Raw genomic sequence first — 288,358 nt, 5'->3', positions numbered from 1 at the left:
TAATCAGCTATTTCCCAAAAATCTCTGAGCATGATTAAACAGAGCACACTAAGGAATTTTTCATGCAAAATGGGAGACTGTTCAAAGCACTGTCAAAGTAAAGATACTACTTCAAAGAGAACAGATGGGAAACGTATATTTGATTTCCACATGGAATGGAATGAGGAACTAAATGGTCTCTAGATCAGCCCTAAGCTGGAGGCAGGATCAATAGCACTGCACTTCCAGATATGTCTGTCTGACCCACTTATGGTTCCTCTATCTTTTCTCCATCTGTAGTGAGAGTGCTAAGGAGTCTGGTATTATTTGCAATATGTTTGCTACACCTGTCATAGATTCAATGGAGATCTAATTCTAATACAAGCCAGCACAGGTAGAATGTAAACAGGAGAGAAACATTACAACTGGTTCTTGTTGACAGACAGCCTCTAAGTAAATTTGCATAGCTGTTCTAACTAAAGCCTGATCTGCTCAGAGCAGAAGCTCAGTAGCAACACATTAGCAACATGTTGTCTAAGAAAGAATGAAAAACAACTAAGTGAATTTTGGCATTATTTTTGCCACTGTGCTCATTACACTAATGAAAATTACTGGGTGTGGAATCATAGAATGGTTTGGGTTGGAAAGGACCTTAGAGATTTTCTAGTTCCACCCCCCCTTTCATTAGCTCAAGTTGCTCAAAGCCCCATCCAACCAGGCCCTGAACACTTCTACAACTTCTCTGGGTAACCTGTTCCAGTGTCTCGTCACTCACACAGTAGAGAATTTTTTCCCCAGTATCTATTCTAAACCTGCCCTCTTTTGGTTTAAAGCTATTCCCACTTGAATCAAAAGCTCCCAGTGCAGGAGAGATGGATATAAAGATGATTTAGACTTTTGGTCATTTATACAGTGACAACTCCCTTTCTCCTCTTATTCATCATTCCCTAATTGTGCTTCCCTGGAGGTTCCAAAAGTATATCCATCCCAGTGCTAATTTTGCATCTTTTGGCAGGATCTTGCATGATGCAGTCTACATTCCAGAAAAAGAAAAACACTGGTATTCATAATTGCAATTTTGATGAACTGTGTGGCAGCTAAAATCATTATGGGTGAAATCTGATCTTAGCTTCCAGACCACAAAAATAACATGTCTACATTTAAGTAGGGAGGGGAACACTGATTCAGATAAAATACAGCTTGAATCATGCAAGAATGAATGCTTCTTGAAGGCTTATAAAGTTAGGTTAATTATTCGCTTTTAGTGTGCATTTTGATTTCCCATGAGGCTAGGAAAATGTAGAAATACTGTTCTAACCACAATAATACTTGTCTTCACCATGTTTCTAGCCCACAGAAATACAAGAGGTCTCCTTGAGAATCCTTGTCCCACCAGACTTCCAGCCTTGTTTCCAGAGAGTAGAGGGCAGGTAGGTCTGCTTAACTTTCAAAGTTTGTACATATGTCAAAACCAGCTGCAAAATCTGTAGATGATGTAAATCAGCATAATTCCACTGATTTAAACAGAGATGTATCAACATTCACTAGCTGAGCATGTGGCTCCTCATCCCAGCTATTGTCCCAGACATGTGTGCACTAAATATTTCACCATATTTTTCTGACATTAATAAAGTTTTTCCTCTTACCCTGTCCCTTACTATAGTTTCTAAAACAACTCTCTTACATGTGTTTGTACTTTACAGCTATCATTTCCATATTATAGCCATTATTTTAATTTTAACTATCAAGCTGTTTCTAAGAGTATATGAGTAATTTACCTGGGTGGAGAGAAGTGTCGTATCAGATTGTGTTATTGATTTCAACACTGATGTACAACTTTTTCTTGCACAATACACAAGTGTTTTCTTAAAATGTATATAATTACAGACTAATACAATTATTTTTACCAGCTGGCCAGACTTTCGGATAACAATAAGCAACTTTCCTTTAAAATGTCTTCACGGTTTTGAAACACACTTTTTCTCAGCTGGTCTTACCCCTGTGGAAGACTAACTCATCTCATTTCATACCCTGGTTACAATACTATTTGGATGGAGTTCAGGAACAGATTCTCATTCTTAAGATCTGTATCCCAGAGCAGCACTCTCACATTAATGTGAAGCATGTGGCAAAATCCCTTGAATGACTCTGAAAGCATCAACCATCTCTTTTTTCCCCCTCTTTTCCCTTTTTTATTTTTTTGTTTCCTGGCTCAGCTCGTACTGTTAATCAGATCTTTTCCTAGTATTCTTTTAGAAAATAAAGAATAATGGGAAATACAGATTTGAATGAGATTTGTCTGCTAATTTTCAGATTCTATTCTCCAAATTTCTTTAGAAACCCTTAAGAATTTAGTCTGTGCCCAACTCCATACTACAGTTACAATGCTAAGAGTACATGTAAACTGGCTTGGTTAAAGCCACTTCAGTTGGGCTGTCAACCTTTAAAATCCCACTTTGACTGCAATGTAGGCACACCCACAATGTGGGAGAGGAAACAGAAGTAAAGCAATATGCCCAAGATTATAGAGGAAGCCTGCAGCTGAGCCAGCAAGGAACTCTAGACTTGTGGCTTCAGGACCAGTGCATTTTCTTCCCTTCCAGGAACTTGTAGGAAGTATTCTACCTTCCAAATCTCAGGCATAATGGGATTTGTAATTTTGGAAATCACGCTATGTTTTGTTTTGATTTGTCTCATATTCTGCCCTTTACTCTTTTTTTTTTTTAATCATAGGAAATATTTGTGGATATTATCTGCGTACTTCTCTTATTGTAAACTAGGGATGTAGAATGTCTGCAGATTTTTTTCCTGTACTTTAAAAATTGTATACATAGTTGTGACTGGAACCCTCGCTGTTTTTAATGTTTTCTAGTCCTGAGGCAACCTGTAATACTGCAGTTTAGGTAGTAAATAATAATTTTCTTCATTTTACATCATGATTAATAAATTAGGACCAGTTTTTATGTCAATTTAAAAAAAGTGATAAAAATAAAGCAATCTATAGTGGTTCTTAGGGCTAATAGGAAAAAGTAGTAAGGAATCATCTTCAGAGATTGTTTGAGAGTGATGTAATTTTGCTGGTACTCAGACACCATGGGAAAGAAAACCTTGGAAATACTTAAATATAAAGCTCTAGTTGATTTTAGGAGAGATTGCACATTGGGGTGGAATTTGGCCTTTCTAATTCGCAGTGGTCTTATGATCAGACTCAGGCTTATTTCAGCTCCAGTTATACACACTCCCTCTCCAAAGGCTCACTGCCATGATCCTTTCCAGGACTGCACAGGAGGGGCATTTATAATGCAAAGTGAGGCACTGTGGCATAGTTTATTCCCAGTTCTGCCATTGTCTACCTGAATGAACTCAAACAACTCATTTTACCTCCTGAGTTTTTCCATCTGTACAGCACCTTTAGATTGGCAGAGGAAATATGCTGTGTAAAAGTAAGGAATTATTAAGGACATGTTTTAATGAAGTTATTTGTTTGCAATCAATTGCTTGTATCATATAGTATGTTTATATTTAAACACTCTTTACACTTCACAGCAATGTTTTCAGTCTCATCAGTAGTAAGACCAGGGAGGACGTGACTATGAAGATGAGTCATTTGATCCTCTAGGATACAGAAATTATATCAATTATGCCTGATAATCCTTATTATACCTGTCTCAGCCTTCTGGGAAAGAAAACTCTTGTTTTAGTTGGTCTTTTCTTAAGCAGTGGGAATTTCCCAAGTAATGTTATTTAAATACCATCTCTAAATATCCAGTTCCCAAGACTGCCATTTGTTCTGAGGGTACAAACAGCACAGCACATGCATTTCTCTGGATCAAAGCACAGAAATGCCTAAAGGTTTAGTTTACTGGCAATACCCAGGTGGTTCTGATTCTCCACTTTCCTTGGAGGCTTGTATTCGCAGTAGGCAGACTACCTGGAAGACCACAGGATGTGGAAATACATAGTGCAGAGTGATGTTATTGCCATGCAACAGCTGTCCTTGTTACTTTTGTTTAGGGATGCTGGGCAGGCAGAGATTTCAGGGGAAAAGTGTTCATTCATTCACCTTCTTCCTAATAAACTACAGAGCAGCCAGCAATAGCAGAGCATTGGGACTCCACTAGCCAACAGATCTTACTCAGAAAAAGAAAAGGTGTGTGGCTCAGCAAAAAATAAGGCCTTCATAAAATTATTTTATTTGGATCCTGGCCTACAAAATCTCAAAAATAGTTGATATTCCCAGATGCCCCTTGGGTCACTAAGATAATATCCATTCTTGTTTAAGGTTATTCTCACTAGGAGAATATTTTTTCTCTCTCACAGAAGACCATTTCACAGCCTGATACACCTCATTCTCACATTCATCCTCTTTCATGTTCTTAGTATTTTCATCATTCTAAAATAATTCCTTTCCTATCACACGCCTTTTTAATATTTATCCACGTGGTCCTTTATTCCCAGTTATGACAGATTTGATACTTAATCTTATATATTAAAATAAATTCTATTCTTCCCAACTCTTTTCTTCTTGTTCCCTCAATCCTCTCCCACACACTGATTTTTATTCAGGACATAAGCTCCAAAAATGTAGTGGACTATTGTGAAAAGGACTTTTGTCATCCTGCCCACTGAGGATGTAACTCTTGCCTATGCAATTCACAGCTGAAATACCCTTTTGGATGTTATGTCATGTTCCTAATTTCTCACTTAAAGTCCACTCTCACCTTTGAACTTCTTTAAAATTACTGTTTTCCAAATTCCTCCATTCCTGTGAATGTGCTTTATCTTAAATTTATTTGCCACATTAAAGACTAACCCTTGATTTCTTTGCTCCTGTTTTTTTCCAAATCTCCTTGGAACTGTTACTGCTGTTTCATATCTTCAGTATTTGCGACACTTACTTTAATAATATTTGGGCTCATAAAATAGTTACATTCGACAGAAGAGATCATAAAGACCAAAACAAATTCAAGTGATAAAATGTAATGCAATGAAAAAAATCTTGATTATGTTATCTTTGATGAAGTTTGAAAGTTTGCAAAGCTCATGCAACAAAAATCAGGAGGATGTTTCTTCTCACTACAGACAGGAAGAGTGATGTTCAAAACAAATCCCCTGTGAAAATGGTTTGAAGCAGAAGTGTTTTCCTGATGAATGCTTTCTGATTAGGGAGTGGTTTTGTGAACATGCAGCTCTTGTTAATCTCCTTGGGACACTTCTTAAGCTAAAAGCAGTATGGTCAGACAGTTGATATGTCAATTACATTCATATTGAGAGATTTTAGCTTCTGGATATTTCCAACATATCCAAAACTAAGGAACAGTTCAGAAGTCTTTGTTAAAAAGGTTTGGAGAAAAGATCACATTGCATGCAGCAGCTGTTTGTGTGGATTACCTAGTCTAGCCATTCTGTCAAGGCTAAAAAAAATACTGTCTGAACTGCAGGGAGAAAACAAGTCACTGAAATATCAGTGAAGTAAGGGCATGTTACAAGCAGAATGGCTGCACTTCCTCTGTCAAGCTCCAGCTTGGGCAAGTAAGTAGGACAATTCTAAACAAAGACCTTGTTCAGCTGTCCCTTTAGAGGTATTTTTTGAATGAACAGGCTGAAATGGTTATTTTCTAGCTCTGTTGAAGTGCCTTCAGACATGTGCTGCTTTTCACTGTGTATTTATAAGAAATCATAAAAATCTATATACAAAGCCTGGTGTTTCGTTTTTTTTACAATGGTGGACTTGGCTTTGCTGGTCTCTCTGTGGCCTTCCTTCCTTCCTTCCTTCCTTCCTTCCTTCCTTCCTTCCTTCCTTCCTTCCTTCCTTCCTTCCTTCCTTCCTTCCTTCCTTCCTCCCTCCCTCGCTCCCTCCCTCGCTCCCTCCCTCCCTCCCTCCCTCGAGATAACAGATATCTTACTTTACCCTTCTAAAATCTGCTAAAATGCATATTTGTCCTGGAAATCCTCTGCACTCTGGTTACTCTATTCCAAAACAGAAAGTTTTTGGGTTTTCTTTATCTCTCCCGAGCATCCTGGTTTCCATTTCTAAGCACTGACTTTTCTTATTTTCATGAAAAAACACATTACAACTGATCACAGGATTACTGCAACAGATCTAGACCATCTGCTGTAATGACCTGAAGATATGACAATATGAAAACAGTAATTAAAATATGCCTAGTGACAGTCTCTTAAATCTAGAGGGTGCATGGTGAAGCATGTGCGAACATATTCTATTTTATAGATGTTAATTTGCCAAAATACAGTAAACAAAAGTAATATCCACTAAAGAGGCATAAATTCAGAATACTTATGAGATTTTGGTTTAGGCTGGGATTTTTTTAGTTGGTTTTGTTTGTTGATTTGTTTGTTTGGGTTTCTTTTGTTTTGGTTTTGGGTTTTTTTTCCCTTTCCATTTGGAAGTACAGATATCACTGGTTTCAAACCCTCTTTACTGAGATAATGAAAAGGGCGTGGCTCCCCGGAGTCAGTCAATGTTACTTTTAAACCAGCTGAAGGAAATTAAACAACCCAAGACGTTCTCCTTCCATCAGGACATGACTACCTGATACATTGACAGGACACATAAGGCTGATGTGCCTTTATGGTTGTCATGCTCTGAAACCTAATTTGTCTTCAACCCCCCAGATGGGAACAGTTATATTAGCTCTATCAACATTTTAGCCAGAAGGAGGAGAAGGCATGGAATCACTTGGTTTTTGCAAGGTTTTGTAAAGAAAAACCCATTAGTATTTACTACTGGTCACTTTTTGAACCTGAATCATCTGCAGAGCTCTAAAAATCTAAAAGAGGCTGCAGCCCCAAAAGAAGCAGCAAGGACATTGCCTTTTGCCTTGTGCAGGAGCAGGAGCCAAGGGCTTCAGTCTTCCAACTTTATATATAAAGAAGAGAGATTTATCCTACCTGTCTCATGTGGGTGCAGTTAATGTATGCAAAGGTTTGTCAGGTATAGACCAGCCCTTAAGCTTTCTGGATTTGAAGTCTGCTGGAGAGCTCCCAGTGGACGTTCAAACCCTACAGGAAAATATCCTTTAGCAGGCTTTCAAGTCACCTTAACAGAAGGTTTATTTTTCATATCTGCCTTTTGTTGACCCCTCCCTTCATCCCAAAACTCTAGAGGCAACAGTATGAGCATGACATGCAGAAAAATAAATTAATTCCCACACTGATTGTATCTGATTTTATGTACTGGCACAATGTTGCCAGGTAGAACTGATGCATTTTTCCCCTCTTATCTAAGCCTCAGTATCATATTCATAAAATGTCATACACCTAGGAAAAAAAATGTAAACTTCAGGAACTGATGAGTTGGTTGTTAAAAATCAGTTACTTTCTTAGAGATGCATTTTTATCAACTCCTTTCCTGGGGTTTTTGGGGCACAGATCATTGATGTCTCACTAGAACTGTTAGGACATGTATAGATTTCCCTCTTATTGTTCATTACAAGATAACAAAACTCTAAATTGGGCTGGTGATTCACCTCCCCCTGAGGGGCTGCAGTTAGAAGAGAGTTAATTATTCACCTTCCAGTCATGGAAAGATTCCATGCAGCTGTTGGTATTGGTCTGTCTTTTCTTCACCCAACCACACCTACTGAACATCAAGGAACTTAGACGGAGAAGGGGTTGGGGTTCTTTTATTTTTTTTTTCCTAATTGACCAGGCAAGATTCTCATCTGTGTGTGACTCAATAGCTTGACTATGAACTCAGGTTTCACGAATGTGGAGAAATCTCACTGAACTTTCACTTACCTCCCTGAACTTATGCTCCCTCTCTCTGTTTTAAAAGAACCCAAACCAAATCAAACATATTTTACACTGGATGTGGCTAACATTCCCCGATCTAATCGGTCTGCAGTTCACATTTTGAGTAAAAGATGCATGCAGTATTTAGGTCCACTCAGCAGGACTTACCTCTAGCTCTGTAAAGTTATGCATTACCACTCCTTCATTTTCCCCACCAGCTGGCCACTTAACAACTCATCAAGCCATTGGTAGGACCCCCCTACACTTGTGTTTTAATTTCATTTGCATTACACAGCCAACTCTCTCTCCTGAGCCCCAGTTCAAAGATACGATGCCCCTCCTTTCTGCTTTGGGTTTCCAATAGCACCATAGCCGTCCCAACACAGGTAACTATCTCCCTACATGTACACGTGCACACGCACACGCACACGTGAGCTCCACATTGTTCTGTTCTTCCTATTTCTGTCCTTGTCAGCTGTGTCTGCTTTCACTCAGCACTTAACTCTTTCCCCATCGGCAGCAAACCTAATGACCATTTAATGGCAAGTGCAGAAGCAGTCCTGGGAGCAGAGGTCAGAATTTGTAACATTGTCCTAGGCATAGGCTGCAGAAACATGCTTTCTCTTGTGCCCTACATCCCTGGCTAACTTGGTCTTAGACCTTTTCTGAGTCTGCTTAATGGCAATAGCTTTTCAAAGACAACCATTTCCTTCAAAGTGATTTGTGGCTTAAATCAAACAGCTAAAGTATTGTCAAATACAGTTGCCATCACCAGCCTCTCGAGAGACTGAAAGTACTTTGTCTAGGAAAAAGAGTTCTGGCGAAGATGGCTGCAGGGTGAATAGAAGTGTCCCAGTCCTATTGTCTCCTGCTGGCAGACCTCACTCACCTCAGTATACAATCCACTGTAAACCCCATTTCTGATAGTTTGGCTTTCCCCTGATCTTTATGGGCTGTTTGATGTGTCTCCTTGACGCGGTGCAGTGAGACAGGCACGTACACACTTGGTGTCTCCTGCCTGGGCTGTGTCTGGCCCCCATGTCTCAGCTGTGCCTGTTCCCTGGAACAAAACCTGTCTGGGCTGTATTCCCACATGAGACATAAACCCAGCAAAAAAAAGGAAGCTTAGAGTGTTTGTTGTAGTAGGACAATAGCATACTGAAATTTATACAGAGAGGGAATTGAGGTGCACACTGACGGTAGCAGAGTATTAGATACTTCCCTGGGAGTCATACTCAAGATATAACTCCCAAATCAAGAAGAGAGGATTTAAAAATCAGTCTTCTGTATTCATATCGCAGACCACTGTTAAATTAGCTCTATTAGTAGTTGAGTGAGCCAGAAAGTCTTGCTTCTGGCTGCCTTTTGTGCCAGTACTAGTCTCATCTGTGTCCTTTGAATGTATTTGTCTGCTGGGCCCTGCATAAGGGAAGGAAGGGGGAAGCTTTTTAATTCTGGGTTGAAGCAGGTAGCTCAAGCATATTACAAGTTTCACAGCAGAGCATAACCCTGCTAGTGTGTGATTAAACACCTGCCCTGGGATTTTGAAAATTAGTGTGATGCCTGTGCATTATACTTGAGAGTCTAACTTGGTGGGAAAATACCTAGCTATTTATTTTTAATTGATTATTTAAAGTTAGATTTTCAAAGGTATTTTTGTCTCTGAGAAACAAAAAGATCTTTCTTGAGTGTCAGTTTGGTTTAAAATGTTTGAAGACTCTAACATTGTATGAATCATTTAAAATAGCTTATTGTCACAGAATATTTTTGTATTGGTAGATTTTTTTTATTAAATAGTGTTTCTGGATGCTGCCAGTTCCTCAAGAGTGCATGGAATATTCCCTTTACATGGGGCCTGCACTTGGCTTTTCATCATTCTGGTTTTATTAGTTTTATCTAGTTCTACTACCTTCTATTTATAGTTCCAGTGTAACCCATGAGGAGAATCTGAATGACCGTCTTAGTTGACTGTTAAATACTCATGGGCACTTCACTGTAGAACTCTTGTAAAATCATGTTCTCTCAGGACATTGTAAAATACTGCCTGGCAGCTCCCTACTCTGGTAACAGAGTATAAGAATCAGAGGTGGAGGGCATCATAAATTAATTCCCATGAAAATGTATCCAGAGAACATAATATCAAAGTTACCATAAAATATGTTCACACTTAGCCTCAGTGTCATTTCATTTTCCATTTCACATCTATAGATAGTATTTTTTTTCTAGACAAATAGAAATTTTTTTATGGAACATATGGTCTGCTAGGAAGTATAAATATAAATGACCATCTATGTCTTCATCATTATTACACTTTCATTAGAAGATTCTAACTCCAGAAAAAAGCACATATTCATGAATAGAAAAATTGAAACTTTCTGCTCCAAATGACCTTTCAGCTCTAAATAATTCTATCCCATATATTTTCATCATCTGTATCAGGCTGAGTATCTGATTTATCAAAATACTTCTGTTCTTGACTGTCTTTAACTTTGTGACTAATACTATTGACTCCTAAGGAGCTACTCACAGCTATATCTTTGTATATACATGTATATATGTATAAATGTTCATATATATACACATACTTACTAAATGTATACACAACACACACATATTTAAACATATGCATTTAATCATATATGTTAATAAACATCTAGATGCATTCATATATTAGCAGAATTAGAGCCTTAAAAAACAAGGGAAATTAATCTTGTGTTCCAAAAGGAAGAGTGCTACTTCTTAGAAGTTAGAGGACAGAGATCCCTAAATATTTTAGATGAATGGTGAAGGTTCTCAATAAGCATTTCTTGTACTGAATAACTTTTTTTTTTTTTTTCCCCTGCAAGTACTGAATGGGCACCTCATTAAATTTGCCCAGTGTTTCTGACTTTTCTGAGCTGCAGTGAGACACAAGTGTTGATATTATAGATTTTACTGTTAAATATGGTTGTGGCCATGGTACAAAATAGCTTAGAAACCATGTGTTTTTAAACCTAGACAGAAAGCTCGTATGAAAAAAGTGTAAATGGAATTTGTGTTACCAGGTGTGTATAGAGCTGCTATTATTTGTTCTTCTACATTTTTCCCACTGTAACAACTTCTTCCATAGTGCCAGTAAAAAGTGAGTCAGTAAATGATGACTTAAGAAGGTCATGGGGCAGTTAGCAATTTGTTTAATCTTGTTTTTGTAGTAATGATTGAAAAGTGCATATTTTATAAGAATGCTGTATATCACTGCATTTTTCCAGTTCAAACATTTAGGAGTAGGCTGTGCCCAACCTGCATTATAAACCTTATTCACACATAGAGCAGGTATCTTTCTCGACCTTTCCCAGTCAGTTCCATGTCAAGAGGGTCCATATATGATTTAGGTGCTCATACAGAACTTCTGACTCATCCACTAGCTGACCTGTGCAAAGATCTTAATCTCAAGATCTGAAATATTGGCCCTTGATTTGAGCTCTCTGTCAAACAAATGGGAGTGGTTTTCCTAAGACCTGCCCAGAATGCACTGTTTATCAAAAATTAAAACCAAACTGCTTGCTTCAAGTCAGTAAGGGGAAGTCCTGCACAGTATCAATGTCTTGCCAGTGCAAGACATCTTCTTTAAGGGTAAATGCAACTGCAACTGCCGATCAAAAAATTCTTTTTCTGACATAGACTTCTGTCATGTGTCCTTTAATTGCCTCTCCACACAGGATAAATAAGTGTGGTGCCTTTCATTTTTCTGCTTTCTTCTTATGATCAATGGCAGTTTTCCTGTTAATTGATTGTCATAGGCCTCCCTACCAGTCAAGAAATAGGATCTTCACCACAGGCATCCCTCTACAGTGACTCAGTCTTAGCCTTTACCTATTACTAATGAAAAATACTATCATAACTAATAATGAAAAAACAGTGATAATAACAGTGCTGTTATTATCACTGTATTTTTATTATTACTTATGGTAATAATGGTAATAGCTGTAGAAAAAGTAGTAACAGCAACTAAAAACTCCAGCAAGTAATAAAGCACTGGCTCTAAAATAGCATTATTGCCAAAGCCCCTATATCTTTTTAAAGAAGATATTTAATTGGAGCTATCCAAGGATTAGAAAAGAACTTGCCATTTGCTGAAAATGAGAATTTATTGAATTCAACCCATCTGGAAGAAGAAATGGTCAACTAAAGAGTGACTCAAGCCCCACTCAGATGAAGAATAAAAATATAAAATATTTATGAAGCACTTAAATCTTATGTTTAATCAGCAAATTTCACAGTATCTCAGTGTTACTGTGCAGTAGTGTGGCTTGTGCCAGAGGTGAGACCATCATTGCATGGTCATTACCACCTGAACACAGATGGGCAAAGGTAGATCCTTGTTGTCAACCTGAGCAGGTGCAAGGCAAGCCTGAGTTATGACAGGTCTGATACAAAACTTAGGGAGGTTGCTTCAAAGCACAAGTGGGAAGTTTCATGTAGCTGTGTTCTGAATATTAACAAATATAAACACTGAGCTTACATCTTAATTATGATGGCACATTTCCCCTTCACACACGTGCTATGCTATTCCTTTTAATGATTGTTTGAGATGGATAGGGAAAAGCTGGTTTCAATTATATGGACTAGTTAAATTAGAGATACCACAAGGTCCTTGCAGGTTACATGAGCTGGCAAGATGACAAAATTAATTCTTCTTGACTTACAAATAGGATTTTATTGCAGTCATGATATGGAGGTTGTAAACATACATATAGAATCAAACATAAATTAATCTGGTAAGCCATGGAGGTGTGCTGACACAGACTTTAGTTTAGGCCATGCAAATTTGCCTGGGACATCCAGTGTTACTTGACTGGGTAACACATCCTGAAGTTAATGATGCAAAGATTGCACTACTATTGGTTCAAGTAACACAAAGACTGTCAATCATGCCAGGACACAACAGGTTGTGGCTGGGGCATACTGCACCCCAGTGACACAAAAAACCTGGTTAGAAAATAGCAGCACTCAGAGAGGTCCAAAATCACACCACATAATAAACCTGTCACAAGAGTACCAGAGACCAAGGGAGAAAAAAGGTGACTTAGACTTATAACTGTTGCTGTCTCACTGTTATAAGTATTGCTGTCTCACTCTTCTCAGATATTTCACTTGCAGTCCAAAGTTAAAGTAAGTTTAACAGAGCCCAGATCCACTCTGAAGATGCAAAATCAACAAAGAATTAGAGGCTCTGGTACATTAAGTGAAATATCTTCACTGAAACCTGATGCAATTTTCTCAAAACACGTGTGTGTATGTATAATTTTTATTCTGCCTTTTTTCCTTTTCAACATTGCAACTAAGCAAGGAGTATAGTGTGAAAAAGCTAAAGGTTATTGAACATAGCAAAACAGCATTAGTTCAGAAGGTTTGGATACTGTGTACACAAAGTACTTTTCAGCTCCAGGACTCATCCTGTCCTCCCTGCACCAACCTCTTCTCTTACTTTGCTACACTTCACGAGTTGTTTTTCTGCCTATATCAGTCTTCTTGTTTTTAACCTTAATATATATTTGCAGGACAGTCTGGACAATCCCAGTACACTTGCATATAGTAAACATGGCATTTCACAATTCTCTTTGTACTTGGATACAGAAAACAGGCTATTTCCTGAAAAGTCAGTTTCACGAAACTAAACTCTGTGGGCGACTAAGAAAACCTGAGATGGAAGGGCCCTCAGAAGTGCAGGTCATACTAAAAGTTTTCTCTTCTGCTTGTTACTGGTGAAAACTGCCTTCCTTGCAAAAATATTAGTTTTGCCTTTCTGCTGTGTAAAAAAGGTATAAACCAGATATATGCTAGCCAACACATTAGTCTTCTGTGACAAATTTGGCTTCTGTACACATCTACAAGGCAACTGTGAATCAGCCATACAATGATGCCTATGCTTTGGTTTCCTGGGGCTTGACATATTCTTTCTAGTATCCCGAGTTTCATTTTTTTGCAATTAGCTCAAAGACACAACAGCCAAAACCTGTGGATTTGTCTGATGAGAAGCTGAGCCAGTGAGAAACCTCTGACAACTGCAGAAATTCAAGCTGTGAGAAAAGCTGGGCTAAGGGGTGTTTGCAGTCCAGGGCAGGCTGGTGCTCCTTGGTATGCTGGCTGGGTGCCAATGCAGTTAAGACATTTTGCACCTTCATTGGTATGGGTCCTGCTTCATTCAGGCACCAAGAACTTTTTTCCTCAAGCTGCACACAGAGCACAATGCAATTTAAAACATTTTGTTACACATAATTTGCATACTTTTGTTTCTTTTTGTTTCTTTTCCTACTGTTCTGCAAATACCTAATAATGCTGTTCTTCAAGGACAAGGCTGTTACAAAGAGTTGACTTTCTTCCCCAAAAAATGAACCTTGATGTGTGAAAAATTACCCTGTCCTTCCTTTTGTAAAGCAGGCATGGCCACACCACTGTTGCTGAACCTTTGCTTCGTCAGTAGGGAATAATTATAAATGCTGAAAAAATACATTGTTATTGCATCTAGTCAGTAGTCACTAGCCTTAGTATCAGTATAAACAGCCCATATATTACAGATTTAAGCACTGGGAATGCAGCAGCTGGCAAAAAAGGAAAACTTGAACATGATCCAGATTATTTCTCTGCCTTTATTCTTTTTTAGAAAAGTAAAAACTTGCTGTGTTTCAATTATTTGTTCCCAGAGAATGTTCCTAAATAAATGCTAAATTTTCAAATCAGCAGTTTAAATGCATAACAATGGGAAAATATTAAATGCATAACAATGGGAAAATAAACAAGAACGAGATCATATGAGGTGTTTGACATAAGACACACAGCATTTGAAGAAGGGGCACACATGGATAGACTGTGCTTAACTGAAGCTGTTGGCTTCCTGGACCATGAATTTCTCCTCCTTCCTCATTTGTCCTTGTCCTTCTCCAGGCTGCTGTGCCTTGTCCCTAAACCCTTTGGGGCTTTTTTTCCATATCTGAGGTGGGTGGACTGAACATAGTAGAAAAAGACATCTGGGAGAAGCCCTCAGACATATAGATGCTCCTTACTCTTCTTGCAATCTAACAGCAAGAAGTTATTTCTAACACACTGTGTATCATAGAGTTTTTATACCTGTTTAAAAGATATATGCTTTTGTGACTGCTAGACAGGAATATGGCCATGGCCTTAAGATGTGAAAAACCCTTTCTTCCTGCTCAATCCACTTTACCCTGAGACTGGAGGTAACCAATTCTGATAATCCCTGGTGCATGTTGTTTTAATTGAAGGAAGATCAAGCCTTAGGCATGGGATACATCTTCTAAGACTGTCAATATAATTTCAGAATCCTTTTCCAAATTCCTTACAAGGATTTTCATGCATCTGTATTTTGACTAGAAGGCAGTAATTATTTAGGAGTACAACAGCAACACAGCACTCAACAGATTAAACACCAAATCAAATGAAATAATGCATATCCAAGCAAAATTTCTGGGTGTATTCAGCTGTCAGGACATCTGCTCATCGACTTTTCTGCAGGACCCAAATGAAGATCCATAGTTAAACTGATGAAAATTCCGGTGGCAGTGTTCAGGACTCTTTTGTAAAACTGACTAAAATGCATTGTTTCAAGATGAAATATGACTTTTTTTTTTTTTTTTTTTTTTTTTTTTTTTTTTTTTTTTTTTTTTGTCCCTAGACTATAGCTTGTCTTGGAGCAGAAATTTTCTGTATATCTCAAATAGTACAGCAGTAAGAGCAGAAAGAGCAGAGCTGTTCTAGGCCTGCAGATGCTAGACGTGAGGGCTGAGGCCCTGAGGAGAAGTCAGGTATACTAGTTCAAAAGCAAACCAGTGGGAGACCCCAAGTCAGAAATACAATTTAATAGGAAAATTAAAATAAATGCAATAATACAGAAGCACTGACAGAGTCAGAATACAACCTGGCACCTTTTTGGTCAGGGTGGTGGTAGCAGTCCAGTTAAATGGTGGCTTCAGGCTTGTTGAAGTGATAAATGTGATTCTGTTGAAGCAGTGATCCTGTAGGTTTGGTCTTCCTCTGAAGGTCCAGTGGTGGTTATGGAGCTCATGTCCTCTGGGAATGCAGTGGATAAGGCTGCTTATGATGTTCCAAATCTCAGATTATAATGAGGTAGGAATGCTTGGTTCCTCCCCCTGGGTGGAGCACCTCACAGTGGGATGATGTAATTTTATCAGCCATGCGGTGAGACTCTATGGCTCTTTAACAGAAGATATCCCCCTCGAGTTATCAGGAACAAGTAATGAAGGAGATAAGAACACAGCCTCACCTGGTTTTAACAGCTTATGAAGATGGTGATAGAATACATACTTTAAGGTGCATCTTACACTGTAACCTAAGACTACAGGCTAGGGGCCACTTGAGCTTCTCAGCCTATTCCCTCCTGAAGTTCCAGCCAGATACAGAACAGCCTGATCACTCCCAGCCTGTGACTCCCAGGCTACAAAGCTGATCACAAACAATAGAACTTATATAAGATATGGATTCTGGTACCACCTGGTGTGTGCTTGGGCCTTTCTAAGCATATAGCCACACACAGACCTGTCCAAAAGGCATTCATCATGAAGACACTGGTAAGACATAAGGCATAGTAAAGGAAAATTAAGCATCATTAAAGGAATGGGTAGTGGCAGCATCTTTAACCTGCTACTTTAGTGGGAAGATGGTATATTTGCAGGTTAAGACCCTTACTTTCTTCTCTGTTTACTAAAAAGGAAGGTAGGCTGTTTCTATTTTGGCGATTCATAGTTTTTAAAAAATAGTGAGTAACTGCACCAAAAAAAAAAAAAAAAAGGCATGTTGGGCCTTAGATATAAAAACTGAAGAGAACTTGGTAAAGAGAAACGAAAGAAATATTTCTGTCTCCTTGTTGCCAATGTGGTCCTGGTGGGAACACTTAATGAAAGAAAACAAGAATTTCTAACACTCTACATTGCACAGCTTTTGAGCCCAGTGTGTTGAAACTGTCTTGGCAGAGAGAATCAAATGTAGCATGGGAACATTCATCTGGAAGAAGGTGCAGATAAGAACAGTACCAATGTATGCTTTGAAGGCAGAATGGTTCTTACTCTTTAGTGGCATGTCTCTTTCTGGAGGTTTGCCTAGAAATGGAGTCTCTTCTGGATTATCAATAAAGGTATGTAGTGTACTAATTGTAGTTATTCCAGAGGACCAATTTCTGATTCCAACAATATCGAGCCCAGTTCTGTTTCCTTGGAAATATAAGAAATTCTTAATAATATTCTGTAGTTACCTTTCTCCTCTTCATCAAAGTTTCTTTGCCAAACAAAATACAGACTCACAGAGCAATAGAGTTAGTAATGGATGATAAATCTTTATTGAGAATTGTATAATACATTGCTTCTTTGAAGCTTTGGCCCTAGCCAAAAAAATTACACCTGAGCAAGATTTTGGAAGACATGATGAGAAAATCTCTGGTGGTAAAGATGAGATAATTTTTAGAGGTTCCATAAAAGCAAAAATGTACCTGAGAGATAGCAGGTAAGGAAGAGGTCCTAAGAAGCAGTTTTGTGGCTTTTTGTTTGTTTGGTTTTGCTTGTTTATTGGGGCTTGGTGGTGTTTTTGGGGCTCTGAGGGTATTTTGTTGTTGTTCTTTTTTTGTTGTTGTTGGGTTTTTTGTTTGTTTGTTTTTAAATTGTCACGAAAGGATAATGGAGCCTTTGAATTTGGAAAAAATTAGGTCCTCTAAGTTTAATGTGGGAAAGCTTTAGTGATTTGTTTTAACTACTGGTTTTTATGACAATGACTTAAAGAATGGTAAGTATTGCTCACTCTGAAAACAAATTATTCGCAGAAATAATTAATTAGCTTTTCTTCCCAGAGCAAGCTGGTAGAACATAATAAAACTGGAGTGACATGTTTTAAAGGCTTACAGGCAAACTCCCTCATATATATATTTCCCTGTAACTTTTTGAAAGACTAGTTAATTTAGCTGTGTGTCTAAGAGATGTCTGGCAAGTAGAGTATTTCAATACACATGCCAGATGAAGAAAGGAAACCCATACTACAGACGAGAAACTAGAAAAATAACAGATTTCAAGCCTTGAGCACGAAGTCAGAAAATTAGGCTTTAAGCATTGCCTAACTTAGTGGGCCTGGACCACGGATGGGAGCTCTGGTCACTTTTCTATAGCAATTAAAGAGTGACATAGGAAAACAGAAGATGACAGCCAGCTCACCACACAAAGAGATTAGAGCAACCTGTTTCCATTACTTGAGTTCAGTGCACCAACAGTGTGCAGATTGTGATGTTAGGGTGGGCAACAGGTCAACCTGCCTACACACAGGGAGGTAGAGAGACACTTATAAAAACGTTCTTCTGGTGGTCAAAATATTCTAATGAGACAATCAGAACTTCCTGTAAGAATGAAAATATGTCAAAGCCAACTTTGTGGGATACTGCATCTTGGCAAGGAACTTACAATGATTTTGCATGGGGGAATTAGCAATATGCCTAGCTGCAGCTAATGATTATTTCATATGACCAAAGTGGTACATATGACAATGATTTTGGCAGATAAGACAATAGAAAGTGTACATATTCAATATGATTTTGCAAAAGGAAAAAATACAGGATTGTGATAATCATTTGGGGATCAATGTTTTTTTTGCTAGGAAATATAAAATTTTCCCCAAAGGCCTCTGTCAGTTTAGCTTATTGCTTAGCACTACACATTAAGAAAACTCACATAAAGGCATTAGCAGAGAAATACAGGTAGAACCCTTAAAATACTGCAAAATTTCTTTCACTGAAAGGTCAATGTCATGTATCACCAGAAAGAAAATATCATCAGAGTAATTTTTAAATTATAGTAGTGCTGTAATTTTTATATTATAGTTGTGCTATAATTTTATATGGTAGGATCACATGCATCTAAAAAAAACCACCAGACCAATAACCAACAGAAGGAAAGTCAATGAATAAGAAATTCACAAAATAATCTTCTCAGGGATAAGCAAAACATTTTTTTTTTTACTTTTTTTCCTAAATAAGCAATCTTTTGTCTTATTTGCATCTTAGTCAAAGCCAATTTATGGTCCAATGCAAGTCTTAAAGAGTCTGCTGATCTGAAATACTGACATCAAGAGAATCTCTCAGGAGTTAATATTTTGGTCAGCAAAAGGAGTGTTTAAAAACACTTCAATATTCAGGTCAGCAAAAGATATGTAGCCATGGACTATTTGCAAAATTTGTAATAAATCACTCTTGCAGTCTCAGACCCTCAGCATCCATCACAATCCAATTAGACAATCGCATCCTTCCCCAGCATAAAGCACCAATTTGGAACAGTGGTCTCTGAGGGTGAACCATTCTTCTTTCAGGAACTTGTTACCGAACTTTGTGCTGGAAGTGATCAATCTGAATCCGAACTGACAGTGTTTAGATCAAACCATAACGTGTTCCAGGAACATGTTCCATCCTAGGAAGGATGTCTGTGAATAAATTCTATCAAATTAAAGAATGCAGAATGTAATTGTTCATGCATGACTGTACAGATTACTTTAAAATGAAGGTTATTGGTAGCTAATAAATGCCTAAAAGCAGTTTGAAGCATTCAGACTGAGATAAATTATTTTCAAGTATTCTTTAATTGCCCGCATAATTATTTTTGTAATTAAATTGAATTAGTTTTGCAAATTTAAAATTAAATATTTCTCATACTCTACCTTTGAAAGATATTTCATATTCTTGCCATTATTTTTCTTCTTAAAAACAACCAAAACTCATTTGTCATTGGACCAGTCCAGGATTGCACCCCAAGCCTTGAGTGAAGGTGTTCTGGTGGGTCGATGTGGTAAGAAAACACATGCAGTCCTCAACAGCCACCAGGCAGGTTTGAAGACAAACAGTCCTTTCAAAAGAGAAGTAACTTACTTAGTCTTCTATTTTCCTTTCCTCCTGCTGGATTTAGGCTCCACATCCCCATTAATCACCTCTGGCTAGCTGTCTCTTTGGTGCAGAATCTCCTTCCTTGTGGCTTGGACTTCCTGAACTCACACTTTGTTTCTACTGCTTTAGATTACACAGTGACTGCTTGTAAGTCAGTGTGGAATGAAGCTGTTATTAGAAAGAGATGCTCTAATAGTATTGCTCCAGCAAGTGAATAAAAGCAGACATTTAAATGTGCAACAGATGCATGAATGTGTCTTGGGATAAATACCTTATTAACTGAAAATCATCATCCTGTCCTTTCCAAACAAAATTTCTATGTGCTTATGTGGTGAACTCCTGTGGTTTGTGGGCAGCTGATTTGGTAGGAGTTACAAAAAGCTCACGAAGTTAGCATTTAATCTTCATTGCCTCACAGCCTTTATACAGATGTTCATTCTTACATGTTGCATGGATATGTGACCAATGTACATGCAGCATTTGAGACCAAATGTCTTTGTAAATATTAGGTAATGAAAATTATGTTTTGAAAACAGTAGACACCTCACAAATGTTAAATGGAAATCTAATACTGAGTTGCAAAGATCACCAGGAGTGTAAAATCAATAGCAAGCAGATTTTTAAAAATATTCCTGTATTCTGGAATCTTGGAGATACTTCACTTTTTAAAACATTACTATTTTGGGGATTTTGTTTCAAAGTAGCTAGCTGAAGTTGCAGGTCTCCATATCCTTTTGAGATGCTGCCTCTGCTGTATATACATGTCCAGTTTCTATTGCAAATCTGCTGATGTATATGGAAAATTTTCTTATCATAGAATTTTCAAGGCTTTTAGATACTTACACCACAAAGCAGCATCTAATTAGATTTTTAAAAGCTCCAAAGTCAGTTTAGGATCTAACTCCTGAGCCCCAAAAGGCTGCACATTCATTTTATGGTATATGCCATTCCCTCTGATTCAGCCTGCCTGTGCTCCTATGGTCACCAGGGTTAGCTAGCCTTTGGAGACATTATCAGTGTGGGCTGTGACACACATAAATACTCTGTTCAGTTCTCTGCCCTGCAGCCAACTTCATCATGTACTTCCGTACATTGTGAGATTCAGTTCATCATTACGAGTGAAACTTTTTCACAGGCCCAAAAGGAAAGAGGAGAAAGTAGCAAAGAAAATACAGTGTGTAATTATTGTATTTACTTAAGACTAAGCACAGATTCCTTTTAATCTACATTGCATTAGTAAGAGACTTTAGTATAGCTATCAAGTTGTAGAACGATCCTATGATTCCAGTTTCCAAAATAAATGAGAGAGCTTATTAACCAGCTTTACCTTTGTCCTATAAAATATACTTTGAGCTGTTTCACATGTTCTTCAATTAATGAAATTTTGGATCTTATCTCTTTGTTAGAGTGATTCATACTCAAGACTTTGAATAAATTCTAAGAAATTAATTCTTCTCTGGTATTTGTTGTGAGGTGAGGTATCAACCACAGTTGCATCATATTAGTGGTTCATTAGTCGGCCTTCTGATGCTGAAGCCAATCTTGTGACATTTGTATGGAAAACTTCTGATCTTTGTTGGTACAGTAGCTCAAACAGTTCGGTACTCTCCAGTTTTCATTTAACATAACATTAGTGACTCATTCATTTTTTTCAATTTCAAGTCTGTTTGTCAGGGATTCGTGAATTGTATTCTTCTTACCTAGTGATTTGGTGTCAATAAAATGCCTTCTGTCTTTCTAAGCAGTGGTTGTGATATTTTAACATGACAATCCAGTGTTATGTTGGAAGGAAATCCACCATTTACCAACATGTTTGAAGTAAGGTCAGACAAGAGGGCTCAGCAATGTTTTATTTCAATACCTGGAAAGGAGTTTTTTGGGTTATCATTTTGACTACAGGTCCACAAATTTACTAAAATACAGAAATTGTAATGGGCACACAAGGCAGGTCAAGGAGTCATAAAGATGATAAAAAGAAGTTGCAAGTTTCTAACATTCAGAGGTTTTTGGTTCTCTCTTCGCTCTGACTGTATGAAGATGCTTCTTTGTGCAGAACAGAAGAAGAGAGAGACACATCAACACATCAATGCAATGAAAGAGGGGGGTATAAAAGGCATAAAAGGAATCAGAGAACATGATGTAAGGTTGACAGGGAAGAGTAGTTTTGGATTAAGCACATCAAAAGTACTAAATGCAGTCAATTGCAGTTTATGGTAATCCATACAGAAGCCTGTGATTTAAAAATTAGGTTTTAATAATCCAGGCTTCCTACAGGTGTATAATCTAGACGCCCTGATAAACAATTCTGGCAAGGTGGCAGCAACTGATAAGGAGAAGCTTGAGGTACTCAAAAACATTTTTGCTTCAGTCTTCAATGGCAACCTCTCTTCCCACACCTCTCGAGTGCCTGAGCTGCAAGACATGGAGTGGGGGAGTGAAGTGTTTCCCACTGCCGGTGATAATTAGGTTCATGACCCCTGAGGAACCTGTACATATGTAAGTCTCTGGGAACTGATGAGATACATCCCAGAGTCCTGAAGGAATTGGATAATGTAGACGCCAAGTCACTCTCCATGATATTTGGAAAGTCTTGGCAGTCAGGAGATGTGACTGCAAAAAGGGAAGCATTCTATACATCTATTAAAAGGGTAGAAAGGAGTACCCGGGGAACTACAGACCCGTCTGCCTCACCCCTCTGCAGGGAAGATCATGGAACAGATTCCCCCAGAAGCTGTGCTAAGGCACATCAGGGACAGGGAGGTGATTTGGAACAGCCAGCACAGCTTCACCAAGGGCAAGTCCAGCCTGACACTGACAAGGCCAGTGGCCCTCTGTGATGGAGAGACCACATCAGTGGACAAGGGAAGGATTACAGACATCATTTATCTGGACTCTGTAAAGCCTTTGACAGCTCCCCCCACACATCCCTCTCTCTAAATTGGAGAGGGATGGGTTTGAGGAGTGGACTATTATGTGCATAAGAAAGTGGTTGTACAGTCCCAGAGTCCCAATGGACATCAGTGTCAAGTTGTGTCTTTCAGGGATCCATATTGGGACAAATGTTATTTAATATCTTCACCAATGACATAGACAAATAGCATCCTCAAGCAAGTTTGCCAATGACCCCAGGTTGTGTGCTGCTGTGGACACACCTGAAGGGGGGGATGCCATCCAGAGGGACCTGGACAAGTTGGAGAAGTTGGCCCTTGGGAGTCTCATGAGATTTAACAAGACCAAGTTGTGCTGCAACTGTGTTAAGGCAACCCCTGGTATCAGCACAGGCTGGGCATGAACAGACACAGAGCAGCCCTGCCCAGAAGGACTTGGGGGTGCTGGTGGGTGAGAGGCTGGACATGCCCCAGCCATGGCACTGACGGCCCAGAGAGCAAAACGTGTCCTGGGCTGCATTCAGAGCCCTGTGGGCAGCAGGGGAGGGAGGGGATTCTGCCCCTCTGCTCCGGTGAGACCCAGCTGGAACTCTGCATCCAGAGCTGTGGCACCCAACATAAGAAGGACACAGACTAGTTGAAGTGAGTGCAGAGGACATCATAAAGATGATCAGAGGAATGGAACACCTCTCATGGGAGAAAATCCTGAGAGAATTTGGATTGTTCAGCCTGGAAAAGAGAAGGCTTTGAGGTAACTTCATTGCAGCCTTGCAGTACCTGAAAGGAGTCTACCAGACATATGCAGAGAGAGGACTTTCAAGAGAATGTAGTGCTAAGGACAAGGCTGAATGGCCTTAAACTGATGGAGGGTAGGTTTAGATTAAATATTAGGAAGAAATTCTTTACTGTGAGGATGGGGAGGCACTGGAACAGGTTGTTCAGGAGCTGTGGATGCCCCATTCCTGGAAGTGTTCAAGACAGATCAAATGGAGCTTGAGTAACTTGATTTACTAAGAAGTTCTCTGACCAGGGCAGAAGGGTGAAACTGGATGAACTTTAATATCCCTTCCAATGCAAAATATTTTGTGATTCTATAAGAGTCAGAAGTTCCCGGTGTTAACAATTGCAATGTGATAGCTAGCTGCAAAGTATTTAATTTGCACTGTGATAGCTAATGCAAAGTATTTAATTTTGATTCCTTCAAAGACCAGAAAGGAGAAAGGTCCAATAAAAGAAGGGTGCCAGGCCCCCAAGTAGGGTATTTTCCTTTGGTTAGATATTGCTCTGATTTGAGTTTTTCAACAGGAGTCTTGGAAGGCAACATACCAGTATTTGCACTATCATTCGGGGTAGAGTATTAATTTTGTTCTGACTGACACAAAGATTCAGTAATTCAAAGGTTATTGTGAAAAATTGAGATGGAAAAACTCATAAGAAACCGAGAAAAGTGGAAAATAAGCAGATTTGTCCTTCAAAGTTTTCTGGACAGGGAACCCATAAACCTAGAAACTTAGATTCAGTTGTTGTGCTTACTCGGGCGGTATATAAAACATAGCACCAAATTTATTTTATATTATACAGTTCATCCAAAATATACCCTAAAGCAAGTAATAAAGTGGAATGCACTTAGACACACCCAATTACACTATAAAACCAGAATGCTATACAGAAATTAATCCAAGGTAATTCATAAATCTAAGAAAAACCACTGAGAATAAAGGAAATTAAACATGATAATTTTGATTTGGCATTTAAAATACAGTAAAAATAAATTATAAAACTCTAGGGGTACATTTATAAACTCATCCTTCTGACTTGTACCTGTAAATTACAAAGCCAAGTTGCTTTAGTAAATGCAAAATTCTACTAAAAAAAGTTATGTCACAAACATGTTTCCTTTGAGTATTTGCCTACTACACTGTGCTGACATGTCAAATATGTAGATCAGTAAATAGCATACATGGCAGGGGCTTTCTCTTTTACTGATTCCTGCCAGGAGCAAATGTCCCTTTTTGACGTTTGCCAACCTGCATGCTCCTGCAGATCAGAGACATCTGAAATCCAGAGATCTGTGTGTTTGGGCCAAAGTCCATTGGAGTCAATGATCCTCTAACCACTGACTTTTACAGGCACCAGATCAAACTGGAGGTGACCTAAATAGCAAGAGAAAGTCATTTCAGGAGCAGGGTTGCAGCCAGCAATGGTGAAAGCTTCAAAACTTTCTCAAACACCACATGGACAGAGCAGTCCTGGGCATGAACCTGACCTGTCCAGCCTGTGCTCTTGAGCGCAATTCTGAGGTACGCTTTGGGAGTTCAGTGATCCAAAGACTGCGTTCAATAGACAGTTTTCATGCAGCCAACCTGTTTTGGAGGCAAAGGCATAGTCTTGAGCAACGTGGTGCCAGTTGAATTTAGTACCTGCAAGCTTCCAGTCACAAATGTGGATGGAGTTGCTGGGGGTGAAAGAGTGAGTCTCACAGAGGGTATGATTAGGTGGCCATGGCCCAAACCTTGCTGAAGACTGCATATGACCAGCGTCTCAGCAATCCTGGCTAGGAAATAGAGAACTTAAAATGGAAATACTGTCCCTCTCAGTGCAAAATGTGAAGTAAAAGCAGCATATTAAGATACTGAGACAAGTAACACTGAAGTGTATAGCCTACTTGAACAAGGGCTGTTGTATATCTTCATATAAATGATGGGAAAAATTAACATATAATTGTTTCTTGGTTCATAATCCAGCATGCAAAGATAAGAAAGCATGAAAAATGTGTGGTGAATGGGAACAGCTGATCAACACATGCCAATTAAACAACAGAGGAGGTCTCTAGCACTGAATTGGCTGCATTCACACAGTAAAAATCTTTTGATAGAAGTAGGTTGAATTGTAGTGATCAAGCTTACTTGTTGCAAAAAGCTTGCAGTGGTAGGTCCACAAGAATGCACGAAATCTCCATTTGGTGTATGTCTGAACCACATAAAGCAATACATAAGCATAACCCTTAATAACTCTTAATATTATCTCTGGTGCCTTTGTGTGTGTGGAGAAACTAACCTCTTGATCATTGTAAGCAAGCAGCAACACAAGCATATGAACACATTGATTTAAGCACTAGCTAAAGAGACCTTTGTGAGAGACCACTCTCCTCACCGACCTGGAGGTTGTTTGCTGTAACCCTTGGTGGGGAGACAGCTCTTCTGCAGTGTCTTGGGTGCCATGGGCTGACACCATCAGACACTGCTGAGTTTTGGAAGGGTAAAGACAGTGCTACCATGCACCGTGGGCTCTACAAGTGCTTTTGGAGAATAGTGGGATCAATCTGGCAAATGCTGGAACGTGATCACTTAAATGGGGTTTAGAGAGTTCAGTGCTTCAAGATGAGATGCTAAAGTATGACCAGGCCTGGCTGTTATACAAGGAGCTCAGATACAGACTCAGATTTACCTGATTAGACACTGAAGGCAAATGTTTCATGATTCCTCCTATTTAGCTCCTATTTAGGACACCAAATTTTTGTGAAATTCATTGCACTAGTAGAATGTGGGCCTAAAATAAAAACATACTCCTTGGTGAGTGGTTGGACATGGGTAGAAAAACACCTGACTGACATCTACTATATTTATTTTGGAGAGTGGTTCAAGAGCACCCTGCCAGATACTGGTGCTGGCTGGCACTCCAGAGTAGCAGTGCCAAAATGAGTGGAGCCATTTTTTTCTTTCCTTTTCTTCTTCTTTTTAGTATTTTTTTTTATGTGAAGGAATCTTGGCTGTAATTGGAGAAAGACACCACAATAAATTGCCTTTTGAATTCAAATGGTCAAACCCACTGATTGCTTTGTTGAATGACATGCTTATTTTGACCAGGTAATATGATGAGAGGAACTAACAGTGCTGTTGGGAATAAAAAATTATGGCTGTCTGCACTGAAACAGGTGGTATAAATATGTTTCCAGTAATTCCATGGCTGTATAAATTGTAATGTAATTACAGAGTTCTTTAGATGTCACAGCTCTATGAACTATCACCTGTGGATTCATTTAAAAGAATTGCCTTCCTCTAGTAAGGGCAGAGTCTCCTGAAATAACCAGCAAGCACATATGTCTGCCAGAGTCTCCAGCAAATTAAGATGTTAGTGGGTTATGATTTCATAGGTGACTATTTCAACATAGGCATCAAGCTAAAGTTTTGACATTTTGTACCTGATAGTGGATCCTTTTGTCTCCTCATTGCCATGAAAAGTTGTTGAGTGGTGACAACTCAAAGTCACCCCTGTGTCTTCTAAAGTAGAAAAGGAGATAAGGAATCACTGGCAACTACTGTATGGATACCAAAGCTTCCCCTGCTTTCACAGGGCTTTTGTCTCCGTAAGCAGTATCTACATAATAATTACTTAAAAACTTTTATCTTATGCAGTTATTTTTGAGAGCTATATGAGCTGGCAATGTGCTAATGAAGTGCACAAAGGAGAGGAACAGCAATTTAACCCAAACTGGGACCAAGACTTCAGGATGATGCTACATGGCCATAGCACAGACTCTCACTTTATGCAGGAAATCCTGATTTTGCTAGCCTGTGCTGTGCTATTCTGGTATCATCGGTCCCCTGCCTTACACATAGTTACAGCATCAGTGATATAGAATCCCTCTTTATAGTTGCTTCTCTTACAGCTGCTCTTCAGGATAGCTTTTTATTTAAAAGAAGAAGTTGACATAATACTAACTCCTTGTACCACTGTGAACATGAAATTTCTCCATCTCTAAAGTAACTCCATCTCTGAAGTAAAGTGCTGAAGGCTTTGTCAAGATGAGAAAATTAAAAGTTATTGAAAGTCAAAAGAAAGAGGAAATTGTACATCATCTCAGGAAAGAGCCTTTTGTGGCCTGTGGGATCATGTCTCCAATCTAGAAATGTTATCTGCTTTTGTCAGAAAAGGTAAAATAAGGTCTTGTCTCCCTGCTACTCTTGCTTTCCTCTCTTCCCTCCCTTACTCCCTAAAGGAGGAGTTTTCCCAGTCTTAACAGACACTTATTTAGTAAAATGGAAAGTATCAGCTGGGAAACAGACAAGTGATTTTGACCTCTTCTCTTAAATGCTAAAATTAACCTTGAGTATCTCATTTAGTTTTCTAAATTATGTTTGTTTGTATTGATTTTGCAGTGTGGCTTCAGGGTTCTTTACACATGTAGATGTCATTAACTGGTTGACCGATGTGGAAAGAGAGGGAAACACTCACTGTTTTTGTGGTAGCTCTCCGACAGGTACACATGAACTGCTGTACCCATCAATAAGGACACCAGAGCCAGGCAAGTCATCAATGTTTGCCTTGTTTGTGTGGGATATCATTTAATGATTCCAAGAGAGGAGGCTTTTATTATGCTGTCCCTTCTAAGATAATAAAGCAATGGGTATATTTTGCTAGGAGGAACTCATGCAACAGGAAGTGGAAAGCCGAACAAGCATGATGCAACACAAGGGTCACCCACCCTCTCCCTCTGGCTTGCATTGGACAGCAAGTCCATTGGTTCAGTAAACCAAATACTGTCACCAGAGTCCTAACAAATGCCGCAATATGGATTTCGCTGGATTACCAACTCAATTGCAAACTACTAATTACCAAGAGTTAGTTTTCACAGACATGAAGTGCATGGGTGTATACTGCCTATGCTGCCCTACGTGTCTCAAAGCAATAAAGACAAATATTCAATAAATAGGCCAAAAAAGAGGTCAGAGAACAGGAAGTAACTGTAATATTACCTTGAGCCACCTGTGATGCAAAGATTATGGCAAATGCATATATTTGCTATAGAGTAGAGTTTAAAGACCTGGACAAATGACTAGAATGTGTAAAAGAGACAAAGTAGAAATAAAACTGATGGAGGGGGCAGCTACTACCAGTTCTTGGTTTGGACTAAGAGCCAGTGTTTCTCCTCTACAAAATACTAACTCTGGAGGGAAACTTTTCGGCAGCAAGACAACTTCTGTAGGAAGTGTGGGGTCATGGGAGACTGAGGAAGGAGTTTGTCACACCGGCCAGATGGAAATGCCTGGCTGGAGCCATATATAACTTGTGATTTACTTACACACAAGTTATTTGGTTTAAAACAGGGTAAGTATGGAAAGTTAATGGCCTATGACATACAGGAGATGAATCTAGATGATCTAATGGTCCCCTTTGACCTCTGAGCACTATGAAAGAAAAAAGTGGAAAATTTTACATTTGTGTATATACTTTTTATCTTGGAAGGATATCAGATCTTTTTATTATTCACAGTAACCATCATATTTAACACTTATGGTGTTCTGTGTGTTTTTAAAGAAGCAGTGAAATGTGAGCTCTAAAAGCATCTGTGTGTGTGTGTGCATGCCTCTGGAAGTATCAGAAGTATGAGTTAACTGGCACATTAAGTTTAATGCCCAACACTTGGCTCTCTTTCAAAGATGGACCCTTAATGACCTCATAGAAGACCAGACCTCTGTGTTGCACCTTATCCAGATGGGATATTGTGCCTCCAGTACACAATTGAACGAGTGTTATGCGACATCAGTTGAGCTCTGAATCACGGACACAGCTTCTCAAATGAAACATGAACAGGCCCGTATGATACAGACTTCTTGTATTTCATCACAGTTTCCCATAGGTTAGAGGTGGGAATTTGTACTTTTCCCCCCTTCCACAAGAATGCAAATTGCAACCTGAGGTGGTGATTAGAAACTTGAAGTTGCATGCAAAACTGAAAATTAGGGCTGGAAGAAAAATTTGAATCTCTTTATTTGTTTTTATAAAGAAGTGTAAGAAAGAAATTTATGAGAGAAAACTGAAAGATGAAATTATGTTGCCCAGGATTTCTCCTTTGTGTGAAGACAACACAAACCTCAAAGTTATGCTCAGTACTGAATCCTCAGTGTTAACAAAACACGTGTTGAAGAGCATTTGTAATTGGACCAATCTTCTATGTACAGTTTCAGTAAAAGAGTGCAAAACACCTGCCTTTTCCTCATGACGTCAACAATACCCTCTGGGCAGTGAGCTGAAATACATATGTCAACCTGCACCTCTGTAATTGTGACATAAGATACCCAGTCACTTGAAATATAAGAAAAATCTCTGCATTTCTTAGTGTAAAGGTTAAAAGGTCAGCATCTAGGAACAAAGTCCTGGGATATTTTATCTATTATGCAGAAGCATGATGGAAAAAAATTAAAGTTACCACAAGAAACTCTTGTTAAAAAATATTTTTTAGAAAAACTCTTACATGTCTTCTTTATTGCGCCAAATCTAATGCTGCAATTATTGGCTTGCTCTGAGTAGGGTGGAAATTCTGCTACTTTTAGCTAGTTGCATACAGTAAAGTATTCCTATATATAGCTCTTAAACAATTCTACAAGTATGAGGAGAAAAGAAGATAATCCAATCTAACAAAATATTGTGCTGTATGTTTCTAGAAACTGTATGCAGAAACTTGGCCAAAGGACTGCACTATCATGCTAATTAATGGATATGAAAATGGGTATTTTAGTAAAATAATCACTTAACAGTTAATTTTTCTTGACTGTTATATGCTGGAAAAGCAAAATATATGTCAGAAAAACCAGATGTATGTCCCTGACGGACAACAATCAGAAGTGACTGTTGAATATATGTCTATTGGATTCTAAGTCTGCTTGTACTGTTTGTTATACTGAAGCATAATAACTAGGTCTATATTGGACTTTTCCACACCTAAGTTGTTATTTTCAATTAAAAACTTTATGAAGCATCTCTCTCTCTCTTTTTAATCTGTCTGGCTAAAATGGCTCAGTGCACTTGTAAGGGTAAATATGTTAACCATTAAGCAAAGTGATTCCAAGGTGATTCCTTACAGCATTTACAATTTTATTTAGAGCACTCATTCTGAGATCAGAGGCAATGCATACAGCTGCCTGGGGGCCACATGCACAGGGAGAATGCCTGGGGCTGGTGCATTTCCAGCTCACTCCTGCCTGCCCAGAAAAAAAGGCTGGGTTTGGATGGGTACAGTTCATTCATGTCAAGGTTTTGCAATGTTCTGAGTGCAAGTGATTAGTGATGTTCTTAATTAAGACTAAAGTAAATTAAAGTAATTAAATTAAGTAGTAAAACCCATTAAATATCAGACAAGCCTTAGTGATCTTGTATTGGTGCATTAAATTGAGCAGGATGCAGACTCGTTTGGGAGGAGACCTCTTCCAAGGGCAGGCAATTGCTCAACATAAATTCAGTTCTGAACTCTCTAGCATTTCCAGCTCATCAAGGAGCTACTCCAGCTGTTCAGGGCCGACAGGTTTAAGCCACCTGGATTGCAATCCTGTGTTTATACAGGTAGCTGGACACAAATTACATAAGTAGTTAATTAGGATGTTGGAAGGAAGAAAGTCATGACTATCCCATCACAATATAATGGAAAAATTGTCTTATGGTGGAGGAGTAAAATATAAAGCATTGCCAAGAACAAGTCAACTCAGGTACAAAAAATACAGTTCAAAGTTTAACTCAAAATAGCAGTAAATTGCTCTGTTATTGAGTACTGAAGGGACACAGTCAGGAGAGCTAAGAACTAAAGGGAACACTGACGTACAAATTCAAAATGTCAAAACTTATTTAAAGAGACCCATGGCATAATTAGAACTATAAGAGATAAAAAACACAACAATGTTAGTCATTCTGAGCTTTCAGCTTTCCAGAGTGGGCCATATTGACAGCAAAATTTTTGTATAATTTTGTGGAACAAAATCCAATGTTACCAAATCATGAGGGTCACCAGTCCTTGCTAAGATGGTGAGAGAGTGATTTACAGTATTTTAGATAGTTTTTAAGAGTATCTGAGAGAAAAACATATGGATGCATTTCACTTTTCCAAATAGCATAATTCTTAGCCTACTTCTAATGTTTCAAAGATACTCGAACTAAAGTTCAGCATCTGCTTTGATGTGAGTGGTCTCCCACACTATATCTTCAGATATATTATGTTGCCCAATGTTTGCATCAATAGCATCTTTCCAATTTATCTTGACAAACATTACATTATTTATTATTATTAAGAAGAGTTACTTTGTTGTTTCTGGTCAGGTTTTTTGGTCATGCTTTGTATCTTAAATACACCACCAAATTCCATCTTTATCGTGCTTCTAAAGCACCTAGCAGTGGATTTAGTTCAGCACTTCACTGAAATAATATAATGGCTTTTACAGACTTCAGTGGACTATAGATCATACTTACAGGATGCAACCAATGATGATTTTTCTTCCGCAGCAAACAGAAAATTAAAGTAATATTTGCTTTCAGCAAATACCCATACTTTCTTAATATTCCGAGGGAAGACCAAAGCTATCACAAGTAGCATGATGCACAATTTGCAGATGACATTTTAGGATTTTCACCTTCTATAAATATAAGCATAACATAGGTATTTTTCTTGGCACTAAATAATTATTATTCACTCGGTTTCATGTCTCACACAAAATTCTATTGAGGAAAACCACTTTGGTGATTTTTGTTTTGTTTACAAGCAGTAGGAATGAAAACATGTATTATTGGTAAGATAAAAATAACACTATTTGTTTTCAGCAAATTGCTTTTAGACAAGAGTTGTTACTGTCTGGGTGATAGTGTGTATTATACCTCTGTTTTGGGGTTGTAGCAGAAATTGAGAGGTCCCAGAAAAACTTGGTTATAAAATGCTGTACGCATTCATGCAGGGGATTACGATTGTCCACATCCTGCCTGAATGTAGGACAAAAGCTGTTTTAGGGCTGCTGTCCTCCATCTGAACTGATACTCCAAAAACTGATACTCCTCCATCTGATACTCCAAAAGAGCTTGTATCTGGGCTTCTTCCTCATAATCACTATGGACTCAGATCTTAAATCCTTCTTTTCTTCCTTTAAAATGTAATTTGATATTGTGGAAATAACTTCAGAAATAGTACCCAAAATACATGCTGGAGAAGGCAAAGAGAGGCAAAAAATTATTAAATGGTCAGCTTTGGCCAAAAAACCAGATGTGGCATCAAATAATTATCTATAAACTACAGAAGAATGTTTTAAAAAATTTGTAATTCCTGTAATTTCTGTGTACTAGTAGGGTACTCCTCTCTAGCCTGTAATTAAAGTCTATCCATTCTAACCTGTGATAAATTTTTTTCTGACCCTGATCCTAGTAAAAAAGGCTATTTATAGTTGAAACACAAAATAACTGTGCAGCATTTGGGTACATACTTGATAGTGGTGCTTACAGACCAAATTCAGTGCTAGTAAGATCAAGTGCTATTCATTTCAAACAGTTTTGTCTCCTTGGCTGCAATGAAAGCATTTCAAAAATTAGTTTCTCTTGCATAATTTTCATTCCACATCTGAAATAAAATGATGGAATACTTATTTTAACTCTTCTAAGGACATTTAGTGTGTATAAAGTTATACCATAAGTTGCATGGACTTCATATTATGAATTCGGTTACAGGTCTTGCCTTTTAAAGTGAATAGTATATTAATTATTATTGGTAGCTCCAGCAGCATAATTATATTTGTCGGGCTTGCTGTTTACTGTACACAGCTTTTCAATGTTTTTTAAAGCATTTATATAGTTGATATGATTTCTGTGGAGGTCATGTTTTTAAATAATTTTATTTCGTTTTTAACAACAAGTACTGGCATTTGTCTTTTCCTTGGTTCAGCATGCTGATAATGCAGTAATAGATCTATTGTGAAGTTCTAACATCCCTATTTTTTAAAATAAGGGGGTTTTTTTGTCTCAAACCAACAAATTCAAAAGAAAAGAACTCAATTCAAGTAGGATAACATATAACTTTATTTAAATTATTCAAAATAATTCTTTGGAAAGCTTCACTCTAGACACTCATCATTTAAGCAGACAACTAGAAGAAAAAGAAAAGGAAAAGGAAAAAAAAAAAAAAAAAGAGAAGTGTCTACATAAGGCTCTCCTGTTCCTAATTTTGGTTGAAACCATGCATACCCCTTTGAAGTATTGGCTGTAGTAATACACACCTTATTCCTCTCTGTGCCAGCCATATGAACCTATTTACATTGCAAGATTCAGCCAGAGGCCAGGAAAGAGATATGTACAGTAATTCCAAACACAGTCTATAAGGAAGTGCCTCAAAGATTTTCATAAAAGTCAGTGACACCTATCAAATGGCATTAAAAACATGTAAGCAGGCATGGCCATGATTACCTCAAACTGACATGATAGTACCTGTCTCAAAGAAATTGCACTTTATTGAATTGTCTTTAAACATTTATATAAAGTAACAAAGCCAGCAAAGTAGTTTAAACTTCCACCAAAACACATGTCTAAGAGTGACTGTGCTTTGAAATATAAATGAAGTCAAGGGTCTTCTGTTGCTTTGAGTAAGACAAGCTGACTGGAAAGCTAAACAATTTAAATGAAAAACATTGTTTTTCTGTTGTGGTACTTTTAGCTATAACTATCTGTCTGTCTGTCTGCCTATCTAATAAAAGTAATCTGTGCTCTTAAAGGTAAAGAAACAAGATGGAAAATGCACTCCAAAGACAGCCTTTAGTACTTCAGAATTAACAAGAATTACTATTTTCCATCTCTGGATCCCTCTGCAGTACCAGGAACCACATACCCTTATCAGGAATTACATAAATTTCAGCAAAACTCAGTGAGTACCATCAACACACATTCTAGGTATGATGCTAAATATTTTGGAGATTACTTCAGCTACCTAACTAAGAAGAATGACAGTCTGGTGTATGTCATCAATCTACAGTAAATCATAAATCTGACACAAATTATCATAGTAGAAGGGGAACTGAGATAAAGCCATACACTTTCAGTGGTAACAGCTTTGGATCACCACAGAACATATGCGTGTGCTTGACTTTAAGTAATGAAACCATCTACATTCTTCAAGGGAAATATGCGCTTGAGGGACTTTTTGCTTATATCATTAAACCATTGGAAAACCTGTGCCTTTTGGAATTTTCCAGGACAGAATTTTCTGGTAGGGATTGGATTTTTTTTCACATTATAATATATTGACAGCATTCGTCACTCTGTCATTGTCAACAACTGATTGGGCATAGATCCCTGGATACTCACACTGCAGCACTTTTCTATCGTGATCTCAGTCTGTGTACGAGCATGTGTTGAACACATTAAAATGAATCATCAAAAGGCACCAGGTGCATGGAGTGAACAGAGACATATAAAAAAGCATGAAAGTTGTAAGTAAGTGCTATCATGCCTTGTTTTCCATGAAACAAACAAGGGTATGCTGCGCCATTCCATATTTATTATGGTTAAGGGTTTATTTATCTCCCATAGTAATCCAGACCATCAGTAGGTCAAAAGAGTTTCACGTACTTAGGTGGGGGAGATGGTGGAACTAACTTCAAAAGTGCTAAATATCTGTCAAAGAGTTTTGCTGTGGGCTGTGTCCATATGCACTTTGCAGCTCTTTCCCAAATGCCAGAATTATTTAATAGTGTTACTATTTTCACTACAATGTGTCCAATTGAGAGAACAATTTTTGCTCTGAAGCTTGATCTCCGGTGTTTGGTGGTATTTGGTTTTCCAAGGTTAAGGCCACTACCCAAGTTCTGACATTCCTGAACATTTATATGGAAATAAATTTGTCAGACTTCAAATTCCAACCAGAAGCATTGCTTGCTTTTGCTTGCTCTCTGTATATTGCTGTACCACAGAGAAGTATACAGGGTTTTTGGGTCCTTGTCTGGGTCTCCATCCTTGTCTGTTCAGCCTTGCTTTTGAATTTAACCTGGAAGTGATTGTGGTGACAGGATGCTTTGTGGATTCTCTGCAGTCCTGGCCAAACCTCTGTCCTTTCACAGAGGGAGATGACCTCCTTCTGATACCTCACCTTGTCTAATGCTGTGTTCCATGTAGAAGCCAACAAAATTCATCAGCTAAGATCATGGGAAAAAACTGTAACACCATGCTCTGTGCTAACTTTGTGACAGGTGACTGGGAGTAAGTAAGTTTCACTCTTTATGCCAGAAGCTCTGGAACTTATTTTCAAGTGCTTTCTTGATAATTTTTCTGTTTACAATGATGCCTTGAGAGGCTACCTAGAACAGAGGCTAGACAGTGTTAAAGGAATAAAGTAGGTATTTATTAAAAAGTCCTTCAAACGGTACACCGTGGGCAGTACAAGAGCCTGGCTGAGGCTACACCCAAGATGGACGACGGGTCCTAAGTTTTTATGCTTTTATAAGTTTTGGTCCATTATTGGGGTTAATTGTCCAATTACAGCTTCAGGTTATTAAGTCCCATCCTCACAGTTTGCTCTCCTCAGTTCACCGTTGTTTATACTTTTTGGGCCTGAAGCTGCAACAGTGTCCTTGGTTCTTGGGCTGGAAAAGTTTTTTCCAACTAAACTGTGAAGAGAAATTGCTAGCACTTTATATGAAGTTCAGAGTTATACACTAATGCAGTACAGAATCTGGAAAGTATGAAAGCTAAAACTTAAGGCATCAACTGCGTCTAGCATTACTAAGAAGTCTCAAATGCCTAATCAAAGTAAAAATTAGAAGTGGAAGATTAGTTGCTTTCTGAACGTATTTTCCAAGTCTAAATAGTAAAGCATCTGGCAGTGAACAGCAGATTGGCAATTCATTTGCATTACACTGATATGCAAGTCTGCTAAAAGCAACCAAAGAAAATGTTCTAGCATTACTGCTGGAAGAGTAGGTAATTTCCTGTTCACTTCATTGAAGGCATAGTGAAATTCTCCATATCTTCACACTGAACAGTGATTCTGAGGATTCTGTTGGAAAAAATGCTGTTCCTTAGTATTATTACCATTTAATTAAATTATTCCGATTGCCATCATTACTGTTTGTGCAAGATTGACAGCTGATACCATGGGCCTACCATCCAAACTCAGAGTATCAATTCCAGAATACAGAAGTAGCCAACACGCTTCTGGAAATTCCCTCAAAGTGCCCCTTTTACACATGCACACCACAGAGGAGCTGTATTGGTGGTCCCCAGCCTGAAATGAGCTGGATGATGTGCAACCCTTGGTGGAGAGATGAGCAGCAAATACCAGCAGGACCATTCACATGTCAGCCACTCCTAGCAAGAGCTTTTCTGGAGACTCTTGTTTACATCATTCCTTCCTTTCTCCCCAGCTTTATGCTGCCAGGTCTTGCTGAAATGTTGTCAGTGCAGTGGATCTACTGGGGAATGCTTTAAAAAAGTGAACCAAGTCATGTTCTCTCAAAGTGGTACCTCGAATCCCAGAACTTACAAATATTACCTTTCTGTTGGCAGGCAAGCTAAGATCCCAGCCCTGGGGAAGGAAGGGCAGTCACTATCATCTTAGTGTCGTGGTAGCACAACCAGCTTCTTGCCAGCCTCCTTGCCAGCCTGTCAAGCTTTGTGTGCTTCATGAAACGGAGTGATCTGGCAGCCCTATCTCATCTATCCACTCATCCACTGCAATATTGAGAGGGTAACAAATAGCCTTAGGAATGAGGCACTAGCTGAAAATATAAGGTTTCAGTTTAACACTACAAAGGACTGACAACAATCCTGTGTGCATCACTAACCATATTTTTGACACTTCAATTTTTTTTATGTCGCTGCTGGCAGAAATCTATTGTTCTGACCCTTTTCCTTTGCTATGGGTTGCACAAGATCATCCTACCCATTGTGGGGAGCAGGTCCCAAGTGTGACAAATCTATGCCTTGGTCCCATTGCTTCTCAGAAGGAGTCAGCCAAATTCAGAGTTCTGCTTGTTCCATGCACATTAGCAGACAGAGTCTGAATTGAGACATCCGGATAGAGATGTGACTGTGTCACAAACAGCCCTACAAACTACCAGTATATTCTGGGTCCAAGACCTGAAAGTGGGAGGATGCCAAGGGAAAAAGCCTTCTTTTGCTGTCCTCTGTAGGGCTGTATTGTATTCTGTGTGATGCATCTTCATATCTGGGATTTGAGGGAACAACATTTGTAATCTGATGAAAGAAGAATAATAATAGACTGCAATTGTAATGGACCACTGTCACACAGCAGTCTTTCCCAGATCTGAACCAATTTTCTTAAAGCCTAAGCAATTCAGCAATCATAAAAATTAGCTCATTAAAAAATGGCTCCAAAATCAGACAGGGAACTGCATGAACCTGTGGCCGCTAGACACTATCTCTGCATGATCCCCTCAGCTGGCAGGCATGGCTGAAGCAAGCTTGCTATAGCCCAATATTGAACAAAAAAAGAAACAGTCTTATTGCACTAGGGTGCACTTTGGAAAGAGAGATTGTGAAAAAGGAGTATTCTTTGACATATTTCTTTTAAACAGGCTTCAGTGGAAATTTAAAGAATTCCTTGCATGTTGGTAGCAGAAATATATGAGTGGTGTATTCAGTCTCACACCTCTCATTACATTTCTATTTCTATTTATTTCTATTTCTATTTCTATTTCTATTTCTATTTCTATTTCTATTTCTATTTCTATTTCTATTTCTATTTCTATTTCTATTTCTATTTCTATTTCTATTTCTATTTCTATTTCTATTCCTATTCCTATTTCTATTTCTATTTATTTCTATTTATCACTTCATTGTTTCTCAGACAAAGCATTAGCATTTCTTTCGTTTGGATAATAAGAAAATATGATATTTCTTACTAAGAGGTAGAGACTAGAGACAGAAGATGGGGAGCTTTCATCCAGGGAGATAAGACAAGTGCTCTGTATGAGTATTACTTAATGTGGAGCCATGACTCACTCACAATGTCATTTTAACAACTTTCTGTGTTTAATTTCCTTTTTTTTAGCCAGTAGCCTTACAGAACAGCATTCCAACTGTGGTCTATGGACCACCAGTGGTTCGTAGGGCTCTCCCAGGTGGTCTTGGAAGTTAAATGTTTTGGGAACTACACTATACCAAACAGATCTCAGGGAAGAGAATCAAGTGGTCCAGAATGTGCTTTCTTTCTTGCTGTGTGAATGGTTTCCAGAGGAGAAAAAAAAATCTGGAAGGCCACTGGGTAGAGAGCCCTCTTTAATTTTTGGGGAAAATTGCTAACAGTTGAATTTTGGACACTGTTTTTACATTCTTCATATCTATAGCAGTCAAAAAGTTTTAGACCTCTGCAGGGGAGACAAAACAGATCTGCAGATGATGCAGAACAACATGACCAAATTGCTGCAGAGAGTCCTGAAAGCCAGGGAAGTTTTACCCACCTGGCATTTCAGGGAGATTTTGAAGAATTGAATCCCATTACTCAGGCACAATTTAATCTTGGAGTTGTGTTTCCCATGTCCTGCTAGGTCCCAACATCCTCAAGGGAGAACTGCCCTGAGTTTCTTCTCCTCTGATGCTTAAGAGCTTATGTTTGGCAGGTGGCAGGTAGGAGGTGATGGAGCAGATGGTATTGTCATTTACAAGGCCACATGATGTATTTCTCCCAGAGGGATTGCATGGTGGCATGTGCCAGTGGTGGTCACACTGCCCTGGTACCTATGTGGGGCTTGGCAGCCCTTAGTGCTGACCCTGTGAAGTGGAAGGGACACTTGGCTCTGCTCATGCCCTTCATGGACGTGGGGGCACGACTTGAACTTGGGTTGCACTTGTGGTTCCATCCAGCACAAGGCAGTGTCATTTTGGGGTGAACTCCATAGGAGAGGATGCCACCTACTGAAATGCCACTCATGATTCCTGCAGCACCCAACCTCTGCTTGGAGATCCTCTCCAGTACTCACTGACCTAGACTAACCCTGCCACAGCTTTTCAGATCCAGTGAGCTCATTGCCTGAGGGGGGAGGCTGCAGGCCAGATGGGAGAAATGTAATACTGCATAGTGCGTGTGCTTCAGTGTTCAAGAATGCAGCAGTTTCCAGAGGGTAGAGAGAATGGAGGAAAACTGGAAAGCTCTTTGCATGTCCAAAATTAGACCTTGCACTGGAAGAAAGGAGGACAACATAACTAGTGTACAAGAAAGAGCACTTCCAGTAAGTATCATTTAGCCTATTTCTAGCAGTGAAGTCTGTCCTGGGAAATTTCCATAGCATTATAATGGGCCTAATTAGAATTGTTATAATCAAATAAGTGCATTTGGCAGAGGAGTGGGGAAAGGAGAATGCTACCATTGCAAGGTTAGCTGTGTTGCCTCTTTTGCCCTTCTTATCAAATGGTACCGGCTCAGACGCTAGGCTTTAATTTTCCTCAGCTACAATTGCAGGGGTTTCCCAGGCTCAGAATCAATTTGGGGATGCTCAGTTCTGACCATTAGTCCCAAATCACCAACAAGTCCAAGTAGACCTGGGGCATTGCAGGTCTTACATAGACTTATTTGAAAAGAAATATTAAATAGAGAAATACATTCTGGTTAAATTATTAGGTCATGGAAGCCTGTTACGTACAGTCTAAATATTTTTGCTGTCCCTAAATGCTAGATTGACTTCCATTAGTTCAGACCTTAATAATTTCAGTGGGATTAAATTTAAACCTCATATAGCAATGTCAGGTCTTGCAGTACTCCTGGGAGTCTCATAACTGCTCAAAATTGCCAAATTAGATTCTGGTGTGATCCTATCTGGCATCCTCACTCTTGGTTTCTCTCCTGCTTCAGAGATATTTGGGAATGCTGGAGGTCAGAGGGAAGATGAAATGGCAGCTTCAGGAGGCTGCCATAAAAGGCTTAAGTCTTTTTGAGAAGAAACCTTCATGCAACTATATATAATGCTATTATGTGAGGTTTGACAGGAGGACTACGGCATCTCTTGACTCTTAGTCAAGTCTTCACTCTGAAAATGTTTTTAGAGCCACAGTTCCTATCTATATTACTGGCATGTCTTACTTGGAAAAATGTACTGAAATATTAACTCTACCTTCACAAAACAGATTTTTTGGTAGCATCAAGAAATTCTTGAATAATGTTCTTTTTCAAAGTGATGGGAGAATTGCACTCTGTGGTAAATGAAAAGACCTCAAGGGCAAGAACTAAGGGCCAACATTACAAAAATAAAAATGACAATATATCAGACCAATCAGCTCTAAAAAATGCCTCCCCAAAAATTAAATGGTAATTTTGATATTTCTTGTAACTTGGCACAGAGAAGTTCCAAAACGTGCAATAATTTTGGCTAAAATTGGGCTAAACCCCAGACAATTAAGCATGCAATATACCCCAGGGACTCAGGAAGTTCTAGTTTCCTTTCCACACAATAGTTACCATATTTGCATTCATACCAATGCCATGGATGACTTCAGAATTTCAATTGTTAACAGTAAACCATATAAATACAGAGATTGCTTTAAAAAAGATGCAACATGATATGAAAGGTTCACTACAGTCAGGAGATTAGAAGATAAAAAAACTAGCCAAGGAAACATAGATATACATCACATTTGGCTTCTAGGCTGAGAACCAATATTTTTTTTGCCAGATTTTAAACAATTTTACTGTAGTTAGTAAAACAATACACCACTAAGCCACCAAAATGATATTTTTGGAATGAAATGAGCATTCAGTAGAATTTGATACTTCCAAAGTACTGTTTGTAATCACTTGAGAGAGAAAATCTTGCCCTTTTTTTTTTTTTTTTTTTTTTTTTTTTCTTTTTTTTTTTTCCCTTCTTCTTCTTCTTCTTCTTGTGAAGTGAAAGGAATGTACAAACCAGTATGGGCTAGTAAAGCATATGACACAAAGCTTGGCTGTACTGAAGTCATAATTGGATGAGACTATGATCCACCCACAGAAATAATACAAATCCTTTAACAAGAGACTTAAGAACTGTTAACTACAGCCAACATAGCAACAAACTTCCCCTGAAAACACACCTTATCTCAGGAAGTGAAAACTATTCACTGACTAAATTTCAATTAACTTTGTCACGCTTTTCAGAGCCACAGCAGTTCAAGCTTGATTCATGTTATGATGACAGATAATTGCTTTTACAGGTCTGATTTGGTGGAACTGTGGAAAATGTCATGCCAGACTGTATTACATGGGTGAAAAACATTAAATAGACAGCTAACATGTCTCATCTCTTCCTCTACCCTTCTCTCTTTTTTTTCCCCCTATCTTTTGTAACCTCCCATAGAGGTTTATGTGTGTGCATCTGTGTGTGTCTTTGTGTCCGTGTCAGTAAAAGCCCAAACATTAGATCACAAGTTCTTGTTTATATAAGCTTCAATTTACCCTTCAGGCAGAAATTTAGAGATTTCCAAACACACAGATGCTTGCCACTATCCAAATTCAATTTGAAATGCTCTGCACAACATCTCCTTTAACTTAACTAACCTTGTATTGTTCAAATACTTCATAATGGGTTTTGATTGCCAAATATCATTATTAACTTTGCCATTGTTAACAAAGTTAATTGAAACACAAATAAATAGAATTCCATAAAATGTCAAATCATCTGAAAAAGTTGTATTCATTTTATTAAACACACAAATCTGATTTTTCAAATAATTAGTGTGCTAAGTTATTATGGAAAAAAGCTACCAAAAAACACCAGAAAAAAATGTTTCTACCTGGTGTGATCTAGACCCTAGAAAAGGCCCTAGAGGACTTGTAAGAATGGGCCATTATCTGTCAAGAGTCTCAGGATTGTAACTCATTCATATAAAGCAAAACCTAAGAAAGGGAGGCTGAAACAAAGCAAGGTTTACTTAGAGAGTAACCAAAGAATGCTCCCCTCAGGGGAAGATTTGGAAGTCTCTGGAAGACAGAGGGAGAAGGGCCAAATCTAGTATGCTCTGCTTAAGTTTTCAGACCATGACATACTGCAGTTTCTTTTGATGGGCATACTGTGGAGGAAGCAGTACTGCACTCCAGAAATTATGGAAATAGGAGAGATTCAGGAAGAGAGAATCAGTGTCACTTACCTCCAAAAAAGTTCATGCTGTAAATAACGAAAAGAAGTCTTCAAGTTCTCACTCCTTATGGATTAATTTCAAGAGAATACACAAAATAATACACAAAGAAAAGGTAACTTAGTTACAGACACCATTAATCTCCACTCTGCCCATATTGCTAGAAAGTAATGTTGTTTTTAACTGCACAGGCTTTCCTCCAGACACAACATGATTTAAAAAGTGGATGCATACAGCACTCCCAACAATCATGACAATCCAAGTCCGTAGCAATGTCATTGTCTGCTAGATTTGTCCTGTGTTGAATCAGGAATTGGTATTTTGCATCAAGGTCCTGCAGGAGGTTCTCCTCCTGGTTCTCCCTAGTCCTCCTGTGTCTCCCAGAAAAGTAATTTGGGATTAAAGTCTGCAATTTCCATCCTATGAAACAGATATGGATGAACTCTTAATGACAATTAGCTGACCCTAGTTTTACTGTTTGGAATTTTCCTCTACTTACTGGGTTGCTGCAGATTAAATCTGTGGCAGAAGTTAGAGTGGCCTGTGATTCTGCAGTGTCCCCTCCCAGAGATGATGTTGTTTACATCTCAATGAAAGGCAGACAGGATGCACTGGGTACAGCACAAGGTACAGTAGGCAATAATGTGTGCATGGGATGATGTCTCAAACAGCTGAAATGCTGAAAGTTTACATCCTAATCAAACAGCTGAAATGCTGAAAGTTTACATCCTAATTTAGCCAATAGTAACTTGCTCATCTACCTATATGCATTTGATGTGCACTGAATGTATATTGCTCGCCCCCACAGGATATCCAAATACTGTCCCGTTCTGGCATAGCATAAATCTATTGCAGAAATTGTTGGATAGCTTGAAAAATGTAAGCACATCATGTTCTCCAAGATTCATAGCAACATATGTCGGTGTATCTTGTTAGAGTTGTGCCTGAAACATGTTAATGTTCATGTACAAGTAATGGCACGTAAAGGGGTTTTGTTTTAGGCATGTTTTACCCCTGGATTTATATGGGCATGAGGTAACACCTACTTTTTTTTCTTCAAAGAGCTAATCCTCATGCATAATTGAAACAAGTCCTTATTTTGCTCACTATAAATATGTACCATATGTATCTTTTATAAATGTTACATTTTGTAGCATGGTGGGATTTGCTAGTACCTGTGAGTTATGTCAACCTTCATCCAAAGGGAAATAAAAATTAAGAACATTGCATTGTGCGATATGGTGTGTCCTAGACATAGTCACAGGCACGTCTATAAGTACAGTAAACAGCTACATTATCACCCCATTGATTTACTTTGTGTAATATGATGGTTTGATTGCTGTAAACAGGAATCATGCCACTAAAACAACAAACAAAATTGATTGTACTGAAGCACACACATTGTAATTTCCACTGGCTTTTAGGCTTGCTCTGGTATGCACTCACAGATCAGGGAGTTATGATTAACTGTTCTTCATAATCTAAGAAAAGAGTAAAGATGTGAAAACGCTGTGAATTCATTGCATTGCATCCTTAAGAATTAACTTTAAATATTGGGGTGTTGACAGTTTGAAGTAATTTTTAATGAACTAATCACATGACAGTGCCTTGGCTTTAGCTAAATAAACACTCTAGAACTTCCTTCAGAACCTTTCTGATACAGTAGAAGTTAACCCTTTTAAAAACAGAAGTGTATCATAGAAGAAGGTGCTGCTGCTTTGGGTGCAATCTTATGTCTCTGAAAAATGCAATTACAGGATGCCAGATAGGGACCCCCTACTCACTGGGTTCAAGTGACCCAATAAAAAGCCTTTCACCCATGTTCACCAGCAGAACACCCTGTGTGTAGCCCTAGAGATATAAAACAAACTGAAGAAAAAACAAAACACAGCTTCAAAGCTTTCTGAGATGTTTATCCTCTCATTTGTACATCTGCTAAAAAGTCTCTGCTTTCACTTAATATATTAAAAATACAACAAAAAATAGAAAAGCAACTTGTGAACCAATTACTAATGAGTAAAAGTATAACAGATGCAAACAAAGAGCTGCAGTATTTTTCACCATATGTTTCAAATCAATCTTATTCCTTCATCAGTTGGAAACAAAGTAAAATGTTGTGGTTCTAACAGTAACTAACCTTGATCTATCAAACCATAGAAAAACTATCAGTACTTTGACAAGCCACTTGTTCTATTTATCATAAATAGTTAATAGGATTAACTAAGATTCATTATTCATTTAGAATAATATTATCTAATTATTCCCATTTCAACTGCTTTTCTAATCGCCCTCTGGTGTTGAAATTCCCTTATTTCTTATTTACTAGTTTCTGCTCTATTCAGTTGGCATTTTGTTTAACAGCCTCAAGTCTGGAGGCGAACGGGGTGGTGACGGAGAGGAGGACCTGGGGACAGGACTGTGCAGGACTGCAGCTGCTTCCCCTTCACACGCCACAGATGGTGCAGAGCACTGGGGAGTGCCAATGCTGTGGCTACAGTCCCTGACAGTCTCCTGAGAAATCCACACACACACAGAGGCACCTGCACAACATGGTGTTTTTACTGTCTTTGAAACAAGCCATTCGTCTTGAGGTTAATGGCAAAAGAACTCCACACATTCCAGTTGCAACAAGACTACCCACGGACTTTGACATGTGTTTTAAAACTAGAGGCTCTTTCTTGGCTTCTCTTTTCTTCTCTCTCTTTTTTTTTTTCTTTTTTTCATTTAAGCTTTTATTTGACTTCTGTACTATAGAGCTCAAAATGCACTCCACATCTTTGAATCTGTCAGCACGCAAGGGGCCTGAGAAGACAGTGAGACACTGAAAAGAAACCCACAGTTTCAAGCTTCAGGTGGGAGGCATGACTGAATGATCTCTAGAGATCCCTTCCCACTGCTGTTTCTGTCATTCTCCCTTGCAACTTCCTCTTAAATGCACAGAGATATGTTAGTAATGACTGCAGATGCATTTTTGTCACCTGTCTCCAATGTGTGCTGCAGCAGCTAATATTGTGCAAAGGTGCTTCCAGTGTGGATGTCAGGGTCTTTTTTACCACCTGTAAGCAATCAGCTGCAGTGCCAGGATATTACATGCTGTGCTCACAAACAACTTGCAGGCTTGTTGAAGTGTAGCTCCCTGTGCACACACTGCTTTTTAAACAGTGCTAGCAGGGGGATCTCCAATGTCACAGAATTTACAGGCACAATGGTACTACATCAGACTCTGCTCTCTCCCAGCCTGCTGCACTGAGCTCTAGTCAGACTGGTGCTTGGGAGGGCAAATTTAATCTCTCTTGCTTTGAGGATGTATGAACTGTAGAATCCGAGTGCTGTAGGTCTGCCAGATTCCCAGCTCTCAAGAAAAGAACAGTCTTTTCTTGTGTTTGCCAAACTTTCAGGATCACTGGCTTATATTCATGAACACAGTTACTTTTTGCACCCAAAAGTAAGGTGAGAAAGCAGTGACTTTTAATATAAATGCTACATTCGGGTTGAAACATAGCTTTGGGCCAGGTTCAAAAGGGGACTTCAGAGGACTTTATTTGGGATCCAGAAGCTAGAAGCCCAAAACATGACACTGAAAATGCCTGCCTATCCCTGAAGACACCGGTGTTTAAATAGGCAGTTGACCCTTTTCAGCTTAAATTTTCCTCCTTAAATTTCCCTCCTTGCTCAGTTTGTGTATCTAAATTTACCCACCTTGGCATAGTCAAACAAGTTTAGTTCCCTTTTGTTTATGAGATGATTCAGAGTCCTCCCTTTGAGAGAAATGTCCTGTCACTAGACTAAACCAATTTGGGTAAATGTACAATGCACTGACAAGGCTTCAAAGTTTATGGAGTGAAACACAGTTCAGTAGTTTAAGTGGATAAGTGGCTTAGCTCAGTAGGAGTTCTAAGTTCTGGTTTTTGCTCCCAGGACAGTATCTGCATTTTAGGTGATATAGTTAAAATATAGGAATGACCATGGAAACTGGCACCCAAACTGTGTCTCTCAGCTCTAAGTCTAACCACTAGACCAGGGACTCATGCTCTGCCTCTGTCACTCAATCTTTCACATTTTGTGCATAGCAGTCCAATTTTCCCAAAGGAGTGAGAAGAGTCCTCTTCTACTTCCCACAAAAGCCTATGAGGGATAGGTCACCTTCTGATGATCTCCATCTTCTGAAAAGCAGGAAAAGAGGGATTAAAATATTTTGAGATGAGGGAAGTATTGAGTCTGTTTCCTCTTGAATGCTCTCACTACTTTTGAAGGAGCCAGCACAAGTTCTAACTACATTTTAAAAGAAACAAGTGATCTCTACCTAGCTCTTAGAGATATATACCTTCCAGAGACAGTTCTGGCTATACACATCATGTGTAAAAGCAATTTTTTCCAGCCCAAGTAAAGGGTAAGATCTAAGACACATGATATCCTAAGAGTTTCTTCTTTTGTCTAGCTCCTGGAGGCTGTGTGCTCACTGACATAAGGTAGCTACTGGCTTTGCTTGCTCTTAGACTTTAGATTTGGGCATTCTTATGTACATAACTAGGCATGGACTTTTTATAGACAAGTAATTTTGGGTTCTAGTTTTCATGTGAAGGTACCAGACATCTGAACGAGTTTGAAAACTGGACTAGGTATTTAAAATGAAGTCTATAGGATGGGAGTGGTAAAATTTCATGTGTTTCTAGCCTTTCCTGTCCCTCCCCTGCCATGTGGCAATGAGACGGATACATAGGCAAGGCCGTGGCTCCAGAACAAGTCCCTTGATCTCTGCCCCATTACTTTATCCTTCTTTTATATATTCATCTCCTCCCTTCCTCCCTTCCTCCCAGGTAGGGCAGCTGAGATCACATCATCAGAGGGTAACCCCCTTTTTCTTCTCCTCATTTACCCTTCCCACTGAATAAAATACAGTGGTGCCACAATGATGTCCCCAGATGAAGTCTATCCCAGCCTCACTGGGTGCTTGCAGTGACCAGTGCAGAGTCAGAGCCTTTATTACATTAAAGATACTCAGACAGATGAATTTCCTGTGCCTGCCTTTGCAGAGAGCAGCAGAACTCATGGTTTGGTTCTTGTGGCCAAGACTCACTAGAAAAACCCTTTGCTCCTGTTCAGCTGAGTAGTGAAGGGGCAGAGAGACACAGATAGACAGAGGCACTCAATGTCCTGAACTGAAACTGGTTAATACATGCATATGGAAAAACTGGATTAAAACCTTCTTTTCTGTTTGGTGTCAAGCCAGTATTAGCTAAGCAAAGGTCCGGCAAGAGTGCCATAATTATCTAATTATGATCATAAAATGGAGTAACTCGGAGCAATTTCTGACTCTACCTATTGATATACTCCCTGAACTGAGGGCCAACCTAATATTTTCCAGAAAATAAATCCAGTAGCAGTAGTGAAGGCTCTATGTCTGGGTTTCTTTTACCATGTAAACAAAAAGGAGGGGACATTACAGTAATCCCACTGGTGACTGCTTAAATTGAAAATGGGGCACATGTTCATCATTTTTGCTCCCACTAAATCCATGGACATTCTCTTCAATGCATACTGCTCTTATCCAGTGGACTTATTATTCAAATTCTGTTCTGATTCAGCAATATGTAACCAGGTCTCCAATACTTAGTTTCCTTCACGGCTTTGGTTTTCCTGAAATAAAAATCCCAAATGTAATAACATGACTGGAGTTATTGTCTCTTACACCAGTTTTGATAGTGTTATGGACAGCTATCATGGTTTAACCTCAGCTGACAGCTAAGCCCCATGCAGCCACTCACTTACTCCCCCCATGGTGGACTAAAAGTGGGTTTTGATACAGACAGTTTAATAGGTAAAGCAAAAGCCACACATGCAAGCAAAGGAAAACAAGGAATTCATTCACCACTTCCCATGGGCAGCCAGGTGTTCAGTCATCCCCAGGAAAGCAGAGCTCCATCATGTGTAACAGTGGCTTGGGAAGACAAATGCCATCAACCACAAACATCCTTCCCCTTCCTCTTTCTTCCCCCAGCTTTATATGCTGAGCTTGATGCCATATGGGATGGAATATCCCTGTGGTCAGCTGGGGGCAGCTGTCCTGGCTTTGTCCCTTCACAATTCCTTGTGCCCCCACAACCTCCCCACTGTTAGGGTCCAGTGAGGAGCACAAAAGGTGCCTTGACACTGTGTGAGCATTGCTCAGTGATAGCTAAAACATCCCTGTGTTATCAATATTGTTTCCAGCATAAATGTAAAACACATTCCCATGTCATTTTTCTGTGAAGAAAACTAACTCTATCCCAGCTAAAACCAGCACAACAGTTCACAGGGTAGTGTCACTACCTTTGAATGTCTAGTCTGCCTTGACTCTCTCATGGATTATTAATTACAGTCTGTGACACTGTTTTTATGAAACAGAGACCTCCACAGTAAAAAAAAGGACAATGCCAGGTTGAAAAGGTTCATTTTTTTTTCACATGAAATGATCTTACACATATATAAGTTGTCTATCCTCAGAGCACTTCACTTGAGTTTCTCTCTGATTTGATATTCCTATGTTTAGCACAATTTCTGTGGTACAAAAAAGAGCATATGTCCCACAGTGTATTCAGAGGAAAAATATCCAAGCCAAGTGACCTGCACCCCACCTCTGACTGACTGAATCCTACACAGAACTCTAGGGGGTTGACCCTGGCTAGATGCCAGACAACCACCAAAGCACATCTATCAGTGCCCTCCACAGTTAGACAGGGGAGAAAGAAGGATTCATGGGTTGAGATAAGATCTAGGAAAAATCACTCCCCAAGTACCAATTCGAATTGGAGATATTAATTGAATTTATTACCAACAAAATCAGAGCAGGATAATGACAAGTAACATAAGACCTTAAAAACACCTTCCCCCCACCTTCCACCTTCCCAGCTCTACCTCCTCCCCCACAGCAATGCAGGGAGACAGGGAATGGGGATTATAGTCAGTTCATCACATATTGCTCCTGCTGCTGCTCAGGGAGAGGAGTTGTTCTCCCTGTTCCAGCACAGGGTCCCTCACACAGGAGAAAATTCTCCATGAACTTCTCCAGTGTGAGTCTATCCCACAGGCAAGAGTTCTGCACAAACTGCGGCAAGGTGGGATAGTTTTCCATGGGATGCAGTCCTTCAGGCACAGTATGCTCCAGTGTGGGTCCCTCCAGGAAACCTGCTCCAGGCATGGGCTCCTCTTTGCACAGGTCTGCAGGTCCCTGCCTGGAGCTCACTCCAGGTCAGGCCTCCCGTGTGTTTACAGTTTTCTTTCAAGAATCCCCCTGCTCCAATGTGGGCTCCTCCATGGGCTGCAGGTGGATCTTTTCATCCCTGTGCTCCTCCATGGGCTGGAGGGGCACAGCTGTTTCCCCATGGTCCCACTGTAGGCTCCAGGGAAATCTCAGCTCCAAAGCCTGAAGCACCCCCTGCCCTTCCTTCTCCATTGACCTTGGTGTCTGCAGAGTTGTTCCTGTCTCATATTGTCACCCCACTCTTCAGTGGCCACAACTGTGCAATAACTTTTCTTCTTAAATATGTTATCACTGAGGTTTTACCACCATTTCTGATTGGCCTGGCCATGACCATCTTGGAGCTGTCTGGCATAGGCTCTGTTGGACATGGGGGAGCCTCTCAAAGAAGCCACCCCTGTAGCCCCACTGCTACCAAAACTTGGTCATGCAAACACAATACATATACAAATATCAGGGTGATTGCTGCAGGCAAAATTTTATATAGATGAAACAGAAATTTTCAAAAATGTGTTTGGAGTCAAATTATTTTTATTTATTGAGTACAGATAAAGCCCAGAAACAGTGATCAGAACATGTCTTTCATGAAGCAACATAGCCACACATAAAAGCGACAGGATATGGATGGTTTAAAGCAGAAATGGCAGTAGCCAATGCATGGTTTCACTTCTAGGACAGAGGTGGAAATTGATATTTAGAGTTTAATTTTTGCTCACAGACAGCATGGCTTCATAACATCTGAAGTCCTTCCTGTTGAACATCATTTCCTTCTACAAAAATGTAACCCACCCAGTGGATCAAGGGAGGCCAGTTGATGTGATCGTTTTGGACTTCAGCAAAGCTTTCAGTACTCTCTCACAGGATTCTTCTGGACAAAATGTCCAGCTGAATACTGGACAAACCATCATGGCATGGGTGAGAACTAGCTCATGGGCTGGGCACAAAGGGTTAGAGTGAATGGGGTGACATCAGACTGGGGACCTGACACTAGGGAGGTTCCACAGGGCTCAATGCTTGGTCCAGTGCCCTTTAACATCTTCATAATCACTTCAATGCAGAACTCTAAGGAATGCTAACTGTGTTTGCCAGCAACACTAAACTGGGAAGAGCTGTTGACTCCCTTGAAGACAGGGAGGCCCTGCAGAGAGATCTTAACAAATTAGAGGGCCACGATCAACAACAGTATGAAGCTGAACAAAGGACAGTGCTGCATCCTGCACCTGGGATAGGGTAATCCTGGGTGTATGGACAGAATGAGGAATGAAAAGCTGGAGAGCAGTGCCATGGAAAGGGCCCTGGGGTCCTGGTCCATGGCAAGTTGAACATAAGAGTCTTGGTTTAGACAGACAGGTATCTGCTAGGGAAGACTGGAGTCTCCCTTGGACTGTAATCCCCTCCCCCCCTTTTCCAAATTTTATAAATTTGCAATAAAAAGGCTGTCAGGCAAAGATTTTGGGAAGAGGTATAGCAGTTCTTTACTAGGGATATAAAAATACAGATGTTGTAGTATAGAAGAATAAGCAAACAAATAAACAAACAAGAAATCCTAGAAAACCCTGACAGAGTCAGAAATACAACCTGACACCCTGTTGGTCAGGGTGGTGGAAGCAGTCCAGAGCAAGTCTTCCTGGAGTGGCAGATGTGGTTTTGTTGGAGTAGAGATGGTCCCACCAAAAAAAGGGTCCAGTAATGGTGAGATCGGTCCAGTCTTCCTCCAGGGATCCAGTGGAAAACTGGATACCTGGTGGCACTTGTGGCTCCTTTTTATCTAGGTGAAGGTGGTTTGGCTCCTCCTCTCTGGGTGGAGCATCTCACAATAGGATGATGTAATGTGTCATGTCATTGGTGAGCTTTAATGGTCCATTAGCAGAAGATATCCCCATGGGGGTAGTGGAACACGGTGTGCACTATCTGTTAAGGATCACTGCACCATCTGATAAGCAACACTGACCCATTTGGGCAAAGATAAGCAGCACTGCTTCACCTGGTTTCAACAGGTGGAATAGAATAACATGTTTTTTGGTTACAAAACCCAAAACAATGAGCCAGCAGTGCCCTGGCAGCCAAGCATGTCCTGGGGGCATCGGGGACAGCATGGCCAGCTGGGCAAGGGAGGAGATTGTCCTCTCTGCTCTGGGCTGGGGCAGCCTCACCTCCAGGGCTGGGGGCAGTTTTGGGAGTCCCAATATAAAAAAGGTATTTAACTGTAAGGGTCCATCCAAAGGAAGACCATGAAGAGAAATGTCTGGAGGAGAGGAGCAGCTGAAGTCACTTGGTCTGTTCAGCCTGGAGGAGACTGAGGGGAGACCTTGTTGTGGTCTTGAATAGCCTCATGAGGGGAAATACAGGGGCAGGTACTGATGTCTCCACTCTCGACCAGTGACAGGACCCAAGGGAATGACCTAAAGATGTATCAGGGAGGGTGTAAATTAGATATCAGTGCTTTTACCCAGAGGTTGGTTAGGCGAAGTGGTCCCAGCAGCAAGCCTGACAGCGTTTGGACTGAGCCTGGACAACACTTTCAAGTACATGGTGTGATTATTGAGAATGTCCTACAAAGGGCCAGAGTTGGGCTTGGTGATCCTGACGAGTCCCTCCCATCTCAGCATATTTTGTAATTCTATGACAATTTTAGAACTACATGGAAAAGTAAAGCACAAGCAATCTCAGTCCAGATTGTCCCACTGCAGGTGAAAAGACATCAGTTTCCTGAAAACATAAATATCTTTTGCTTACTGGGTTTCTTTCAAGGTAAAGGTTTGTAGCTGTTGTGTCCTTTGGACAAGAATCATGTTATTTAGAGATACTTGTGACTCAACTCAGCAAACAGTAGATAAATACTGGAATTACTATTCTCATTAACAAACTCACTAATTTGAAAAACTGTGGGACTCTAGGCTTTTAAAAAAACCACTCTAAGTTCATTTTCTCCATTTTAGCAGTATGAAAAGAACAAAAATCTCTAGGAAAATCTACCACTGTAAAGGTAGGAAACAGTTATACAGTGCTTCTCTATCATGCAAATTGATTTGTTCTTAACTATTAACACTACCACAGTACAAAAATCTTAATGAAGAGAAGGTAGATTATAGTTTTCACACATTTTTGGAGGCCCTGCAGATAGCAGGAAAATGTAAGGCTATATTTTGTTCCTTACACTAGGAACAGAAGTAAAACTGTCTTCAGTAGGATTTTACCCTATGTTTATTCCAGTTCTTGGCAGAGGAGCAAGTCACTGCAGGCATGGTATAGGCACAGGACTGCTTGTGGTAACTATTATGGTGTCTTTTTTTCATGGAATTGACTCCTTCATGGCAGCAGGAGTAGGATAGTTTTGGTGCACAAGGAACAAATACAGAGCAACCAAGTTAATGCATGGCCATGTTTATATGACAAGTTTATATGACAAACTCCTAGTGAGCTCAGTGAACTTGGGTCCTTTCTAATGAAGACAAAACAACTACTTAAGTGTGCAGCAGGTCTATCCATCTTCCAGGGTGACTTTCCTGTCACAAATCACTCCTGTGACTGAAGGACATGCCCATAAAGAAATCAGACACCACTTCTTACAAACAGTATCTCATTATATCAATGCCTGCTATATTGCTTATCTTCCTTTTAACTGTTGAAACTGTAAATTTAAACTTTCTTCAGCCTGTGAAATCTTTTTATTTTAGGAGATACAGTAGAACTCCTTTAGAGCTGCTGAGGGTGAGGACAAAGTGGCAGCTCCACCTCTTCTGCTATTGAGGTCTTCCCTGAAATCTCTCAAGCCTCACCTGATTTAGAGAAACTTGGGTATTCCTAGTGGTAGGAATAAGTACTTGCAGGTTATGCTCAAACACACTGTGCCTTCTCCTAATAACAGTTTTTTCCAAATCTCTTCAGAAAGTATCAGTCAATTTTCAAGTATACTTCCTACTCCTTAGTTCAAATTGTGTTGTTACTGGAAAAAGGTATGCTTTAAATTAATGTCTAAATTCTAAACTGAATCCAATAGTTTTCTCAGTGTAACTTATTAATTGGATGCCAAAGCAAGAAGGATATTAATGATATGATGCAGAAACTACTAAGTGTCCTACCCCAAGAGTTTCTGTATTTCTGATCACTGTATGGCTCTAAAATATTTTAAATAGTTTGGTTCTTTCATTTTCAGAACATAAAAGTCATGTGTAGTGACACTTGCCTCCTTCAGATAAGTGTTGTGAGATTTTAGAAATGTCCCATACTGAAAAAAATACAAGCACTATAAAATGTAGGAGGCCAGACCATCAAACCAGAGAAGATCAAATCAAACTGCCTGTTTTCTATTCAAGAATTAGGGATGCCAATGGCTACTAAAGTGCACCCGTAGTTTTTGTTGAAAATTGAGGGACTTCCAAAGTTAAGACTGTTAATTCAGATTACAGTTTTCATAGAGACTTGAAAATGCAGAAGTAGTATTCTCATTTTTTAATATAGATACACATTATTATGCATAAGTTTTTATATATATATATATATATATATATATATATATATATATATATAGGATCCATAATTTGTGCACTCTGCACCTCCATGTCCATATTTCAGAAATTCTCTTGCCTCCAGGAATGCTTTGCAGGTGGCTGGCTGCAGCCTGCTTGAGAGCACACAGTAATATTAATACAAGCTGACTGCATGTTGTTTAGCTTGAAGCTGGACTGTTGTCCAACACTGAAGCTCAGTGTCCTTCTGCCCTTCCATCCTGTCATTACTCTTACAGGTCCCTTCCTTGGGCCCTTTCTAGGATCCTTTTCTGGTTTCAGCTTGTGCTAATGAGCTTTCTTATACATAAGTTTACTCTACTGCAGATGGTATTTGTCCACAGCCAGAAACACTTCCCAAGAAGTATCACAGCTCAATAAATAAGTTCAAAACACATCTTAGTGAAAATAAACAGTTCAATGAAACATTACTTGTATCAAAACAGAGATTAGCAAGTATCAACCCCTATGAGCACTATAGCTGATCCCTCTTCACATCCCTCTGCTTAGTTTAACTGTCTGATCTAGCACATCAGTATTGGAAATAGAAACTTGGTTTCACAATTATATATATATATATATATATATATATATGTATGTATGTATGTATATATGATTTAATGAGACTTAGTATTTCGGTCTGCCAACACCTGCGCTGCATTAAAAACAGGATATTGTATGCTTCTCTAAACTGTAACAGATAGAACTGTTCATTCAGAATGTAGTGTACTTTGCATGGCAGGAGTGTGGTTGCATGTGCCTTTTACCAGGGAAAGTCCTGGACTTGTTTTTTATCACATAGCTGGAATTTATTCTTTGTGTGCAAGTCATCAATTTTATTTATTTTGTCTTCATTTTAATTTTCATGCAAAGAAGAAAGCAATCCCGGCATACTGTTAAAATTTCATTATAAGTATAATTTCTGCAAATAAATGTCACACTACCTTAGAAGAAACAATGGTAGGAAGCAAAAAACCCATTTTGTGGCAGGTAAAAGACTTACTGTGAGATGTTAATGAACACTATTTTCTTCATATCAATACCTGTTTCTCTTAGTGAGCTTTAAGAATGGGCATTTACCCCTTACCATTACAGACTTTATATAAAGATTTAGCTCCTGCACTTGATACATTTGAGAGGAACAAATCTGAGATACAACCGTAATGAATAACACATTGTCATCCAAAAAGTGAGGCTAACATGTACTGCCACCAAATGGTCAATTAAATGAAAAGCACATTTCTCCTATACACCAGGCAAAATGACTGATATTCCCAGATATTACTTATGTTGTTTCTTAAAAAAACATGGTTTTATTTATAAAATAATAAATTTGATACAGTACTTAGTATTTCAGGAACAGAAAATAGAAAGATAGGTGTTTCAGGTCCAAAGGGAAATTATTGTATGAAATAAAAATACCTAACATTTTGAAATCCCTTTTGTCTCTTTCATTCCTTCAGTTCCAGCCTTTATTACACAATTTCCTCACTGAGATCTGACCATCCCCCATCTGCACTGAGATTTGTCCCTTCACTGCTGCATGAGGGAGCGTTTTTCCCCCTTAGTACTTTTCTACAGCTTTTGTTCCACAAGCCTTACTTTGTATGGGATTTGCTGTCCCCTCATTAGGATAATAAAGAAAAAACCTAACCAAGCCATATGGTCCTCCTTCAGTCTGCATGGTTTTGTCTACTAAATTCATATTAATAGCTTCAAATTCTGTTTCAGGGCTTGCTCCTGACACCAACTGATGGCTGATGATAGAGCCACAGTGGGTCAGTGACCAGGGCTCTCCAACACCACAGAAGTCCCAGTGCATGATGTAGCACTGTTCTGTGGTGACCAGTACAATCCCACAGCAACTAGTCACCCTGATGCCTATCTCACCTTGTTTACAATACTACATTTGTTTTCTAAATTAAATTTTAAGTTCTCCAGAGAAAAGTGTGTTTTTTCTTATATGTTTCCATGGTGTTGAACACAGCAGGACCCTGATTGGGACATCTGGGTACTATTATAAAACAAAAAATGAATCATGCCATTAGTAACTAGGATTTGAAAAAAATGCAGCAAAACTTACGGTCAGATTTTGATGTTTGCAGCATAGGGATGCAAAACACGCATCTCCTCTCTCATGGTCTCAGGCACAGATTGTCTTAATATTGGTACTTGGGCTACAATAAAAATAAAATCGACAAAAAACCAAAGACTGACTTGGGTTGAGGACTACTCTAGTGCAGTACTTACTACATGGAAACTCAGGAGGACTTTCAGACATTGTTCTAGTATGCAAGTGCCACCCCAGCTTTAACTCTGCAATGAGATGGAAAGGTCAACCCTTATCCAAGATATCCTTTCGCAACAGATGTCGAAGTAGGTGCTGAGCCATGAGGAAGACCAGCATGACCCAGCTAGCAAAACAGTTAAAACCTTTAGACTATGCAGTCCTTGGGGCAGCACTGTGCCTTCCATCTGCCTGAAGAGGTTTTATTTATTTACCAGCACCCACACTTGTCTAGAGATAGAGCTGAGGGAGAAAGCTGCCTTTGACATGAACCTCTACCTCTTTGAGTTTGAATAGGATGCAACAAAAAAGGGGAAGTAGAAGCTGTGAATTAATTAAAGATGAAGGACAAGATAAAATACTGAAACTGCTGGTAGTTAGAGAAGGCATGTAACCAGCTTGGGATAATGCATTTTTTTATTTCCCAGGTCCAGTCTTTACAGAAATAAAGCTGTTGTTCTAGTCCAAGTTTCTTGGCCTGAGGGACCCAACCGTGAGGACAAACCAAGGCACAGTGGAGAAAAATGTGCAGATGAAATCTGAGACAATATGTAGATGTGCATTTGTGAGATGAATGGGACATCAAAACTGTCACCACAAGAACGATAGAGAGAGATAGAAATAATGCCAAAAGAGCAAATCTAAGTGCTCAACAGATGATTAAAATGGCAAGAATAGAAGAAAACATCTATAAATCCCATTAGTCATTATGCACAAAACAATTTGTAAATATTAAGTTAACTTTTTTATGGGAGAGGTGCTGGAATATAAGCACCCGCAGCCAGAAGACAGGCTCCAGTATGACAAAACCAAGCTCTGGTATGCTCTTCTAGACAGCACAGTCACAAAACTAGACTGGGTTAACACAATGTTAATGCTTGTATTTAGGCAACTGAGCACACCTTATACTTTGTAGACTTATAAAGGAAAGCTAATTCCATTCAATTAAAGATAGTTAGGAAAAATTATATCCTGGAGGGCAAGACATAACAAATACTGAGATCTTATCCTATGTTTGTCTGTAGCAACAGCATGGAGTCAAAAAAGAAATCAAGTAAAGGGGAGACATTAAGAAACCATGGAAAAATCAGTCTCAGTTTGCATATCCTCTGGAAAATATGTCACTGTGATGGTTCAGGATTAATTTGAGTTCTGACTCTGCTTTAAGGATAGAAAGCCAAGTATCAGCCACAATAAAACAATAAGCATTGTATATAATGTGATTACCTCAAATACTCACAACTACTGTAGTGTCCTAAGAGGACTCTTCCAGACTTTCTGTGCCTATCCTACTACACATATAACCCTTCTGCAACTGTAGCTAGTAACAGAGGCATGAGCACCAGGACCTCCTCCATATTGATTTATGGGCCAAAGAAGTGTTGCCTAAAATGCTCGGGAAATAAAGCCTCCCAAAGAGGACAATAGGTTTTCTTTACAAAACATATGTGCTGAATTTCCATGTTTTTACTCTTCTCTGTGGGTTTTACTTAAGACCTATGGCAAGTTAATCACTTTATCATTTTTAACATATGAATATCAACTATCCTGGAAAATAATCTCTTCTAGATTTCTTGAAACAATGTGCTTTTGCCCTAATTGAAAGGGAGGAGATGGGGGGTTGGGGAAAAGGAGAATAAAAAAAAGAAGACTGAAAATGAAAGACTTGTGCCAGACATGCTGGATCTGTATTTTCAATACCCTTGCTTCAGGGTATTTGGATGTATCCAGAATTTCGATTCAGACCATTAGAGAGACAGAACCCAACTGTAAAAGTCTGAGATCTGAGCAATACTTAGAGTGTATTTGGATGTAGAGTTTTGGCTGACCTATTTAGAGGATGATGTTGTGCAAGTGATTACTCCATAATCTAGGCAAGTGCCAAGACATTTTTAATAGTAAAAAAGTAGCCAAGATCTAAAAGTTTTATCTTTTTTTTTTTTAATAAAAACTGAAAGAAGTATATATTTCATTGTAGAGTTTTACAGATATTTTCCTGTAGAAGAAGTTAACATTTCTCCTAGAACAAAAACAGCATTCAAATTAAAAGGGGGCAATTTAGCCTTATTTCTGTAAAATAAGAAAGATTTGTTGGAATTATGAAACAACTGTGAGGTTCCTGTTCCAGTAAGCTGAAAGAGGTTAGTTAGCTACTACCTAGGGATCTCTTTGGGTAGCATCACCTTACAAAGTTTCAAAACCAAGTCCCATTCCCAGAGCTGTGCTTTATCTCTGTTTCAGTTCTTCTCTTGCACTCTGCACAAAACCAAAGAGAGTTCAGCCATTTTTACTGTAGTCACTATGCTCTTCTGAAACACTGGACCAAAACGCGAGTGCTCTAAGAAGCACTGTGTTGTATTAGTGTGCTCAACAACAGGGGAAATTGGGAAGAAGGAAAAGGCATCATCTACATAATGGACAAGGAATCAGGATTTTAATCTGTTTTCTGCTAATGATTTCTTTGTGGCCTGGAGGAATATTGCATATTCTGTCTGCCTTTGCTTCCACATACGAGCAGCTCAGTAAAGGCATAATGATCTCAAAACTTTCTCTAAGAATTACTTCATAAGGGTGTTGATAATGTCAACTAATAGTTTTGTGTAACAAGAATGTGATCTTGAGCATGAATTAGTCTTTTCCTGAGGAAAAGCTGATGTACAGAAAGAGATCTAATCAAGAAAAAAATGTCTTTTGCTCAAACCAGAGTGTTGAAAACATAGAAAGTCTACTACTGAAAAAAGCAATTCCAGGTTAGAAATGCAGACAGAGTATTCACTGTTAAAATGCAAGGCCGTGTTTTTAAATATTTGTAAATATTTACACCATATCCCAAATTCATTCAAATACAGATGCTGTCTAGTCACAGAAAATAGGTTAAGTTTATAAATGTAGTAGCTAACATACAGAGAAGTGCTAGCTACCACACACAGAGTATTAGTGATAAAATACATTAGGTGGGCTGGCTGATGCTGAGATTCTTGTTGAGTGATGACATGTTCACTACATTCCATCCATATTTCCAACAGCTTGATGGTAATGGGCTCACTTCAGTTTCTCTTCTGAGAAAAACATCCCATTATTTCTATTGGGGTATTCAACTCTCTAGTCAGCCCCAGAGCATACCTCAAAACAAAACAAAAAACAAAACAAAACAACCAACCAACCAACCAAACAAAAAAGTGTGGGGGTAAAACAATCAGCTGAATCTATCAAAAACCACTAACTGTGGAAGTCAGTTGCACAGATGGTGGAGAGCTGGGAGGCTGGTCCTGGGGGAGACTGTGCGCTGTTCACCCTGCTGCAGTGCCACAATGCCTGCCTTCTATTAAACTCTCCTCTTGATGGGGTGGGAATTCTTATGTTCCTAAACCACTTATAGACAATTCATAGGAATAATGGAAATTTAATTAATTGAATAAAATACGTACTCTAAGTTAGGCAATTGTGTCTCGCATGTTCTCTGAAAGCTTTTTGCACTCAATTTCAAATGATTCCAAAGTCAGATAGAAGGATATAACTTTTGATTTCCTCTGACCCTCAGGATCTTAATGTCTGAGTACTTTACCATCTGTGGCATATTTATTCTCACAAGACTCCTATGATATATAGAGAGACTATTAAATCCATTTTAAGAATGAGGAATGAGAGCCAGAACAATGCTGGGATGAAATGGGTGACTCAGGCCTCAGTAGGGTATGAATCGAACCCTACCTTATCATCGACTAAAGCCTTAATTACTGCATGCTTCACCCTCCCAGTATTATCTTTGCTGTGAGGTTTTTCAAGCTGAGGAATTCTGTAGAGTTGGCAAACCTTTTAAGAAAATGATTTATTTCCCATTTTTAAATTCTGGAAGGCTTTTTCCTAGAATATAGGATTGGAATGAGAGTGAAATATGAGATAAGGGATATAGACTTACAATCACAACTTGAAGGTAAGTTTTGTGGTATCAGTGAGATAGATATTCAAGTGAGGCCTGGAGGAGGGAATGGGAGAATTTCCTTGTAGAAGTGAGCAAAAGAATTCACAAAAGCAATACTTTACACTTTCTAGAAGTGTATGAAACTTACGAGCCCTACATGGTTCTCACCTAGCAGTGCTGATTTGCTTGTCAGAGCCACAGGCAGGTTTAGTTTTCCAAGCTGACTTGAAACTTAGCCCCTGCTGCCTCTCACTGCCTTCCCCGATGAGTGTCTAGCCCTGAAACATATTTTTTAGGCACAAGATGACATTACAGACATCTAACCCACTGTCCATCATTATTACCTTTCATTTTTGCTGATAAATACATTTTAGATTCTACATTCTTTAGTTACATTAGTTGCATTTTTTCATACTGAATCACTAAACTTCAATACTGTAGTTTTGATATCCTTTTCCTCTGAATCAATAATGACATGCAATGAGACTAATCCCTATGACAGTGTATGGATTATTTCTCACCAGTTTAACCTACTGCCATGAACTGTTACTTTCATTTTTAGCCCTTCAGCTCACTCTTTTCCAGCGAATTTACAATATTTTTTTAAGTTTTCAAGAAGCATCAAACTAATTCCTCTCTCACATTTGCCTACATTTCCTATATATACAATGAGATAAGTGCAATTGATTCTGATTTACATGCTACAATGACTATCAATAAAAAGAGGATGCTATGATCCTTCTCTCTCTCCCTATCCTACCTTATCTTGAAAAGATCATTTCCATTTTTCAATAATTGCTTGCTGCAAAAACAATTCTCAGGCTGCAAAGTGTGCATGCAACATATTAACTGAGCCCACTGATGGGGAGTGCTGTTAACCCACAGCAAACAGACTTAATCTTCAAAGGAAAACGTTTATCCTTTTCAATGACTTTGTAACTAGTAAAGGCTAAAAACCCCAATTACCATGCATTGAATGACACTTTGATTGCATTTTCAAATCAAAAGTCATAAATCCGCATTGCAAATGCTTATAGCTTATAGTTACATTGGCTCTGATATTCCCAGTATCAATATATTCATGTTGTATCATGAACCATTGAGAGCAAATACAGCACCAGTCTTGCCACTGCCAGTATTGCATTGCACTGAATGGCACTGGGACTCTGATTCTGATGTGACAGGATTCTAGCTGAACAAACCTGTGAGAGACTGAACTGTTAAAGGGTAAATGACATTTCCCCCATTTGTGGAGATGCCAGGGTGGTTTGCTGAGGTGGAGGAGGTGAACTTTTGGGTGTGCAATGACTAAACTTCTGATCTGAAAAGACAGGCTGAAGGATGGGCTACGAGTGAGATAGGAGAGGGTCCTACTGTGGAGTCAGGCAGGTGCCTCTTGCCATGCTAGGTTGTCCTGCCTTGCACAAAACTCTGGGTTGTGGGGCTCCCTCTCCTCCCCACCCCAAGGAAGTACTGGAACTTTGATGATGGTCTGAGAGTGTTCATCTCTGTTAACAGCCGTAATGGGCCGTAATCGACTCAGCTGTGCTGGTGTGATGGGCAGCTGTGCTGTCTTAGAAGGTGTCAGGGACTCCCAAAAAGTCCCCAACCCAGGGGAGGTACCTGGGCATTCCCACCCAAACCTGAGTGGAAATAAATCCTGTAGATTTTGTTGTTTCATAGATTTTCCTGTGGATTTCTCCCCATCACTTCAGAACTTCATCCATGACCCAAAGGATCCAGTTTGTGACCACAACTTTGACCAAATCTGTGAAGCAACCAAGTCTTGCTTTGGGGCCTGTGGGTGGTAAGATCTTCACTCTCTTGTCCATTCTCTCTCTCTTTTCCCTTGTGCATGTTTTTGGGTGATGTTGCACTTTCATATTGCAATCCTTTCATGTTATATTACTAGTAGGAAAGATGGGTGCTAATGTCTTTGCAAACAACTCAGAAGGTGAGGAGAAATGGGTATTAACGTCTTTGAAATGGGTCTTAATGTCTCTATCAACCTCAAGCCACACAAGTGTTTACAGAAACCAGGCAGTTCGACTACAGTTTGAACTCCTGAACTTTAGGGCAATAGCCAAAACGGTCTGCACTAAGTCTATTGCAGGACCCAGATAGACTGGATTTCTGAACTTTGGAGGAAAATGACATGGTAATATAAGGGAAAAATATGTGGTAGGCAGTTTGGGAAGGCTGTACCATCCCAGTACCTCAGCCAATGGGGAAACAAAGAGGGCAGAATGTGGCTGGGAGTTTAGGATCGAAGGAGGCTGCATCCTCCAAAACCCTGAGAAACCCCATGAGTGCATGCCCCAATGGACACTCCTTTTATTCAAATAAAGTTGCAGGATCCTCTGTCTCCTTCATGGACACTGGCTTTTCATAGCATGATTTTCTGCACATAACTATAGGCAATAATTACCAAAATGCCTAAATACCTGCTTTTTTTTTTTTTTTTGCAACCAGATTGTTCCATAATAAACCATAATATTTACATAATATTTACAAACACCATTCATTCAGTGTTGCTCAGTCTAATCTGCCATAAGGGATCTACTAAAAGAACCTGGGTTACCCTTATGTTCTGCAGCAGCTCACAATAATACCCAAAATGGTTTTTTGTTGAATTATACCACATGGAAGAGTTAGATCTGTCTAGTATTTGGTACAAAAATGTGAACATTTTAGAGACAGGTCTTCATGACTAACTGGCATTTCCTTCCTTGAGTAATTTTTGAAACAATTCTTAAATATATGTGTTTTTTTTCTTCTTTTTTTGCTGCTTAAGCTGCTGAGAAAAGGCAAAATAAAGTCACAAGAACCTGTGGCAAATTAAATACTTATGGATACCCCTATTCCTATACTGATTCATGTATTTACAAGAAATCCTTTAAACACGTTGACCAAATGCAAATGCTAGTAATTAGATCCAGCATCCCTAAGTATTCCCATTATTGTTTCATATGAAGATATTTTTCTTAATTTCCCTTACTCAAAAAAGCTGTTATTCCTGGCACGGTATGGTTATCCTATTCTTCTGTAACAGTAACTGTATTTCAGTGGTGGGTGAGGAATGATTTTTATATGTACAGTCTAAGTAAAACTCTTTGGGATCTGCCATGATGAAAGGTGCTCCGTGTATAGCACTATTATTAACTTATTGTATTTCATCAGGTTATTCTATTTCACATCATACCACTCTACTGAAAAAGCCTTGACAAAAATAAAGGCTGTGCAATGTCATCAATTGAGAAAACAGACTCCTTCAGGAAGCAATGTAGCACGGAGGTAGCAGGCATCCCCAGCAGCTGAGGCTGCCATTGCTGGAGTGTGCAGAGATGCCTGTCGTTTCAGTGTGTTTTAGGTGTAAGACATGGTATTCTTAATGTGAATTGAGATGTAGAATATGAACAGAATTAGATTTTGAAGAATGATTAGTACATGAGCTTTTGAAGTAATACCTCTTCAGAACTACTGAAAACAAATATTTTATTAGTTAATGCAGATGGATGTATTTGATTTGGTTGTATTGTAATTTGACAAATTATGCAATGGTTTGTAAAGCATTTTAGCAGCCCTAATAAAAACATCTGAGTTCTAAAACAGAATGGTTCCATTAAATTATGAACTACTTAAAGAGATAAAGAAACTTTTGATGCTTCCATTTATGATATTTCCATTTATTTTACTGCAAAGTCATCGCCTATTTCCTTTATTAATCCTTTTTTTATTTTTTCCCAACTAGATCTTTGTAAAAATAAAAATTGTACTATTGTATGTACTGTTACTATTGTAGCTAGAGGAAATACAACAAAGATCAAACTTAGGATCTGATGATTTTCGACCTGAAATCCTAATCACATTCAACCAACTCATGACTCTTAGATGTATTCTAGAACAGCTCATTTTAATAAAAACTAGACTCAGAACAGCATCCCTAAATATTCCCAATTGTAAACTTTCAAGTAAAAAAAAAAAATCACATCAACACTTTATTACTTCTTTTGCAAACCTTTATGAAAACAAAAAAGTATTACTGTGATTAATTTATTATATTCCCAAAGACTCATAAATCTACAGGCATTCAGTGACAACATATTAACAAGTTTTGTTTTGAAGGTTGTAGCTAATACTCTAGCTAACAAACTTGCCCTTCCTTAAGGCTGCATAGTAGTTGTTCCAAGCCTGGAGGAAGAGACAGAGCATAGTGCACTGCCACCAGCAAAGACCAGGGCTGTGCTCCAATTTTGGGAGCCACTGTTTGCTTTGGCCACCTCAGTGAGGTGAGGAAGCAGTGGCTACACCAGGTCTCTGCCCTTTAAAGTTTGTGTTTCAAGGGAGACCAGCCAGCACAGCATGCTTTGCACTTCTACACTTCCAAGCTATCAGATAGCCCTAAATTAATTTCCTTATTTTAACTGAAAAAACCCCCAAAACTGTCAAAGATGGATCAGATTCTCTGGTAAACAACACTGTTCTTAGAACAGGAGAGTTAAAAATGAACTAAGGTGATTCTTATCTTCACCTTCCGAATTCCTCCCTATGTCTTAAAGCGGTCTTTCCTTAGTACGCCTTAAAACAGTCCGAACATTGCTCAAAATTAGACTAGATCGAAATAGATCTTCGTAGGCTGCATTCTGGTAAAAGAACTAACTAGTAAACGCACCATGGCCAGAACTTCTGCAGCCATGGACTCAGTGGGCCCTCATCACCTGCATAGGAATAAGTGGTATCCAGGTTACAATTAACTTTGCAGTATGCTAAGGAATAGTTTTCACTTCATTCACAGCACTTCTTTAAATGCATAATGACACAGTGTCAACACAGAAGTAAAAACCTATGTCAAAGTAGATGTATAAGTCAAAGTTAAAACTAAGATTTCTCATTTCAGAGAGAGAGGCAGCTATACCAGAATATTTTTACCACACTTCTAGTAAAATCTCATAGGGTACTATTCTCAGCCCCCTGTGGCTGTAAGCACAATGGGTGGACTGAGCATTTGCCCTGCATATGCTGCTTGGCTTTAAGTCAGACTTCTTAAAAGTATCTCAGTGCCATTTTCCCCAGGCCAATTTCCTTTGTTGGTTTTTTTTTTTTTGTTGTTGTTGTTGTTGCTGTTTGTTTTTTTTAAACGGGAAAAAATATATGTCACAGAAGAACCACATGAGAAACAGTCTTAAAATTCTGACATATCCTTCATCTCAATAGAAATGCCCCCAGCGTTTCATCCTAATGAAATTTTTGTAGAGTTGCATAAAAATGTAACTTCTTAATAGTAAATGCAAGCAAAACCAGAAAATATATACTTGCCACCCTAGAGTGAGAATATTAAACTCCATTGCATCACTTTGCGAGAAATGACTGATGAAAGAGAAGAATATCAGCCATGTAAAATATCAAGGATGAAGATGAGGATGTTTTCAGTGGTAGGGGGAAGGAAGTGTTGGCAGAGGTTGCTGAACAGCCACCTGCCCAAAGGCCTCGTACAGATAAAATAAAGGTGGATTTAAGGTATCTGTCCATTCAAGCCCACTGAAAGATAAATCATGTATGATACAATTCAGCAGCCTCTATCTCTAAGTGAAAAAGTTGGGTTCAGCTAACACACCACAAGCTTCTGCAAATTGCACTGCTGGGATCATTTTGGCAAAAAATTTGGGTTCTACTGCATTGCAGAACTGCTATAAAAATTAACAGACATTTTGCCTTCAAATCAAATGAATCTGGAGGTAACTGACCCTTAGAAAATATAACTGGTTGGCAAAGAGAGTGCATAATTGCAATAAAAAACAAATAAATTCCATGTATTTAATATATATTCCATATAAAGAGCCTCTCTCAGACCTTGAACATACTCTTGGCTTAAGGCTTTCATACTCCACCTACTTCCTACAACACTCTAATCTTCCATTAATGGTCAAAAGTTTATTTTTTGTTCATGACAGTTACATGGTTTTTATAGGCCAAGCATGAGGCCTTAGGAAAAATGCTGGGATAGAAAGGAGGGGGAAGCACTTTGAATGTTTATGAAGAATTAATTTAGAACTCAGTTCTTCCAGGCTTTTAATGATGTTTCCTTTCTGGAAAGACATTAGAGGTATTTAATTCATCTAACCTCTATGCCATTTAGGACAATGTTTTGATTTTTTTTTCTTTACTATGCTTTCTGTTTTATCTTTTTTATTTGTTTAATTTAGACATCTTTGTTAGTTATCAGATGTGATGCTTAAACTCTGCTGTAATTACTGGCTTTTCTTCTTTCTCACATTTAGTTTATTAATGTTGTTACTTAGAGCAGATTGTTTAAATATTTTGAGAACTCTTCAGGGATTGATAAAGGGCAATTAATATCAACTGTTGATATTGTCTTTTCTTTTTCTTGTGCTCCCTAGATCTTATCTACAATTTAGATTAAAGGGATGGGAGAAGGAAAGGAATTCTAATAATTTGGGCCAGGATTTAGAATCTAAGTGCTCAGCTGTTTTGGCTTAGCCTTCTGCAATGACAGGGACCATCTGAGGACTTTGGACTTGGATTCAGGTTTGGATTCCTTGGAAATGAACCTCAAACACAGAGGCAAAGATAAACACACACACACACAAATGGTCAGGCTGAACAGGGCCCACCTCTAATTGCATTTTTATAAAATTATTCTGGTATCATAACAAGGTTTATAAGAGAATAACCACACAAAAAAGATAGATGGCCAGAGAAAATTTGAGGAACCCCTAAGACAAAAACTGAAACACTACTGCTAGACACCCTTCCCTCTTCTATTTGCCTATCCGGCATATAAATCCAGGATATTAATTGCTTGCATACTATGAATGAAGTAAAATATTTTTAGAAAATACTGAAATTTAAAATGCTAAATTTTTCTGTGTGTCTAATGAGATACAAAATAGCTCCAAATGTTGGCTTAGCAGTGAAAAGGAGAGCACCACATCCACTGCATGGATCATGCATACAAGCTTCAGTGAGATAGGAGTCCCAAACCACTGGAGGACATGCTTTGCAGCAGATCGAAGTATTTTCCCACAAAAAACTGTGGGTAACAACTGAGAAAGCTGACGGGAGGCAGAGAAAGCTCTCTGATCCCGTAAGTGTGGGGGGCTAGCACCTGGTATTGACTAGTGGACAATTATTGAATATTTACAAATGATAGTTAGATATAGAAACTGGAAATACTTAACCAATAGAGGAAAAAGAAATTCCTACAGAATCCAAGCATATCAGCCATAATTCAACTTTCTGGTTTTAGCCAGTTTTGCATTTCTCCTACTTTGTCACTCCATATTTGCAGGGTAGAATAAAATGCAAATCAGACTCTGAATCTCATGGATGATTTTTGAGCTACTGCTGAATTACATGATGTAGCAGGGTGGAAGGGCTGGAGTACAGGGTGATATGCAGATCAGTTATTTGCACCAAGGCAGACTTCACACAGCTCTGGACTTTGCCAGGAATTAGGGGTTCTACATTTCTCCCAAAACCTCACATGTATATTCTCATAACCAAAGACTTTCTATCAGCCCTCATCTTCCTTTCTTCTTCCTATCTTTCACCTCCTCAGTTCAGCATCTCTTTTTTTCTCTCCTCTGCCTGTCTGTTGTTCTGCCACCAAAAACTGTTCCATGCACCTGTTCTTCTGTGGTCTGTGGCTCCTGCCTGTGGGCAGGTTTGGACCTTGAGACATGCTAGGTAGCTTGCTACTGTTAGCTCCTCCACGAAAGAAAAATTAATTAGCATGTAGTAGGAACCCACACATTGCTAGTAAGAAGAATGTCATTGGCATATGAAAATTGAAGGACAGAAGCAAAGAAGAAAAGGTTAAACAGGCTGGGTCTGCGTGACTCCTAGGAAAATTAAATTGTGGATTCAGACTGTTTGGATTAGGGCTAGCCTTGTTAGCATTTGTACTCTATCTGGTTTCATCTCGCCTAACTCTGGGTAGCTAGCCAGGTACCTTAATCAGGAATGTATTCATTGTTAGCTCCCTCTTGAAAGAGAAAGGGATGCCTCCCATTCAGCTCAACCCTAACACTCTCCGAAAAAGCCTGTTTCTTAACAGACTACTAAAACAGCCTAGTGCAAATATGATCCTAATTTCAGTCCCTCAAACTGAGAGAATTAGATCTTTGCATTCAGTGGTGGCCCACAAATTTTAACTCTGAACGCATAAAACTGAGGAAGAATGAGAATGCAGACCTGCAGGCAAGAAAGTGGTGCAGCTGAATCCTGTGTGACACTTCTATTCAGCCAGTAGCATGGCGCATGTCATTGCATCATCTGGCACCCTGCATTTGCTTTTCGGGACATACGGCAACAAGAGAAGCCACAGTGCTTCTCAGTGCTGAAGGCAAAAAAACGTGCCGGTCTTTGTTTCCTACATCCCCAGAGGTCCAGCCAGCAAGAAACAAATGTTGAGAGGTCTGAAAGAAACCCACAAAAATTAGTCAAATAATGGAATCAGGTCTCTTACTCTCCAAGGAATATACATAAACAATGACATTTTCTGCAATTTAGCAGTTTACAACCTCATGGGTTGAGAAAAAATCAGGATGGGAAGAGTCCCACAGGTTGGGTTAGTTCTATCTGTGGATCAGCATTTTGTGGTCAAAACCCACCACCTGGACAGAAAGAAAAATCCAGACCATGCCTCAGCTAAAGAAAAAACATGAACTTGTTTGGCTATTTTTACATATCAGGGCTGATTTCAAATTTCTGATACCTCTGACCATGTGAAACTGCAGTCAGAACAGTGAGTATACAAAAGTATTTTGACATTCAAGCCATTAAGAGACAATGACCAGCTTCTGTTCTCAAGAATATGTAGATCACCCTTTCAAGAAACTTGTGTTAGGCGGCTATAAAAGTAGTTTTGGCAAAAATAAATTAATTTTCTATTATTGATAACCCAGATTATTCAGTGCTTACCTAAGGTCAAAAGTAAAGTGTCACACTTTTAAAATCACACTTATTTTGTAAAAATCCTCATTTTCTCCTTCTCAGTCAGTTATTTTATTTTACTAATTAATAAAGATCCACGTCTGAGTAGACAATAAACATCCCTGAGCACAGGCATCTGCTGTCAATTGAAGTTTAAGAGTTGAAGAAATTAGCACTTTCTGTGCAAGTCATCAAAATAGCAGGCTAAGAGAAGAACTGACTTTAGAAGGGATCATGGGACATTACCCAATCCAAGAATGTGCTCAGAACAGGACTATTGCTCACATGAGCTGAATGGTGGCCCCACATGCCTTCTGGTCAACCTGTTCTAGTGCCTGTCTGATCCCACTTAGAAAATATTTTCCTTAGCATCTTGAAGGGGTTACCCAGAGTAACAGCAGCTACCAAATTTTCTTGAACTGATTAAAAGCATGAATGTTTGCATTACAAAAACATTTCCTGGAAGAGATAAAAAAAGTATTTTCTCTCTGGAGACTTTAAAAATTAATGTTACCGATATACAGTTCTTCCATTTACCCCTTAAGAGAACTGTTCCTGGAAGAACAGCCCCTTCAGAAATTGTTATAGCTTGAAACCCTGGAGATGTCAGAGAAAAATGAAAATAAATGGGGCAGATAATGGAGTTACTAGGATTTTTGTTTTCTTTTCAAAAATCTGTCAGAGATTGTCAGAGAAAAACCCCAAATCCCAGTCCCCCAGGCCCTTGCCCAGCTGGTAGAAAGACCAGATCTTCAGCAGGCAGTGACTGGGGCAGTGGGTAGCTCAGTCCTGCCACTGTCAGATACTGAGGAGAAGGGGGATTTTGTTAACATGGATGAAGAGTGGAAAGATGACGCCGATCAAGAACTTTCCCAGTGAAGAAATATTAGTGGCCGAGAGCTTTGCCCGTGTGAAGAAGTGAGAGACTGAGAGTTTTACCAATGGCAAGAAGAAGTGACAGCCCAGTGGGAGGTAGATGTGAGAGTCCAGTGTGAAGACAGAACACAGCAAGAGCTGTACCACTGCAAAGAAAATGTGACAGACCAGGAGCTGTACCCATGGAATGAAGATGATGACAGACACCAAGAATTGTCCCAGTGGAAAGGGGAGGAATACCATGATCTGTCTCTTTTGGAAGATGTGCGAGGCCATCCACACATGTACCAACTGGAAGGGGACAAGAGAGATCCAGGATTGTGACAAGCAGGAGACAACAGTGACAAGGCATTATCCCAAGGAAAAGGCCACAATGTCAAAGAGCTGCCCCAATGGGTAAAAAGACAAGAGTAACCAAAAGCTGTCCCAACAGGAAGAAAGCACGAACAGCCAGGGGCTTTCCCAATGGGGAGAAGGAATCAGTTACAAGACCTGGGACAAACCCTTGCGCACAGAAAACGATGAGGATGCCAGGCTCATGCCCAGTGGAGACCCAGCTCTTCCAGCAGCATAGGCACTAAGGCGTCAGGAGAGGAAGCCAATGAGCTCTCCAGTGCTTCTCCTGCCCTGGAAAGTCCCACGGAGTCTGAGTCAGCAGCTGTTGCTGCCCTGACTGGAGGCACTGAGTAGAAGCCCCCTGAGCCTCTGGCTCCTGAGGCAGAAAATGCACCAGATTCTCCTGTCTTCAGTGATGAGGTGTCATTGTCAGGGACAGAGAGCTCAGTCTCTGCCCCACACAGCCCCCCAGACTGCAGCCAGTCTCTGCTGGACTTAGCATGGCACATCAGGTCTGAGATGGTGCGCAAAGCTGACCCTGAGGTTCAGGAACCTGGCCAGCAGCCAGAGGAACAGGGGGACCTGGAGCAAAGCATGGTGGCAGAACTGGAAGCAGCAGCTCTAGTACAAAGGGAAGAGAGCCTGATCTCTGCCCAACACAGCCCCTGCTGCCTGCCCAGCCCCCCACCCTACCAGCTGGGAGCCCAGGAGCTCAGTGAACAGCAGGAGGAGGCAGACAGGGCATCAGTCCTGTCAGAACAGGAAAGTGATGAGGACACCTTGACTGAGGAACTCAAGCTTTCCCACTGTGAGGAAGACCAAGAGCTCTCCCAACAAGAAATGAACAAATACCAAGAAATGTCTCAAGAGGAAGTTTGCACAGAGCAAGAGCTGTCCCCAGGAGAAGCTGGTAGCTACCAGGAACTTCCCCAAGGAGGAAAGTGCATGGACCAAGACTCGTACCCAAAAGATTCCAGGAGATACCTAGAATTTTCTGACTGGGAAGAATATATGGAGAAAGGGTTTTCTCAAGAAGTCGGTAGTTCCAAAAAACTGCTCACCTGGGAAGAATACAGCGAGCAAGAGCTGTCCCATGAAATCAGTCACTACCAAGAACTCTCTGATTGGGAAAAATCCACTGGCCAAGAGCTTTCTGAAGTGGAAGATTCCATTGGCCAGAAGACGTCCAAAGGGAATGTTAACATACCTTCCATGAAGCCCAGCTGGAAAAATGACAGTGATAAAGGGCTCATGCAGGAAAGCTGGGAACAAATGAGTGTCCACAGCACCAGGGTCAAGCCCTTGCTGCAGAAGGAGGATGAGTGGGGTGACCTGAGTGTCCTTGAGCTGTCTGATGAAGAAGACAGAGAGAAAAGACTGGGACACTTTGCAGAGGATGGGCGCTCAGTGCCATTTGAGCCATGCCCCCAGGTGCCACTCTACACCTTGCCTCGCCATGTGAAAGCCCAAGCCCCCAGAGGATGAGCAGTTTCTCTTGCCATTAAGGAGCAGGTGCCAGGGGCAGGCCCTGCCCTGTGCAAGCCACCCGGGCTGCTCAGCTCCCCAGCTGGGAGCCTAGGCCTTCAGGCGGCAGCCAGCTCCCCACAAGCACCATCCCACCTGTCTGCGGCTGGCACTGCATGGCCTGTTCCACTGCCCCTGCCTGGCGCCACTGCCCGAGGATTAGCGTGAGCTGCCAGCGCCAGCTCTGCCTGCAGACGGCGGCTGGCCCGTAGCCTGCCCAGTGCCCCAAGGGAGCCACACGGCTGCCTCTGCCTGGACACGGCCCTGCAGTCTCAGCAATGCCCAGCTGCTTTGGAGCATCCCAAGTGGGTGTCCCAAAGACCAAATATTACCAATGTGGCCAGCCCCAAACAAGCACTCCTGGGGGTCATTTGGTGGCAGGTGGCTCAGCGGTGAATCACAGAGAATCATCAAGGTGGGAAGAATCTTTTAAAGTCATCCAGTCCCACTGCCAACTGTGGCACCACCATCATCACCCTGAAACCATGTCCCCAAGTGCCACATCCAGACAACTTTTGAACACTTCCAGAGATGGTGACTCCGCCACCTCCCTGAGTGACTTCTTGCAATGCCTGACAACTCTGTCAGGGAAAAATAGTTTCTGATATTTAATCTGAACCTTCCCTGGTAGAACCTTCCCCAGAAGAAAGGCCATTTCCTCTCATCCTGAAAGGATTACCTGCTAATCCTTTGGGATTTTATCCATGAGGAATGGGCACAGACAGGAGATATTGCTCCCAGGACCTCATTGCACACTGCAGGATTGCAACACATACAGTTCATTCACAACAAATGAAATCTGGGTTTAAGAAACAGTAGTAGTAAAAAAAGAAAATCCACACCAAAAAAAAACCACTAAAAGGACCCACACAAAAAAAATACAAAAAGAGAAAGAATAAGAATAGGAATAAAATAGGATGAAGAAGATGAAGAATTACTACTACTAAATAATAATAATAATAGAAGAAGAAGAAAAAAAATAGTAATAATAGTAAAAAAATAATAAGTAAAAGAAGAAAAATAATATGAATAATAAGATGAAATAGTAGTGGTAGTAAACAATAATAGTAACAATAATTATTATTGATGATAATATATTGATGATACTAATTATATTATATTGATAATAATAGTAATAATAATAATAATAATAACTTAAAATACACATACAAACATACTCTAGAATCACAGAAAGCTCTGGATTGTGAAGGACCCTAAAGATCCTCTAGTTCCATCTGATTTTCTTCTATTCTCTTTCTCTCTCTCTCAGACCTCTTTCCTGTACTCCTTTCTATCCCTCTACTTCATATTTCTTGTTAAGTAAAATCTATGCTGAATAAAATCTGCATGCTGTCCTTCATATGGTCTCCTCTGTGCCTTGGTTTGGGCAGAGGCATCCCTAATTGCATTGGAACATATTCTCTGTCCCATCTGTCATAATAGCAGAGGTGCTCCAGCTCTCTGAGGATCTCTGTCACTCTCCTCTGAACTCATTCTAGCACGTCCACATCCTTCTTATGCTGGGGCCCCCAGACAGAGATGTAGTGGCAGGGTCTCACAAAAATGGACTGGAGGGCCACAATCACCTCCCTTGACCTGCTACTCTTCGCTCCTTTCCCCGCAGCCCAGCACAGGGCTGCCTTTCTAGGCTGTGAGCACAGACTGCTGGCTCGTGCTGAGCTTCTCCACCAGCCGCACCCCAAGTGCTTCTCCTCAGGCCCTGCCTCAGTCAGCTCATGTCCCCTGCAAACCCTGTGCTGAGGGGAAGGTCCATCCACTCTCTGTGTCACTGGAAAAACCATTAAAGAGCCCTTGTGCTAAAGTAGAGCCCTGATGGACACCTCTCATCCCCAGCCTCCACCTGGACATGGAGGCACTGATCACAAGTCCCTGGCTGCATCCATCTGGCTGACTCCTAATGCCCTGCACAGCTCACCCTCCAAAGCCAAACCTCTGCACTGTGGGGCTTAGGGTGTCATGTGGCACTGTGTCCAAAGCCTCACAGGAGCTCTGGGCACATTAGGACTGTCAGAGACTGAAATGTTATGGGTAACAGCTTAAACATTGCTATGAAGCCATTTTACAGCAAAACTGTATAAAGAAGCTGTGACCACTGAGGCCCACCCATCCTTGACCTGACTGAAACTTTGGACTGTGATTTAAGCTGCCCAGTGGAACTTGAGATACAATAGCAGTGACACTATTGTTTAATTACCTCAGGTCCAGGGACAAGTAAACAAGACTGGGGGAGAAGAATGCATCCACAAGAAAGCCAAGCCCTGCAGCTGTCCTGAAAATTAGCTCTGTCTAGGTTTGGCCTTGGGGAGGCCAGATCCCGCAGGTTCTGAAGGCTGAGGCCAGGTTTGCACACACTCCCAAACAACCAAGAAAGAAGGCGGAGACTTTTGGGGGTGTGCCATAACCTCTGGTCAGAGGCAGTGACCAAGATGAACCAATTCAAGGAGACATCTGTGACAAGCATACATCAGTGATTATCCACTTATATTTCTCATCTAGAGACAGAGTGATGTTAAGTTTCTCCTATAAATATATATATATACACACACATATACATATCTATGTATTAGTATCACACCCTCCATGAACGTTAACAGGTTCTGTTAAGATTTTTGTGCTGTTGTGCCCTCTTTCCATCTTGACATGTATTTAAGCTTTAAGATTATAGTGATCTAGGCTGCTTTGGTCTGCATGACAGTGAAATTAAACAAACTGGTCTTAAAAAGGATACTTAGTTGCATCATTTTACTGGATGATATTGAAATTTTTCTCTTGGGGTAGCACCACTGTGAAAACTCACAATCTGGGAAATATCATAGTTTTAAAGCTTGTTACTGTACTTTAACTCCTAGAGAATGACATGCAATATGTACTTGATAATTTACACTATTTTTGCCCTATATATGCTTATAACTAAAGCTGTGACACTTTTTTCTGCATTTACTAAACTGCAGTAAAATCTCTGAAGCACCAGTAGTCTGATTTTAACAATAGAATGTCTTTCTATTAGTGGTCAAGCCAGTAGTGGTCAAGCAAAACTGAAGAAGTTCCAAGACGAAAATGCAGAAACAGTGGTAATGTAAAGTCTTCGAAAAAAAGATATTCTACTTTTCCTTTCCAACATTTCTTGACAGTGTTGTTCTGTCTCATTCATGTGATGGTAATATATGGTTCATCTATATACAGTCCTTTCAAATATTGGCCTTTGAATGTGGGGACATTAATTTTCTTTCATAGCTGCCAAAACCAGTGTGCTATAATTTTCCCAATTCACACACAAGGACCAAAAGGGGGGAAAAAAATCCATTGTTGGAAGAGTCAGAAGACAAATCTCATTCAGCCACATACAAAGGCAATACCAAGGTGAAAATTTTTCCCAGTTTTCATGTGTCGCTGAAGTGGTGCTGTGCTTTGCATAAAGTATTATATTTTCTGTATCTGTGCTGTATTAAAGGAAATTGTGACAGGCTGAAACAGATACAGAAGGTATAAATAATATTGACACTAATCAGAAATAACTAGAATTTAATCCTTGCCCTGTTTCTTTCAGTTTCACAATCTCTGACATGGCAAGAGAGTCTACAATTTAAGGATTGACACATATCAACAGAGTGAAAAAATACACAACACAGTAGAAGTGCTTTACAAACCACTGCTGCTCATGTACACCATATGACTTGTCACATGTATACTGGACTACAAACTCAAGTTTTTTAACTAACAACTCCTACTCATCTTGCTGTAAAGAAAAAACATCAGTAAACTGAGTAACAACTTTTTGAAAAAGAAATAATAAATATCTCCATCCTATCTCTATTTGAATCCAAAAGAAAGGTCTAAAGTAAAAAAACATAGGCATGTAAGATACAGGCTTCCACTAACCATTTTAATTTATGTGTGGATTACTGCATTATTCAGTCTTCATAATAAAGAGGCTACAACTGCACATGACCAGTTTTAAATTGGTCTAATGCCAGTGCTGTGTGCAAATTAGATGGGAGCTTAGGAGGGGCTTTCTTAAAAAGAGACATTTTCCCCTTAGTCCTGAGAAGGATTCTCAAGATGTAGCAACAGAAGCACTGAAGAAAAGAATGATTACCTTGGGGTCACTAGAGGAGGCTGTGTAGTATTTGAGCTCCTATTAGGTTTGTTACAGATCACATTTATTTCCCAGGTCTGAGACCTGAGTACTAAGCCCAAAAGAAATTCCATATAATTTTCTACTTTGGAGAGTTTACTTTTACAGAGAAAGCTTTATTCCAGATTAGATGACGAATCCATAAACTCTGGTCCAACACTGGGAGCTTATTTAATATTCTCGTGATTTCTGATTGTAACTTCAAATATAATTTTTTTTTTTTTAGTTTAGCTCACCACTTGTGAGTCTTTATTTGACAAATCTATCAGTCTAGATTTATTCTCAAAATATAGGGCCATTTTGTTTTTCAGGAACCAATCCTAGGTCTGCATAAAATCATGGCCTGTGTCTGGGAGCCACCAGCAACCTCATTCCAGCTGCATAGGGCAGCTGATGATGTGCATGGACAGCAAAACGAAAGGCATTCAACTTCATTAATTTAAACCTTCATTTCCTTGACAACAACATGCTTATCTTCATGCATAAGTTTCTGACCTGTTTCTTCTTTGAATTTTATTTTGAGAGAATGAGTAACCTTCTGGTATCAGACATCTGGAGTTCTCTTTAAATCTGGGTTCAGTTTTCTGTTCTTAAATTTATGGATGACTGACAAAAGACTTTATCAGTAGTGAATTTCTACTTACATATCATTGTTATATTGGCAACCCTTAGTTAGCAGACCCATGAGCAGTTTATTTTGGCATATGCTGATGAAATAAATGCTTGCACTTTCCAACTGCTAGTTCCTACCCATACCTTCTCTCCTGAGTTGGCATCAATGTCCATGCAGCTGCATGGTGAACTGATACAATTTATCTGCAGTGTTTTCTGGCTGAGGCTAGACATCTTTCAGCAGTTACCACATCTGATCCTGAGGCTGGCCACACCAACCAGAAGCATTCACAGAATTAAAAACACTACGTGTGTATCTACTCTGTGTTAGAGAGTGTCTACTCAGGCAACAAATGCTTTTGTTGGTCTTTTAATCCAAGGCCAGTGATCACTAGCATCAGGTTGAATGAAGTGTATTTGTGCATTATCAAAAAAGCGGTGTTGGGAGTTAGGTTTGTTCCTTCTTTCTCTAAAGAATTTTTTTCCCCATAAGTTACCAAGGAGACCAAGTGTTGGATCCTTGAGAGTACTTAACCAAAACAAAGAGGTGGACAGAGTTGGAAGGGGGAGATAATGCAGGTAAAAGACAGAGCTTGAGGCAGCTGGGGGCTCTTCTTTTTTCAGCGTTTGGGGAGACAGAGAACGGGCTGTTGCTGGCTGGAAAAGTTTCACTGTGGCCAAAGGGATCCAGTCCTGGGAAATCTACAATCACCAGTTCGGCCGGAATCCTGAGTTTTCTCTGCCACCCGCGAGAGCTGGGCTGGTTCTGCCTCGCCTTCGGCTTCTTCGGTGCTGCTCCTCTTGCTACAGTGTGACCCTGCACCCCCTGCGCTGCCAGGACACCCTGCCCCTGCCTGCCCGGACACTCTGCCGTCCCAGCTACCAGCCCGGGACTTTCCACTGTTTCAGCTTGGTGCTCTGAGGATCCTGCAGGGACACCAAAACCAAACTGCCCTGGGTTTTGTGAAACAAAGCCCTCAAGGTTCTTGGTACTGTTGTCGTTTGTTAATAATGCTGTAGTTGCTTGGTGAGGGGTTTTTTTTTGTGTGTGTGTGTGTTTGTTTGCTTTGTAATACATACTAGTAAAGCACTGCTATTCCTATTTCCCAAATCTTGCCTAAGAGCCTCTGATTGTAATTTATAATTGAAAAAAAGAGAACAGAAAAGGGGGGGGTGGGGGTTTACACTCTCCATCCCAAAGGAAACTGCAGTTGTTTTTTTTTTTTTTAATTACCTGGCAGATACCTGTCTTCCCAAACCAAGGCAGATTTTGGTGCCCAACGTGGGCATGAGGGCACTGAGAAAAGGGAAGAAAAATAGCAGTTCTTAACTAACCCAGTACTTTCTTTTGTGTGCGTTGGATATAAAAACCTCATTAGGCAGCATCATGTGGTCTAACTTAGTCTGGTTTGGATGGCATGCGGTTGTGGCTGTATTCCTTCCATTTGCAGGCCCTTATCTAAACATGGGCCCTATAACTAAGGCTACTGTGACTGTCATCGAGTTTATTTTATGGCTTAATAAGGTGAAGAATTCATAGATTTTTAATTTCCTCTGGAAAGCAGGCACATGGATTCAGGGCTATCGTACACTAACTGTGTGTTTTTGGAGTTACTTTAACAATGGTACCTGCTGTGAAGAAATGACACCGGGGGAGTTTTTTTTTTTTTTCCCCAACCCTTTACCCATCTCTTTGGGTCTGCCCCACCAGTTTTTGAAGGGTTTAAATCCTCTCTGAATGCTAATGATATCATAAAATGGCTGGTGCTGCTAATAGGCGTATTCTATTTAGCATTCAGAGATAAGGGAAGATTGACCTGGATAACCACCCTGATACCTACCCCACAGAATAGGGATGATACCCCAGAGCCTGACTCTGCCCCACAGCCTGCCTCAGAAAGGACCCACCCGGATTGGGTTGAAGTTCTGGTAAAAGAGATGGGCCAGATGCTGAGAGAGTACATTTCCCCAGCTCATGAAAAACCCTCCCCCTGCCCCGAGAAGGCAGAGACTGATGGTGCAGCAGTGGAACCCACAGACGTTACAACTGTCCAGGTTCCAGCTGAACCACAAGGGCAGCCACAGCCAGCAGCAGTCACCCCTGTGGAAACAAAGAAGTGTAAAGTGAAATCGTCAGATCCTGGTATTAAGGATAAGAAAGGAGGGTCCTCACAATCCACAGAAGAGCCACAGGCTGAGATCATCACTGAGTCCCTGACGTATGAAAGTCTACATAATCTGCAAAAAGATATTGTACAATGAGGACATGAGACTTATACAGCCTGGCTACTTCGAGTCTGGGACCTTATGGGTACAGGCGTACAACTGGATAGTGCTGAAGCCAGGAATTTGGGACCCTTGACCCAGGACTCAGGTATAAATCAGGTATTTGTAAAAGAGCAAAGGCCCCTTTCCCTTTGGGAATGACTTCTAATGAGTGTGAGAGAGAGATTTGTCCACAGAGACAAAATGCAAGAGCACAACAATAGAATGCGATGGAAGACCCTTGAGGAAGGAATCCAACAGTTGAGAGAAGTGGCAGTATTAGAAATACTTTTTGAGAGGACCGGACAGCATGATAATGACCCCGACAAAGTTAGATGCACAGGGCACATGTTGTGGAATCTGGCAACTCATGGACCATCCCAATACGCCACATTCATCGCAACAATTAATGCCGAGGATAACTGAGAGACAGTGGGTTCTGTTGCCAACAAGCTCAGAAATTATGAAAGTATGATCAGTGGCCCAGTGCAGGCTCATGTCTCTGCGGTGGTGAAAGAACTCAAAGAGGAGATGAAGGAAATGAGAGAGGAGATGAAAAGGAACAGTTCCCATGTAGCACGGGTGTGAGTCACAGGCCCCAGAATCAGAGGCCAACATTCCCCAGCGAGAGAGAGAGGGTACACCCCTCGAGCTGACCTGTGGTTTTATCTGCAAGACCATGGGGAGGACATGGGAGCTTGGCATGAGAAACCCACTTCTGTCCTGGCAGCACGGGTACGTGAGCTCAAGGAGAGAAACACTAACAGAAGAAGTTCCACTAGAATGAAAGTATCCTCAGCCTCCCATGAGCAAACTGCCAAGTATTACGGAGGTGAGAATGCTGTGCCGGATTCCCTCGAAGGAACCTCTACCATGTATATCCCAGAAAGGAATAATAACCAGTCCTAGAGGGGCCCTGCCTCTAGCCAGGAAGAAGCATAAGAAAATCGAGTTTTTTGGACTGTGTGGATTCGATGGCCTGGCACATCAGAGCCACAAAAATATGAAGCTTTAGTAGATACTGGGTCGCAGTGTACTCTAATGCCATCAAGACATGTGGGGGCAGAACCGATTTCCATTGCTGGGGTGACGGGGGGATCACAAGAACTGACTCTGGTTGAAGCCGAGGTGAGCCTGACCGGGAAGGAGTGGCAGAAACTTCCGATTGTGACCGGCTCAGAGGCTCCATGTATTCTGGGCATAGACTTCCCCAGGAATGGATATTATGAAAACCCTAAAGGACTCAGATGGGCTTTTGGAATAACTGCTGTGGAAACAGAGAACATTAAGCAATTGAACACCTTGCCGGGACTATCAGAGAACCCATCTGCAGTGGGACTCCTGAAGGTAGAAGACCAACAAGTACCTGTTGCCACCTCGACAGTGCACTGTCGGCAGTATCGAACAAATCCGGACGCCGTGATCCCCATCCACAAGATGATCCGTGAGCTAGAGAGCCAAGGGGTAGTCAGAAAAACCCCCTCACCCTTCAACAGCCCCATCTGGCCTGTGCACAAGTCTGATGGAGAATGGAGACTGACTGTGGACTATCGTGCATTGAATGAAGTGACTCCACCGCTGAGCACTGCTGTACCGGACATGCTGGAACTTCAGTACGAGCTAGAGTCCAAGGCAGTGAGGTGGTATGCCACTATTGACATTGCCAATGCATTTTTCTCCATTCCTCTGGCTGCAAAATGCAGGCCTCAGTTTGCTTTCACCTGGAGGGGCGTGCAGTACACCTGGAACCGACTGCCCCAGGGGTGGAAACACAGCCCCACCATCTGCCATGGGCTGATCCAGGCTGCACTGAAGAAGAGTGAGGCTCCGGAACACCTACAGTACATCGATGACATCATTGTGTGGGGGAAGACTGCAGCTGAAGTGTTCGAGAAAAAAGAGAGGATCATCCAGATTCTACTGAAAACCGAGTTTGCCATCAAGAAAAACAAAGTCAAGAGACCTGCCAGAGAGATCCAGTTCCTAGGAGTAAACTGGCAAAATGGACGGCCGCAAATTTCCACTGAGGTCATTGATAAGATCACAGCAATGTCTCCACCGACCAGCAAAAAGGAAACACAAGCTTTCCTAAGAGCCATAGGTTTTTAGAAAATGCACATTCCTGAGTACAGTCAGATCGTGAGCCCTCTCTACCTAGTTACCCGCAAGAAGAACAATTTCCACTGGGGCCCAGAACAGCAACACGCCTTTGCCCAGATCAAGCAGGAGATTGCTCATGCAGTAGCCCTTGGCCCAGTCAAGACAGGACCAGATGTGAAGAATGTGCTTTACTCTGCAGCCAGAAACAACAGTTTGTCCTAGAGCCTTTGGCAGAAAGTGCCTGAAGAGACCCAATGCATACCTCAAGGGAACCTTGTTTTGGAGTGAACTACCCATGACAATGTGGCTGTATCCATATTTGCATGTGTATATATATATATATATATATATATATATATATATATATATATATATATAAACAGTTAAAACTCAATGAAATATGTTGGTATAGGAAAAAAAAAATCGAGGTGGATAATGTTGGGGGTTAGGTTTGTTCCTTCTTTCTCTAAAGAATTTTTTCCCCATAGGTTACCAAGGGGCTAAGTGTTGGATCCTTGAGAGTACTTAACCAAAACAAAGAGGTGGACAAAAGTGGAAGGGGGAGATAATGCAGGTAAAAGACAGAGCTTGAGGCAGCTGGGGGCTCTTCTTTTTTCAGCATTTGGGGAGAGAGAGAACGGGCTGTTGCTGGCTGGAAGAGTTTCACTGTGGCCAAAGGGATTTAGTCCTGGGAAATCTACTATCACCGGTTCGGCCTGAATCCTGAGTTTTCTCTGCCACCCGCGAGAGCTGGGCTGGTTCTGCCTCGCCTTCGGCTTCTTCGGCGCTGCTCCTCTTGCTACAGCGTGACCCTGCACCCCCTGCGCTGCCAGGACACCCTGCCATCCCAGCTACCAGTCTGGAACTTTTCCACTGTTTCAGCTTGGTGCTCTGAGGATCCTGCAGGGACACCAAAACCAAACTGCCCTGGGTTTTGTGAAACAAAGCCCTCAAGGTTTTTGGTACTGTTTTTGTTTGTTATTAATGCTGTAGTTGTTTGGTGGGTTTTGGGTTTTTTTTGTGTTTGTTTGCTTTGTAATACATACTAGTAAAGCACTGCTATTCCTATTTCCCAAATCTTGCCTAAGAGCCTCTGATTGTAATTTATAATTGAAAAAATAGAAAAAAAAGGGGGGAGGAGGGGGGGTTTTACACTCTCCATCCCAAAGGAAACTGGGTTTTTTTTTAAAAAAAAAACAGGTTTTTTTTTTTATTACCTGGCAGATACCTGTCTTCCCAAACCAAGACAAGCGGGTTATCACTAGCTGGTTATTTGCAATACTTTCAGGGTATTCTGAATTTTCAAAAGACTTGTAAGTGCAAATTCTTCAAAAGTGACAATAAGTGTCCTCATTGCAGAAAGCACACAAAGGACGTGAAACTTAAGACCACAGATAGCATGCTGCATACAATAAGCAGATATGGCATGCTTCAGATTTTCAGCTGCTTTTACTTCTTGCTGTTTAGATGCATAGGCTTAAGAGGAAGTGACAAAATTATTTTTAAGATTAGCTGTAAATTCTGGCCAGCCAGGAAAAAACTGAAATTTGGTAGTAGTTGTACCCTTGGAAAGGCAGAGAGACATTCTTTTAATTTAATCACTATTTACTTGCCACTGGTACCAGTCCTGTAGGATTTGACTGAGGGGCACCAGGTCTCTATAAAAGAGCAGGGTTTGCAGTTCCCAGAGCCCTATAAAGTTCCAGTACCTGAGTACAGAGAAAGCTACTCTAAAGCTGCTACAGGAAGCATGTTTGGAACACTCTTGAAACATTCTGTAGCAGATCTAGACTGATTGCAAAGGCAGGGGAAAAAAAGGGCTACTGCCATCTGTCCTTCAGAGCAAACATCAGCCAGAAGCAAATATGTTCAGGTCCTCCTGCTGCCTGGAAAAAGAGGTTGCAGGTCCCTGTCAGTGTATATATTAATTAAATTCAACCACTTAAATATTAATAAAAAGTAAAAATTTTAGGAGTCCACAAGAAATCCAGACTGGGGTAGTGGAGACCAAAACTCTGCCTAGAGGCTGTGCTGGGGAAAAAATGGGACAGTACTCTAATTGAAAAAAAATAAAGAAAAACGTAGAAGAGCATCATAATTCTACTTGGATACTTAAATATAATTTATACTAGGAAATGTTTGCTTTAGCTGGCAGTTTGATAAAAGTTGCCATAACCATTGTTCACTGAAATGTCTTTACCAATCATACCGCTATGTGATCTCCATGGTAGAGATATCTGGAAAATCATCTGAGTTAATCCATGGAAAACATGTTAGTGCTTTTGCTTATGGAAAGATTACTCTTTTAATAAACATATTGTTGTGTGTGGGTTTTCCCCATTAATTTTAATATTGATCATTATTTCAAATATGTCACTGGAAAACCAGGAGTCTTTTAGGAAACTTTGCGTCCTGTATCAGAGAACCTTCAAGTTGTTAACACAGTTGGATTCAGTTTGGGAAATAATCCATTTGAATCAACTTACTCTTATTTGGGTATCAATGTGCCAGGGAAGAGGAAATCTAAAGTTTACAGAAAGACCTGTGCTCTCATTGAATACTTACTAGCAATAGAGAGGAGTCGAGGAAAACACCACACAAGATTCCTGTCATTACCTCTAAATTTTTTCCAGAGTTGCCACTTCCCAGAACAAGGATGCCTGTGTCTTCAAAGCCCGCATGCATCTGAACTCTGCTCTACATCACCACTTTCTCCAGTGCCACACTGGTGTCATTATTTGTGTGTTACCTTTAGCACCTGGGTCTCCACATACCAAATATGAGAGAGGTAAACTATTATCAGTTTCTTATATACAATTACAAGCCATGCAGCAGGCAGGTCCTGCTTGATTAACCTCTACAGCCTTTCCCACATTCACAAGTGTGTCTCCTTGTTAGAGAAGGAGATCGGGTTAACCATCTAATGTCTAGATATGGCACTTGGGGACATGGTTCAGTGGTAAAAATATCACTATTAGGTTAGTGGTTAGACTTAATGGTCTGAGAGGTACCTTCCAGCCTTAATGATTCTATGATTCTATGCAACAGACACCATTACTCAGACACAAGTTATAAATGCACACCATCACTTAGAAACTGATGTGACTATTTCACTTAACTTTGGCTGTCTAAAAGTTTTGTGTCTAATCTAGTCCCAGATGATCCTTCTACAGTCAATGAAACTGTACAATTGCCTCTGGACAGCAGATACCTTACCCAGGGTAAGTATAGAAGTTAGATTGGTATAAAAGACCTGAACCACTATTTGAAGATGTCTCTATCTCCTAATCAACTATAGGAAAAAACGTAGGCAACAAATTAAGGTTCATTATACTGGACAGCTAAGAGTAGATCACACTGCTCCCATCCTTTCTGACAGACCCCCACTCAGAAGTTTCCTACAGAAATCACTGCTACTCTAACCAGAGTTGCTACTGCTCTGGGCTACAGCTTCAGCTTAGTCCTTTGTTTTTCATCTTTTACTTAGTTCTTGTTATTCCTGCAATGACTTTGAAAGTTTCTCCAAGTTGTTTGTACTACTTAGATACAAGAGGCTGTGACTCACGTGTGCCAGAAATCCTGGCACACAGATTATTATCAGCTTTACAATTTCCCTCAGGTATGAACACTCCCATAGTGCTTAGGCTACTGACCCTCTCAGTGTTTTACTCAGCAACAAAGATACATTTTCTGCCTTATTCCTTTTGCCTCAATGTTCATGCCAAAATCTCAGGTCCTCTCTTATGTATTATTATATTTGTCACCTTAACTAAGGACAGAACTTTTTGTCCTTTATTATCAGTTATATTGAGCTAAACTGAGGTCTGACTTGCGCTAAAAGTTATCCAGAATCTTAGAAATCTTCTAGTGTTTCCAAGGCACCAGGTTTTTCAGATGATGAATATATATTCAGCTAATCCAGACTTCTAGATAGCTGATCAAATATTTTATGGATCAAGCAGAGCCTCTCCTATTGTAACACTTGAAACTCTTACTGGCTTTTTTTTTTTTTTTTTTTTTTTTTTTTTTTTTTTAAAGTAGGCTATTAAGTCAACCTCTTGCATCAGGATTTTCAGCAGATTCACATTTTTTCATACCTGTTCCACTGTTTGGGTTACTTCTCATGCTACAAAACATGCTTGTGTTTGTATCTGTGCTTCAATAAAGACTGAGGATAATTTAACACCTTTTCTGATATTTTCCAGCCCTGTGGGCTTTCTGCTGAGAAGAAATTTTTCTAAGTTTTCTCCAGTCCACTCAGAGAACTCTGTTCTACCATGATAACCTAAATATCTAAAAAATGGAATTTTGTTTCTCTGTCACCAAGGGAGTATATTCTCCAAGACCAAGATCAGTCCCAAGCCCCTGATTTATCCAGTTCACGCCAACAGTCAATGGAGAAAGAGGCTTGGCCAGGGGAAACCAAAAGAAGAAGATAATTTCTTCAAAATCATTCTTTGGAAAAGCCTGTGGGTTTTCACAGAGTATAGAAAGATTAGCCTCACTAAGATAAAACTTTTTGTGAATGTACTCTGAAGCATTTTTGAAGTCCCTGACTTCAAAAGAAAAACTTTCTTTTCTTTCCTTCAAAAAGTTGTCAAATGGGTTTCAGAGACACATAACCTTTACATCTCTTCATGTTGTGTGTGCTCGTCTCTGTCAAATAACCCTGCAGACTGCTTGGGTACCCTTCCCTAAGTAGGTAACAGACTGATACCTCCTCCTGACAAGCATGTACTCTGCTGGTCCCTGAGGAAAGCCCCAAGCCTGACACTTTAGGAGATGGGAGAGGAAATGAGATTGCTTCTGTACTGTACATTGGTCAATGTTCCTAACATCCATCAGGGAAAGGAAGTGGATAAGCTTGGTATTGGATCCTCAGCCTAACCCAGAGTACAGTATCAATTACTCTTTGCATGCTTTTTCAAGATTGTATAACTTTTATTACACATAAAAATTAAATACTAAAAATAACCTGATTGTATGCTTGCCTACAAAAGGAATGGGTGTTGACTGCATATTGTTGTGGGTTTAGTAAGAATGAAGGTAAAACCTCAGGATATTTGCTCTGTTTCCAAAGCAAAGAAATAATAAAGTTTACCAAGTTTAATGAATGCTCCTCAGATTCTATCATATAGCCAAATTAAAAATAATTTTATTTCTTTTAAAAACTTAACATCCCCACATCTCTATGTGATTGAAGTATATTTCAAGATTCCTGTTGCATGTAGAGTTTAGGGAAAGTGAAAATATTGCTGCCCTAAGATTGAAAAAATCCCCAAAATTGGAGAACTGTAACATTTAACATCTTAATCTTTAACCCAGCTCTGTAAAGATGGAATGACTATTGATAAACATGGTCATTTCAGAAACAGATTTCACACCGGTCTAAGAATAAGATGTCAGCTGGTGCCCTCATGTGGATAAGTGTGCCATTATATATAATAGAAAATGAAACTTTTAGTCAAAACAAAGCCATAGAAACTTTAACATCTCAGATTTGCACATATAATTTGGACAGATAGTTTAAAGGTCTTTCATTATCCACTTGCAGTATAGGCAATGTCATTTACATAGTTGTAAGCAGAATTTGCTACCTGGATGCCAGTATGCAGCATTAGCCCTCAATGTAAATTTTAAGTACGAAACTGAACTCATTCTTATCTACAGAACCACAGTCTCTCTCCCTCAAAAAGCCCCTATGGATTCACACCAAAATGTAAAAGTATTGAGTGGCTGGCTTTCAGAAGTAATTACAGAACCTTTTCCATGGTTTGGAAAAACTTCAACAGAAAATAATCTTTTTGAAGAAACGCCTTTCCTATTTACAAAGGAAGCATTCCAGTTGTCAGCCATCACAGAGTAGTTGAATAGGACCAGGGCATATGGGCTGGTGGAAATAATTCCTTTCTGATCAGCCTCATTGGAAGATACTATCAGTCAAGATCTAGGTGTGGTTTCCTGGAAGTGTGCGAAACAGGTGAGTGAAAATCACAGAACCCTTCCATTAAGAATATTAGTTCAGTTTTATACATGTACTGCAAACTGCATAAGGGTTTCTTTGGAGTGCTTGTAAAAGTGTATGCATTTTTTAACTCTATTACTTGAAAATATTAAACTCTAAGTGTAGAATTAATCAAGTTGTGCGACATTCTACAGAACCAGCTATATAATATTTACATGTTAAATATAAGGAAAAAGATTGAATGCAAACCTTCTACAATACTTCACAGATATCAAAAGAATCATTATGTCATATAGCCAGAATCTAAGCCTAAAATAGATTGCCATTTGCAGAATATTCTGTCACAATTGTGCCATGTGTGCCCCCAGTGGTAGCTAAAGACACTGACTTGCAATAAAGATAATAAACTGAAACACTAATCTGAAATAATACTAAGCAAAAACTTCAGCAAAACTTCCCCTTTCAAGCTGAGTAAAGCAGCTACAATGATTGTAAAGAATGGAAAGGCAAAGTAACTGCAATCCGTAATCTGACATTACAAGTTATTAACTGGTAGAAGTTGTCCTCATTTTCATCTGTCATCCACAGATCTGTGTAGTTCCTGGGGAATTCCATTTGCATCAGGAATACTGATATCGTGAAATGTGTCTTACTTTGTACAGTGTTTCAAATTCTTACACATTATGATAATTAGAGTTCCAACAATGTAATCTGGGAATGTAAACCAACAATGTATTATTCATCTTCCAGCCTTTCATGTCTCCCTGTTCTTGGTGCTTTACAAAAGAAGAGCACACAAACCTACAACTGAAATACTACAAATAAGAGCTATTTTATCTTTCTAAACATTATTTCAGATATCTAACTTGCCAGTATTCCAAATTCCTTGTCCTATAACCACTTTGTTACAGAAATTCAAGACCTTTGCAGGAAGTAGTACATTTTTGACAATATAATTCTTTTTTCCAAGGCAAGTAACACATTCAATATATTAAATATTTAGATAATCCAGACCAAGTATTATCCAGGTAGCTCCGTACAAGGTGCTTTCAAATACAAGGGTTAACTTAATGGTTAATATATTTTCAAATACATGCTATGGGTTAACTTGCACTTTCCTTTGGCATTGAAGTTTGCAGAAACAGTTTCTAGCCTAGCATCAACCCTGAATTCCCTAATGCCGTTTCCCATCATTCTTCAGAGCATGCGTTGTATAACCTAATAATCATAAAAAACTCCTTAACTGGCTTTATTTGAATGCTGATGGTGTGCATTCTAGTTTAATACAACATTGAGCTACCTTTTTGGGCGAAGGACAGTATAAAAATAAAAGAAGTAATCCCTCAAAGAACACTGTGGCTGCTAATAGAAAACTATTTTATACAAACCCTGAGAATTTGTGGATTTTTAAAATCTCACTGAAGAAGTTACACATTACTTACTGCTGTTGCTCAATAAAAATAAATTCTTGTAGAAAAGACTTTCCCATAAATGAGACAGTTGAACAGAAAGACTTGTGTGCCTATGAATTATAGTTCCGGACTGCTTATACTCTGCCTTAAAGCTGTGTATTCTTTCTCTGTACTTGTGCAATGCAATTATATTCGAAGGCCCTCTTAAAACTGGGTGATCTATTGGTTTAGGGAGCCAAAGATTAATTCCAGATGTAGTTATGCTCTTCTAGCCCTTCAAATAAGTAACTACTGCACCATCTGTTTTGTAATAGACAATTTCAAAGAGTGCCAAGGGGAATGTTAAATACATTGGTCAAACGGCTACATATACCTCACACACAGGAATTCTAGAGGTCACAGTGCCTCCGACAGATTCATATTTTTAAGTTTTTCTCTCCATTGTTCCACTACGGAAACTCAAGGAAAATCTCTCCTTCCTTCCAAAATAGGAAGATGTTTTCCAGATTATGACCAGTGCTGACATGCATGAGGACAAATTCAGACCTGAATTCAGTGGCAGTAGTGGATTCACAGTGACATGTGTCCTATACCTGCCTGACTTCTGGATCCTTGTAGATTATTCCAAATGGCTTTGGTGGGTTTTTTGTTTGTTTGTTTGTTTGTGGGTTGTTTTTTTTTTCTTTGTTTGTTTTTGTTTTGTTTTGTTTTTTGTTTTTTTTTAGGATTTGGGGTGTTTGTTGGGTGTTTGTTTTTCTCTCTTTTCCCTTTGGGGTTTGTTTATTTTTTTTTTTCCAAATGAACTCAGTAGCAAAAATTTAATGCTAAAATGACTTCAGAATTGGCTGGTTGCCCAAGGAATATGAAGAGCACGTGAGGTAATGAAGGGTTATTCCATGTCATGAGTGATAATTTCTATTTTCCTATAATAACTATTTTCTATTTTTCTATTTTCTAGTTATTTCAGGAAGCTTGAAGTAAAGGAATTTTCTCTGCTCTTCCACACAAAGTCTTATGCATCAATATCACAAAAAAAGAGCAGTCAGGTCTGCCATCAACATGGCCTAAATTCTTCACAACAAAACTTGAGTAAAAAACATTCTCTGAAGATATCCAAAGTATAAATCTGAACTTCTGAGCAGCAATTCATGATTTATACCAAACAGTCCTGAGAAAATGTCTAAAATGGAAACAAAAGGAAACAGAAAATCTGCTAGAAATTAGACAATCACAATCTTGTACAGTCTTAGAGAGATTTTTATTCTGCAGTGACATTAGGTAAATCATCGGTAAAAAGAATTAAAGATTAACAACATGTCTCCAGTTCATTCCTCTTTGGTTTTCCCAGTCATATTTTATACCAATTCTTGTAGTAAGTTGTTACAAAATTAGCTTAGGACTAGCAGACAGACTAGTGTACCCATATAAGTATTGCTGACTTTGTTGTGGTTCTCTTTAATCAACATCACATGCAGACATTCAACATCACAGGCAGAATCAGTGCTGTAGACTGTAAACATAGTGTCTGGGTATACTCCAGCTACATCTAAATATTCTAAGTTTGCTGATGGTAAGTAAGAAATAAATTAGTAGGAAAAACATCCCCATCTATGATTCCTTAGAACTGAACTTCTTATGGCTGCTCTTTGGGTACTGTAAGGAAATCCCACACATTCAGGAAAATTTGCACTTTTTCAGTATTAAACATTATTAAAACAAAGAAAAGTTGAAAAGTGGAATAGGAAATACCTGTTTTGGAGGACTTTACAACATAACTTTTCTGAAGTTGAAGGTATCTGAAAGAAATACATTCTGAAAATGTATATACACTATATTTGACTAATGTACATATTGGTTTGGGAGAATACATACACACCTTTCTGCCACAGCAAAGTTCCCATTGCTTATGACAAGATTTAATTGAAAATATTAGACTCAATAAGAAACAGAACTAGATGTTATACATTGCAGATACCCATATTCCAAACCAAAAGCTTCAAGAAGAAAATGGTGCAGGAAAGAAGGATACAGAATGGAAAATATTTTAAGAGAACATCATATAGAGCCAGTCTATATAATTACAGATAGTTTTGAATCCTGGTTTCTACAGAGCTAACATATCTCCTTCAGAGCTATAAAATTATCCCTTATTTAATCTTATGTAGGTATCCAGACTCTTCCCCAAAAAACACCAAACAAGCCAAAGAACCAGACAATCAAACAAAATCAGTCTGGATAAAACTCATTCTTGCAAACCAAGCAGTGTAGTTGTCCCACCTCTTGCTGAGGCTGATGTTCCTGGAAGATAAGAATTCCAGAATAAAGAGGTATTTAGGGGAGAATTTAGTTTTAGCCACTAATGCTACACTTCATCTTAATTCTTGGTTTTGATTAAGAACTTTTAGCTACTTCTTAGCTGTTCTAGAACATAGTTAATAGATCATCAGAGTCACAAATTGTACTCTATTCCTCTGCTTTCTAGGCATAATCTGCCATTAACTAAATCATACAATGCAGAGCTGAAGACTGATCCATCCTTTGAAAAATATTCAAGAACTGGTTTAGGTGAGTTATTTCTTGGAGCTCAAAGAAAGAAAATCCACTGCCAGTAACCCCTCTCTCCTTATTCCATAGTTGTCTTAACCCTAAATGTACAGACAAATCCTTCAAAGCTCACTGTTTTCTGGGTAGAAGGGCTAATTTTCTCCAGCTGAGGCCAGTACTCCCCCACTTCACTCTAAGAAAACGTACGGTACACCCTTTGCACAGGAAAAATTTGCCAGCCACTTGCTACATACCGGCTGGGTCATACACACCATATCAAAGTGATCTATTCCATTTAAGATGTATAGATCCAAAATTACTCAGCCCAGAGAAAAAAGAGAGTAATTATTCACTTGACACATGCTGTGTTTAGGAGAGTTCAATTTGTAACACTACTTAATCATTCACAAAAGAACACAGTTTTAAAAAGTAACTTATTTGTTCCTTACAGCAGAGGATTAAGACACAATGTACTGGGTAACTGGTGCAATACAACAATACAATTGCTCTGCAGAAATGACTGTATTTCTATCACACACTTTTTGGAAAACGTAATCACTTTAACTTTCATTGTGTTTGTAACTCAGAGGCAAGAATTATTACGCAGAAAGGTCTGCTTCCTTTCTCAGCCATTCTAGTTCATTATTTGAGGGCTTTTTTTTTTTTTTTTTTTATTAACTGACACTATTGCATCCAGCAAGGATTGATGTTCTTGTGGTCAGGTGGGGGTCAGTCTCTTCTTCCAAGCAAGAAGGACAAGAGCAAATGGCCTCAAGTTGTAACAGAGGAGGTTTAGTTTGGATATGAGGAACAATTATGTTATTGAAAGGTTGATCAGGCATTGGAACAAGCTGCTTAGGAATGTGGCGGAAACTGGCCCTAGAAGGGTTCAAAAAACCTGTGGATGTGGCACCCAGGGATATGGTCTAGCAGTGAACAGTAGTGCTAGGGTAACAATTGGTCTCGATGATCTATCTCAGAGGTCTTTTCCAACCTTAACAATTCAATGACCAGCAGCCTAAATCACAATTGCTGACCATAAACTTTATGACACTGATGATAAGAGATATGGGTGTGCACATCTTTACAAATGACTAGATAACCTGACAGAACCAGTCAGGTTCTGGAAGGATGGGTGTGGGGATACATGTTGCAGGGGAGACATGTAGTATGTGGATCTGAAAGGTTTTATCTTCGTAGTACCTCACCCAATGGGAAAAGTAGGATGGTGTTTAGAATAAATGAAGGCTGTGTCTGCTAAAAACTATAAAGACCCTAGGTGGGTATGCCCCTATGGGATCTCCCTAGTTTTGAGTGAAGTTGATTCTTGCAAACCGTCTCATTTGTGGACACTGGCCTTTGGGAACATGCTTTTCTACACACTGGTAATGACTGTGGGCTTGCCCCTGGTTTGTTTGCCTGGAGGAGCCCCTCCACGACTGCTGTGAGGTTACGAGTGTCACTAGACAAACACCACAGAGGTAACCCTAGCCACCCACAAGGAATAGTCTTGGCGCACAGTTATGCCGCGTGGAACAACTGCTGTGAGTCTCTCGGCAGCATTTTCTACACACCCCGTGCCACTCTCCCCTCCCCGGTGAGAGCCAGCCGTCTCCCATCCTGCTGTCCTTCCATGCTCAGTTACTGCGGGCAGAAGGGAAAGAGGCCCTAACCCTGAAATCCTCTGGCAGCATTGAAACGGATCCGTGGCTTTTACACGCCAGCTACAGCGGATGTTTAACACGGGCAAGGCTGTGCACGAGTAACGTTTGCGAACATCTGCAATCCCGATGGGCGCGGAGCTCCAAGTCCCCCCGGCGACCGGTCTCCAAGATCGGGCGCGGGCCCGCGTCCCGGCCAGGCCGCAAGGGGCGGTCCGGCCCCGGCACGGCTCGCCCGGGCGCAGGCGCCGCCGTGGGCCCGCGGCGGAGGGCAGCTCGCCCCGGGACGGCAGCTCCATGCGCTGCCAGGTAGGTGAGACCTGCCGGCGACCCCGGGGAGCGGTCCGGCCGGAGGCTCGGCCGGTGGCGGGCATGGCGGCAGGGCTCCCGCTGGCCCTGGCCCCGGCGGGCAGCGGGAGCGGCCTGCGCGGCGGCGGGGGGCGCGGATCCGCGGTCACTCACCGCCCCCCGCCTTCTCCGCCTTTTCCCCGCTGTCCTGACAGCCGGGGCAGGGGGGACGCGGCAGAGCGGATCGCATCGTGAAAAGCCTGGGAAAGCTTTTCTTGCCGATGTGGTTCTGGTAGTGTGCTGGTGTTTTGGGGGCGGTTTTCTGGGCAGGCCCCGCGCCCCTGAGCGCTCTTTGTCTCCTGGGCAGGTCTCGGTGCTGTATTTCGCCAGGAGCGCGGAGCTGGCGGGGCTGCGCTACGAGACCCTCTCGGTGCCACGGGAGATCACCTCTCTGCAGCTCTGGGAGGAGATCGTCAAGGTCCACCCCAGGTATGCAGCAAGTTACCCTTGAGGTGCACAAAAAAAAAACGTGGTTGGATTTTTTTTTTTTTTTTGTAGTGCCAATTCGGTGTTTAGCATTGAGCCGGAACACATAGCAGTACTTCGACAGCACAAAACCAGTGGTGTTATCTTCTTTGGGTAACCTGCACCTAGTGTCTCGTGTTTTGCGCAGCTGGAAGTGTTGTAGCTTTGTGTGGACACAGGGAAGGCTCAGGTGCAGGAGATGTACCTCCTGAGAGGTGCATGTGGCCCATTGTCCAGAAGGCTTGTGGTGTGGTAACCTGAAAACTACCATGCTGTTAGTTTGTGGAGAAGGTGAGATGTCACAAGGAGGGATCAAGCACAGCTAGGACAATAAATAAATAAATAAATTATGATATGCAGGTGTTTCCAATTGCTTAGGTCAGACGTTAGGGTGAAGTTCTTCATTGAAAGGATGCTTAGACATTGGAATGGGCTGCCTAGGGAGGTGGTGGAGTCCCTGTCCTTGAAGATTTTAAAGGAAAGACTGGACTTCGTGCCATGGTCTAGTTGGCATGGTGATGTTCAGTCATAGGTTGAACTTGATGATCTCAGAGTGCTTTTCAAACTCAATTGTTTCTGTGATTAACTGTACTGTAAGCCAGTGTGCCTATGGCACACTGCAAGGCAGGTCAGGAAAGGAACTGAAGCCCCCACAGGTTTTTAGCCACTCAGCCCTGGCACAGCAGATATGTTCAGCCACTTCAATGCTCTGAAAGACCCACACCACTGCTGGTTGCATTTCATAAGGAGTCTGGTCCTGAGAAAGCACTGTGTGTGCTGTGAGGGCCTCTGCAGCATTGGTGCTCTTGGGCAGGCCTTGGGCAGGGGACAGAAACATCCCCTCTGTTTAAAGCTGAGGGAAGGTACTCAGTCCTGTCAAGAATGAGTCTGCTGGACGAAGGTGCAACACCAATTTGGAGGGATGGAAGGGGGTTAAATAAACCTAAGGTGTAAGAGAGGTTGTGGTTCTCAGCATTTAGTGCTCAGTGGTCTGAAATTTCCATAACTTTGGACTTAGGTGTTGTCTTGGTTTGGGAAGACAGGTATCTGCCAGGTAATAAAAAAAAACAACTGCAGTTTCCTTTGGGATGGAGAGTGTAAACCCCCCCCTTCTCCCCCCTTTTTTTTCTTTTTCAACTATAAATTACAATCAGAGGCTCTTAGGCAAAGATTTGGGAAATAGGAATAGCAGTTTTTTACTAGTATGTATTACAAAGCAAACAAACACACACACAAAAAAAACCAAAACAACCCCACCAAACAACTACAGCATTAATAACAAATAAAAACAGTACCAAGAACCTTGAGGGCTTTGTTTCACAAAACCCAGGGCAGTTTGGTTTCGGTGTCCCTGCAGGATCCTCAGAGCACCAAGCTGAAACAGTGGAAAAGTCCCGGGCTGGTAGCTGGGATGGCAGGGTGTCCCGGCAGGCAGGGGGTGCAGGGTCACACTGTAGCAAGAGGAGCAGCACCGAAGAAGCCGAAGGCGAGGCAGGGCTGGCCCAGCTCCCGCGGGTGGCAGAGAAAACTCAGGATTCCGGCCGAACCGGTGATAGTAGATTTCCCAGGACTGGATCCCTTTGGCCACAGTGAGACTCTTTCAGCCAGCAGCAGCCGTTCTCTTTCTCTCTGAACGCTGGAAAAAGAAGAGCCCCCAGCTGCCTCAAGTTCTGTCTTTTACCTGCATTATCTCCCCCTTCCACCTTTGTCCACCTCTTTGTTTCAGTTAAGTACTCTCAAGGATCGAACACTTAGTCTCCTTGGTAACTTATGGGGAAAAAAATTCTTTAGAGAAAGAAGGAACAAACCTAACCCCCAACAGGTGTCCAAGTCTTCCTTGAGGCACAACCTTTCTTAAGTGAAATACTCTCAAACGCTATGAAAAAAATGAACTATTTAACAGTGGTATCAGTTTCCAAGTGAGACACTCTTCACAAAACACTGAATCAGGGACCTTTTCCTCACAGAGAATTGAAATAAAGTGTGTTTGAGTGCAAGAGGCAGTAGGGAATGTGTATATTTTACTTTGCAGCCTTTTCGTCTTTGTCCGAAGCAGCAGCAGCACCATTGGTCGTTTTGCCGTAATTTGTCAACTTTGTCCTTTTATGAATGATGACTTGGGGCAGTACAATTTGCATTTGCGGTTACTTCACAGCAGCCTTCTCTAAAAATGCTTCTGTTCCTAGCTTTTCTGGAAAAACTCAATATAATTGTAGGGCATTGACCACAGACTTCTATTCACATTGCTAATGGATATTCAAATTGCAGCTTGAGCGCACTTGACAGTGCTTTTCTGTTCCACCCATTTCCCCTAACTAATTAGTTTGCAAGGGACTTAAATTAGAGCCCATCCTTCTAATGGGCACTTCAGTTTCATGGTTGTGCACATTTCTTTAGTGGCTTGCTTTGCTTTCATACAATCCCTCGCTTCAGTTCGTTCTCTGAATCAGTGCTACTGTGTTTTGCTTAGTCTGTGCCTTGACTACTTTTGTCTGTCTGGCTGGTAGAAAACAAGATGATTTTTACTTGTACTCTATTGGTCTGCTTACTTGTTTCTAGGCAATACAGCTGAGATAGCTGTGCCAGATTTTGTAGTCTCAAACAAGAGCTCTTATCGTGCCTGCACCATGAAGTAAAATGCTGTTTTGTTTTCTGCTGTCTTACTGTTATGGCCCTCATGCATGCTATGTAATTGCACTTAGTGGTTTCCTGCCTCATGATATCCAGAGTTATGGACACTCACAGCATATATCTCACATAACAAAAATATGTAGAAGATCTGCCAGAAGACACATCACATTTGCTCTCTTGGTTCTGTGGCCGCTCCTTATCAGTTGCAGATTTCAGACCTGTAAGTACAAAAGAACCAAAGCCTTATAAAGTCTGAGCACACACAAGAGGAACTCTCTGATCACTGAATCTTCATGAGATATAATGAACAGCATACCACAATGCTTCTCAATGTGTAAGAAAATTGCTCCGGTCCAACCAGACTGCATCAAGACAGTATTTCCTTCTAATCCCAAATTGGATGGTTGCTGCCTCTTGAGTTACCAACTTTTTTATTGTAAGCTTCTGAAGTGGGTCTGGTATGCATTTGTTTGTTCTGACATAGGCCTATGAAAAATCCAGTTCCTGATTCCTGAAAATTATACTCATCTTGCTGCTTCTTAGCCACTACAAGAAAATCCGAGATTAGGAGGTGGGTGTTCATGGTATTCTTGACAATGTCTTGGAAGCAAAATTGTGTAAGTCTCAGTGGATTTTACCTCAGCTGCCCTGGACTGTGCACCAGTTTGTTGTTCAATGAAATCTTGTGGTTAAATGCAAACATTGTTTGGAAACCTATTTGTGCTCTTGCCAATCTCCCTCAGGCTTGCTGTCATCCGGGATCAAGTGATTTTTGCTGTTCGGCAGGAGTACGTGCTTCTTGGAGATCAGCTGCTGGTCCTGCAGCCTGGAGACGAGGTTGCCATCATCCCACCAATTAGTGGAGGCTGAACCTGAACCAGGTTCTGTTAGGTAGGTATCACTTATTGCCTGGTTTCCTGTGGAGTGTAATCCTGTGCTAAAATACTTCATGAATTCTGTGTGACGTTACAAGAACCTTTTCTTGTTTCGGTCTGAAGATGTGATTCCAATTCTCTCCCTCCACCCCAGTACTCTTTTGAGAGAACCCGACTTGTGTCTGGAGAGTGCAGTTGTGCTGAGCAGAAGCTATAAGACACTGCACCAGTAAATGATTGACACATATGCAGTAAATGGAAGACACTTCCCAGAGAGGTCAGGCATTGCTTTGAATCTGGGTTTTAGGTCTTGTTCCTCTTTCCTGGTTGGTTCTTCCTACCAGTGGAAACTTGGCTTGCCTAAATAAGATAATAATGAAAAATTTCCTGACAGTTTTTAACAGAAAAGATAATAGAGTAATTGACTGCTGCTTAGAAATTTTGTTTGTTTGTTGCTGGTAAAAAGGTGTCCTTAGAATAGCTTGATTTCTTTGCCTGCTTTCAAGTGCCAGTCCATCTATTCAGTGCAGCTTGTTCCATTGCTGCTGATCAAAACACTTCTCATTCTTAAGTGATCTGATGGCTGGTTTCTACTCAGGAAAGTTAGAAGTGTCTCCTGTGTGCCTGTAATAGACTGATAGTATAAGGTCCTGAGTGTCCTAGAGAGCATACTGAACTTTGGGATTAGACCTCTAATCCATGTTTATCAGAAACTGTGCTTTAAACTGTTTGATTTGATAAGGTAAGTACAAGGGACTGATAATATCCCCACAGATTTACCAGCACTGCTCAGTGGTCTGTGCTGGTTGAGTGTTCTGTTAAACCAGGGCCTTGGGCTAATTATAGTTTCATCCCAACTGTACCAGACTTTCCTATCAGAAAGAAATATGTAAATAAAACCAAGTCATTGCTTGTTATTTGCAGTTAATATTCTCTCAGTGAGGCTGCTGAGAAGAGAATTTCACATGTAGACTAGCCTCTTGGGCAAATAGATAGTGCCAGTGTTTTGCGTAAATTGGGGCATCAGCACTGGATAAAGAGCAGTTGGCTGATGCTAGTATCTTGAGGAACAACAACAGAGTCTGTTTGGTTTCAATTTTTCTAGTGCGATATGGAAGAAAGCAAAGATGTGCCAAAAGATTTTGTCAAGCTCAAGTGTGAAAAGCTTTCTGTAGATGAAGTGTCAGAGCTGGTTGTTTCACCGTACTGTGGGGCAGTGTCTCTGTTCATTGGTGAGTTTCATATTTGTGAGCTAAAGGTCTGGATATGTTAATAGTCTAATAAATTGAACCTATGTTGTCTACATCCCAGACTTGGAGTACTCCAATCGGTTCCTGGTCAGAGCCCAGGATGTTTAGAAAACAGATTCTGAATTACTGTTATGATTATGATAATGATTATGGTTATGATTATGATTAGAGCAAGACCATGGCAGCTCTTAAATAGCTGCTGTGGGCTAAAGTGGTGGGAAACTTTCTGGCTGGTATGGTTATGGTAGGATTGAACAGAACAGCAGCTCAGAGTACAGAGCTGCCTGGGAGTTTTTCTCCTGTCCCGTGCAATACAAATTGTTCACAGTGGGAAATGGAACATTACGAGTATGCCAACCATGTGTCCACACCTGTATGTGAGGTCCTGAACTCAGGTCTTACTTGAAAGTGAGGTACTGCTCTACCAATGGGCTGGTGATGATCAGGCTGGTGGCTCTTTCCTGTGCTTAATGTACATGGCACACATATGAAACTGCTTTGTGCTTAAACCTTAGTGCTGCTAGGCTCATAAATACTGGACATTTAAAAATTATATGGGCAAATGCCATTATAGCACCTTAGCAGTTACCACAGAAGATGTCCCAGCCTTGGGCATTATGGGCTGCAGGCCTGTGTAATGTGTAAACTAAATTCTTCCTTTTATACTAAAGATTTATCTTGTTCAAATAATCTCATTATGCAGCCATGATTAGGGGAGGTTGTTTATATTTGCACAGTGCTGTCTTTGACCATAGAAAGAGATCCTGGGTTTTTACTCTGTATTAATAAAATATATAATGTGTATTATAAAGATACAATATGTATTCATTTACTCAGTGCTTTTAGTTGATAAATCATTTTTCTTTAGGTACTACAAGAAATAATTTCGAAGGAAAAAAAGTGATTCACTTAGAATATGAAGCATATACTTCAATGGCAGAGACTGAAATAAAGAAAATCTGCAGAAATGTTAGACAGAAATGGCCTTCAGTCAAACATATTGCAGTGCACCATAGACTTGGGTATGTATGTCCAGACCCTGTTCTTCTGCAACTAGAGTACCAGTGCTTGTCTGGTGCATCTGCTTACGTAGGTGCAGAACCTGCATGAGTGTTTAGAGACCACAGTGCAGCAAAGCTGGCTGCAGGATCAAGCTCTTGCTCTGGAGCTAAGTTCCAAAAATTTTGTTTTCAAAAAACTCCAGTTTGCTGGAGTCTACACTTAGCCTGGCAGGATCTTTGATGCTGATGTGATGTTTTGAAAGTGGGGAGATACTTCACTCCAGGGAAAGGGAGGCTGTTGGTTTATTTTGTTCTGTATTTTTAAAAGGTGTGAAGTTGGCAGCATTTTATTTTTTTTCTTCTCTCTCCTGTTGAGGGGCTGCAGAATGTTCTTATTGTCAGATTTAAGTCTATTTATGCTACAAAAAGTCTGAAAGCTTGGGCTGTGGGGCATAGTAATTGCCAGCCCTGCTTGTGGGAGAACGTCCAGTTGTTCCTTGAGTCTTGGATAAGCATGTTCCTTTTAATTCAAAACACAGAATACTAGTGTCCAACATACTCTTGGGCTTTCCCAGTTCAGGGAAGATTTCTTGCTGAAACTAGCAGGATTTGCAGAAATCCTGAAGGAACTTGGGATGTGATTGTAAAGGGTAAGTAAGATAGTAGAGGGTAGTTTTCCCTAGATTTCCTGTATAGTCAAAGGAGAGGGTGGCTGTCATGGGGGCAGCTCAGAGCATTTAGACTGAGATTTCTTCCTATGGAATGTGCTGAAGCAGTCTTACTATAGAGGGAGGACTGGGAGGCAGATTCTGGGAATGCTACAATTTCAAGGAGAAACACAGAACCTTGTGTTTCTGTTAAATTTAACACAACTAATCAAGTACGAAGCTTCAGAATCTAAAATCAGAATTCATAAAAAATTGGGTTTCATTGCAAAATCTGCATGGTGTGAGGCACTTAATTTCTTCTTTCACAAATACTTGAGCAAACTGAGATGATTTCTTATGTTTTTAGGTAGGAACTGGCTGTTCTAACTTGTTATTGTTCTTTATTAAGCCAGCTTCCAGTGAGTTTCCTATGCATTGTTACAAGTTAACAATTCCCCCCTCTTAATTCCATAGGCTTAATTTTAAAAGAAGAAAGAATGGAAGAAAAAAGCCTGTGTCTGGTGGGTTTATTTATTCTAAAGTGTGGAATTCTAACATCTGGTACTGATCTTGGTCGTGGTTTTCTTTCTTTTGAAAGTGTATAATCTTTTGGATGTGGTTTGACACTTGCTTATTATGAATGAGTCAGGAGAGCATGTTGCCAGAATACTGATGTGACATGGCCACAGCTTTTGGGTGCTCTTGATGTTAAGTGTTAGCTAAAGCTGCTGTTGTTCCTCTTCTCTCCCTAGGGTGGTTCCAATAACTGAAGCAAGTGTAATTATTGCCGTCTCCTCTCCACACAGAACAGAATCCCTTGAAGCTGTAACGTACTGCATCAATACCTTAAAAGCATCTGTCCCAATATGGAAAAAGGTATGTTTGGGGACAAAATCAAATTTAGGCCTCTGCTAGTCATAGATGTCTGGGTTGCCTTAGCAGCATTACAGCAGCTGCTCCTGATGGGTTGTCAGTGTCCAGCACCAGTGAGTTTCCTCTTATGCAGCCAGGCCCAAATGTGGCAGGTAGAGCATCTGGAAGGTTCTCCTGTACCTGCCCCTCTTTATATTGAAGCCATCCTAGGGTGAAAGTGAAGGAGGCCTGAGCTTTCCTCTTTTGAGTAGCAGAACTCTGTTCTGCACAGGCTTGTGGAAGAATTTGAGTCAACTTTGCTTTGAACAGCATTGCAGTTTTCAAGTAAAAGAAGCATTTCTTGCCCTTTCTCTTCTCATCACTGTGGCCATGAGAAAGCACAAAGCAGTAAGCAACAGCACACAATGAAGGGATAAGCAGAAGTCCCGAAGCTAGTGTAGGTACATAACAGTGTGTGGAGAAACCAGCCCAAGTCTAGAAAGAGCCTCACTGTATAACCTCAGTGTTGCATGCAGGTAATGAGCATTATCTCTGCCTTCGCTCCTTGGCCGAACTTGGCATGTGGTTAACAGTGGTATTCTCTGCATTACTCCATGTCTCAGATACCTTCTTGAGGAGATGGAAGTTCTCTCAGAATGAATAATCAGGGACTCAGAATTTGCTGTTTAGGACTGGACTGCAGCTGGGTAATCCAGTCTGTCCTTAGGATACAATAGTAGTGTAATAATGTAATTTTTATTTTAATATTGACATTTTGTTACGTGTAAATTCTCATCTCAAAGTGATGGTACAGTAGGTTAATCTAGCAGCATGAGTGCTGTGTACCTTACAGCTATTATGTAATTTCTTCCAGATCTCTTTGTTGTATTGACTTCAGCTTAGGTGGGCCCTTTTAAATTCAGTGAGTATCAACCTGAGGTTCAGCCAAGTCTGTATGTTCTAAGGGTGCTGCCCTCTCTTCTGCTTGCTAGCCAAGTGCTGTGCAGTCCTGTTGTGATCAGTAAATAGTAGTGGGATGGCAGTTGAGTTATTTGGCCTGGTTTGTAACTGTGCATAGCAGACTCACAACATTTTCCATTCTTTTTTTATATTACAGGAGATTTATGAGGATGAATATTCTTGGAAAGAAAACAAGGAATGCTTTTGGGCAAATTCAGAAAAATAATTGTACTCTTTTGAAAATAAAATGTTACTCTTCCTAATGAACATATTTACCTTTGAGTTTTTACAGAGAATCTCTGTTTCTAAACAGTTCTAACAGATGTTTCAATCTCAATAATTTAATTTGGACTGAGTGAAATAAATGAGGATTAATTAGGGATTTTAGGTGTTCTTGACTCTCATTTGGAATTGCCTTTTTGTGCATTTTACCATGCAGTCAATTTTTAAAGGAATCTTCCCTAAAATTCTTTGTTGCAAGGTGTTTAGACTACTCTGTGATAAATACTGCTTTAATGCTTTTACCTTTGTAGTCTGTGTTTTCTGTCTGCATAGGAGGTCACCACAGGACAATTGCATTTTTTTGAATCTTAAAGTTTAGAGAGGTTTAATTTTGTATGACTGCAGACTTAGTTTGCAAGCTTTATGCTATTTTGACATTCTTGTAAAATGAAAGCTACTTGAACTAGATGAACTATTTTAGTACAGAAAGAAGAAAATACAAACTATACCCCAGAGTTATTAACTTTTTACTAGTGTTTATGTTCCAGTAGCTCTGTCTCAGAAAGATTTTTATTGTGCAGCTGATATTACAAGTCCATTGCATTAAAAAAATACGGATAGAGATTGATTCAAAGTTAAAGCTAATACTCTACCAGCAAAAAAAAAAAAAATTGCCTTAGTAATAACATGCCAGGTGTAACTACTTGATAATGTCCAGACAAAATTTTGAAGGTGACTTTTTGGTTGTGTAGCTGTGTGATGCTGCAGGAAAAAAACCCCAAACCAGCTACTATTACAAATACTCAACTGTAGTGTTAATTAGTTTCAGTAATTGGACTTTGTACGTGTAGGGATTAAAAGTCATCAAATGGAATAGCTTTTAAAGAAAAGGGGTTTATTGAACTTACTGCAATTCATACATGCATTTATATTCACGTTTAAGATTCAATCTTAATGCAGTTTTTCTCTTGTTACGGTTTTGAAAACTAGTTGAATGAACTGACATAATATGCCTGGGTTTCACTGGAAATGATGGGTTACCTGTCCAAGCAAGGTCATTTTATTTGTTATTCTACTGTGCCATGGTAGTATTTAGATGTTAAGAGTTTTGGGTCCCACTGTGTATGGCATTTCTGCTAATGTTGAGAGGCAGTTCTATCTAGTCACCATTATCAGGGTAGTCAAGGTAGATACAAGGAAAGGGAAATCAGGTAAAGCAAAATTATTTGCTCAGTTGCTTAAATATATGTTCCTATATCATATATAGTTATTTATAATCCAGGTGCAAGGTCATACCCTGAGTCAGGGCAATCCCAAGCACAAATACAGGCTGGAGGGAGAACGGCTCAAGAGTAGCCCCGAGGAGAAGCACTTGAGGGTGCATGTGAACAAAAAGCTCAATATGAGCTGGCAATGTGCACTTATGGCCCAGAAAGCTGGCTCTGTCCTGGGCTGCTTCAAAAGCAGGTGAAAGGATTTGCTTCTGCTCCTCTGCTGTGCCCTCAGGAGATTCCTGTGGAGCACTGCATCCAGTTGTGGAGTCCCCAATGCCAGAAGGATGTAATTTTGTTGGAATTAATCCAGAGGAGGGCCACTAAGTTCATCAGAGGACTAGAACACCTCTCCTATGAAGACAGGCTGAGGGCTGGCGTAGTTCAGCTTGCAGAATGCTCCAGGGAAACCTCACATCACCTTTCAGTACTTAAAGGGGGCTTACAAGAAGTTTGGAGGGGAAATTTTCACAACAACATGTAGTGGTAGGACAAGGGGGAATGTCTTTAAGCTGAAGTGAGGGTAGGTTTAGACCAGATATTAGGAAGAAATTCTTTATTATTTTTTTTTGTGAGGGTGGTGAGGCAACTGGCACAGGTTGCCCAGAGAAGCTGTGGATGCCTCAGCCTGGGAAATGTTCAAGGCCAGGCTGGATGGAGCTCTGAGTGTCCTGGTCTAGTGGAAGCCAGCCTATAGTAGGATGGTTGCGACTAGATGATCTGTAATGTCCCTTCCAACCCAAACCGGTCTTTGGTTCTGTAATCATTATATCATACACTAGTGAAGCCTGGGCTGTACATTCCATTTTATTGTGTCGGCAGCAAAAATCGACTAACAACTTCTAGCTGCACAAAGTAAAATGAGGAAAGTGGGCGATGATCTTTTTTTCCCCACAGGGATTTTAATCACTTTTAATACTTAGTTACTGTATCTGAATTAAGTAAATTGTAAGGAAACATTCAGCTTTCAGCAGAAACAGTTAAACTGTACTTATTAACATATTGATGCATTTTCCTCAGTGGAAGTCAGTTCTTCCTCTGCACAAGAGCAGCTGCTCCTTGTGTGCTTACAGATACACACTGTACAAACCATGTGGACCCTATTATCTAGACAGAGCTGGTCAAGTAGAAGACTGAGTTTTCCTTTGTTTTGGAGGTTGGAGAGAAGCCCTCTGCTGTTTGAATGTAATTTTTACCAGGAATTGTACAGAGTACTGAGCACAATCACTTGTTCTGTAAAATAATTATTTTTCACTTTAGAAGAGAAAGAAACATACGAACTTTTTCATACTTGGTGTTCATTTTTCCAAGTTCATGTTTGCTGTTACCATGCAACTAATTAGTGTATTAATTTCACAAGAATAAATGTTTACCTTGTTTTTCAGTAGATAGTTTATGAATGAAGTAAAACTTACGCAGTGCTTCCATACTAGTGCTGTACTCTGATACAGAAAAACAGTGGTATTTAAATCAGTTAAATTCTACTTGGGACCCCATGCTCAGGGGCAATTCCTGAGTTGCAGTAGTGTCTCCTTAGTGCCTTTCTAGTGCTGCAATCTCCTGGAAGATTTCTCCAGGGTGACCTTAAGTGCACCTTCCCCATCAGCAGTGCAGCTGGGAAGGAGGGTGCAGAAAAGAAGAGAGAATAATTGTGTACTTCCCCACAGTGACCAGGAACAATGAATGGAAGAGATGTTGTACTGAGTCACAGCTGAGTGTTACAATGTGTGTATGCTGCCATGGTAAAGACAATGAAATGTCATTTTTTGTCCCTAGCTGTGCATGAGGCAAGTACTGCTTTGTTCTGGAACAATGATATATCAGTCTTGTGTAACTTTGGGTTCTTCAGCTGGCATGTAAAAGCGAAATGGAAATGTCTCTGGGAGGGATGGTGTGCTAATTAGAGGTAAAATGTATCTCACTGAAATTTAAGGCCATGCTCTGAACTCAGTGTTCTGTCTCCCTCTATAGGGCTACCCTCTCTGCTAGGGCAGTATTATAAGAGGACAGATCACTGTGTTCTAAGATGAATGCTTAAGATGTGTCTGAAGTGACCCAGAAGTGTTTCCAAATTCCCAGCCTAGGGGATGAATCCCTGCTGGTGCTAGGAAAAGATGTGGCTGTGCTTGTCCTGCTGTCCACACGTGCAGAACTACAGTGCTGGATGAGGGGTACTCTGTTATTGTGAGGTCCATTGGGTGGGATGATAGACAGCTGCAGGTCTGTCTGTCTACCAGGAAGACCCAGCTTTCTGGAATGAGTCCAGCTGTTTCTTTTCCTTGTCCATAGGGAAGGGTAATCCCACCTCTCCATGGGACCAGCTGTGTTGAGTTGGTGGGTCTGGTAGAGAGGGATGTTCCCAGAAACTAATGCTGCAGATCCAGAGAATCACCATGTGATTCCTGTAGAGACCCGCCAGATGAGGGCTGTCTGTGGAAGGAAGTGCATGTCTTCAGAGCGATAATTTGTCCGTCTGAAAAGATGCCTTAGTCTTGGCTGGAAAAATTTGAATACACTGATCCACCCCTTTGTCTGGCTGAATATGCATTTACCAGCACTGATTGATTTTAAGAGTTTTTTTTCCTGATTTTGAGCACTGTGCTCTGTTCTCAAGAGAAGCTCAGCCTGATGCACATGATGAAAACAGCGACTGCTGGATTGTCATGGGATGACGGGGATGGGGAGGAAGGGGGTTGTTTTGAGAGGCGCCTACCCAGGAGATGGCAGCCGAGAGATGTCTGAGCAGGAGCAGCGGCTCAGGTGCTGGCCGTGCTGGGAAATGCAGGCCCTCGCTTCGGCTGCTGCTCCTGAAAGTGCCACTGCTGCACCCAGGAATGTAGCCTTTAGATTGCTCAACTTTGAACTAGATTTTTGGCCTTTCTCTCTGCTCACTTTATGCACAGCTCTTCCAAATAAGTTGTAGTTTTATAGAGTAGTGCATTCATCTGTTGCTTCAGAAGCATTAAAAAGGAAGAACTGCTAAATCTAATTATTAACAAATTGTATGTTAAAGCAGACAGTGCTGCCCTTTCCCTCTTAGAATGCTGTGAAAAATAGTCTTGAGCATTAAGTGCCATTAAGTACGATGAAGTGTCCTGTGGAGGTGACTGAAAAGAGTTCAGAATAGGCTGATGATTATAAATTACCAGTTTCTTTGAGGACCTTAGGCCTGTTTTTTGGAAAAAAAATCCACACCATAAAATTAAAATTTGATCTTATCAAGTATTACAAAAATTAGCATGCTGATGTATTTCTATCGTTCTTTTTATAAAAGTTCCATTTTGATTATTTTAAGAGGCAGGTACATTTAAAAAACTGTTAGCATACTAAAACCTGTGATTGCATACAAATAATTGACCAATTATCTGAGAACAGAAAGGTTCACTTAAAATATAGGACTCAACTTTTCTAAAGCTGTAAAAATGTACACTTAATTTACTTTCACAGGCAATGAAAAATTAGGGCAGTTAACTATAGATTTTGAGATACATTTTCATACCTTCATTTTTTTAGTCTTTAATTTGAAAACTTTTGTTGTAGTTCCGGTTTGGATGTGCTTTAACCCCAGTCAGCAACTGAGCCCCACCCAGCCATTCACTCACTCTGCCACTCATGGAATCTGGGAGGGAGTAGGAAGAGTAAAAGTGAGAAATCTCGTGGGTTAAGACAGTTTAGGGAAAGTAAAAACTGCTCATGCAAGCAAAGCAAAACAAGGAATGCATTCACCACTTCCATCGGCAGGCAGAGTCAAACTCAGGAAAGCAGAGCTCTACTGCATGTAACAGTGGCTCGGGAAGAGAAACACCAAACACTCCCAATGCCTGTGGGCAGTTGTTACAGCTCTGCCCCCTCCCACCTTCCTATGCCCCCCCAGGCTCCTCGCTGGTGAGGTGGGGTGAAGAGCAGGAAAGGCCTTAAACCTGTGAGCATTGCCTAGTGACAGATAAAACATCCCTGTGTTATCAAGAGTTTCCAGCACAAATCCAAACCACAGCCCTGTACTATCTACCGTCAAGAAATGTACCTCTGCCCCAGTCAAAACCAGCACATACATCAGTCAGTATATAAGGAATCTGGCTTGCAACTCTGCGAAACACTGAGACTTGGTGAAAGAGAGTTTTGTGCCTTAAGATTAGGTTCATCTGATACTGTGTGATGGAAGTGTTAAAATTGGTAGCCTACCTGAATGTTTATGTGCCACTGTTAAAATTATGGATGAGTCTAAAATGGAAATAAAAAGCTCAGTGAAAGTGTACAGTTTTCAGGTGGTAGTTTCTGACAGTATTTTTTTCCTGTCACCTCTCTATTTATAGTGCAAAGTTCCCCCCTCTCTTCTTTTGCTACTTTGTTCCTGCTGATAAGTTGAATTCAGCTTTTCCAGCTTATGGCGGTGTGCAGCCAGAGCCAGAGTCATGACGTGCTACTGCTGACCAGTTCTGTAAATAGATACAGTGCAGAGACTGGCAGAATGGGGTATAATTTTAGATACCAGTGATGATAAACCCATGTATATAGAAAGGCCTGGCCATGATAATGTTTTAACACCATCTACTCAGCTACAGCTTTCCAAATATTTTGCACTAATGTGAACTGGGTTACAGTACAGTACAGCTTACTGGTAATGTTGCACTCCTGACTGTGATCTACGAGACATCAAGTGCAGTGTCTTTGTCTACCTAGCAGAGTAATTCCTTAGGGTTCTCCCTGTGTGCTTCTGGGACAAAGCCATATTTGGCTCCATTTTATGCTTTTTCAGTAGCATTGCTTCTCTTTAGGGTGCTGTTTAAAAATAAATGAGTCTGTGTTCAGCAGTAGTCTTGGGTTTTATTGCAGTAATGCTGTTAGGCCCTCAGACAGGCCACCACAGTGATACAGTCCCTGCTCCCATACAGCTTACATGCTAGCTTTTAGAAGTCAACTTTATTATAAACTCTCTTGTACATCCCAAATTTATACATAGGCTCATAAGAAACCAACTCAGATTTTGGACTTGATTCTAGTACTTCAGGAAATCGGCAGCTAGATTTCAAGACCAGAATGAGATAAACTTGAGTTTGTTGAAGGTGTTGCTGACTTTTCTTGCTGCAAGCACAAACAGAAGTACATGCTGAAGCTCAAAATTTCAGAGTATTTAAAACATGCTGCTTTAAGAAAGTAAATTAAAAAAAAAAAAAAACAACAAACCAAACCCTAGCACACAATACAAAATATACATAATATTTCCAGTATTATTTGCAGCTGTGCCAACTTAAAAGTGCAATAGACTCATTACAAAAACTGAATTATCCATTTCAATATTAATTGTAAAAGAAAAATAAACTAGTAACTTGGAGTGGTTAGGATACAAAAACCTTACCCATTGCTATGTCTCCCCTTTATTTTGTAAAAGCAGTATTGTGTCCAGGCTGGGAAGGAGAATCATATTGTCTATGTCACAACATAACCCAGTGAAGACTAGTGAATTGAACCATTGCTACCTGATAAATAAACTGTCAAATCCCCAAAGTTGCATATTTGATACTGACCTCTACCTCTCATCGAAGGTGGAAGAAGGAAATCTGGGTCAATGCCTGAATTGCCCTTGTAGGCAGCACCAGAAATTGAAGATTCTACCATCTGGTGTATTGTGAAATTCCCCCTGTGCTCTGGAGTGCATGATCCTGATTATGTAGGAGCTTCCCACATACATGGCTGTAGGGGTTATTTTTTTCTGCACAAGTTTATATAAGAATTGAGTCAAATAAAATCTTTATTTTTAGTCTCAGAGCATTTGCCCTCAAAGTTTATAATTACAAATCAGGAGCTTATTCTTTAGATTTATGCAATTGCTATTTTCCCCCCACTTTTAAAATATTTGTTTAGGTCACAGACTCAGCTGATGGCAACAATCTTGTGTGATAATTGATATAAGAATCTAAATTGTTCTTCAGAATGTTAAAAAAAACCCCAACAAAATATCCCAAAATGTAACATTTCATAGATACAAAATAAATTCAAAACACATATAAAACTACACTGAGCACAATCCAGCTGTTGCTGCAAATAAACTTACTTGCCAAAGAGATAGTTGGCTTTTGACTGATTAGCTATTAAAAAAGACTGAGTAAAACTTTCAATCGTGCTTAAGCCTAGTTCCTCAGAAAATAATGGAAAAGTGCCTAAGCATAATTACAATCCAGCTTTGGGGGGAAGAAACCATGATTTCGTGTTCCCAGTCAGGCACATTTGCATGTTCTACTCTTCAAGTAAATCACCTCAGTTGGAAACAACCTCATTTGCATGGCAGCTTACATACAAAAAACACACACATCTTCCGTCACAATCAATTTTAAGTGTAACTGCCAGGCATGAGGGAGAAAGGCAGCCAAAAGGCCAATTCTCCTGACTGTTACCAGTCTTACAGCATGGGCCTTTATAAGACTGAAGCTTTCATTATAACCAGGCAGCGTAACAGCATGTGATAAGCTTGAGGTGTGTAACCAACACAAAGTCACTCAAGTGTTGTGCTTAGAGCTCATTCCAGAACACTGCAGTACTTCACTGTATAAAGCATAAGTTAACTTCATCAAGACATGAACAGGTGGGACCAAAAAAATGTGACAGGTAAGGAGGTTGTACTGAACTTTGGTCTCCTGGAGGGCACTGAGATGCTAAAGAAGAAGTGCAGTAAACATTTTGTAGAGCTTAGATCTTCACTATCCCCTTTTGTAACGTGCATAATTCCTCAGTTAGTTATCCCCTTAATTCACTCTATGCTTTTAGTCTTGCAAAATCTTTCAGTACAGAATTAAAGGCACGATCTTGACTGTCTTTTCTATTTAGGTCAAAAACCAAACTGATATCAGAGGGACCAAGAGTGTAAAGGCCAGCGTAACAGTAGTGATAGTGCTTCTCAAGATGAAAATGAGTAATAACATTGCAGAGAACATGCTGTAAGTGATTATGAAATTCATATTTTTTCCTCAGGGAGAAAGTATGCAGAAGACAGTTACACATATCATTTGGCAGTACTTCCCCAAAACAGTATCCTTCAGTAAATTAGTTGTGACCTTAGTGCAAGAAATACAGCAAACTTTTGGAAGACTTTGCACAACCAGTTGTCCTGTAGCACCCAGGCAGACATCTTCATACACAGTTCTCAGTTCATAGAATAGTTAATGCAAAGGTTTGTTGGTGGAAATTATTTTTCTAAAACAATAAGGATGGAGCTAGTCAATGAAAAAAATTAATTTTCTTTTTCCAGTCTGGAAGCAATATTCACCACACATTCATCGTCAGCTTAATAGAAAATGTCCTTTAACACATGTGGTACTTGTCAACTGAATTACCAACTGATGCTGTTCCACAATAATCTGAAATAAATTCTTCTGTTTCACTCTGCAGTGGATCAAGAGCAGGGCTGCTGGAACGTATGTTACTGGATACTCCGGACCTGCCAGTTCTAAGGGTTAAGTTTGTTTGAAAGGCCAAAAATTACAAGAAAAGGCACTATAAATCATTTTTGAAAAAGCCAAACTGTCCTGCAGTTACTCTTACAATAGAGTAGAATCTGTAAAATATTTTAATCTATAAAGACACTTTCATTAAAAATGTTTAAATGTTACTAAGCTTTAAGGCACTCCAGCTGAGAACTGACTGATCACAACTACTATTAGTGGCTCAGATCTCCTCTTTATCCATGTAACTCATCTTCAGTCTTTGTCCTTTGTGAGTTCTGCAATTTCATCGACATCTTCTATATCCTGTGTCATTTTCTCGTACTGTCTCTTGAAAAAGCCAAGCTGTGAGAAGTGTCAAAATAACACCACATTGCAGTCAGTCATTGATAATTAATTTCTCAGCAAAACTAAAAATTGTGATGGTAGAAATGCATGTGTGCATGCATACACTATACAGTTTGATTTACAGACAATTCCTGCCTCTAAAATGAGGTGGGCCCTAAACTCCTGCCTGGTACAACTAAATGCTAGAGCAGCAGTGCTGATTGGCCAGTTTTCTCCCTGCCGAGATACAGACATTTCCATGATGCCTTGGTGTGCCAAGGAGCACTTCAAACATCAGTGCCCTGGCACACAGAAAAACTTTCCCCTTTTTCTATGTAACCTTTGTAATTTACTTTTTGCCCTTGCCCTTTCTTTTGTCTGTTCTTTTGTCTGTTCAATATATATCCTCTGCCACCTTGTTTGTAATCCCCACCCTTGTTCACTGGGAATATCATGGGTGTTCAGAGCCACTCTGGGATATTATGGAAGGAGGCAGACAGTGTTAAAATAAAGAAAGGAAATGCCACAGGTCCTATTTTGAATGATTGGCAGCTCATTTATCATCTTCACGTTGCTAGTTTCTATGAGGACCCATTTCATAAATCCTTCTAAAATATGTCAGGGTATAATGCTAATGCAGTATTATTCATACCACCAAACTGTAGATGTGATTTTGTCTCACACTAGAGAAGAGAGATTCCAAAGAAAGTAGCCCAGATATATTTATCCCTTTCTGGTTTTAAGAGTATTAGTACCTACTTACTTTCCTCAAAACAGCAACCAGTGCCAACAGCAAGAGGAGTCCAGCCAATATGCTGCCAATCACAACACCTACTGGCACCTCAGCTTTCTCATCTGGCTTCATTATTGTAACTGGGATCTGAAAGCAGAGAGATTGTGTCTTAGGGGTTAATGTTAACTGCAAATAAGTTAGGATTTGTAAACCAAAGATCAAGAATGCCTGGACTGCACACATTCCAGAACCAATGACTGGAACACACCAAGCAATTACAGCCCTTTCACTGGTGTCCATGGGTGCCTGGTTGCACTGTGGCACAGCAATGCCAGCTAAGGACTAGGGGCCCTCATATCACCCTTGGCCATGCATAACAGGCAGAGAACTCCGCCAATCTCTCCTGCCAGCTGCCTCTCTATTAATAGGAGGCCTTTCAGAGGCTCCACACACCATTACTGTGCAAACCAGCCATGTTTGCATGAAAGCAGGGAATAGTCTGGTGTATAGACCCAAGATCTGACTTCTGGAGAAGCACTACTTTCCACCAAGCGTTGTCAGAGACCACTATCTGTGCTGGGCAGCTGTACGAGGCAGTACTAATCACTGAAGCCAGGGACCATCACATCTGCTGAAGTTCCAATCCTCCTGCTGGGCAGTACCTCAGTATTCTCTGCCTGCTGTTCCTGCCTTCTATGAAACCACTAATGACCTGACAGATCTCATGGTGATCTGTGTTCTCCTGGGTCAACTGCATCAATTATCTGCAAGATGTATGGGTCAAACAGGAGAACCTCTAGCATACCTACATTTCCTGAACCACAAGCAATACCAGAGGGGTCCCAGAAGAGCATAAGTGCCTGGAAGTTAGTTTTCAGGTGATACCCTATCTAGTTGGCTTAGGTATAACCAAATATATAATTACATATAACAGCGTTTCTTGGGGAGACATTGCTGTAATATTTATGAACTGTCAAATTTTTGGATTTAATCTTGGAACGACATACAGTTAGCTGAAAGTTTTTTTCCTTCCTGAAACATGATAAAACAAGTCACACTGGTTTATTTTCTCAGGGTGGTTGTTCAGTGCATTTGTCTGGAGTAATTTAATCTTAAGCTTTCTGGGAAACTTGCACTGGACTGACATTTCAGTGATTTAAGTAATTTCTGTTGGAAGGCTCCACTGTTGTGCTAGGTGTGGTTATGTGTATTCATTTCACCAAGGCAGGATGGCTTTGTGTATTTTCTAACTGAATGGCTATAATGATGATTCTAGCAGGTTGACATTCTGGCCTCCAGCTGGCAGTCCTTTCCAACTTGGAAAAAATGTGAAAGCTTTTACATAAAAATACCTAAGCAGCCTCCCTACATAGCATCACAAGGCAATATTCATTTATTTGGCAAAACAACAACCCAGTTAATCCAATGTGAAATGCCAATTTCATATATGCAGTTTGCCTAGTAATGCTTTCTGCATTAGATTAACAGTGAAGTGCCACTATTGGAAAGGAAAACTGATGCCTAAGAACAAATTGTCTTTCCTGAAGTTAAACTGTGGTCAATAAAAAACCCTGAAACTGGGATTCAACTCATCTGCTGTTTTATGTACCACATGGTTCCTTGACCATGTTGGAGGACAGGCTTTTTTAAGAGCTTAATTCACCCTAGTTATTTTCAGGATCATCTTTAGGATGAGATGAAATGCATTTCAGAAATACCTGTTCTTTCCAGGGACTAGGGTTTAGAATGTGGATGACTAATGCAGATATAAAATTAGATGAAGCCTACCACATCCATCTAAATTACCAGGGTAAGTAGGGAAACAAGCTCTGTTTGCTTCTGCACTGTCCTGTTCCCAAGAAAGTGTGAAGGGCAGACTGGGTATAGGGATACTTCTTGGCCTGACAAGAAGTAAGGGTATTGACTCCAAGTGTCAAACTGTCTACTCTAGGGAGAATGTACCTCCACAACCTGGCACATATACCAGGATTTCTCACAGGGCAATAGGTCATTGAGTGATGATCAGGCTGGAAGTCACCAAAAGCCACTTTTTTTCCTAGGAATCCTGTGGATAACTTTCAGGCCTGTGAGTCTGTTTAGCTTCAAAGGTATAAAAGTCCCAGCTGCACATGTGTCAATGGCTGGGGGAGGAATTAACTTTTATTTGTCAACCATAATTTGAATAATAAATTCTAATTCTCCTGAAATTGCCAACGGAACTTCTGGTAATGTAGATTTGGCAGTACATGCTTCAAATGTGGAAAAACACTTATTAATATATGGCTTATGAGTTACCTAAAAAGCCTGTACAATAACCTGGAATATTTTCATTGTATAGTAATGAGTTTCATCTCCTAATAGAAATAATATCATGCCAAACTGAAGCACTCAGAACTCTTCAAATACTGGCATGTAATTTTTCTGCAAAAACATACTTCCTTTTTTCTTTGGGCACTGGACGTTTTCCTGATTACAAAATGGCTTATTTAGAGGTTCTTCACAAGAACTAGAGTGATCCATGAGAAACCAATGATTAAAAATGGTATTGGATGATTGCATCACACAGTGAGAGAGATCAATCTGTAACTGCTTTTGTATACATTTAGTTGAATCCTCTATTGCCTGTGAATGGGCTATGTTGCACATTCTTACAGATATTTGACTCATTTACTAATTTGCATTTTGCTCTTTAATGGCCTTGGTTGTTTTATGGATAAAACAAGCTATTAAGTTGTGTAAAAATAAATCTGAAATTAGTGAAAGGTCTGCAAATGGAAGGGTGTTCCTCTGAAGACAGACTAACAGCATAAGGTGTCCTCTTTTATTAAAAACGTACCACAATGCTACTCTATTCTTCTGGTGTTTTTTATGCTTGTATATGGCAAGTAGAAAGTTTGGAAGAAGAATTCTGTACTAATAAATCAGTGTTATGGAGACTTCTCTTGAGATTAGCTGTGTCCACATTGTCCACATGACAGCTATTCCAAATGCTAAAAATATTCCACATTCCTTTACAAATGAGATTATTTTCTGGAGATCATTGCCAAACATTTGTGTAGAAACATCAAACCATACACTTATAGAAGTAAGTTAGACTATAAATCAGATTTGTGAACATGTTTCCCAGAGCTCATTTATCTTTAACAAACAATTAACCCCATTGCAGCAAGAAGTCCAAATTTTGATCTTTTCATGAACAGAAAGCTATCCAAATTTCAGAAATTTCTAGCTGAATTTTTCTCAGAGTTCTGCAATTTATTTGAGACTTACAGGTTTTAAATATGTCTGGCTTATATAGCAGTGGGCTAAAATGAAAACATTTTAATAACTTAAGGGAGTTGTATGTAGTCAGAAGGATACATTAGTTCAACATAATCAAGTTGATATGTACTCCTAAAGAACACTGAAAATTAAATACTATCACTTTAATACACTCAGAGAAGTTGAAAAAATATAATTAACTATCACTTACAGTTAGGGTATTCTCTCCAATTATAAATAACTCAGGGTTATGTGTATCAATTTTTGCTTCTGCAGAGAGTTGTAATGTCTGGAAAATCAACTGAAAGAGAAGATTAAAACAACTGTAAAGCTCTGTTATAGGGCAACTCAATTAAAATGTAGATACCCTAAAATTATCTATTGCCTTGAAATGAAGACTTCACAGACAGAAAAGAAAAGCATAATATTAAGAAAATTAAAATTATTTTTGTATTTTTCCCCAGCCAACATCAATCAAAGTAATAATATATCAGTAATCCACTTAGCAATGACATTGAGGAACTGGTTTTCTTTAATGTATAGTTCAAGCAAAACAGAAGGAATTATTTATGTAACCCTCTTTATAATTATTTCAAAGCTGTCACTGCTGCTAGCAGGGAAGAGATGGGGGAAAATAGCAGTGAGAAAAGGAGACACAGCAACAAAAGACAGCTGGGAATATATCTCTGGCCTTTGAAAGAAATGGAAACTGGATGTTCTTTTACTTCCCTCTGCCCTTGCTTCTATCCAATGCTTCTGTTTTTCCCTATTTATTTTTTCCTTTCACTATGGGTTCCTCTCCACGTCTCAAATTCTGACATAGCTCTCTCATCTTAAACAGAGAAGATGACAAAAATCTTAAGCCAGTTCCTATCTGAAAAGGGACCTAGTGCCAGACCCACTTCCCTCTGTGGATGTACAGGGAGGAGGGGTGCAAGGCTCTGTAGACACTGACAGTTTACTGCTGCTCTTTTATAGCACCACAAGGAATGGCCTCAGGTTCAGGGGAGCACAGGACCACTCTCCAGCTGAACCAAAGGCAATGCCTGCTCTCTGTCATTTTGCCTCCTCAGCCATTTCTCTGTGGTAGGGCCAGGTACCATGGGCAGCTGTGGGTCTGCAGTGGCCAACACACCAAACTGATTGTCTCTGCAGTGTGAGTTATTGCATCCCTGCACTGTGGCCATCTGCTCAAGTGGTGCATCCTGCATATCTAAAACTTTAGAAACATACCCGAGCACTATTGAAAGCACCTCAATTCCTAAACACATCTTTTCTTTGCTTATCAGGTACTGGCAAACCTGCTATCCTCTTCTTGGACAGTGGCTGATTGCTGCTAAATAAAAAAGCTGATGATGTGCATGATTGACTGAGTATTTGCAAGATTATTTGCGCTGAATTTTGACAATCAAATAGAAAATTAAAAAATGGGACATGCAAGGAGAACTGTGACATGAACTTTCCTCCCCATCGGCCAGTGATGGTAAACAAACCATTCCCAGTCGCTTTTTTGTGAGGGTAGTCACCTTTTGTTCAGGTCTCCACCTTCTGTATACTTAACAGCACTAACAAATGGTCTTGACCCAGGTGATTAAAAAATACGAACTCTAAAGACAGATGCTTTTCGTCACACATTTCCATAACACATTTAACAATATCAACCTGACCTTTTCCTTTTAAGAGCTGAATGCTGGAGCTGAAAACAGCCATGCTGTTAAATGTCAATACCTGCCACAAGAATTGCCAGACACACTGAGGGGACTGCATCATGTTCCTGACCCCTCAGGCAAACCCAGGGCTCCAAGATCATTTGGTTGGTTGCCTAACTAAGAAGCAAACACGGTCTAACTTCAGTAGTCTGCTGATTCATGATGCGTTATATCCTGAAGGACACATGGTGATTGAAAATAGGCTGAGATATTGGATATTTTAAGCATCCTGTAGGTCTCTAAGCAAGTACTGTTTCTTTGACACCTACTCTAATAAACACAGAAAAAAATCAATTAAAGACATTTCCCACACTCTCTATATCAAATAAAACTGGCAGCACTAGCAGGGTTTTGGTATTTTGATATGATTTAAAATGATCACGATGTGATGTTCAAAAGCTAAAAGCATGATTGTTTTACAGGCTATGATGATACTGTGCTCTGCTGTCCTATGATGAGTTTTGTGGAAACTGTAGTTCCCCTAAAATGAACCTAGCAGATGTAGGAAATGTTTTTCTCAGTTGTGAAGGTTGCATTATCACAGCATTTTCTTAGATCCTGTGCTGGACTGAAGTTTTATCAGCTCCATTATGCAGCTTCACTACTTTTAGGTTCAAGTTTTCAATCCAGAAAAACACAAACCAAATAAAGTAAAGGAAGGTCTTTATAGAATGTAAGGTCTCTGTACTGAGCTTTGAAAAATATCAAGAGTTTGAAAATACTTGAGTATTGAATCCTCCATAAATGTGCAACTGATACTCACGGCAGCAAAGGTTCCATTCCAGATTTGGGTGGATATGTTCACAAAGTACTCTCCCTTCAGTGTAATGTCTTCCAGTTTGCATGTGATGGTACTGCACTTCATGTTCTTACAGTTCTTCCAGGGGAAACAAGAAGAAGAGGCAACAGCATGCATTAAAAATACACTTTAAAAAATGTTCTTTGCAACATCCAGACTTTTTGCCCTTGCCTTTGTCATTCTGTGCATACAAATGAAGTGCTTGTAGGCTGTGCTAAAGCAGATGTGGTATCTGTGAGAACATCCACAGGCTAAGCTCCTGCATTGTAAATAAGGAATGCCACCCCATCACAGCTTTCCTCACAAGTACAGCAATGGGCTCAGGTCAGCTCTGCTTCCCTCAGCTCAGAAGGTTCTGCTTATGCAGCCCTGGGTTTTACTCACCAGTTCTTTGGAAGTTCTGAAGTTCTCTTTTGTGAAAGATGGAGCATAAGGTCTTTTCCCTATTTGCAGTGGATTTATCTGAGCGTCACAAGTAACACCTCTGGCCTAGAAAAATGGCAGGAATGAGACTGGATGACATGCTACTCGGGAGTTTATACTCATAATAGTAATAATATGTATTTTTGGATTAGATGGTGGCTTATAAATGCTAGAGTGTGAACACTGAATTCTTTAGTAAACTAAGAGTATGTGGTTTTGGTGAGAAGTAAATAATTCTTATGACACTTTTTTTTTTTCTCTCTATATTGACCTGAAGGGTTTTTCCTCATATAAAAAATTCATTTTTACTATAACTTTTCCAGGAACTTGGAGAAAAACCTAACTGAAGAGATCCAGATACTCCACATCTGCCAAGTAATAGACTAGTTTACTGCTGTCATTGTGGTCCCCCCTTTATGGGGAAGGGACAAGGAGAAAGAGCATGGATTCTCTTAAACTAAGCCATGATACTGGGGAGATAATTGATGTTTCTACTTCTGATAAACCCCCGAAACACAGTTCAGTTGTATACCTCGTCTGCTGTGGCTGCAGTTAGGTACATCAGTGGGTTGCCTTTGCTGGTCATTTCTGGAAGACTGATTGTTACAGATGCCATCTTTACTGGAATACTTCCTGTTGTTATCTGCAAAGCAAAAAACTCAAGTGTTAATTCAGGTAGCTATGCATAAATTATTTGATACAGCAAGAAAATTAGAAATAATGGATGAGTATGGAAGAACTGGACTCCTGTTACATAATTTTTTTTTTTTTTTTATTAAGACACTGGGGTAGTAATTTTGTGAACAGTAAAGCAGAAAGTATACTGTATAACTCCAGGTTCCTGTCTGCTTTCTTAGCAAAGCTCATATTAGCTGCATGAAACATGTTTTGAAAAGCACGTACTCTGCCACAGCCAATAGGCCTTTTTAGTCCTTTGGAGTAGCAGTCATAGGAATGAAAATGGAACATAATTTAAGTTTCTTCCATGTTGCATATTTGGATCTAAGTTTTTTCTGTGTTATGTAATAAGCACTGTGATTTGGCTAGTTCTTGCATCAGGTTTGAGCCCTTAACCCTTGCCAAACTTCAAGTTTCAAAGTCCAAGCCTGCAAAGACTTGTTTTTCTTAATCAAGTTGTCAGGAGACTCTGTGAAAAAACAGTCTAAGTTGGCCTAAAGTTAAGCATTAACCATCTTCTAAATATGTACACAGTGCAGGACCAATCCCTCCCCCATTCTACTCGAGCAAATGTCATCCTTAACCTAATGAAGACTCCAAGCAGTTACGCTATTTGCAAATTTATTTTCAAATTAATTTCAATTTATTTTGCTTGACCTATTCAAAAGCCTCAAAATCAGACAATGTAAGCAGGAGTGGGTTTTTAACTAGGTTTTGGGAGCAGGCTACAGAGGGAGCTAAAGCAACTTCTTGAATCAGAACAAAACAGACTTACTAACCTTAACTGAAAAGTTGAACATGGGGCCAATATCTTCAAAATTATTCACAGTGGAAGGAATGTTATGACCAGAGTATACTTCATAAAAGTTGATGTTGGCAAGCCTGGTTAACAACCATAAAACAATACATTTCAATTTGGCAGCTGCTTTGAAAACATATGTTATTGGATATGCCTTTGTGAAACAGGTCAGAAGTACAGACAGAGAAAAAGTCAGTCACTTAGATTGCTGTTTGAAGTTTACAAAGTTGATTAAGAAAATGGTATACTGAAGCCCAGAGCTGGAACAAATGTGTGAAATTAAGACAAGAGAGTTGTACAGGATACAGGCTGTCTCAGGCTTCTAGACCCTGCATTGTTTCAGGTCCATACTGCAAACTCCTCCTCTGTGCACAAACTGCAATGCTCACCCTTGCAGTCATCTTTTTCTTCAGAAAGGGCCTTCCTGGCTGTCTCCCTTAGCACATCTGTAACTGGTTGGGTGTGGAAACACAGGCATCACCCTGCTTATGTACATGGTACATGTCACATAGCCCCCATAGTCCTCTTTGGGTCACTTTCTTCAGGAATTATAGGGTTTAAAATCCAGAATATCCAAAATAACAAAAAGGTGGTTTCAGCCCACTGCAGCATGGAATGGCAGGTGTGTGATGGAAGGATGTGGTGCAAGGACCTGTGGGTGCTTAAGGAGCTCAGCTGGAACCACACTCAAAGGCAAGGAAAACATCCCTGTGCATCACACCCACTGCCTGCTACTTGTGAGCAGCTCCTTTGCTAAACCATCCCAGAACTGTGTCTGCTCTCCATCATTAGCTTTCATTAGAAAGCTAATTTGAGCAGTCAAAGAGCAAGCTGGTGAGTGAGTTAACAAGAAATAGGGGCTACTACAACTCCTACATCAGCTCTTCCTGTTACACAAGGAATCTATCATCTTTACTACTCTCCCTGTTTAATCTGGGTAACATCTGTGCATAGAATCCCAATTTAATGTGTGTGGTGCAACCCAAGAGAGTGTGCAGTCTCACAGATGTGCTTCCTGATCAGTCCTGGTCCTCCATTCTGCACTGTGGTTCCTTTTTGATCTCCCATGGGACCTTTCCTTGAAGGGCTTGCTCACAAGGACTCCAAGGAAAACACACATGACATATTTTCTGCTTCCTTACTGCTGAAAACTCCAGTCCTTCCAAGATGCACAGTATCAACTTCCTTGTTCTTTCAGAAGTCTCTGGTAAGACATACTGCTACCTCTTCTCTTAGAAACTCAGAAAATTATTCCTAGAAAGACTTCACTTCAGCAAAACAATATTTTTTTCTCAACCCTTGTATTTTAAGGGATTTTGGCTGCATTACCTGCCTCAGGAAGGAGCTAATTCCAGGTAAATACTTCTTAAGCCAAGTTATGCCATGGCTTAATATGCATTTCATTTACTTCTTTTAAATTTATTATCTCCAAGAACAACTAACCATTTTCCGGCAGTAGGTATTCCTTCATTCCTTGATGTGCATATGAAATGGCATTTTCTCATATTCAGGAGATGTAGCTGAATTCAAACCCTTGTTTTTCCTTGAATAACTTTTATAGACTCCATTCCTCGCTTCTTCTGAAGCATTTCATTTCAGTTCAAGTTTCTCAGCTAATTGAACCTGCTGTTTCAAGTTTGCACCATCTGAATTTCCTATGAAGCTACCCCTCTCTACAGATGCTCCTGCTGTCTTGCTGCTTCTGGAGAGGTCTCATGCAACTTTCTCAAAGAGCTGAAAGAACTCGCACCACTGACTCAAATGCTTCTCTGCACTTCAAACAATCTCAGACATTCTGCATCACTCCAGAACTACTAGTGTACCTATGATGCAACTATGATGCAGGGCCTCCAATATTCTGAAACTGCTTCTGCAAAGAAGGTTACAACACTAATCTTCTATACTGTGGTCCCTATTTCAGATCATCCTACATAGCAGTGAACAGTTCTTGTAGCTGTGGTGATCTCTGAATATTAATTTTCTGGATCCATTGTTGCTGTGCATTTTGAAGAAGCTCCTTATTTTTCACATTTTTTTTATTCTCTGAATATCTACTGGTTTTCTTAATATCCATCTATATTTACTAATTTTTGAACACTTTGGGATGCAAAAGCCTGTTTTCAAGAATTGGTGACCAAATGCATTAACTGTAATTACATGTTGATCCTAGAAATTCAGTATTTGGGAAAGATAAATAAATCTTTTCTTTGATGAAAATTCAAATATCCTACCTTGATCCGAGAGTGACACCAATGTATTTTTGTTTCAGTTGTAATCTAAGTTAAACTTCAACTGAAATCATTCTTGTTTGGAACAGTAACAGACTGAATTGTTACTGTTCCAATAACTGTTTGAGTGCATCCTGAATCACGAAGCATTTCTGGGGCTCAGGATAAGAATTTTCAAGAGCACTGTATGAAGATAAAAGGTCTTAAAAGGCTTTTTGTTGGTCTTTCTCCACCTGCCTGCTCAGCTGCCTCTCCTTATAAACCACTCTTCCCAAGGTAAAGGATCCCTCTTACAACAGCCCTGACTTGCCTTCTACATGGACTGGCACCAGGCAGGGGGTAGTTTTGAGCCAGAACCTGGATGGGTGCATGGGAAAGCAGGGTGTCTGCTCCCAGCACCAGTGCAGCTGCAGCAAGGGAGAATCTGTCAGGTGCACCTCAGGTTTAATTCAAATCATTATCTCAAACTGCTGAAAAGTTTATATTCTTACTCCAGGTTCAGCAGATATGTCCACATTTTTTTTCCCCCTCCTTTGCTGAGAGTCTGAATGGGGCATATTTTTCCTTTTGATATTTTTTTGTTTAGTTTTGATCACTGTAGCTCCAGATTTGATCCCATGTCATTACATTTGAGCCAAGAGTCCAATGTTATTATACAGTATGTACTATTTATGTTATCAAGACCATATGCCCTGTTTGGCCTTTTTATCACTTCTGTTCACAGAAGCATCTGAAACAACTGTTCAGAGGTAAGCACGGGTCCACACCTTTTGTAATTTTTTACATATAAGTTTGGTTGGAAGGACAGATAAATCTGCTACTACTGGTGAAGAGGGAATTTCTTATGACTTCCAAAACAAAAGCAAAGCTTCACTATATTTTAGTGGCCTTTCAAGACTGTTACTTCAAGTAGCTTGGCAAAATGACAGTGTCTGCTTACGTAATTCAGCATACCTTGTGAAGTGAATTTCTGCATCGTATCTCAAAGGAATTGATAAGGTGACCTGGTTGTCCGAGTCTTGCTGTTCCTTACTTTCACTGTTCATCAAAACACATTTGAGTCAGGTGTAATAATACTGTTTTATACAAAAAAGCTTTTAATGCCTAACTTGCTTTCGTGTCATTGTGTACTTTACCTCCATGCATGAAAACTTAGAACTGCCACATTCTGAAGATTTTTAAGGTTAAAATCAAAGCTAATGTCAAAGGATACCTACGGAAGAGACAAGGAACACATAGTAAATGAGTTGGTACAACAACCAGGGGAATTCCCAAAATACATTATTCATGTGTACAACAATCTAGAACTGCCCTCTGTATCTAAACTCTCTACAGGTTTCTGTGTAATATTTCAGTAATTTCTTAATACTCAGAATTGATTTGTTCTTACATTCCCCTACAAGTTGGCATTCCTACATAAACATGAGTTATTTGCATTTTAAAATTGTGTACAACTAGCTACAAGCTGCAACAAAAGGTGTTCACAATTCCTTCCTTTTAAACACTAGCACTTGCACAAACTTTGTATTCACTCTTTTCTTTCATTTGTTCCAGCACTTCCATTTGATCCAGTCCATTTGAGCAATTCCATTAACATTCAGAACAAACGTAACTTTTTAGATATATATTTTTTATTATTCTACATGTCCCACAACAGAATATCATATTTCTGTTCTTTCTTGCAAGTTTCTTATTGTTCTAGTTGATTATGTTAGAGGCTAGAACCCTCTTTCTGCTCTGCCCTTGAGGAATAGGAGATTCCATAAAACTGTGGATATCCTGAGGTTTATGGCATATATGAAAAAAAAGACATACAATTCATCTTAAGGCTGTGTGGGCGTCCCATCTCCTCCCAAAAACAATACTGCTTTCTTGGAGAGATGAGATTAATGGAGCAGGTGATAGAGTTACCCCAGATTCACAATGCAGGAGGGAGTTGATGGGAATTGTGTTCAGTTCTTAGGAGCCTGCATATGATGCTCTATGCTTCTCTGCCCCCAGCTTGCACTCTCCAACAGTTACATAACTGCAGCTGCATTTGGAAGCTGTGGGTTGTGACAAATGAGCTTTGAGAGCCTTTCTTCCTTTAATCTGGCAGAGACTCACAAATTTCAAGCCCTAGTTTTCTTCTTTTAATGCCTCTGTTGTGAAATCTAAGAAAGTCTTATCAGCAATAAATGCAAAGTTAGAGAAAAACAACAGCAGAAATGGTTTTGGTTATTGCTCAAGGTTACTTAAACATGCTAGCTGTACCTGTTGTCCCGTTCTGAAAACAGGATAGCTTATTTGGCAAATGACTGTACTTTGTGCTGCTCCTGTTTGACATGAGACTTCAGTCCCATCACTCTGCAGAGAAAACAGACAGAAACACCATCTTAATGTCAGGTTTTGGCAAGGCAGAGAGGTGTGTACCTTCAACAGCATGTGTATTATACTAAGGAGGAGTGAAAATAAGTGTTATGGCAGTAAATCCTAGAGATGCAGCAGATGAGTGGGGCATAGCAGGGACAGGAGGAAGTCACAAGAAACGTGGACCATTCCCACTCAATTTCTTGTGGGCTGTAATCATCTTATTAAAATTTTGTACTGACCTTGGAAGAAGGAATACAAGCCAGAGAATACAGGTCAGCTCCAGCATTAACTTCTACAGACCTTTTTTACAGAATTTTTACAGAACTTTTGCAGAAATATTTACACATTCTTAGACCTGGTTAGTACTTTCACTGTAGAATTTTGTATCCAAAGGGGAATTCCTACAGAAATCAAACTTTCTGTAGGAAAATCTGCTGTACATAATATTTTGTTTACTATTTTGCAGAATGCTGGCTTGTCATCATCCTTGATTCAAAGACAAGTTCACAGACCAGAGCCAGTTATCAGCCCTTGGAGAACTTATTAAAAAGTACTGTCTTTTGTAAAAAACATTCCTAGTAGACATTTATATTCATTAATTGTGCTACAAAAAAAACCCTCAAACCCCCCCCCCCCAAAAGACCCATACATTCTCAGTTTATGTTTTTCTTCCTGCCTTGAAGCAGGCACATTTTTGTCCAAACTTCACTTGCAGGCTGGAGTGCTTCTAAGCAAAAGGGCTTTTAAAGCAAAAGAAAATTCTAGCTCCAGTGTGGTCTTTTGGCAGGAGTGAAATGAACAATCTTGCTGCACAACAGGATGGGGAGGTAGAGGGGCACCCCCAGCGCTGTGTGTAGTGTGTACTTTTGCCAATTCATTGTTTAGAATAATGCTGCTCTTGGGCAGGAATGAATGCTATCCTTCCTCTCCCTTCAGTACAGGGATTGCTCTGGATTTCATCCCCAGGATTATCATGCACCTCTCCAGTAGGAGCCTGACCATATAAGCCAAGCACTTATGAAATCTGCATTTCATCCTTTGTGAATTGGGAGCAACAATTTAAATTATAGGTATACTGCACTCCCCAAAATAGTATGCATAATTCCTGTCTTTCCCCTTCTCTAAGACAAAGCTTTTGGTATAGCAATCATGTCAATCTGATTAACTGTCTAGCTGGAACACATGACCTTGGCAGTAACACTATTTCTAGATCCAAAGTCTGTGCTTTAAGGATTCATCATCAATGCTGCATGTCTGATTTATCAAATATAAATTCCCTGTGGCACAGCAACTGCTTCAGGCATGTTGCTGAGAGTTGAGAAGAAGATGTGGGTGCCAAGGCCTAAAGTGAGGAAAAGATGTCTGAGGTGAGGTCAAACTCGACAAGTTGCCAGCTTTTATGCTGCGTTGGAAATATCTCTCCTTGACCTAAATAAACTGATATGCCAGGGGAATAATTCTGGTATCCAAGAAAACAAATTGTGAGAGAGTTTTGTGGACACATTCTTTTCTGGAATATGCACTGCTAGAAAGGGAAAAAAAAATAAATTCTCTGAGAACCTCAAAAATCAGGGGCAATGACAGAAACAGTGAAGTTGGGTATCACGCACCGGTAAAGAAGATGAAGCAAAAAACAAGTTCTCTGAAAATGTAGCCTGGATTCTGGTGTTATATGCATTTTCCTTTTTATTTCTCAATTTGACATTGAATGTTAGTCTTCTGTTTTTGCTGCTCACAATAAACTGTTGTTTGCTGTTGGAAAATAAAGTCCATTGTTGTAAATAGAGGTACTAGAACAGCTGTGGATCAGGAAAATGTGTTGCCTGAAGCCAACAACAAATAACAAGCACAGCAAGACATTTCCTACATTGTACACGCTTAAAACCTCTGCTTTCTAAACCCCTTGGCATAAGAAATTCTGTAATGGTGTTTCCTAAAACCAGATAGAATTATTGTCTTCTGAAAGTGCAGGACTTTGATTATGTGTTGAAAAAGTGACTTTGCTGAATTTTCAAGGGGTCTTCCCTGGTGGGAAGGTGGACAGAGTGGGCAGCACAAATGGGCAGCCTTACCTCTGTGATGTACATGTATGCATATATCTGACATGGACTTAGAATATGTGCTGCCCAAATAGTTGACCACAGCTCCCTACTGGCACAGCTATTGCAGGATCCTCACTGCTCCCTGTAGGAGGGATGAAGACAGCTGGTGCAGCTGTGCCGCTGCTCTCCCATTGTGCTCCCTTTCCCAACAGCAGCCAGTGAGACACAATTTGTCCAAATACACAGTGTCCTCATCTCTAAGGTACCAAAACTTGGGTTGGTCTAAGCTGACAAGAGTCCTATATCTATGTTTGTGTTCCTATCCTACCCCTTTTTCCTTGATTGAGTTTAGATTAAAATGCCATTGCTCTTTTTATCCATGCTGTTTCTAAGTAGATGTTGAACTAGAAAGGCATTCTCCTCTAGAAACTCATCCAAAGCCTACAGACAAACCAACTGGTGAAAACACTGGACCCTAACAGTTTCACTGATTCAGCTCTTACCCGTCATCTGCCTTCCGCTGAACATTCAGGACAAGATCACAGATACAAAGTTCATCTTCACCACAGTCTTTAATAAAAGGAATCTAGGAAGAACATAATCATTTCCTAAATGACAGGGCTCAACATTTAACATTATCTGAAGACACTAGAGTGCAAACACCTTCAAGTTGAAACAAATTCTTGGCTTGCAGATAAGGAAATCCCTCTGAAGGACATTAAAAATCTTGACAAGTGAACGAGTGAACTGGGTAGTGTGTTGCTACATGTGAACTGATGCAAGAATGGTACAGACAGGTTACTCTTCAATGACAACAAAGGTGATGCAGTCAAATTAGTTTCATCTCTCTTTTATGTACCTTTTTACTGTAGAATAAACTGAAAGAATTAATCTTTGCCATCAACTAGAAGCTCACATCAACAGAGACATGGCTGAACTAACATGTTATGCTATGGTGGCTGGTGTGTGTGTGTAAATAAGATCATGCAATGCAGGCAAACCAGGGGACACCCCTCCATGTGACTTACATGGAGCACCAGTTTTCACCTGCATGTATCTCTTGGGCATTTGTGGGGGCCACACATTATGGATGTGTATGGCCATGCATTCCTGAATAGTAAATCTGCATACTTACACTATAGGCCACAGATGCTAGAGAAGATATGTCCAGGACAGGGCTGGAGCCAGGATTTGCAAGGCCAATGTCAATGCGCAAACTGAGTGAATTCACTGTATCGGAAGGCTCCTGTAAAACAAATAGTTCAGATGATGGCTGTCAGCACAGAAAACAGGGTAAAATTGGTAATTTCTATTGTGAATTGAGAATGTGCAGCAAAATCATCCTTGCTCTAAACAAGGAGAAGACACATTTCAAAGCTTAATTTCTCTAAGAAAATAATTTTGTGAGATTGACTAGTGTGGGCTCCTGTAGATTAACAGTTTTCAGTGCAATTTCTGTGATAAAACTGAGTTTTTCTAGGATTCCTGAAGACTGTACACATCGCAGTAAGGGATAAGGAACATGCAGATTGTCTGCAGCTGTAGGACCCAGTCCTCAAAGCCATCAGCAGGTAGCTTTCATTCTCATCTAGCTGCAGAGGTCAAATTCCTATTCCACTCTGCCTTAGCATCACAAGGAGCATCTGGGCCTGAGTGACACTAAAACACAGTAAGTGCCATGTTTCCTCTTTTTCCCAGTACTTTCTTTTTCTCAGAATCACCTTCCAGCCCTATGGCTCACAGATCCACATGGCACTAAATGTGATCAATAGGTCACTGCAAACCAGAGCAGGGACAGAAGTCTTCTACCTGACCCAGCATCATGCAACAGGGCTTAAGGCAAGGCTCAGAACTGTGTTCAGTCATTGGTTATGGAGAAAAATGGAGACCTGCTTATTTTTATTTAGTTCCTGGGTGTATGCTAGGGATTAAAGTTCACCCAAAGTCTGCTTGAGCGTTACTTTGAAGAAAACTTTTGCATATTTGACTTAGTTCTTAGAGGAGAGTCCACTCAGAGAGAAATTAAAATCTATTTAAACTATAGAACATGGGCTCTATATTACACCAAAGCTGAATAACACAATCAAAAACCCTCTTTCCTATCCTAAAAATCTGTACTGAATGTGACAGTTATTAGTTTCCATGAAATCATAATCCTATTAAGTATTTTTCAGCTGGGGGGATTTGGGAAACATAAATAAGTGGGTACACCATGCATGAAATTCATATTACAGGCAAAAAATTAATCCATGTCTTCCTCTGATCACTTTTTTTATACAAGACTACTTGCAACTGCACTTACTTGTACACTGAAGACATCCTTAACACAATTCTCTTCATGATGCACCACAAGATCCCTCTGCATGTACCTTTCATTATTTTCTTTGAAAAATCCTCTAGAAGTCACTCTGGAGGACTGAAGATCTGCATCCAAAGTTGCATTGTACTTTATAGCTACAAGAATAATAACAGTACATTTTCGATTGAGCATGGTTGCCTGTGATCTCATTACTATGCTCAATATTATGGGGACCAGGCTTTCCAAACCACACAAAATATTTCATGTTTTTCATAGCTAAACACAGAGCAGTTTCAAAATGAAAATACTTTCTCTCTTGTGTTTTCCAAAGCAGTCAAACAGGTTTAGGTCTTGATCTGCAAGGAGCACATTAAATGGCAATCAATCCAACCTCCATTGCAGATGTCTGAGTCTGCAGCTCAGGCAAGAAGCCAGTCAGCAGGGCCAGTGTTACTCTCTATAAAGGGCCCTTGCAACAATATCACTGACTTTAAAGTCACTTAAGGGTGACTTTAAAGAATCTGCATCTTCTCTTCAACCACATAACAATTTCTGCCACCTTCTCTTTGTTTTATGATTAATATATTGTGGAAGTTTATTGTTATTTTATAGCTTAAAATCATGAGTTCCTAAAGGCAGTTTATGTAGCACTGAAGCAGTCCAGCTGGTGCTATCTGTGAGACTGAACTTAAAAACTTCATGGAAGCCTACTGTTGGTCACAGAAATATTCCCTTTCCTCTGAAAAGAAGAGCTTCCTCCCATTGACAACTGCTCTGAGCCTCTAGAAAATTTCTGATTTTCTTTTTCTGAAGAGAGAGGAGAAGTATGCAGTCTGTTGTTGAAACCAGAAGGCTGGAAAAACCTAGCTCCTCACTAATGACATTTTTGGGGATTGTTGAACAACAAGGACACAGCTCTCCTCTATACTGTTAATTGCTCACTTTTCAAAGAGTATGGAGCCAGTGATGAATTTGGCCTTAGAAACATTTTCTCAAGCCCTTAAGTTTTACATTGATTTTGTGATTCTTGACATTCCATCTAATACATCTTTAGAGTTTCCATTACTCATTTGAATAATGGACTTTTGAGAAATTAGTATAAGAAAAATTATTGAAATACTCTTACCCACTTGATTATTTTTCTTAGCAGGTCTAAATGTAGCCCAAAAACACATTTTGGCAGTTATATCTGTATTCTTGTTCAGCAGGCTGATTTTGTCAGGTTTAAATGAAGCAATTATGGACACATTTGCAATGCCTTTTGACCTGAAAAGTATATTTTAAAAGTTACATGGGGTTTTGACGAACACTGGGTAATATAGATGCTGTTGTCTAATACTATCTGTAAATGTTAGTATTGATTTTTTTGGTTCCCAATGTAGACTTCTTTCAATGGCACTGGTAAAATTATTTTTCCTTAGATATACATGAATACATATTGCTTACATGCTTAATGTTGATATCATTGCTTCTAACAATACATATTTTCATGTCAAATTAATGGCTAATTGATATATTCATCTTAATGCTCTAATCAATTTCTCAGGCTTTAGAGAATGAAGCCCTTGGCCTATTTTCCAAAGAAGTAACCTTCTGTTCCTTTAGTGCTCTTCTGGGAAGGTGAAAATGGGTAATTCTTCATTTTATTTAATTATCTATTTTTTCCAAAAAACAACTTTCATGTAATTAATCAAGATATTGAAGAACAGTTTCAAAGGAACCCTACATGTAAAAACAAACACTTTAAACAAAATGAAATGCATTAATCAGCCCAAATGTCAGAGCGAAAGAAGAATGAGTATCTTCATTAATCAATTCTAAATAAATGCTGGTACTTCAAGAAGCATAATTTTCTTTAATGAAATTCCCAGCAGCAGCAGCAGCAGTCAAAGGTCCAAACTGATCATTCATTTTTAATTATCTTGTTTCATGATGAAAGAAGTAGCAATTCAGTGATATTTTTCTTACAATGGGGAGCCTCAGGCATGAAGACAGGCAACAGATAGGAAAGGAAACAGCAATTGAATTTAGCTCCTCAAGCAAGGAATGGAAATCGCAGCCTACTTAGCCAGGCAGATGATTTGGGTTCTGCAAAATCTTTTTATATTTTGTGAAAGTACTCTGACTTCTGTGGCAAAGGCAATGTGCCATTAAAAATGTGTTTCTTGCCAGAACTAGGTGTCAACTCTCTTTTACTGCTCTCTGTCCTTACCCTGTAGGACAACACTCCCCCATATCGGCCTATCAGCTGTAAAGGTCACGCACGTTGTGTGAGATGTGGTTTCATCTGTTTCAGGCTCAGCTATCAAAATTATGCTGTGGCTACTGAGGTACACAACCTGCTTCTATAAACACTCTCCATCAAGTCCCATTCCCTGGTGCTGTCCCTTCCCTCTGGACCATGCGTCTGCACAGCAGTAGCAGGCAGATGTCTCCTGGCCCTCTCATTGCTGGTCAGGTCCCTCCCAGCAGGATCTGCCACCTGGCTGCCTCCCACATGCCCTGGCTCTGCCGTGTGCTGACCTGGCTTTCAGTGGTTTAATGATAAATGCTTAAAAGAGATTTAGTCTAATGGTCTTTTTTTAGCTAGTTTTGGTATCAGTGATGAGGCAGTAAGTGTGTTAGTGCTGAACACATGGAACTAAAGAGCTTTTTAATTTGCTTATTTGCCTGTTTAATTAACTACATGTTCAACTGCTGCATCTGAATCACTAACTGCTTCCTTCCTAAGAAAGAGTATACCAACCATAGCACAACCACATTTCCATCAGCACCAACTGATACGTCAGCAATGCCATCGTCATCTAAGTCTCTATGGCCATCTACTGATCTTCCAAAGAATTGGAGCTTTTGTCCAAAAGCAGAATCCGATCCTAAGATTTTCTGGGAAAGAGAGTTTGGTTACTGAGTTTGCCAAAGCATGCTTAAGTCCATAGGTAGTAGCATAATTAATAGATTTTCACTGATACTTCCTGTATAGGCAATGTATTGTTTTAAAAAAAATGCATTTGTGGGTGCTTTCGAATGCTTTTGTAGCACTTCCTTCTCCTCTGTTGAAGCAGACAAATGACTAGATTTTTCTTGGGAGCAGATCAACTAGCTGACTGCTGTATGCCAGATACAGCTGGAAACTTTTTCCATCTCACATTGAGTAACTCAAAGAGTATGAAGCTTAATAGGAGTTCTAATGAATACCTGCTGCAACCAGAAGATCTGCATGGAAAGTGATAATAACATTACCATTACAGAAGACCAGTGAAAGAATTCCCAGTTTAATACTATGTATTTGTAATTTGCAGAGCTGGGATTTATCTAATCTTCATTGCTCTCCATCAACACTAAAAACCTAAAAATAATGGGTGTCAAACACTTTTAGGATATTAGCTGACTTCACGCTCAGGCATCAAAAATGGCTCAGAATGAGCATCTTGCACATCCTTTTGCTCTATATGGTTCAGTTACCAGCACCACAACATCACCCTGGATATGCTGATAGCTGAAGGACAGAGAGGAACAAAATGTGAAATAAGCCATGAGAATAACAGTACTCCTTTAAGAGGTTGAAACATTAGCCAATTAAAAATATAGAAAACCTTCAGTTTTCCTCTAGCAGACTTAAAGCTACCGAGTACAGCATTACGCAACACAGTTATTTACCTGAGAATACTTGGTATGTATAGTCTTTTGAAATCCATTATATATGTAAATTGCTCCAGAGTTTTGGTTTTCCAGTGGTGCGCCTATTACAACATCATTAAAGCCATCCAAATCAATGTCTGCAAGTGCTGCAATTGCTGATCCAAAGCGTGCATTTTCTGACCCCTGTGGACCTTCCAAGAGTTCTTGCTGATCCAAGATTCTCTTTAAAAATTGAAAAATAAGAAAAAGCAGAAACACAGCTATCATTGCACCCGATTAGACACAGGAGCAGTATTTATGTGCATTGTTTTTTGTTTCTGTTTTCCAGTACATTCCCCTCAGACAGTTCAACATTGAATTCCTTCCCCATTGTATTTCCCATTCAGTTTGCATTATGTCTCAAAGTCTTGGCAAGAATTACACAGCAAAATCAAAGGATGCTATGCAAAGTACTAACAGCAAATATAACCATATGTATGAAGTTTAAATGCCCTCTCTGTCCTCATCTGACTGTTCTGAAGTTTCACAATACATTGAAAAATACAGTTTCCAGTTTTGGATTACTGGTTTTTTATGCAGAGGGAATGGAAATTATGTAACTGGACATAATTCTTTGAAACAGAACTGGAATTTCCTTACAAAACTAATGCAAAAAACATGTGTCCAAATGGTAAACTCCTGACCTCTCCAATGCCAATGAAGAAAGAAAGATTGGAGATCTTCATAGTTAAATAATCCCATTTACACTAGATTAAATACTACTCTGGCAAACAGCATTCTCACCTTTAACCTCAGTTATCATACTGCGCTTAAAATTATAGAAATAACAGCTAAGTTATTTATTGAAAATGACTAGAAAAGTATTACTTGCGCAACGAGGACAACTTGCACAAATCCAGATTATTTAAAAAAAATTAAAAATACCATTCATTATTCTTTCTTATTTAAAATTTAATAATTTTAAACCCAACATTTGACAACAATTAAAAATTGTAAGATAGTCTTGCAATTTATTTGGTTTTCAAAAGCATAGAAAAAGCATTTTCATTTTTCTTTTCTTTCGTATCTCATGTCTGATAACACAGGCAAAAAGACCAATGTCAGCTGCCAACTTTCAGCCCCTCCATCTACATTGAAATTGTTTTAGGGTAGTTTCCTGTTGCATCAGGATACTCTGACTGAGGTCCTGCTGAGGAGGATGGTCCTTCCTCTCTATTTATTTGATTGCAATTTACCTAGTAAAGAGACAGTTTTCTGTTTTCTCTGATGGATGTCAGATATTAATTTACTTTGCAGACATTCAGTGAATGAAAGACTGTTCAAAAATGCCAGAGAGCTCAATATGGTTAATATATATATTCTGAAAACACCTACTATGGGTAAGAATAAAAAGCACTGTCAGTCAAGCATCAGACAAATAACTAAGCTTTACTGAGTAGAGGAGACAACAAGAGTTATGGTAACCATCCAGTGCCAGAGTCTATGAAACAATGCAGAAAGCTGGTAGAATATTTCTTAGAACTGCTTTGGGAATACTGTCAGGCATTGAATACATTCACCAAACACAAATGGCAGATTAATTAGCAAAAGCCTTAGCTAGGTTTTTCAGAGATATGGCCAACCCATGCTTATATTAGCATGAAGCACATTGCCTGACACCAGGACCAGAGAGACACTGACAGCACCAGACCCCTGACCACTAATAATGATTAGCTACTGCCTTGCTCATTGGCTCCATTTTGGTCTGTTCCAGCTGCCTAATTCCCAGATTACATGCACAGGCAGGTCTGGCGCAAGTTTGCAGCTGTTACTGAAAAGCAGAACACATAATGCAGCATTGGAACAGCCTCCACACACAGCCCTCTAACCAGGAAGGCTTTTACTATTCATCCCTGCCCTTATCCCACATCCCAGAAAAGCATGTGCTGTTTCTTGTTAAAAAAAAAAAAAAAAAAAAAAAAAAAAGTCACTTGAAATATTTCTAACACTTTGTAAAGATTCACTAAATAGTGACTTTGAGGATCTAGAGAGGTCAAATGCCTTTTAGCATGTATGTGGCAAATCTGATTTGAAAGAAATTAGCCCTAAGCAGTGCTGGCTTGAGCCATTTTTACCTTTGTGATAGAAAACATGTATACTCTCCCTTCTTCCTTCTTCAGATCATTCATAAACATTGGTGCACCCACAAGCAGCACATCTGTCACAGAATCCCTGTTGACATCCACTGAACACACCACACTGCCAAAGTAGGAACCAATCTGAAATCAGTAGTAAATGGGTTGTTGCTGTGTATGGTTTTTGTAAATCATGTTTTAGCACCTGATTCAGAAAACTTACATGCAGTAATATTCCAATACTACTGAATTTTGATGAATTAAATTACTCTGTAGCATGCTCCATTGTTGGAAGAATCATATCTTTACACATATTTCAGTGTTTCTGTCCTGTAGTCGTTGCTATGGCTTTACCACTCAGCAATACAAATGCCAACAGAAACTAAGATATGGGACGGGTATATTTTTTATAACTGCACATGAAACTATCCAACCTCTGATCTACTTTCAGATTTTGTACCTACAGATGGTACCAAAACCAACTAAAATAATTCCTCCTTCCTCAACAGAGGAAAAGCGATTGAGCTTCCAGATCTGTCTTCTGATGTCATCTACTTCATAACTTCTCAGGCAGAACAGAGTTCACTGAGTCTGTCCCAGTTTGAATTGCTGACAGAAGGACACACTAGTTAGATTTGTATATTATCTTTTACCACTAATTGGATGACTTCCTAAAATACTGTTTAAGAATTACAGCTAACCTCATTGAAATAGTCTAGTAGCAGAGAAAAGTTCAAGTGGATTCTAAATGCTTTGAGACAAAGAGGAAATATCAAAACAAATTGTGATTTACTGCTGGGTCAATAAAAACAGATTCCTGAAGGTCTGTATTCATGACCAAAATATACTTGCCTGCTCGCCTCTCTGTGACTGTACAATTGCAATATTACCATCACTATCAACATCATAAACCACCACTCTGCCAGTGTAGTTGGATCTTGGTGCACCAGCAACAAAATAGACAGAGCTCATAGTTGAGAGAACAGCAACAGAGTAACCTGGGGATAGAAGCCAACATTTAACATATGTGAGTGACCATTAATTACAATTTATCAATTGGTTATCCATAAAGGCACAGAGGATGCCTGGTCAATCTTGTATGTTAACTACAGAGAGTGACGACTCCAGATGGGAAGTTATGCTGTCACATATGCATAAAATTTGCAATATTTTCCTAGAGAGAAGAATGACACACAGATCAAGTTGAAGCAGGTTTACAGAATAACATGGACAATAGCTTAGATTATTCAGTAAAATGTAGACCACAAAAATGTCATGCTTGTAAAGGAGACAGGAAAAAAATGTGCAAAGAGTATCCTTGGAAAGAAGAAATAAAGAAATATGAGATGAATGTTTGAACCAGTCTTCAGGCTAGGGAGGAACACCTAGATTTTGCAAAATTTGCAGTGCATTTTCCCACAGCTCACCAAACCACAGACCAGTGACTTGTCTGAATAGAAGAGGCTACATTAACAGCATGTCAGCTGCAGGGTTGATTGAACTTCTTTGAACATTTTAATCCTCATTACCATTATTCTAGCATTTATCTGCTTTCAGGAAACATTGTTTAATACTTGCAAAAATGTAAACATGTATTAGCAGTATAAATCTAGCATTAGTACATACTTTAGATTTCTGTGGTTTAGTTCCAGCAAATTTAAGAAAAGAAAACAAAGTGATCCTTTATAAAGTCTATAGTGAAACTCAAGAACAAAATGCCAGTGGATGGGACAGAATATGCTGATCTGCAAGATGTAGAACAATATGAGGAGCACAGTCTAAAAGGATTATGCTGTGATCTTTACATCACACCAATCTAATTCAGATTTTTTGTTCAGACACAGGGTGAAAACAACTTTTGTGACAGGAAGTGCAATGAGCAACGAAACAAGATTTTATTCTGCAAGTTAAGTACACACCTTCCTAACTAATACAGAATGCAATCATTTGAACTGACTGGGAGCAGTGCAGAACAGGGGCCAGTTGATCAGGCTATGATGTTCTAGCAGGTCTTTAACTTACGCTCCCCCAAGATAGTGAGAGAGAACTGGTATGGAGAGTTCCTACTGGAGGACAGAAAGTGGAAGGGTCAGAAAAGGCAACAACATTGTTTTCTCCAGAAAGATTAGAGTAAATATGCTAAAACTGCCTTGTAGAGAAAGGAAATTACCCGAGCTTTTAAAAATTATTAAGAAAATTAAGTAAGAGAAAGTCTGAGGAGATCATACATGCAAAAGAGCTAGTGCTCATTTGGTTGGGTTTAGATTTATTCATTTTGTTGGATGCAAGAAATGCTGAGCCATAGGGGAAAAAAAGTTAGTTGCAAAGAACATATTATTAAATAACTTCAAGAATGAGAAAGTCATAGATGCTTAATGTAGTAGCATTATTCAGGAATGAAACAGCAGAGCAAGCATGTTGATGGTTTACAGAAAACATTTCAATGAACTGAGAATACAGACTGACTGGCTTTATTGGGTCACAAAAAACATGTCAAAAATACATATGGAGATTATAGGGAAAATCTCTGTTAAGTGGTAGCAATATTCAAAATCTATAAACTGAACAGGAAAAGGCTACGAAAACAGCAAGTACATATGAAACAATAGAAATTCAATCATCTTCTCACCCACATTGAACTGGGGAAGAACATTCAAATATTGTAACAGAAGCAACTCATAATGATCAGTATGATTCACTAGGCAGCCTTTTCAAATCTCATGATTTATCATGTCTCTGTGACTATGCTGGTTTTGGCTGGAACACAGTTAATTTTCTTCACAGCAGCTGGTGTGGAGCTGTGATTTGGATTTATGCTGGAAACAGTGTTGATAACACAGGGATGTTTAGTTTTGCTGAGCACTGCTCACACAGTATCAAGACCCTTTCCTCTCCTCACCCCACCAGTGAGGAGTCTGGGAGGAGTCACAAGGAGTTGGGAGGGGACACAGCCAGGGCAGCTGCCCACAAAAAATTGCAGGGTTTCCCATTCCATATGGTGGCATGCTCAGCATACAAAGCTGGAGGAAGAAGGAGGAAGGAGGGGGATATTCAGTGTGATGGCGTTTGTCTTCCCAACTCGCAGCTGTGTGTGTTGGAGCCCTGCTCTCCTGGGGATGGCTGAACCTGCCTGCCCATGGAAATCCCTTCTTTTGCTTTGCTTGCATGCATGACTTTCACTTTGTCTGTATCTCAACCCAGAAGTTCGCTCACTTTGACTCTTCCGACTCTTCCCCATTCTCACTCCCTTTAAGAGGAGTGACTGAGTGGCTGCTTAGCTGCCAAGTGGGTTTAAACCATAGCAGTGACAAAGACTGATTTTTTTTTTCAACTTACCACTTTGATATTATTATAATTTAAAAAAAAGTCAAGTTTTTTCAATGAACTGTTGACCAGTAAAAAATAATTTTTTTTGACCAAAAATTCTTTACACATTCTCCAATCCTTTTGTAATAGATGTACTGTATTAAATTCGTGTATTAAAAATTGTGTGTATAAAACTATACAGTGGAATGTAAAACCCCAGACTCCTGGAAGTAATCTGAAAGCGACATCTGCAGACATCTGCAGGAGAGATAACGGGGAAACAGCCCATTAATCACGGGCTGACCACATCTTCACAGTTCATCAGAAGATCTGATATCGATCTGGGTGGAGATCAGCAGAAGCCTCCCAACAGAAGATTCAGGGACTCTTCCTTCGGACTTTCATTCAATTCCTCAGGAAGCCCTTTCAAACATCCCTCACAGGGTGTGGGACATTTCAATGATTGTATTATTTGCATGATGTCATGTTCTTTGGGCGAATCCTTGTTCTTTGTAATAGTCTTGCTTTCGCCTCAGAGCAGAAAAATGGTATAAAACACCTACCCTGAGACCCCGAATTTGTGGGCAGTACTCCAGAGAAGCACCCTTTACTGCTCCCGGATTGTCCACCCAACATTCGATCGATGTTGTCCTGATTTATCGTGGCATTTTCCGAAATTGATTTTCAAATTTGTAAATAAATCTTTGATTTTTGGAATTGGCTCTGATCATTTATAACACTTTCTTAACACAAATCTGGCTAGAGGAGAACTTTCCAACTTCTTTAATATCTTAATCAAGGTTTCATACATTTCTAGATTTGTATTTAAGCCCCTTACCTAGATATGAGCTATGATTTCTATCTTGTAGAATCTTCTCAAAGACGTGGCTTGGAAAGGTGGTGACTCTGTCTGAGGACTCCTGAACTACTGTTCCACTCCAGTCATAGGCCCCAACTGCACCCAGCAGCAGAACATCCTTTAAAAAATAAAAGTCACCATTTTAGAACTACCTGATTTAGAAAAAGTGTGAGCAAAGCTGAAGGTCCCATGCATAATTTCCTACATGGCTGTGTTTAAGCCAGTGATGCAAACTAAAGCCTCCTGGCAGCTGACTGGAGCTGCTCAGTTGCCACTTATCCTCTTGCAGTGGAAGGGTGATAATCCCTCTTAATAGGTCAGTTAAGCCCTGCACATAAATGACTGGTTTAGTTCCTGTCACACTGCAACTCATGATAAAATACATTTATTTAACACTGTGATAATTTCCCAAGTCTGTCCATGCTGAGGTTGGGCTTGCTGAGTCCATGCTTTTATGCACCCATGATCCTCAGAAGATTGAGGATCACACAAACGCAGCTGTACAAAAAAATTAAAGCCCTTTTTCTAGACAACAAAAGTGACAATGACAGCACACAAAAGCTGATGCAAATAGATACAGTTTAATTCTTTACATAAGGAGATGTCCTTGAAAGAACAGTTAAATCTAAAATCCTAATTAACATAGCTTATTATATACAATATTTCATACAGAAACACTTAATCTTATACTTGTATATAGAAAACAAACATAATTTTATTTATTCAAGTTATTAAATTCTTCACTAAACTGAGATACTGTTACAGAAAACTGCAATAAACTTGAATGTGTAATTTTACTGAAAAAATGCCCATTTGTTTCTCATTTTTTGCCATTTCTTAGCATCAACTGCTTCATAATTTACAACTTCAATTTGTGCAAACACAGAGGACTTACAAAAAATTATTTCATTCATCTTTTAGGGCTATGAGAAAGAAACAACCTTCTTGTATTTTCAGTTGAAAGCTTTTTCAACCACATTTGGATTTTACAAGGAGGACTTATTTGATAAAGGTAATCTTAAAATTGATTAGCATTTAAATATATCTTTTTTTTTGGTTCTAATTTTTAAGTGAAATACGCTTTAAACAAATATTATTAATTTTATAGTTCATAGAGAAATTATTTTCAGACTTGATTTATTTATATGTTGGTGACTGCCTATCAGCTTTACAATATAGCTAGTCACAAACATGGAGGAATTAAATTTTTCCTGCTACATGAACTCAGAAATCACTGAAATCATCGTATTAACACATCTTAAAATCAGTACATGAAACAAACTATAATACAACTATACTTATTAATATATATTCAAGTAAAAAAATTAAAAAGAGAATTTGATATTCTCCTGCTTGTAAAAAGTTCTTAAAATTGGACATTGAATTTTTATTTCGTTGTTCTTACACTCATGTGTACATATGTACATCTATTTGTATCATTAAATAATTAAAGTCAGATACCTTTTTTGGTGAGTAATATGCACTGAAGCCCACCTGTGACATTTCCATTTGGAATGTATCACCTTGATCAGTACCTGGTAAAACAGATATACATATATGGTTAACTCTATATAACCACACAAAATCCAGTCTTGCTGCCTTTGAATTTAGCTATATAGGTACTGTGTATATCCACAAATTAGACTGAAACATTTACAGACAATGGAAACTAGAGCTGGTAAACTAGAAAATTTGGAGGATTTAATGGCAAATTGGTAAGATGAAGCCATGATCGATGGCATAAGTCGCTTCCAAATAAAAGGGCAGAAGATGATGGTCAAGATGATTTGGATCAGTTTGGACAGTCTTGCCACTGTGGCTGGTCTCTTTTTGTGTTTCCTAGGAAGCATTAATACCTTGAAATTAGCAGCTTTAATGACTGTATATTCACAACTTTCAAACAGAATAGTAATTTTTATTTTTATAGGACTTCTAAAAACTATTGTAATTGTCTTGAAAAATACTGTGACATCCATTTCCTAAGCTAGATGGATGGGAATTCAGCGGGAGTACTCAGTAAAAAGACCTATTCCCTTGTTTTGAGTAGCAGCATGGGCCTAGCAAAGAATAAAGAGGGTGACAGAGAAGGGAAGATTTCTTACTGAGTATAGAAAAGTGGCAGACTTTCCCTAAGCTCCTTAGGGAGTTGAGAGCAGCTTACACATCTCCAGTGTAAGGTCTGAATTTTACTTAATTTTAAAAGCTGGCTTTTGGGACAATCAAAGTATCTCTGTGTCACCTCTGCAACACCTTCCTCTGAGCAATGCACAGGAGTGTGGGTGGTGCTAGGGAGGGACCTGGTAGGCACCACAGAAACTGCATTTTCAATTCTGTAATCGGTATCCTAGTCTTCTGGTTTCTTTAGGGTGGTGTTTTTGTGTTGTTTTTGGTTTTTTTTTGTTTTTTTTTTTTTTTTTTTTTTTTTTTTAATTTAAAATGGCTTAGGATTCATACAGGTGAAGCTCACAAGCATAAAGATACCTGTATTCTTCTGGTGGTGACAAATACATTTAGTTGCATACAGAAAAGCCCCCATTCCTGAAGCCCATGGCATGACAGAAATTTTCATCAGCTGGGGAATGTTTTCCTCAAACTGCATAAATTGACTTAAAGCTCAGGATAATTAGGGGTGGAGAAGCAGGGGGAACACATGTGAAAACCAGAGCCCTCCTGGTGAGCAGGGAGGAGCCTGTAGCTCCAGCTACCCCTCATTTTCACAACACTGCACTAAACTGAAGCTAAATAAAATCATAAGCTTTTCAGCTGGGAGAATCTGATCTAATTTTTCAAAGACATTGAATATTTTACCTTCTATACTAAAAATGCGCTCTCCAAGTGTTCCTGCTTCTTCCAGTAGTGCAGCCTCAGATGACACATTGAAGAAATACTTTTCTGTTGGGTGACTAGCAATTCCCTTGATTTCTTTAATTAAGTTTTTAGTATCAAGTTCATGCCTTATTAAGTATCCCAAAACCTTGTGTAAAGAAACAAACAGCAAAATAAGAGAGAGAGAGAGAGAGATCATGGTGCTATTCTGTTTCCTTCTGTGCTATTTTAGCAAATATTCCACATATTTTTAAAAAGTCACCTTTATTCACTATGAATACCTTTATTCAATATGATTTGCTCATTAGAGTTCATTCCTATGCAGGGACCATTCATACAGGAAAAGTACATAAGGCTTGGCAAGGGAGAATATCACTGAAGTTGCCCAGGCAATTCTAGTCTTGCTTTTTCAGCCAGTGAAAAGACCAGTATTTCCACCAGTTCAGAGGTTTAATTTGACTGTCTTCAGTCTCACCAGTGTAACAATGTGCGCATTACATACCACTTTTGTATAGAAGATGCACTTTCATACATACACAACAAAACAATCTTTCAAACATGCAGTAATGTATAATTTTAGTATTACTTACAGCAATGCCAAATCTGGTTATATTGTCTTCATTGCATTTACCTATCACTGTTTTCAAGTTGGAGCCATCGTGTGATTCACCATCTGTCACAACAACCATGACTTTGGTGGCTGTTGGGCGTCCCCCTGACTCAGCTGAGAAGGCATGCTGTCTGTTATAAAACATTGGGTTTATCACACATCAATCCATAATGGATGGAATCCAGCACATATACTGTAATGAATATGTCCATCACTGAATTAGAACAAGTTGCTTTGGTAGTGCGTAAGAAACGTAACCAAAGAAACAGGAAAAAAACATGTAGGACTGGAAGGATTGGATGGTGTTTCTGATAAAAATATAAATTCCAGGAAAAACAGTATTTTTTTTGTACAGATATTTCTAAATGAAAAGGGGGTGTTACCAGAGCTATTAAAGTTTTATGACACCAGGAATTGGCATCACTAAGCTCAGACAAAAATGGAACAGAATTAATAACGAGCTTCTCAATACTACTGCAAATACTGACTCCATTGAAGGCTTAGTCTGTTCCTAAACCAAATTCTCAGGTTCATTTGATTTAGCATGTATTTGGGCCTAGACTTCTGTACTTGATTAAACTTCAAAACAGCATCTTCTTGTTGAGAAATGGACCTGGTTTGTATACATGTTCAGAGTCATGAAACATTGGTTTAAATTTTCCCTATTTTTTCATACTCATGGTGCTGCAGTGAAAAACTGAAAACAGACAAGAGGTTTTATTTTCTCTGCCATCAACCAAAGCCTGACCTGCAAACACAAATGCTACTGGGCCTACTGAATCCCTGGATAAACTTTAATTCTTCCAGTGGTTTTGTATCTTCCCTAAAACCTTGTCCAGTCTGTTTGATGCACTGTCATGTTTAGAGATGTGTGACATAACAAGCAATTCTGTTGGGTACCAGAATTACTTTAGAGTAGAGTTCAACCCAGTGGTTAACAATATGTTTTTCAGCAATTCTAGTTTACATATTCCTGTTCCAGTCTGCATGGGACTTTGTAAATGTACCTGATGGATTCTGCTTAATGCTAGGAACTTATTCCAGGGCCCTGGGCACATGGTCTTCCAGTGGGAACGAAATTCAAGATGTTCTCATTGCCATGTAAGGTAAGTTACAACAGTTGCACAGTAAATCATCAATGCATCTCACCTTGCATTGTCGATGGCTTTGAAAGTATTAGTGAGATCTCCTCCCTTCTGATATGTTTTCTCCATTGCTTTAATAACCTCATCCTTTGTTTGATACGTGTTCAAGTTGAAGACGATGCGGGGATCGTTAGCATACTGAATTAAACCCACCTATGCAATAAAAAAATGGTATTAAATTATGATGCTTTACAATTAGTTACATAGAATCATGATGCTTACTTATGTGTCAGTTTGGTGTAAAAGGTCTGCAGATGCAGTTCTCTTTCAACACATATAAAACCAATTAATATTAACACATTTGAAAAGCAAAGAAAGCTAAAACGCTCTTGTACTTTATATCATTTGTTATGGACTACAGTATGTTACTGCAAACAATCTGAAATAGTAGACATTAAATGTTGGCTTTGTTACTTCTGGAAGGGCTGATGGATAGCAATAATACAAGAAGCTATGGGAAAAATAAGAAAATAGCAATAGTTCTACAAACTGAGAGCACCTCAGTTTGATTTCTTCTAAGGAAGTCCTAAAGGTTAGTTACTTACAGCACTGCAAACCTTACTTTTTTTAATACAGGTGAAGCTAAAGACGTATGATAAGATGTGCATTTAAAACAAAAGGAAAAAAAGAGAAGATGCTAAAGGTGAGGTTCAGAAGAAACTGAGAAGGAAGCCTAGCTTTCAAGCACCTCACTTCCAAAGTAGCCCAAGGAAGAAGGCAGCCTTTGGGAGAGAGATTTCCAGTGCCCCAGTCTTTGTTCTCAGAACTGTTTAGGAAAATGGACAACTGTAAAGACAGAAGACGTTTAAAAAAAAAAAAAAAGCAATAACATTTTCCTTACTATCATCAAATCAAAAGAAAAAAAACCTCTCAAAGATCAGTGAGTAAACCAGCAGGAAAAGCTCCTGTTTTAAAGATGCAGCAGTTGAAAAGCAAGAGTTGTATGAAAAGCCCATAAAAAATCTGTTCAACTTTTATCACATCCCCAAAAGCTATTTTCAATTACTTTTACATCCAATGCATGAAAGAGATCTGCCTGCCCTAGATACAACATAGACTTCTATTTTGGTTAATTTATATTTTGGGTCAGATTACTAATCCCTTTTCGAAATACGATAAACATGAGATAAAATTCCCAGCACTGAACAGGACAACTATGTAATATGTGGCTTTGAGGGAGGTACTGTAGTTACAAAAAATCATGCTTGGTTTCCTTTAAAATTGTTTGGTTTAGGTTTTGCTTTGTTTTGTTTGGGTTTTTTTGGTCTTTCTCAAATATCTCTTTGACTTACCTGGGTCTTGTTAACGCCTATGTCTAAGCCTTGTACAAATTTTTTCAAAAATGCCCGCACTGCATCCCAGGGATAAATGCTGTTTGACTCATCACAAACCACCACAACATCTATAAGAGAGGAACACTCTAAAACAAAAATAAGAAGTGGACAGTAAATGCACTTGCAGTTCAATATACCCTTCAGCTAAATCCAGAGGTGCATATTTAGGTCTCACATAGGCAACACTTCAGATCAGAAGGCTTTGCCAGAATGAGGACTCAATAGGAGCATATGCAGGTTTTAAGCCTGCACTGGTGCAATGCCTCTGAATACAGAGGATTAAGATCATATCTGCATCAGCATCAGCTCAAAAGTTGTTGGTATTTACATATCAATCCTGAGACTTTGCTTTTGGCACTTACATTTTTTTAAGCAATCAAAATTACCAGTCCCCAACACAATATCTGCTGGTTTTGTTTGATATGTTTGTTTGGGTTGGTTTTTTTGTTTGTTTGTTTTTTTTTAATTGATTCTGTTTTGCATGTTGCCTTACTTTGAACAGCAGGAGAAAAGCTTCTTAGGATCTCGAAACTTGGACTGATTTCAGAACAAACTCCAGTTGCATAGTACTGTCTTCCACACTGCTGTGCCCACAAGGGACCACAAGTCTTAAAAAATAACAACAAAAAGAAACTATAAAAGTAACAAATACTTGTCTCACCATATCTATACACAAACCCATCACAAGCAGGACGGCAGGCAAATAGGACCAGCGAAGCTCTCTCGGGTTATCGGGCCAAATGCCTTCAGTAAGCGCTGTGTGTCCCCCCTGTCTCACAGTTCCTCGGGGGAGGAATTCCAGCCGGCGCTGTCCCTCGCCCATCCCGCGGCCCGGGCACCGACCCCGCGCTGCAGCGCCAGCAGCAGCCGCCAGGTGGCGGCAGCGCCCCGGGCATGCGGGCCCGGGGAACGCGCGACGGCGCCGAGAGGGGATAGTGACAGAAGAGGGGGGACAGTGACCCCAGAGGGGGTACAGTGACAGAAGAGGGGGTACAGTGACAGAAGAGGGGGACAGTGACCCGAGAGGGGGGACAGTGACAGAAGAGGGGGACAGTGACCCGAGAGGGGGACAGTGACCCGAGAGGGGGACAGTGACAGGAGAGTGGGGACAGTGACCCGAGACGGGGGACAGTGGCAGGAGAGGGGGGACAGTGACAGGAGAGGGGGACACTGACAGGAGCGGGAGGGCAGTGACCTGAGAGGGGGGAAAGTGACAGGAGAGGAGGACAGTGACGGGAGAGGGGGGACAGTGACGGGAGAGGGGGGGACAGTGACAGGAGAGGAGGACAGTGACAGGAGAGGGGGGACAGTGACAGGACCGGTGGGACAGTGACAGGAGAGGGGGGGCCGTGACCGGGGATGGCGGGGACAGTGGCCGGGGATGGCGGGGACAGTGGCTGGAGTGGGGCGCCCGACAGCTCGGACCCCTCCGAAAGTCTCGTCCCCAGGGGAATTCATCCCGCATGCACAGGAGAAACTGCAGCATCTCCCGCCTCACTGTCTCTCCCATTCGGCTGCACCAGCGGGAGAGCTCTGCCCCTGGCCGCGCATCCTCCCGGCTACGTGTTTCGTTGGCTTTGGGGGAAATGACCCTGCTTCTCTGCTGAAAGCAATCTCCGTACAAAGAAGTCTTTTCAGCTGGATCAGCCAGCTGTTATTTTTGTCTTTATACATCTTTATATGTATTTATATCAACCACATATTAAGAGAGTATTTTGCCTTGAGAATACAGGGGGAGCTCTGTGTGTGTGGAGGTTGAGGTGCCGAGTTGGTGGGTGTATTTCCTTCTTAAAAGAAAACATTAGAAACCTGAGGAAATAAATAACCTCTACATAAGCTCTCTCCAACCATTCTGTGTGAAATTATAGTTTCCTTACGTATACACTCTGGTTGCATGCACCTCTATTTAGGAAAAGAGGGACTATTACACTTCTCTCAAGAATACTGGAGGGTAGAAAAAGGTAATTAAATTCAAAAGTAAATTGAAAATAAGCTAAATCACTGACTGGTTTCCCAGTGAGAGACAACATCAAACTATCCTAAAATATTTGTCCAGATGGTAGATTCTCTAGATAAGAAAGGAAGTATATCCACATTATCTGATCTTGAGATAAGTGCTTTTTTTATCTGCTACATGGGGCATGGTTAGTTCTTACTGAAAAAGACAGATTTTTAAAAAGGTGAAAGGTACAAACTAAATCATCTGTATGAAGCTGGAGGAGGGTTACTGGCCTTTAAAATTAATTTAAAGTTCTTTTTAGATCAGTCTTATTTGCCTATTTTCTAACCTTTTTTTTTTTTTTTTTTTTTTTTTTTTTTTTTTTTGTATTGGTGGTAGTTCAAAACTGTGATGTTTTATCTTGGAGCAAAAAGCAAAAATGTTCTAACAATCTTTGTTGATCTTCAGAGAAAAAAAGGGGGAAAACTAATGTTCTAGCATTGCTTAAGTCAGAAATTTAAGATGCATCATTACTGAAGGGGAGATCACACATCAAGGACAGATGGACTTGAAAGGCAGAATGTTATAAAGGGGTGTACACTTCCCCTTCATGTAGCAATGTATCTGTATAACAGGCCATTCTGATGCACCAGCCAAACTGGTTGTGAGTAGTATTATCAAATCACCTGCAGTTTTGTTGTAAGAGCTCTCAGGAGTACGTCAAGGTTACTGAGAAAACAACAGGATCAAAAATAAGAGGAGAGCCTGAGAAATTGTCTGCAAAAAATGTAAACCATAGACAGGGGAAGCACAACGTGAGGATGGATGCTTGACCAATTGGATGTCCTGAAGGATGTGTGCCTGCTTCATGAAGAAGCAGCTTGGCCAACCCAGAGATGCATGCCCATGTGGACAGTAGACCTACAATCTATATCTGGCATGTAATGTAAACAATAAAGGGCTTCTGTTGGAATCATATTGATTCAGTTATTCAGTGGCCCATTTCCCCCCTGCACCTTCAGGATAACATTAAGAAATGTGGACATAAACCGGAAGGTCAATGAATGGAAGGGAGGGAAGCAGATGAACTGCCCGGATGAGTGCAGGGTGACTGCAAGTATGCAGCCAGCATGCAAAGCAAATATAGCTTCAACGTGTGTGATGAGAAGCTGTTGAGTTGGGGAAATACAAATACACTTTATAGTGCCTGGGAAAGACTCACGTGGAATACAGCATAGACCAGGTCATTGATGCTCAAGAGAGGTGTAATTTAAAAAGAACATTTCAGCTAAAAAACTCTATATTTGTATAGCAGGGCAAAGGAGAAAGGTGGTTGTGGGCTGTCAGATAGAGAAGGGAGGTTTTACACTCAGGGAGATGAGAGCTGCTTCTTTCAACTAAAGTAAACAAGCTGATAAAAGTTTAGATGGGAAATCCAGAGAAACCTTGTTAACCATCAGTGAAATTTTTCAGCAAGTCTCTCCAACAAGACTAAGCATGCCTCAGAAAAATGTAATGAGCACGTGGGAAATGACTGCCCTGCACTTAGAATACCTGTGGGAAGCAATCCCCTGGCAGCAGCAATCAGCAGGATTTGGGAGCTGACGTGCCAGCCTGGGTCACATACCCAAACCAAAGAGCACAGGGCCTGAGCACACAGCACGGACTGGGATAGGCCGATGGAGGCTGAGAGGGGCCACAGCAGAAAGGAGAGCAGTGAGCTGCGAGGAGGAAACCCTGGAATAACCCGAGGAGCCCATCACAGAGGCCAGCTGCCAGAGACAGAGCCTCAGCGCAAAGTCCTGGCTGGAAGCAGCTTGCAAATACAAGCAAGCAGTCCATGCATGGGGTTCAATACCTGTCACAACTTAGTCATGGGGCTTTTGGTATTTGCTGAGGCTGAGTCACAGATAAGCACCTGTCTCCAGCACCTCATTCTCCTTATGTCAAAAAAGAACTCCTGTCAATGATCGCATGTTTGTGTTGTTTTTGTGGGGTTTTTTTTGTTTTGTTTTGGTTTTTGGTTTTCTTGTTTTGTTTTTTTTTTTTTTAATCCATGCAATTTAAGGAGAATCAGTCAATAACATGTGGATCAGGAAATACTTTTAAACTGAGAGAAGTTTAAATATTATTAGAAAATACAAATTTCCTTTCATGAGATATTTTTAAACACTGCAGTTACTCATACTGATTAAAAGTAGGTATGCATAGGACATTTACAGTAATTAAAGTACTATTCAAGAGAGAGAATAAGATTTTTTTAATCAAGGCCTTTTCAAGCCACAAGTCAAGAAAACTACTGTTGCTGTATATTGAAGCTATTAATAACTTTAATAATTCCATGAGAACTGCTGGAAAGGTTGGAATTAGGCATACTTCTAAGTACTTCAGTAAACTGAGCTACATGTTAATGAATATAATAAATACTTGAATACTTTTGTGATTACTAGGAAGATGCAACAAAAATTGCAAAGCTTAAGGACAGCCCTAGAGCTCTTCCCTGTAATTTATTGTTTTACTTACTTAGTGCGTATGGCTATATCAAACTGAAATACACCTACACCCCAACAGTTTTCACACTTATGATTAGGATGATAAAAAAGCATATTAAACAGGCATTCACTTCCTTTTGAGTAAGAATTGTATTTTGCAGGCTCCAAGGACAGTGGTTTGTGGAATATACACTGAGAAAATGCATCCTCTTCCAAGCTCACTAACCAAATAAAACACAACACAAATCCAAGGGACTAGAAATACTGACATCTCAGGAGAACAGTGCCTGTGCAAGTGCGAATGATAGAGGAGAGATTATATAAAGTCTTTTAAAAGCACAATCAGAACTATACAAGACTACCTTAAATAATAGAATGGTAGAAATATTCTTGCCTATATTGTCTGACTTAAATTACTGAGACATTAATTATGATAAAATGTTTATATAAACGAGATAGACTTCACAATTTTCCTTCATTAATGATACATTTCACAACTGATTTTGGACCCTAGGTAATTGCAGTGGGATGTACTAATCCATGCTGCATAATAAAATACATTTAGCTTGGATTTATGAAAAAATGTGGAGAATTCTGGTTTCTGGATTCTCCTCAGAAGTTTCTGTGTGTAGTGCATAAGATCTTGATACATACCAAAAATCCTCCAGTTTTCGAGTTCTGTATAAGAGTCAAGCCAAGGTTCATGTCCTTTTTAATTTCAGTCACATTTGGAATATTTATTAAAGCTGAAATAAAATTAGATTAAATAATGACGAAATAATAAATAAGATGTACAAGCAATTTACTAAGTTAGAATTCCTTTCAAAAACTTGATTTTTCAGAATCGAAGGCACCTTTTCCAAATGGTTCCATAGAATTCTGAGACAAAAGAAAACAAAGCCAACATTTGGGGGAAAAAAAATTGCTAACCATTAAATATAGACATCAATAAAGTATGGCCATTTAGAGTATCTACCCTCAAGGGAGCTGAAGGCAAAAGAGAGGAACAAACAAATCTACCTATTGCATATTTTTGGCTGGCTGAATAGCTGCAGCTGAGTAGCTACTGTTACATTCCTCAGGACACCAGACTCCCCTGATCCAGTATCAGGCTTTAGAAAAAAAAAACCTGGAAGGGGCAACAGAGGGCAGAAATGATTTGCACCACAAATAAACTTAAAGGAGGCATCTCAGCACAGCCTGCTGCCTCATATTTTCATAGTAATGTGCCCAAACTTGAGCTCCATTCTATAGTTAGTTTGCAAATGCAGACACACCCCCCTACCTGCTTTAGGGAGAATAGGGACAGGCACCCTCCCACAGCCACCTGCCCCTGGATGCCAGCACAGAGCCCTGTGCCTGCCAGCCACTGGCTTTGGGACCCACAGTGCTCCTACCCCTTGGCTGGAGGGTAAAGACCCCAGTGGGTGACACTGAGACCCCAGTGCCTCCAGCAGCTGGCACCACCTGGCCTGAGTCCAGTGGCAGGCACCAATTTCTGCCCAGACAGACACGTCTCATCAGCACTGAGGCCCTGCAGCACACACACACCTCCACAGAATCTGAGATTATTTAGACAGCTAGTTAAGAAAAGTCTTTATATGGTAGACTGGCCTCATATTAACAGAAGGGAAAACTGAACTAGTGCAGCAAGACATTGTTAATTAGAACATACCTTCTAAATTCAATTTTTTACATGTGTTTTTGGACACATCAACAGGACATGCATATATATCTCCAGTTCTGTTAGCAGGATAGCCACTCCAGGGTGAACCAACCAACAACCTAGAGGAAAGGAACTTCATTAGGTCCTTAACAATACTGAAAAAGACCAGCAGCAGCATTGCATGGCACACTATAGATAACAGGTAGAGAGACTTTAACAAGATATAGCACCCAGGGCATTCAGGTGTAGGAGTCTTCTCCAGAACTGTTCAAGAAGCTGTACTTACATGTTAATACACTGCACTGGATTCACCAGGGGCAGCTTTGGTGGAGAAGAAGAATGGGAGAGCCTTTGGAGATTCATTTGCCTCAAATGCGTGTACTGTTTTTAATGCGACATCATGTCATAGGTCAGAAGAAATACAGTGAAGGTACTAATATACATAGACACACAAAAATTTAGAAATATATATATGTTGGGGATTGAGACACGTATTGCTTATTGTTCTATCAGTTAATGGTTAACTGCTTCCTTTTAGGTTATTCTTTTAACTGATAAGAAGCATTTTCTACAGGATCTGCTCAACAACAATCAAACACTTATGTCTAAGCTTGAGCACTACCACACCTTGATAACACTGAGTCAGAAGGAAAATACTGCAGGTGGTAACAATCTGCTGCATAAAGTGTGTAATCCTGAATAAGAAAGTTAATACTTAAGATAATTTTGCCTGCAGCACAAAGTGATTCATGTTCTCTGACTCATTTTTTCATCTGCCATAAGGTTTTCCCCAATATCTGCCCCTCAAGACTCTTTTAGTTTTTATCTGAAAGCTTCACAAAACTGTTAAGTTCACCTTCTGGGAATACTGCTTAAGAACACCTATTTTTCATCAAAAGATGATGATCTCAAGGGTTATTAAAAATTAAATAGATTATTGAAAAACAGGGATTATGAGTATTTGCTCCAGCAGCAATATGACTATTTTCAAACAGAACAATCCATGGTAGTAATTAATGCATTTTGGAGACCGTAGGAAGACAAGCAATGGGGTCCCTATACAAAACATTGAGTTCCATTAGAAACCATCCTTTTTCAGTTGGTCAGTAGGTTGTTTAAAGCAAAATTGCTATTCTCTAAAACTTTATAGGTAGCTAACACAAAAATATATACAGTAAAAAAATTTGTGAAAGTATTATATTTCAAAGCAATTTCTATATATGTCATATTAACATCCTTGGGATCATCTGATTTTACTTCTGTGATGTTATTACTAGTGTGGATAAAATGGTTATGACAAAAAAAAAGTCAGATGCACAAGAAAGAGTTTTAGTCCTTTCTAGTTTGCTCAGAGAAAATACTGCTAACTGCATTTTCTTTTTAAAGTTTATTTCACCTTGATGAAACACAACATTATTTTATCAGTTCAGCTGGGGGTTTGATTTCAGATTCTTGTGTGTCTGGGTACTTTAAGAATGCCTAACTCTTCTCAATTACCTTGTTGGAAAAAGGGTGAACATGCAGGCAGCAGGAACAGGACTTTGTGTACTTCTAGCATCTCAAAATATGCAACTTAGGTTCATAAAAACACCTCTTTCTATCAAAACAGTGCACATTGCAGTAGATGTGAGGAGGCCTCTGATTTTCAAGTTATTATATGAGTGTTTCTGAGCCTTTTCAGCACAGTGGAAACCAGAACCTCCACAGCTCAGCACCAAATAAACAGAGATCATAAGCAACTACTGCACTGGTCACGTGCCAACAGATAACAGATAATCTGCAAATACTTCAAGTGACACAGAAGGCTGGAGCAGGTCAACAGTGGGAGGAAGAAGGAGGAAGAACAGGAGGAAGATATAGTGTTACAGTGTCCCACCTTGCTAGGTACTACTGAGTTAGGTACAGGTATAAAATGCTAACTGGGCTGATGGGAGAGAAAGGATAGAGTTTTTATGGAAACAGGAAACACTTTTAAAATAGATGGTAACGCTGTGTGTGCAATATCTGAAACTGGAAAAGCTTTCCAGCATTAACTGTCAAGCTGAACATTGCGCTGTGTACATTTATAAACACTTGCAGTTTTTTTTTCCAAGTTTCCCAGAAGGCAAACATATTTCAGAGTCCTTGCAGGATGACAGCTACTGTTCAGAGAATGGCTTTGTTATCTTGGAAATACCCCCCGCAACCACTCTCATCTGGTCACGAATCTCACTGTGAAATTCTGCGTTGTGCTGGGACAGCTGCAGCCACAGGTCCTGACAGCTCAGACCACACAGTTTCCCTCACAAGAAGAGTGAGTGAGAAGAAGAGAAACAGAAGCATACTTGAGCACCAGCTGACCCCAAATCCAAGCCTAACTACTCCAAGCTAACTCCAAGTTACACCCCAGCTACTGACATAAACTAGAGACAAACATCATCACCACTTTAGCATTTGCCAAAAGCCCTTCTCTCTTTTCCGCATGCACACTTTTGCGCATTCCATGGGCATTATTTGCCTCCCATTTTACCTGCCCTCAACATTAACTGCAATCAAGACATCTGCTTATATCAAGGAACCATCGCGTCTACAATTGATATTCACAAGATAATATTACTTTTGGTACCCCTGAAACTAACCTTGGAGTTGCTGCACGGTACAAACAGGAAAATGTAAGATGAAACAAGATGAACTTTTCTCATTTTAAATCCAAATTTAAATCTGTGCCAAGTAAAAATTAATTTTGTCTTTCAGTTGTCTTGCGCTCCTCATAGTTTACTGGGACTTATTTTATTATTTTTCTGTATTCCTTGTAGGATCTGTGAATCTCAATGTCATACCTACATTGCAGGCCAAAAAATGCCACTCCATACACAGAATTCACACTTAGAACTGACTAATATTAATGGTGATTTTCAGAAATGAACAGAGCTATTAAACCCATTCCATTATTTGACTTAACGAGCCTAACCTGTCATCAATACATATCTGAGAAAAAAATATTAACTGACTTATGCCAAGTTTAACCCTCTACTTTTAATTGCCAGCCTTAAAGACTCAAGGAAATAACATAATTTCTATTTCTTTTGTATTCTTTGCCTTATATTTAATACCAGCCTTAATCTACATAAGAAATCAGAAAATCCCACTTGCCTTTCAAAATTAACGTAAACCGTTACAGTAGGGAGTTACACAACACTGCTCTGGGAAAATGCATGTGTATATTTCTGAAACATCAGAAATGAAGACAGCAAGGGAGTATCTGGCTAGCATCCTGCTAACTACAATTTTTTTTACTGCAATTAGACAGGATGCATGAGACAAACTGAAATGGAATATATCAGGAAAGAATGCAAGAGTGTAGTACTAAAATACTTGAGAATGCTTGTTTCCCAATAAACTGTATCATGCCTAATGTATTAATTAAAGTTCTTTTTCAGCCATGAGTTAAATATTTATTTTTACAAAACTTCTTTACTTGTCCTTGTACACTGTCTTCACAAAATACTATAGAGAGTATAACATAATATTGCTACTGATGTTATTATTCATCTCCCTAGTCATTCTCCAAAACTATATGGCAATGCAAACAAAGCAATGGCACAGTAAGTCAAATGAAGTTCAGCAGCAATGCCTTACCACACAAGCTGGAGGAGTGGCAGATCAAAGTGCAACAGGAATTATGTCTGGGAAATTACACCATGACAAAGCTAGTAATCAGCAAACTGTGATGTAGCAGAAAGCAAAATCAGAATTCATAGCAGAGGGCTGAATTCCCAGCTGTTGTCAGAGCATGTTTTATATTTTCTGGTTTCTTTTTTTTTTCCCTCTCTTTTCATGTACTTGGCTTTTATTGTGTTGTGTTTTGTTTTCTAAACACAAAGCTGGCTAATAGGAAAATATAAGTAGAAAGAACCTCTTAGACCATCTGGCCTTTTTTCCTACAATTACAGGAAGTGGTGAGTAGATATGAAGACCAGAAAACTCTTTACGGTCAGAGATGCTTCTTTGCACACAGTAAAACACTTCTCACAGTCTAAAACTTTTGATCCTTTCAACAAAAATCAAAAGTTCAAAAATTACAGTGAGCTATGGGAAGACAGTTTGAGTGACACTCAGAAGTCCCAGAAAAAAACAGCCAGAGCTTCTTCAAGCAGGAAAAGGGCAAACTGTGGTGCATACAGTAAGAGAAAACAAAACTGGGTAAAGAACTCAGCATTGGCAGTAGTTTTGGCACTGAAAAGATAGAGCTGCAACAATGGCATCTTCTGTTAGGAAACAAACAAACAAATAAAAACTCAAAAAAATTACCCCCCTAAAAAGAAATGGCCTTCCTCATTAAAATTAGAAAGCTTTGAAAACATAATTATTTCAATAGAAACTCATCCAGAAATGTGTCTTTTTGGCAAAATATCTTACTGGTCTGAAGAGGCAGCACAGAACATTAGGAGAAAGACCACTATATTTGGTGACCAGTGAGCAGTAGGCAATGATTTTTAAAACTACTTTTGGTAGTGCAATTATTATGTCAGGCACTAGTAAGCGCACTGTATATTAAGGTGTCATTACTGACATGTGAGATGAAACAAAATATTTTAAGACAGAAAAATCCCACTATACAAATTCGAAACGAAAATAATTTTTAAAATTGCAAATTCTAAGCACACAGACACAGCTGAGCATATGTCTGAAGACACATGTGTGTAGGAAAAAGCATTTTAACAGCTATCTACAACTATTACAATCTTCCTCACCTGAGACAAATATAAAACCAATTCTCAGGGTGGCGTAGGTACTGTTATCTCTGAAGAATGTAATGTCAACCGCTGTTCAGGGAATGCACATTCAAGATGAACTTGATAGGGTACAATCTGGCTTTCTAAAAGATTATGTTTATAAAATAACATAAATTTTAGTCTCAATTTAAGATTCAAATGCAGATGACCTCTTTATAGGGAGAACCACAGCATAAACTGAATTATGTTTCTGTGGTGGCTAATTACTTGGGTGGTGAACTGCTTTTCTAATTGATGAGTTTCACTGGTATTCACAATTTTCCTTGAGTTCATTAAAAGCTCCCAGACACTGTGAAAAGCTTGAGCTGTACTTGACTTGCAAGTTTGTCCTTATTTATGAGCACCACATGCCATCAAGGCCCATCAATGCACAGCTGACCAGTGTTCAATTATCCTGGATGGTCTGTCTCTAACACAAAAGACTCTTCCTTGGTGGTTTGTGTCGTAGCATCCCAACATGTACCAGACTCTTCAACAGTCCTGCATTCCTTTTTGGACTGCCTTCCCTCTTCTCTCTGAACTCATCTCCATGCAAAAGTGAAAATCAGTACCAATTCTGCACAAATTCTCCCTTTATAATTGCTTTAGTTCTTACTGCCTCAGGAGATTCACCTCCCAGAAATAGTGCTGAATAATATAACTGGCATCTGCTGTATTTCCCTATCTCTCCTTTCTACTGTTCGAGAGAGTACAGGAGGATTTTTAAAGCTGTATGTTATATAGCACCCTATGAACTTATTAAGCAAAATCTAGAAAGTGATAAAATTTATGGTGGACCTCAGATTCTGGATAACCTCTTTTGGGGAAAGATGGCACCCCAGCAGCGCATGGTGTGGTGAGCAGCCTCACTCTCTGTGCCTGAACAGTTTTCTAATACATCACATTCTTGCTGCACAGTGACGATCTCTTCACAAAAGCATATATAAATGCTCCCCTCAGACAAAAAAATCACCCTGATCTTATCTCAGACTGTTTATCTTGTTCCCAGTTCAGCCATGTCAACAAGAACTCTGTGCATGGATTGCAGCCTCTGCATTGCTCATAGGAGAAAACCTCTACTGAACAACTTGAAAGAGATTGAGTGTTCTTGTTTGGGTTGGTTGTTTTTTTTCTTTTTTGTCTGTTTGGTTGGTTTTTCTGTTTTGGGTTTTAGGTTTCTTGTTTAGTGTTTTTTGTTTGTTTGTTTTGGTGTTTTCTTTTTTTTTGTTTGCTTGTTTTCTAATAATGCATACAGGAGAAAAATCTATTGTCCCAAGAAAATGACAATAGCCTAGAAATTAAGAGAACAAGACAGTGCAACACGACTCACTTTTTTTTTAAGTTTGCCTAATAATTTTTTGAGTGGGAGATTGAAAGGGTTTTTCTTCACTGAAGATTCTCTAACAAGTCTTAGTTACTTGAGCACAAGTTGATAAAATTTCCCTGATTTTTGGAATTAGGTCAGACATCATGCAGTGAAAAAACTAATGGTGAAGTGCCTACACACTGGAAAGTATACCAGATGCAAAATATTCATATACTTAGGAGAAGATTGGTTGAACTTCATGGTCATAAAGGTCTTTTCCAACCTAAATGATTCTATGACCATGTAAGGTAGGAAAAATTAAACCAAAGTTACTTTTTTTCCCCTTCTATCCAGCACACATTATCCAAGAAAGTGGTAGTAGAGGAACTTTTATATTAGAAGCAAAAATAAAAGAGGGAAATATAAAACATAAATAGCTTGAATGGATCAGGCTGCTATTGCTTCTTCTGCAGGCTTACAGAAAAACTCACAAGATGTATAAAACACAAGGCAATTCCTCCATTCAGGAGGCAAAAAAACCTCTTTCAGTTCACTACAGGCACACATTCTTGTTCTCCTTCAATGGCTTTACACAGAAGTTGGGGTGGGTTTTTTTGGGTGGGTTTTTTGTTTGTTTGTTTTGTTTTTGTTGTTGTTGTTTGTTTGTTTGTGGTTCTTTTGTTTTGTTGATTTTGGGGGTTTTTTTAAGTGTTCTCTGATCTATGGGTGACTAAACACATACTTAAAGCAGGCAGAACAAGTGGTGAAAAGCCACCACAGCATCAGTTGAAGGGTGGGGGTGGGTTGGAAGCCCACCCAGCTGAGGGAGAGGAAAGGCCAAGAGCTCTGCTGGTGCCTCCTGGTCCCTGGCAGCAAACACTGCTGGGAAGTCAGGGGTGGTTTGGTGTGCAGCCCATAGCAGCTGGTGGTGCCCCCCAGCAGCATCATCACAAATGTCCCAGCAGCTCCGAGCCAGCTTTCCCAAACTTTAACTGCACAATACATTTTCACTTGTATTTCCATGGATTTCAGGTTTAGACATCTTACTTTCTCCTTACTGAGAAAAGTGCAGTTACTGAGGCTGCTGTCACTTGAGCAGAGCTGGCAGTTTGTGGCTGTTTGGGCTCTGATACAGCTCCCGTCCATGGAGGGTGACAGCTCTGAAGTGTCTCAGCAGACCGTAATATCTAATATCTGGTGTGGCTTTCTGCTCTAGACTTACACCCATGCACACACAAACAGACACTTAAGAGTTCAGTAGTTCTCAACTACTTTCAAAGACACCTTAAGCTTTGTGACTACTGAGGCTGCAGAAGACGAAGCAATGTGTCTTCCACTCAATGTGCTTGCTCCCATTAATATGTTGAAGTTCTTTTTGAAACCAGCATTACCAGGAGAAATATTTTACTAATTGCTTGTCAAACCCAATGTTGTGGCAACAGTGGATTTCAGTTCAAATTTTGTGGCTGAAGAGAAGTAGCAGACACAAGACTTTGCTATGATTGTGTTATCATATACATTCAAATACATCATCCCTCGAGAAAAAAAACCAAAACAGTAAATACAGTATCAGACACAAAATTATATCTATTTAATTTAATTTAAATTTAATATTAATAATTAGAACTCACCAGACCTAATAATTTGTTTAGACCTTAACAATGTTAAAATTGAAAAATGTCCCACATATAAGTAAAGTGTAACAAGGATTCTCTGGGTACACAAAGGAATGAAATGCAAGTTAAAATTCTAGAGAAATTGTAAGCCTAAGGAAATGAAGGTATTGGAGATGAAGTAAAAGATTACCATAAGAAAGACCTTGGGTCACATGATATTAAGGAAAAAAGCATGAACCATCACATTCATATGTTTTTACAATATCTCAACTTTTGGCTTAATAACATTAGGTATTTATTTGTAAAAAGAGAGCTCTAATATAAAAACAAATTAGCCAGAACCCCTTTAAAAGAAATGTGGAATTATAAAAGAAATATTAAGAGTTGCAACATTTTTTACTTAACCTTTTAGCTAGACATAAGCCAAGCCATTCAAACTGCTTACCATTTGCCTTGTTCATTTATAAACTGTTGAACTGCATACCCAAACTGCTCTCTTGGTGGACCAGAAAATATTTTTGCTTCCATGAGCCCAACATTGTAGGCTTCACAGCAGTTATGAAGAATGCCTGTTAACAGAAATATTATGATTATCACAGAAGCAATTAAAGAAGAATTTTGATCCCAGTGAAAAAGGCTCATCATCTGCCACTGCTCTGCCAACAGAAGAAAATAAATACAGCCTTTGAAACATGCTTGAAAAAACAGTGTTTTTGCTACAGTACCCTGGACATATGAAATGCCTCCCCAGCATTCTTTATGTGTGTTGTATTACTACAGGCAGAGATCAATCACTCATTCACTGATTGCCTTAACAAAAGTTGCAGCGTTACTAAAGGGAATGTTTTAGCTGAATAGAGGCAAAATGCATGATTCAGAGCTCTGTTATTCTCCTTTACCTTCAGGCATAAGTTAAGTTTATGGCACAGCAAACACATCAACAGCCTGATGAGGTACACTAGAATCACAGAATCTTTTAGGTTGAGAAAACCTTACTCATCCACTGCCAAATCCACCAATAAACTGTGTCCCCAAGTGCTATGTCTACAAATCTATTAAAAACTTTCAGATAAGGTGATTCCACCACTTTCCTGGGCAGACTGTTTCAATACTTGACAACGTTTTCCAGGAAGAAATTTTTCCTAATGTTCAGTTAAAGCCCTCCCTAATGCAACTTGAGCTCATTTCTGCTTGTTACCTGGGAGAAGCAGCTGACACCCATCTGACCACAGCCTCCTTTCAGGCCGTTGTAGAGAGTGATAAGGCCTCCCCTGAGCCTCCTTTTCTCCAGAATAAACATCCCCAGCTCCCTTAGCTGCTCCTCACAGGACTGCTGCTCCAGACCCTTCCCCAGCCCCTTTCCCCTTCTCTGGACTCACTCCAGCACCTCAGTGTCTTTCTTGCAGTGAGGGCCCAGAGCTGGACACAGCACTCGAGGTGTGGCCTGACCAGTGCCCAGCACAGGGGGACAATCCCTGCCCTGCTCCTGCTGGCCACACCATTGCTGATCCAGGCCAGGATGCCATTGGCCTTCTTGGCCCCCTGGGCACACCCTGGCTCATGTTCAGTCACTGTCACCAGCACCCCCAGGTCCTTTCCAGCCCCTCTGTCCCAGCCTGTGGCCCTGCCTGGGGCTGTTGTGACCCAAGGGCAGGACCCAGCACTGGGCCTTGTTGAACCTCACACCATTGGCCTCAGCCCATGATCCAGCCTGTCCAGATCCCTCTGCAGAGCTTCCTGCCCTCCAGCAGATCAACACTCCCACCAACTCATCCTGGTGTCACCTGAAATCTGATCCCTTCATCCAGGCAATGGAGATATCAAAGCAAAACTGAACCCTGGAGAGCACTGCTTGTGACCATCCACCAGCTGGGTGCCACCCCATTCACCTGAACTTTCTGTGCTCACACAAAATGCCCTGACTGTACATGCTAATACTGTTTATATTTTAGCTTGTGGCACTGGAATAAAAATGAGATTATCTGCTGCATCAGAAAACCTAAACTTTTGAGTCATTTCATTATCATGCCAGAAACCTTTGTTTTCAGTCCAAACAATCTGAACAGTTGTCCAAACAGGAAAACTTAGAAATACAAACATGCAAGGTAGAGCAGCATTAATAAATCGTGACATTTAACATTGCAACTCTACTGAGCTGTGTTCTTTGTTCTTAATTGCTTTTCCTTGGGTACTTATGTGCCTGGGAATAATGGTGTACCATTCTGTGACATTTTGGAAGGAACCAGCAATGTGGACTAGGGACAAAGTTGATTAATAGGATACGGGGGTCCACTCCTCATCCATAAAGAGCCTATTTTCTTTTTCTGATCAAGAACTATAGGGGGATATCTAGGAGAATAACCACTGGGAAGCCTACAGGAAAAAGGCCAGACTCCCCCGAGGGACTCTGCTGTGACTAGGTAGCTCCTTCCCCAGTGTGGAGCTGGAAGGACTGAGACAACAGTGGGATCCCAGGAACAAGTTAGAGCCCAGCTGACGAACACCTTACAGCTCCTGAAAATCCTCCAAAAATGGAAATGATGGAAGAAATTATGACTTGTGGTTGCACTGTGCAGCTACTCCCTGAGGTTCCCAGATGAGGCAGGTTCACAGAGTTGCTCATGGGTTAAACAACATCCCTCACGTTTCCCCTCCCTTCCTGTGTGCCCAGACAGAATGAGTTTTATCTGCTTTACACACAAATATGCCTCACCACAGTTATTTAGTATGAGTCATTGTGTCATAAAGAAGCCGCCTTTTCAATAATCCCTTACAACACGGGCACTTTAAGGAGAGATGACTTCTTAAAAATATAATCTCAAATTCTAACCATTTCTCTAGTTTTGATAGGCAGACAGAGCTTACTATTGGTATCACTTTTCTCCCAGATCCGAGGAGAAGCTTTGGAAGAGAGGTTAACAGGGTTTAAATCAGCATGAAACAGCCCATCATAGTAGCTGAACTGTAATAGTAATAATGATAATAAAATCACTGTGAAAATATTAAAGTCACAACCACAGGCTTGCAGGCAAAGTTCATGACCTGTAAAAAGTGTCAATGTATTTTGTACCTTGCCCACATAATTCAAAACAGAAACATCACTAGCAGAAGACTAAATACAACTCTAAAAGAGTTACTACTTTTTTACCACAAATTCAAAACAGGAAATCATATATTAGTTATCTTGAAAAAGCACTACCTATAGTCAGCCTCTGGAGGGCAAGAAGACACTCATTGCTAGAAGAATAGTTCCTTGAGAAACATCCTTAGAGATAAATATATTTCCTGAGTCAAGGTATTTAAGACTGGAGAAGAGAATGTGTGCAGACTCATTACTCTGTGTTTTGCAAGCCTTTTGACAGTAAACACAACCTCATATAATCACATTTTATGTCTGGGTTTTGAGGACAGGGAAAAGGTGTATTGAGATAGTAATCAACAATTGCCAGTAACTCCTCTGTGACCTAATATACTTGCATTTTGTAATAATATTTTTTCTTGTAATATCCTGTTTTGCCTTATTTTTGTGTCTGTTGTTAAACTGTATTATCTTCAATCAGAAACCAAGCATGATTTAGCAGTGTCCCCTTCTCAGGACGCCACAGGAGACTGTACCACAGTGCCATCCTTCATGTAAACACCGAAGAACTCTACACGTTATATGTTGCACAAGAAAATAAACCCTGGCTTTTGAACTAAGAGATGGAAGCAATCTAGAATGATAAACAGTTCCAGTCTGACCCAAAATCTGGTGGCATTTAGAGAAAAACTCCTGGATGTCTGGAGTCACTTATTAGCAAATCACACTATAAGCCAAATGGCAACACTGATGTATGCATTAGACAACCTGGGTGAAAACACATGGAAGAAGTTTCTTATTTATGTCCAAGGTGAGAGTTTTGTTAAATGCTACAGGGAGGGCAAAAATTTCCTCCAGAGCTGTGTAAAAGTACAGGAAGCAGGTATGACAGCCAACAGCCTGAAGAAAACTCCCCATGTTCAAATTTCCCTGGGGCTCTGTGACAAGCCAGATGGGGTCAGCAAAATGTGTGCTCGGTTACATGCTGCCTGTTATCTCCTCCCTTGACCTCCCACTGGTGTGCAGCATCCATCCCTGGACCTCCCAGGGCCACTCTATTTTCTCCAGGGTGGGGGCTTATTCCAAGGAGCAAGGACATTGCCTGTCCCTGCACTGGGAAGCTCCAACTTCTTGCAGTTCCCCTGGGCTCCACCACAGCTTACAGAAGCAATGTCCTTTTTCTCTTCCCAGTGACCCACACCTTCTCCTCACTGAACCATTTTACCCATCCTTCCCATTTACCACTGGGGCTTGATTTTATTATTTTTAATCATTTGCATGCCTGCATCATCACAGCACTGCTCTTTGAGAGCAAAAATGTACAGCTGGAATAATGAAGAGGTGTCTGCCAGGTCACAGGTCTCTTCAAAGCTGTCTCTATCATGTTCACTTTCTAGACAGGCAGCCAGTAAAGGACAGTGAAAAGAGAAGAACAAAAAAAAAGGCAATCATAAACCCCAGCCTCTGAAGACACACTGTTGTCTGCAGTGTTCTTACAGGTCAGTTTTGCCTCTCAGTCACAGCTGCTTTGCAAAAATCAAAGTAGAAATTTTTGGCAAACACAATCTGGCTCAGCACAACCATTATCAAAAGAACCCAGTTTCAGCATATTTCAGTCATGTTTTAAATTCCACATTTTTATAATCACCAGCAGATTTTTTATATCTACTCCACACAAATCTTAGTTGGCTTGGGCCTAGCAAGCACATGCTGGCAATAATATAGTAGGCATTTTTCCTTCTGTTTTCCTCCATTGTATATGGTGCTTACACTATAAGAACATCTTTTATCCATTTTGTACATCTATCTTAATACAGTATCCATAAAAAGAAACTCAAGCATTTGCAGCCAAAAAAGGGGAAAATTCTAAGTTTCCTTGAAACCTATTTTAAGCCTGTGCAAAATATGAGGGTCACTTATGCATTAAAAGGGTGCCAATCATTGAAGTATCTATGTTCAAAGTACTGTATATTCTAAGCTGGAACGATTCAGTATCTGCTGCTGCCTTCAGGCAATGAACTTCGATAATTTAAGAATCTTGAAATAAAGAAAACTAATTTCCTATCTGGGTTTTGATAGCTTTTGGTGACAGACTTCTTTGTGACCTAATGATCATGATGAGAGATTGGTCAGGCAAGTAAAAATCCACTTCCTAACTTCTGTCTGCAAATGGCACTTTATTTACAGTCAAGTAAACAGACTCTGTGGAACAAAGGAAGCTAGATACAAGCTTAAAGGTTTTGAAAGCCCCTGTGCAGACTTCAAAAGCAGCAGTTCCTCTCCACTGGGGAGGGTGCTCTGGCAGTTCAGTTTAAAGAGAGTACCTTCACTAAGTAGAGTACTCCCAACATCAAGCTTCAGACAGGAGGTGCAAGAAAAAAAATCCTAAAGGGATAAAAGAAACTGTGAGCTTGCTAATAAACTCCAGTATCTCTTTGCATGGTATTTTTTTCCTGGGGATTCCCATATTTCAGCAACTGTATTAATGCAGTGTGAGCCATGGGATCTGCAGTGTAGGTATATAGCTGATTTCATACTTTAACACCAGGATTTTTTTTCTTCTAGTAGGATGAAAAATAATTCATGTTGTGACTTGGCACCTTTAAGCCTCAACCTGTGGGAATTCTTCTGTAACTATAAATGACATGTTTAATGATAGCTCTAATGCTTTCTGTTTGCTTCATCCTGTTTGCACTACAAGCTGAAGCAAGTTTTAATGAAGTAAATGCTCATACTGGGTACACCCAATTCATAATTTTTTTATTTTGTAAGCAAAGCTCACAGCTTAAAGTGATCAAGCAAAAAATGTCTGTTTGATAATCAGTTATCTGATATTAAGATTATAATAGCTGTTTGATTGAAACCCCTTATTCAGACTAACAAGCATAAAAAAATCAAGAGAAAAAAAATGAAATCATATTTTTATGTGTTTGATTATTTCATTTGGTGAAATAAGTTTATAAAGCTCTAATAGAATGTAGTGAATGTATTATTAGTCTGCATTTTGTATCATAAGTATCATAATAAATGTGTCATCTTGTTTTCACTCTAAATAGTAAAGATTGAATTTTCAATCACATTTTGCTACATTGCAAAGGTGATGTGCCAATTTAAAATGGCAATAAATTACAAAACACCATAAATACACAGCTTCAGTTATGGCAAGTCTCCTCTCTTATTAAAATACCCAGTCAAACAGAGGCATTCTCTGCTGTCGTTATTTATAGCTCTCCATCAGACAGGTCTAGCAAAGACAGTATCAAGAAAAAAATAAGAGACTTTGGACTCTATGGACTCAAGAGAATGGACTTTGACCACTGAGTCTGTAAGGACCCACCACACACTAAGTTTTAAATTTATCTAATATTATCTAATCCTACGTTGCCAGTAGGAAAGTTTGCCTTTTTTTCCCTCAGTGCTATGATGTTCACTTCTTTGAACAACTACTAACTATAAACCAGAAAAAGTTTGTTACATAACCCAGCTGAGTAACCCTTTGTCTCTGTGAGTGAGCATTTGTGTCAGTCGTGATGCCAGGGGAGCACCCTGGGCAGCTTCCCTCTGTGGCAGCACAGCTACAGCCATGACCACTGCCCCTTGTGCCAGCTCCAGCAGGGCAGCTGACCCCCAGAAACCCAAACTCAAGGTTAGCAGCATGCTGAGGGATTTGGGGGTGGCAGGGGTAAGCATGTAGTCAACAAAGAAAAGCAAGGCCATGGCCTGGCATTATGCTGAAACAGTGCACTGTGGGTTTTCATCTATAAATTGTTTTGGGTGGAAAAATGAATCAAGAATACCCCACTGGATTACTGTCTGCTTCCTGAATTAGTTTCTTAAATTGGCAGCCACTAATATATGTACTGCTGACATTGCCTTAATTGCTCAGTCTGGCCTTTTTAAAAATATCTATTCATTCCAGAAGAGGGCTTTGCTTTTACCCCTTAGGTTACACGGCTCCAAGAGAGCCACTACAAATTCCATGAAGAAAATTTTTCTCTTGGTCTCAAAGATTTCTACCTCCAAAGAATACACATCAGCAGGGCCCTGAAGCCTATCAGACCCTGCTGAGGGCAGAGAAAAGAAAGGGGTGGGAGGGATGAGAGAACTTGTAGCTGTTGTTTTCCACTGACTTCATGTCACAGTGGATGCACACTCTGGTTCAAGCTTTCTCCATGACTGAAATATTTCTAAGGGCTCTCTTTGGGGTAGATTTTCAGCTATTTTCTATTGTGCAAAGCCACACTGGATCTCCTTAGTTGTTAGGGAACTTGAAAAAGCATTTTTGTCTCAGCCTGATACCCACCTTGGTTATTTTTTTTCATCCCTCTGCAAAGTTTGCTGAAGCTGGCTCACAGATTCCAAAGCTGGAGAGGGAGTACAGGCACCTATAGATCCCCCTCACATTATAATCACCTACTGTCCTTGCAATATTAGTCAGAAGGTGGAATGAAGGCAGGAAAGGGAAGCAATAAAGTTATGAAAGAGCGTAGTCAAGAAGTATTTATATTAAATATATTTAGTCTTACTTTACTTTTTTTTTATTATATGGAACAACATTTTGGTTTCAGAGTAACATTACTCCCTTATTATTCAGAACACATAGTATCAGAGCAATAATCCAAACGAAATTAGTCAAATATTCTTACAGAAGAACTACCTAGCTTTCATAATGTGTTGTGTTTTGCATGTTTTATTGACAAGACTGTGAAAACATAAAGACTAAAACAAGCCACACGCAGTTACTTTAATCTATTGAATAGCAATTATGATGTTCTTTGCTGTGGCTTTCAGAAGCCACTGAGCAATTCTCACTGCAATGAGCAAAATCTTCACAAAAAAGAGAAACTCTTTCTTCCTTTTGTAATGTTCTAGTCTTCAGTGTGATCCATTATACTGTATTGGGATGTGCACTGTGTGCATGCACAGGTAAGGATATCAAATCAAGTTGTTTTCATGTAAAAAGAGCAATTCTATATTGGTTTCACTGTTTGGAACCTTCCTACAAATGAGCATAAATATAAAATAAGTTCTTCATTTGTCTTTAGAATATTCACAAATGGCTACACAGAATCCAACCCAACCTGCAAGGAAGATAAAAGACAACTTATAATTCAGTCTGGAAAGGTGTATTAACCTTTACCGGTCAATATAACTGAAAAAAAATCCTCATTAGTTTTCTCCTTTATTTTTACTTTTCTACTTTCTGCACTAATTTTTTCTTCAATATGTGCACCCACAGCAGTAGATACAATGGCATGTAGATACCTCCAGCTCATATGCTAAAGCAGCAGTCTCATAATCACATTTAATCTGGTTTTATTTAAAACTGAACAGATTTCTTGAGAACAACCTTCTAAACAGAGACAATGTGAATCTCTACAGGAATCAAAAAGAGTAAAGACAGTGATTGGCAAGACACTGCTTTTTATACTGGCAGTTGAAACATTGTATAATCCTCACTTCAGTTTCTTTGTTGCTATTTTGTATGTTTACAGACGCTAGAAAGTCTTCATTTTACTGCTTCATCTAAATTGTTTTACTTTCTGTTGTCTTGAGACTGACTTTTTTTCTTCACAACAGCTACACTATCTCAGACTACTTAATAATTAACAGAAATCATAACATTTAGAGTAGAAATAAATTATAGGCAGAAAACCTCCCCCAAGTGCACCGCTCAGAACAAAAGAGAAACAATGCCACATTTAGTAACAATCCTCCCACCCTTCTTCCTCGCTTCCTTTCCAGTAAGTTTTCTTGGCTTAGCTGGCTGACTGCTTCTTCCTGGAAATAGGTCAGCCTCCAGCCTGAGAGCTTCTGCGTGTGTGAAAGCCCCAGACACTGCCTCTCACTTGCAAGGGCTCAGAATGCAAGAAGCTGCACTGAGGAGTAATCAATAACCTCCTATAAAGCAGCCCAAACCTGATAGGATGTGAACTGTGACTGAAAAGTTTGAGAGACTGTGATAACACAACCAGGAGCTGTCTATTTTGCTGTTCTGACACTGCTGCAGAACAAAAGATCCAATTAAATTTATCCACAACTTGATTAGTTACTCTACAAGACATGTCTTTCTCCTCCTTTCACAACTCCCTACTTGTGGCCCAGATACTGCCCTCCTTGGCTGCCAGAGCAGACAAATAAACTGCTCTTCATCTATAGCTAGGAAATCCAGACAACCTGCTATACACACAAGGACTGATTCCAAATAAATGCTTAGGAGCTGTTCCTGCAGAACTGACAACTTCCTATGAGCTTTTAATAAAGACAGCAAGTATTCAAGCCTACTCAAATTGATTATCTTGGCACACTTCCATCCATGTTTTCACTGGGGAAAAGCTTTATTTTACAGAAAATTCACTTAAATTCCATCTTTTTGTTATAACATGAGTTTTTCTTTTATCTTGGTACTAACAGGATTGTTCAACTTTGTCCTTAGAGCACCACAATTTTTTTTCAACACCACAAAGAGATTAAAAATATGTGAGGGCAACAAGCTGTACAGACATGTATGTTGTTTATGCATTTGTCACTGGCCTTCACAAGTAATGATGATAAACACAAAAAACCTTGCATGCTTCCCTGTGATAAAAACTGACTTTTCAAGTGACATTTCACTCCAGCAGTTTCTCTTCCCTTGTGTCCACATTATCAGTGGTTGTGTCTTCTCTTTTTTTAAACCATGAGTATTTCCAAATATAGTCAGAGAAGCCTGAGCCACATTACAACTGTAAGAGAGGAAATGCATGTCACCACATTGAAAGCAATGTGACTGCTATCCGTACACCCTATATGCCACATCTGCTATCTTAGCTGCTTTGAAAACATGATTGTACAAAGCAAAAATGCAGGCATTCACACAAATATTAAGAAGGGAAAGCAACTACAGGTATCTATACTTCCCTACCCATATCACACTCCAGCTTATTTGGAAATTACAAAGTATTACATTATATTGGGTGTTATATCATATTATATTATTGTTAAATGTGACCTGAAAGGTTAAACTAGAAAAAGCTGAGAGACTTGCCATAACCATCCATACCTCTGCCACTCCAGTGTCACTGCCTGAAGCACGAGGATTGAAGTGAGTCTAGTGACCATTCCATCATAGCATTTTTAGGACAGCATGTTTAAGACCCTGCTACTCCCTCACAGCTTCTGAAGCTGGCTGGGAGCTTAACTCTGTGCAGTGCACACAGACAGCCATAGAAATAAGAGCAGCTCAGCTGGAAAAAGTTTGCTATATCAGCTTCCTGCAACAAGAAAACCTCCTAAGCACCACAGGATATATAATAGAATACTTGGAAGAGCTATAATTATCAGAACATTTGTTCTCTTATGCGAGAAATAATGGCTACTTCTCTCCTTTGATTTTAATGGCAGCTCATGACTGGGCATCCTGAATGGCAGGCAGGTGGTCCCAATCACTCACCTGAAACTGCATCCTAATGCACCTTGAAATGATCAATTCTGGCACCAGATAGTGTCTAGGCAGAATGTGGGCACATTAAAATCAGGAAAACAATCCAGGAAGCCCAGACTTCAGTAGCTAGCTAACCCACAATGAACCTAAAATTCCCCATCACTTAGGTTTCATTATACAAAGTTGCACAAAAGTTTAGAATATGAACCAGGTGTAGAAGCAGCCCTGTCTAAGAGCGAAGTATTCTACTCTATTGTTAACCCACTCTGATACAACAGTAAGAGGAAATGAAGGACTTTCATTTTAATTATTTCTACCTGAAATTATTAAATTATTTAACTAAATAGCTAAGTAACTTCTTTTCATGCAAAACCAAATTACCAAATGTGAATTTCATGGGTAGTTGGTCCAAAAGAGCCAGCTCAGAGTTCCTCCCAGCTCAGTGCCCAGACATTAGCCCATAGGCAAAATGTATCTTTGCCTGTCTGGAAGCATGAATATGCATCCTGGGATGAGCAGAGATTGTTTCAATATACAGGGTAGAGGCTGCTTGTCTGGCTGCTTTATTGTCAGGTAGCAAAGATGCTTCTGGAAAGCAGTGAGAAGTGAATCTACATTACCATGATCCTCAAGGGAGAACTAGACCCATATTTCCCAGGTGATAATTACCATTACTTCTGAAGCAGTTACCTCTTGAAAAAAAAGCTGAACTGGACACCTGTCTCCCAAAATTCCTCCCCATCCTTGACCTCAGCAGAAGGAGGCACTCCATGCTGGTGCTTGAGAAGGATGGAGCTCAAACACCCTCAATCCACCTCTTAGCTGCAGGAGTCTTTCTGCTTTGCAAAAAATTGGTTTTTTATGCATTTTGAAGTGCTGAGTCCAAGGCACTCAACGCTGCATGCTGGGGCAGGGGGAGCATGTTTTAGGTGAAGTAGGGGGGCTGCAGCAGGCACTCTGCCAGCCCTTGGTGCACACACCACACTGGGTCTACCCAGATGCCAGTGGCCAGGTTGGTGACAGGCTATCTGCAGTCAGAGTTCAGAAGGATCTTTTTTTTTTTTTTTTTTTTTTTTTTTTTTTTTTTTTTTTTTTTTTTTTGTAAAATGCAGCCATTGTATATTTTGGGGTCAGAGAGAAAGGCCCATGTATATTTAAGAAGAGTTTTCTGGAGATAATACGTGCTTCCACAAAAGCAGAACAGTTGCTTTTTTGTCTTCACAGAACCAAAGTCTATTGTAGCTCTCAGCTTCTCAGAAGGACAACTCCAGAGACGCAAGTACTTTTTTACTGTTCAATATGACGAACTGGCTTTTGGCAGCTTGGAAGGGAAAATAAAAAATTAAACAAATCAAAACCCATACCAACCCCCACTCCCCCCATCCAAAAAAAAAAAAAAAAAAAAAAAAAAAAAGGAAGAAGAAAAAAGGAAAAAAAAGAGTAGAGACATTGAAACTAAAGGATAGATATTTGGCTAGGATTAAATTGATAACTATTATTAGCAGAACTGAAGGACTACTATGTGAATAGTGCTGCTGGATTTTTTCACTGTTTATTGTTTTGCCCATCTTAGTAAGAGTTCCTTTTCAGTCATTTCTGCTATTTTATATTTGATCTATACATATTTCAGGAATGTTTAAATGGGAACTGTATTTGGTGAGCAGAGTTAAAGGAAGTGTCGTGTCACTTAAACTTTTCTATGTGGGAAAGTTTAGCTAAATTGTCATTTGAGGAATTTCAGCTAAATCTGTGTTTAATATTATAAATTCAATCAGTTCTATGTGCATCTAAAGTACTGCATATAAACACAACTGAATTTTACACTACACAGTAAGAACACTGCATAAAATAGTTCTAAATTTCATTATTATAGACTACTGTCATTATCTTATTAGAATCTACCATTAAGAAAATAGAATCACTAAAAAAACATTTAATAAAATATGCTATTCTTTAGTTAGCGATTAATATTCTCTTTAAATAAAAAATTCAGATAACAATACAGGCACAGGGACATTTGAGTCACACACCCTCCTCTACAGTGATATTTGGTAATTATCTAGGATGTACTAGTTGCCTCAGGACACAATACTCCACTTGCTGCTGCTTCGGGAAGGTGCCTCAAGGGGATTCTTTTGTGTTTTACTCTCCTTATTGTAGCATGTTGCTATTAAGAAACCAGGACACAAACCCTTGACACAGGTTGCCCTGGTTTGACACCTCCATAGACATCTACTCAAATAAGAGAACGGGACCAGCCAAGAATAAATTTAGGTCTGAATTGCAGTAATTTGCTGTTTTGTTCTTTTGGCCAAATATATAATGAAGTAGAATTTCTTACCTGGCGTGCTTTCACAGCTGAAGGGAAACTTGAACACAACAGTTACAGAAATTGAGGAATTACGAGATGTGGCTGCTGTGCATGTGGAAATTTAGACACATTCATAGCTAATTCCACTGGCTTACCTGTGTGCAGCTGCCTTACTTCAGGCAGCATAGAGCATGGTACAGGCATATCCTCCAGAAAGTGCTGGCTTGACAACTTCTAGTAACACTATCTTTAGCTGCACTAAGCACACAGACCCAGCACAAGGCAGCTACTCCTCACGTGAGTACACTGATCTTGCACGGGCTGAGGCAAGTATTTACCAGCAAATCCAGTGGGTGAAGCAGCCTGGTCATCTGTAAACTTATCATCACACACAATTTCACATTGCAGTCCTAACACAGCATCAACTGCTGCCAGCTTTTCTTGTTTAAGGTCACTTATGTTTGAGGCAGATAGCTAGACAGGCAGACAGATTAGCCGTCATATAGGTAAAAGGTAAAAACGTAGCTCAATCCTTCACAGCCATCTGCCCCTAACTCATCTCTCCATCCACAAATTCCACTATTTCCATAGGTATTTCTACTGTGCAATATGCTTCCTCCCTGAAGTCTGCTGTTGGTAGTAATTTCCCCCAAGATTTATTTATTGTCTGTCCTTTAGAAATAACCAACCATGTTATCCAAGGAGATTTTTGTGATTAAGAAAACAAAAAAAAAATGAAAAGGCATGCCACTGTATGATATAAGGGAAGAATGATAAACTGGGAAGAAGGTTGCAAAGGGCAAAATAAATCAGGAATAAGGCAAGAGTTCCATCAGGGCTGTGCATAACTTCCAAGCCCTTCACCCTGTCTAATAGCAATTTGAAAGGGACAAAAGAATCCATGACATTCATCATGTGTGGCATTCAAGCATGCAGATGCCATTCAGTTGCACACAAAATGTCTTTGCTCATCCTCCATTCAAAGAGTCTGTGTTGATCCTACTTCTTTGCCTGCTCTTTTAAGTCCTGAATAATACACAAGTCTTATTATATTTTTACAGCGTGTGCATCTCCACGAGAAAATAAAATTTCCTCCTCTGAAGATCCAGAAATGCTACTCGGGGAATAGTTCAAAATAATGATTACCAGCACTCAGAATATTGAATTTATTTGGCAATTCAGAAATCACAGCCTGATTTGGAAGTGATGGAAATGCTTATAGTCAAAGCATTTGGAAGTTATAAAAATGCTTATGGTCAGGGCAGTTGACTCCACTAAATGCCTTTAGTATTCACCACCTCCAGACAATAATTGCAGAATGAGCAGGAAGATTTTTGCATATTGCTTCACAAAGATACATACTCACACTCGACCAATATAGACAGAAGGATTAGTTTATTTTACGTAATTCACACTCACTTGTTTTCATTAGCCTTTTATCAGTGCCTTAAGAAAGGGTATATTCCTATAATTATTAAGCACAGATATGGACATATGTCAGTCTTTCATCTAAGGGTTTATAAATAAAATCCTTCTGTGTTATCACTTTCAAGAGAAAAGAAAACCAAGGCTCAGACAGTTCTCTGATGTCCTTGAGTAATTTAAATTGGAACAGTAGAGCCAAATTATTTACACAAAAAATAAGCTTATCAACTTGTTCTGTCTTGCTGCATAGGGTCTGAAATCCCAAGACTGTGTAGTATCACAGGGCCAGAGATCAGTATGTGAAAAAGAAGCTCTAAACATAAAAACTGCTAATGAAAATGTCCTAAGCCAAGCAGATAGCATGTGTTGGTATGCAAGTGCATGGCTGTGCCGATGAGAATCCAGCCTGTGTCCTGTCTGCATTTCAGCACGGTCACCATGGAAATGGGAACCAGCCTGCACAGAGCCTAACAAAGGAAACCTTTAAACGAAAATAACAACACTGGATAGAGGCTGCACAAGATTTCTGCTGGGGAAAATGACTTGCTTTACTCATCTGGACATGCAGAAACCCCCTTTTACCTGCATTAATCCTAAAGGAAGGTACTTTATTTACACTTAGCTGTTTTGACATTAAGCCGTTACACTGGTAGTTCCAGTTATTAGCCCTCATGAAAATAACATCTCATGAAGTGCACACAAACCCCACTTCCATTCATTCAAAATTACAATTGTGAAGAAAGACCACAATGAATAATATTTATATAGTGGCTAGGAAGCACAAAGAAAAAAAAGGAGTAGCTGTACTTTTACTTCTTCGACTCCTTAAAGTTCTGCGACAATCAAAAAAGCAAAGAACAATTCACAGATTGTTCCAGAGAGAAGCAGCTAAAACTTGTCGGTAGGGTCTCATGTTGACTTTGACCAAATTAGGCACAAATAAATATTAACTGGTAAAGTGTTTAGGTGTCAGATAGCCGGTGTGCTTTCTAAAATAAACATAATACAAAATACAAGTCCTGTAATGCAGTATGAATGAAGCCCTACTTCAATCTGCAATGCTGTGAGAGGTTAAACTCCAAAAATAATATGTAGTAGTGCTGCTACTACTTGCTACCTCAGAAAGAAGGAAAAACTAGAGACAGGTTTACTTTAAGAAGAGTTCATATTTGGGTCCTGCTTTCAAGACATCTCAAGATTATAGAATGATTTTTAACATTAACATTACTCACAAATAAAATAATAAAACATCATGGTATCAAAAGATGATCACAAAGAGAGAGAAAGGCAGAAATCAAAATAGGCTGTACAGATTTTATTTTGTGTGCATGGATGCACATTAAAAGCATTTTCACCCCAACTTTTAGCTTCAATTTATTGCACTTATTGCGCTAAATGTTCAATTTCTATTTGCTATTCAGTTATCAGTTTAGTCCATTCTGCTCTGTACATTGCCATGCACTTTTAATGTTTATGCAGCTTCCTTATTGATTATTGCCTACATATCTTGATCATAAACATTTAAGTATTTGCATGTGACAGAGGATTTATTTTTCCTCACTCATGTGAAATGAGAGATCATCCTTAGCTCCATTAAAAAAGGGGGGAAAAAAAAGTACTTACCACTTTTGGATATCTATTGATACAGCTAAAACCTTATATTTTTCACATTTAAAATACAATTTCCATTGACTTCAGTCACAGCTGTGAATACAGAGCATTTTGGCACATCAAGATGCACTTGCACAACCAGCACAAGTCAGTGGAAGTGACAGCTACCAGTGAAAGGGACTTTTCCAGCTTTCCTTCCTCCTCTGGCCATGAGTTCTGACTGTCCCCCATGCCAGCACTAACAAATAAATTGCTCAAGTGAGCAGGATCAGTGTAGCTCATCTCCAAAACTAACCTGGCTCAAAAGAGGGAAAAAAATATCCAAGCAAATGGGTCCCTGACCTGTTCCCCAGACAGGTGATAGCACAGAGAAACTGGTGAAAACATGCTAACAGGAGTGGATGAAATGTCTTTGCAGTGTCAGCTTCACATTCAGGTCAGCTTAACCAGATGGTGAAAATGCAGCTTCAGTTTTGAGAACCCCTGGCTGAGCAAAGAGAAAGAGAAGAACACAAAAGCTCCAACCACATGTCAAAGATTTGATTTAAATGACTCATCTGAAATTGTACTCAGCTTTTGTGGAAAAAAAGCGAGAGAGAGAGAGAGAATCCACTTTTGTAAGAGATAAATTTATTTCTCTTTATCCTATATTTCATCCTCATTCATCAGACCACTTTCTAATTTCAAAAGTAAGCAAAGCTCATTCTCTGATCACACCATCTTTCTCTGTTCATAGGCAGTGACAGCATGATGTACTGATATGCAAAGGATGCAAACCCAGGTGGTTAACTTACTCTGGGCACTTTCCAACTTCTGCAAGTTAAATGCCATTATCACACCTTCCATCCCAGTTTAAACAAGAGCATACTGAAGAAAAGGGTCTGTAGGTAGGGTTTCCCATTCCTCTATAAGGCCTTACTTACTATAGCCCATTACTTATGAGGTTCCCATCACTGGAAATTCTCTACTCTACATACACACCCCTAGGTTCAGATAGACCTGTTTACTCCTTCAGTCTGCCTGGGTCCCACAGAGAAACCTGAGAACTTGTGGCACTCATGTGGTAGACATGCAGCCCCAAAGGCATAAACCTGATGTTGCTGCAAGTTTTCATTTCAGAGTTGAAGAGCTCAAGGGATGTGTACTTCACAGAGTGGAGATTTTATGAGTGCGCTGAGAGTTGTATCACTCAGATCCTGGGCTGCTGGAGGAAGGTGTGTGTTAGGTTTCAATGTGAAGACTTGCTGAGACAGTACATGTGCGGGTACCCCAAATTTCACTTTCTTCCCCAGATATAGTCCTCCAACACTGATAATTCACTCTAAGTGAATTATTCTTATGAAAAGGACAACAAGCTGATTTGTCCAAAGACCAGGAAAGAGTTAAGAGCATACAATACAGACAGTCAGCAGACCATCACCCAGAAGCAAACTGGAAAGCAGAATGACTTAACAACAGATATTGCTGTAAAAAATAACAAATAGCATGAGAAGTCAAGAGAGAATTTTTTTTGTATTTGCAGGTGTAGATCTAAGACCTCACACAGAAATATCTGACTAAGGTTCACAACAAGGTGGACATAAATTAACTAAGAATCTAGCTGATAAAATTGCATTTCTTTCCAGAGGAATACAGTTTTGCAAAGACTTGTTACCTGGCCAAATTTAGGTAGACAATGCAAATAGTGCCTTCCTGCCAAATTTCAAATATCTTCTCTCAAGCATGAGGGCACTAGAGCTTTCCAAAGAAAATGTTACCAGAATTGAGCCCAGAAAAGCTACTGTATTTTCCACTGGCTTCACTCTTAGAGAGAGCTGCGCTGTTTTGGCTCTGACTTTTAAGAAGAGGATAAGGAAAAAAATACATGCTTAAAACGTAAATTTAAATAACTGGATGTGGCAAATCTATCAGCAGCATGTAGCAATAGAAAAGCTTCCAGCTTTGCTGCATAGGCTGCCCTCTGAATGCATCATTTATACCTCTTAACATAATCTACTTCTCTATGCTATATACTATTTGGTCAACAATTAACAAGGTTGGTAGCAAAGTCATGCTAACAAAATGATAGTGTGGTTTCAGATCTCTTCTTCCTGCAGCATCTACAAAGTCCTAATGACTTTCCAGACACAAAACTACACATCAAAAACGAGCAATCCACTACTTCACTGCTGCACTATTTTTAGTTGAATTCAGAGACAACAAAGCACCCCATGTGATCCATTTAACACAGCTGATAGTTCAGAAGTTAATATAGTGACATAAAATCAAGTTTGGAATAACTTGGAATATTTTCTGGAAGGAAGGAATAATTCAGCTAAGCTATCCCAATTAAATTTAAGAACATCATGTTGAAAGTAAACCAGTTCACTAGAATTCAAGCAATTTGAAAATTATCGTGAGAGAACTACAAGAGTGCCACCATAGCAGAACTCTAAATTAAACACTTAGGGAAAGCTCCCCCATCCTGAAACTTTCTTTTTGTTGCTACTCCTACAAGATCAAAAAGGCCTGAGCAATCATGAACCCAGTAATTGCATCCACTAACATCAAATGTCATAACACATCTGAAATCGTAATTATGACAGCTTTCAGATGTATAAATTGAGATAAAACACGGATAGTGCCTGAACGAAGTAGACCTATCCCATTTCTGTCATCCACAACGCCAGGGGAATTCTTCCTCTCACAATCTGTCCTTATCTTCTCCTTTCAGCACTGCTCTACAAACCTTTCCAAGCCTTAAGACTCCATGAATTACAGGGAATATTAATGGTCCTGGTTTTCAGTAGCTGTAACCTTGAGAATAAAGGAGAGATTAAGCAAAAGTACGGGGTGGAATGTTTTGCCCACTGGTACTTTTCAGAATTTTTCATTTTGTAAAAAATTGCCAGATTGTTTGTGTGCTATATATCACATCACAGGTTAATATTTTTGTATTTTATTTCATGCCCTGAAGCCACACATTCCACTGCAGTGTTCGCTATAGTTACTGAAAGAACAAGTTGGAACAGCTCATCAGTGAAAACTCATTTTCATGCTGTCTCTTCGGTGACTTGCTAATTAAGGGTTTGTGAGAGTATACAGTAATATTAAAACTCTGAAACTGCCTGGGAATTCGCTCATGGCAAGTGAATATGATTGCTTCTAGTTCCCAGGAAAATAGGTGTAATGGTAATTAAGTTAGCCAAGAGAAGGAGGAGATGGTTCAAGTTTCCCTATCCTTTTCCAAGGGGCGACATTTGCCTAACAGTGTGGTAACAGACCTAGAGAGCTCTTGCAAACAGGAGCAGCACTCACGGGGAACACCATCTTCGCGCCTAAAAAGGTATAATCGTCATATAAGCCAAAATTCGCACATCAGACTGTCCCCGTTCCGTCCTCGCCAGTGCGCACACACACAGTCCATTTACGGGAAAATGAAATCCATGCCACTCCAGGAGTTTAACTTGCTTTAAAATCGCCGCGGATACACGGCACTCGCTCGCGCACCCACCGCGCCTCTCTGCCCTGCCCGTCGGCGCCCCCCGTTCCGCACCTCGCGCCCGCGAACGGACCTTGCTTCCTTCCCTCCCTCTTTCCTTCCTTCCTGGCTTCCCGGGGCGGCGGGACGGACAGACAGACAGACGTACCCAGCGCAAGGAGCAGAGGCGGCAGCGCCGCGCCCGCGGAGCCCATGTCCGGCGCGCTGCTGCGAGGTCGAGCCGGTGCCGCTCCCGAGTTGGCCGCTTCCCAGGGCGACACTGAGCGCCACCTGCTCCGAGCCGCCCCAAATATTCCTCCTCTTCCTTCTTTTCCTCCTCCTCGTCCACGCCCCCTGCGGTCCGCGGCCGTGAAGGGGCCGGAGGCAGCTCCTCCCGTCCCCTGCCCCTCGCTCCGTGCCCGCAGCGATGTCGGCGGTGCTGTCCCCTGCGGGCTCTGCAGCCGGGCTGCTCCCTGGGTTCTGCCCTGGTTTTATTCCCTGGAGGAGACCCCCCGCGCTCGCCCCGCCAGCGCTGCCCAAGGCTGCCTACCCTTGCCTCAGGGCTGCGCTGGAAGGAGGGCTTCGGGATCGGGACACACACCACCCCCGCCCTGGGCAACAGCGGTTTGGAGAGCTGTGAATGCCTCTTTTTCTTTGGTGTCAGAAACCTGTAGAATAGTCTTTAAACCTGTGTTTGTTGAACAATGTAGAGTGGCTATCTTCCTCGAGTATTAAATGAAATTGCACATTTGATGACACTGAGTCTACATCCTCCTCTTTTAATGAAATTATTGCAGAATATGCCCCCCAGATATCCAGGAGCCAAACAGGACCCAGAAGCCTTGTCATACAACAGTCTAAAATTTGGCTGTGATGATGCATTGCCTAGGCAAAATGACTGCCTTAGATGCCACATCAATATCCAGGAAGACAAAGAGAATCAAAGCCAGTAAAAATAGGAAGGTGAAGAGTTTGGCTTCCTAAGAAATCAGAAAGAATTCTTGTGCAAGGTGCTGTGTAGCTTTCAGTCTACCTAGCCTTGTCAGCACTGTTTGAATACTGTATGTGCAGAAAATTTGAGAAACATCCGTTTTCTCCAACCCATAGTTCCAGTAAATACCCAAATTTATGGCACTACCTTTTCATATGGAATGTGTTTCATTTTGTACAATGAATTCTGCTGAATAATTTGAACTTCTTGGCATTAACCTTGTGTAATGAAAAAGACAGTTGCCCTGGAAAACTGAAATAAAAAAGCTTCCTTCCTTCACCCTTCTTGGCATTTAGGCCATCTAGGCCCTTTAGGTGTGACATACTGTAGCTATTATTTAAGGAACAGATGTATTCTCTGAGCTTCTTATTTGTTTTTAACATTTGGAAACTGAGCTGTAAGTTAAAATGAAGAAGTTTGTCAGCATTTGTCAGCAGGTGGAGTAATTCAACAGGATTTTATGGACATGGGTTTTATATGAACAACATACTGTTGAAGGATCTCCACTGGGATGTTAAAATCCACTTGATGGAAGTGCTGCTGAGACCTCTCTTTGTAACTTACATTGAATTCTTTCATGTATTTACTTTAAAGGACACACAGGACTGTTACCCATCCTAATGCAAGAGCTGATACATGGACTCAGTGTGAGCTCTTCCCAAGACACAGTCACTACTGAACTCCAAAGTGCTTTCCAAAGCCCTTGGCCAGTCATCAGCTGGGATGACTCACAAGTCTCTGGGAGCACACTATTTCCTTGAGGTGACCTGCAGACACCTCAAGCAGTGTTGAAGTGCATATACTGAAGCAGTAACAGCAGCTTCAGCAACCAGACTGATCCAGCAACCAGCAGAAAAATTGTGGTGGGAAGAGCAGCCATGGGAGCTTTTCTTTCCTTTCTTTCTGCACTGAATGTATACATGTATGTGCCACTCCTGGACAAGAAGGAAAATCTATACTTCTACAAGGAAGAAGAACAACACTGATTAAGAAATAGTAATGAAAGGACAATTTAAAAAAAAAAAAAAAAGTCCACAGCATAGAGAAAATTTGTTTCTTAATAATGGAGTAAACCCAGAATTGCCCTATGCCCCACCCTAAAATAACCCCTGCAGACTAATGTCTCGGTTTCCTAAGAAACAATGTCTTTGATTCAGTTACATCATTCTAATTATAAATATACCCTTGGGATATGAAACTTTCTTTGTCATCCAGACACAATGTTGAAGAATAATTTCTCATACACAAAGGCTGTCCCTCAGGGTGTTGCTTCTAAGATCAACATTATACTGTGTTTACAAAGAATAGGTTGTAGGAGAATAAATACTGTGACAATTACTGTATTCTTTAACAATACTCCCTTAGATGAATGCTATTGTTTTAAATTATTATAAGTCATTTGATAACAACCTTCTCATACAATCCTGAACTATATTTTGCATATTATAGGAAACAAGTGTTTTTATATTGTGCAATATTTCACCTTTTTTGACTCACCTCAGAAATTTTATAAATATATTGCACATATTCAGGGAAATTATTATTTATTATTGTTCACCTACACTGATAATCAAATTACTCAGAGATCAGCTTGATTAGTGCTCCTTATCTCTGCACTATAAAATGGTTTCTGATACACACCCTTTGCTGTACACGTGTTTGTTGTTTAATGATGTTTTATAGCACCTTGTCATGTCTGTGTGTCATTTACCATAGGGACACTTGCCAAAATCACCATATCTACCTGAGCTGATTTGCAAAGTTTCAGACTTGGTTCTATGCAAATACTGTGTGCTTGCACATTAGAATAAACTATTTGGTTATCAAGGGCAAAGCAAATTTTCTTTTTCACAGTAAGGACTGTGTGAAGCAGGTTGCTTGATCACTATGAAAAGATCACTATAGTTTTTTGTATTTTCAAGAAAAAATAGAAGTTGCAAAGTGAGGATAATTAAGAGATATTTGCTTTTAAAAATTATTCTGGTGAACACATATTAATGATCAATTTTACAATTTATGCATGTAATTCTAGCTTTTTAATGTGATGAAAAAATAGACAAATAAATGCTAACCTTCTCAGAGAAATATGCGCTTTTTTTCTCCATTTTTTGTCATTTACAAGGGCTGACCAGAGAATCAGAGCTTCTGTGGTATGCAAAACTTAGGAGTTCTCTGTTAATGTATTTCTGGGAGAAAATCTTGGAAAAGTGACTAATTTACACACAGGAGGCCAAGATGCATGTCTCCAAGTCACTCTTTGATTTGTCTGAAGATGGTAGAGGGAAGAGCTACCAGTAGTTACTGTTTTTAGCAGAGACATGGTGTTTATAAAAAAATGTGGGCTCCACTGAAGGAAAAAGAACAAGCTACTAAGAAAACCCCAAATCTATAAAGGAAATGTTAAAATTAGCTGTGACGATGTAGTTTAGACATTAGTAATAATTCAGTTTTGAAATAAAATCAGAAAAAGTCAAAAATATGCAAATGGCATTTTAGGTATCACGTAGGGAATGACCAGAGGACAAAACAGGACTTTGCTATGCTACTGTGCAAACAATACGTATTTACACTTTTTGCAACTTTGGTTCAATCATGTCAAAATGCTAGACAGGAATTCTCCAGTCTTGGTCTTGATGCACAGCACTATTTCCTGCTCTGGATGCACCAGACACATTTACCTGTTTCTTGCTGTTTAGACTGAACTATGTTCTACCCAGCACAGAATATATATATATATTTTTACCAATTCATTTTTCAGGTAAGGAAAACTTAAACCTGTCATGGGGAAATAATATAAACGGGATGTAATGAAGCCAGTGAAGAAGTGATCCCAAAAGTGAAGTCCTGTGGCAGAGCCCACCTGTGTAATTTCAGGGCCTCTGGAGCAGCCAATGTGCTTCTCCAATTACCAAAGTATCAACCTTGACTTGGCTCCACTAACCACATGAACTCTTACAAGTAGTGGGTCTTAAAAACTTCTTTAAAATATTTATCAGACAGGATTTAGAAGTACTGTATGAGAAGATGGGAGTCTCTGTTTCCTTAGAATATGCCTTTGTTTACATTTTTGATCATTACTATTTTGAAAACTTCATAATTGTTTTGAATTTTTTGGAATTAAGGTCTATAAATTATTCTTTTTTATTTGCCTGCCATCAGAAGTTGTTCAAGGATTTGGCAGGCATTTTTTAGCAAACCTGGCTCCCTTAACAATTTCCACTGAATCCCAGTGAATTTTTAAATAAGTATGTGGGAAATATTTTAGTCTTAATGCATTACTTTGTGACTGATTTGTTTTCTTTTTTTTTTTTTTTCCTTCTTATACTGTTTGCAATTTAGGTATGTGAAACTAATAAAAAGTAATACAGAATATAAAAGAAACTCCACCTTTTGGTTTATTTATAACTGCTGAACTGGACTTATTCTATCCTGATTATTTGCTACATTATGTAGGATTAGCTACAAACCTTGAGAAAAGATGAAACATCAGAAAGGTGGTGTATAAAATGTGGTAATGTGATCACGTTGTCTAGTTGACTGTAAATAAGCGTTCACATTATCACAGAATTAACTAGATTGGAAAAGACTTCTGAGATCATCAAGCCCATTCCAATGTCTAATCATCCTTTCTGTGAAGAAATACCTCCTTATGTCCAATTTCAGCCTCCGCATATTCAGATTGAACTTCTGTCCTCTCATCCTATTACTGCTTGAAAGGCAGAAGAGATTAACCCCTGTCTGCCCACAGTCTCCTTTCAGGGAATGATAAGGTCACTCCTGAGCCTCCTTTTATCCAGGCTGAACATCCCAGCTGGTCCTCTCAGCTGCTCCTCACAAGACTGCTGCTCCAGACCCTTCCCCAGCTCCATTGCCCTTCTCTGGACTCACTCCAGCACCTCAGTGTCTTTCTTGCAGTGAGGGCCCAGAACTGGACACAGCACTCGAGGTGTGGCCTGACCAGTGCCCAGCACAGGGGGACAATCCCTGCCCTGCTCCTGCTGGCCACACCATTGCTGATCCAGGCCAGGATGCTACTGGCCTTCTTGGCCCCCTGGGCACGCCCTGGCTCATGTTCAGCTGCTGTCACCAGCACCCCCAGCTCCTTTCCAGCCCCTCTGTCCCAGCCTGTGGCCCTGCCTGGGGCTGTTGTGACCCAAGGGCAGGACCCAGCACTGGGCCTTGTTGAACCTCACACCATTGGCCTCAGCCCATGATCCAGCCTGTCCAGATCCCTCTGCAGAGCCTGCCTGCCCTCCAGCAGATCAACACTACTGCCCATCTTGGTGTAGCCTGTGGATTTAGTAAGGGTATACTCAATCTCCCCATCCAGATCTCTAAGATAATGAACAGGATATAAAATACATTGAACAGAACAGAAGTGTGCTCAAAACTGAGCCTTCTGGAAGCCCATCAGTGACTGGCCACCAGCTGGATGCAGCACCGTTCACCACCACTCTCTGGGTCGGGCCATCCAGCCAGTTTTTAACCCAGCTAAGGGTGCTCCTGTCCAAGCCCTGAGCTGTCAGCTGATCCAAAACTATGCTGTGGGAGACAGTGTCAAAGGCTCTACTGAAGTCCAGGTAGACAATACTCTCATCCATCAGGTGTTGTCACCAGGTCATTAAAGGAGGTCAGGTTGGTCAGGCAGGGTCTGCCTTTCCTAAACCTTTGGTGGCTGGGTGTCATCCCTCTGATCCCTACAGGCTGTCCTGTAAGTGCTGGCTTATTGCACTCAAGGTAATCTGTTCCATAACCTTCCCTGGGACCAAGGTCAGGCTGACAAATCTGTAGTTTCACATGTCTTCCTTCTAGCCCTTCCTGTGTATGAGTATCACAATGACCAACCTCCAGTCATCTGTGGACCTCCTCAGTTAGCCAGGACTGACCATAAATGATGAAGAGAGCCTTGGCAAACTCTTCTGCCAGTTTCCTCAGTACCCTTGGGTGATTCCCATCTGGTCCCATAGAATTGTGGGTGTCTGAGTGGCACAGCAGGTCACTGACTGCTTCCTCCTGGGTTGCAGGTGTCTGTTCTGCTCCCCATCCCTGTCAAGAAGCTCAAGGGGCTGTTAGCTATGGTGATCACTGGTCTTACAGTTGAAGACTGAGGCAAAGATGGCATTAAGAACACCAGTTTTTCCTCATCTTTAGTAACCATATTTCCCCCACTGTGTTCAATAAAGAATGGAGTTACTGCTTCATCTTCCTTTTGTTATTAATGTTTTTATAATACATTCCTTACCAGCTTGCAAAAATCTTATTCCCCTTATAAGAAAATTTGTTTTGGGGGCAACCGACAGGCCAGCCCTCAAAAACTGCAATGAAATCGGAAAGTTCTTTGCATGAAGGGCTGGTGGGATGATCATGGAAGAGGGGCCATGTGATGAGAGAGGCCATTAAGCCATGTGCAAAGGTGTGTAGGCACCTTTTCTAGACTTTATTTGGTTACTAGTGCTGTTTCCTCAGGTCTCAGTACTGGGGCCAGTTCTGCTTGGTATCTCCATCAATGACCTTGATAAGTGGTTGACCACTCAGTTTGCAGATGCCATCAAGCTGGGTGGGAGTGTAGGTCTGCTGGAGGGCAGAAAGGCTTTGCAGAGGGATCTGGACAGGCTGGATCATGGGCTGAGGCCAATGGTGTGAGGTTCAACAAGGCCCAGTGCTGGGTCCTGCCCTTGGGTCACAACAGCCCCAGGCAGGGCCACAGGCTGGGACAGAGGGGCTGGAAAGGAGCTGGGGGTGCTGGTGACAGCAGCTGAACATGAGCCAGGGCGTGCCCAGGGGGCCAAGAAGGCCAGTAGCATCCTGGCCTGGATCAGCAATGGTGTGGCCAGCAGGAGCAGGGCAGGGATTGACCCCCTGTGCTGGGCACTGGTGAGGCCACACCTCGAGTGCTGTGTCCAGTTCTGGACCCTCACTGCAAGAAAGACACTGAGGTGCTGGAGTGAGTCCAGAGAAGGGCAATGGAGCTGGGGAAGGGTCTGTGAGGAGTCCTGTGAGGAGCAGCTGAGGGAGCTGGGGGTGTTCATCCTGGAGAAAAGGAGACTCAGGGGAGACCTTATCACTCTCTACAAATGCCTGAAAGGAGGCCATGGCCAGGTTGAGGGGGGAGTGTGTCAGGCTCTTCTCCCAGGCAACCAGTGCCAGGATGAGAAGGACAGAATTTCAAGCTGCTCCAGGGGAGTTTTAGGGAGATTTTTTCACAGAACAGATGGTTAAGCATTGGAATGGGCAACCCAGGGAGATGGTAGAATCACCATCCCTGGAGGTGTTCAAGAAATGACGACATGGCACTTTGTGCTGTGGTTTGTTTTGCGCTGGTTATTGTGAAGGTCTTTTCCAACCTTAATGATTCTATGATTCTATGAACTATGCTGTAGCAGCACATTATAATGCCTATATTACTCTCTAATATTTTTTGGCTGGGTGCTGTAGTAATTTTCCAAATACTGAGAATTCACAACATAGGAGTCGGGACTCTGAGATAATTTTGGTAGTTCCCCAAATAAACAACAAAAAGCAATTAATAGTTTATAAGATTCCTGAGAGTTTCAAAACCTTCATCACCAGAACTCGGGTTTTTTTCTGGCTAACAGGGTCATTGGAAATTTTAGCTGAACTTTAGTTAAAAAGTTTTGAGATGCAACAGCATCTATTCTGGCACAGTGTAAAATGGCTGAGGCTGGAGTAATAGGCTTTTGTCAGTGAGATTTTATGAGCTGGCATCCAAGAAAGTGAGCTATTAATGGCTATTAATTTGGACCACGAGAAAAGAATGTGGAGAAAGATTTCTGTGTGTTCTCCAAAATGATAGAAAGTATTTTACTTTCCTTAACCTATGTCTACTGTCACAGAATTGCTACGCTTCATATGCTCTTCAGGGAAAACTGCGAATATCCTGTTTTTCATCTTAACCATTCTGATGAAGTGAAAATGTGTTGTAATGGAAAACAATATGAAGAAACTTCCGCTAGAGAAAGAGATTTCTGTTCCTTTACCCCAGGGAGACTAACAATACCCTGAACACAAATAAATCTTAAGTACCATAGGTAGTACTGAACCAGATATGTGCAGCCTTGCAGTAAATATTAACTCCAGTATCAAATTGAGCTGAACCATAACAAAGGAGTATCATTTCACCACCACTGAAAGTGAAAGAGTGGGCGAAGGGGATGGACAAAGTGTGCCAAGACAAGCAGATCACTAGATCTGTAAGTTCAATCTACTTTGAATACTTCTGTTCCCTATCCCATTTCTTTGAACATCCCCAGGAGATGCAACATTCAGTGAGCCCTTGAGGAATGTCTGTCCTTTCTGAGAATGCTCAGAAACTGAGAAAAGAAGGGCAGAAGGGTAAGAGCATGAGCAGGGAAAAGCAGTAAAGTAGCTCTATGCTCCACTGTGCTAGAGTCAAAATCAAAATCTGCCTTTCTGAGGTCTTTCACATGCTTTTTTTTCTTTTTTTTTTAATTGAATGAACAAAATCCAATATCTCTGAGCTGTCAGCCCTCAGTCTTTCTAACCAAAACACGATTTCACTGATGATAGCACATTTTTTCATCCAGTTTTTAAAACAGAATCCAGTTGTGCTAAACTGTGGTATCAGCCAGTTGTTACTAAAACTTTAATCTTTATGACTCTTTATTGTTACAGGGCTCAAACCACACCCACTGCATGAAATGGTATTATCTCTGAACTACAGTGAACTTAGTGAAGTGCTAAGGCTTGCTTCTGATAAACACAATGAATTATAATCCTGTTCTGTGAAAATCACATATCATATTACACTTCTTCCTGTGAAAAATTGAATCTGGTTTTTCATTAATTCCACTGAGAAGCAAATTAAACCAACCAACCAACCAAAAATAGAAATGGATTTTTTCCCCGATTTTCATTGAAATGCTCCCATGGACAATGTCCAGCAAACCCTTAATGATCAGATACATATAGAGTAGTTAATTTGGTAAGCACTCCCCCATGACTAGACAGGATGTTGCCATTAGAGAACTGTGATTCAGCATCAAAGTAGTCTCTGATGAGAGAACAGTTGTTACATATTTTGTAATGTTTTCTAAAAGTTAACGGTGATATAAAAAGTTTAATCTCTGTCTTCTACGAAGTTTTGATACAAAAATTTACTAGTATAAGGAAATTATTGTGAATCATTTATAATTATGGAAGACCATGAACTATTTGGGTTACACTAATAGGTTGTACAGAGAAATCGCTGGACAGGACAAACGATTAGATGACCAAATGAACGTGTCTTTTGACTTTTATTTAGTTGTCATGGAAACAACTCTGTGCCAGGAAGTCATATGATCTTCTAAAAAGCTTTCAAACATGGGTATCAGCACGAAGTCTGTACATCTAAGGATGATGTATTTCTGACAGCTTGACCACATCAAGCTCTCCTGGATGTTATCCTGTGCAATAATGCTTGTGTCTGTAATGCCTTTCTATTGACAGGTAGATGAATCTGTTTTTAGGAACTAAGACGACTTAATATTACTCTTATATCACTAACAAGCAAACAAACTACACAGAAGACTTATTAGACTCTTAATTTCTTTTTTAATCAATAAAGCACATGGAATACTTTTACAGGAAAAAGAAAATGCTATGCAGAATGTTGTGGTTTTCTTAGAAAGTATGTAAATCCCCGTTTATTCCTGTTAAGTGGTATAGGTAAGAGCAGTAGATTCTGATTATCTTATCTGCTTTTATTTTTGAATGGGTCATCATCTATACAATAGGCAATTAAAGAAATTAACCAATTAGATTATGTGGAATTCATTAGATGAGTATGACCCTAACTCCAGCCTCTTGCGGCCAGGTGAGATGAAAACCCTTGGCTTCAGTTTAAGGTTGATTCCTCTGACTCAAGCTCTGAAGAAGAGGAACACCATGGTCAAAATGACTCAGCACAGGATATGTACTAAAGGGCTCAGGTGAGGGGTCAGGGTATGTGGGTTGTGTCTGCAGCAATGGCTCATAGTAATGACTTAGAGTGAAACCAGACAAGCAAAGGAACTGCCCACAGAGCATAAGCAGCTGCTCAAGGAGAATGCTCTAATGGAGATGCTGTTTCCTAAGTCTGCTAAAATCATGTATGGGACCAGAATCTCTAGAACAACCTGATGTTGGGCAGAAATGTGCAGAGAATCCCTGTCCTATAGAAGAGCAGGTTGTCCATTACCACTAAATTACCTACTTCAGTGCTGAAGTTAGGAACTGAGTTGGGTGGGAACTTGAATTGCCTAATCTCTGGTTACACACACAATTTATTATTAATTTTTACACAATTTTGCTTCAATAAAAAATAATTATCTTCATAATTATTAGAATCACATTACAACCCAATGTGTCTATTTTTAAGAATAAAAATTATTACATGCTATAAAATTAGGTTCTGGTTCCTTTAGTGCCTGCCACATTTAAGTGAGATGTTCCTGATGTTTGCAATATTGCTTTGCTCGAGGCATCACTTTCAGTAGGTTTTTCTGTTGTATACCATGAAAAGCAGTAAAATACTGCTCTTCCAGTGCTGTGTGGAAAGGCTAGTATGGATAAAAATAATGAGCTTACTAATTGCTAAGAATCGTGTAAGAATAATGTGCTATAGTGCTATCCCCTTGACATACTTGTATGTATGTATGTATACTTATCTTTTAAATAGATATTATAATTGAAAACACCATAATAGGAAAATGTGAAAAGAGAGAAAGCGTAATGAAAAAGGAAAGCAGTATGGTTATATAAAGCTTATTACTGTTTTTACAGTGCAAAGAAAGTTTAAAATGAAACACTGATCTTAAACATACTCTACATTGATAAATACTACTGATTTATTTTTGCATAGTCTTCATCTAGGGAAATAGACTATTCTTTTGACATACATTTTTCAGTTAGGCTGAGGCTTTAAAATAAGATATGAAAAGTCTTGGGAAAAATGAAAAGCTCTGGTTAACAGCTTATCATAACTAAATAGTGAAACACTTAAAAATATACTGCATATGAATTAAGTGTGTCTTACACAACTTGTGAGTAATTTTATGAAGCCAGGAAAAATGAACTCATTGTTAAGAAGCTGAATGAATAATAATAAATACAAGTATTTCCTCTGCTACCATAGACTTCCTACGTGTGCATAGATGAGTCACAATTCCTTCAAAATTCTACTCCTTCACAAACTCATAAGAGGTTAACAACACTCCTATGCCTTTTCAGAGATACTGTGAGAAAAGAAATTACAATTCCAATGTGTTCAAATGCTATGGTGACAAGTGCTATTTAAATCCTTCAAACAAATGGGCAAAATAACACCTTTCCCTGAAGTAAAACCTGCATCTTGCTTGGGGCTGAAATCACTACTTTATGAATTTATCTTCACAGTTCAACAGATAGATTTTTGGCTTCTTTCAGAATGAATGAAGCAGGGTTTCTATCCACAATTCCTCTATGTCCCTTTTTTGTTTCCATTCATGTGTTCTGTTTTCAGAACCCCTTCAGGCAGGGTGCCCTTCCAGCTGTCTAGATGAGCACAGCAGCCCTGTCCCACTGTCTCAGCAGATATCCCAGGCTCTGCAGAGCACAGCCACCCACAGTGTTCCCACGGAGGGCTCTTGCCCTCTCCTCTGAGTCATAGTGCTACCTTCAGCAGACTGCTGCAATGAAATAACCACCTTTCCCACAGACACCAGGAGAAACTGCCAACACTTTCAAACTCAATCCTACTAGTTGCATTTGTTGCATTCCATAAGTCAGCTTTTCTAATAACTACTTTCTCTAACTTAGGAACTAAATAAAAATGTACTGAAGAGTGACAGCATCTTTCAAGCAATGAAGCACCCTCTGGAATACTTTCAGAGTTTTACTTGTCAGCATGTTCAACCCAATCTATATTCTCTTCTTGAACAATAAGTTTTTATAAAATTAATTACTCTTTTAAAGATATTACTATAAAGACAGTGACAAGCAAAACCATTTTGGAATTTTTTTTTTTTTTGTGATATTTGTCCCAAAAGGAGGAACAATTTTTCCTGGCTTCCTTAGCAAGGCAAAGCTTTTTGGCCAACAAGTATGTGTTACAGAATGTAGAACACCTCCTCAGCATTTTCTGATCTACTGGCAATCAATACTGAGTCATGCTGAGGCAGCATCACACTTTGCCAGCATACATCCTTTTTCTCCTGTTAATTTCATGTGGCTCCAAGAAACACAGGAAGCTCTCAAGGTCATGGCACAGCCATGAGCCTCAGGGAGAGATCCTCATGGGAGGAAGACAAGTGCAGGAAAGAAAGGAAGAAACTGAATTATCTAAATAGAAAGAAAAAAATTTCTTAAAAAACCCTTTTGCTATCTACATTTCAGTGTATTCTCATATAAACTTTTAATCTTTGACACAAAATAAACATCATTTTTAAGTGCTTATTTAGTATGCAAATTCTTCATCACTTCTTAAATTCCTAAATAATAAAGATGAGCTGTGACTTATAATACTAGAAGAAGCTTGCCAGTGCTGAATTTCCTATCTGTGCTCTTTGGATAATTTTCATTTTGTACACTTTAAATTCATTGGATTAAATAGCTACACAAGAAATTTACAGTGACAGTTTATGAAGCACCCTGCTGGCTACTCCAAGATATACAGCAAGAGTCAAACTTTCAGGGTGCCTCTAAACATTTTCCACATAAATATGGACATTTCAATTTGCAGATACAATTATGCCCCTGCTTATTTGAGTACAGCGTGCAATCAGACGGGCTTCAATGATTTGCGCATTTTTAGGCCTGCCAAAAATATATTTAAAGTTCGAACAGCTATGTGATTTAATGGATCAACCCTTTATGGTCCACTTGACCATAAAAATCTCTTTCTTGGAGTATCCTTCATTCAGCTGAAAATGTTAAAATGAGCAGAAAAAGAAATCCACGGTGTTTCAGTAATTTTCACCCAATATTCTGGAGGTGCTTCTGTCTTCTGAGTTGCCATTGCATCAGCTATCACGCAGAATTTGGTGCATTCTCGAAGTTCACAGGTTTGTTCTGCCTTGTGAATTGAGAATCTGCTTCCACAGAAATGACATTAGGAGGGAATTTTGAAAATGATGCATTTTCCTTTTGAAAATTGTAAGGTGATAAAAAAGACTGGGATTGCTACATACAAGCCGACCTGTTGTGTAATTTGGAAGGAAAAATGATTCCACATACATAGATATATAAAAATACGATTACAAACTTTCTGTATTCAAAAATGTTAGAATTTTTGAACTAGTTACTCTCCAGAAATGAGTAACACTTAAAGGTACATTCTTTAAGATCACAAAATGCTGCAAGGTTGTTTATACTTTTTTCTCATAATTCCTTTGCATGACTGATTTTCTTCTTGTTTTTCTGTTTCTTGGGGTTTTTTTTGTGCACCAGCACCTAGAAGGCATGGTAATCATTGCATCTAAGTCTATAATTTTACAGTAACATTTTGGTGGCAGACCTGAGCAAAAAAAAATTTATTTTTTTTTTTCATTTCTCCATTTTCTTCTTTAATGGCCTTTTGAAAAATCCAGCCTGCAGAAAAGAAAAAAAAAGTGACTAAGAACTGCTCAAAGCATGCAAACTGTACTGGTTACATTCACATGCTGGTTCTTACTACTATTTTAATACTTGCACTGTTGTAAAATGTTAATGAATACTTTATCATGACACTGTTTTTCCTGGAATGGAAAAACTAAGTACAGATAATACATAGTAGAGTGATTGCTGAATCATTGGTTTTTTCATGCATTGTCAAGGGTTAAAGCGCTTAATAGCAATTTTTGTTACTCATTTGAATAAATGATATTTTATTTTATAATGTCAAAATTTTCAAGAGATTATGTGTGTTGAAATTTATAAACTGTAACCTTCTAATGTAATTATGAACAAAATATTTAGCCTGGAGAAGAGTGCCCACTTGTGGCAAGACTTACACCACAAGCCCTAGCATCTCTTGCACAACAGAGAAAACCTAGTTGACAAAGGTCACCGCCAAAGCTGACAGAAAAATTCCTTAATAAACTCTTACTTGCACTAGAATATCTTCTTATTTTTCTTTCCCTAACATAACAGCAATATAGGTTTCAATCAGGTAGCACTGCTCGCTCCACCATCAGAAATATGCAGTGTAATTAGCAATTTTGTCATTTCTTCAAAATTTCACACTACTTATTAGATAGAGATTATTGTCTGTGAAGTTCTAGCTACGAGAAAGAAATAATGGAGAATTTAAGCATATTTGTTTATGCTCCTGAAGACAAGGACATGCAGCTTACCTTCCACAGAGCAAATATAAGCAGTGCAAGAATCAAGAGTCCGGCGAAGATACTCAGGAGGATAACCCACAAGGGGACTGTACCTGGTGGGTGTTCTTTGGAAATCTTAATCATGGTCTGCAAAGGGTTCAGAACATAAGCAATAAATAATTTGTCTTTCAAAAAATATCAAAACAGCAGTAGTGATTGATCAGTATGCAGTGATTTTCCTGGGTACCAGTTCATTTCACCTACAGGAATTAGTATGAGGGAATTAAGAAAATAAACTCCAGCATGAAAGGCTGTGTTTACACAGTACTTTTCACTTTTTAAAGTGCATTCATTTTTTTATTTTTTTAATGAGAGTGGCCCTGCTACAAGTCAGTAGTCATTGTTTTAAAGGACACAGGATCAAAATCATGAGCAGTGGAAGAATAAGCTAAGAATTTCTTTCCATACAATCTTCCTCACTAAGTGCTGGCCTTCCTGAAAGATGGAGGTAAGAGGAAGTGTAAAAGCCTGTGTACACACTAATTTGATTTTAAACATGGCGTATCTGGTGTAAACCGAACAGAAATAAGTAATATTCACTTTTAAATAAATGTGGCCATGCAGGAGTTTGAATTAACTAAAGAATTTATTAGAGAACAACTTTATAATTCAAAAGAGCATTGAAGAACTGAACACTAAGCATGAAATTAGGCCCCTAAAAAGGTAGAACTGAAATTCCTTGTCTCTATCTGCAAGCCTCTCAGCTGTGTTTCTACTCTTGGACTGAATTTTAATCTATCACTTAAAAGAAATTTCTAGATACAAAACCAGCTAAGAATGGACCTCTCATGTTTGCATTTTCAAAAATTTTTTCTGTAAGATGTAGTTCACACTTTTCTTATTTTTATTACTTTTATTACTTTTCTAAATTTTGGAGTATTAACAATAAGAACTAATAATAAGACTTTGGCTTAAAACAATGGCTATTGTAGTAAATAAGCTCCTCCATTTACAAGTTATCACAAAAGACCATTATAAATGTTTGGAATTGAGAGTATCAAAAGGACGACTAATACTTCTAACAAAACTTAAGATGTTTCTCTTTATATCTGATGCCACTACCATCATACATATATCACTACTATGTATTTTCTTATCTAAGAAAATCATAGTGAACTTCTGAAAAATAAAACATCCTGTTTCAAATACGTATCCTGGGTAACAAAGTGGAAAGAGAGAAAAAAAAAGGAAATAGTAAAGAAAATACAAAGTACGATCAATTTTAATTGATCCAGGACAATTTTCGAATACTGTTGATTCCTTAAAAGAATTTTAATTATATTTTTTAATTTACATAGCTGCAGGAAGTATTTATGTACTATGACATCACTTCTGTTTAGAGTAGGATAATGCATTATTAAAGGTAACAATCAGTTCATTAATGAATGATTCCAGAGCACAACAAATTCTGTGAAGAACAAACACAGCAATTATCATGTTCTTACCTCCAGTTTTTGATGGTCATTTCTCAAAATCAGTGATGAGTTCTCACTCCTAAGTAATGCTTTCACAACAAGGGTTAAGCTGTGAATACTGGCCTGAAAGGAGAGAGTAGTTACTGTGGTTTACAGTTAGGTATTTTTAGTAGAAAGCTTTGTAGCAATGAGAAAGGTGAAAGAAAAACTTAATGCTTAGGAGGATGCTGAAAAACATGAAAGTCAGAGAAACTTCTCATGTGTGTCACCTTCAGCACACACACTGTTGCTTGCAAGACAGCAATACTACTTTGAAAGGGTATATTGCAGATATTTCAAAGAAACATTAATTAATCCTAGAATACTACTGTCTCTCTTTGGTTTTTTGATCAAAAAATCCTTTTTAGAGTTGAGAAATCTTCACAGATGAAGACTTACTTAAAAAATATGTGCTCCTTCTTATATCTGCTGGTTCAGACTTTGTGGATGTATTAGTAGCTATTAAAAAAGGACCACCCATACAAAGTAAGGGGTGTCTTCTTACCATGGTTTTAAACTCCTGTTAAATTATTAGTACTTACTTTAAGGATAAGAAAGTGCATGTGACACAGTTTTAAGGAAATTTTAAAATAGCGAAAGACACTACTTCAAGTACTAGAGGGGACACTTAAGAAAATGAAAGACATGATTTTAATAGACATTAGAAACATTGGCTTAAATTAGTCAAACCCAAAAGTATTCTGAATACAAATTGGATTTACATACTTTTATGATGGTAGGTTTCCATACTCTCAATGAAACATTCACTTGATATATGTCAGATGGGATCAGGGCACAATTAATAGAGGCACAGCTGTATGTATCACAGTCCTGTTAAAAAGGGACCAGAAATAGGCAATGGGAAGAGACTTTTTCACTTCATTAAAATAAAAACATGTAAGCTACTATATTTACTGATCACTTGCTATGACACCAATCATAAATTGGCATTAATTACCGTAGCTTTTTATGCAAAAATGAAACTGCAGTATAAAAAACAGGTTGAGATATTCATGCTGTGGTAGAATAGACACAGTTTTTGCAGGCTGGCAAGCCCTGAGGAATTTCTGCTGCTGCAGATAGGGAGCAAAAGTCATCACAGAACTTCTAAGGGATGCGCAGCTTGTAAAAGCAGATGTTTTTCTACCAACACAGCTATGGGTCTTCTGCAGTGTTTTCCAAATCTTGGGACACCTGAATCTCTGAAGCAGGGCAATATGTGTGTGTGAAAATCCAAGTAACTTCCTAGTATCACTTGCTAGCTGGGAGTACAGCAGGATTATATTGTAAGAAGCTAGAAACAGTCACTCAGCCTAGACCTTTGCCACCTCTGTGAAGGATGATGATAAGCACAGAAAAATACTGTTCCCATGACAGGGTTTCACTTGCACTAGAAACTCCACTTGCACCTCTGTGCTGAGGACACCTTCTCCCTGACCTGCTAACATAACTACAGCAGCAAAATCCCTTTGTGACTCTTTCATCTAAATGTGAAGGGCTAGTCCTTTCCAAATGGGATCATCAATAACAGTTGCATGGGAAACTGTGCTCAGGTCACATTTGAACATATTTTCTACTGGATGTCTAAAGAAGTTGAAAGGGAGAGAAGCATTTAAAATATTACTATTTATTAATTACAACAGAAACATAGTAACGATTTATCCAGCTGTCATATGTGCTACTGCAATTTACACATTTTTTTTTTTAATTAAAGAAACCCCAAACTATCTAAATTCAGTTCCACATGGAGTTTTTCAGGCAAATAAAAACCAAACTCTAGTCAATATAAAAAAGGTTTTCTAAGCTGTTAAATTGAAGTGAGTTTCCAAATGATACAGTTTTAGAGCAGCTCTCATACATCTTTTTCAGAAGTAGCAACTCCAAGATCTGGATTAATGTCTGGGGTGAAATATATATTATGAGTAGGCTTACCATAATTGTATCCCTTGTAGGTTCTTTTATTTTTGACAGCACAAATGGCTTCCCAATGCCAATCTTTAAGGGATCTACAGAATAACTAGTTTGGCAGATGGCATTCTGTAAGCAGAAATACAAATAATATTCTTATTGTCTGAATATGCAATCTATTAAAAAAAATGATCTGGAAACAAGCCAACATTAATAATATTTAATATTTAATAACAATTATAATGTTTGCTAACCACGAAAATAAAACAGCATATTGCAAGAGTGCAGAATAGGAAATTCAGATGTCCGTGTATTGAAGTATTATTATTCAAACAGAACATTAAATATTTATGAGATAATTTAACTCACCTATTTTACTTAAACATCTGTACAAGCAAACAAGAGCTTCCTGCAAGATGACCATTATGTAAACCAGGAAGAGCTGGCTATTAAATGAACTAAACAGCTTTTGCATAGGAAGCCGCAGAGGTTCTGCCCTAGCAAGCAGACAGGCAGGTTAAGTGCAGGATGCTGAATCCTCACTTGCAATATCCCGGGAGGGGGAGTGGATGCTGGAGCACTGCTGGATCTCTGTGACTGCTCCACAGGTAGCTAGGAAATCCTTTCACATCCTCAGTGTGGGGGAATTGATTTTTTTCAGTCAGGTCGTTGACTTTCACATTGCTAGCACAAAAAGGATTACAAATCCTCTGTAATGCACTTTGGCACACTACTATCACTAGGGTGTAACTAGCAGGACATGAAATTTGTCTTAGAAAAAACAAGATTTACTGAGTTTGTGTGCAAATGTGTCAAATGGGGTGATTGACTGGGAATGACAATAATGGGGAAAGGAAATCAAGAATAGACACAACTGTTCTTTTGTATTCTAAATGTGATTTTTTTTTGTTCATTTGATATTTGTTTTGTTTTAAAGTGAACCTTGAACTTTCATTCATATATTTTGGTTTATTTTTCAGTTGGGCAACACTGCAAAACTAAGTGAAATTATTAGCACAGAGGTGCACATGTATATGTCTCTGAGTGGAAAAAAAAAAGGAGGTTTAGGTGATCACTTAGTGTTAGCTGTGTTTTTCAGCCATGTAGTTATTGATATAGCTCTAACTGTAATATCTACAGATCTAGGATAATGGAATTTGTTGGAATTGTGATCTCTGCCAGTTGCACTGGAGGACTGAAATGGAAAAATTCAAATGAGGGCTGCAGTGAAGAGCATTTCAAGCACACGACCTACCAACCCCTTCGAGATGTCACAGTGCCCCAGAGAACGAAGAAGCCAGAGGACTGCTAGTGCTGGAGAGCAGACATGCAATAAAGTTAATTTCAGTACCCAAAAGAAGAGAAGCGACAGGAGGTTGGGCTCTAGATGTACACAGCAGGATTAATGAATTTGCAATAAGCATTGCTGACAATGAAGAGAACATGGGACTCATATCTGAGTCTGGACATCTCAGCACTTGGAATATAACAAACTAGTCTTGTTAAAGGGCAGTTATTGTTCAAGACCATTTTAAACCTGCTTGTTTCCTTTTATGAAAATTTGCCCCTCTGTCTTCTTACGCACCTCTGTGCCTACTCTTAAAACAGCAGCATCTTGTTATTTACACTGAAAGCAATGCATAATCCAAATGTTTGCAATTTGCAGTTCCTAACAACATAATTTTCAAATTTAGATTGATCATAAAAATAGAAATTCCTGTCTTACCTGGGAATGTGATAATGCAGTAAGGTAGAGAAGAGGGTTTTTGGCAGCTGTTACATTTGGAAATAAGATCTGCAGTGTGAGGTTTGGCATTGGAAAGTGTTCACCTTTTTCAATCTATAAAAAAAGAAAAATGTTTTGACTAGCACTTTACTCATTTTGTTAGTATTTGATTGTGAGTTTTTTCCTTTCTTGTGTTTTTGTTTTCTTCTGTTCATTTTTACATTTCCACAGTTAGTTATGGAAAAACTGCTTTATACGGGAGAGAAGCCACTTTATCAGTGGTGGCTCCTGCTGGTTCCTCTTCAGGTGAGCTTAAGTAATTGCTCTTGTGCTCACCTGTCCCTCTCTCCTGTTTTCTCTGAGAAGACAACAGAACATATCTGTAAGCAGCAGCTCTTCCTGGAAGGCCCTGCTGTGGTTGAGGATTGGGCAACCAACTAGATGGAATTGCTGGCAGGGGAACTGGTGATATTGTCTCTGAAGTGGATAGACTTAATAATGCTCAAGAACCTTTTAAACTTTTTCCTTCTGGCTACTTATTTGTGATTAGCTGCTTGCAAAGATGAATTTTACTTTACATGATCATAAATAGTATGTTCTGCAATCCAGCAGCTTTTTGACTCAGAAAACAAAGATTGGCAAATTAGATGAATAATGCCTTAGACATCCACAGCAGACAAGAAGAAAAGGTAGCTGAGTAAAACAGTGTAGTGGCCTAAAAGAACAGGAAAAAACCTCTTTGTCATTGCAATTTAGTGAGAGCAAGAATTTACCATATCCCATTTTTAACAGATGAAATTTGATTTAGAGACTTTTTTGTTTTTATGTTGGACCCTTGTCCAGTTTTGGATTTGACACTGGGAAACAGGATGCTCTCAAGAAAACTAAATTGAGCTTTGTTGCAACTTTAGGGTGGACTTCAAGTCACAGAATCATAGCATTGTGGACTGGTTTAGGTTGGAAGAGACCTTAAAGATCATCTAAAGTTCCAAGCCCCTGCCAAGGGCAGAGACACCTTCCTTCCACTAGAAGAAGTTGCTCAAACCTGACCTTGAACACTTCCAGGGATGCGACATCCACAATTTCTCCAGCATCTCACCACTTAATATTCAATTTAAACCTACCCCCTTTCAGTTAGAAGCCATTCCCCCTTGTCCTATAATTACATGTCTTTGTCAAAACTGCTTCTGCTCTCATGAAGCCACCTATTAGATATTGGAAGGCCCCAATGAGGTCTCCAAAGAGCCTTCTCTTCTGCAGGTTAAATAGTCCTGACTGCTCCAGACTGTCCCCAGAGGGGTGGTACTCCAGTCCTGTGACCACCTCTAAGGCCCTCCTCTGGACCCACTTCAGAAGGTCCATGTCCTTATTTTGGGAGTTCTAGAGCTGGAGCAGTAGTCCAGCAGGGATCTCACAAGAGCAAAGTCCATTAAACATCTTTTCCATGTGATTTTACTTTGCAGTATCCATTCAGCTAGGAAGAACACTCTTGGAGCATGGCATTTGCCTAATATAAACCAGACTGAATTTTGGAAATGGCTGTTCTAACCTCCAGCAGGAGTAGTACATGTTCTCATTTACCAGGGCATGCTCTCTTTTCCCAGATGAGGATAGAAGATCTAAATCCCACCAGAACTACTCTGCAGGAAATGGACCATCTGACCGTCTAATTCACTGTATTCCAAATGAAGGAAGGGAAAAAAATGTTTTAAGCACAAAATATGCGTGTAGGGGGGCTTAACATATTATGTACCTGCTATTTAAGTAATTCAAACCAAATGGAAAAAAAATTAAGATAGGACCTATGTCATATATTTTTAATTGTTTCTTACCCTATAATGCAGAGTAACTTCATCCCCGATCTGCTCTGTTGTGTTAATAGCAGTAGGGACAGTATCATTTGCTGCAATTATAACATGGTGCTCTTTGAAAACACTGTGGGTTAAAAAAACAGACAAAAAAGTAAACACGCGAACTTCATAAAAAGCCATGGGAGTTAACAACATAGGTATTTTCATTATTTCATGAATTTCAGGACTAGTCTTGCAGTTAAGAGCGCACTGCTGCATCCACTGAAGTTCAACTGCTCTATTCTCTGAATAGGTCTCACTTATTACCAAGTACATTTAGAATGTTTTGTTCAGATATAACTATGAAAAAAGAAAATATTATTCCCAAAATTAATACATTAGGGTCTGATTTTGCTGTCGTTATGCTAGTTGTGTAGTCCCTTATCCCTTATTTCACACTGACACGTGAAACAGGTAGGATTCTGTAAAAAACAGAATCAAGCAAAAACAGAACAAAGTCAGCAGGTTCCAAATTCAGCCTCATTCCCTACGGGACAAACTCTGGATGTGAGCCATGAAATGCATCCAAAATAAATTTTGCTTAATTATTTACACCTGCACACCACGAAATGTTGTTTACCAATAATATACAGAATGCTTTTCAGGGATGGAATCTAACTGAATTCTGGCTGTTTCTGAAAATAAAATCTACTACAAGACCTGCATTAAAGTATGAACCTGAACTGAAAAAAACAAACGCCCAAGAACCTAAAATTAAGGTTAATTTTTGAAGATGGAAATCAAACACCATGCCGTGCAATATTATAGTGATACAAATTCATGGCCATCAGGAAGCTGGAAGTATTTGCTTTCTTATGTACTTGAAATATGTTTGAATGAATATAGCAAAATATAGGAACCAAGAAAAAGATGCTGTTGTACTTGAAAACTGCAGAAAAATTTAAATAGATAAAATGGAATTTCATCAAGTTGGGGACAATAGATGTCCCATTATTTCATGTCATCTTTTCACAGAAGCCTGTGCTTCTGCTTTATGAGCTTTGAAGCTGCTGTCTGTAGATACTAAGCACATTTCAAAAACAAAACATTATATTCTTTGAACACCTGCCATTTACTGCACTAGCAAATAAAATACGGAAGTGTCAATACCTTACAAATATCAATCCCACTTCATATTTTACGGGAATTGTAACATGTCCTCTGTTGTCACCCAAGGTCTCAGGTGGTTCTTCACTGTCACTGAAACAAAACATCACTCAGATCAGTCTGCTACAGACACAACACAACTACTGGGTGGAAAGGGATCTCAGAAAATGAAATACCTACAGCTCTGGGTATGAAAGCATACTACTCATTTCCAGTTAAGAACTGTTTTCTAAAAATAAAAATACTTCTTCCAATGACTAATGATTTAAGTCCTGCAACAGCCCCAGCTCTTAAATGCATCTTTATTAAAATTACAGACAGCAGATGACTGAATGTAAACAGATCAATTAAAAGCCACACCATCCCTGGATTTTGCAGGGACAGCAAACACTGGCAAGTGCATTCCTTTACCCTATCAGGGACAACTTCTGCAATGCTCTTACTCTTCGAAGGCCAAGTTTATTGTTAACTGTGATTCATGCTAAAATATGAAGTAATTCTCTAGGAGAAAAAGCCTTTGCTAAAGGTAAAAGAACCAGAAATTATGACTCACTTTAGTAACTCAAAGGCTGTAGAGAGCATCAACTATTTATTTAGTCCACTCAATCCACTGCTGGACTGAATACATCTGAAGGGTGCCAGCTATACAGAAATTTTAACTGTTTGTGAGTTCAGAAGCCACTTGCATTTTATTATGAAGCACAAAGCCTGGAAGCTTTCAAAAAAACCCAACAACAACAACAACAAAAACAACAGCAAAAACACAAACAAACAAAAAAAGAAATCAGAAGGCAAAGACTGCAACTAACCTTGTTGCATACACATGAATAGTAGCATTTTCCAGGAGATACGATGCATTGAATTGGAACGATATTTTGAAGGAAATCTGTGCAGAGAAATACATTACACATTTTGAAAGGAAAAAAAAAGCCCAGCCTAACAGGGATTGATATAATGAAAAATGTACGAACTTTTGCTTTTATCTAGGGAATCCTTATTCATATTTTACCAGTTTTCTATGAATCTGAATGAATTCACCATTTGGAAAAAAATAAGAAGGAAATCCAATATATCACTTATTAAACAGAAGATTCAAATTTTCACAAACCTCATGGAAGAAATTTATGTAGTGTATTAGAAACACATGGCTAAATAGTTCTTAATTGAAAGCAATTGGTCTTACAAGCAATTCATCAAAATCTCTTTTTTCCTTCTAATGAGGAGGAAAAAAAGTTTCAAAGCCCGGCTGTTGCAGTGGAGATGAGCTGCCTGTAGAAGGCTGCTGGAATATCACTTAATATATCGTAGAACGCCTAGTATATTAGGGCTGCTTATCAGTGAAATCAGAGATTAATTGATTTCTGAATGCAAAGAAAAGTGTGAAATTTCTAAATTGAAGGCTTTATAGCTACTAACAAACTAAAGAGCAAAGCATGAAAGGAAAATGTGAAAAATCCAGTAAAACTGGGACTGGAACACTGTGGGCAGAGGCACTGGACAATACACTTATTTGGCTTCAAGAAGGTAACAGCTGACTTAATCCCTACAAGTCCAAGACACAAGCTGGATTGTTTGTGTGGGAGGCAGTGTAAGATGACATCTCTCATGATCCACCTGGTGCATGACAGAGGGGCAAACAAGAAATTACCAGGAAAGACTGTCTTATTTGCATGCAAATTTATATTTCCCAATTCAATATCTAAGTATGGCTTTTCAAAGCCTTAGTTTAACTAAAGCTCCTCTTCACTCCAGCAAGAGATACAGACATCACTGGAACTGTTCAGGATGGAGTTTGATTTTAAGTGGACTACTTGCTGGAAAGGCCTCTCATTCCCCACGGAGCAGAGGTGATGTCTTGATGCCTGACTTTGGCAGATCTGGGTTAGCACTTCAACATAAACCCTCTGCAATCTCTCTCTGCAATCAAGGGACTACATTTTATACACAAAACAACTAAACTTATGGGCTCCAGGCTGTGGAAAGCCTCGAGACAGACACTTCTGGCCATTTGTGAGCAACTTGTGTGTCACTTGCATTCTGACAGTGTCAAGGATGGCAATATGCATCTATTACATCCTCACCTACCACATCTGACTGCCCAGGTACTGAATGCCTGATGGTTTCCCATCTGGCTCTGTGCAGCTGATGTCAAGGATATCTTGGGAAATATGCATAGAGAGTTTTTGAGACGAAGAGAAAAGACAAGAGAAAAGAACTTCAGAGGTGATATGGACTGCTCTGCCCTTAGAACAACATGGGGCAAGGAGAACTTGCATGCAGGGAGACTTTTTACCTCTTCTGCCGGTTTTAGAAATGGATATCCCACTTTACAAGTGATGTTGTGATTAGATTCACAGCTATCTTTCTGTATATCCTGAAAGGAAAAAGACAGTGAAAGCATGGCCTTGAGCAAACTCCTTTCAAATATTGACTCAGCATCACAGACCTGTTGAACACATACACCACTGCCACTTTTCACTGTCAATATATTGTAAGAGTCAAAGCCTTAATTGAACTAGAACAAAAATACGAAGCCACAAATTCTGCAAGACAATTTTCATGTATGGACATTTATACCAATTACTTACCATTATGCCTTTTCCAATGCTAGTGTTTGGAACATTCACAATTATATGTCTACTGGACATCATGCAAATTAGTCATGGGGTCTAGCAATCAACATATCCATAATTACAGAGTTTTCAAATTTTGTAGAAGTTTTCCTAATGTAGCAATGAAAGTCACATTCATACTCCATCAATTCTTGCCACAGGATCAGCAACAGTGCTATGGATCCCTGACTTCTCCTAATGTGCAGCATCAGGACTGCTGACAGAAAAGAAACTGCTCTAAATGCTTTCCATCTGAACTGCGGTGTATTCATACCATATCTGCCGAGGCAGGCAGGAAAACAGCCACTTTTGCAAATGCTGTCCAAGGTACGGGAGATGCAGGCACTGATATATCCTGTCCTGCCATGACAGTGCTTTTTCTATACATGTGCAAAAGGAGAATTCTAGAGGCTCGGAAATCCTACTGATAAAAATCAAGGCATTTCTGGATCTCCAGATGTACAGGTGATTCATAATGCTGATGTTTGTCTAAGAGGCAGGCACTTTTTCTTAGTCCCATTGTGAAATTTGCATCTGTATTTTATGGACAGGGTTAGGCAAGAGTCCACAAATGTCAAAATAAATACACTCCTTTAGAGGCATAAGCAAGAAGAGCAGCCCTGGGAAATCTCTTTCAAACAACTAAAATGATGCCCAAGCAGTCAAATTAGGGTTTGATAAAAAGGCTTCTTCATATCTCTCTAGCATTGTAAATTATGATAATTGTGATAATGTGAAAAAAAAATCCTACCTCAATGCCAGCAAAAATAATATTTGGAGAATATTGAACCAAAACTCTGGTATTATAGGCACTGTCTTTTTTGTTCTTCACAGAGAGCTGGATCGTGAACTTATCATTGCGTGACTTTACAATGAATGGAGAAGAACTGTAAAATAAATTAAGAATGTTGGACATCTTAACTATTGAATCTGTTTTTAACATAAAGAAAAACTTCTATCAGCCTCCAGACTGTCTTGTTTCTGAATTAGAAAAGAAACCCTGGCCGAATTTACAACCCACATAGAAACTTTGTATAGATATCAAGCAATGCATTAAATCCAGTTTAGTTACCTGTCCCCAGCTATGCTTGCTTTTACAATCAGAACAAGATCTGAAATGCATTTATTTTTGGCTCCACAATCTTTGGTAAAAGGAATCTGCAAAAAAAAAAAAAAAAGTTTATTCCATATTTTATTACATTTATTATCAAATACTTGCATTTTAATGCATTATCTCATTTTATGTAAGACCTTCTATTTAATAATCAAAGAAGTTTTCCCTAATATTAACCAGTTAAACATGCCAACATCTTTTAAAATGCTTGGGTAAAACATCATCTTTCTCATCACTCCCTTCTAAATGATTCACCTAGATTTTGAAAAGAGGCATTGACAGAAGTATGAATGATGGCGAGCACCACCAAAGTAAATGGGTAACAATCCTCTAAAAACTGACAATAAACCTAAATTACCTGAAATTGTTGGTAATTCTCTTCTACCTTCATTTAGATGAAGATAGAAGATATGGACAGCTTTGAAAACCCAGTATGGTTCACAAGTACATTGAATCAAGCTTTTCATTCCTGAATACTCATTTGAAGGAAACACCTCCTGGACAGGCTCAATGATTCCCCTTCTCTAGCCAAACCGGGGGCAATAGTTTCAGCTCTTGTGTGGGCTATGATATTTATCTTAAATACATTCGTTATTGATACAGAATCTTTCTGACTTACATATTCGGCCATTGAATTTGGCAAGTTGCTATCAAGAACAGGTCCACTCTCTGGATCAGAAAAATTGAATTCCAGCAAAACCTTTACTGAGTCCTGAAAATCAGGCTTATCCTAGAACATAAGGGAAACAAAACTGCTGTTATAGAAATTCACTTTAGTATCTAAGGAGGTTAAAAAGACCTAAAAAGTGCTGAGGTAAAATATTTTTCTGTCATGCTGCTGCCATTCTTGCTAGAGAAGCATTTGAATGCTTGCAGTTGATAATGACAGATACAGTGTGCCAGGCATTCCTTATAAATATTTACTAAGGTTTTTGTGTATCTTACTACAAAATTTCACATAGCCTTAGTATGCCCGACAGAGTTTCGTTAAAGAATATCTCAAGTGTTGACTCACAGACTTTTCTCTTCTAGTTGTGCTCAAAGGATCAGCAAGATAAGCATCAGCAACATCACCTTTTGTGAACTCAAACTTAGGCCTGCTGTTTGGTGAAAAAAATCCTGGGTATCATTTTCCATTAGTTTTGCAGTAAGATACAACTGTGAAGTCACTAAACATTTTAAATGTTGGTAGCTTACAGTATGCAACTCCATTCACCCCACACATAAACTACAACCTGGGCAAATTCACACTCACAGCTGCTAATGATGCTTCTGTTTTGCAATGAATAAATACACTCTATTCCAAACCTAAAAGTTTATTTACTTATTTCATTCGGAGGAATTGCACCAATATGCAAACTGAAATTTTCTCTCATGCTTCTGCTTAGTTTTGAGTGTACCTAAACTGCTAACCATGGCAGTTGCTTGGTTCCACCAAGTGAGATATGCTTTTTCTTAAGACAGATATAGAGACACAGCTAAAAAGACTGTATATATAAGTAAATTGTTAATACATACATAAATAAATAACTCCAAGTTTTAAACAAATTTTATGTACACTTCTTAGAGATTATTTCTGAACTCAGATTTTGTCGTCCAATTTGCAATTAACGGAATACATACTTGGGTAACTCTAGTGTTAACATGAGAAATATACTTTAAATGATTTACTTGCCAACATGTAGAAGTTATGTTTCGTACATTCTGACCCTTTGATAGTTATATTTTTTTGCATTTTCCTCTCATGGCTTTCTGTGAACAGGCTTCGAGATATCTGTCTTTGTGCATCAAGGGTAATCCAATACTGCAGACCTGCAAAGGAGGTCAAGATCAATATTATGGAGCACATTATAAAGCACTTTGCCTTGAAACATTCTTTTTTTTCCAAAATATCTTAGAGGCACTTTGAATACTGAATTTAGAAAAGCTGAATTTCATTTTTTAATTAATAAATGCATGTAAGAGTAGGAGTTCCATAGCTTAAAGCTTCCGTAGCTTAGTGCTTATCTACTTACTGGATTCGAATATATCTTCTTTAGACTTTAGTCTGGTCTTAAAACAAATTGTGGCGTCTATGCATATTGTTTTTCTTATATTTATCTGACAATTTTGTTGTTGAATATTGATGCTTTTAGGTACAAATTGCATGGAAACATTTACTTCAGCCACATCACGAGACCTTAAATAAAACACAAAGAAAGTGCTTGGAAACAAGAGCAGCAACTTTTTTAAACTTAAGAATGAACTTACAAAATATGCAGCATTCAGCTTTCAGATATAAACATAGAATCACAGATTCGTGAAATTGTTTAAGTTGGAAAAGACTAGGATCATTTGAATCCAACTGTAAAAAAGCTTATAGCCAAAAAGAAAAAAATCCTTAATGTTCTTTGGAAAATAACAGAAATATAAAATCCCCAACTGAAGTGAGTTTTCTGTGGAACATGTTGATGGCACCATGCTGCAGTACAGTAGCGGGCACAGCATTGCCCATGTTGGGCCAATTAAAAGGCCATCTATTACTCCATGTCTTCTGTCTTGGCTGTTGATGCTATAAAAAACAACTGGCAGTTGCAATGACAGTTGCACTTGTCTGGCACATTTTCAGTGTGCATTTGCCTTTCTCCATTTAGAAAGATTACTGCATGCCTGTTAACTGCCATCACAAAGAGAACTCATCAGACAACCAAAAAGTGAGCAATAAAAACAGGAGGCAAAGAAATGCCCTCAGTAGCCAAAACCTATAAAGCACTAGAGGATTTTTAAAGCTCAACTATAACTCAGGAGGGAAAACCCCTGAAGAATTGGGAAAAAGAACAACATGATGGTCTAGAAGAGTAATTAACTATCCTATATATATTAATATACTATATCCTATATAGTATATCCCATACCTAATATCAGTAAAAGAGGAATTACGGAGGAAACAGATTTCTCCACAGTGCTGTACTTGTTTCAGAAAATATAACAGGTGAAATATTTCCAAAAGCATTTAAGAAATTCTACAGAGGCATATCCACTTTAAAAGAGACTGAAGATCCAGACCTATCATTGAGAGTATCACAGATGAACATAATATTATATATAAGTTGGAGGACAGCATGCCATCTCCTAGGTTGTGAGTAGACAAACAGGCTAATATTTGTTCCCATTTTTTTTTCACTTTAAATGTCTTTCACCCCTGCAATGCATTCCTGTCTCATCCCTTGGTCTGATTCAGTTCCCTCTAAGCATGAGATGAAGCATGTCAGTGCACTAAACCAGCAAAAAATTTAGCTGACAAAGTAACTTTCTTCAGAATTGTGGTCTCAACAATGCAGTGAAGGGCATCACACTGTGTTTACACATGGAACATTTAGAAAGAAACCGCTAGCTGAAGTTCAGAAGAAGCTGGGAGTGTGAGGATGGTAGTCAGCCTTGAGAAACTTGATCACCTACCAGGTGAGTTGGGTGAAACAGCAGGACAGCGAATGCAAGAAGCTGGATTAGCAGAAACAGAAATAGTTTAAGTTGTGCTTTAGAAATAATGTTTAAGATTAGGATTTAATGTTTACGATTGTTTGTCTTCTCCCTTAAATATCATATTGCTCACTACTAGATCTGAATCATACTCTTATATAAAGAAAAAGAATTGACTGTTAAGCAGAAGGCTTAGTTTAATTTTGCAGATTTTCTGTTGGGATTCAAATTGCAGTTTTCCTATTAAGAAATAAAATAATTTTTCTTAGTGACTCCTTTACATTTAAACCTGTTCTTGACATTGTTAATAAAATACTATGCAATATATTGAAAAAAAGATAGAAATTCAGGTTATTTCCTATTTTACTTAGTGCCACACTTGAAATCAGTTTCTATTTTGAAGGTGGTCTAGGAGGACGAGTTCTTCATTTTAGGCTAGCAAGCTTCCTATAATATTCTTGTTTTTATAACAGTATATATTAAGTTTTATGCTCATTCCTCTAGAGAGATGTGAAAATATGAATATTTGCAGTCAGTGTCAAACATGAGATGAAACCAGTAACCTCACAAAGTCCAGTCATGCATGCAAGTAACACTGGTATCCAAAAAAGTTTTTTTTCTGTCCTGACAGTTGCTGTGAGTCTCCGTACCAGAAGAGGGCAGCCCCACCAAGGCCTCCGATGGTAACATCAATCAGCCCGTCGTCGTTTAAATCCATTTCCCCGTGCACAGACTGGCCAAAAAATTTCACTTTTTCCCCGTCTCCACCTGATGCAATACGCTGTGAAATGCATAAAGAGGTTAATGCAGTGCACTTTGAAGGGTTTTGTAGCAGTCAAGATGCATTTGATGGCAGTGAGATGGGGTTTAGGCTCTTTTACTACATTAAATTTTCATTACAATACCCCTAAAACAGTTACCATGGTGATGAACACACTATAAATTTTCAGATTGCAAAATATCTGCTTTTCTGGCTGTTCAGAAAGCGTCAGAAGGTTTCTAATGAAAGTATGTGATTTTTTTTTTAAACAATATTAAGACTCAGAGACAGTTAAAACAGTATGAGTTTAAAAGTATAGAGCAATTTTGAAAAAGAAGCTGTTACAACTGGTCAAGTAACAGTCTCATCCTATGTTGGGAAAACAGGATTATATACATTATATACATTGTATACATTGTATACATTACATACACTACATACATTAGAGCAGCCAGCAACTTGTGGTGCTTTACTTCGTACCTGTGAATATTTTTTACTGATTGCTTTGCCACGGCCATGATAAATATAAACAGCTCCCCTGTGGTCATCTTCTAAGGGAGAGCCTATCACAATGTCATTGTACCCATCCAGGTTGAGGTCCTTCACTGCAGCAATCGCTGTCCCGAAGCGTGCACCGCAAGGCTCGTTCTTAAGAACTTTGCAGGTGTCCTGTTTTAATGGTGAGCAGCACGTTTGCTTTACAGGCTCAAGGCTCATCTGACATTCAAACTTTGTCTGTGGAAGAGCAGATTTAGCGTTTGTGAATTTCCACCCAACATTTCAACAACGCAGACTTTTAAGAGCTCCTGTCCAGAAGACAAATGGATGAATTAAACAGAACTAGTGATTACGTGCACTGTAGAAACTGTGATTCTACAACTATAATTCAAGGGTTCTTTCTGAGAAGCGTGTGGCAATAACATCCTTGCTCTCTTTCTGCATATTTCTCAAAATTAGAGGTTCACAGGAAAGCACAGTATCATAACAATATTTGGATGCTATTGTAAGTAAACTACTTCATTCTTTAGGCAGTATAAAGAGTTCTTCTAAAGGCATTCTCTAAATCTGAGAAGTTAGCCAAGTATCTAAAGAAACACAGATGGTAATACTGTTATTCCAGAACAAATGATAGCATTTCTTTTACACAGACTAGATTTTGACCCCAGTAGACCCATACACTGTGGTCTAACATACATATTATGATCCACTGTGTATCCTGGACCAAAACCACACAGACATCAGGGCAGGTAAGCAATTTTTCCCATGAATGCCACGTTAGAAATAAGCAGTAGCAAGCAGTTACTGCATCTCCTTTATTTGGAGCTGGATAACAGTAAGCACAGGAGAAACAAATTTCAAACCCCACACTACTGGAGACATAGAATTCTTGTTTTCTCATCAACCCTATTCACCAGCAATTGTTGGCAACATGCATGTAGGGACTGTAAGAATTCCTTGTGAAAAACATCCAGTCTCTCCAGGTCCTTTTCTTAAAATAGGATTTTAGGAACTCATCATTGCTAAGACATATTTTGATAAGGAGAGGAGAGGAGAGGAGAGGAGAGGAGAGGAGAGGAGAGGAGAGGAGAGGAGAGGAGAGGAGAGGAGAGGAGAGGAGAGGAGAGGAGAGGAGAGGAGAGGAGAGGAGAGGAGAGGAGAGGAGAGGAGAGGAGAGGAGAGGAGAGGAGAGGAGAGGAGAGGAGAGGAGAGGAGAGGAGAGGAGAGGAGAGGAGAGGAGAGGAGAGGAGAGGAGAGGAGAGGAGAGGAGAGGAGAGGAGAGGAGAGGAGAGGAGAGGAGAGGAGAGGAGAGGAGAGGAGAGGAGAGGAGAGGAGAGGAGAGGAGAGGAGAGGAGAGGAGAGGAGAGGAGAGGAGAGGAGAGGAGAGGAGAGGAGAGGAGAGGAGAGACACTGGAAGAAGAGCCTTAGAAAACTAATAAAGTGAGGTGTATCTGGTATAATCCTCAATCTAGTCAGACATTTAAAAGCTGTTGGATGTATGCAGTTTAGCAGTGGGTTTCTAAGAATATCACAAGGATACTGGAGATGACACTTTTAGAATGTATGAGCTTTATTGTTCCCTAATTCATGAAAGAAAAAGAAAAAGTGATGGAAAAGTAATCCTATAAATTTGTATCTATGCCAAACTTGAGCTTGTAGGATATAGTACTTACCTACATAATACCCTCAATTCTCAAACAAGAGTTTGAGAAGGAAGTTGAAAATTAAGTTGCATTATAATCTCAGTTGTCAAAACCATTTTCCCCTATTTTCAACAGGTCATCTTCCCCAGTTCAAATTACTGTATTTCTTTGAAATAAGGACAAGAAGGCAGTAAAGAGCATGCTGTATACCTGTTCAACAAAACCCATAACCGTACCTTGTTCAGACTATAAACATATACCTTCCCTTGCTCCTCTTTCTCAGTTCCCATATACATAGGAGCTCCAACAAGAAGAAGGTCTGTAAATGAGTCTCTATCGATGTCAACTGTGGTAATAACACCCCCAAAGTATGATCCAATCTGTAGGAAAACATAAAAGCATACATCAGAGACAAGAGTCAGCAACATCATGCTTCATTTCCTTTTCAGAGACCTACTTCTTACTTGCAACAACATTTATTACCACTAGGCAGAAATTTTATTTACTAGCTAGAGTTTTTTTGGTCTGTTTGTCTTTGAAGCTTGTTTTCAGTTTTAGCATTTGTTTCTTGATTTTTTTTTTCATCAACAAGTGGGCCATTCAACTTGCAGCTCTTCTGAGTTTGAAAGTGTAAATGGGTGCTATGGGGAGCAGGACCTCTTAAGACAGCACTGGAATAAGAGTATCATGGAAGATAGTATCATTGAAGAGAGTTTTCTCTTCAAAAAACAAGTAAAAAAGCTTGGACAAAAGCTCTGAGACAGCTCAGTGCAGATAGTTGCAAAAATTCTGAAGTTGCTATTTTTAGAGGAACAAATTCTACATGAAGAGATGGATACATTCATAGATCAGATACAACCTATAGGATTTATCTGATTACATTCAATTCACAGAAAAGCAAGATACCCTGCACTTCCTTCACACTTAACAGGAGAAGCGGCCTCTTCTAATCCAAGATACATCTCCTGTCACAGAGATGCTTCAAGTAGTCTCAAGATGTTTCAAACCTTAAAAATCACAGAATCACAGAATGTGTCAGGCTGGAAGGGACCACAGTGGGTCAATCTGGTCCAACCTCCCTCCTGAAGCAGGGTCATCCCAGAGCATATGGCACAGTGTTGGATTATACCCTTTTCTGACTCAGACATGGGGCAACTGAGAGGCGTTTTAAAAACTTTCATTTTCAGTCTCATGTGATAGGCGAGACAATATAGGTGTTACAGTTCACGCCATCACAATCAGAAGCCAACTATTTCCTAATTACAATACATTATAAGCATTTCTTGGCCTATCAACTTTTGCCACACAATTCTTAAACGCCTTAAAGCTAATTATCTAAAATCACCCCTCACGGGTCCTACTACAATGCATCTTTCATTGTTCTATTTCTCCAAAGTATCTAGTCTTATTTGCAAGGCCATCATTTGAAACTTGTTTCCAGTTCCATTTCTCTCTCAACAATGTCTGTCCTATTCCATGGCATTTCTAAGTCAGCATTTCTTATCTCAAGGCTGCATACAGATGCGCATTATGTGAACCTTCTGTCAGGCTTTGAGAATTCTCTACAAATCCATTTCTCACAGCACAAGATTGTGTCCAGACGGTTCTGGAATATCTCCAGCGAGGGAGACTCAAAACCTGTCTGGACAATTTATCCAGAGCATGGCCACCCACAAATTAAAGCATTTCTTCCTCATGTTCAGGTGGAACTTTCTGTTCATCAGTTTCTGCCCATTACCTCTTGTCCTATTGCTCAGCACCACTGAGCAGAGCCTGGTCCCTCCTCTGACCCCTCCCTGCAGACACTGACAGTAATGGGGTCGCCCCTCAGTTGTCTCTTCCTGAGGCTGAAGTCCCAGTTCCCTAATAACTACTTTAGTTCATTGACTCTAAAATGTTTGTTTGATTGACTGATTGATTGATTAGCTCAGTTGCAGACATCAGCTATATAGATGAAAATTAGGTAACCAGAATGCTCCTGAGAGAAGCTGATACTGCAGCCTGGGGAGATGAGAATAGGCAAGTCTTTCAATTCTCATAAGCTTAATATCTTAATAATACTACCCTAAGTTATGCAATTACATGGAGATTTTTCCTCCTACAGCAATAGGTCTCAGTGAGCTGCTACTCAGAATAACAAGCAACTGTAGAACACCCCAGTCTATCTCAGAAGATGCCCTTGTACAGAACCATTCTTGTCAAAACTCTTTCCTGCCAGTGACATGCTCTTCCACTCAGCAGACAGAAAATAACTGTACAGAGATAGCAACCACTTTCAGACTGCTGAAGATTTAACCCTCAAAGACAAAACTTCTAAGGATCTACCATACAGTCCATTTCACATTGCTAATTATACCAGAGGACCTGCCCACATTTCCTTCCTGACCTTGCTGATAACTCCCAGTTTCATGTGCTCTTCTAATGAGTTCTCATTTGAAATACTTATTTCTTCTGCTATATTCCTTTTGTATATTAATTGTGCAAGCATACTTACTTGTTCTCCATTTAATCTCTGAATCACTTGCACCTCTTTTCCTTCCATCTTATAAATGATAACTTGGCCAGTGTGATTGTATCTTGGCTGTCCTGCTATGTACAGCACACCTCCAGGTGTCAGTGCTGAATTCACGGTGTATCCTAGGAAGCAGGAAGAAATCAAGATGCAATACACACAGAATGCATCAGAAATACTTGCTGTGATTGAGAGCCTTTGTAGGATTTATTCCACAACTAGATGTTTAGCCCTATAGAGAGCAATAGCAGTTAAATAAAAGGCCTTTTTTTTTTTTTTTTTTGTCTACAGTCTCAAGAGTGAGGAGCACCACTGAATTATTAAACCTGTTCCCAGGCTGGTGAGCCATTTTCACTTTGCCATTCTCACACAATGCAAGAAATAACTCATGAATAGCTGGTTGAAAAGCTGCTTTCAAAGAACAGTTGTCACTGGTTCACTGTCAGCCTCATGGTGTCTTCAAAAAGCGATTCTGGGGCATTTTGAACCTACCTCTGTTCTGCTTAATACTAGCAACAGTTAACAACTTTGTTGAAGGGAGACTTAAAAATTTTCCCCTGAAATCAAAACTGAAAGAGTTGCAAGTATTATGCGAGGATAAAATCTTAATCTGAAAATTTCTTTACCAAATTGGAGTTGTAATAAAAGGTAACAGCTAAAGACATTTGGCAGTGAGGAAAGTGTACTTAAGGAAAAACATTTAAATATTCTAGCATTGGTTCTTTGTCAATGTAAGTATGATTTGAATGAGATAACAGAGCAAACAGAAACCATGAGGTATAGAAAGCAAGACCTAGACATGAGAGCAAGGCCACTGAAGCTTTTTGGTAGAAAAATAACCTACCAATATGTGAAATATTATTATAAAAAAATATGTTGGCCTTGTTGGTTTTGCCATTGTGTGACAGAAAACAGCCTATTTTTAAGGAAATATTAGGACTTAATCTTGTGTAAGACTTTTTAACTACCAAGTCATAGAAAAACTTGGTAAGAATATTAGAGGAATCTGTGAAATCTTCTTTGAACAGATTAAACATCTCTGTTGGGAAAGCCTGGATATACTAAGGTCTGTGTTTGGACTTGTTTTCTGGTTGTAGGAGTTGTTATTTATTTCTTTTAAAGAACATGAAAATCAGAGAGTAGACTTGCTCCTAGGCTTGTGAAATATAAAATATTCCGTAAGATACTCCTTTTGAACAAGCTTTTAGACAGGTCTTGTAGCATTTGTTGAAAAGTGTTGTAAGGTGGGCTATTTCTCTTACCTAGGTAGGCTGCAAGCGGTTCATTTCTCTCTGAACGCCTGTCACGAAAGGTGTCATTACTTGGCATTGAAATACCACTGTCCTTCACCATGAGCACGGTGCCATTCCAGTCATATGCTCCAACTGCTCCAAGCATGACCCAATCCTTAAGGAGTGTAAAACAAAAGTCTGTTCTCTATGTGAATAATCTTTTTCTCTGTGTGAATCATCCTTAGACATTCATGGTTCAGGATGCTCACGTTTGGGTAACGCTTCCTGCATACTTACATTGTTAGCCTTGCTTTTCCTATTATGGTACAGATCCTACAGACATAGAGTCACAGAAAGGCTTGGGTAGAAATGTCCTCAAAGATCATCTAGTTCCAACCCCCATTGCCATGGGGCATCCACAGCTTCTCTGGACAACCTGTTACAGTGCCTTACTTTGCTCCATGTAAAGAATTTCTTCCTAACATCTAATCTAAACCTCTGTTCCTTTAGTTTAAAACTGTTTCCCATTGTCTATTGCTAGCTACCCATGTAAAAAGTCATTTTATCATACTCAGAAGCCTCCCTTTATAAGCCCTCTTTAAATACTAGAAGGCTGCTCTAAGGTGTTCCTGGAGACTTCTCCAAGCTAAATAACCCCATCTCTCTCAGCCTGTCTTCACAGGATAGGTGCATCAGCCCTCTGGTCATCTTTGTGGCCCTACCCTGGAACTGTCTTTCAAGTTAAAACATCGCCCCTTGTTCTGTCACTAAAGGCTCTGGTAAAAACTTTTTCTCAATCTTTTCTAACACATTTTTAGGCTATTTTCCTGATAGAAAGTGCTGTGGGAACATTAAGTTTAGAGCTCATGTGAAATATATATATGTACACTCTCAAACTTTTGCTGTTCATAAAGGTTCTTTACATATATTTTACAAAATAGGTAACTGGATTACAGGACACTCCAAAGACTCCAACAGCAAAGAGGACTATACAAAGAAATCTGAAAAACTTATTCCAAATTCACAGAACCACCAGCAAAAATCTACTTTGTAAAATAACTACTATTTTCAAACACTTTCTTTACCTGAGAATAATGAGCACTGAAACCAGCTTGAGACATTTCCATTTCAAAAGAGGACGCCTGCTGGTCTGTTGTTGCTATTAAACAGAAAAAAAGTTTCAAAAATAATTTTGTTCCAGTCTTTAAAAGTAACTGAAGAGTGTTATGAAAATGATCATATGATAGTAATGAATAGCATAATTAAGTAATCTATTCAGTGAATATAGTTTACCATAGATTTTTAGAACAAACACAGAAATAAAGACTCATGTTGAATACTACTATTAAGAAAGTGAATTTCCATTTTAAGATCATGTCTCAGAACTTGTCCAATAAAGGTTCTGGGCTAGAACTGACCAGATTTGAACTCAGGCTGATGGTAAGTATGTTTGGAATGTTTGATTAATATGGTTAAGCCATTTTCCACTTGAGCTAAGTGAACAATAAAACACCAGCCATGTAACCCTGGCCTTGTATTCAAGCAACTAAAGTTTTGAAGGCAGCTGGAGGAATTTTAAATGAAAAACACTTGATGTTTGTATGAACCTTTGCAAAAACAACATAGGAAAATCACTGTTGTCCAAGTTCATAAGCCTCAGTGAAGCGCTTGGGAATGAAAATTCTGCCCAGACAATTACATGAAGATGTGACTCTCTTAAATGACTTTGTATAAAAAAGGTATCAGGTGATTTTGTACAAGCTTCAGTATCTTGTCAAGTAGTCATATGCTAGTTATTAAACTTTGATGGGCTGTTTTGCTCCCAGGTAAACCTGAAATATTACTGGGGAAGAAAAAGTTCTGCCTTTTCTCCACTTAAAAGAAAGATAAGCAGTCCTTGACAATCAAGGACTATTTTGCTACTCTAAGCGGCCAAGTAAGGGAACTATATTCTGCATGTTGATCCTTCCTTGAGAGCAAGGTATGCTAACAGGCAGTAGAGGCAAGCTATGAGATCTGCTCTGATGCTGGTCCAGGAAGAGTTCACAATTTGCTACCAGCTGAGTGCTGCAGCAAATGTTCAACAATGTGAATGAAACTGATCCATAGCAAGCCATGGTTGCATGAATTTCAGGCATCTGGACTGAGAAATAATACTGAACTTTTGACACTCAGCAACTGAACCCCAGTGGTTGCTCCCTGGGACATGATGGCTTTCCTAATTGTTGCAATTTACAGCCAGTCGTAGGAAGGAGACACGATCTCAAAGACAAAGTGTTTGACATACAAACGAAGACTATTACGTTTCACAAGATGTAGCTGCTTTGCTAAGTCTGAAAAAGTCATTTTTAGGCATAAAACTCTTAAGATGCACATCTGCTGATAAACAATATTTTCATGCAGTAAAGGATGCTCCTTAATGAGCTGAGAAAGACTGGATTCTCACAGCCTGAGGCAGACGACAAAGCTGGTACTGTTGGCATGTGCAGCTCAAAATACTACTTAGATAATGGCCCTTAGCCTAACTTTCCATTCAGTTTTAAACTGCCAAGCATCTTACAAAGGATATTTTGTGAAACAACATTTGCGCCTGCCTACAGATTGGATAAAACACAAAATTGCTGTCAAAAGCAATGTTCATGCCATGAGACACAGAGGCATATGAAGAAGATTATGGTAAAAATCAACTGGCTGTCAAGCAGGAGTTTTTTTGGATTCGATTTTTCCAATGTCTCTCACTTTTTCTTTGAATTTTTTAAAGAACCAAAAGGAAAAGAAGAAATCCAAGGGAAAAAAATGGAATGTACTACTACACTAGCAAGAAGCAATTTAGATTGAGAATTTAAACAGATGCAGATATCAAATTTTAACAACCAAAGTTCTTGTGATGCAGAGAAGCTACTATGTACAGAGCTGATTAATCTCCAATTAAACACATCCAATAAACTGGCTTGTCAACTGGCTTGAAAGCTGTATGGTACAGAATTAATCTGCTTGCTTCTGTGACCAGAAAAATACATGCATGGACATAGTTGGGAGCCCAGAATACAACTGAGAGGTTTTGGGATAGGACAGGAAACTGCGCCTGAAGAATGAGAATAAATTGATTTAGTCGGCATTATCTAGCTCCAACCCAGTGGAACAGCTTGACCACGCTATGTTTTTGACAAAAAGCTAAAATCCCATTTTCATTTCTATTCTGACTCTCTTGCAGACAGATTACATAATTTCTGGGACTTAGGTTGAGGAGGAGACATTTCATTTCTCATGCTGCACGTGTCTTACACAGAAACCTTAGCTCATCTCTGAGTTCTTACAGAAAATCTGCAAACCAGGAAGCCCTTTGGCAGTAATGAAATTAATTAGATTTCCAGAAACTCAGTCATGTTAGGTCTAACATCCTTCACCTTGACGTGTTAATCAACCTGACACATCAATTAACTTCTTATTCTATATTCCTTATAGCTAACAGATGTAACTAACATTTTATTCTGGTAATGAATGCAAATATTATTCTCATTTTTTTAAAAGTAAAAGGGACAAATTGAAGACCAAGTTTTCAGTTTCTGTTTGAACAGCTATATTCCCACTGAAAGTATATTCTTCCTGGTACACAGTGGCTTTAGAAAAGAGCACCCTATTCAATGAACATTGAAGTACTCAATGACCCTAAGTAGGCTAAACTTTGAGCTTTAGAGAGATTACATTCTCCTCAAATTAATTTGTTGCAAAGCTGAGGAAACCAAATCATCCAGAAAGTAAAAAAAAAAAATCCATAGAAATTGTATTTTAATAGACTGTTTATTGTTGAAAATATTTAGTAATAGCTGAAAACATGAATATTTGATCAAACTAAATAATACACTAAAAAAAATCTAAATGTGTCTGGGAAATCCATCTCCAATGTAAAAAACTTGAAAATATTCTCTCAATTTTGTGCATCCAAGTCAATATATTCTTTGTTCCAGCTATAAACTACACTATTCTAGTTACTTGGAAAGTTTTAGTGCTGAAAAAAATAGTCCAAATAGATGGATGTTTTCTTTGTATTACATGAATCCCTTCAGAGTTGGCTGGTATAATTTATAACTAATAAACTCTGTCTCCTGTTACCAGTAGTGTACGTGAAACAAACAGTGGTTTGGACAGTGTTGTCTTGTTTGGATGGAGAATGTAAGCAGACATTATGAGAGAATGACTTTTCTGTGCTACAATCTGAATACTGTGAAACCCTCCCAAAGGAAAATTGTATCTTGTTAACTCTATACAGCAAGTCCATGCTAACTTGTACAGCAAAATAATATGCTGTAATTAATAACTAACCAAAAAAGAGACCCTAAACATTTAGGCAGAAAAAAAGATAATCGTGGGGTAATTGGGGTATGATCTAGCAATGTTTTTTACTTAAAAGAGGACAACTTCCTATTTACCATATTAAAATCGTTCTGGTTACTTATGCTTTTGGCTATTGTCTCCACAGGCTCTAACTCCTATGAATATAGTCACATCTGTATCTACTATTTTGATGTCTATTATAAAGTATTTTTATAACTAGCATGGAAGAAATAATTGCATAATAAATTTCACACAGCACAATGCATTTCAAAGGAAGTTAAAACCAGATTTCTACTATTTATTTCAGTTGTAATGCAGGCATAAAATAAAATTTTAAATAATGTAATACCTTCCAGGGCAAATATTCTCTCTCCAAGTGCTTCAACAATGGTTAAAAGGGCTAGTTCATCTGAGACGTTGAAAAAATGCTTTTCAGTAGGCTTACTGGCAATTGATCTTATTTCCTCTACAAATTTCTCAGTACTTAAATTTCCTCTGCTGTAGCTGCCAAGAATCTAAAGAGAAAAAAAAAAAAACCCATAAAACCCAAACCAAAAGTTAAGCATACATTTCATAACCTGTTTAAAAAGATATCATTGAGGTAGGTTATCAGAGAATGGTGGAAAATCATATCTAACTTTAATTTGTCCTGTTAAAACCTCACTCAAATTGATTTGAAACAATTCTTTCTCAAGGAAAACAGAACTCTACAATGGCTCAGTTGTTTTTTTGAAAATACCATTTGACAGGAAACAAAGCAACTGCATGGCGTGATGTCTGCTATCCTCAACTGTACTTTTCACTCCTTCTTCACAAAATTCTAATAATTTATTCTCTGATTTGTTGAAATAGGCCATAATTTAGGAAAAAACCAACAAAAAACTTCCCAACTCAGAGTTGGAATTACACTGGCTTCTGCATAACCACTAATTCTTGTCATAACATGCTATACATGCAATTAATGACAAGTTGATTAGGCATAGAATAGTTCTTTATTCTGTGAAGATTTGCCCTATAAATACATATAAGAACAACAGTTGCATACAGTGTTAACAACTTCAACACAATACAAGATTTTAGATTTGGTTTGCAGTTTTAACAACACTGCTGTAACAATTAGGATACCTCAGAAAAAAAACACCCCCATTCTCTACTCCCCAGCAAAACAGATATTTCTCGTATGAAAAAGAGCTCTATAGACTAAACTTGGTTTGAGAGGGGGACAAAAAACAAATTCCTATGCTCTAGCATCTCAGCCCATTGGAGCAATTCAAATTTGGTTCTAAATAGATATTTTATAGGTAAAAATTTTTGCAGTACCAAGGGCCAACTTTTTCTTTAGTTATATCTATTTTTATGAAGAAAACCACTGAAAATCTGTGTTCTGTTGGACTCAACTTTTGTTTTCTATCTCTCTTTAAATTAAGTATAACTACTTTCTTTAAGTTTTATGGCTTCATACCACCTTATTTTACCAAAAAAGTAAGACAGGAAAACAAAGAAAGAAGAGAGCAATGAAAAGGCAACAAACCAATGTCCCTTAAAAATTAACAGCAGGAAATAGAAGATTTGTATATAAAATACACAAATACAGTGGAGTATTAACACCAAATCCATAGCTAATGCTTTCGTATTTCTTGATATGGGTTAACCTCTATTCTCATTCAGCTACTCTTTGCTTAACATGAAAATAACAATTTTAAAATGCAAGGGAACACCACAGACATAATGAACATGTATTTTTTTTATGGCTTACATTTACTTTTTTTTTTAAATAGGTAAAGTCTCTGTAGAAGTTGCTTAGAACTGTATTAGTCCACTTTGCTCAGAGTTGCTTTTTACAAAAAGGATTTTATTTAAAACTGTCCCTCAAACTCTGCCTCCTTTTTCCTCACACAGACACTCAACTGTCATCACCCGGAAGACAGATAAATTGCTTTTCTTATATGCTATAAAATCAGAAAGCAAATTTTCAATTTTTTTTCAGCTTCCTCCTCTTTGAAATAATTATATTTCCATAAAAATTCTGTGAAATGAACTTCTAAAACTGAAATTACATTTAGAAGATGAAACATGCTTTTAAGATTCTGAATTTTCCCATTAAATTTCACTTACAGCAATAGCAAATCTCTGAATGTTTTCATCTTCACAATCATCAATCACTTCTTGTAATCTGTAGTTGTCATGTGATTCCCCATCAGTCACAATAACCATTACTTTTTGTACTCCTCTTCGTGCACCATGAGCCTCAGTAAAAGCTTCTTCCCTAAAGGGACCATAAAGTGTTTTGGAGAAAGGCAATGTCAGCATTTAGCACATGCAACATTTTTGCATAGCCAACCTTAAACTAAAAGGTTTTATATTAACTAGGAAGCAAGAAATGGAGATTAATGTTAACCATGAACAAATAAAAACAACTGCAATTGGAACTTACGTGACAGTTCACAGCCAAAGTTTCACAAGCATTCATTCATCATTCATTCACTTGAGAGCAAGAGCAGAAAATACAAATCTGGATAGTGAAAAATTCTTCCCCTCTACAAATAAACTTCTGGCACTTTAAAACAGCTTTTGGAATCTTAAAAAAAGAGCCAGCCAACACCCTCCCTTTCCAAAAATCCACCGACTTCCATCCCACAGCAGCACTTCAAGTGGACAAACTATTTACTCAGCCACCAGCACACCTCTGCACACCTATGTTAATTAACACTGGGTGATGGGGATGTGGCGGAAACAGGTTGCAGGTAAGTGGAGGCAGGTTGGGGCACCCACTTGAATTCTACAGTTGCAGAAGGGCAGGGTCTGAGATTTTGGGCAGTTGTTCACCCAGACCCTGGACCTGACAAGGCAGGACTGGATTAGGGCTCTGGAGGAGAAAGAAGGAAGCAGGGCTTCCTCTTTTCAGAAAAATACCACAGAATTCTAAGACTAGCCACATGAGTGAAAGCTGAAATTTACCACTGAAAATGGACAAAGGGCAATGACTGTGAGAACAGAGGAAGTTTTTGCTGACAGTTTCTGTACATACAAGTCTGCAGTAGCTTGTGGTACACAGGGGCTTTCTGAACTATATGTGGTTTCTGAATACTTGGCAATTCTCTGCTGGCTCTGCTTTTCATGAACTTGTTTGGGCTCTGCAAGCTTCTACTTGTATCTCAGGAAAACCTTAATATATAAGAATTCAACTGTACACCACATCAAGAAAACTTTGGTCAGATAACCAAAATGTTCATCAGAAGGATCCAGCATTTTTCACTAAACTGTTGTCTGCAAAGAGTGAATGCAATCTTTTGTGGAATAAAAGCAAGCTTACGTGATAGAAAAAAACAAACCCAGAAAAGAAAAAAGATACCAGGACAACGTTGTACAGTTCAAAATTTTCTGAGAGAATTTACATTTCCTGTCTGTTCTATGAAAGTCAGATTTCATTTTCCTCATAAAAGAAGCATTTCTAAATATTGCTATTGCTACAACAGGTCTTTAATCTTCCAATGATCTAGAAGCTTCAAAACTTTGGATATAAAATTTTTAGACTTTCTGACAAGTGTGGGCTCAAACGCTGTAACATTCAATTTCAGAATGAAAACAAATTAACATTAAAAATTCTATTTTTCTTTTGTTTTTCCTCTGAAAAACTTCATTTTCTTCATCCCTCTATACAGACAGTTCCTACCTGCTCTATGTGGACATCAGATATTGTCAGGCCTTTGTTTAGGCCTACAATCTTGTTCCATATCTATTATATTTCCCTAATTCCTCCATTCAGGAGACAGCTGCCTTTCATACGCAATTGCTCTAGGTGCTGGATAGAGTCTGCTTATCCACCTTCCTCATAAATGATGGTTGCTTAGCTAACATGAAGTCATATGCTAGCCATGCCATATTTTTAACACATCAAATCAGAATCTCCATGCTGCCTGCCATTTCTCCCCTGTGCAGGACAGCATCTTGTGCATGTACCTGGCTGTGTCTATTCCCAGGGCTGTCATGGTCTGTGTGCCACCCCGCTGGCGTATCCTTGAGGCTGCAGCCATCACATCTTCTGTTGTTGAGTATGTGTTCAGGAAAAATTCATGGACTACAGTCTGCCCATACTGAACAATTCCAACCTGAAACACACAGTTCATGTATAAGATCAACTGCCCTTAAAGAAAACATCCCTGCCTCTGGCAGCAGGGTAAATGTCTGTTTGTACTTCTACTTACAGCCAGGAGAGGAATTGAACTCTTTGTGTTTCCATCAGTATGAAACACCTATATGAGTTTGAGTGAGATTATCTAGATGATGGTCTCATGAAACATTTTGAAGTTTCTAAATTGCTTTTATTAAAACTGGAATAAAGGCAAAAGCTGTCTCAAGTCCTTGGTCTTCCTAGCTTGAGGCAATCTGGACACAAACTCGGTTCTCCTCTAGGCCAAGGCAGACCAATGCCCCAACCATCAATCACAACTACTCAAAACTGTTTTCCTTATAGCATACAAAGTCATGGCTCACTCACAGCTCTCTTCATTCCACTCAAATATAATATTTCTACATCCAATAGTTTATTTAGCCTTAACTGAGCTTAGAAACAGGAAGACCCAATTACTCTTATCTTGATGAAGACAGCAGGGACATGCATGTCCTCCCACCAGGAGATAACGTATCACCTGACAAGTACCAGAGGGTAAACATGAAGGAAATGGTGGCTTTTAGATGAGGGAGGGTCATGTAAAGCCTACAGATGACCTTAGCGAAACAAGTCTTTGCGCCGAAGATCAACACAGGGGATTGTGCAATAACGACAAAATGCCTGAGGAAACCTGCTGCAAAACCAAGAGCGGAATAAAAAGATGCGCAATATTCTTAAATATTAATTAATTTCTCCCATTCATCTCTGTCAGTTTTAATATTTTGGCAGGTTCCTGACAGCTTTTACTGGGAAGAAGCCACACAATGTTCCATTAGCATATTTCAATTTTACGTTACACAAGGCAATTTATAGGTTTTATTTAGGATAATGCAGTTTTACGTGGCACTTATGTCTCGCTCATCTATTATTAAAGGCACTCTAGCATTAAGGTATTGAAGATCAATAAGACCTCTGGGATATTTTTGCCATCATATTACTTTAGAAGTGGCTTAGTATGTACTTTAAAATTGCTTTACAGGTTTTTTTTGTTTGGTTTTTTTTTTTTTTTTTTTAGGTATTTTCATAGCTTCTCAGCTTCTGCACAGTACTTATTTACTTGTAGCAGAAGGGCTAGAATTGGATAAATATTTCACAGTTAACATCAATAACATGATCATTATGAAATGCTAGTTACATATGATTATGGAACTATAATTATAATGGCAGGTGATAGCAAAATCTATCCCACCAAATTTCCATATCTTTTTGAAAACAGTCAAATCTGGAAGAACTGATGTAGGCTCAACGTTATGACAAGTAACTTTGCTGCCTTTCAGATATTTGTCTCTTGGAGGTATGCCCTCTTCCATCTGCAGCAGAGAGAATGCAGAGGCTGCAATATTCCAGTGAGCAGCAGGCTATTAAGCCTGTCCAGTGTTTACAGAACCAACCAGGGCACACTCTGTATCACCACTCAGAGCACTCATGTCGCACAGAATAAATCACAAGCTGAAGATGAAATTTTTAACCTGTTCCCTCCAAGGCAACTATTTTGTGGTGTGCATGTAAAGTGACACACCACACTATCAGAATAGGATGCTGTAGCCTTTTAAAAAGACTGCTGTGAACTGGTGATGAACAAGAAATTTGCATCATGCTTGATTTTCTGGAGGAGGAGTAATGACTTAAGAATTCCAGTGCCATGGATTGTAGCCAGAGACTATAGTATGCTGGGAAGCTGTTTGGTGTGGATTCATGGCTCCTTCTCTGCAGCTTTTGAGGTACCAATAATTAAATAATCTATTGACTGCTGCCAGTGTGAAAAGCATCTGCCAGTCTTTCATGACCCTAGAGACCCATGTTGGTGGTGTCATTTTCCGAAAAAAAAAAGATTACAGGCTGACATAGCGTTGTATCATTTCCTGTTTGAAAGGAAACGTCCACGATCACAGCAAGTACACATTTTGAACACTTCCTGAGAAGGAAGTGAATGAGAAGAACATCTGAGTCTGAAAACTGCACAGTGCAGCATAGCTTGTAAACCAGGAAGGAAGGGGGGCATGTGGTTATCTTACGAGATACAATTGTCTTGTGCGACCCTTCCTTAGCACTAGCTTTGAAAACACTGATCATCATGTTCTACATATTCCATGGCATCAAAGATGAACAATTACTCAATAAAAGGTAACAAAAAAATCTCTGAGAAAATGCTGCTAGGCCTCATGTTCCAGTCTCCTACAGGATCACAGAACAATCACCTTGTAAAATTAGAGTTACATTCTATCAGACAGCAATGAAGGTTTGAACTTTTGTAGCCTTTTCATCTTCTGAGAAAGTAAAAGTGGCACATCTACATGATGCAAATGTGCCTTTATGGAACTTCAGCAAGCCTGTGAGAATGATGTTTACAGGCATCATATGTTTTGATTTGCTTGTTTAATTTATATCTGGAAAAGGCAATAGTGCTACACTGAAGGACATAATTCTGCTCTGCTTCAGAGAATCTATTATTTTTCCCAGCAGTACTAACCGTAATCTATTGAACATTCTTGTAATTCTTAAGTTTATGTTCCCTTCCCTAGCATTCCATGGCTTTTACATTACACAAGGGAATAATTCTTTAATTGTCCCCAGTTCGTGTGAAAAGTGTTGTACAAGAGAACATCAAGTGATGCACTGTTCTACTTTGGAACAAAGCAGTTCTCAGGGCTACAATTTATTGTTGTCCTGTAAGTGAATCCAGATCCTTATGTGGAAAGTACATACTGGTTTTCCCAATAAATCATTAAGCTAATCAATTTGGCAAAACCCAACAAATAGAAAAATAAAATCAAAGGAAAGCCATTTGCTACATGAAATCACGTTATGGTTTTCAGCATTGGGATGTGGAGAGAAATAAGAAATATTTTTGTATGTACTAATACTTAAAGTAAAAGAAAAGCAGAGCTGCCTTGGGAAAAATTGATGGATAGTATTTTTTTTCATAAGGAGATATTTTTGAAGACATTTGAACAAACGAACAAAAAATTAATTTTCCCATGTTTTATTTACTTTGAGACACAAGTTACTTGTAAACTCTTGCAAAAACCTTTCTTCATCCTTAATCTTTGCAATACTTTTTAAATATACTTCTGTTTCTTCTGAAGACAAAACTAATTGTAAGGTATGGCATGGCATGACTTACTAGTGTACTGATACAGTCCTTTTGGAGACCCAATAAGGTACAGGCCAAACATTTATAACTGCCTATGTTATATTTTAACATATAAATAGAAATTGTCTAAAGATTTCTAAAGGCCTTTCCAGAGTAGCTTTAAAGCTAGAATTGAATTTATTCAAGTATTCTGCTTTTTCTTTTGAGACAAATCCACAGAAAGTTACTCATCTGTAAATGATTAAAGAACCTACCCTTCCATATTAAAAAGATAATTATCTCCACAACAGTTAAAAATGAGGCAAAAAACCCCAAGAGAAATATTTTGATTTTGTTCCTACTTCTACTATTTCTACATAATTCCTCCTCCTTTTTCCACTTTTCTATCATCACTTTCCATTTACTTCTTTTATCCCAAAAGTCAAGATAACCAGCTTAATCATCAGTATGGTGTTGTAGATTATCTGAGAAGAGAAAGAGGAAGTGAAGGAAAAAAACCACCATTAACTTTGACTTTCTACATCTGAAATTTCAGTCTTTCATTTTCAGATCTGCCAAACATGAGACACTGAGTACTTTCTCTCAACTTGTTACAAGTCTAATGACAATTGTTCATGGAGGGCGGAAGTGGGAAAAAAAAAATCTCAAAAGCTTCTAATCAAAACACGGTTTTGAACAAGTCATGCCCAATCTGCTAAGGAGTTATTCTGTAATCACCTCATTCCTTTCCTGTGCAAAACAATCTTAAGTCAATGAAAGTCCACAGATTTCTACATGCTCAGTATATAAAAATTAAATTGGAAAAATCAATTTAAACAGACAAAAAGTAAGATATTGTTCCTAGGCTTCTCTTCTGGGCTCCCAGAGGAGAGGGGATAAATAAGCCTGCTCTGTTGTTTCTCCTTTTCCCTATTGTATAGTCATTTAAACATTTTTTATGAGAAAGGAGACAGTGTGGGTGAGGGACATAGTATAAACTCATTACTATATTCAGATGCACCAGGGTTTCCAAGCAGGGGGCTCAGAGGAGTGGAGAGATGAGATATGTTCTGGGGAAGGAGGAAGGTAAGAGGGACTGAGAAAAATTCCACCTAGCTTCTGTTGTCTATTTCCTGTTTTTCAGCCCCTCTCCTCTTTATCCCTTTCTTATCTGCCACTGAAATGTTTCTGCTCTGTAGTAACCAGATGCCAAAGCTGACGTCTTCAAGTGAGTATGTGTATGTGTGAGAAGAGGGGTAGCTATGCCAAACTGTGGGCACAAGGGATTTTGTAGGTGGAGATGGGAGGCTGCTGGAGTGCAGGCCAGAGAGGGACCTTTTCTGCATGAGCTGAGCCACACAGACGAGGCAGTATTCCAAAACTGAACACAACAAAGGTGTGGCATTGTAAAAATTTAGGAGTTTCTGGGTGAGGAAGAAGAATGAGGGTGCAGTAGAGTTGATTCCTCTGAATACCACTCCCATGAAGACATTTGGGCAGAAAACAGTGATGATTTCCATGCAGTCAATGCGCCATACCGGGAAGTTCAGGTTAAAGTATTTTAAAATGGCACATTTTTGAGTAATCATCTGTTTAAATTAACAGAAAGAATTTTTTCCTTTCTGCTGAACTTGACAAAGTGTTTTTCCTTCTTCCTTGCAATATCTGAAGAAAAGTGTGTTTAAAATGACAGGATATAATTGCGAAGTTGACAGTTAATAGGTTATTTTATCAGGCAGTGTTCAGTATAGAAAATAGACAACTTGGGTGGTAACTTGAAAACCATAACTGAAATGGAAAATTATGGGGGTAATACTCTTTGCAGACAGAGGAATCCTTTACATCTTCTCACAGTCTCCTTTGTGAAGGCAGGAGCTGAATGTTAGCAGCTAACCCAAAGTCGCAAAACTGCCTGTAGCACGGAATTTATTACAGGAGATCCTGGAAAATCCTTGATTTTGGGAGATGGAAAATAAAGAAAGGAAAGGAAGAAACAGTTTCTTCTCTTGCTGTTAATAAAGCTTTTTGTTAATATGTATCCCAAAGTCAATGTTTCCCCCTTCCCAGAGTTCTTTTAGAACTGATATTTACATAATCTGTTCAGCAGCCTGTGGGACATATGCCAGATCCTCAAGGGGGTAATTGGTCGTAGCTCCAGTAATTCTGATGGAATAGCACTGATTTATAGCAGCTGGGAATTTGGCCCTCTCCACTTATTATATAAATTAAGCTTCTGCCATTAATAACATACAGCTAAACAGCCACTCATTAATTAGGATCTCAAGGTTTAAAAGCTGCATGCCCAATGTTCCACAGTGCTAAGAACACTGCTCCAAAAAGCTTACAATCAAAGCCTTCCCAAACCACGCATGTGCGCTTCAGACGAGCAGAAATGACCTTTGTGTAACGAAGTACAAAGGAAGACAAGAAGGGGATGTGGAGAGGAAGGAAGTGGGAAAGGACAGCATTCAAGCAGCCTCACTTAATGCACTTAACTTTTGTCTCTGGGTTAGAAAGCTGGTTTCTCCAGACTGCCTGAGCAGTGGGGGGAGGGACGGTCTTTCCTGACATTGCTGCTTGATGACTGAGGACTGACTTAGTTGTGGTTACAGCTTTAGTATCCTGCTGCTCTAAGTTCTTGGAATTGAAGAGGTCCATAGATGACACTATTATACCATTTCCTGTAAATTGTTTTTTTCCTCTCGAATTAAAAAAACTATGAAATATCTACCATGTTACCTGTGTTTGCTGAGGACCTATATCCATGTTTCTCAGGAGGCTGTTCAGAAAGTCTGTGACACTCTCCCATGGATAAATGCTGTTGGACCCATCAAGGACTATGACAATGTCCAGCTGGGTTTTACACTCTGCAACACAAATTGCCACACAAGAATTGACAGTAACAAGGATCAGACTATCTCACAACTCCAGCTACTTTTGTCATTAGTAACAAAATATATATTCTTCTGCAGTGGGGCTGAACTGACATACTTGATTCCAACTACCATTCTTCAACTTTTGCATTGTATTTCACATGGCTTGTGTTCCCTTTATCAGGAAGGGGTTTTCTTGTGAGCAGAAATTTAAGAATGGAAGAAGACCATAAAACTGGAGTATTTACCAGTGACCCCCAACCTTCTTCAATGTCAATCTATTCTACAATTTTTCCAAAGGACTAGGTCTTTAAGATTTGTATGTATATTACTAAGCTGGATTTGTATTAGGTCTCAATATGCCGTCATTATTTAAAAGGAGTCTTTTGGCCATAAGTTAAAAACATAACCAACTATTTTTAGCAATTGTGTTTGGATGTTACATAGCACTGTAATGATTGTTTATACTGAGATAAATTCCAAAAGTAGGAAGAATTTAGGTTATATACGGACAATGAAAACATTTACTTAACTTGGTAATGCTGGTAGCTAAGTTAAGCAGCTCATTTTTTTCAGTATGCCTATGTGTACACATTTGTCTTGTTTGGCACTATTTATTTTTGTACACACAGGAAAATTCCTGTGGCATGCATACCTTGCACAGACGGAGCAATGGCCTCAACAGTTTCAAAAGTGGAGCTGACATTAGAACAAACTCCAGTTGTGTAATGCAAACGTCCACATTTATAAGCATAAAGTGGTCCACATGCCTTTAAAAAATGAAAAAGGATGAAATGTTTTTGTTATGATACTTGAGAAAAAGAACCACTTTCAAAATTAGCAAAAAGTCCTTTCTTACCAGAAACCCTCCTTTTGGGTTAGTCACTAAGGTTGTTCCAAGAGTCATGTTTTCTTTTACTTCCACGACATTAGGAACTGAAGTAGAAGCTATAAATAGATTAAAATGTTAAGCATTTGGGAACATGAAAACAAAATGTTAAGTTATATATCCCCTAGTATGGAGCTTCCAGCTTCTAAAATAAAACCCAGACTGACACTGGTTTCATCAAATATTTTAGCACCCTTCCCCCTCTTTCTTCAATTGCAACAATCAAGAAAAAATTCTGAGACTGGCTTTTATCCCAGAAAATTAGTCTGGGTTGCTGTCTGAAATAGTTTTCTTGAACCGCAAGAAAAGAAAAAAAAGTAAAAATAACAGCACAATGAAAACATATTACTACGCACAGAGTTTTGTTAATTAGGAAAAAAAAACATTCATTTTTTTACCTTGTCTTGCTATGACTGACTTAATAGCTTTTCTATTTGTTACTATTATGTTACATTACTGACATTTAGGTTTTCAAGAACACAAGGTGATAAAAACATCACAACAGGTATATTTAGTGAAGTTCCTATTAAACAGGAATTTCCTTTCAGTGTGCATCAGGTATCTCTTGACTTGACCATGAAAATTATTAATATTTACCTTTGGCATATTAAGATGCACCAGCCTAGTCACATTTTCATCAAAAGCTTACTGATGGCATTAGGAAGGCTCTTGGATTCAGAGAGTTTTGGAAAGGGTAATCTATGAAACTATGATCCAAGACCTTCCTGGCTCAATGGCCACTACTGCCAACCACAGTCAATTGTCAGTCATAATAAAGTTTTGATAACACAACTACATATCAATTCTAAAATTATGAGCATTTTTTCCACAGGATAGTGAGAAGCCTTAAAATAAAATTATTTTTAATGTTACAAACACAACTTCCTTCACATTTAGCTCTGGAGCCCCAAGAAAATTTACACTAGAAAAATATTTCCAATGCATACTTAATAGCTGAAAATCTCCTAAGATCTGACCTCTATTACTCCTCCATGTGACACAGTTTTATTTCCTTTCATACCTGGTAAGTTCAGTTTTGTGCAGGGTGATGGGCTGTCCCTTCCTACAGGGCATTTGTAGACATCACCTGTCCTCTTCTCAGGTTGACCAACTAGGGGTGAACCAATAAGTATCCTGCAAATTAAATAAGTTACCTGAAATGTCTTCTTTCTCACAAGGCACAAAAGTCAGAAAATAAAACTTACAGAGAGAGCACAGCTGCAGCAAGCTCCACACTAGCAGTATAGGATGGAGAAAAAGAAAAGCATCTATTATACCAGTTCAGATGTAAGAGAAATAATAAGGACATGAAAAGGAAATGTACTTATATACCCGATTACAGTATAGAATAACATTTAAAAAAATTCCAGAGGAAATTAAAAGCAATAAAGGTGGGTAGATGACAAGTCATAGAAGTAATACAGAAGGAAAGATAGGCTATATTTAATATGTGCTTGATCTTTACAAGACCTTAGAAGAAAACCTGTTTTCAATGCTCTGAGACCAAACGCCAAAGGAGGGGCTCACAAGCACTCAGAGGAAGAATTTAGTCTTAAATACTGTGGAGCAGCATTGTAAAAGACATGTTCCTCCCCCTCCCTAATAAAAAAAAAAAAAAAAAAAACAAAACAAAACAAAACAAAAAAAAAAAAAAAAAAAAAAAAAAAAAAAAAGGTTATAACAAGAAATTTCAGACTTGTAAAATGCAGAGGAGCTGAGTGTGCCTGACATCCCTCGGTGGTGATCAATGGTCATCAGGTTCATGCCTCTGTGCTGTTCCTTTCTCAGAAGTAACGACCCCCATGGAAAGTGTTACATGGTCTGAAAAGCTATCTTATTTTGTCTTTTTGCATGAAGGAATCCCTGAGCTATAGAGAAACAGCTGCAGTCAGGTTCAGAGACCATTTGATGCTGGAAAGCTCCATTGGTGTCCTACAGGTAGCATTATATCAATAGAAAAATCCTCTCAAGGCTGTTTTGTGTAATTTTATCTACCACCTTACACATTTTCTCCTTTAAATAGAGACATGCTGAAAGCTTGACAACTTACAGGAGCTCTGATGTTCAATTTCAGAGATGTCCAGATCTGGCAACTAGTTTGTATCACAATGTGGCTACTGGTACAACCACCATTTCCAGCTCATATTATTGTTTGCTTTTGAAAGGTTTCAGGACTGTTTACAACAATACAGCTTACTTTGCAAAACCCCAGCTCCTAGAATGGATTCCATTTCCTGAAGGTCTAAATTAGCTCAAAGGAGGTAATTATTCTTATTCTCTCACGACCCTCATACAAACGTGTATTTAAACATCCTACAATTGCAGCAGTCAAGAACTAACACATTCAGAAGCAGGCTCCGTGGTTTCATTTCTCTGAGCACTGTGTTGCAGTGGTGCTCAGACTCTCAGACTCAGCCCTTGCAGTGGTGATTGCTCACCCCAGAGCAGTCTGTCCTGTCTGTCACACACCCTCCTGCTGCCTGTCACTCCTGCACGCCTGCAGGAGTCCCTGGGTTTACCAAGAATTATCAAAAAATCTCTGGGAAAACCAGAGCCTGCTGTAAAGTATGATAGAGATCTCTTTCCCAAACCTTTTGCCATGTAATTGTTATTTCAGTCCTCCAGCCCAGTCGTTAGCCTCTGGGGCTTAACAAGGGAAAAGCATAGGCAGGTGTTTATCAAATGACCAAGAAGCAATGATATGAGTGAGCATGCCAAAATGCAGCCTCTACTTAGAACAACAGGAAGGAAAAGAGAGGTTAAGATAAAGGCTCCAGGTCCCCAATGCAAATATATTATCAGTTGAAAGACATATTTAGCCCTACAAAAGGGAAGGGAGAGGGAGTACTGTACTAATTAATATTTTGACAGGTAAATCTTCCAGCCGAGTTTAAAAACCCCTGACAGAAAACTTTAGAAAAAAACACCTAATACAGATTATTTAGGTAAAACGGGTAACTTCATTGTAATTACATTGTAATTACAGAAGGAAAAGATAAGGATTCCATCTGGTAAATGGAAAAAACAGAGCTCAGACAAAACACAGTACTTTCTCAGGTCCATCAATGAGGGAATTTACCCATTTTGTGAAGTCATTTATGTCACTGAGGAGATAATTGGAGGTATGCATGTGGATGTTTCTCTTTCCCAGTCTTTCCAGATTTCCTAAGGACTACGCATAAGTTTAAGAAATATGCCTTACAGAATCTGACCCTAACTTTGAAAATAAAAGCACAGCACCTGAGTCACTGAATACCTGAGAATTTGGAGTGTTCAGTTAAAAAAAAAGAAAAAGAGCTTACCATTTCCCTTCCTCATTTTCATACTGTTGGACTGTGTATCCAAACATGTCTTCCAGAGGCCCACTGAAGGTCAGTGCATTTTTCACATCAACATTGGAAGTGCAAACAAGGTGAAAGAGAGCTTTAGAAGAAATAATATTTTTAAAAAAATTAGAATGTAGCAGTACAAATAAACCAAAATACTTCTAAGAAATCAAGGTGCCATTATGACCTAACAAAAGGTACAAGACATGTTGGAAGTGGCATTTGGGGCACACATATCACAGCTTGTAAGAGATTTAAAACATACTTCCTCATACATAGGTACACAACTAAATTCAGAGTTGTTAGCAACTGGACTTCTGTATCCAAAACATATTTTTCAAACTCCCATCACTCATTCTAAAATCAATTCCAACTACAGTAAGTAAAACATTATCATCTTTAAGAATAAATAACTTTCTAGTTATTTATTTAGTTTAGTTTAGTCATTCTTTTAGTTCCACTCATTTCTAAAGCAAGAATTTAACACAAAATGTTCCCTCCCTCATTTAAGTAAGTTCTCAAGTTTACTTAAATTGAGAAATAACTAATTTTTAACAGAATTTTTTTGCATAAAAACCACATAGGAAGAGAACGAAAAATTTTCAGATGTACTTAATTTCAATCTATATTAGAGAAAAAAAAGTATATAGTTTTCTTTTAATTCCTGTAAACCATTTACGTTTGGAAAAGAATAAAATGAATTTTCCATGCAACAATATGCTGATCTCCCTAATACCTGTATGTGATTATTGATACTTGTGCATTTAGGAAAAGTGGCTATACACTGGTGATCTTGGACTATGAAGAGATCAATCAAGACAGTGCATGCTTCTTCTGACTGATTTCCCACAGCCTAAAGTTCAGTGATCATCACCAAGGAAAATACTGCAGAAATCTGACTTTATAGCAAGTTTCAGAAAAATTTGAGATATAGGGTAAAAATCCAGCTTGAAGTGATACCTATAACCAATTGCAAGGCCCATTAAGAAGCAAAAAGCACTGTTAATATATAAAAATAAAGCTATTTATCTTTATTTATTATATCTTATAGTAATCTCTTCCATCTTTGTCCTGTAAATCAGTTTCAAAAGTAACCACTGACTCCGCTGCTACCGAACTGTATATTTAATTCACAAGAGTCAAAAATCAGGTGAATTTGTAGAACATTGAGACCGATTAAAAACACAAATATACACAAATTTAATTTAATTTTAAAGAAGCATTTCATGATCACTTGCTGATACTTAACAGTTACATAAAAATAGCCAAATACCCAATACTAGCTGCATGTCAAAGCATCTAAATAACGTCCAGTTACTAAAACACCTCTGTGTTATTCACCATTGAGTGGACAAAATTCTCACGGAAAGCTTGTTACTATAATTAAGCTCACAAGTGGTCAATGCTAATCTGTCTTTCTCAGCATCTTATTTCCTGAGTAATGAAGTAAAATTATCACAGAAGACCATTTGTCATTCAGAAGGTATTTCCAGTTTCACTGGACAGCAAAAAAAAGGAAAAGTTTAATTTGTGTTATTCTAGTTTTTCTTCCTCCAGTCAGAGTCAGGAAATATAAAAATGTGTAAAAAATTGAAACAGAGATTAGTTCTTCAGAAAATATTCATCGCAAGTGATAAGAAAAAATTAATCATTGACGCCCCGATGGAAAATTATTTGTTGCAAAATAATTTTGTCTCCCTTAAAATACGTAAGCTTAAAGAAATTCTGCTATGCCTGTCCATGTGCAATAGGCATTTTGCTCCCCTATTCTCAGTCATTCAAGTATAATTAAAATGAACAAACCAAATTTTTAGGAATTCGGTCACGTTATCACGAGTTCACATCTTCTTTTGTTAAATTCCAGTAAAAACTGGAATTTACTACTACAAGAGTAAAAACAATCACTATTATTACTTTTCAAACCAAATAAGGGATTGTGACCGTGTCATTTACACTCAGAATCTACCTCCCAGACATTGAAACAGTACTAATGAGTCACCTGCTAAAGCAACTAAGTTCATTATTTAGTTCAAGAAGAAATATAGAAGCAAAATATACCCCCATGTCAACTCCTCTCTTAATGATCTCCAGAAGCCTGTTCACTTTAGCCTCTGAACAAGAAGGACAGAACATCCTTCTAGAGGTCTTTAGAGGCATGCCCTTCTCCTTTCTCACTTTATGATGATGTTCAATGCCACTATATGAAATACTAAAGGCCACAAACGACAGCCCATTCGCTCTCTCCTAAAGCAGCCAAAGGTTACATGTGCACCCTGCACTCTGTTCACTTGGCCATGATATCCTCCACCATCATTTTATCATCTGCTGATAGACGAGGAGTTTAATCATAGTGATGTAGTATTGACAACAATGGATTTTTACTCTGGAAAATTACAGGAAATGGTCTTGAAGTTTCCTGAATTGTTATGTAGCATTCACAAATATCATAATGTTAATGCATGGGTTTCTAATCCTCATAGTTATAACAGCTGAAAATACGAAATGCTAGTAAGTAGACTAGAAGAATAATAAAAAATGCCAGCTATTTAATACCAGCCACCCAAATGCTCATGTTTATGAGTGAGGTCAAATTAGAAACATCAGTAATAATGCTTTCTTCTAAAAAAAATAAAGCTAGAGCAACCAAAAGAAGCTAGATGGGCCACACACTGGTCAGAAATAAAATTGAGGTGGTGACTCCACACAGCAGAACAAATCTGTATGGCCTTGTTGGAAAAGAATGTTTTGGAGGCTAAATGTAATGAGCTCAACAGGGATCTGAGTAACTCAATGGAAGACAAAACCACGACAGTTTACAACCCACACAGAATGCACACCTAGTTCAGGAAATCACTTCAACTGGATTGGAAACTGGAAGAGGAACGTTACATATGCGTGGTTACTTTTCGTCTGTAGCTATCAGCTTACATGTACTCCTACAGACACGATACTGGACAAAACATGATCTTGATTTGATCCAGTACAGCTATGCTCTTGCTCTCTCATATTCTCCTTCCACCTTAGCCAGAAGTCAGATGCTTTGAAGTTTGACTTCATACACAAACAGTCTGGTGTATTTTAATATGCAAATGTATTGTATGGCCTTCTCTGTCTTCTGTGTGCTTTGAAACATCATGAGCATACTGTTTTTGCATTAAAGTAAGGGTCATGATAAGCAGGGTAAAATTAACTTACAAATAATTAATGTATTTAAAGGTACCTTGCTGCATTTCCCATAGATCCTGTAAAAGGAAATCTCACGAGCCAAAGAGATGCTCAAATCATCAGATGGTAAATGGAAAAGTGGAGTTTACGGTGACCTACATTACACATCTAGCTAGCAATAATCTATTGATTTATGGCAACTTGGCTTTCATACTTTATTACATTTTTTAGTAGAGAGAACAATGTTCACAGGGGCTAATGATTCAGAACATCTACAAAGACTAGTGATCGTGACTTTGAAAATTATATTATTCATAATATGTAGCTTGAATTCTTTCAAACTTTCAATTTCTGTCTAATATGGCATGCATTCTCTATTTCCAGCTAACTTGTGTATGAATTAAGAAGAGTATTGGCAGAAGCAGTGGAAAAAGGAGAACTATAGGGAAGTTGGGAGGATTCTCTTCAGAATTATAGGAATTAAGAAGAAAAAAACATTTTTCATAAGGTACATAGTATTTAACTTGATCACAAATAATGTACATAAATTAAGATTTTGAACTATTTCTTGTGTTAACAGAATGACTGTGAATAGACCAAAATCAACTGACACAGTTCAGAAATGCAGAGTATAAAAGTTTCTCAAAGGTTAATACTGAAGTTACAGTTTTATCTTCATGTTCTACAAGAAATGAGACACTACAGAAAACCTGGGACAATGTCCCTTTCACTACTGATTGACACTGAGCAGAACATGAGCTGATGCATGTGCCGTTCTTTGCTTAGCACAGCTTGTACCTATACATGAAAGGTTAACACTTAGTCACCAAGACGACAACGCAAATATTATTTCTATTACAAACCCGGAGTAGTAGCTCATACTTGTCCAGTAGCCACTAATAAATTCTTTTCTGTTTCATTTAATGAGTTCTTTTAACTAAATGTTTGCGCTGTCTGGATAGTCATTCTACCTCCAACCCATGCAAAACCAGATTTTTCTGGGACTTGTTCACAAGCATATTGCCTGGCTGGCCACTCTAACCTTACAAACACAGAATCAGCAGCCTTATTTTCCTAAAGAAATGGATATAAACATAACCCAAACTAGAACAAAGCCTAACACCTGATTCTATCTATGAAAAATAGATCACCACAAATCACCCACAATAAATGACATCAGAAAGACCAACCTAGACAAAATAAGAGAGTAAAATTGAGTTAGGAAATTTTAACTGTGTATGGTCTGTGGAAAATAAAAGTTGCATCCTCTATAAATAGAGATTACCCCAAGAAATACAAATGTTTTCTTTCAAAAACAGGAAAGGACAAATTTACACTTAGCCTTTGACAAGGCTAACACATTGGCTGTGTACTATTTCTCTCTGCCAGCATGTGGTCAAAAAGTTATTTTTGTTTCATTTCACACTTACTGCTATAGCACTTCAGATGTTTTTATCAATTCATCTGCATTTTGCAGAAGACTGAAACAAAGCAGCTCTAGGTGCACCAAGGAGCACACCAAAACAAGCAGGAATTTTTTTCTTAAGTACACACAATTGGAAAATGAATTGGGAAATGAACTGGGAAATTAAAAAAAAAAAAAAGGCAAAAAAATAAGACTGCCCCTATTCAAATTTAAGTTGAAGACTAAAATAAGATTAAAATGCTTTAAGGAGTTCTCATATATTTAGACATCTTGGAAAATAAATTAAAAGAAAAACTGCCTTAATGTTCGTACAGCGTGTATTACAATCCATGGTGGTGTAAAGGTATTTTAAAACCCTTCAAACAGAACAGATGTGCAATACAGCAACAGGGAACTGTGCATGTGACCAAAATGTACTGAAAACTAAGTGATATTAGAAAAGATGTCCTTATTGTAAGACAGTAACTGACTGCCTTTAAAAGTATTTTACATCAATGTTGCAAAGACTATCTGTCTCATGATCTGAGAAGACCTATGAAACCTATCAGCATAAAAGGATGAAAGTGGGGTGCCAGTGAATGTGACTCAGTGAGGGAAGCATTGATGCAGCCTCCCACAAAAGCTTATTTTCAAAATGGTGGCAAATGGTATCATGCTCTGCAATTTGAAAACTCCTTCACCCGAGGAAATGGATACTGCTGTGTGTTGGCACCTGCAAGCCTGAGCTGCACCTCTTGACTGGCTGCAATCAAGTTAGCCGCAGAGAACAGTGTCCTTCAGTACGTGCAAAACCGAGCCTCAGGAAATAAAATCTCCCCAAAGCTGGATCCTTTAGCTGCACCAACACCACCCCATGCACTCTTGGGTCAGGGCTGGGCTGCATCTGGCTGGTAGCAAGAAGAGTAAACACACGTCTACTTGTCAAGTCATACCTACAGAAACACTTTTTTTAAAATAATGGCTCAAACATGTGAAAGGGGATTATTTGCTGGACCAGCAAATCTACACACTTCTTTTTTTGTTTCACTTGTGATAATGTCACTGCAGAAATACACAGCCTTTTCCTATGAAAAAGAGACATGGCATGACAAGTGGAAGAAAATACAACACTATTGTACAATTGCTGTCTGTGAGTCCAGGGGCCACAGTGCTCTGGTCTTAGAGCTGAAGGCCAAGGAGGCTGAGGCAGGAGTTCTTGTTGCATTCAGTTCTGCCTGGCTAAATATCAACATATTCCAAGTAAAGCTGCACATATATTAAAAAAAAAGAAAAATCAGCTTCAGAAACTTTTTCAGTAGTGCTTAAATTGAGCCTTTTATTTTTCTGGTCTACAGAAGAACTTTTGTATGATTTTGCCTCCAGCATTTTTTCTTTAATCTTTAACCTTTGAAGAGCAAAAGACTGATTTTCTGGAAAGAGACTGAATAATTAATGAACCACTTTTAATTAAAGGTAGACAAATATCCCAGAAAACCAAGAAAAAAAATACTTGAAAGTAATTCCAGAGGTAGTAGCCAAATGTTTTTCAAAACCAATTAAATGCTTTGTACAATCCATTAAATAAAGCTCTCTTTGCTGGTTTTGTACTAAGTATTTTGTGCTGGAAAATAGCGTCATAATGCAGTATCAAGTCTGAAAATATACTGAATCAATGCTTTGTAATGTGGTACCAAATGAATAACGGGATGCAACAGGAAAAAACTTTTGGAAATATAATGGCAGAGACCAAAAATATGTTCCCCACTCAATCAGCAAGAATCAAAATAAAAGTATTTTGTTCAAAATTTGGAAAGTGGTCCTCTCATCATCACAATCCTTAGCACTTTGCAGTTTCTCACAAAAGAAAGAAAAAGCCTTAGAAATATGGAGTCACATACAAAGAACTTTACGAGGTCTGCTTATCCACTCGTGCAGATGTACAAAGTCTTAACAAATTTAGTAGCTTGATGAAAGTGAAATAACTCTTACAAAATGTCTTATCTTGTCTCCAACAATTTCCAGTCCATTTTTTGGACATTGTTCTTCCATCAACACTTAACTCCACACAAGTTCCTGCAAATCCTTGTCTTCTCTAGATGTCCATCTTCCTTTGCTATCAAAGACCATTACTCATGAACACCCCACTGTAACTTTAATTTCCAAACATATAGCTTCTGCTTTTCAGGCAGAAACCATAGCTAAAATGAATATGTACATTGTTTTCTGAAATAAAACCCATCAGTACGTATAAAATAGGACATTCTATTTGGTTTTCTACAACCACTTGTTCAGTTATAATGAATCCCAGCTTTGCTGGCTGATGTTCCCTAAGCTTTCCATTGTGTAGCCTTCTTGAAACTAGCGTGGTAGGTCAAGTACACCTTGTGCTGCAGGAAACACAGATATCAAGCCCCAAAGCCACTTCTCCCATAGGGATTTTCATTTGACTTCACAGTGTTAGTTAGGCTGCTTTCCCTCACAAGCATACTTCATGTACTACAGGTCAATTTGGCTGCTCTTAGCCTTAAAAAACCTCACTTAAGTAGATCCCATTCGAACCTTACTGCTTCTTTTAAACAAGTATGATGGTAATTGAGTATCAAGAGTGTTATTTTTCTTATCATGTGAAATAATTAGTGAATATTTCTAATATTTCTAAGTACTCATTCCACGTTTCCTGCAAAATTAAATTCTGTGACGCTTAATAGGAGGAAGCAAACCTAATCTTTTTTTTTTTTCATTCTTAAGCAAATAGCTGCCATATCTTTTCTATCTTATCAAATCACGTATGTCACTTCGAATGTTCCTCCAACTTTCTGTCTGTGATTCAACTTAAAGATATAGCTGGCTTGTGCAACGGCTAGCACAAATGATGGAGGACGTCAATCCATCACTGTCTGATGATACGACAAAAATGATATGACTATCCTTACACAGTGTCACATTTTTATGGTTAGCAATTGGTTATTGTAAATGTATCTTCGAATCAGAGATGCATTTTACCATGCAGAATTTAAAATGCAGAGTTTACTTCAGAGTTGAAGTTCATAAAAAAACACATGCAAGGCTGTAGAATTATGTCAGAAATTTCAAGGCAGAGATGTTAAGTGTAATACATGTTCAACAGTAAGAGTAATTTATGATTCAACTGAGGGTTTTTTTTGAGAAGATAGAGACTGGTGACTTTTGTCATGCAACATGGCCTACATCTTTCACAATCTTAGTATGCTAATGTAGGGACTAAGGAAAAAGAAAATCCTGAATACTCATGACACTGGTGAATCCTTTGATTTGAGAAAATCACTACTTGTCTGTGTTCAAATATAAATTGCAAATGACATCGTCTACATATTTTTAAGTTTCTTTTGAATCCATGCTTTGTGTTTGCTTTTTTCCTTAGCAACTTGCAAAATGTGTTTGAAAAAAACCTGTCAAAACCGAGAAAAAAATGCTAAACATTGCAGGCAAATTAATGCACTTCTGAAGGTAGATATATTGCCACTGTACTGTTATTCTTGTACAAAAAATCTAAATAGACTTTAGGAGAATGTGAACCATTCCACCAGAAAAGGCCCCCAAATAAGTCACTCTATCTGATAAGCTTCACCAGTCTATTCCATCAAATTTAAAAATGCCCCAGGACAGAAATTCCTTTCAAACTTTATGGGAAATGTGACAGTCTAAGAACTGATGCAAAAAAAATAATGCCTAACTGAAAACTAATGCTGCTATCTCCCTGCCAGGACTGCAAGTGTGCTCATTTTTCTCCCTGAGAAGGGACCTCTCAAGATTACTCCTTTGAGGAATTCAAAGACTCCTTGCAGCAGCACACTCCCAGTAAGTGATTAACAGTATGCTAAACTCTGACATCTTAGCTAAGTGATACAGAGGATTGATTGTGTACATACAATCCTTTGGACATAAGCATTGACCAAGTTTAGAACCAGGAGAGGATCTAGCTGCACCTAGATTGATTCCTCTCTGAGAGGAGTTTAGAGAGCAAGAGAGTCCTTTCTAAACCTGATGACATAACAGAAAGGTCTCTGTGACAGCTTTATCTGTCTCTGCCCTCTAAGCTGTTAATAGTCAAGTGTACTTTGCCATCAAATCTTCCTAAACCACCACCACATTTACCACTGAATTTTGTCAACTCATTGTTTTCTATCAACAACATATATTGGTGTTTCTCTCATATGAGGGAAATACATCACTCCATTTGTGACATGGTTGAAGGAAAAATAATTCCTTTGCTTACCTGACTTGGTTCCTTTACCCCTTCATTTCCACCCCCAAGATTGTCAGGGAATTTTTCTCAAAGTCTTCAGTTAGTACAAATTTTTCCATTCCTTTACTTCACAATGACTACTAACTCCTGTCTTTCATCGCTGTGGGTTGAGCACAGTCATTGGCTTGCTCGCAACCAAATCACTCAAGGCTTCAGGAACAGAAAATTCCTCCAAAAGGAAGTGCAAATATCCTGATATGACCCACTCACATCCAGCTAGCTAGATCATCAAAGCTAAGCCACTTTTTATATAGTACAACAAAAACACAGACTGTCTCTATAAAACACATCAATATTAATATAGCTGTGAGCCAATTTCTTTTGGAGTGCAATGGAAAAGATAGAAGCTTACAAATATCTAGTTTTTCCTTTGGTCTTTAACAATTTTGGTATACAGTGACTGGGGGAGGGAGGGTGGGGGAGTTGGGGGGGGGAGGGGCCAGGGAACCCAAAACCAAGAAGAAAGTTTGACCAAACAAAACTGACAGAGACAAGTGGGGCAGAGGCACACTTCAGAATTAAATCTCACACACGCGAATTAAAAGTAAAAATCAACTTGCAAACTACAGACAAGATGTATGGAGACAACTTACTTATTTCTCATAATAAAACAATTATCATAATTTTCATACTAACACAACAGGAAATTCATTTTTACCTGAACCATGTTCTAGTAAGAGGAAATCACTATGTTTCTGCAGCTTCTTATGTCATGGCTACATAGAGTTTCCCTGTTTGTATGTATTACCATAATATAGCAGAGACCTGAAAACTCATAAACTCTTAAACTTCAAAGTGTTTCTTAGCACTAAGACTTAGTTTATTCTTCAGAAAAACTTGTTATATAAAGGTTCCAGAAAAAATGTAAATCAAAATAATATTCACTAAACTGAACTCGATTTAAAAGACACAGGGAAATACAACAATTGAACACAGAAAACACCTTTACTAATGTGAAGTACCCTAGCAAAGTTGATACAAATAAAAAATGTATGTGCAGCTTTCTGAGGGAAGAACTGGAGAGTAAGGCATAAAACCTACTGCTGCTAAAGGCAACATGCTAAAGGAACATGCTTGACACAGAGCTTGGACTGAAAAAATGAACTATCATCCAAATAATTACTTTTTCCTGTTGCCTATGTTAATTCTTTGTGACGCATCAAATGTACTGTCAATAAAATTGTTCAAGATTTATTTTTTAAAAACTTTTTCTCCTATTGGTAACAAAAAATTACTACAGTGAGAATATAGTTGATAAGAGATTGCTACAGAAAATAATGGAAAATAAGTCATGTATTCACTGAAATGCTGGAATTTCTGCATGAATGGTCCCCACATGCTAGTGCTGTCACACAAGCCCAGATGGAAATGCCTCTTCATCCCCAGCTGCACAGAACTGAAATGCCCGCAGGGAAAGCCAGCCTGTCCTGCAAGTGCACGAGGGAGCAGGCACTGCCTGTTTGCACAGATCAGTCTGCCCTGCTCATGGGAAAATCCTGAGTCTGTTTCAAGCATGTGCCAGCACGGGTGATCACAGCAGCCACTTTCTACTAAGATATACAGAGCTCTCCTGGCTTGAAATCTGTGACTTTTTACTGCTAAAAGAGAAGAAAATCCTCAGCCAGTTTGTTTCCTTAGTCGTCTCTACCCATGAATTAACTGTGATGAGAAATCTTTTATTGTACTGGACAATTTAAAGAACATGGCTCTGTGATAACATAAAGTTTACACTTATAACTGAGAAATCCAAGCAGATAAGAATGTGGAACTGCAAGTTACCAAAGTGATCACTAAATCAGTTTTTTCATGGACTTAACCATAAAAATAGCTGCCTAATCTAGTAAAGGCAACAAAAAACACACACATATCATGAAAGACACTGCACCCCAAGGAAAAAAAGTTTAATCACTCGGTCAAAGAAGACCAAAAGAATGGTACTGCACTATTCAATTCGTAAGACTGCTGCAAAAGGTATTTTGCAGCTTAGTTAATTTTATGGTCTAAGATAATCACAAGGATTTTCGCAAGCTTCATCGTGTCATGTGAATGTAGCCCATCTCCAGTCTACCTGTGACTGTGAGGTGAGCATAATTTACAGGCAACAGATAAAACTGAACTTTCTGAAAATGGATTCCTATACCACTAAGCCAGGAACTGTCATACAGTGTTCATTTGTGACCATGATAAAAAAAAAACCAAAATCAAAATGCCAGCTTTCCATCGGTATCACTCATGAAATAAGAACAGAAGATGCACCTCTCGCAAGAAACTTATTCCCTGAAATAATTATGAGGGACATGTTTGGAATAGAATATGGTCAAGATTGGTGACTATTTCACAGTCACTTCACAATGCAGTTGGAAAACAAAGCAATTTTAAAAATTGCAGTAAAATTTTACAGGCTTTTAACATTCTTCTTTTATGTGGCATATTTTTATAGTCAAGATACTTTTTTTAAATTGAAAAGCTAATAAATTCTCCAAAAGCAACTTCATCATGGATTATCAATACTGAGCAGCAATGTACTAAAACTTTATCAAAATCTGCATCACCAACTATATGTACTAATTTTTGAAGACCGGCACTCAAGTATCAGTAAGAGTATGAACATGTCTTTTGTTGCATCACTGCTGTAGGGATTTTTCTGGTAAATCAGCTGAAAGCACTGCAAAATTAATCTTAGGTCTTTTTACTGCAAATGTTCATTTTTATTGGTCAATAAACAATTCAGGGAAATTTGGAACCAGTCGTGAAGAGATTATAAAAGGAAGGTTTGTTTCCCCCACAAAAAATTAGAGCTGGATTCTAGAGGTAGAAAAACATCCTGCTTCTTAGATGCAGTTTCAGATAGATTTTTCTACATGAATTACTGGCACTACTAACTTTCATTTCCCACCCATAGCACTGAAGTACACCCACGATTTTAAAGATATCTATCTGGATCAGGCCTATTCTGAAAGTATCCTCATGATAGCAGGAGTTCATAAAGAACCTGTTACTTTTTCTTTCAAACATCTGCATCACCCTCACAGAACCACTATGGAAGTTTGATAGTGAGGAAATTGCCCAAGTTCAATTGAAGTTTGCAAAACTAAGGTCAGTTTTGGGGTCACTTAAGAGTGACTCAATCTTCTAAAGTGAACAGGACCTGCAAGTCTTAGAAAAAGGACCTCCTAAAAAGGTACAAATGAACCTTATGCCACCAACTTATATCCCACAACACTCCTGTTGCATATATGTACTACCTTACCACAGATTTAACATCAGTCTTACGCAAGTAGCACCTCAACTATAGTTTCAGCAGCAGAGACTGGCAGATCACTTCCAGCTCTTTCTTCCTGCCCAGCTATGAGGCAGCACAGCTGTGCTGATGCTGAGCTCCTTTTATTCTTCTTTGGTCTACAGCTCTTTGGATACCACATTTGTTTTTTTATGGGATACCACAGTTGGCTTTGTAAGAACTACAAACTATTCCAAGCTGTGCTGATAGATTCAGAGGACCAACTCAGAGCTGCACACTTCAGAATTACAGGAGGAAACATGCCTTCTAAAGGAAACACATTTAATGACCAATGACTTCAGTCTAAAGCCTGTTTACAAACAAAACACTCAAAAATTATTTTTAATGACCTTTACAGCTCCTGGAGGACATCTAATTGGCAGAGATAGAAATTAAGTACCCATTTAATGCTTATCAGAAACCTAATCTAAGCATTTTTTGCATCATTAGCTCAGACAGCTAACCCCTGTCTGACAGGAGGTCAGTGTAGTGCTGTGATCTGGTACGACTGTGGTATGTTCACACTATGAGATGTAGTGTGAACATTGTGCTAAGAATTGAACAGATATAAACAGGGCAACACAATGCTCTGATGAAATAAAAACAGCAAGTGCTCTGCTCCTGCTCCAAGCATGGGTACAGGACTGCTGAATTGATTCCTATCTGTTGCTGGCAACTACATCACATTTCTCAGGGTAAACAAATTCCAAATAAAAGTGACCTTTTGCTCCGATTTTTTTCTGACTGGAAGTCTGTTCCAATTTCTCATTTCTTCAGTAGCAAGAACTTTCTGCTCTCTAACATACATTTATTTCTTGCCAGTTCTTATGTCAAAATAAAAGTGCTTAATGTAGGGAAGAAAGTAGTCTTAAAATGTTCTAGAAATAAGCAAAAAAGCTCAATTCCAAATTACTACTGCCTAAAGCCCTAAGCACTTTTTCAGTGATTATTTCCACACTCTTTCCAAAAAAAAAAAAAACAACTCCATATCAGTTAAAAATTTGTATTACCTATTTAGACAAGAAAGACAAGTCTTCAAAATTAGGAAAGGGTGGGCTCACAGTTGTCAACATTAATTATCAAAATTAATTTTGTTTTTTTCTGAACACTTATCTTTGTTCATAACAAAACACCTTGTCTCATAAGAACAATTCATGGGATCATGTAAATCTACACCTGGATAAAACAAATGCAGACAGCTTGAAACAGTTTAGGCAGTTATAATTTACCAAGATCACAATGCTTGACTGTGTACTAATAGAGGTGTAACAGTTGTTTTTCTTCTGGGGCTTTCCAGGGAAAAGGCCTAAAACCTTGTCATTTGACGGATTTGACTTACTAGTCTGTTTATCTCAGTTGAAATGACCCGAAAACTGTTAAAAACCAGCAACAAACCTCGTTACACACGGTTTCATCTGTCTTTCTCTTTTCCTTTTCACCTCATTCCCTCTCAAAAAGCCTGTAAGGTTTATTTCAATCAACTTCTGTTGGTTTGAGGGTTTTTTTAATGTCTGACTAGAAATTTTTCCTTTGCTTATCACACAGACTGCCAACACAACACAGTGAGGTGTTGGTTTCATAAAGCAACATTTTTGAAAAAGAAGGTAGCTTTCAGACAGGTATGAAAGGAAAACAGTCTTTCACAAGCCTCAGATACAGCAATAGCAGGGTGGCCAGAAATTACTCCATAGTGAGAGGATTAGCAAGGTCTCAATATTTCTAGACTCTGTCTCAGGCTCAAAGCACCTCTCCCCCAGACACATACACAGAGTTTAATCACATCAGCTGGTATCTTACCCTCAAACTGTGCATGAGTTGTTAGAACTGAGTACAGATATTTCAAACATCCACTCCATCTCCCCTTGGGGAAGAAGTCACATACTCAAAACAGCATCTCATGTTTTCCATGAAACCATATCTTTTCATCTTTCCTCACAGCTCTGGAACTTGGAAAACCTCCCTCAGGAGGCAGCTGCTCTTTTTCTGCCTCTCACCACTGCTGTCCCAGTAGCTCCAACATACAGGCTTTGCAGTGAGGGTAGCCAGTGGCCCAGGAGACTTGACTGCCCTGGCAGACTGCCAAAGTTCACCCAGCACTGTTACTGCAAAGTTAATTTCAATTTCTCTCAGACAACCTAACTCTGAACAGCAACTCCCACTCACGAGAGGAATAAATTATATGGCATACACCAGTTCTCTTTACCAAAAGGAAGTGGTCTTATGGTACCTGTTTGGGAAAGACAAACAAATGCAATTACTTAACTTCTCTCACACATAAACTAAACTGTTTATCTAAAACACTTGAACCCTGCAGGTCAAAGAAAAGGCAATTTTCTTCAGCAAAACCTGCTGTAGCTTTCTGAGCTTTAGAACCATTAAAGGAAACGTCCATGAGCATTTAACAACTGTCAGACTTCCTGAATTTATCACTTGCTACCAAGTTCCTCCTACAGTAAATAAATCTTTGAGTCTTGAAGATAATTATCAACCTTGCATCCTGAGCCAATTCTGCAACTACCAAAGCAACTACAAGCCAAGTTAGCTTTTTCTCCTACTAAACACACACACACCCGTGTACAAACCCTTTCAGTAAAAACTGTGCTGAAAGTATTTGTTCTAATCAAACCAAAAGTACTTCATCAGAAAGAACCTGCTCATCATCAAAAGCAGTTTGGCTGGTAGCCCTCAGGTCCAAAATCTTTTTGAAACGTGGAACACTATTCATGGCTTTTTTCTGAAAAGACTACAGATGCAACATGTTTGGTAGGGACAGCCCTAGATTTCAATTTTTATCCTTTCATGTTACACCAGAAATCTGAAAATTGCCTCCCTCATCCCTTAAGATACCATGCTTCAACCAGTTGTGATTTAGATATCTCAGACAAAATATAAAAACATTTATTTGCTCAATGTGGAAGTTGAACTTACCAACGACACTGACAGAAAAGGGAGCACCTTTAGCCTAGTGTTTACTATGAAACAGAAAATGGCTTTAAGCTTTGTATCTTCTGTTCCATCTGACTTCTTAAACCACTACACTCTTTCTTTGCTATTCCAGGCTTGGCTTTGACTAGAAATTCCATTTTGGACCAGAGAAAACACTTCCCATCATGTCTGGTATGTACATTCCTAAAAAGGAGAACTGGTTTCAACTAATTAACATTCTCTAATGGAAAAGCTACTGTGCCAGAGGATTCATAATGAGCTCCAATTTAACTTCTAAGTAATTATTAGAGCAGCATGACAGCAATTACATTAGCTGTGAATGTAGCATTTCCCAAAAAGAAGGCAATAAATTAAAGACTGATACAGCAAAACACTGACAAAGAGCTGGCAGGGCTTTAAAGTTGCTGCTTCATGTTGCATTTCCCAGAAGACACTGATTTGGAAGGAAGGACTGCTCTGATACCACTCCCCTCTCTATTTCTTATACAGCCCCCAAGTGGGACAAAATGAAGGATTATTTTCAGACAACAGAAAAAACAACTATGGTTTCAGTAACCTTTTCCTCACTTTTCTTTAGGACCTTAGGAGTCCATTTTTTTCACAGGAAAGCTATAGAGCATCTCTAGAACAGTCAAGTTCACAAGCTGACAGGAGAGACGCAGTTTGGTTATTAGACTGAAGACATGTCTTTCCTTTAGATTCTGTTTCATGCAGGCAGTTGCCCTCAAATCCAAGTCAATGCCCTGTTTGAGTCAAGCATAAAATATGTGGCAAGACTAAACATTGCACTTATTCAGCAAGTCTCTGGGCAACTGTCACACAAGAAGCTTCACAGCCTGTGTTTACTCTTTCCACTGCTGAAAAAGCCCAGGCTCATCCCCTGTCTGAGCCTGAAATAAGAATCATAATTATCACAAGACCCAAATGGATAGGCATTTTCTTAACCCTAAATCGGCAGAATAACGAAACGTCAAAATACTTCTTTCCCACACAAAATCTGTGCGAAACAGTCCCTAAAAAGAAGGTTGTGGCCATCACAGGAGATAAACAGATACTGCAAAATCATCTACTGCAATGCCCTGTCACCACTCTCTCCCCACCATCTGCTAAATAAAATCAGAACTGAGAGATCTTCAGATTAAAGCAATTGGTGCAAGAAAGAAAACCAAGTCTGAAATTTTGTCCATCTAAAAAGCACGTAAGTACTTTTCTGAAGTCATTCTGTAATTTTTTTGTTATTATGTCTACTGCAGGGATTCCGATTTTAGGTTATAAACAAGGATTCCTAATTGCAAGACTTTCTAATTGCTGCTTCACACTTTAAAAATTGCTTCCTTAGGTCTTCTGTAGAATCAATAGACTACACACTCTAGAAATATAGCTTCAAGTAACACATTCTGACAATATGGGGGTTTTCCTGCAAAATTCAGTGTCTATTCCTTTATGAAACAGGCTCGTTTTCTTTAAAAGGAGAGCTATGAAAATCTTGGAGAAAAATGAATGGACTGGGTAATCTAAAAGACACATACATGTGAGTACATTTTTCTAGATGTATAATCCAGCTTTTAGAACAAGATTTGAGAGGCTCCAGTGATACAGCAGTCCAATGAGAAGTGAGCTACAATGTACCTTAACTGAACAAGGCAAACCAAGGTCAGCAGCTCATAAGAAATTTTCAAAGAGTTAGTTTTAATATTCAGTGCTACTTAATCCGTGAGAAAACAGCAGCAAATGAAAACTCAGACATTTGCACAGCTCAAAAAACATCATGTCTAGTCCCATCACAAATTAAACTGAAGAGTCGTGAGCTCTTGTTACATTTATGATCCAAAGATCATTTATTACCAGCATTTTACTTATACAAGGGTAAAGACAGGAGGAGGGAGAAGTTCCCTAGTCAAATACAGTTAAATGCTTTACAGTTTTACTGAAGGATTTATCTTTTTTTCTGCCTTGCAATTAGTAGAATTCTTTCAGTCTCCAGCTAGTTGTGACTATGCATTTTGCGCCAAGCTTTAGCTGATTAACAACCACAAAAACCATACATGATAAGTGGATTTAAATGTCAAAGGTGACAAAATTAACAAACTGCAACCTGTTCCAAAATACAAATTTGCAAGAGGCTAATGAATAAATGAATAAATTTATTTGAATCACTGTATAGCACAGCAGGGTTCATGATAAATCTAATTTTGTACTTTTCAAAGCCTTCTTCCCACCAAATGTAACAAGCTTTAGGAAGCCCTAAAATGTGTCTTCAAGCTAAACAACATCATTAACTCACAGAATTATGTCAGAAAATAATCCTAAACTAAATGGGGTCACTTCAAAATACATTTTTTAGTTCATGTATGTTCAGTTCCAAACAATAGACACAAAAAATATTTTCCCATGGCTCTAGCAATCACTCCTTTGACCTGCTGATAGCATGTCTCTTTTGTGAAAGTGTTATCTATACACACACACTAAGGTCTTCATTGAGCAAGCAACTTCATCAAAATGGACTTTTCAACTATTCAAAATTCCTTGAAATATATATATAATATATATTCCTTGTTGATACCTGGCCAAGTTCCAGCAACCCTGGAACTTGGCCAGGTCAAGCATCTGCAACTACTGAACATAGCCCACTTTCAATACCAAGCCCTTAAGCTGTTTCCTGAAACAGGATGCATTTGTATACATAGTGATTCTATATTTATTTTACAACTAAAATGCTTACCCCCCGCCCCCCCCCCCCCAAAGAAAAAGAAAAAATAAGAAAAAAAAGAAAAAAAAAAAAAAAAAAAAAGAAAAGAAGAAAAAAAAATCCCACCCTTCCATACTTTGGGCAACTCCACATGTATTTCTTTCAGAGGTGTAACAACATGATAGCAATAGTTAAAAAAAGGAAGAATACACAAAATATAAAGTCAAGGCAGAATTTTAATTCTAAGTATAAATAATTCAAAGAATCACTATTATCACATTTTCTTAGCAAATGAAACAAAAACCAAAAATGCAACAAAATGGCCACTTCTTTTCCTTGATGGTAACTAGAGGCACAAAACACAAAATTGCCATTGTAATCATGTAGTACACAGCAAGAACTCTTCATAACTTCAGGTTTACAAGGGAATAACTGGAACCAATCTAGTCTGATAAAGCAGCAATCCATCCCACAACCAAAGAACAGTTTGATTTGTCTCTCAGAGAGTTTGTTGAGAAATGAACTAAGAATTTCTGGTGTACTACAGATTAGAATATATCATTTGTGTACAGCTGCAACAAACTGGCATTACTGAAAAGGAATATATCACTATACCATCCTATGTTATTAAAGCTTCGAGAAATTAATGACTTGTTTAGATATGAGTTTGTTTAAGGCTTTAATTTGATGCATATAATTAATATTTCCTGGTAAATTTCTTCTGCTTCCTATGCTTTTTATGTTAAACTAGACATAACAGGAATCACAGTGCTTTCTAGCTAAAAAAAGTATAAAATAAACTTAGGCAAATTAAAGAAATAAATTACTTCAAGCAGTCTTAACTGCTAAAAAAAGCCTATCTGAGCATTCTATAACTTCTAGCACCCAACACCATTCAAAACAAAAATGTAAAGCTTAAATAACATAATTGATATGTGCAAACTGACTGCAAACCAGTGTCTCAATGGGCTTGCTTGTCTTCAACAAAAGAAGTGTGGAGGTGTTACAGCTCTAATATAAGCTCTGTTCAAGAGTTTCTTGGACTGTGTGGATGATGTAGAAAACGGGAGATGGCTTTAATTCAAAAGTACTTCTCTATCAAGAAGTTTAGATGTTTCAGCTACCAATAGATACTATTAAATTCAGAGGACTGGCATCCATTATCATAGGGGACTACCCTTAAAAATTATTTTCCTAAAACTATACTACCCAGACCAGGAGTTTGGGTAGTTTTAATTTTTAATGTTCCACTCTGACAACACTTTCCATATTACAGAATTCTTCTGTGGTTCCTGTCCTCACCTTCCATCATGTCCAAAAAAAAAGAATGCCTATTTACACACACAAGCCACACCATCAAACCTTTGTTTGAAACAATACAATCACAGGTTATGTCTGAATCTGAAAGCAGTTTTTGCTTCTTCAACCTAAGATTGACTGCCCAGTGAAGAAACAGAACTTTTCCTGATGATCAAATAATTGAAAAGGTATTGAAAATTTTTACAGCTGCCACTATCTTAAGCTGAAGTTTGATTTATGATTTTATCATCCTTATTTCTGTATTGTAGTTTATGTATGTTTTCAAAGATATATGCAGACAGAATACCAGATTAAGAATTTACCTAAACTATTTGCCATCAACAAATTCCTTGCTGAAACCAGTCCTGATTTTCTGATTTTTTTCCTATACTTTCTCAGAACTGGGTGGTAAATAATGTAAATTTAGCAGATTACAGTCAATGTCACCTTGTTAGTGTTCAGGACAATCTCCCAAAGTAACAGCATTCAAAAAGACAACTAAATGGGCACACTGAGATTCAACATTTATCCTGCATCTCCTATTACGTTAGGGAAGAAATGGTTAACTTAAAAGGTCTGTCTGCTGAAAGACTGTTTCAAGTGTTTCACAGAAATATTTAAGTGGTTAGACTTACATCACCACACAAAGCCTTAAGAGATGATATTGACCCAGTTCCTTTGACACACCTTACAAAGAACAGGGAAGTTCCTATGAAGATCAAGCAAAGTTTTGACAGGTCTTCCAAGAAGTTTACATTTGCTTTGCAATACTCTTTTCAAGCATTTGTACAGAAATAGTCTAACGTGAATTTTTCCGTTAGTTTACTATCTTTTCCTACATGTTTCACTAAGTTAGCAATCTGTCTTAACATGAAGACTAAGCAGCATTGGGGAGCCAACTTTGTTTCATGTATTGTTGGTGGTCCAGAACGGCAAAAACAGTCAGCTCAGCACAGCATACTAGTAATTATTACCATTGATCGGATATCAAGTGTGCTGAGTAAAACTATATATATGTATATACATGGGTATACTACGTTTTACTATTAGAACTTTTAATTACATGTCATGGTACATCTGCACACAGTATTCAGGTTGGGAGGACCTTCAACATCATTTCAACATGACATGGAAAAGAAACTGTGGAACGAAGTCACTGTTATCAATCCTCTTCAGAGCTGGATTCATCTTCCTGGTCAGAGAGCTCAGTGACAGGGAAGCGCAGGATAGCTGCCACCCCTGTCAGCTGGCCCAGCTGCTCTCCAGACACGTGGAGGCTGGAGAAAATGCGGACTGTGCCCATGTTCTCCCGCACACTGTCTACCAATTTAACGTATCGGGCGCGCGTAGCCACGTCCTGGTGCCGAAAGAGCTCATCACTGATCAGCAGGATATCAATGGCCATGGCTTCATTGGCCTTCTCCACATGTTTCAGGCCATAAAAAGCCCGGTCAGGCTCGTGCTGCAGCATTTTATAGAAGTCATCTAAGGCTTTGACCTCACCAGCTGCCTTAGTGTCATAAAGACGACTAGTTACAGCTGGGTCGCAGAGTGCTTCCTTCAGCGCGTATTTATGTCCCGAGGAAGAGTGCACCTGGAGTGAAAACAAAGTCAAAGGTTTGGTGTTTTTGAAGAAAAAGGACCATTTTCTTGGTTACCCATCACAAACATCCTCTTTGATATGTAATATTAATCTTGATAATCATGTGGGGAACTTATCTCCTTCTTGAAACACACATGATTCTTTTCTTAATCTCTCCTGCAACCCAAAGTCTTCACCAATTCCCTTACACTGCCTTCCAAGCAGCACAAGGAAACTGCCTCTCCTATTGAAAGGCTGGGGTAAATATATGAGCTCAACAGCTCCCGAGGTAAGGTTACTTGAAACTACAAAGAAACCAAGATCTAAGTTTAAGTCTCCCTTTCAAAGCATTCAAGAAAAGGCAGGCCCCTCAACACTGCAGGCATACAATGTAAAAGAATGAACTCTGTGCAATTATTATGGTTGCAAAGCTGTGAAGTACATTAAAACTTCTCTCTGTAATCACTTTGCTACACATGGAAAAGGAGGGTTATTGGTGCACTGGGTCTCCAAAGTCCTGGGACCAGAAAGCACTGGGACTCACCTCACTATCGCTGCCCCCAGATCACCCCAGGCCTACTCCAACCCAAAAATTAAAAAATTATCCTTATGAAAACCTATTTTTTCTCTGAATATGACTATTTCAGTATAAGGCTAAACCCCCAGCCACTTAACCAATGAGATGACTAAGAAATAAGGAAAAAAATCACAGCCTTTAACCATGTAGTACAAAACTAACAACAAAATTGTAATTAATTTTTGTAACACGAAATTAACTAACCTATACCACATCCAGGTACTTGGAAAAAACCCATCTTTAGAAAGCTGTTATTAAACATGCATGCTATACAGCGTGACAGAGTAACAGTGCAAAACATTTTCTAACTTATGCTTCACACTTAATTGAAGAGTAAATGTGCCTTTACAGGGAGTTTGAAATATCTAACACTTTCTCTACTCCATATTAAGGTATCCTAGGTGGGAACCATCCTCGTACCAGGCATAAAACTCTTTTATAGTTTGGGAGGCATGAGAATAGTTTCCTCACGATGCTCAGATAGAAATTCATTTACTTTAATGACATATTTCCCATGTTCCCACCTTTTACTACCGCACACAACTCTCAAGCCTCTTTCTACCCACTCCAGACTGCTTAGATCCTTACCTGCAGGAACTTGGATCTGTTCTCCAGTAGAAGTTTGTTGTCAGTCCTGACCGCCTGCTGGAACATGTAGTCACAAAACTGCTCCCGCACGAAGCCCGGGCTAGCCACCAGTACGCACTTCACCACCTCAAAGTTGATATGCCTCTGGATGGCTTGCACCACCTGCTCGTAAAACCTCTCCAGTGCCCGGTCGTGCTGACTGCAGTTCCCTTTCCGCTTGCGGGGGATGTTCACCTCCACCTTGGCACGAGTAAGCGTCATGCTGGGGGTGACCAGACAGACGTGAGCCAACCCTTCCTGCATCACCACGGCCGCCACATCGGCGCTCCAGGCCGGGTCGCAGGCCTGCTCGATGCGCTCCAGCACCACGCTGTCCCACTGCTTCTTCGCCAAGGTGAACTGCCGGTTGGGCTCCAGCTCGATGGTGTGATAGGCGCCCATCTTCACATACTCGTTCTCCTGGATGTTGGTGCCCTTGACCCGCAGCTGGCAGGCCTGCGAGTCGAAGTCGATGGTCTCCACGCAGAGGGTGAGGGTGGTGCGGATGCGGCTGCTGCCCACGCTGCCTGTGGACGATTCAGTCTGAACCTTGCGGATGGTGGAGGCGCGCAGGCTGTCACCCACCTGCAGCAGGTTGTAGGTGTGCCACATGTCCTCAGGCTCCTCGGGGATCAGCGTCACCTGCCCTGCATTATCCTTCTCCAGGTCCTTCCTCACCAGCTTCATCTTGGCGGTACCTCGCGTCGCTCCCCGGCCTCCCCTGTGCCGCGGCGGAAGCGGGCAGCAGGCCTGCCCGGGGAGGGAGGGCTGAGGGCTGGAGCCGGCGGGACCGCACACTCACTGACGGACGGACGGGCAGACGTACGGACCCATCACCGGCCTTCCCGAAGCGCCCCCAAGCCGCGCTCCCCCGCCCGCCCGCCGTCGGCCCCAACGCACATGCGCAACGTCTACGACCGCCCCATGGCGCACGCGCACAGACCACGCGCCCTCCTAAGGCGCCGCCGAGGCGCGCCCCGCCCCGCTCCGCTCGGTCACCGCGGGTACGGCGCATGCGCGGGGCGCCGCGCGCGGGTAACCTGGCGGCGCGTCCGAGGTTCCATCCTGCGGAAGGAAAAGTGCCGGGGCGGTGTGAGGGCGGGGGACGGGGAAGCAGCCGCGCTGCTGCCGGTGCTGCGAGCACTGGGAGTCGGCTACGGCCTCGCCGGGAGGGGGTCTCCCCCGCTCTCCCCCTCGCTCTTCGTTCTTCCCCTCCTGCGTTTCACAGCGGCGGTCCAAACTCCTGAAGTCTCCTAACACCGTGCCACACGTTTCAAAACACGAGAGGAAAAAAACAAACCAAAACCTAACGGCCAAAGTCAAGTGGTAGTGGAAAGTTACAGGCAGAGATGGCGAAAGAGACGAGAGGTAGAATCCCGTGGCTCAGCGAGTGCCAAGGAGCCCTCAGCAGCCGCCGCCGCCGGGCAGGCGGGGCGAGGCGACCACCCATGGAAATGAAAACCAGACACAGGCAACATCACAACCTGAGCTGTTACTTGGACGCTGGTCTTAAACTGAATTCCGGTTTAAAAGGTTTTAGTTAAATTTGCAAGTTACACTTCAGCCGGTGCTGAACCTTAACCAGCTTCCTTCCAGTTCTGAGATGCTAGGGAGGCAGATAAGCACGTTTCAAACAAACCTGGAGGTTCACATACAGAATTAAGACGCCTTGCTAAAGCACATATCAGTTCAATAATATTGCAAAGAAAATGGACCTGAACCATCACTTCAGAGCTGAATTTGCAGCCTAGACAAATTTAAGAAGCCAGAAATAGTGAAAAATTGTATCACTATACAAGAAGAGATGAATATTGGAGGAGAAGGTTATGTGAGACCTCACAGAAAACTTCCAGTATCTGAAGACGGAAGAGAGAAGCTGGACAGGAATTCTTCACCAGGAACTGTAGTGACAGGGCAATAAGTAATGGGTACAAACTGAAAGAGGGGAAATCAAAGTTACATAATAGAAATTATTCTTTGAGGATGGTTAGACACTAGAATAGACAATATTCTAGTGTCTAACCCTTGGTTGCCTGGGAAGGTTGTGGTTGCCCCAGCCCTGGTACTGATTGGACAAGGCCTTGAGAAAGCTGGTCTAATGGGAATTGTCCCTGCCCATGGCAGGGCATGTTGCAACTAGATGATTTTTAATGTCCATTCCAACCCCTTAAAAATCCATAATTCTATGATTCTAAGTTCTGTACCTTACTTTTGAAACAGCATACGACACTAAAATCTCCATTTATAAATAATGTTGCAAATTTAGAACAAGGAAAATAATGAAGAATAGAGAAAAAATGCTTGCATGAGAAATTACTAAATAAAGCAGGTTGAGAAAGTAGGCACACTAATGCCACACTAAGTGTGTCAGGGCAATTGCAACAGATACATTAAGTTTGGAATGATTGCACACTCATTCTGGTAACTTTCAAGCATGAGGGCATCTTCTTACAGACGAAAATGTGACTACAAGGAAGTTTCTGGTTTCTATTAGCTGTTTTTTAAAATAATAATAGAAAATGCAACCCACTGTGGATTATGGAATTTGCTGACTTGGAAAGGCTTTGGAGTCAAGAATTTAATGAGATATGAGGCTACTGTGAGCAAAAATAATCCCATATTTCCCATTATTATGTACCTATAAATTTCACTGAAGTATCTAGCTCTAGTCAGTTGTGATAGGACAGTGAACTCAGATCTGGCCCAGTAATATGCATTCCTTTTCCCTAAGCTTGATACTGGTGTAAAAACAACTTTATCAGATATTACATAATAGGATTTATTTATCAGACCTCAGACTCTCTTCCTGTGAGTACACATGCTTAACTCTCTTAGCATGAATAGTTTCACAGGATCAAGTAGGACCACCCAGGGGAATATAACATAAGCACATGTGTAAGTAACTGTTTGTTTAACTTGAGCTTGTACATACTAATAATTTTGCATTAATGTTTTAATATAGAGGCAGAGAATTTCTACATTTGGCTTTTCTTCATGAGAGAGTGTGCATTCATCTTTAAGACTTCATTTCACTTATCTATAAAAATGCTGAATGGTGAATTAATGGCAATTTTTCTTCTTCACGTTCTTTGCAACTATAAAATTGCAAGGGTTGACCTCGTGCTATTCTTTCAAGAAAAATCCCTGTGGTGCATATTTAACTTCCACATTAAAATGTGTTTTACTTTTTATTCTTTTACTGCTGTGTATTTACAAACTTCTCTTATTCATTCCAGTCAAATTTTTACAAGCAGTCTCACATCCCTGGAGATGCAATATATTTTAGATAAAGGTTTCCAGTTGGCCTCCAGTACTATCAGAGTGGAAAATAAACATTCAGTTCAGGAAAATAGGTAACTTGCTGCATTAAAAAAACCCCACAATAACTCATGTGCGTACATGCACATACACACACCCCACCCCACACACCCCAAAAGCAAAAAACTCACAACAAACAAACAAACTCACAACCAAAGAAGAAAGACCAACTTTGAAACAAGGTTGCCACTCAGAATATTAAATTGACTGTTGTAGAAAGAGACCTTTTGATATGGGCATTTTCTCAAACAGCAAATTGTAAGATTTACAGAATTATGAACAGTAATCCACAAATATTTAGTGGCAAATGTAAACTTCAATGATGTATCCACTACAAGCAGGACTATTGTCAACTTAAAAAGCTAAGTATTTACTAGAGATGATGTTTTGCCTACTGTGGTAAAAAGTAAATATAGGGTATTACTATTTGTTTGAGTACGTCAAAGTATGAGCAGTAGAAGACAAACATCTCAAAAAAATTAAAAAACATAGAAGTTTCTAAGTTCATTGTAATTTTGCTAATGACAGGGAGAGAGATGAATTTGACTATGGTAGAGCCTAAACAAGTGGATACTTTTAACTCTTTACACAGTTTTAACATGAAAGTTCAAAACTGCATGTCTTGGTAAAAGATTGAGACTTTGTGTACAACCTAACAGTTCTTGCAATAAATCACTTTTTAAATACAATTTTATAGGTATTAATAATTGCAGCAATTTTGCATCCATTTTTGGACCATTTTAAGTACAATGCAAGATAAAATGAAAACGGTGATAGCATCTATTCTTAGGGATTTTGGAGGCATGCTGGTTTATTCTGAAAATGTTTGAGACACACGTCCCTATATCTTCAATTCTTGGTCAACTATGTTAAGAAGATGGGTTATGTACAGATTTTTGACAAGGAGAGGTAATTTTCATAGGAAATCCTATCTCCTCCATATTATAGCAAATTCAACTAGAATTCATGCAAACATGCTTCCATTCTGGATAAGAAAAACTAATAGGAAAGAATCTCTAATATTGGGGGAAGTCTGCTAAGAAATGCTGGCCATTATTGTTGCAAGAGCAAAAGAAGATAAAAGAGACAGATGGAGAAGGAAATTTGGGAAAACATCTCTTCTCATGCCTTGCCTTTGTCCTGTGGCTGTCCTGCCTCTACAAGCTCTGAACAAAGACCACTTCATTTTCTGCATACAGTTCTGTCTTTATCTATTTATCTTTACCTTTTCTTTTTCAAAGATGTACAACAAGACCATGATCAATAAGGACAGAAGTCCAGGAGGGAACAGGCTTTGTGTAACACTGTTAAGTGAAGAACCTTTTAAAGGTGATGGAATCCTTGAGACTGACTTCATTCCTCATCTGTTTAAATTTAGGGCTGGAGAAAACTTCAGCAAATCCCTCGTCAAACCACGTACATAGAGACCAGCTGAAGTAAACTCAGCCATCCCTTACAGCTGTTCATCCAACTTCAACAAAAGTCCTGGTGAGAGATTATACAGGGGTGAGGTTTTTTTGGCAGCCTAGCAATTCTTCATCTGAAGAGTAAGAAAACTTTTCTGAATATTCTCTAAGATTTTTGCATAGTCAGTTACATTGATTTTCTTTTGTCCTTTTTTGGATTTGGAGAACCAAGAATTCATCAGTATCTTTGGAAACCAACCTATGCGATGTGGAAAGTCATGACTGACTGCTTTCACAAAACAAAGAAACACTGACATCTGGAACAATAGCCTCAGCAATGGTACTTGGATAAAAAAATATATATTTTAAATGTTCAACATTTTGCCCTTAGTTGTTTTTTTTTTTTCTTTTCTACTAGATAAACAAGTCTAACTAATTCAGTCTTTTGTCATAGATTATTTTTTTCAACCCTTTCCATGCTTCTCAATTCTCTGTGCACTTCTGTCTGTTTGAATATCAGACTTTCTGTGGTCAAGATTCTCAGAGGTCTCATCAAACCAAGTCAAATTAAAAAAGAACAAAAATCTATATAAATACACAAATGTACATAATATCTCTATGTACTCCCTTTATTCTAGATACATTTTCTGCTAGGACCTGCCAGATTATTTGCTGATTTTTTTCCTTTAAAGAAGAGCAGCATATAATTTTTAAAAATTACTTTTTAAAGTCACTATATTTCTCTTTGTGAAGAAAACTTCTTGTACGTATTTTTATGATATTTTGACTTGTTTATGTAGGACTACCTCTCTTATTTAGCAGAGACAATTTGAATCCTTTACCTGGTATCTGTAATGCCTCCTCTTATTTCTAAGTCTATTCTATTTCTCACCATTCTTCTAAAAAATAAACCCTCCATGACACCACCACCAAAAAAGGAATCACCTGGCAAATCTGGATGACACTCAGTCATGAATGTTTTCCTATCTGACAGTAAGCCTTTTCTTCATTACTGGTGAATTACCTGTCAGCATTACCTGTGGCAACTCTACAACTCAGAAGGGAAATTGTGGCACACTATATTGTTGCTTTTTTACAAAGTGTCCTTCTTTGAAGGAACACGAACAAAAGCTTGGTTTGGAGTATGTCACTGTAATAACAATAAAGACAGTTAAGAACAACCACTAAATATGGCATGACAAAATACTATATTCAGATTTTCACATTTTCCTGTATCTATTTTGTCTTGTATAACAAGCACAGAGGGGAGAGGGGAAAACTCTAGTTTTGCCTTTTCCCCACTTGCTGCTGCCTGCATTTGGACAATTCTTATGGAATTGATTTCTTCCCCTGTTTCAGGGGGGAACTGCTTCAGGTTCACTGTGTGCTACTTGCCTACGCAGGAGCTGCTGGGGAGTTCAAGGTCCAAGTTTCCAAGCACACGAATCCCAGCATTGCCTTAGCTTCTTTCCCGCTTCTTGGATTCCCCTGATTTCAGATCCAAAATGTTACTACAAGACTGACTACGTAGGGAGATTGTTACTTGCTGCATTATTTTTTTTTCTAGAAAAAGCAAGTAAGTCACTAGCAATCAATGAGCCCCTAAAAGGAAATATTACATATTCCATCTCCGGATGAACTCATCTTTCTAAAGTGAGTGAGTGCTTCCTCACTTCCCTTTTACCAGTCAGAAGTCTGAAAGCCAAACAGAGGAAAGCAAAAAGTCTACCCTAGTTTAAAAAAAAAAAAAAAACAAAAAACAAAAACAAAAACCAAACCACCCCTAAACAACAAAACCAAAAAAACCCCGCTGAAACCAACCAAAAACCAAACCCACAAAATCAAATAAACTTGTTTCTTCCAAGCCAGATTCAATTACAGTATGCCCTCTCAGCCATTCATCCTCATCCAGCAACCCCTTGCCCCCAGATTCTAAAATTGGTTTAGGGATTAATGTTCCCAGAGAGAAGCAAACCGAGGAAGTCCCTCACGGCCTGTGGCTAGAGGGCAGCTCCGGGAAGGGCACTCCCGAGGAAGGGATCGGAGAGGGAGGGCGCCGTCCTTTGGGTGCTAGACCCTACCAGCTTCACCCGCTTCCCGCCGGGAGCAGGGCTGCTTTAGGGACCCGAGTCTTCAAAGCAAGGCAGAAACGGGGTTTTCCTCACCTGTCAGCATCCAGTAGGAGGCAGCCATGCCTGGGCTTCTGCGAGCCGGGGCCGGGAGCCCGGGCAGGGGTGGCGAGAGCGGTCCTGCCGCCGGCGCTCCGGCGGAGCTACGCTGCCGGTGGAGCTCAGCGCTCTGCACCGCCCGTCCGCCTCGCAGCCGAGTTAGGCATTTCCTGTTTGTTATCCACTCTTTACGTTGCTTCTTCGCATTAAGAAGAATTTAGCTTCCTCCCACCGCACACAGTTTCCCCCACCCACCCCTCTAAAGGTCTCTGAGTTTTGGAAACCTCCCCGTTGAATTAGCCCGGCGTTAGGATGTACAAATAAAGCCAAATCTCCCCCACTAAATACTCCGGCTGCAGCTCTCGGAGAGCATAGCAGACCTTAAAGGGACATCTCCCCGTTCATAATTAATGTCTCTCGCCGGCCAGCCCCTGTCCCAGTAGGGCAGGAGTGAGCCACCTCTCTCGCCTTATCAACAGGAGAAACATGTTGTTGAGGTAGGGGGGTGTGTTTGACTGTTCAAGTTTAATTTCTCTGACATCACCCCTTAAAAACGCAATCTTAGGGCCGGTCATTTGCCCGCAAGAGGAAGCCAGCCGCCCCCTCCCCATTCTCGGCGGCTCTGCAGACGCAGTAACTCTTCAGACAGTGGGCGATTTTCTTGAGAATTTGCGTCCTCCTGTGCTTTGCTGAGTAGAGGAAATACAACTGCCTTTGCCCTCATCTATCGAACGTTTGCATGGCATGCCTTCCCGCTCTCCCTGCCCCCAAAACGATTTCACTAGTAAATAACTGAATAAATAGCAAAGGTAATAATCAGCCAGAGTCAGGCCTGCGAGCAGGGATTTTCAGGGTTTGTTGCACACACAGGAAAGGAGCAGTTTTGCAGGACTTTTTGAGTTTACCAGACTGATGCTCAAGTGTAGTGGCATCCCTTCAGCAGTGGATGAGTTCCCACACTGGACCTGGTGAAAAATCCCTTTATTGTTTCTAAAACAAGGCAACCTAAAGCAAGAAAAAGGAAAACCAAAATATAAGGATTTGAAAATTATGGTGCTTCTAGAAAAATCCTTTATAATTTCCTTGACTTGGAGCAAAGGATTTGGTGAGTAAATGGAAGTTAGTGGAATTTTGGCAAGTTCCTTTAAGACTAATAAACTGCAGCTTTTAATAAGCACTGTAATAGCTTATTGCTTCTTCCATCTTCTGTCTCAATTTCGAGAGAACATTTAGGGTGCACCTTGTAGATCTGTTGAAATTTTAGAGAACCGCACAATTTTAAAGCTGGTTTTAGAAGCAGAGATCCTTAGTGGGACTACTCAAAGCTGATGAAATTAAGCACATGTGCAACTTCTGCTGAATGAGAATTTTAGCTTGGTTGGTGCCAGTTTAAAAGACAAGACACATTTTTTCCAGTCAAAGGTTTTAGGCATAAAATTAAAGGAAATGGAAATGGCATCCAAACTAAAAGAAGGCTGAGTTTATGGAAAAACTGTCATTTCATTTTTGCCAGTCAGTTGTGTTACTACTACTGTTATTCCAAAACAAGGTTTGTAACCCAGAGTGCTAGAGCCAACAGCATGCAAAATTGATGTTGTAGTTTATTACAGCGTTTCAAGTCTGGGTACTGGGTAGTAACCCACAAAAGTCAGCACCCTCTGGGTTATAAAGCTGGGGGGGGGTTTTATACCCTTTTCAGTAATATATTCCGCCTACTTATTACAGATGGGCTGCTGTATTTTCTTACAAAAAATCAAAACCAAACAACCAGACCAAACAACCAAATCTTTGTATTTTCTGTGTCACTATGCTTCAACTAAGGGCTTGCTTTCCGATCATACTGAAGGATTTTTTTTTTAATTAAATGTATTATTTCAGAGGAAGAAGCAGGGGAACTAAGGACTTTCTCTTGGACTAAAGTAAATTCAAACCTATGTGAAATTTATGAAGCATTTGGTACATATGTGTGGACTGTACATCATCTTGGAGAATAGTACTTCTTGAGAATAAAAAGAAACATTTTTGATAAAGAGTTACTCTTAATTTTTTACCAAACTATTCTTAATACTATAATTCATTAGTTTGTTTTTGTGGTGCCATCCTATGTGTCTTGCATCAGGCAACGTCAAAAGGAAAATACTAGAGATGATGAATTGCTGGACTGAGCTAGCATTTCTTATTTATCTGAACATATTCAGGAAAGTAGAATACACTACAGAGTTACAGACAGCTATCTGTTTTGGAATATCAAACTAGAAAAAACCATAAACCCTCCTTTTCACAGCTCATGTTGCTGTAGGTGCAGTAGTTCAAGCGATGTCAGTGATGTGTCTTTAAATTCTCTTGGAGTTTAGAGTTTCATACATTAGTAGTAAGGAGCAAATCTATTTTAAGCAGGAATCTCTAAATGAAGCTCACTCAGGCCCAGAAGTAGTTAAGATACTAGAATATTTTAATGTGAGGAAAACAAGTATTATTTTTCAGTGGATTATAATAGTATACAAAATCATTACCCATGGTGATGGATAAAAGAAAAAGGTCAAATTATTTTAAAGAATATAGTTGGCTTGCATAATTTATGTCTTTCTAAGATATCACAGAATGCTGAGGAATTATTTTTTCCTAGTGCTATAAATTAAATATAATTTGTAATTTTGAACTGCGCCTCCTAAGTCAGTTTCAGCAACTTGTTTTAGAATATGTGATGTAGAATAAGTACACCAGTAGTTCCATGTTATCTGATGGAAGTATTTGTGATCAAAAATTTGTTTAAAGACTTTGAAAAACTAGATTTTTAAAAGGCAGCAAAAATTAAAAATATCAGAAAGACACAATTCTTCTCCCTTCTAGGGGGTGTTCCTGGAAAAAAACCTCCAACTTGTGGAAATGCATTTTGTCCCAAAGGTCAGGGCTGAAGAAAAAGGAACCAAAGTTTTTCAAACAGTTTCAAAGGCAGGCAGTCTTCTACATAGTGTGACTATACACTATATTACATAGAACTCATTTTTCACAGAATTTTTTCTTCCTCTCTTAAAGAGGATATGAGCAATTTTATTTTATTTTGCTTGTTAGGTGAGAAGGATCTTTAATCTGTAATACAGGAGAGGAACACATAATGCGAGACTGACTTCAAATAGCCAGAAGCATGTCTAACTTCCTTCCATTAAAGGAATAGTATGACAGCATCAATATTTTATGAGAGATGTTACATATTTCTGTGGTGTTCACTGTTGTTGTTACAATGCATAACGCATTGCATGAAAAATACTACAGAATGTGTTCATATAGCTTCTAAGTGAATATTTATAATTGACAACACTTACTATAATCTTGGATAGTTTACATTGCAATGTAGACTAGTGGTTATTTACATTTATGTTTTTTTCTTTCACTTGCTTATTCATAGTCTCCAACATGTCTTTCACCTTGATGACTTTGTTTTTCATTTTCATAGTCTCCATTTTTTCCTATCTGATTCTAGGACCATAGTAGAATTCACTTGGCAAAACTTGTGGGTCTGTAGTCTGATGTTTATTATGTCTGAAATAATCAAGGGCTTCTTCTTCAAGTACCAGAACTAAGACCTTGCAGGATTTGGTATGGTTCCAGAAGTACTCTATGCATAAATCTTTTCTTGTTTTACAGCTCAGCTTTTAACTGATACTTGATATTCTTGGAGAATGCCCATGTTTCTTCTCCATCTGTATTAACCAATGGTACAAATACGCCAAAAATCCTTTTTGCTATACAATAGGATCTTTATGAATTTTTTGTTTTGCAGATTGTGTTAATTTAATTAATGTTGGTAGGAAGTGTTATGGAAAATGCCCTTTGTGTTCTGTGTTAAATTTGTTCTCTACAATATCTTTTATTTTTTCTAGTTCTTTTTTGGATTATATATCAAATATCATAGTGTAATTGTGAACCAAATACAGCCTGTGTTCTTACTGAAATTTCTGATTTTCCTTATTAAAAGATTTCAAGTGTCTCACATCCTCAGCCATGCTACTTTTCTTTATGCATTTTCTCTAGGTTCAAGTTTTTTAATATTCATTCTAAATTCGTAGAGATCAAAATTAGGCGTACCACAAAAATGCAGGATGACCAGAAAAGAGATGAGGTTGTACAGCATCATTTACTGCTATACATCTTCCACCAATCTCTTTAATTTTTGATTGTTGCTTTATAATCATGTAGAAGGATTTTAATATTAAAATAGGTTTTAAGATCATTGCAGATTATTTGCCAAGTTTGTTGTAATTCGTTATGCTCTTTCTAGTTCCTTTGAGTCAGTGTCTTGCAAATTTAGTCCCAATTAACCATTTTTTCCCTCAAGAGGGAGATTGTCTTCTTGCTTATTTACTTATGTATTTGTTTGTAAGTTATCTTTGAGCTCTGTAGTACATTACCTAACTTCAACATGAATAGTTCTTCAAACTCTACACTACAGAACACAGTTTATTTAACATTCATGAGGTTTCTCTGGCCTATCAACTTTTTGTGTTGGAGCACTGTTTCTGCAGCACTGAAGTCACTGTAACTATGACATTGAGTCTGAGGGGAATGGAACTGGTACCTTCAAGTGTGGGGGGATGAAAACCAGAAATTAATATTGTACTATATAATATCAAGGACCTAGGAATTGCCATGTGTTTTATGGGATTTTTGACTTATGTTATGTATAATAACTCAGTGTTGGTCCATCAGTGCATTAACTCTACTGCAATATACAAAGAAGATTTGCAATGAGGCCAGAATTAGGTGTGGAGGATTAATTATTTTCATTAATACCTTGGGCTTTCTGCAGTGCACACACATTTCTTTTTCTTTTTATTACTGCTTCTTTACAATTAAGTGTTGGGTTGGTTGTTTTTTAAATTTTTTTATTATTTTTAACACGCTGCTCGTGATATGTTATATAACCAGTGTTATTAATTGTTCGGATAGATTTCATTTATGAAGCTGTAAAAAAGAATAACTTACTGGGAGCATGCTGTGAAGGGAGGCTAATTGATGACACTGATTTCTCAAAATAATTACATAGTCTGCAGAATTTGACATTGTATTGCACTGCACTGTGTTCATTATCTTCACAGCTGGTCTGCATAATGTAATTACTTATTTCTGTTTGGTTACAGAAAAAAGGTAACTTTGATTGTAATAAGTCTGTAAAAACTAATTATGTTAATTTTTTTCTTTCTTAATGGATAGAAACATTATCCCTCTCCTTTTCCTTTGATGCACACATTCTTCTTTAATATCTATTATATTGCTGTTATTGAAAAAGCAATATTTAAATATGGATCACTGCTCAAGATTTCCTTCAATCTTCTTAATCAGGAAGACAAAAATCTTACTTTTTTTGTAGGAACACAAACATGGTCATGGTGATAGCCCTTGTTTTATGGCCTACATTAAAAAAGCAAAACAAAACAACAAAAATCAACGAACCAACCAAAACACTCCCAAAACCAACAAAAAAACCAAACCCACAAAAAACTCTTGAGAAAACCCAGCACAAACACACAAAACCCATACTAAAAACAAACAATTCACCCCAGCAAAGCAGCACACACAAGAAAGAAAAAATCCCTGTAGTGCAGAAACTTCAGCTTTTGCAAGGATTACCAATTTTTAACTATGTGTTTATAGACAAATTAGAAGTTTGCAACAATCTACAATGTGGAGCACATTGCTACATTTTTAGTGAAGTTGCAAACCAGCTTCTGCTGGGATTTGAACTCTTGTAGATTGCAGTAACTCTGTTTCAGGGGTGCTACAATAATTTTTATCTGCAGAGACCTGTGATTCAGAACCCACTGCTCCATCTACCTAAGTAATTTGTTTTGTGGTCTGGAAGTCTGGATCTTTCTGAATGTGGATCATATTGAAATAGTGGACAGCTGACAGAGAAGGTAATATCTGTAATTTTGTTAGAATATTAAAAAAGCACTCAGCTTCAAAATCAGAATTATAAATTGCTGTTCATTTCCACGTTGAAAGACTTCTTTAAAAGCATCTATAATATCCTGGAGTCATATCAAAACCAGCAGACTTCTGCCTAACTAGAGTGTTCTAGAGTTGAAACTAGAAGTGTGTACTGGAAAACTAAGGTTTCTTCAGGCCAGAAGCAATCTGCAGAACTGTAACTCTGGAAGCTGCTACAATGAACCTTTTTCCCCATGGAAGCTGAGTTGTGTAGCTCTTGATGTCATGAGATGTGCTCCCCTCGAGTGATCAATATATTAACGCATGTGCCACATGACTGGATACGCAGGTATAAGTCCTGTCAGATTAGTAACATGCAGTTATAAAGATATTGTGCTTTTGCATATCAGCCCTTTTAGATATGATAGGCATGAGTATGATTGTATATGAAAGAGGTGCTGCCAGGAACTGATGAAAAGGGGTGACAAAAGACAAGGCTCCCAAGACAATCCATGCCAGGATCATTCTGCCTACACCATCACCATAGGCCTTCAGGTAACCAGGAGAGTCTTTAAAGTGACTGAATTTCCACTGGATACACCCAGTCATTTTAGGTTAATTCACTTATATGGGAATGCCCTGAGAATCATATGGAACGCATGTTGTCCTAGAAGAAAGAACCAGAGACCAGGACGTGTCACCAGAATGGCAACTTAGTCTTCTTGTCAAAGGACCCAAAGGACCATTTCCCTGGCAGTGTAAATGACTGTGAGTAAATTTGTGCTGTGCATCCTATGAGTGCATCTACAGCATCAGGCTCTTTAATGAAACTGAGGAGTGTCTGATCTGGAGGTTTGATCCAGACACCAAACTGCTTTGGAGGCACAGTTCTAGCCATGCAAAAAAAAAAATGCTAAATGTCCAGAGGACCTCATGGATAGACCAGCATCCAAACAAGGTAATTAACTAAGTTTGGATGAGAGGTGAAAGCAGAATTTCTAGATAAAATTTTGAATTTAAATACACAGTTTAAGTTAGGAATTGGTTTACAGTATCAGTGGATCTGATCATGGCGCAATCATAGCTTTGGGTTTATTTTTTAATTTAAAAAGAGATTTCTTAGAGTATTTTAATCAAATGGAGGCAATATTTGCTGATTAAAAACCCCAAGAGGCTGTGTTCCATTTCTGCAAAATGATCCTTGAGTGTAACAAATATAACTTTAGAAATTCTTTGAAATTGTTTAAATTGTGTAGTCATAATGAAAGAGGAAGTTCTGATGTGATATAAAAAGTTTATGATTAGTAGCTTTTTGTTAGTTTGTTCATTTTCTGTGAGAAACAAAACAGCTGTTCATGCTGGATTATTCTCCTTTTCAGCTGCTCAGCTACAGTGATAATATAGATCTGTCATTGCAATGCCATTTGGCATTTCTAAATATGCCAAAATATTTGCAAATCTAAAACTTTCTATATGATGTAAAAGTATGATCTGAAAAAGTAGAGATGCACGTATTTTCTCCAGCTCATAGGAAATTCTGGTTTTAGAGACCAGAATTAACTCAAAATTCAAGAGGCAAGTTAGTTGTTACCGAGAAAGTTTCAGGATTCATGGTTAACACTGTATTAACCAGGAATCCCAAAGATGCATGTGTAGTGTTTTACTGTGGGTTCTGTTGTGGAGTAGCATTAATTCAGATGATACAACATTAATAGTGACAGATTCAGAGTGACCTGGGGGTGGATTTCTACACAGATAGAATTAAAAAAAAAAAAAATCACAAATGTCTTATTTTATAACATCTAAACAATTTTTCTTCATCTTCAAGATATTTGTCAGCATAATAAGCATGAGCGATTTAATGTATTTCTGCAACCTATTTAACTTATGTTTTCTCTCTAAAGAAATTGTGTTATCTTCATCAGAGTTGTTTTATGACAGTATATCAGTGTCCAAGTATCCAGTGACAACTTCGGGTTTATTAAAATAACAAACCCATAGGCCAGATGCAGAGTTAATTTTATTGATAGTGTGCTTATTAATGAAGCAGTGGATGTGTTACACCTGGATTAAATTTTGTTTACTCTCTATGGAAATCTTACTTCTACAATAGGGCTGGGCTCAGAGCCAAGACCTTTGTTCAGGTCAGCACATTTTGCAGAGGCTTTAAAGTTAGCTCAGCAATCCAAATAACTCCCTGTGGAACAATTCAGGACAATATTTCCCCCAAACTCTGCAGCCAACCTAGCCTAGCTGACCTCGTCCAGCACTCATAGGTTGCAGCTTCTCGATTAACTCAGTCTGGCACCATTATCAAATATCTGTGCACCTAACATACATTTATCTGCCTGACATCTTGAACCTCTTTAGAAGTTTTTCAGGCGCTAATGTAAGGTCTTGTGTCACCAGAACTGAGTTTTGACTGCTCAAAGAACTGGATTTGTTTGCTTTCAAGAGTGGTCTTTGAGTGCTCTTATTAAAATAAAATCAATGGTCATATCACTGACCATGTTTGTTCTCAGACCTATTTAATGTGATTTTAGAGTCTTTTCTGAAAAATCTTTTCTTATGGCCATTTGTAAGAGTATTTTACTCAGCCAAAGAGGAATTCATATCGCAGATATCAAAAACCTATTGTTTCTAGAAATCTCTTTCCTCAGTAGTCAGCTAAGTCATTATCACTCTTTTAAAGCTGCTTAAAAAAAATTAGAATATTTCCCCCCTCAAAAAAATTTTGGAAGGTCTTTCCTCAGACTTTGAAGCATTCTTCACATGGCTTCTTGTTTCAGGAATGGTCCGAAGTTTGTATCTCACCAGCTGGTCCCTCTAACATTTGTAGCACATTCTATAAGCTGATTTAGGGACAGTAATCACAAACCTCCAGGAACACTATTTTGTATATCAAGAACACTTTATCAAATGTGTTTCCTAGGCCCTTGGTGTAATGGTCTGGCAAGGAGCTAAAGATTTCAATCCCAGTTTCCCGGTTTATAATTACTTGTATGCCATGAATGCTGGTGGACGTGGATGCATGCAGGTTGCTAGATACACTGTGCCAATTAGGAAAATGAGGCCTGCAGTAGTGACGATACGAGCTGGTCTCCCTGAAGTGTTTCTCTTTTTTTGGAGAGAGTAAGAACTGGATGGTGAACTGGAACAGGAAGAAACTATACTTCTATACTTCGCATCTGTCTGAGAAGATTCCACTGTCAACATTTACCCCACAAGAGAGTTCCTGGCAAGGGGTAGACAAGAAATGTACATCAAATCCTTCAGGCACTGCCAGGCTGAGAATAAAACTTGCTTCCGTATCATTGGGAACTGCCCAATCATACAGGATGCAGGAATTAAAAGGCAAGATTATATCTGTGAAACGTTATCAAAGGAAGCTAAAAAGAAAGATTGGACTGCATTTCAGGAACCACATATAAGAGATGACAACAAAGAGTTACAGGAACTGGACACAGTTTTTGTGAAGGAGAGCCAAGCATTCGTGATGGCTGTGACAGTGTGGCATGGGTATCCTGACACATCTTTACAAGACACCATGATGGAAAAAGTGAAGAATTACCAACATCTTTACAAACTCATTCAGGAACTAACAAATGTAGGCATTGTATTTAGTATGTGCTTTTCCCTTGGGACACAGGGAAAGAGGTACCATAGAAATTATGAACTTTTTAGGGCTTTAAGTCTCGCCAGATTGAGGCAAGAGAAGACAGCCTGGACCTCCAGAAAGCTCCTTGCTTCTGTAGATGTTGTACATATGTTTGAAAGTAAAGAATGTACCACCTTAATTCAAAATAAATTTTCAGTAAATGCTGAGCAGTCACAATCCAGCTAACACCAGGCCTGGATAGCATCTGGGGACACCAATGGACTCATATCATGACATGTCATGTACCATCAGTCTGAGACAAAACTCTACTGATTTTAGTCAGGGTGGATGGGCCATCTGTACTTAATGCAGAAGAGGGACATGTGTAAATTATATGTGTTTGATAAATGGCCATTACAATACCTCATGTAGAAACATTTGGAATCATTCTATAGCTAGTTTTATACTTACATTTATAATAGTTTTATTTATGTATTTGGGTCGTATAGCCAGCTGGTTTATAGAGCAGCATGAAGACCTTTCTAACTAGCAAGATAAAGGAAGGGGTACAGAGATAGGGAAGTTCAGACCACACTCATAAGTGTGTTATAGTCATAATATCTAATTTAAGATAAGACGACCATCTCGGCTGCAGCTATGGCAACAAGATTTCCAGTAGTGATTACAATGCTGAATCAGTATTGAGTATTTTGCATGGGAAATAGCAAGGCTGGGGAGAAGTGAGCTTTGAAAAGTCACAGGATTTCTGCTTTTCAAAACAGTCACTCAAGGTAAAAGAGAAAGAAACTGTGAGATCAAATTTTTTACTGTTTTTAGGTATATGTACAATGTAAAAGGAATTTATGCAGGAAATTATGTAGCAGTGTAGGTACATGGTAAGATTTTCTAAAAAGTATGAGCATTAAAGGTAGTGAAACTCAATTTACTATTTGAAATTTTGCACATAGTGTCAGCATCTGATATTTTGTAAACAAAAATCTATGAATGTATGTCAAGAATACTCTGAACTTGATCCTTTTTTAGTTATTATCTTTTCTGAAATTTGTCTGCATAGAGAGCTTGATTGACAAATTTGCAAGGGATTTTTTTGTGAATCAGATTGATAGCAAATTTAAATTCAATTTTGTAGAAATAAAATTAGAGTAATTAGTATAATGATGTAAGACGTAATGATACAAGCACTGTGATGAAAATCTTTTAGAACTGGCTTCTTATAATTTTGTTTACCTCTCTTGATAAATTTTATTAGAATAATTGTTTTACATTATTTTAGCATTGTTTGGACTATTTTGGAGGAGAAAAGAAACCTGTAAATACAGGTAATAGCTCGGTTTTGTATTTTCTTTAATCAATTAAAATATTAATATAATTTTAAAATAACTCAAGCTATTATATCAATCAGTTTTATTTAATACTTTCCATATCATGTATACATGATATGCAAAGTATTTAATGGTTCTGAGATTTTACATTTAAAAAAAGGTAAGTTACTGCATGTATTTAAAGACATGTTTTACTGACTTTCTCCAAATCTTTAGGTCTGCAAAATATATAAATGGCCTGTCACAGTGAAGGAATTTCCAGTGCTATGGCGATAAATTTGTTTTAGAATGAACAGACATTAAGGTCAATGGAATTATTATGGTTGTTATGGGTATTTAGTCCAACCTACTATGCAAAGTTTTCATTAAAGTATTCTCTTTAGGTCAGATAAAAGTATACATTTATATAATAATAAAAAATTCCATTCCACCAGTTTAAGATACAAATTTTAATTTTGTTATCTTAGATCTATCTAAGCTATTAATTATTGCTTTTTAAACAGAGTTTAGAATCTTCAGATGGGTTTTCAAGTCATTAAGGTTGAGGGAGAAGTTAGAAAAACCAAGAGAAGGAATGGCATTAGAACTGATATCCTTTTATGGAAAATAAAAAGTTTTCCTTACTTTGAGCATTGCCAATAACTTTTGTGTAAGCAGGCAGTAGTTAAGTTTAACTTAGGTCTGTTTTTCAACTTTTTAATGCATTTCATTAGACAATCATCAGCCAGTTTATGAGAGAGGATATATGCTTAAAAGTAGAACAAAGCATAGTATGTCATTAATTAAATTCAGCCTCTTACATGAAAGCATTGCAACCAGCCCTTAAACTAGCTCATGCATGTTTCATGCTGTTAAAAACTGAGTTCAGCCATGGTTTTATTTTGACCAAGTTTAGGAGATGTGATGCAAAACTAGAATAAATATATATATGTATATTTATATATATATATATAGGTATGTATTTACAGATTTAATGCCAACACTTTATTTTGGTTTACAAGTGAAAATTGATTTGGTTTGAGTAGGTCTTGGGAATTTCAAGGGGGAAAGTGAGAGGGGCTTAGAAGTTTTGCAATATATTCGAAAGATGAGGAATATTGTGAAGAAAAGGAGAAAGGAGTGTAACCTTGCATAGCAGTAGGTAAAAGGTTAAGCTATAAATATTAACAACATGAGTCTGTCTATTATGAACTCAAGTTAGTTTCCTGTTAACAAACTGTTTTCTATCCACCCTCCAGTATATTAAAAAAAAACCCAAAAGAAACAAAACAACACCTACTATATCTGTAAACATTAACTTAAGCTCTGTTAATGTTTGTCAGAATTCCACATGTAAATGAGTCCTGTTAAAGCCACTGAGGTCATAGAGTAGCAGACATACATAGGACAGTGTGACAGTGTATAATTTTTACTTTTTTTTCCTGTCATGACCTCACAAAATGAGTTCCTAAAAATTGGAATATGAACCTTTACATAGTCATAGCAACCAACATAAAGGATTCTTCTCAGTACCTGTGAACTAGAATTCTATTTATTTTTTGCTTTTTTGCTTTGTTTGAAAGAAAAAATTTTCTTGGGAATGTCAGTTAAAATTTCAAGGAGAAAGCTCAGAGCATTTCTTCTGAAGAAGGGAAAGCCAGCTCCAAAGTACACACTTTACATTGAAAGATTCTTGTAATTCACAAGGAACTCAGTAGTGGTTGTATTTACTTCCAGCTGTACTAAGTTCTGGTTGTATAATTAATTGAAATGATTGGTGATATCTTTACCTGAGCTAGTTAGTTTAGGCTTTTCTAAAAACCAGTAAAGAAAATCAGGCTTTGCCAGTGTCTTAAAAGTATCGTATCATAAGAGGTCTGAAAAAGTTTAGATAACTCATGGCCTGAAATAATCTTTTCTTCTCTATTGTTTATAAGCCATTCTGGTGAGCAGCTGAGAGGTAGAAGTTGACACTGTGAATGTATAAATGTAAGAGTTGAATCCATACTGGAAATGAAATTCTTAATTTAGAAAAATCCGTGACTTATCTTTTGGTAGCTTCATTTGGAACAGAATGTCAGCACATGTTCTGAAGGGAATGTACACATTATATAGAAGATAGCCTGGATTGCAAAGATTGTTTTTCCAATTTTCCATCCGTATGATTGATGTAACCACTAATTATGGATCCATTGGTAGGGAGGACATTTTTTATATTGCATTGTGTCCCACATAAAGATTCCCTTGTTCAAAGAATCATAAAAAGAGAGAAAACCACTTCTGACCTGATTTATTCAAAGAATGTCAGTGGGCGTTTTCAGAGAGATAAATGTGCTCAATGTGCGTCTATAGTAGTCACCAATTTCTTCGGCATGTGTTGACAAAGGAATATTTGTCAGCATAATTAGGAGGAGAGAAAAACCTCCACTTTCTCTAAGGCAGACTACAAAACCCACTGTTTCTACATATCTTTGTGGTGACTGATAGTATCAGAGTTCATTGTTTGGATCACATGGGTATTGGTCAAACACTGTTTTAAAGTGAGATCTCCTGTCACAGAAAGAGAAGAAGAAAAAGAATGAATAATGAAGAGGAATAAAGGGTGTCATGATATGGAAAAGGCACTGGAAATCCACTAAATAGATTTTCTTTTCAACTTCTCTCACATGTTTATTTGTCTATGTTGGTAGACTGGAACACATGACACGTGGAGAATTCACGGTCATAGTGCCTAGTCTTTTGTTATATTCCTTAAAGGAAACATTTTTCCATTTTCTTCTTCTGTCCTTGTAAGGGCCCTGCTGAAATGCAAGAGAATAATTTTGAGTAACTGTAGTGACCCTGCTTGGTCAAGGAAATGGTGTTTTCAAAAGATAACAAACATATTCCCTATTCAGCTTCTAATTTTCTGATTTTAATCACCCTTCTGGAGTTGAAGATTATGCAATTATGCTGTCAGTTTATCAGTTCTATCACATATGTGCCATTTTCCCAAGTAATCTTTGAACCTAGCAGTCAGTTTCATATGATTTCATTTGAGGGAGAAGCAGAGGACTGAATATGGTCTCACAAGTCTGGGGTAGTGTGGTCAAATTGTGTTAAATTAGATACTCATCTTTTCTACTGGTTCCCATGTGGGATGATGTTAGAGTCTCAATCAAGAAGCCTATGTAATACCAGACAGATAATTATCATGCTTAGAAGTTCAGCATAGCAACTACATTGTTGTCATGGCATGAGGGAAGGTTTTTGATAGGAGATGTGGGTGAAGGGAAGGAAGAAGTCATAGTAGGTGAAGAGCTTTCTTTGCCAAGCAAAGACACAGAAAAATAGCCGTTTCCCTTCCCTTCCCTTCCCTTCCCTTCCCTTCCCTTCCCTTCCCTTCCCTTCCCTTCCCTTCCCTTCCCTTCCCTTCCCTTCCCTTCCCTTCCCTTCCCTTCCCTTCCCTTCCCTTCCCTTCCCTTCCCTTCCCTTCCCTTCCCTTCCCTTCCCTTCCCTTCCCTTCCCTTCCCTTCCCTTCCCTTCCCTTCCCTTCCCTTCCCTTCCCTTCCCTTCCCTCTCCACAGTACCTTTTTTCAGATCACAAATCATTCACCTCATTTATAATTAAAAATGTAGTCAAAATGGTTTTTGTTCTAAAATTGACTTTGGGTTAGACATTGAAGGGGAAAAATTGTTCCCTTTATAGGAAACCCAGTTACAAGACAGCAGCTTGTAGTGAATGTAATGGAATTCTTTGCTAAGTGGATGGACATATCAGTTCAAGGTTACCGAACAATTTGGTAGACTAATGAAAATAACTTTCTAGCCACTGTTGTGGAACACATGGATAAATTCTACCATTTTCAAGAGATATACACTTCCTATTTAAACATCCCGTATTGAAAAATCTGATACTTTGAATACTTGATTATATCAAAAAAGCTTTTTAAGATACTATTTTCAAATTAAAGTCATTAAATGATGAATAATACATGATTTTGTCTCTGTTGATTTTTTTTTCACCTTGAGATAAGGAGTGAAATGCTGTGACTCAAGTAATACAAGAGAATGTCTATTATAAATTTAACAGTATGATTATGGTATGATTTTTTAAAGTAGATGAACTATTGAAATAAAACACTTATAATTTGGGCAAATATGTATTTTTAATGACTCAAATACATAGTCACATATACTGAGAGGAGTTGTATTGTATTTCTAAGCAATATTTAGTAATGTGTAGTATCTGCTTATGAGAATAAGATAATGAAGTCGTTTTCCAAAATTAATTTTTAGATGCAGCTTAGTAGCTTCTTTTTTTCCAGCAACTTGCCTTAAAAAAACCCCCAGTTTTTCTCCAATTTCTTTCCGTAGCACAGTGTTATGGCTTATATTGTGATACAGGACGTCCAGAAATGCAGAAAAGCCAACACAATAGCAAGAAGGCAAGATGTTATTTATAATTTTTATCACCAGCTTTATTGGATCATTTGTGCTTTGTTTCCTGTTACAGAGGTCAGCATAAAAGCAGATGCTATAGTAATTAATAGATTGTATTTTCCCACCTATGCAAGGCCATGGAAATTTTCATACCAGCTTAACTTCTAGCTAGAACAGAAATACTTGAAGGAAAACCATATACTATGTTTTGATGTAGGAATTAAAATATTGGGAGATGTATATTTTCAAAAGAATTGTTTTTAGTAAGAGGTGGAAAGGCTTTAAATGCTTTATAACAAAGCACATTCCTTGTAAACATAGTTTTCAGGAAATTTCGTATGCAAGCTCTCCACGCCTTTTCCTGACAATGCATTGTATGATATCTCTGAAACCACAGTTCTGTATCCCAGGTCTAACACTTACAAGGATTATAGTTATCTTAGACTAATGGAGGGTCAAGGTTTAGTCTTTTTTGTTTAAATAAAAGTCACTGCGGAGTATTACAAAAAAGATGGTTGGATTTAAAACAATGTGTAGAAGTCAGCTCAAAGTGGGGGAGTTCAGAGTGTGCCTTGAAGTGTGGTAGAATTTGCTTTCTCAAACAAACCACTGAGCACTCATAAGTTCATAGAATATCTCCCGTAAGAGATAAAATCAGTTAAATGAAATTTCCCTGGCTTTATTTTTTGTTGAGACAGATAATATTTTTTCCTATTTCCCCAGTATGACAAAAGATGTTAAGCTTTATAAAGCCCTTGTTCTATTAAACAGTTCAGGTACTTCTTTACCTTATAAGAAACAATATGTCTAAAATATGCTTTCTTTGATTGTTATAAAATCTCATTGAGATTAATTTTTATCTGGCATCATAAAGTTATCTGATAACAGGTTTCTCATATGCAACCTAGTGAAATAGAAATGTATATTCCTTTGGAGGCTCTAAAGGGACACAAAATCTGAAAGGGAAACACAAGTAAATTAGATTAATCCTTGGATGAAATCTAGTGCCTATGCATTGCATATTAGAGACAGAATTTTTAATCTTCATTTCTCTCACATTTCTAAACAGTCCGGACCCTCAAATTTGGTAGAGGGTTCCTTAATAAGTCACGCAATTGCATTTTTTGCTAAGATATGTCTTCTGCATTTAAATATGTCTGTCTAATCTAAGCCATTTGTCAAGCCTCATTGGACAGTCAGTGAAATGAAGTTCCCCCATAGCCATATCCAATCTACTTTTCTTAGATCAGCTACAGTAGCTCTCTTGTACCTTCTTTTTTTCCACAAACTTTAGAGGGAGCCTAACTGCCAACTTAAGCTAAGAGTACAACATTTAAATGGTTAAAAGTAGGGGCAATGAAGTTTACTTTCTGTTATCTTTCTATGTTTATGAATTATGTGGAAGTATTACCATTACTATTATTATGAAGGTGTGGTTTAGTATCAGCTAGATCATAATTTGATATGGATAGACATTTTTCTTTATTGCTTGTTTCCTCCATCTTTAGTTCCATAGATTTTGAGCACCTTTTTTTTCTCATCAAATCCATTTTTAGTATCAAAATTTACCAATGTTATTGGAAAATTTTCAATGGTTTGGGTGTGTTTCTTTTTGTTCAAGTTAATTAACTTGGAAGTGAAAGTAGCTAAACAATACCAGACCTTGAATAAACCAACATGATTTTAACACAATGTGAGTGAAATTCTGATCCAAAATAAACAATATGGTAAGTTCTTGAAATGATACAACATATTCTGTTAACCAGTAAAAAAGCTCTATGTGAGTAACTCCATATTTGAACACTCAGGATAAAAATGTTTTGCACCTTTGCCCAGGTGCTTCATCTGTCAGGGATAGATAAATACATTTCATTGCTTGTCCTCCAGTTGGAGACCTGCAATGATTTATTAAATAAAAAGCTGATGCTATGTTTCTAGACTGGTAAACAGATGGAAGACGAAATGAGATAAAAAAGTGTACCTACTGAGGTTTTGCCTTGAACTATAATTTAATCTGTGGGTGGTTAGAAGCTGGACTGCCTTAGTATGATGTGCTGTAGAGAGCTTGAGAGATTTTCAAGCAGCAAAGCAGGAAATCTGAACTGAAATCACAGGAATTTCTTCATTTAAGATGAAGAATTTGCAATTGGCTTTTCTGTTTTGATCCTTGAATAGACCTGAAGAATATTTTCTGACATTGATCTGATAAAACACTACATTCTTTAATCCTCAGGTTTGTTTGTCCTCAAACTGGGTCAATGTTCTATGTTATATTAGGGATGTGGTTTAAGTGGTGCACTTGACAGTGCTAGGTTAATGGTTACACTCAATGACCTTAGAAGTGTTTTTCAACTGAAATGATTCTGTGATGCTATGATTCTATGCATATTTGCCAAAATTGGTCTTGACCGTGTCCAATTTTTGATATCTGAGAATGTGTTGAGAGCTATTTTGAAGGCTTCCTTTATTGTTGAAAAAGAGTTTCTTTAGGAACTGATTCTTCCCACCTTACAGTAGTGGTTAGGAGAACATTCACTGTCAATGTGGAACAATGGAAGTGAAAGCACAAAGGGCTAAAATAGGAATTTTAGAAGTCATCTGACATAGATGGCTGACCACGGTAAGATTACTTGTATCCCAGAGTTCTAGGTGCTAATAATTTCACAGAGAGAATCTTCCTCTTGCCTTCAGAAACAAGTGTTTCACATGTAAATATTGTCCTCAGACTAATCCAGTCCCTTTAGACTAATTGTATCCAGAGCTGCTGGAGTCTTATTCGAGAGAGCCATGTCCTTTTTCTTCCTTGAAAAAGGTCAATAAATTTGGTATGATATTATTTTTAGATCGGTAAATACTTTCTTACTCACTTTGTCAATAGTTACATAGAGAACTTATTAGTTAAAAACTCCTGTTCGTGTGTGTATTACATCACTCTGGCTGGAGTACAGTGATCATCACCAGCTCATGTATCTTTAGAGTCTCTGAAGAATTGCTAGTAATTTTTGTGTATATTCAGAAAAAAATGCACATTTCAGAGATGAAATACCATTCTGTGTGGGTTCTCACCAAGCAGGGCAGAAAACTACTGTCCCCGAAGACCAGTTTCAAAAAACCTGTGTCTCCATCTTAATATGAGTAGGGGTTCACAGCTGGCATCACAGACAGTATTTCTTTCAGGAAATCGTAATTTCTTCCACTCTGCAAACCAAGTGTGGTGTGTACCACATCTTAGAAGTTGTGTCAGTTTCTGCTGTAATACTACTACAAATTCATGCTTTAGGTTTTATTGCCATAGCTTGCTCTGGCTGCAAGCTTTAGGTGGACTTCTTTAAAATTAACTAGATCTGTTACAGCTTGGCTGATAATTACCTGACAATTTCTTCTGGTGCTTGATAGGAAATTCTAGTGTTTTTTAGGATAACTGCTATGAAGAATTTTAGAGTTTTTTTCTTATTGTTGTATAGATTCCTTTTTTTGTGTGCATTTTTAAACTTTTGACTGAAAAATCCTCTAAATCCATATAACTCCCCAAACCCATCAAGAATTAGTCCTGTTATTTTTGTCAATTGCTACAACTTCAAACATTAAACAATGGAACCACCAGCCTTCACTCTTCTTGTTAAGTCACAACCTTAGAAACATGGGTATGCTAATAAGAAGAGTTTTTTACTTCAGCCCTAAACAGAGTTTTACTCTAGAGAATTTCAATAATAATTCAATATTCTTTTGAAATAGTTGAAGATACTGACATTCTCAAAGAACGAGAATTTGAAATAGACTAGGAAATTTAAAAGCAACAAGACCATTTTAGCCGACTGCTGACTGCAGCATGGGAAACCTCTTTGCTGAGTCAAGTAATGACCTCTAGTTTCCTTTTAGAAGAAAGTTCATTAGAGATGAACCTAATTTTACAATGTTACTGTGGAAAAGACCATTTGACCTTCAGGCTTGCAACAACAGTATACCTCCTTGTCTTTTCTGTTGTGTAATTAATAAATATTTGTTTTCACAAAATCACATTTATATTTGGAAGAATTACTTCTTGCTTATGTGAATAGTCTTTTCACACCAGTTGAATTTATTCACTTAAATAAATATTATTTTACTAATCAAATCCTTCAGGACTGAACTCCAAATATCAAATGCTTTTCTTAGTTTGGATCTATATATGGTATCAGTAAATGATTATTTTATGATTATTGAAGCAACCTAACATTTTAAGATTTCCAGGTTTTAAACCAAATTTTCTTAGATTTCCACACTAAGATTTGTGTTTGCTACAAAGAATTTTATATGTTGTCATTTTCATGCAGAAGAAACAAAACAATTTACAATGTGACTTGGTTCCTATTAATTTCAATCCAACAGGATTATAACCCTACTTAAAGTAGAGGGCAAAATTATAGGTGATGGGATACATCTTAAATCTTTTCTTTAGGTGGCTTTAAAGATTATGAAATTCTCTTTTTGATCTCTTTTTGAAAATTAAATTTATGTGGTTAGGCATTAGCACAAAGTTAATTTTGTTGTCTATAAATTCTGTCTTGGAGCTTATGAAAGATGACAGAGCAAAGCTGTAGTCAAGTACCCTAATAAATCTCTTTTTAGGGTGTCACACTTATATAGATGGCTTAGATTAATTTCCTGTTTCATGGTTTGAGTATATCTGACTTCCTTGCTCCATGACAATTTCTGTGATCTGTTACCACAAAGCACCACTTCTGCTCCAAGCACGTTGTCCTACATCTTCATTAGGCCATGCATGTGGAATAGCCTTCCACTCATTTGATTCTAGCTGTTCTCTGTCCCACTAACAGCTGGATGTAAGGCCCCAAAAGCCTTGCGTGAAAGGGCACATGGTTTTTCACATACTCTGAGTTAGACACACAGGAAAAATACCAACAAGATTTCCTGAAGATGTCAAAACAACAACAACAAAATAAATACTGTCTACTTTGGAAAATCTGTGAACTTTGTCAAAAGGTCTAGAACAATATTCAGTCAACATAAGACACTTCTCAGGACAATAACTTACTCAGCTGAGCAAACTTTAAGACTGAGTTTTAATTATGCAAAATCCTGATAAGGAGGAATAAGAAGAAAGAGAAAGAAGAGCTATAGAAAAGAAAAAAACATAACTACCACTCTTGGTTCCATCAGTGTTCAGCTGACAGAAGTTCCAAGAGGAAGTAGGGTCAAGACACATACTTGCCTTGCATTTCAGGTTAAATACCCTTTGGCTTTCCTGGGTCCTTTTCCAAGGTGGGATTTCTGGTCTGGTGGCCACTTAGGAGTTGGATGAGGGGCTTCAGGGGTGGGATATGGATCATTGTCTTCAGTGTGCCATGCTGGCAGGGCTGGGATTCACTCCTGGGGGCTGGGGTGGGGTGTATGGAGCAGTACACCACCTCACCAGAGCAAGGCCTAACCTTCCCCTCCCTTCACACCTGAAATATTTCAAGGCAGCAATCATTCCAGTCTCCCACACTGGAAGAGTTGGATTCAATGATGCTGGAAAAAACAATTGCTGCTTATTTGCAGCTGAAGTCTGACACTGCAGAATCGTAAGTTGTATTTCCCAAGGGTTTTTCTTATCCCAGCTGGGGACTGTAGATTTATTTCAATGTGGGCAGAAATATCTGGATGGAAAGTTATTTTTAGGAACACGTGATATTTTGTGGTCTGAGTGAAATTGTGTCTTTTGGAGTTATTAGTTATCTAGTTCATTTCAGGCCTTATGTTGTGAGAAAAATTGAGGACAACTGGAAAGAGTCAGAAGTCAAAAGAGAGTCCATCCACCATAACAGGCAGCTACATCTGTGGGAGTAGAGTGCACCTGTGCTTGTGTGAGGGAGATTGTTGGATGATCTCTGAGACTAGTATTCCTGCAGTATGTGAAGGTCAGGAGGGAGGCAGGGAGAAAGACGGGGAGAGAGAGGAGGTAGAATTTTGGGGAGATGCCATGGGCATGGTACCATCCTGCTCACCACAAAACACTCCACTGGGGTTTTTATGCTTTCCTCCCCAATATTTCTTTTTAGCGTGGTAGGTAAAGAAAGCAGAGAAATGGGTCACCATAAAGGTTTTTAAAAATGTAAATTACTGGGAAATTAATTTTTTTTTTGAGGCTTAAATGAAGTGTGCTGTATAGATACCTGATGGCCCTGTTTATTAAATTCTAAGAGCAAACTGCTGACATTGTGGACTGTATGAAACAGGGCATGTTCGGGTGAGGAGACAGTCACTGAAGGCAGTAGAGTCCCCATTCTGTGAAGGCACATGTGCAAGTCTACTGGGAGAAACAGCAATACTTTCTTTCTGGGCCCTGGGAAGCTTCAGAGCCCAGCTGCCCTGTAAACCAGGTTGGTGTAAAACACCAACCAAACAAACGAGACCAAGCAATCAAAAAAAGCCCAGGATGAGGACCGTGCAGCAGGAATGCTTTAATCTGTTGGAAGGTCAACATCTTTTATCCTGATCAGGAACACTGTTGCTAATATAAGTAACTACAGGTCATTTGGGCTGGATTGCAAGACTTAGTACTGAATGCTGTTTTTTGGTTCCCTGTTTTTTGGTTTTACTTTTTCAAAAGGAAGTATTATTTATTTTATAGCTGTTTCAAAAGACAGGTATACTACTTGAGCTACAATAACAAATAATGGTAGTTAAAATACTGCTGACAATGAAACTGAGAATTAGGGAACAGCAATCCACTAAATAAATTGAGGAAAATTACTGTTATCATTAGTGATAGAATGTAAGCAGTATCTTTAGCAAGTCAAAATTTTTTCATCACTTCTATGTGGTCTTAGGCCAATTTCTTAGACAACTTTAATAATCAGTGACATTAGTGGGGACTAACTATACTGATTAATGAACTCTGTGGATTTGTTTCTTTCCAGTTCTTCTACGAAAATCTGAATACCTCTCCAGTTAATTTAACAGAGTAACAAAACTTTTTCATTATTTCATCTTCACTCTCTGCTGACAGTAAATTCCCAGAAAAATAACACAGTATAGTAGGCCTAAAACGAATATTGTTGACATCTCAGAAATCTGTTCTATTCCTTTCCCATTGGCAAAACCTGTCTATTGGATCAAGATTGTAACTTAAGAGAGGAATATAATGTAACTGTGAATGCCTGCTGAGTTGTACTAACTCTTGTTTTGGTTGCTAGCGGAAGAGTTGGCTTTTATAAACAAAGATATTTTTCATTACTTCATTGTCTTCATTTTTGCATACAGCTTCTTTTTCCTTTAGCCTCAGTTATAAAATCTAAGAGTTTCTATGCTCACTTGACAGGTGATGTTCACTTCCATTATGAACAAAAAATATAGGAAAAAAAATTGGAAATGTCTTAAACATCAACATTATTTTTCTGAATTATTGCTCATACTTATGTATTACCTAATTACTTTAACTCATGTATTACCCAGGGACAGGCTTAGGCACAGGTGAGTGATGCTGAACACTGAGTGATGTGTGTGGTATTCTCTGACACCCTTAACTAGGCCACTTCTTTCTGAAATTCTAATGCAATAATTTCTGCTCTTCTTCATCCTCCTAGGGAGATATTCTGATATTGTGCTGGCTCTTATCCCCAGCTGGAGCACCCAGAGGCTCCCTCAACCTTTCCCAGCTCTTTTCTTTACTCTGACTTTCACTGAACTATTTCAACCTGCTGAAACTCTCTCCAATTTTTCCAAACTCCTGCCCACCTCCAGGACTTCCTGCACACCTCCCAGATACTTATACAAAAATACTGTGCTGCTGAGCAGGAGAGTAGTTCAGTTCAGGTATCAAAGTTTAAAGAGCAATATACTGGATAATGTATAAACTCGGATTGAATAACAGTTTGAAGATTACAGGAAATGCTAACTTTTTTACAAGTACTTCCTGGCCTTTATTAATTGGAAAGCATAGGACAAGGGAATTCTACTGGGAGTTACAATAGCTATTGCCATACCAAAAAAACCTAGAAAATGGAATTTGTTTTACTGTTCAGTGGAACATATATATATATTTCTTTGCCTCAGAGGAGACTCCTTACTTAAAGGCTTATATCCAGAATCACTTTGAAAAACAGAAGTCAATACCCAGTTAATTTTCAAATGGTTTTGCTATGTGATTAGGCAAATTATTTTCACTGTGCAGAGGCATCACAATGCTAAGCAAGAGAAACATATACAGTATTTATCTGGTATATTGTGCATTTGTTTTACACAATGGTCTGTCCAGACTTCCATGTTCTTGGTACCTGTTTTAAACCTGTACTAAAATAACTGGAAATTCATGGGGTTTTTAGATGTTTTTCTCAGTGTAGTCACATGAAAATTTGAGTCATTCAGAAATAAGTTAAAGTGTAACATAAAGGTGGAGACCTATAGTCCAAACATCAAAGCCCAGTTATTACTTTTTATTTAAAAATGAACTCTGCAAATTTTATCAGAAAAGAGAGTTCAGAAGTATGCCTATTTTTAACTGGCTTTCTTTCATGCTTTACATCAGAGAATCTGCAGTTACAATATTTTGTCCTTCTTCTTTACCTGTTGCAAGAAAATTTCTGAGTTATAGACTTGAAACCCAAACCAAACAAAGAGGCGAAATGGCCCTTCACTAGTATTGTATTACCCTGGAATGACAGTGAAGGCACTTTTGTATCTACCTAAAACTGCAGTTGAGTGTGTTCCAGAAAGTGTGATAGTTTTTTACTCTGTATTCTGCCATTATTTTTAGAACCCTGCAGTGCACTAAGTGTAAGCCACACCATGTGCCTTGATGCAGGAAACTACTTGGATATGAATTTGAGTTTCATTTCCAGGGAATGCAAAGCAAATACAGGTATGAAACTACTCAAAGGAATAATACGATGGATTAAGCTTTTTCATTTAAATATCTTTATATTGATAAGAATTTCCTCAGTGGCTGTGAGGGCTTTTTTAGAAAATATGACTTAGCTATCTACCTCATAAACCTGTGTACACCAAGCTGCTGATGCAAACCATGGGCAGCAGCAGACATTTCTATGGAAAAATCCAGGAGTCAAATTCTTGTAGGATTATTAGGTACTGTTTTTAACCATTGGTAAAATTTTATTTGATCCTAATTTGTGCTTTGTTCACAGAAAGAGTATATTCAGGAATTCTGTTAATCATTCCATGAAAATGTCAACACAGGAGATGACAGGACACAAACAGCTTTTTGTCATTCAACTTTGCTTGATTGGCTAGGTACTTGCAACTCTGGACTAGAGTAAAAGCACATGAAATAAAACTGCTTTGAGCAATTATGTGGTACATCTAGGTTCCATACCAAACTGCCAGGTATATCTAAAAGACTTAATATAGTGGGAGTATTAGTACTGATTCTGCAGTACTCCTTATTCAAACTGACTTCAATTTCAGCAGGGATTTTAAACAAAAAAGGGCTCCTGCCAATCCAGTGCCCATTCTAGACCATTGCTATTCCTCTATTGATTTTTGTATTTTTGTTTTATTTTGTTTTTAGTTTTTTGGGGTGGATTTGTGGTTCTTTTTTTAAGTAAGCTTCTCTTTTATTCTACACAGGAACCCTATTTTGTAAGAAAAAAATTACTCTAAAGCAATTATGTTTGAAATGTTAGAAGAGGCCCTGATTTTTCATATCATGCATAATTGTGTTTGTTTTTGTACAGATCCCCAGGAGCTATTACAATTTTTATTCTCAGCCTTTCAGTAAGCCAGAAAAATGAATGTGGGAACCATCATGCTAAATCAGACCAGTGCTCCCGCTGAATCCATGTCACTGTCCAATCTCTAATTCAAACCAACTGGTTGAAACTGGGACACATAAAACTACAGAAGATTGTGTTTATGTCCACATCTTCTTAACTATTTGTGTCTGATCACATCTTAAAACTCATAGTTAATGTTAGTCTCTGCTTTATAGTTGACAGCTGTATTTTAAACACTCTCTATGCAGCATTGTTTTCTTATTTTAGCTTTTCCATTAAAAATTATTTGAGAATGGATGTGGCAAAGAAATCAAAATGGTATTAAGCTTATTGTTTTTTTCCTAGACTTAGTAAATGATTAGTTACCACATGCAGCTGCTCTCAGAGCACTAAAATATTCTAGACCTGCTGTCAGACCAGCAAACAGTGAAACACTGCTGAGTTTCTGATTAGACATTTTTGTCTAATCTGATTAGGTGACTCTTACAGAATTACATATGTAATCGATATCGTTCAGGTTTTGGTCAGTTGATACAGCACACAGAAATTCCAAGAATGTGCACAAGATTGTGAGTGGAACTTCTAGAGTTCAGTAGTGTCTGTCCAAATGGCAATGAGACAGCTCTAGCATTGCTGTGCACAGTTTGCCCGGGTCTACACACCACTGCAGTACAAAACTTGTCCAGGAGAACTGCAAATGACATTTCTGGTCACCTTGAAATGCCATGCCAGCTCCTGCTACACCAGAAGGAAATTCATGTATCTCCAAGGAATTAAGCTGAAAAATCAAATGAAGATTGTTTATTTTTTCAGATACAAGGGTCCATGTAATATCTTTAGATACACAGATATAGATACCACAGATGCTTATTTTGCCTTTTACTGGTCCTTCTTTTACTTATAAAAATCAATTTTTTTCTCTGTAGATATTCTGTGTAGTAACTTCCAGAAGTTTTAAGTAGAAAACAGTTACAATTTTAATTATATCTTTAATCTATAGCTATAAAATATTTTTAATCTGGGGTAATAAGATTCTGCAACATTTTATTTTTAGTCATGCCATTATTGGTAATTATAACGGTGCTCTGATAAGTGATCAAATATTAATGTCAGTCTTTCGTATTTATACACTGCCTGTACTTCCTAGATATCTTTATAAGATTGTGAGTTTGAAAAGTTTGCTCTACTCTCTCTGAATAGAAAAAGGATCAATAATTTCATAACATTGTATAACGTAGTAGGAAACCTGTTTTCTGACCTGGCTGAAAAGATAATTTATGCAGTCTTCTGTCTGTCTCAGTACGTCTGAAAAGAGAAAAAAAAAAGAGGAGAGGAAGGGAAAGAGAATTCAAAGCCTATTCCAAACATCAAATGCTAATTGCAGCTAAAGGAAAGCACCTGAATTTCTGCCACAAAGGCAGAAGAGTGCTGCCAGGAGCATTGCACTGACCATTTGACATTTCAGCTGTCGGCCCTGCAGCATATAATCATAGGGTATATTTAAGTTCTCCAGCAATTGCAAGTCTACTAAAAATGTAGTATTCTGACAGCCATCAAGCTGAAGGAATGGCAGGTAAAAAATACATATGAATATAAATTACATGGTGCTTTTTGTTATAAAAAGTGATTGAGCTTGCATTTGAGTAAGTTTTTTTTCATTCTTCTTCTTGGAAATCCTTGAAGTCACTTGGTAGCAATAACACAGTATAAATGTTTTATGAAGCTATTATGAGTATTTAGTTTCATAATGACTACCTGTGCACTAACTAGACAGAAATTTTTTCACTGTTGCAGGATGAGAGTCTTTGGGCTTATGAAAAGTGCCTGCTTTTCCCCTCACCATGTCACACAGATTCAGGGATGGTTGTGAGAGGTTTGGAAATCCATAGCTGCCTTTCCTTCCTCCCTTCCTCCCCCATTGGAAGCTATCTCTGCTAGCAGCAATAACCTCTGCTTCTTAACATGATAACAATCCCAGAAGAAATGTCTGTCATGCAGCGGCCCGCAGATCAAAGCCAAAGTGATCTATGTGGCGAAGTCTAAAGAAATGGAGTAAAATCCATCTTGGTGCCATAGGGTAGAATCCCATATCACAAGCTAATAGCAGTTGCTTACTTTTATCCTTGTAAGCTTATCTTCAAGTGCCAGGGTACTTAGGTAGGTCCCTGCCCCACATAAAATTGATACATAGGTATGATATGAGGTATAGTCATACTTTTACTAAGACAACAATAGTCTTCACATCATACAAGAATTTTACAGTTAAAAGTCTCAAGTAGACAATGCTATACAGGCAGAATGTTAGAAAATTGACTGAAAAACATATTTTTAAGCCACTAAATCAGGAACAACATTTCCATTGTAGTCTGAATCATAAATTTTCTTTCTTTTCAGTGAATACCTTCCTTGAAACATGTTTTCTTCAACTTCATCTCACTAGTGGCAAAGGATCAGACATTAAGAAGCTCCTTTA

The 288,358-nt window shown here is 38.9% G+C and overlaps 5 protein-coding genes across 7 annotated transcripts; 2 read left to right on the top strand and 3 right to left on the bottom strand.

The window, feature by feature from the left end:
- Nucleotides 1-92,972: 92,972 nt before the first annotated feature.
- Nucleotides 92,973-97,073, top strand: LOC136288236 (molybdopterin synthase sulfur carrier subunit-like). Its single transcript, XM_066181141.1, has 3 exons — nt 92,973-93,068; nt 93,415-93,536; nt 96,947-97,073. The coding sequence occupies exons 1-3, from the start codon at nt 93,057-93,059 to the stop codon at nt 97,071-97,073; spliced, it is 261 nt and encodes an 86-aa protein (XP_066037238.1). The 5' UTR covers nt 92,973-93,056.
- Nucleotides 97,074-98,189: 1,116 nt separating this feature from the next.
- Nucleotides 98,190-102,368, top strand: LOC136288235 (molybdopterin synthase catalytic subunit). The gene is made up of 4 exons (XM_066181140.1): nt 98,190-98,310; nt 99,197-99,350; nt 100,729-100,852; nt 101,946-102,368. The coding sequence occupies exons 1-4, from the start codon at nt 98,190-98,192 to the stop codon at nt 102,012-102,014; spliced, it is 468 nt and encodes a 155-aa protein (XP_066037237.1). The 3' UTR covers nt 102,015-102,368.
- Nucleotides 102,369-108,085: 5,717 nt separating this feature from the next.
- On the bottom strand, nt 108,086-177,598 carry ITGA2 (integrin subunit alpha 2). Of its 3 annotated transcripts, none has more exons than XM_066181138.1 (30): nt 177,452-177,598; nt 158,419-158,542; nt 150,307-150,416; nt 149,286-149,377; nt 144,694-144,808; nt 144,159-144,286; nt 142,871-143,019; nt 141,702-141,852; nt 141,094-141,259; nt 139,747-139,820; nt 138,265-138,403; nt 134,973-135,118; nt 134,121-134,264; nt 132,025-132,228; nt 131,114-131,250; nt 129,494-129,633; nt 128,371-128,522; nt 127,204-127,314; nt 126,572-126,654; nt 125,637-125,778; nt 123,928-124,020; nt 122,811-122,887; nt 122,629-122,712; nt 119,427-119,529; nt 118,502-118,612; nt 117,931-118,035; nt 117,511-117,624; nt 115,250-115,339; nt 111,808-111,924; nt 108,086-111,062 (listed from the first exon to the last, which is right to left on the bottom strand). In XM_066181138.1, exons 1-30 carry the CDS (start codon nt 177,495-177,497, stop codon nt 110,973-110,975), a joined length of 3,537 nt encoding a protein of 1,178 aa, XP_066037235.1. In that variant the 5' UTR covers nt 177,498-177,598; the 3' UTR covers nt 108,086-110,972. The 3 variants fall into 3 exon arrangements, with proteins under 3 accessions (XP_066037235.1, XP_066037236.1, XP_066037234.1); XM_066181139.1 differs by lacking the exon at nt 177,452-177,598 and adding an exon at nt 169,145-169,765; XM_066181137.1 differs by lacking the exon at nt 177,452-177,598 and having other exon boundaries at nt 158,419-158,618.
- A 9,226-nt stretch (nt 177,599-186,824) lies between these two features.
- Nucleotides 186,825-261,306, bottom strand: ITGA1 (integrin subunit alpha 1). Its single transcript, XM_066181135.1, has 30 exons — nt 260,900-261,306; nt 232,132-232,252; nt 229,851-229,963; nt 228,800-228,888; nt 228,596-228,710; nt 227,807-227,934; nt 221,784-221,932; nt 219,939-220,089; nt 218,173-218,338; nt 214,574-214,647; nt 213,519-213,663; nt 212,239-212,381; nt 209,981-210,124; nt 208,084-208,338; nt 207,494-207,624; nt 205,400-205,563; nt 205,060-205,196; nt 204,004-204,114; nt 203,343-203,428; nt 203,022-203,157; nt 201,952-202,032; nt 200,468-200,544; nt 199,662-199,751; nt 198,534-198,636; nt 196,702-196,815; nt 195,000-195,104; nt 193,794-193,898; nt 193,059-193,151; nt 191,584-191,700; nt 186,825-190,840 (listed from the first exon to the last, which is right to left on the bottom strand). The coding sequence occupies exons 1-30, from the start codon at nt 260,925-260,927 to the stop codon at nt 190,796-190,798; spliced, it is 3,516 nt and encodes a 1,171-aa protein (XP_066037232.1). The 5' UTR covers nt 260,928-261,306; the 3' UTR covers nt 186,825-190,795.
- Nucleotides 250,144-260,877, bottom strand: PELO (pelota mRNA surveillance and ribosome rescue factor). Its single transcript, XM_066181136.1, has 2 exons — nt 253,972-260,877; nt 250,144-252,818 (listed from the first exon to the last, which is right to left on the bottom strand). Exons 1-2 carry the CDS (start codon nt 254,695-254,697, stop codon nt 252,387-252,389), a joined length of 1,158 nt encoding a protein of 385 aa, XP_066037233.1. The 5' UTR covers nt 254,698-260,877; the 3' UTR covers nt 250,144-252,386.
- Nucleotides 261,307-288,358: the final 27,052 nt, after the last annotated feature.

This window comes from Chamaea fasciata, unplaced genomic scaffold (genome assembly GCF_029207755.1).
Source record: "Chamaea fasciata isolate MVZ Bird 193981 ecotype frontalis unplaced genomic scaffold, bChaFas1.0.hap1 SCAF_4, whole genome shotgun sequence".
Classification (NCBI taxonomy): domain Eukaryota; kingdom Metazoa; phylum Chordata; class Aves; order Passeriformes; family Sylviidae; genus Chamaea; species Chamaea fasciata.
This window is presented reverse-complemented; position numbering and strand designations above follow the sequence as displayed.

What these genes read in the sequence shown, in the direction of transcription:
- LOC136288236 (XM_066181141.1), top strand. An exon ending in ATCGTCAAGGTCCACCCCAG is followed by an intron (nt 93,537 to 96,946) that starts GTATGCAGCAAG and finishes AATCTCCCTCAG; the next exon opens with GCTTGCTGTCATCCGGGATC.
- LOC136288235 (XM_066181140.1), top strand. Translation starts at nt 98,190, where the DNA reads ATGGAAGAAAGCAAAGATGTGCCAAAAGATTTTGTCAAGCTCAAGTGT. An exon ending in GGCAGTGTCTCTGTTCATTG is followed by an intron (nt 98,311 to 99,196) that starts GTGAGTTTCATA and finishes ATTTTTCTTTAG; the next exon opens with GTACTACAAGAAATAATTTC. An exon ending in GCAGTGCACCATAGACTTGG is followed by an intron (nt 99,351 to 100,728) that starts GTATGTATGTCC and finishes TTCTCTCCCTAG; the next exon opens with GGTGGTTCCAATAACTGAAG.
- ITGA2 (XM_066181139.1), bottom strand. Translation starts at nt 169,247, where the DNA reads ATGGAGTGCCTCCTTCTGCTGAGGTCAAGGATGGGGAGGAATTTTGGG. An exon ending in CGAAAACTGGAGGATTTTTG is followed by an intron (nt 144,809 to 149,285) that starts GTATGTATCAAG and finishes TTATTTTTTAAG; the next exon opens with ACTTGTGGTCCCTTGTGGGC. An exon ending in CTAAGTTTTCATGCATGGAG is followed by an intron (nt 122,713 to 122,810) that starts GTAAAGTACACA and finishes TTTGATGAACAG; the next exon opens with TGAAAGTAAGGAACAGCAAG.
- PELO (XM_066181136.1), bottom strand. Translation starts at nt 254,697, where the DNA reads ATGAAGCTGGTGAGGAAGGACCTGGAGAAGGATAATGCAGGGCAGGTG. An exon ending in ACAGATCCAAGTTCCTGCAG is followed by an intron (nt 252,819 to 253,971) that starts GTAAGGATCTAA and finishes TTTTCACTCCAG; the next exon opens with GTGCACTCTTCCTCGGGACA.
- ITGA1 (XM_066181135.1), bottom strand. Translation starts at nt 260,927, where the DNA reads ATGGCTGCCTCCTACTGGATGCTGACAG. An exon ending in TTCAGAGATTTGCTATTGCT is followed by an intron (nt 218,339 to 219,938) that starts GTAAGTGAAATT and finishes TTTTCTCTTTAG; the next exon opens with ATTCTTGGCAGCTACAGCAG. An exon ending in AGAAGATATATTCGAATCCA is followed by an intron (nt 205,197 to 205,399) that starts GTAAGTAGATAA and finishes CCTCCTTTGCAG; the next exon opens with GTCTGCAGTATTGGATTACC.